The 231854-nt window shown below is 40.7% G+C and overlaps 9 protein-coding genes across 31 annotated transcripts; 5 read left to right on the top strand and 4 right to left on the bottom strand.

Moving 5' to 3' along the window:
• Positions 1–6524: 6524 nt before the first annotated feature.
• Positions 6525–33808, top strand: ptpn9a (protein tyrosine phosphatase non-receptor type 9a). Its single transcript, XM_082540407.1, has 13 exons — positions 6525–7241; positions 18306–18449; positions 22390–22479; positions 23698–23822; positions 24306–24411; positions 25103–25213; positions 26682–26998; positions 27498–27585; positions 27848–27917; positions 29861–29939; positions 30034–30184; positions 30412–30619; positions 31583–33808. The coding sequence occupies exons 1-13, from the start codon at positions 7146–7148 to the stop codon at positions 31771–31773; spliced, it is 1776 nt and encodes a 591-aa protein (XP_082396533.1). The 5' UTR covers positions 6525–7145; the 3' UTR covers positions 31774–33808.
• A 1967-nt stretch (positions 33809–35775) lies between these two features.
• sin3aa (SIN3 transcription regulator family member Aa) lies at positions 35776–53979 on the top strand. 3 transcript variants are annotated; one of them, XM_082542090.1, is made up of 21 exons: positions 35776–35864; positions 41342–41558; positions 41840–42022; positions 42411–42517; positions 43559–43853; positions 43942–44190; positions 44530–44682; positions 44870–45025; positions 45318–45407; positions 45794–45912; positions 46052–46262; positions 46834–46950; positions 47113–47351; positions 47660–47843; positions 47955–48531; positions 49162–49331; positions 49406–49579; positions 50744–50836; positions 51346–51440; positions 51591–51783; positions 52021–53979. In XM_082542090.1, exons 1-21 carry the CDS (start codon positions 35791–35793, stop codon positions 52249–52251), a joined length of 3927 nt encoding a protein of 1308 aa, XP_082398216.1. In that variant the 5' UTR covers positions 35776–35790; the 3' UTR covers positions 52252–53979. The 3 variants fall into 3 exon arrangements, with proteins under 3 accessions (XP_082398216.1, XP_082398217.1, XP_082398218.1); XM_082542091.1 differs by lacking the exons at positions 35776–35864; positions 41342–41558; positions 41840–42022; positions 42411–42517 and adding an exon at positions 42775–43050; XM_082542092.1 differs by lacking the exons at positions 35776–35864; positions 41342–41558; positions 41840–42022; positions 42411–42517 and adding an exon at positions 42777–43100.
• Positions 53980–66766: 12787 nt separating this feature from the next.
• crabp1a (cellular retinoic acid binding protein 1a) lies at positions 66767–87648 on the bottom strand. The gene is made up of 4 exons (XM_082538962.1): positions 87290–87648; positions 83472–83650; positions 71488–71601; positions 66767–67141 (listed from the first exon to the last, which is right to left on the bottom strand). The coding sequence occupies exons 1-4, from the start codon at positions 87357–87359 to the stop codon at positions 67091–67093; spliced, it is 414 nt and encodes a 137-aa protein (XP_082395088.1). The 5' UTR covers positions 87360–87648; the 3' UTR covers positions 66767–67090.
• Positions 87649–92310: 4662 nt separating this feature from the next.
• Positions 92311–99976, top strand: skic8 (SKI8 subunit of superkiller complex). Its single transcript, XM_082540273.1, has 11 exons — positions 92311–92431; positions 92772–92821; positions 92916–92943; positions 93655–93760; positions 95617–95789; positions 96763–96911; positions 97160–97253; positions 98239–98332; positions 98512–98604; positions 99046–99124; positions 99733–99976. The coding sequence occupies exons 2-11, from the start codon at positions 92810–92812 to the stop codon at positions 99820–99822; spliced, it is 918 nt and encodes a 305-aa protein (XP_082396399.1). The 5' UTR covers positions 92311–92431; positions 92772–92809; the 3' UTR covers positions 99823–99976.
• A 1427-nt stretch (positions 99977–101403) lies between these two features.
• On the bottom strand, positions 101404–109293 carry slc25a44a (solute carrier family 25 member 44a). Its single transcript, XM_082540272.1, has 4 exons — positions 108328–109293; positions 105604–106299; positions 104476–104603; positions 101404–102589 (listed from the first exon to the last, which is right to left on the bottom strand). Exons 2-4 carry the CDS (start codon positions 106235–106237, stop codon positions 102398–102400), a joined length of 954 nt encoding a protein of 317 aa, XP_082396398.1. The 5' UTR covers positions 106238–106299; positions 108328–109293; the 3' UTR covers positions 101404–102397.
• Positions 109294–111278: 1985 nt separating this feature from the next.
• Positions 111279–129484, top strand: ireb2 (iron-responsive element binding protein 2). Its single transcript, XM_082540267.1, has 22 exons — positions 111279–111358; positions 115490–115576; positions 115854–116019; positions 116285–116422; positions 116561–116788; positions 117104–117173; positions 117326–117509; positions 119345–119484; positions 120044–120215; positions 120316–120416; positions 121540–121656; positions 121770–121929; positions 122789–122924; positions 124269–124353; positions 124431–124587; positions 124838–124962; positions 125250–125354; positions 125454–125596; positions 126510–126657; positions 126911–127033; positions 127182–127367; positions 127610–129484. Exons 1-22 carry the CDS (start codon positions 111334–111336, stop codon positions 127718–127720), a joined length of 2907 nt encoding a protein of 968 aa, XP_082396393.1. The 5' UTR covers positions 111279–111333; the 3' UTR covers positions 127721–129484.
• A 352-nt stretch (positions 129485–129836) lies between these two features.
• snx1a (sorting nexin 1a) lies at positions 129837–143013 on the bottom strand. 2 transcript variants are annotated; one of them, XM_082540268.1, is made up of 16 exons: positions 142764–143012; positions 142542–142673; positions 138509–139313; positions 137589–137731; positions 136852–136927; positions 136676–136719; positions 136334–136475; positions 136158–136236; positions 135724–135799; positions 135346–135459; positions 135024–135117; positions 134514–134719; positions 134203–134346; positions 133888–133968; positions 133717–133788; positions 129837–132584 (listed from the first exon to the last, which is right to left on the bottom strand). In XM_082540268.1, exons 2-16 carry the CDS (start codon positions 142662–142664, stop codon positions 132534–132536), a joined length of 2250 nt encoding a protein of 749 aa, XP_082396394.1. In that variant the 5' UTR covers positions 142665–142673; positions 142764–143012; the 3' UTR covers positions 129837–132533. The 2 variants fall into 2 exon arrangements, with proteins under 2 accessions (XP_082396394.1, XP_082396395.1); XM_082540269.1 differs by having other exon boundaries at positions 137589–137728; positions 142542–143013.
• A 35-nt stretch (positions 143014–143048) lies between these two features.
• On the top strand, positions 143049–157240 carry sv2 (synaptic vesicle glycoprotein 2; the record flags this gene model as incomplete). Of its 2 annotated transcripts, XM_082540270.1 has the most annotated exons (13): positions 143049–143152; positions 147797–147880; positions 148100–148261; positions 148778–148940; positions 149745–149866; positions 150802–150965; positions 151058–151138; positions 151814–151912; positions 153301–153389; positions 153687–153814; positions 154179–154274; positions 155129–155288; positions 155458–157240. In XM_082540270.1, the coding sequence occupies 13 exons, from the start codon at positions 143059–143061 to the stop codon at positions 155639–155641; spliced, it is 1626 nt and encodes a 541-aa protein (XP_082396396.1). In that variant the 3' UTR covers positions 155642–157240. The 2 variants fall into 2 exon arrangements, with proteins under 2 accessions (XP_082396396.1, XP_082396397.1); XM_082540271.1 differs by lacking the exons at positions 147797–147880; positions 148100–148261 and having other exon boundaries at positions 143059–143152.
• A 488-nt stretch (positions 157241–157728) lies between these two features.
• Positions 157729–217850, bottom strand: ap3b2 (adaptor related protein complex 3 subunit beta 2). 19 transcript variants are annotated; one of them, XM_082538538.1, is made up of 29 exons: positions 217617–217850; positions 201902–201977; positions 200624–200698; positions 200239–200334; positions 199048–199208; positions 197850–197916; positions 197258–197440; positions 192345–192542; positions 189281–189378; positions 187688–187742; positions 187504–187575; positions 187344–187406; positions 187104–187236; positions 186000–186109; positions 185619–185795; positions 183240–183426; positions 181602–181732; positions 177585–177623; positions 176739–176853; positions 174115–174292; positions 173808–173973; positions 173299–173386; positions 172650–172759; positions 172298–172526; positions 171288–171372; positions 166219–166316; positions 165261–165281; positions 162963–163101; positions 157729–160849 (listed from the first exon to the last, which is right to left on the bottom strand). In XM_082538538.1, exons 1-29 carry the CDS (start codon positions 217727–217729, stop codon positions 160663–160665), a joined length of 3450 nt encoding a protein of 1149 aa, XP_082394664.1. In that variant the 5' UTR covers positions 217730–217850; the 3' UTR covers positions 157729–160662. The 19 variants fall into 19 exon arrangements, with proteins under 19 accessions (XP_082394664.1, XP_082394665.1, XP_082394663.1 ...); XM_082538539.1 differs by having other exon boundaries at positions 181614–181732; XM_082538537.1 differs by lacking the exon at positions 217617–217850 and adding an exon at positions 210332–210976.
• Positions 217851–231854: the final 14004 nt, after the last annotated feature.

The raw sequence follows: 231854 nt of genomic DNA, 5'->3' as shown, positions 1-231854 counted from the left end.
GTGATGTTTCAGTGTATGACTCGTAATAATGAGAGAGCACTCAATAGCAGCATTCATGAGCATCTCCTGTGAGCTGAGCCACATTTGGCTTACTGAGCCATTTGCATAACCGTGAAGAGGAGGGTGGAAACTGTCAACAGGAAAAGACGTGAAAGTGTCTGTTGGGGTTATGTTTCAGCAACCTGTGCCAGCACATCCTCTGAGCAGGCACGCCACAGACGATTGCCTGAGGTTACCACATCTAGGCTGTCTGATGTTGATAGTGTCTTTCTAAGAAAGAATACCTTTCACCCTTTGCTCCCATAGTATTTTTTTTAAGTACCTCGATTCTGTTTTCAATTATTCGTCTATAATTTCTCTATAAATTAAATTTAAGGTTGCTTAATTAGTAGTCATCCACAGTCATGATTCAGTGAGGGTGGGGCATGTATACTTTAGTAATGCCCTGACCTTTTCTCTGTTTCCACCAGCAAAAAAAAGACTTAGCCCATGAAATACTGCTACACTTCCTTGATGGGCAGATCATTTTTCATAGACTGTAACCATCTCCAAGTTGTGGTTTCTAAACACACAGCCGTTCTGCTGACTGTTACTATAGGTCTACATTAATGTTCATATTTTGGGTCAAATGTTTAAACAAAAATGTAAACTCTACTATTATCTAATCTTTTTTTTGGCTGCTTCTTTTAGAGGTTGCCACAGCAGATCTCTCCCTATCTCCAGCCTCCTTTTCTGACATACCAACCCTTCGCATGTCCTCCTTTACTACCTACATGAATCGTCTCTGTGGTCAACTCTTCAACTCAGCTCGGCCTTCTGTTTTTTCTTTTTTTTTTGTCAGTTTGTGTCCAAACCACACATCATAACAAGTTTCGTTACCCCTTTGTAAACCTTTCCTTTCACTGTATCCTCCTGTCAAAAATCACCCCTGACACTCGTCTACACCCACCACATCCTGCCTGCACTCTCTCCCTCATGTCTTCACTTCACCACTTCATCCTCTTTGTAGCTGCCCTCACGTTTTCATTCACTAATCCTCTGCACTTCATGATCTACTAACTGTCCTCCATCCGTCTTTCTCAGACTCCCATTTTCTACACTTATCGGTTCCTCAAAGTACTCCATCTTCCCAACACAGTAACTTCACTTGTTAGTGAATTTCAGTTTCTGTCCTTAAACTACTCTAGCCTTCTTGCACGTCCTTTTCAACTCGATCTCTCGGCCCGGCCTTTTGTGTCCAGCCTCACGTTCAGTGCTGTGAAAAATCTATTTGCCTCACTTACCGCTTTCTTTTTTCCCATATTTGTCACACTTACATGCTTCGGATCAAAGAACATCAAGGAAATGTTAATATTAGACAAAGATAACCTGGCAAGCCATCCAGGTCCTGAAGCAGCAAAGCAGACCCAAATCATCACACTACCACTTGACCCTTGGTTTGATGTTCTTTTTATCAAATGCTATTAATTATATGTCAATTGTAAACAGGACTCAAGCCTCCAAAAATGTCTTCGTTTTTGATTTTGGCCAAGTTTTTTCATTGGATGCCCTTCCTGATGCAACACTGAGACATGAAAAATGGTCCTGTGCCATATGTTTCTACCCAGAGTTCTTTGCGCCCCAGCTCTTACTTTTCAAGGTCCTGTGTTACTATAGATGTTCTAAAAGTTCTACCATCCTGTGTTACCCAGCCTGAAAAACAACCTGAAAAAGATGTCCTGCAGCTCTGTATTGGCATAGTGATGTGGGTTGACCCAAATAATAGGAGAGATGATGCATGAGCGTTAAACTGGAGGGGGACAGGATACTGGGGCATAAAACTTTGGTAACAAAAATAGACTTTGAAACAGGGCATGCTAATCCTTTTTTTTTTAAACAGCATGTTATAGTTTTGTTTTTTTGAATTATCTTATAAAAATGGCACTTTTATATCCACCCTTTGATGCCTCCATAGACCAGCATAACTGTCATGTATTTGTATCAACACTCACATTTTCTATACCTGGAAAAAGAACATAATTTTCTCCTTGTCTTGCTCTTACAGCAGTATCACTATTGTTCTCGCCACCTACGTGGAACATTGACAGGTGAAAACAACACGTTTCAACACTTCTCTGGGGTAGACTGATTCTGGGAAACGTAGATCACTAAGTGTACAATGCAGCTGAAAGAAGTTCAGCATACCACATTTACACACGATAAGTCCTGGAAAGCATGATGTGGTTTGTGACGATGAATCAGTTAATTTTTTTTTTTCTTTAATGAACCATAATTTGGAAAAACTGCAAAAAAGCAACGTTTCTGCAAGTGTTTGCAGAGTTAATCCCCCAGTTTTCTTGCATCTGCGGTTAAAGGTTTCTGCAAAAATCTAAAGAATACGCCTTGTGTAATCCAGAGCAAATTGACAAATGCAGTTCATCGAGTACAGTCAGATACTTCCTCTTTCACCTCTGTACTGAGAGACATGTCAAACAGAGCAAAGCGAGATGTGTGGTTACTGCAAGAATTCCGATATGACTCAGCAGTACTTTCCAGGAACCGAGCACCTGCCAATTCACAGATACACTTTTCATCGTGCTGTCAGTCCCCCCCCCCCCCTCCACTCACACACACACACACACACACACAAATGCTCTGATCTTTACGAAAACCTTGTTACAAGACGTTTAAGGAGTGAAGCAGATTTGTGTTTCTTCTGTACATCTCTCTCTCTGTGCACGTCTGACAGTAATATCAGTGAGAGCAAACTTCATCTGTGTGCCACGTTAGTAAAAGAGTGTGAACTGCTCTTCAGGTCATTAAATCTCCTCAGTTAGCACGCATAGCACTAACATCATACAGCTTCATGCAGCACTGAGTTCACAGAGTTTGGCTAAGTGTGTTTGTGTGTTTGCGAAATCCATTTAGCACCCATTTTAGACTTGATGTATAAAGCCTGAAGTGTCATTAACCCGCATTATGTAAAACAACTTCCATCTTGTAGCGAACTGATTTTTTTTTTTCAACAACTGTAGAGAACCTCATCTTCCTCTCTAGCTTTTATTGATTTGAGTTGATTTTTATCAACTATAGAAATCTTAATTTGTCACAGGTTTACTGCGTCCTTTTTTTTTTCTTCCTTTTAGTCAGATTGACACTATGAGGGGGAAGGGCTAAAGGTTTACCAATCACATTTTCCCAAAGGATGATGTCAGCTGGTTTCACAGGAAGTCTATTGTTGTCCACTCCCTTTTCCCTTTGGTTTTCAAGTCAGACTTTCTCACGCTTCACTATTTAAGGTTTGCTTATTGTGGGGGGGAATAATCGTGCATTTCAGTGTTCCTATATTTGATGGCCTACAGAAGCACGTTGACAAACACTGCCATCTTCCCTTCCTTCTCTATCTACCTATGTTGAGATAAGCCCGGCCTCTCACTTTGTTTTGCATCATTTTACCTTTGCGGTCTCGTTAAAACACCCAAAGGCGTGAAATGATTGCCTTCAATAGCTTTGTGGTATATGCAATCTCCTGGCTGCGCTCGAAATAACCTCCCTGCTGAACTATATGAGCAGCCCATAATATTCCAAGGGAGACCTGTATTGTGTCTGTGGCTCATGTTACAGTGACTTTATCGTGCTCTTGGGTATTTTCTAATTCTTATGATGTCATGCATTTCCTGTAAACTCTACTAGATTATAATGTAGCAAGGAGGAAGCAAGAGTTGAGAGTTTGACTAATTAAACTGCTATAAGTGCAACCAACTATTATGGATGGGCCAGCTCATATTATTATTTGTGTCTTCCCACTTTATGTAATGCATTAATAATGCGAACTGCTGGTTTGGGGAGTGCAGCTGTGATGTAGACTCATAGCTGATGAAAAATGTGCACAAAGCTGCACACTATGAATGCAGATTACAGTGGCTGAAAATTACAATAACATTATGCTTCAGATTGCATGTACCTTTAAGAAAGTTGCAATGCACAGCTTGACAACCTCAACAAACACCATGACATTGCTGTTAGTCCTACCTATGGCGCTTACTGGCTAATGGTGATTCTGGTGTTCATTGGATTAATTTTGTTTTTAACTGAGAAAAAGCTGTTTGAGGCCGCAGTGCCAGCTCAATGGCGGAAAGAATAAAAGGAATGTTAACCCTTCATTAATAGGATTTAAAGTTCTTGAATCAGGAATAAAGCTTGGAGTCCAACAAACAAATTAGCTGCAGCACTGTGCAAAAGTCTTGAGCCACCCCTTATTTCTTTATATTTTGCAAGAAAAATGGGGAATAGGTGGAGCAGTTTATTGAATTATGTGAGAACATCCATGGAATATGAGGAATTTATAAGGTATATAAAGTAAGTACAATTCTAACACGCTTGAGGGTCAATATTTGGTATGGCCACCTTTATCCTCAACACAGCTTAAACTCTCTGAGGCAGCTTTCTTGTCATTTCTTTAAGTATCTTCAGGAATAGTTCTCCAGGCTCCTTGACGGAAATTCAAAGCTCTTCTTTGGATATTGGCTGTCTGTTGTTCTGTTTTCTGTTAAGATGATCACACACTGCTTCAATAATGTTGTGGTCGAGGCTCTGGGGAGGCCAATCCATGACTGATGGCATTCCATTCTTTTGTGCATTTGTTTTTTAATATCCAGATATGTTTTTACAGTGTGTTTGGGATCGTTTTCATGTTGAAAAATGAAGCTGATGCCAATCATATGGTTTCCAGATGGTACTGCAATCTGACAGTACTGTTCTGAGTTTATAATTCTATCAGTTTTGACAAGATGTCCAACACCACTGGCTAAAATGCAGCATCAAACTAAGAGAGCGCCTCCACCGTGTTTCACAAATGTCTATAGAAAGTCACTGTTGTACCTCTACATGACCTCTTCTGTGCTTATTGATGACCATTTTTAATGTTCAAATCTGGAATCATCTCTTCATAAGACATGATGCCACTAATTTTCAGTATTTACCTCAGAGTTTTCTTCACATTTTCTCTCTTTAAGAATGGCTTCTTGGCAGCCACCGCTCCACTGAGACCATTTCTGACAAGGTTTCGATGAACAGTGGATGGATCAACTACAGAGCCAGATCCTGTCTCGGGTCTTTGCTGCTGTGGATAGGTTTTTTTGTTTATTTGTTTGTTTGGGGTTTTGTTTAGTTTTTTTGGGGGGGGGGTGAACTATTTCTTTTTATGTCCTCTGGTACCACAACTGGTATGGTTTTGCAACAGGATGCTTGTAACTACGGAGCCCCGCAGGGGACATGGGAGAAAAAAAAATTAGGGAGAAGAAAAAATTAAGACGGACTTTTGCGAGATCTCGCAAAAGTATTGCGAGATCCCGAGTTTGTTTTGCGAGATCCCGAGTTTGTTTTGCGAGATCTCGCAAAAGTCCGTCTTAATTTTTTTTTTCTCCCTAATTTTTTTTTTCTCCCTAATTTTTTTTTCTCCCATGTCCCCTGCGGGGCTCCGTAAAAAGAAAATGTGCACCCTTGGAAGCAAAATATAAAGAAATGAGCAGTGCCTCCAGACTTTCAAATTATTGTTTTTTCTTACCATAGGAGAAAAGGTGGGCTAACAAATCTCTACCTTGTACGCTAAAATATGCTAAGCTAACAATTTAATTGCACTAGCTCTTACATAAAATAGCCATCAGTTTTAGCTAACTCCTCACACTCAACAAGGTGTGTTACTAAGATTCTATTTTTTAGTTAACATGTTTAAAAATAGCCCTACATCCTCACCTGAAAATATAGCTAGCATGCAAAGATATATTTTCAGTCAGCTAGTGCCTTGCTGCTAGACGTTTACACCTGTGTACGTTTACAAAGTTACAAACGTTACAAAGTGTACGTTTACACCTTTTGCTTCTTTACCTACATTACCTTAGAAATATTAGAAAGTAAGTAAATACAGGGCCAGACTCGCTGATACCAAAACACATTTAACCTAAAAACGCAGCTTATTTACGGGTTGTGATTACTTTCCACGATATTTAGTTAATACAACAAAACACACATTCAACCTGTTCATGCATGTTCATAACTGTGACAGAGATAGGTCTCTCTCTTATGCACTTTGGGTAAACTTATGTGGTTTAAATGTACCATAGTGTATGTTTGAGGTTTATTTTTTTCCATTTCCAAAAGAATAATTTACCAGTGGGCTCCATACCCAACTTAGAGGATAGAAAAAGTAATGCCAGCATTGCTATTGATACTATAAATATTTGGATTGATCCGCCCAACTCTAGTAAACATTAAATGTTCATTCAAACTTGCTAGAATTAGTAGTAGTAATATAAAAATAAAACGTTCCAGGTGCTTTAGGATAAATGCTGAAAAACTATAAATTTCACTTGAAATATAGCCTCCCTAGTCAAAACTACTCACTTAATTAGCTAAATTGAGATTAACAGAGTTCAAATTTTGTACTTACAGGAAACATATTATAATAATGCATATCACTGAACGCACTTTTCACGTGTTCTTTTTCAAGCAAAGCATCCTTTTATGTTTAACCGATGCTAAGAGTGACGTTTTTTCCCCTGTTAGTTTTCTATTTTTATGAATGAAGGCGGAGGTCAGTGTGCTTTCGTCATGTTCTCGACTTATCCACTAGGGGGGGGCGCAGCAATACGCAGAGAGAAAAGCCTGCTGTCTCTCGCGGTGCTCAGGGTCGTGCGCGTGTCACCGTCTCACAGCATAAAGGCGAGGTTCACAGCTTCAAAACTTGCGATACATGGCTTGGAGGAGGCAGCGGGCAGCCGCAGTCCGACGTGTGCTGAACACGGTCTGAACCCGAGCTGAATGAAGCGAGTCCTCGTCTAGGCTGTTCCGAGCGCCGTGCTTTTCCCCCCTCCTTCCCTTTTCCATTTCTAATTTCCTTCTCGGTGAAATCTGACACATCAGCGGCTCGCTCGAGTTTGTAGACTGGTAGATTTATGCTAATTGGCCCGCGTGCTTCGCGATCGCAGGCGGTATCAGAAGCAAACACACTCGGCTGAAAACTGTGGCGTTTTTAAATGCCTTCAAGTTTGTGAGCGAGAGGGACAACCCTCCCCCTCCTCTTCCACCTCCTCCACCACCTCCTCCTCCAAACCCCGTTTTTTCACACGAGGGACAGACACACCGACATCACCGCCATCCTCTGCTGTATGAAACGGATCAGTGTCGGGAAGGAAACAAAAAAAGAAGTGGTCAAAGATTTGACGGGAATCATGGCAGCTACTTTATCAGCGGAGGAAGAGCAGGTAGGCCCTGAGAGTCCGTGTCTTTTACACTTCTTCGTTTCTGGGTTATGTTGGCTAACAATAAATAAATAAATAAAAATCTTTCAGTCTCGAGACTCTACCTGGAGGCTTTTTTTGCCCTGTGTACTGCGAGTGCGCAAATGGTGGCTGTGCTCCGAAACGGTCCTGAATGCCGAGCGGAAATATTGTATCGATTTCTGGCGCATTACTGCTCTCTTTGCATCACTGTCAGCGGCTGAGCTGATGGGCTGCAGCACAGGCCGAGCTTGTCTTTATCGCCCCCCTAGAAAATGGAAGGGAAGGGGGGCATGTTTGTTTCGTGTGTCGTAGTTAAACACGGTGTATTGACGGGAAACTGCTTGGCCGCGAGAGTCGGAAACGCTGGCCGGTCTTTGACAAAATGTACACAGTAGAAACTTGGCTCAGCGTAAAGAGTCATGCCGTGCCATCCGAGCACATTTTAACGCACATATCGCCGCACTTTCCAAGTTAAGGATGGAGGAAGTGCGTTTCTCTCAAATATTTCAGTACTTTGTTGTTTGCTTTAAGTAAAAATAGCCGTGCAAACTCTGTCCCCACACTTTTAAACACCAGCTTTAAGTTATCATATCGTTTTCGACATTATTGGCCTGTTTTTCTACTTCGAGGCTTGGAAGTAGTGAGAAGTGGGAGAATTCTGAGAAAACTATTCCAAGAACAGGAATTGGCCTATTGGCTCATTCTAGGCTTCAAGAACTCTGAGCCCGAAGAACGGAGCGTTTATTCTAGGAATGATGAGACTCTTGATTATTGGAGCAGAAGGATTTTCTTGATAAATCCCTTAGATGATGGACAGATAAGCAGCCAGCCTTTGTTTTTGTTTGTTTGCGATAATGTCTGAACAGGTCCTCAAGTGTAAAGATTTACTTGTTTGCTCTTTTTTGACTTGTGATTTTTGAGTTGAATATTCCTGCGATTTCAAGTATTTAATCATATGAGGATGGAAATCTTTTACAGACCTAGCTATAAAACAGAGTGTAGTAGTAGAGTTATGCATGAATGGTAGAGGTGGGCAGATCGAAATATCGATGGTATCGATGCCGATGCTGGTATCGGTATCTTACATAGGCGAGTTCAGACTCTTTTTAGGGGTGCTCAAGTGTCCCTCAATTTCATCACACCACCCCTAAAGAAAACTGCCCAGTGTTCTTGGTGTTATGATGATTCAGTCTCTCACAGAGGAGTTGCTTCTTCAGCAGTGTGGTTTGTCATTAATACTCTAGATAAGACTTGAGTTGCTGCACCAGAAAGAATATGCAGGGGTAATTTCATGACACAAATCAGTGATTAGCTTAGCTAATGTAACCTAAATCACCAGAGATTATTTGCTAATTTTAGCTTTTCAAGCCACTAGTCTGCTGGCAACTAGTGATATACCAGCAAAGGAGCTGATGTACTTTATTTGCGCACTTTTTAGTTTGTTAAAGATTTCTATTCCGGTTCTGCGCTTCATTGTTTGTCTGCAGTACAGCTCCTGATCCAGGTGAGAGCAAGTCGAAAGGAAGTTTACGTCCAGTAGCAGCCTGTAGTCAGTCTGAATATTGTTATAAATGAGGAGCAGTTTATGCCTTTCATTGGTTTGTAAGTTCTGCTTCGCTGTTACAGTTGAACTTTTGGGTAACAGCACAAAGTCGGAGAGAACAGAAGTGAGCACAATGAAGACGGCAGAGAGAGGAAAACAAACGGGCAAGAGTGAACCTGTAGTCAAGGTCAACAAAATTATAAAGGAAGTGTTGCTTCCGTTTTGCCCATATTCTTTGATAATGATTTTTTTTTTTCTCACTCAGTGTCTAGGTGGGTTCTCTCCAGGTACTCTGGCTTCCTCCGACACTGTAAACACATGCAGTCAGTGGGGTTATGTTAAGTGGTGATTCTTAACTGCTCATAGGTCTGAATGGTTGTCTGTCTGTGTTAGTCATGTGACCGTCTCGCAACCTGTCCAAAGTGTAGCCCACCTCTCGCCCTATGGCAGTTGGGATAGACTCCAGCCTCCCCACAACCCTAATAAGTATAAGTGAAAGAGAATGGATGGATAATTTTACATGCATTTAATGGAAGCTTTGTGTGCATACTTTATATTGTAAGGTAGCCCCTACAACAGTCATGACTCCCTATGAGCAAGCCCTTTGGTAACAGTGGGAAGGAAGAAACCTCGAGCAGAACCAGGCTCTGAGAAGGGAGGCTATCTGCCGCGACCAGCTGGGGTGAGGGGAGGAAGATGGGACAAAATACATGCTGTGGAAGGGAGCCAGAGATTAATAACAGTAATGATTCAATGCAGAGAGGTTTATTAACACACGGTGTGGGAGAAAGGTGACTGAAGAAGAAATACTCAATGCATCATGGGAATCCCCCAGCAGCCTACACCTATTGCAGCATAACAAAGGGAGGATTCAGGGTCACATGATCCAGTCCTGACTATATGCTCTAGCTTGCAGAATGGATTTTCCACTTTCTGTATTGAAAAATGTTGCTTTAAGTGCTTGAGGATTTGGTTGACTTCCTCTATGTGGTTAAGAGACTGAACCAGTGTCGTGCATGTTTCTTCTTTCTCCTCGCAAACTGTTATTTAACTTATTTTGAAACGTTTGCTCAACATGAGTGAGCCTCTGACTCAGATTTGATAACTAAAGTGTTTGTGATGTGCTATTCGGTATTGGCTGTTTTCAGGAAAAATAGCATGTGTGCAAAAATGTAAATAGAAATGTAATTGAAAATAGCACCGAGATGAATGATCAGATAAACTGAGACTGGGGCCACGAAAGACTGTAAAGTCTGTGTACTGTGGGGGGAGGAAGGGAGGTTTCTGGCAGAACATCTCAGAAATAATTAGGTTAGTTTGTAATATGATTGGGTATAAAAAGAACATCCCTGTGAGGCTTTTCAGTCAGAAGATGGGAAGAGGCTCAGCGCTCTGCAAAAGACCGCATGGGCAACAGTTTAACTAGGATGTTTCTCAAAGTAAAAGTTTAGGCTTCTCATTATCTGTAGTACATGGTATCATTAACAGATTCAGAGAATCCAGAGAAATCCCTGCACACGAGGCCAAAAACCAATATTTATCGGCCCTGATTTTTCTTTTTTGGGCCCTGGGGCGGCTCTGCATTTAAAATCAAATGCTCTTCTGAGTTTTAAAAAAATAAAATAAAATCTGCGTGGGCTATGGGAGACGTACCAAAAACTGCATTTACAAATGTGAGTTAAAACACAATGTGAGAGATCCAGAAATGCTATCAGCTTCTCAGGATCCCAGCTCATAAAAGATGGACTGAAGTCAAAGTGGAAAAACTGTGGTGGATGAATGAAAACTTGGAATTTTGATTTGGAAGTCATGGATGCTGCAATGCTGCTATCTGGATAATTTGTCAACATACAGCCTGCAATGACCACTGACATTGGTAACTTGGAGCTCAGTGAAGGCGACATGAATGTTATAAACAGGTTTTTAAGCATTTACTGCCACACAGGTTTTCCCTTCTTTCTGGGACGGCTTTGTTTACTCAAGAACTGTAATGTCATTCACATTCTGCACATATTGTAGCAGTACGGTTGAGTAGTAAGACCAGCTGCTAAGGTGGCCTGCCTGCAGTCCAGATAGGTCATGCATCATGAAATGCAAAGACCCAAAACTGCCTTTGTGTTTTTTCTCAATTACATACAGAGTAGAGCAGGGCGATATGACCAAAAATATTTATCACGATATACATTTGAAAATTTACGATAACGATATAACTGACGATATAATTGACACTAGACAAAATACTTTACAACTCCACAACTTTATTAGTGCAACAAACCCATCAATGTATTTTCACTTAAACAAGCAGCTTTTTTTTATGTGCATTAGTTATATAAAAACGTAACAGTGCAAATGCAAATTCCTTGCTGACAGTTTAACCAAAAGGCATTTCCAGTGGAAACTGGCCGACATATCCTCAGCATAACCATGTATAATATCCACAAAACTTAAAAATAGCTTATACACACAATACGGTAATATTATGTTGAAGCACAGTACATATGACTCCGCGAGACGCCTGGCTACAATAGCCGTAATGCTCCGACAATCCATCAAGCGGTGCGGGTTCGTAGCTTAGCAAAGTCGTACTGAAACATTTGACAGATTTTCATTTCGAGGTCAGTCAACACAACCAGAATTCATACATAAGGCACACGGGATTATAAGGGGCACTGTCGATTTTCAGAAAAATCAAAGGATTGATTTTAAGTGTGCCGTATTTTCCAAACAACACGGTAATAACGACGGCCTGCTAGCATGCTCTACCAAAAATAGTGCTTTGTTGTGTATCTGACGGATGAAAGCCAGACCAGTTCCACACCACTGAAGTTGCAGCATTTTTACAAACCAGTTCTGGTTCATCCGTTTCATTCAACGATCCACTTTCGCTCTTCTCATTCTGTGTCGCCACCATGTGCGTATGTAAACATAGGGCTGCGCATTCGCGTTTTACCCATATTCTATCGCGATATTTCATTTTCTTATCGTTGCCCAAAATTACACCGGTATTACCGTGAACGGTATGATATAGCCCAGCCCTAATACAGAGTTTATATGATTTGCAAACAAATGCATTCCACATTTTATTAGTTGTGCTTCTTTTGTTTTGTTTTGTTTTTTTTGGGGGGGGGGGTGTTAAATGTAAAGTTAGCATAACCATCTGTTCTCAGAAATCAGTGTTTGATCCTCTATGGGTTGTCGTACAGTTTCTGGTATTTTTTCCACCTCATTGATGTCACTGATGATACTCGAGATAGTAGAGGACGTTTCTCAATATAATTCAGTTTAAAAAAAAAAAAAATAATAATAAAAGCACCACAGACTGCTGCCTCTAAAAATAAATTCAAGTTGAATCAACAGCAGTCTAACTCATTCATGAAGGTAGGGGTTTATGTATGGCTGTCGTATTAGATTATGTAAGATTTCATCAGCTTCTGGTTTAGACATAACCAGTTGAAGTTATCTCGCTGTTAAGCTTACCCAATTATTTCGAAATCCAGCATCAGCAGAGCAGTGCAGTTACTGTGGTGGAATAACTATGACTTTGCAGAAGCTCGATTTCTCATATATACTACTTCTCGGTGCCAGTCATGCTCGTGCTTTCTCTTTCCACCGAGTCCTCATCATCTGGCCAGCAGAAAGCTCCTTATCTGCCTGCTCCATTTCCTGTGTGAGCCAGGGCCCCTGCTAGGGTACCGGACGCCCTCATTACATCTGCAGCCGTGTGTGTGTGTGTGTGTGTGTGTGTGTGTTCTCTTGGGAGTATACACTGGTGTAGTGGTACTTCATTCTAAAGGCAGCTGTTAAAAGTATTTCCACTAGACTCTGGGTGGGGGGACTTTATGAGTTACAGAGTGTGTGTGTTGAGTAGAGTCTACTCCCCGGAAGCAGCAGAGTGAGGGAAAGTGGGAATAGGGAGATAGTGACGTTATTGACTTCCTGTTTTGGTATTGACTCGTGCCAAATGGGACTCAGTGAAGTGAATCGAAGGCGCTTGGCAACAGCAGTCCTACATTTGTAAATAGATTAGCATGGCATCTGTAATCAAATAAATGCTGGAAAAACCATGTGACGGGCAGCCATGAATCCCGGGCGGGCGGGGGGGGGGGGAATGATGAAGAAATGCATCAGCCTTCTTCCTAAGATCAAAGTGTAAGCATGACACTGCAGACACCCCTGCAGCACTGTTTTCAGTAATCCTTCCATAAAATATAAGCTGACACACTGATACAGTCACCACGAATCCTTCTCGGATTATAAATACAGTGGACTGATTATTGATGTCAGTACTGAGACATTCAGGACCAGTTCTTATAACCAAGCATTGTGGTACATGTGAAAATTCCAGTTTGCACATTAATCAGGTGCTTCATTATGTACCATTCAACTGCTGGTTAATGAGAGTTTCTAATCAGCCATATAGCAGCAACTCGGTGCATTTTAGGCATGAAGAACTGATCAATAAGAACCTGTTGCAGTTCAAAGTGAGCATCAGGATGCGGAAGAGAAGTTGGGGGGGATACAGAGACTGGTATGAAAAAATTAAGCTGATGGGAAGGCGACAGTGACTCAATATCCACTTGTTACAACAAGAGGTGTGCAGAAGAGCATCTCCGAAGCCACAACATATTGAACGTTGGAGCAGATGGCCTACAGTGGCAGGGGACCACGTGGGTGTCACAACTGTCAGTTAAGAAAGGGGAAATTGAGGCTAATTGGACAACAGAAGAAATTTGAGGTGAGGGTGAGTTGGCTTGTCTGATAACCACTTGTTACATCCATGGTGTGCAGAACAGCATCTCTGAACCCACAACATGTTAAACTTTGAAGTAGATGATACTTGTTCACCAAAATCAGAAAATAAAAAAAAAATTGGAAAAATTTTGCATAAAGAATATGAAAAAATGGAGCCATCTCCCTTGTATTATCGTTTCAGGCTGGTTGTATAATAGTGTGAGGGATATTTTCCTGACACACTTAGGTCTCCTAATGGCAACTGAGCATCCTTTAGACCCCTGAAGTTACTTAGATTTTGTTGCTGACCATGTCCATCCCCGTCTCCTGATGGCTGCTTTCAGCAGGATAACAGAGCATGTCACAAAACTTGGATCTTGAATGTGAGACTGAACTCAGGTGACCTCCACAATCACCAGATCTCAATCCAATAGAGCACCTTCACATAATGGTCGTGCAGTCGACAAATCTGCAGCAACTTTCTGATGCCATTATATCAATATGGAGCAAATATTATTGTTTACTGTAAGCTTATTTGAAGTAAACATGCACAGAAAGAATTGACTTGTTTTACTTATAACATGTTGGGCCTCAGACCCTCATCAGGCAAAGTTTATGCAAACAGTGCTTTGTTTTTCTGTCCAGTTAAGAGTTTTTGATCCTGGTTTACTAAATACAGTTTTTCTACTGATGACTGGACAGAACAAAACCTTTGCACATGGATCTTAACTCAGACACAAGGAAGATGTGACTGGGATGTTTTATTCACAAAAATGAATAGAAAGTAATCACGATAACTGATTGGCAGCATTGTTGCTCAAAATAGTCACCCTGGAGTTACCTTGACATAAAAAGTATAGCAGTATTGGATGGTAATTGCAGCTTACCACGACGTTGTTCCTTGGAGACAAATTGCAAGATTATTTAGTCATTATTGATGAACTACTTTTTCAACATGCATGCTCGTAGCATGGTGGGCAGTTGTGGCAGGAGCCTTAGTCTTAGAAGAACGTGGGTTGAAGCAGCATAGAATAAAGGTTGTCAATGAATGTAGGGGAATGTACTATAATAATAGTCGTGTGGCATGACATTTGGATCACACAGAAAATAGGAGTGTAGAGGATAATGTGTGTTAATCAACTTTCAGTTGTCAAAGTGGAAATGCTGACTAAATGAATGCATTGCCAGTATGCTGCTATCAGTAATGATTTCCACAATGCAAAGTGCAGCATTATAAAGGTGTGAAAGTGATATCATGGTTCATTAGTTTCTTGAATCTGTTAACTCCTGACTGCTGCTGATTATAGCCCCTTTCTCCCTATAGCAGACATCTTCCTGTAGCAGTGACCCCTTTAGGGTGGGGTGTTGTAACACGTTTGTACAACTGGATCTTTGCTTTTAGCGCTAATAATCAATCACAACTTCATCAGTTAACTCCCAACACAGGAGGTCGCAACCACAGCAAATCTGATCAATTAGTTATTGTCTGTCATCGTCCGCCACAACCAGCGAACAACACTCACAACAAAAACAGGATTATGTAACGTCAGGCCAGAAAATGTTTCTCTCTGCAGTCAGGATGACTTGTGACTAGATACAAACTCATTCTGTGCTCACAGAAATCCCTCTGGCTATGGCAGGACACATAAGCTCGAATCAAGTGGTGTTGTTTTTTTTTTGTTTTTTTTGTTTTTGTTTTGTTTTGTTTTAAGTAATTGAACTTCAAGGAAAAAAGAAAATCTCCAGTTATTTCAAAAGTGGGGCAAGTCAGCCAAATATTTATGCATCCTCCAGGAATTGAATAAGTCACTCCTCTGCAGTGAGTCTTCCACAGCAATCCGGTGTGCTATCATGAAAACAAACTGGTTCATCCTCACATTCCACTCTTGGCAGATATGGCCCCAGTGTAGAAAAGCCAAACAAGACTGGCTTCTACTGGAACACAGGGTCACCACCTGGAGTTGGCAGGCTGTCCTTAAAAGGCTATGAGCAGCTGTCAGACCGCTGAAGTTTTTGGAAACCTGAGTGTACCTGAAGGTAACCTGACAGGAAGCGGTCTTTGGCCAACAAAAGAGCGCAAACGCTTAACGTTGCAGCAACAACAAAGAGCACAAGGCCCATATTAAATACCTGTTGTGCTTTTAGATTTGTAGACTAGAATTTTGTAATATTAGGAAATAGCTGTACTCGGAGCCAAAGCAAAGGAAACATCCCACGTTGAATGTCATGAAATGTGCTGGAGAGGTGGCGGCCAGAGGAAGAAGCCAATAAATGTTATGAATCTGGATCATTTTCTTTAAAGTTGCGAGTTGCGTCAAATGCGTTTGCTTTGACTGAGGACTTCGCTTGTCAAGCCCACTTGCGGATCGCATGTATGTTAGATTTTTTTTTTTTTTTTTTTTTTTCTTGTTATCGCTGAGTAGATTTATCACAGTTTTCCCTGCAAATATTTCCAATATATTTTAATGGAGGTATATCTAACAAAACAAACTAGTCCGAAGTCCACTGCTTGTGTATCGCACAGATCTGCAAAGGGCGCTGGGTAAACTGGACCTAGCTCCGTGGTCCAAAACAGGACCTTATTGGTTTCGCTTGTTTCTGGTTGTTGGACCAATAATGGACAGATTTCTTTTGTTTGTTTGTTTGTTTTCCATCTCTCTAAACCCTGTTGTTTGGAATCTGGCATACTGGATTCACAAGAGAAATCTGCAGACACGGTTGTCACTTTTCCGTGGCAGGAATTCCAGGCAGGCATGTGGCGGGGCAAACATTTAGAGGAATGGACCCTTAATGGCCCCTTTTTGTTTGCATGTCTGTGTAGGACACATTAATGAGTTTGCAGTAATTTTGTGTCGGCAGCTTTTCCCCAGCTGCTCAGAAGAAAGTACCATGAAGTACATACATTCAGAAGTATCGCAGCAGGTGTATCTTAATGGCTCATTCCAGGATTTTTATTTTCCTTGCTCTTCTCTGTTGGCCATTCCCACATTTTATGACACATTGTATCTTCTCTACAGTGAAAACCTCATAACTCATTATACCCTCCCCCGCTTCCCTTCCACATTTTTTTCCCATGAGAATCGGATGTCAACAGGCCTCAGCCCTGTCAGGTGCAATCATCCCTCATCCCTTGCATGCTAAGGCCTCTTGAACAGAGCAAAAGCTGCAGGCCCTCCTGCTTTTGAAAGCACTAGCTCTGCCGAGGGGAGACAGTGGCATCCTGTCTTCAGGCTCGGCGCTCATCAGGGATCGTTCTGTATTCCTGAAGAGCTGCGGATTCCCTGAACTTGACTTCCTGTCTCCCGAGCGTGCCCCACTGCTGCCGTGCCTGAGCAGAAAAGCGGAACCCTGTGTTTTCTGAAAGCGTGAGCTTTCATTGCCTCCTCCTGTCGTCTTTTTGAAGGATTCACTTGGTGCTGACTCGCTAACGCAGAGATTGGAAGGGGAGGGGGGGGCTGAGGGAGTGTATATAATAAGAGGGGAGAGGCAGGAAGCCCCTGAATGACTGCAGGCTAAATGCAGAAGTTACTTCCAAGATGAGCTGAAGGCCTCGAAGTTAAACACATTTTTCTAAATTACAAGTGCAGCATGAAGCCAGCAAGACATTAAAGGTATCACAATGCTGAAAGCACACTTTTTAAAAGGGAGAGAACTTTGTTACTTAAGGAAGTTATAAAAACATATTTATAGGCATCACATGTGACGATCCCACAGAGGAGTGCCGTGAGTTTGCAGTTCCCTGCAGCTGTGCAGAGCTTTATGGAGTTGGCGCATGCAGCGTTCGTGTTTTGGCTCATTTTCATCACTCATGGTGTCATTTTTGGCTGCAGCAGTTTTCAGCTGGCTGTACCTGCTCAGCACCATGTGGCACATAGACAAAGTTAACAAAAGGCTAGTGAAAATATGGAGTGTTTGGGAGCTAAAGAGCCAGATGTTTCCCTTACTGTTAGCAGAGACCACAAAAGGGGAGCAAATATTGGGCATTAATGCCAGATAACCCCCAGTAATCATAACATCAGTTGCTGTTTTCACGCTTCTTGCCATTCTGTTTCGGTCCATTAGAGATTCTTTCCTGTAGTTGCAGCCAGATTTCCTAAGAAACCAATTATCATCTTCACCTCAGATGCAGAGTTTGATGGCCAATTAATCATCTTCTCTTGAAAGAATAATGCTGACACGCAGTTCCATTTCTTGGAACAAGGCACACACACCTTTCAGTTCGAGCAAGCTCAGGACACACGACTTTACCCGTGTTGTGTGGGCTTTTTTGTTTTGTTTTGTTTTTTTATAAAAAAAAAAAAGCTGGTGCTCCACAGCTAGACAAGTAATTTCACTGCCAAGTACTATTAAAAGTCTGTGCAGCCTTGTCATTAAAGCAGCTTCATGTCATAAACACCAGTTTGCAGGATTCGGTTATCTTCCCCAGCTCATGCTTCAGGCTGCGAGTTTTATTTCGAGCAACAAATGTCTCCCCGTAATGTACACGTGTCCATTTGCATGTGTCACTCCACTTTTGTGTTCATTTTGGTGTAAATGTTTACTTCATCTTCTTTCTGCTTGTTGCTACATTCTTTACTTCATTCTCAAGGATATACAGCAGCATATCCCCCACTGCAGCAGGCCATAACATTGCATCAAATAATCTCTGGGGCCGTAGATAGCACTTCCTTTGAGGATGTATCAAGTTCAAACCCCCAGTTTCACTTCCTTCCTGCTTGACCCTCAGATTTTGGGACAGCAGAGTTTTCTGACAACATCTGTGTGTGTTTCAGGCTACCAGGCAGTTTCTGGAGGAAATCAACAAGTGGACCAGTCAGCATGGAGTGTCTCCGCTGTCCAGGGAATTGGCCGTCAAGTTCCTCATGGCTCGCAAGTTTGACGTCCTCCGAGCCATCGAGCTGTTCCACAGTTACAGGGTAAGGGCATCAGTCATTATCAGCCCTTTCCTCTGTCCTCCCTCTGCTGCTGTGGATTCATCCCCTTCAGTTGAAGGAGTCTACTGTAATTTCAGCCTACAGCTAAGTTTACAAGTCCCCATTAAATCTGAGGATACACTGAATATGAAGCTGGAAGTTTTGGAGGGTTTTTTGTTTGTTTTTTAGTACATAGTATTTAAACAGGTCCTACATACAGTTCAGTATCAACAGTGCTACGGTTGTGTAAAACATACCTGCCATGTATGTTTAAGCTTGTTAAACGGGTGCATTGATACAAGGCTGTTCTTGGCTTTGTCCTGGCAAGGTTTTGATTTCATTTACATAACCAAACAATGTTATCTTTCATTTCACCTGGGTTTGCTGTGTCACACACACGGGAGTGGCTAGAGCTCGAAACACTTAAACGCAATAGATAACATTCAGTATAAGTGGGGTTTTTTTTTTTCTTTTCCCATTTTTCTCTCCCTCCCAGCAATATTAAAAACCAAACCAAACAAAAAAAACTTCCCCAGATCTCACCTGAAATTTTATAAATAAATTTCAGATTCAGTTTTTTTTTTCAGGTTTAGAACAAAATAGTTTTCAATCTAAGAGAAACTGAAAACGCCGGGCAAACTAAACACAATTTAAGTGGTTGGCAAGTTTTAATTCGCACTTTGACTACTCCAAAATCTCAAAGTGTGGGTATATTTAAAAAAAAAATAAAGAAAAATCCTGAAACTAATTTATCCCACATTTGAAGGGGGGGCACACATCCTTATGGTACAATGGTGAGATCAGCTAAAGGCAGAGATTGGATTAGTGTTGTCACTGTGGGCTGTGCAGATGGGTGCTGTTTTTATAAGGCCGCTCCTCTGCTTTGCTTAAGGTCACAAGCAGGTGAAAGAACACCTTAGTGACAATGATGTGATATGTGACGCTGCGCCTCCGTCAGCCAGGGTCAAACTGCACCCAAACAAGCCCCCTGCGTTAGGTTAGGTTTAGCTCCTTTAAAGGAGGGAAAAAAATTGAAGCCCTGACTCATCTCAAGCTTATAGCAGTTGTTTTGGTGAAAAGATGGTTTCCAGTTAATAGCTGCTCTAAATTTAGATTTCTAACTGAGAGCAGCAGACTGTTATGAATCTGTAACACGTTGCTTCTGACGTATAACTACAGTTTACTGACTTGTTCCAAAGAAAATGTACACTTAGTGCTATATTCTGGGTTTCTGTGTAGTTTTTATAAAATCTGCTGCAGTTGACAACAAGCGTCCCTCTTGGTTGACGAGTGTGGGGTGTCTTCACTGTGCCCAGAAATGGCAGCACAAGGCCCTTTTTCATTGAGCATATTTCCTCAGAGGCTGTTGCCAAGCAAGAGATGGCCTGAGCAGATGCATCACAAACCTCGGGGCCTGACACACACACCAACTCGCGCACTTATTTTATTTTTTAATTTTACATCGGGGGATATTTCAAGAAGCGGTATTCAGGCTTTTCAAGCTTTCCAGAAAGCTTGTTGCGAATCAAAATAGGGGCTGGTTTGGTCAGCTGAGGTTATGAAGTCTGTCTAAAGGAGGAACATGAAGTTTCACATGTTGGGCGTGCATGCTAAACCATGTTAACACAAAAATAGTGCTGGATGTAACTACTTTGTGTTAGAGGTCAAGTGAACTAGATGGCACGTGACTTTTTTTCAGTTTACTTTGTGGGGGTGGGGTGGGGGTGATCTTGTCTTTTGTATTTTGGAGCCTTTTTGAAGCATAACAGGCAAATGACAGCTATTCATGTCAAATAGACATGGCTGATCTTCTCTTTTTTTGCTTCCTGTTTGCTTGTTGTGCTCTTAGCCACCTCCCTGGGGAGAAATGCAGTGAAAAAAGTTTAAAAACATACTGTATATCTGTAGCATGCTGGCTGTATAATCTTCTTGTGCGGGGATATCGAGAGATCACCAAAGAGTCAAAATGAAAAAAGGATTAGGTGAATCTGAGGACTCACCTGACACTACGTGTCACAGAAAGGACATCTGGTGAAATGACTATCAAGTCAGAAACTGATAAAGGTGAAACTTTCAGGGCATCAGGTCCTACTGCAGGTTTTGTTTTTTGGGGGGTTTACCCTCTAAATGTCAATACTGCTCAAAATATGAACATGCAGAATGGCATTTATCAAATCGACAAACAAAAAGTTGCCAGGCAAGTTTCACACAAATTCTACCTTCTTAATGATTGTACTTGTGGCACCGTCCTTTTCTTGTAAAGTCATTTCAGTCATCAAGGTAGCATTCACCAGTGAGTAGCTGGCTCGCTCATGACCGCCTTCGGTGTGACTTTAAGAAGGATTAGTCTCCCCTACCACGCTGCAGCTCATTTAACACAGCTTAATGCTGCGTCAGCACCAGGACGAGGCTGGGGACAAGTCATTCGTTAGGAGAATGGGGGAAGGGAGGGGGCTTGGAGGGAAAGTTTCCAGTGCGCTGTTTGTTTGGAGGGTTAGGGAAATGAGAGGTCGGCTTTAAGTGTTGCCATAAAATGAAGAATCGAACCTGGTTTAGTGCCGCGAAAGTGGCAAATGATAAACCTCAAGGATCAATTTGCCACTTGTTCATTTCCTATTGTACAATGAGATGCTACTGTGAGGTTTTAAAATGCACAAAAACATGTTTTTCCCTGTGATGATGTTAAATAATAAACAGGAAATGCATTGCAGTATGCAGGGGGTTATTAGTCGGGGTTTAATTATGGGGACACGACAAATTTTCTGAAGTCTTTTTGCTGTCAGGGTTACTATCTATAAACTTTAATAGTTGTGGGTCATAGAAAATGTAGCATCTTGCAAATATCCAGTTTTAAAAAACAAATCGCCTCGCAGATCACCCCCTGTGTTTACGGTCTGAGGCCACAGATTGTTATATGACTGAGTGCAAAATTGGTACGATATTCTCTTAAAGACATCGTAGCGCCATATCACCCCGATAGAGCACTTCATTCTCACCCTGCAGGTTTACTTGTGGTCCCTGGAATATTTAAAAGTAGACTGGGATGCAGAGCCTGCAGATTTCAGACCCATTTGGGGAAGAGACTCTCTCTACTTTTAAGATTAGGCTTTAAAACGTTCCCTTTTGATAAATTATATAGTTGGAGCTGGATCAAGTCGTGGCAGATGGCCGCCCCTCCCTGAGTCTGTCTCTGTTGGAGGTTTCTTCTGTTAAAAGGGAGTTTTTCCTTCCCACTGTTGCCAAGTGCTTGCTCATAGGGGTTTGTCTGATTGTTGGGATTTTCTCTGTATAATTAAAGTGTTTACCTTAAAGTATAAAGACCATGAAGCAACTGTTGTTGTTGGTGCTATATAAATAATTATAAATAAATAAATCTTCAATCATCTTTAGAGTGGCAAGTAAGCACTTCAGGAAAGCTGTACGGTTTAACCAAGAATGCTTTTTGTGGAAAGGGAGTGTTCTAATATGTAACTCTACAGTTTCCTTCTGACGTATTTCATGGAGTAATGGCAGTCTAGTGAAGTCTGAATCTGTACATCCGTTACCATTAAGACCCGAGTGCTTACAGTCTTAAAAGGAATAAAAGGGTTGCAGAGAAATCGTGAGCTGCAGCAGTTCCCGTCAATCTGTAGAAAAGCTTCATTTAAAACTAAAGGAGGCGTTTTAATTTGGCCAATTTCAACAGCGGGAACTCAAAGTATCTCTAGTTTAATATTGTTCACAAAAAGTCTGTAAGATCAACTATAATTGAAAAGACACGCCTAAGCTGAAGTTTAAGACTTTCCACAGAAAGTGGAAGGGGGGGCTAGCAGAGAGGAATCCTCCCGGCAGGAAAGCCAGGCAGGTGATTCACTATTGTTCAGAAAGGAATTCACCTCAAAGTGACGGCCTGTTAGAGCTGCCCCACAGCTTGCCTTCACCTGCTGTGATCTGTTTTCTTCAGGAAACACGTCTTAAAGAAGGAATTGTCAGACTTCAGCCTCAGGAGGAGCCTCTGCGGTCCGAGCTGCTCAGTGGAAAGTTCACTGTGTTGGTAAGTGCGTTCCTGAAATATCCTCCACATTTTTAGATTCATTCAAGGTGTAATGTGTAACGTGCCCACGTGGAAATGTTGTGTATTAATATTGTGCGTGTATATGTTTAGTCAATTTCTACAACGTACCTCATCCCAGTGATTCCAGTGACGTTTAGTGTTTGTGTGTCTTTTCATCAGGCTTCTAATGCTGCTGCGTTAACAACAATAACAATGACTTTACTTCATTCCTTAGATTGAATGTTCAAAAACTAAGCCCTCATCCTGATGTGCTTTTTGGGGTGCAGGCTATTTGTTGACGTTCCAAGTGTGTTTCCTGGCCTTTTGTCAGCCAAATTGTGACCGTTAAAGATGCCGACTTCCACCGCACACACATGCAATCACACGCGCACACACACATTCCCATTTTCCCGCATTTCCCTTTTTTCCTTCCCCGCTGACGTGCCACAGCGGCATTGATGCTACACATCCTCTCGCCTGACGTCGGAGTTCTCCAGCCTCGGCAGCGGGCTTCACATCCTGTCTGGTGTATTTTTAGCCCTCGTGCCAGAGAATACAGGCTTATTTACTTACAAAGGAGCTTTTTCCAGAGGATCTCTGGTCACCAGCTCCACTCGAGTGAAGAGCCTCGGTTCCCCGGGCACCCCCATTCTCAGCACAGTTCAGCTTTGGCTCAGAAAATGCATTCTGTCTTTACCCCAGGAAGAAAATGAAGAGATCCAAGACCTGCGGCATCAGTAATGACAACAATTGTTCATTCTGTTGAACTGTTGACAGCCCTTTCTCTGAGCTGGCAACCAGCCAGCATGTGAACCAAAGTGCCCCCCTGTGGTCATTTTTCTTTTTCCATTCTTTCTTTTTGCACTTCTGTTTGGGTGTTGTTGTCACACTTAGCTCTAGTAAACTCCTTCGGAAACCACACAGTTTCTAAGAATGGCATCATAATTCATGCATTTGAGACACTTGAATGCTAGATATAAAGATATTCAGAATAAGGCTGGTATTTCTATGTGTGTGTGTCCATCTTGCTTATTTTCTGCCGCCTTGCTCATAACTCCACAATAAACAATACAGAATGAACCCAGTACTAATAAACAATCCCCAATTCAGTACAGGGTGGGGGTGGGGGGGGGCAGCAGTTGCCTGGAAAATTGTGACAAACTGCTTTTGCTCTGCTGAATGATAACCTGCCAGTATTGTGTGCTTGTGTATTTTCAGAGTGTACGAGACCCTTCAGGGGCCTCCATCGCCTTGTACACAGCCAAACTGCATCACCCCAACAAGACAGGCAACCATGTGGTGCTTCAGGCCCTCTTCTACCTCCTGGATCGGGCTGTGGAAAGGTGAGGAACATGGATTTCAGTGAATGAAGCTGCAACAAAACGGTCACATTTTGTTTTTAATTTTTGGTGAGAGTGTCGGGTAAAGTACTGGGTATTTGTTTTTCCTTGAAATACTGCATAGTGTGGCATTGTAGCCTTTAAACGTCTTACTTAAACACATCACTCGCTTTATTTCAGTGAAAGTTTCTTTTCTTTGAAGGAATCCTATGACTCAAATTTTGTACATGAAAAGACAGTCTTACTGGAACTTGTTTAAGTCTTCCCCAAAATGACGTTTATCTGCCGTGTGGGGAATAAGTTCCACTTGACAGCACGGGTAGTAGTTAACTCATTCACTGCCAGCCATTGGCAGTGAATGAGTTAAACCCATTGACTCATGCACTGCAATTGACGGCTATAGACGTCAATGGCAGTGAATGAGTTAAATGACCTAATGAAGATATCAAAAACCGGATTATTTTCCTTTTTGTTTTTGTGTCACAGCTTCGAGACTCAGAGGAATGGCTTAGTGTTCATCTATGACATGGCAGGCTCCAACTACACAAACTTTGAGCTGGACCTCAGCAAGAAGATTCTCAACTTGCTCAAGGTTTGGGATTTCAGTGCAGTATAGTGAATAGGTGCTGTAAACATCAAAAATGAGATGCACATGCTCGGATTATTCACAGGACCAGATGTAAACAGTACTTTCATTGATCTAAAGGAGCTGAAAGTCTTCATTCCTTTCCAGGGCTAGAGTAACGGCTAACTGCACATTTATTTCCATCTTAGAAAGTAGTAATCTGATTTATTTATGGATGTTTTGTCTTCCAGGATTTAAGTAACTGTCCAAAAAGGCAAATGAGTGGCTCACTGTGTGAGTTGATAGCCTTTAAAGTATTACTTAATCCATATGCAGTGGCAGTGGTACTTATTTTTGCAATTGCCTGCATTTAAGTGAGTTACACTTTAAACATGTAGCAGTATGTCCGCTGGAGTCAATAACACGGACTATTATGTGGTCACATCAGCAGCAGCGGGATGTATTCTGTGCCCACATATTGATCTCTGTGGAGCAGCTGTTGTCCTCAGTCACATACAGTACACATACTGTGTACTTAATACCTAGTGCCAAGTTTATCTTATGGTACTTGTGCATCTATCTCCTGTGTTTACACTCTAAACACAGGAGAGGTTGCCCCTTAATTTACAATATATTAATAAATATAATCATGAAGTTTAAAATGTGAGTTCTAAACAAAGAATTTGGTTTACTGTAATTTACCATCTTTGTCCACCAGGGGGCATTCCCTGCCAGGCTGAAGAAGGTGCTGATCGTAGGTGCCCCGGTGTGGTTTCGAGTGCCCTACAATCTGCTCAGCCTGCTTCTCAAGGAGAAACTGAGGGAGAGGGTAAATGTTTTGACTACTTCCTGTTGCTTTTTTTAATTGGTTCCATATCATGAAGTCAATTTTACATACGCAGGTAGGGGTGGGTTTTAATAATCGATTCATCGATTAAAATCGATTCTGGCTTGGATAACGTGATATAGATTCATTAAAATCCTGAATCGTTTTTTTTATATAAATGTATTTTGCCCGAAATGCCAGAATCTCTGGTGAAACCTCACAAAATTTTGACAACCACCAAACATTTAAAACAGTAAATGAGAGCAGGTACACGGCTTCGGCACAAAGACGTAAACACACTGCGCGGACCCGCGGATCAGAATCGGTGAGATGTCTCCTTTCTCACCTGACGGCACGGACACGGTCGGGGCTGAAAGCCGACAGCTCGCTGATTCTGTTTCGTCAGTCCGTGCTTTGTGTTCACGCCCTTTTTGCACTGATTCTAAAGCTGTTAGTTTGATCTCTGTCCAAACAATATTGACCGAACCAGCAGCAAAAGAAGATCCAAACTAAGCTTCACATAAACATCGTCATGGACTCCCTCTGACTCTTGCTGTTTTGCTTCCACCACAATAAAATCACACTTCATGCACAGCTCTCTCTCTCTTTCTCAGTGTACTTCAAGAACAGTTTCCCGTCTATCCCCGAAATCTGTTTTCTGCATTATTCACTTGTTTGTTACGCACAAGACAACCGTTATTTACAGCGCTGTCGGCCGATGTTTTTGTTTGGGTTTTTTTTCCCCTTTTACTTACTTCCGAAAAGAGAACCTAATTTCTGCCGTTCAACAGGCTTCTGAACAAATTAAAACTTTTTAAAATTATACAAAATGCAAAACGCTCAGCTGTGTCTCTAATAAAACCGCTGTAACTTCAGAGGTAATGTTCATAAGTTGATTAATGGTTTTCTTTCGTTTTTGATGTACTGCAGAATATTTTAATAAAATCCCAGGCCAGGAAAATCACCTTCATGTTTTTTCTGTGTTTTATCTTCAGCTACTTTGACACAAAGGCATCTGCTGTGACGCTCACACCTTTGATAAAGTCTTGCGAGTGTCAGCTTCCTTTTTATAGATACAAAAATATGTAAATGTACTGATCTGAATTATAATATTTCTGACTGTCTGAGGCAAAATTTCCCAGATTCAAATTGAATTGAATCGAATCGATTCAGGACCTTGTGAATCGGAATCGAATCGATTCTAGAAATCGGTGACGATACCCAGCCCTATACGCAGGTTCCTAACTGAGTGAGATGACACAAGTATTTGCATGCCAGCTGTAGAAAGACTGCAGTATTTTCACATTTATGTAAAGTGCACAAAAGAGAGATCCAGTTATTGTAGTCTGCCTTCAAGATATGGTAGTGCTAACAGGTTAAACTCACGGGCAAGAGTGCCTTTGACCTTTTATGCCGTTTTCTTTGCGGGTAAAAACAAATCCATCTCAGTCTATGTCTCTCCTAACTCCAGGTTCAGATGGTAAAAATGGCCGAGCTGCGCCAGCACCTCCCCAGAGACTGTCTGCCTCAGCACCTTGGTGGCCTGCTACCTCTGGACGCGTACAGCTGGAACCAGCAGCTACTGGCGGGCCAGAATGGCAGAATAGACCCTGTGGATGAATTGGTGGGCATCCCCTTTGAAGATGCCTCCATTCACGTCCCCGGACCAGAGTCCATGCGCCCGCAGGAGCTGCTGACGCACCTCGGCAGGCTACAGCGCTCGGGCATCCATCAGGAGTACGAGGAGCTACGCAAAGAAGCACCACCCGGAACCTTCCACTGTGCACAGTGAGTTTAGAGCAGCAGGCGCACATTCAGTGCTCACTTTAAAATCTGATTCTGTCTGGCTGAGCAGAGCTGCCAGAAAGATTAGTTTATTAATACCTGTAATCTTTTTATGCTGTAGGTGCAGCGTGCATTCTGGGAAGGACAAAAATTAGTAGCATTGTAATGCAATCTATTCCACAGCATGTCCTTTAACCCCGACTTCAATAGATGACCTTTCTAATATTTTCAGAATGTTTTGTTTTGTTCCTTATTGGCATTTATAAAGTGGAATGTATAGCTGTGCTTGGTGACTGCATCTTTTTCCTCATTTTGCATACTTAGCCTCTAGTTTTCTATAAATTCTTCAAGTCTTCTATAAATTATAGACCTCACTTCAATGTCACATGTAACTAAGTAGCACATGACCAGAAAAGCAAAACTTTAGTTCAGTGTGTGTCGACTGTTATTGTAATTGTAAACCGCATTGGGCGGCAGCATTAAACTTTTGTTTTGTCTACAGAGCAGCCTACAATCAGGAGAAGAATCGCTACGGCGACGTGTTGTGCCTTGATCAGACGAGAGTTCGTTTGAAACCCAGAAAGAATGAGGTAAATGCTGTTTTAAAAAATGTGCATTTCATTTGATCAGTTCCATACGTGGTCACTCTTAGCTGTCAAGCTTAAAACTTCTAACTGGCTACTGCACTCCCAGTACTCAGCGGGACACCTACCCAACTAGCTTATAAAGCAAACGTGTAACCAAACTGTTGGATTTTCTCCTCTAAAGTCTCTAATGCTCCGACAATTGAACTGACATGATGTGTTTGGCATTCTGTTGACCTTTTGTGACTGAGTTTTGTTGCTCTCACAGAGATCAGACTACATCAATGCGAGTTTCATGGACGGCTACAAACAGAAGAATGCCTACATTGGTACTCAAGGTACGACAAGTTAATTTATTTAAAAGGACTGTTTTGCAGTGTTATGCCAGTGGCATAACACTGCAGTCCTGTTAATGAGCCAAACTGATATCATCAGTAATGTTAAGTGGACCCTACAGCCAAATTAGTGTGTGACTACAAAGGAACCTTTTTAAATGAGGATATTTGGTCATCAGTCTAAGTGGGCACTGTTACTACCACTGCTGTGTCATAAATGGCAATAAATGTAACTGAAGCATATAGGTGGACAGTGGCAGTAAGCTGAGGTGGACAGTTTGTTGCCCAATAAAATAAATATTATAATAACAGAAGTTAATACTTTCAAAGGTGTATTTCAAATTACTCTACAGTAAGTTACTGCAGATTTCTGATTAATTGAACTCTTCTGGAGTAAGGTTTTATATAAACACTTACAAGTACAAGGAGAAAAATGTTACTAGGAGGTATGTACACTGCTCAAAGCATTGTCAGTGTCTCTGCTGGTAACATGAGGTGATACCTGAACCCTACAGAGGTTGCACAGGTAGTCCAGCTCCTCCAGGATTCCACATCAATGTGTGCCATTGCCAGAAGGTTTGTGTCCCCCAGCACAGTCTCAATAGCACGGAGATGATTCCAGGAGACAGCTAGATACTCTAGGAGAGCTGGACAGGGCTGAAGAACGCCTTTAACCCATCAGAACTGGTATCTGCCCCTTGGTGATTAAAAAATGACCTCACGTAGGCCACTGGTGTGAACATGTCTGACCAAACAATCAGAAACAGACATCATGAAGGCGCTATAAGAGCCTGACAGGTGCATAGCACCGTTGAACCCGATTGGCATTTACCACAGAATACCAGAATTGGCAGGTCCATCACACTCCATGCTTTTTACAGATCAAGGCATGTTCACCCTGAACACATGTGACAAACATGAAAGGGTGTGGAGAATGGGAGAATGTTGTGCTGCCTGTAATATCGTTCACCGTGACTGGTTTGGTGGGGAGTACCTGATGTCATCAGGCATGCATAGAATCACATGGAGGCCATACAAACTACTGAGTACTCTTGAGCTGCTGTATCAACACTGTATCACTTTTTTCGTTTGGGGTTTTTTGTTTTCTTTTTTTCTCTCCAGGGTTTCTTAGAATTCAGCCCTCTGTAGATTATCATTTCCAGCCAATGATGTAGCACCCTTTCATTCCTAACACAGTACAGAGTTGTTGTTGTTTTTTTTCCCACATTAAGATCTCATGTGTTTTCAGTGTGTTCCTCCTTTCTTAATTTCTTTTTAACACTATAGTTCAGGTAGAATTGTATTTGAACAGCTGGGAGTGAGAATAATCACTCATGCACTGATACGACCAGTTTCTGATGGTTTTGCAACATGTACCAAAACGCGCTCAACACCCAACCTTGCACAAAACTTTACTTGCAGTGCAACATTTCTTCTCTCACTACAGGAATCCCTAGGCTTCCAGGAACATTTGTAAGATCAGTGGGAAGAACAGTAACACTAATGACCGTGCACCTGAAGACCTCTGTAGTATTTTACTTAAGCTTGTGTCCATAAATACGCCGTCACCTCTGAGAATGCTGGGAAAACCTTTGCTCACTTCTGGGACTAACAGTTGCTGACTGTATGAAGACCAGTTCTTGTATAAATGCCCAAAGTTGATCATTTCTGAAAATAAACAGATTATGTCATCCTGATTTCTGAAGACATTTCACTGCTGTAATTCAATGATTCAGAAACGACTGCTAAGACCATCAAAATTATTTGGCAGTCTTACACAATGAGCTGAATGTTTGTCTTTATTGTGGGTTAATGTATCTCATTAAGGAGCTACTCCATGCAGTTAAATGAGTATGACTCATTACGCTGGGATCAGATTTTAATTTTATTTATTTTTACTCACTGTAATTTTGATTGTCTTCGACTTTGGTGTTTGTATTGTGCAGGACCACTAGACAGGACCTACGGTGATTTCTGGAGGATGGTTTGGGAACAAAATGTCCTTGTTATTGTCATGACAACCAGGTAATGGAGTTGATGAACTAAAAGTATCTGTTTTGATTTTTAGAAGTTGAATCTGTGTTAATTTTGTCAAATACGTCCTGACCCTCTGTCGCAGGACCGACGAAGGCAGTCGGAGAAAGTGTGGGCAGTACTGGCCTCTGGAGGAAGGTGGACAGGAGGTCTATGGCCACATAGCAGTAGTGAACCAGAGGGTGGACCGCCACAGCCACTACAACCACACCACTCTTGAACTGCACAACACTGAGGTGAGAAAAAACATTTTGCTTAATGTTGCAGCCAAAAAATATCTGGCATTGCCTGAAAAGCACCAGTAACAGAGTGGGATTGATATCCTCATCATATTCTTTGCGTTCCCTAAAATGTTCAAAGTACTCCACTCCCTGGTTCAGTTGAACAAGCAGAATGCATTTTCTGTCGTACATATTTTCTATCATAAAGCGTATAACCTGTAAAATTTTATTTGTGTATTCAGACATGTGAACAGAGACAAGTGAGTCATTTCCAGTACCTCAGCTGGCCCGACTATGGCGTCCCCACCTCAGCAGTGACTCTGATTGACTTCCTGGGAGCTGTGAAGAGACAACAGAGAAAAATGGTCAAGGCTCTGGGATCTCAGTGGACAGGCCACCCGCTGGGACCGCCAATGGTGGTCCACTGTAGTGCAGGGATTGGGAGAACAGGTGAGATGCAGGGATAAAAACCTTCTTCTAGGGCTTCGGGCCGTTTTATACCCACCGTGCAGTGCCTCACAAACTGCACCCAACAGCAAAGTTGTCTGCTGTCGCTGCAGCTGGGATGAACACAAGTGTTGTTCCTGTCAGTTTTTACCACTATTTTAATGATCTAGTCATCCAGAAGCTCACGTTCACAGATTATACAGAGCTAGATGGAGCAACAAATCTTGCATCTTTTCATTTGAAAAGATGCAAGATTGCTTTAGTGGTGAGAATACTGTAGCAGGTACCTGCATCTTCATGGCTTGCATGAATAGATGCATGTAAAGTGACCAACACGATGGGTGTGCTTGTGCTTTAAGGCCTCAGTCACACAGTCTTAGCAACCCATCACCAACCACAGGTTGCGCAAACAAAATCTATATTCCCTGAGTGGTTGGAGACTGGTTGCTGGCTGTTAGTATGTGAACTAGCCACACAGCGAGTACTGCACCAAAAATTCTCCTTACTTTGGTAACTAGCAGATTGTTGCGGTTGGCCCTGATTTGACTACCTGTCTGCAGACCCTCATACAGAGAGGGTTTGTCTCCAAAATAAGTCATGCCTTTTGAAAGGTGTTGACTCCAATGCTAAACCACAACTTTTACTCTGATGGGAAACCTTCTGTTTCTAGTTTGCGTTGCATGGCTTCAAAATTTCTTACCACTGAGCAAGCAGTTGCAAAGTATTTTCAGAGAAGTTTGCATGATGATGCAGACTGTGAGTCGCTGCAGCAATCTGCTAGCAGCCAAAAGAATCGCAAGGAGGTTTTTTGGTACAGCAACATCCTGCAAAGAGTAACCTGAATATTCTGTTTTCCTGAATGAGTATGTTTATCAGACTGTATGAGAATAAGGCTTTTAACCAACATGATAGCGTTTCATTGTCTGTAATCTTAAAGTGTTGCCACTAACCCGCTGTTGTTGGCAGGTACCTTCTGTGCCCTGGACATCTGTCTGTCCCAGCTACAGGACGTAGGCTCACTTAACGTGTGCCAGACAGTGCACCGCATGAGAACACAGAGGGCCTTCAGCATTCAAACCCCAGACCAGTACTACTTCTGCTACAATGCCATTTTGGAACACGCCCAAAGACAGGGCCTCATCCCAGCCAATCAGTGAGCTTCAGCCATGACCTTCCAAACCAGTCCATGAGCCCTGTGATTCCTGCAGTCAAGTCTGTTAGCTCCAAGCCATGTTTTGTGATCAGTTAGCCCAGGAACTGTAACTTCCTCACAGATGCTGTCCTTACAAAAGATAAAAATAAAAACTAGGCCATAGCTTTTTGGCAGACCAAGACTGTGATGATAAAAGGCTTGATTGTTGACATAGTGTTTTTAATGATGACGTTTCTGGCAATGTGACGTTTTTGTTTATTTGCTGAACATGTCTCCAAAAATGCACGTCATTGTGGAGAAACTGCTCAGCGCAGCACAGTGGTGTTACATGCGTGAGATCAGGTCCAAGATCTTTTTTCTTTTTTTTTTCTTTTTTTCCCAAAAGTAGTTTATCCCATTGAACCTTTTAACATGGACACACAGTCCAAAAAACTGCTCTTTCATTTTCCTTAACTGCTGCTGTAGTGTTTCATAAGTGTTTCTTTGCCATAATAAATGCCACCTCGGATGAGACGGAACTGTGGCTGCCATCTTGTTTCATGTGTTCTTGGACAAATTGTTCTCAGTGCGGTTGGGAAAAATTGGGGTAAAATTGCTTGAACCATTACCATGGCTGTTCACTTTGGAAGCGTGTCTATGTTGAGTAACGGTGTGTCGTGATAAATGTTTGAGCTTTGGGAGAGTCAGATTGGGATATTTTTCCACCACTGTCCTTTCTCACGTGTAGACCTGAGGGGGGGGGGGGGGTGCTTATACCACTGGAACTGCGGTTTAGGCATGCAGAGCGTGCTTTAGGCAGATGCAGCGGGAAAACTGATTATGCTTTTTCACTGACTTTCTAATTGGGAGCCAGCAGGCTGAAGACCGACTAATGACCGATTTGGCTGCAGACGTCGTAGGTGAAAACGGCAATGGATGGTACGAACTACTTTTGCATAGTCTCAGGAGTGTCATACCAAACACAAAGTGAAACCACAGTCAGGATAGAAGCAGTTTCATTCCATCAATGTATTCTCCTCCAGCCCAAATAAGTAAAGCACATCCAAAATGAATCCTCTCAAATCCCAAATGGCATCATTCATTTCAGTCCATGATCGTGCCTTTTTTTTTTTTTTTTTTTTTCTTCTTGTTTTTCCCCCCTTGATATTTAGCAGAAGGACCCTTTCTGCTAAATATGGAGTCATGGCAGCTTCGCTTATAGTGAGATGGGCCATTGAGCTTTCGTTATTGTGGGAATGTATTCCTAAGCCCCCCACATGCATCCTCACACACTTGCTTAGAGCAGCCCATGCTGCAGTTACTATGCCATTTAAGCATGCATCTGTACATCAGTTAAGACCTCATGAGTAGTGCAATACTTTTTTCTTTTTAAAAAAACAAAAAAACGAAAACATGTCTTAGCACTTTGAAATAACTATTCCCAACATGCTCTGAGATTGGTCATTATGGCAACGGGATTGGAGGAGGAAAACCGTAATTATTTTGCTCTACACGTGATGCTGGGATAACTTGATTGTTATTGTAAATTTAGTGATGATTAAATATAAACAATTTACTGTAAAATGAATACAAATCTGCATAGTGCTTTACTGGGACAAACCGAGCTGATTTTTACTGGGAAAACCAGACAGCGAGGGTAGAATAGTTGAACCAAGCACAAATCTGTGCCTACACCTTATGAAGTCCTTCTGGGCCATGTGAGCATCAGAAACTTAAATATAATTTTCATTATTATTGTTGCTTTCAGTTCTCCAGACTGGATGTAATCTGTGCTTTCATTTGGTCCCAGTATCTTGCCATTATTATTATTATTATTATTATTATTATTATTATTATTATTATTATTGAGTACATGTACAAAAACTTGTGTTTATGCGTTGGGGCCAGGGAAGGGGGGGGGGGGGGGTGTTCTTTGCTACAGAATTCATATTGAATTTGCTTGTAGTGAAGTTTGTTTTGTTTTTTTCTGTCTACCATCCTTGTGTGTACTTTTTTTTTTTTTTTTTTTTTTTTTTTTTGTAGACTTTTCCTTTAAATAATGAACACAAATGTGCGCTATTTTATTTTTCTATTATTCAACAGCTGTTTTCATACGATTAGCTAGGATTATACAATTATCTACATTAATTTTATATTTGTTCTGTTATAACCTGTTTATCATTCGTATGACTAGTGATTAAAGTTATACTGTATTAAATAAAATTAAAAAAAACCTATGCCAACCTGTGTCTTTGTACAGGCGGTGTGTTTCTTGGGTTTCAAAGCGGCACTTTTACTGTTCTTCACTGAATATGGTATCATTGTGTCGACAAACGCAGCTTCAGTCTTGTACTTAATGCAATGACATAAATGAAAACATGACAATTATAAAAGTAAAGCTAGGAATAAAAGATGTCTCTCACATCGTGCGCATGAATCAGTTTTTCTGATTTTAAATAACGATTTGAAAGCTGCACAACGGAGCAGATTTAATGGTATGCTGCTGTTGTCAAACCCATAAGGCAACTTTATTGACTTGGTTCCTGTTCACTGCGCTCAGCTTCTTGAGGAAAAACGTTATTGCTGTACATTAACTGGAGCAAAACCTGCAGGCTAGTTTAAGCAGAAAACTCAACCTGCATTGCATCATGCACAGCAGCATGCCTCACTCTCCTCAATTCACACCAAAACCCTTCCAATCTCTTGGTCTGCTTAAGTTGTTTCAACCTCTTCACCATGCCTGCATCCACCTGTAAGCGCTGGGGATTTTTTTTTTTTTTTTCCATCACTACCCAACTTCTCTGGTTTCATATTTGTAGAGAGTGATGAGCCTCGAACCACCAGCTGCATTTTTGCTGTAATAAATCAATGGTATAATCCTCTGATACCAAATGTATCATTTGACATGAGTTTTTGAGACCTCTGCATTGTAAGCAACAAATCGCACAAGCTTGAGCAAACTGATATTTAAGTTCGGTTGTAATTTATCAGAAGCTTCAAAAAGCACTCTTAATTATTTTATTTTTTTAAAGCAAGTCAAGTATCTGAATACATTATTGAAGAAGCTCATAAAGTTACACTTTGCTAGTATGTGTATGGAGAAAATCCCAGAAGATCCACAGTTTCTAAAATACTGGGACCAGCCCATCCATGACACGTCCAAAGTCTCCTAGATCACTTCTCTTCCCCATTATGTCAGTTTGAACTTGACCATGTCTAAACGCATTGAGCTGCCCCTATGACTCGCTGATAAAGAGATTTACCAGATTCTGAACAAGTGTATCTAAAAAGAATGGCTATTAAGTCTATATGAAAAATCATTAAGCAGTGACCAAATCTTTACCCAATTGAACACTTTTTTTTTTTTATCCAAAAATAGCAACGATCCCTCAGAGTGACCCAGATTTTCTCCCTGCGCATTTATTGGTAATAACTAATAGCAAACATAGCTTTAAAAAAAAAAAGTAGCTTCTCGCCACAAATACAATCGTAGAGACAATATGATCTCTTCCTTTATATAGCATTGATACGGGGCTTACAAAGTGCAGAAATAACTATATAGCTATAGACTATTAAATAAGAGGAAGGTTGCTGTTTTCACTGTCTACTAAGGCATTGTGATTGTAGACGGTATTAAAACAAAAAAATATTTTTTTTCCTTTATAATTACAGAACAGTCTGCGCAATGAGCTCAATTACAGAACTTTTCAGTAATTTCACACATTGATTTCTTACAGTTTAAGCAGCATTTCTTTATCATACAGAAATCCAGAGGAGAATTGTTGACACTGCATTTCTTTCTCCTTCCTTCAAATATCTCCGTGATTAAGTCCAGTTCTTCACACTGACAGAAAGCCGACTTTCACTGGTAGAGCTTCGTGTGGCCCGCGGTGTAAAATGAACTTGACACCCCCACCGCCGCCCTCGGTAATCCTCCACCAGTATCGGAACTGCAGGTTTTGCGCGTGGTGGAGAGGATGCTGCCTCGGTTTTTAGCGGGTCATATTCAAACGCAGAGTGACGTGTCTTCCAGTTTGCGCCAATGCCAGTGGAGAGGGGGCGTGTCCAACTATTTTGTTACAAACACGAATCCGGAGTAAGGAGTCTTTTTACTGGGTATGTAACGGCTGCTTAAACTAAATAATATCAAGAGTGTCGCTGCGTTACGATGCGTGTGATTGTTGCGAAGGATCTGAGGGCGGTCTGGTGTCAGTGGTGGCTTTTTTTTAACATTCTTATTATTTTGTGCGCGTAAATGAATTGCGAGGCTCTTGTTTCGCGAGTAAACGGCAGCAGAATAGCCAGCTTCTTAAGGTGTTGGCTGCTTAAATGTGCGGGATGGCATTATGTCGGCCAGTAAACAGCCTCCCGGGGCTGTGTGGACACCATCTGAGGCATCCCCTCTGTCTGCGAGTCGAAGCATTTTTGTCTGCAGCGTTGTGTGAGCGTGTAATGGATCGGCAGGGGGAAGGAGGGGAGGGGGTGTAGTTGTTGTGGTGAGACAGGTTAGACATTTTTACTCCCGACTAGTGAAGTAAACAAAGAGAGCTGCAATACGCGCGGTGGTTCTGTCTGCGGGACCCGAGAGAGGGAGAGGGGGGGGGGGACGCGGAGAATGGCGTGGCTCCGGTATTGCCACACAGCTCCGCCGTAGTTCTCGTTTCGTTTGACTTTGGCATTGTTTAGTAAGGACGACCGGATCGGCTCTTTCTGTCCGCAAAAGCCGCCGTGCTGGCCGCCGAGGCCCCACTGAATCTCCCAGTCAACCGGTACTCACGTAAAACAAACCGCGAGTGAGTGAGTGTTTTAGTGCCGCGAACCCTTTTGTTTGTGGACTCCGCAGCCAGCGTCGACCGAGCGAGTGCGCGGTGCAGACGGGCTGGCTGGTCCTGCTAGCTGTGCGCCTCTCCGCGTTTCATCCAGATGGGAACTTAAAGGGGAGCACTTTAATGTTACGCTTTTTGTTCGGTTTGGAGCGTTCGTGGAGATGGGTGTAATTATAACGGGGGGGAACCAACTCGGGATAGTGAAGCTGTGCGTGTGTATGTGTGTGCTGCAGCTGAATCCTCTGCCTGGGCTGGAGGGAGGAATCCCGGGCTGCTGTTGCAGCTCCGCCTGTCGTGGGCGAGGGTTTATTTCGGAAGTTCCACCTTTTTAGGGGATTTGTAATGCGGGATCCGTGCAGCGATTGGCTGCAGTGCCTCCCACTTCCCCGCCCCCTTACTGTGGGAGGGACACAAGCCTTAACGCTACAGCCCGCCCACAAAAGTCACGTGCTGCAAAACTCCAGGAAGTAGTTAATTGTTTTTCGAGATCTATTGGTTGGGTGGATGGATAGATTACTTAATGAACGTTAATAGGGAAAATGCAGTATTGCAAACAGCAGGGCAGACAAAAAGAATTAATACATAGATGCAAAAACTAATTTAAAATAGAAACCAGAAAGACCGAAAATTCCAAATATTTATTTATTTATGTTTATATTATAGCTCCAACCATCACAGCATTTTAAATGCATAGGTCCTGGACAATAGCAGCCACTGCAGCAGAAAAGTCCTAACTTTTTTTTTTGTAAAACAACTCCTTGAAACATTTTTTGTGGGAAGTTGAACTGTAAATCTACTCTTACACAATACCGCCAAAGGAACCCTGCATCTAAGCATTATATTTTACATTAAAATTCTGCAGACTATCTTGCATGTAGAAAAGCTGCAATGTGGTATGATGTGAACTAAACTTCAACTAAACTTCATCTTAGAAGAGCCATACCATAGAGCCCCAATCATTCTGTTACTATATCCATTGAGTCAAAAAACAAAGAAATATCAATAATCACACTTGTCCTTTATTTATTAAGTAGTTATTATTTATTGAACATCCATCAGTTGTGCAGTAAACAACATGGAATATATGTGGATGTGTTGCTGTTGTTGATTGTTGAGGTTAAAAGACCAAGACTTACAATTTAAACCAGTGGTGTCAATCACATTTTACACTGAAGACAACATACTGTATACTTTGATCATAAGTGGGTGGGATGAGTAAAAACATTTTTTTACATAAAATACAGAAAAGATTCTACAGAAAAGGTTCTGCCAATTCATTGACCAGACTGTCCTGTAATTATAAAATATGTTTTCATGAATTCACAGAAAATGTACTTGTACCCCCATGGACTCAATGTAACAGAATCCAAAAAACAAAACAAAACACAGAATTGTTATAGTACATAGTGGAGAAACTGGAACTTTTCTGTAATATAACTGTTTATCTATTATTTAATTACTTTAGCTTAGTAGTAATGGAACTGGGGTTGAGGGGCATAGTTGGAAAACCTGTAAAACTTATGAAAATACAGTTAAAAGTTCAAAATCTATGCATTCCTTCTCAAAGCTGGCCAGTGGGCAGGATTGGAGTCTTGGCTGGGCCAATTCTGGCCTCCACGTCTTATGTTTGACATCACCAGTGGATGCTATTTAAAACCCAGTAACTGCCGTCTGTATATTAATGTTCAAATTCATCTTCAAAGCAAGAGAAAAAAACTCTCAAATGCTCTTTAAACTTTTCCCTGGTCAGTAACATGCTTATTCCTCTTGATAAAACTCATGCGGCGCCTTATCTAACACCTCCGTGACCGTGTTATACCTTAATAATGGACAGGCTGTGCTTTCTACGTTCGTCTCTAAACATGGTGCTATTATGCTTTCCCCATTTATACTGCAGCTGAGCCTCTCCGCTCTGTGCTGGCATTATCGCGCTTCAAGTCAAAAGGGTGTGCTTGGTAACTGCTCGAGAAATCTTTGATTGACAGTTCAATTTCACAACCGAATACGTCGCCCCGCCCTTGTCCGGGTTCTTCGAACAGACTGACCAATAGCTCCTAAAAGGAGGACCGCTTTTCACTCCAGGGTGAAAACCCCGCCCACCCCAGCTAACCGAACGGAGATTGTTTTCGTTTGTAGGGGAGATTCTCACTTTGTAGCTTGAATTGTTTATTTCAAGTAATACTCCATCGATTAATTGCTTTTTGCAGATACACTGAGTTTCTGTCTTCTCCAGTCAGTGGTGTAGCCTTTCACCACGAGCGAACGGATTATCGTACCATCATCACCGAACTTCTGCTTGCTATTTGGGAGAGAGGGGTGAGTTCATTCAGCAAGCTAGTGTTGGCAAGCTAACTCCCTCCGGTCAGAAGACGTTTTAACAAGATCACGTAGATGATCGATGCTTCTTTGTATGCCGTTCACTCATAAGTTGATCTAAATCCATCAGTGTGGCAAATCAATAGCAAATATTCGCCGTTTCAGCGAGAGCCCACCAGATCGCTAATGGCTTAGCTGCATGTGCTTCCCTCTCCTAGCCCCGGACAGCGATCGGTGTCAGGCTACTCATGTTGTTTACATTAGCTAGCTGCTAGCAGACAGCAAACAACTCCCGTCGACAGAACAAGTTCCCAGCAAAGTTAATTAAAATAAACAGTATACATTTATTTTAGCCTGACCGTTCAGCAGGGTGCCTTGCGTACGAGTTGCTCTTGGCTCTTACCTGCTGGAAAATGGGAGTGTAAACGCGCTGAACTCCTGCGCCACGCTCTAAATGGCGGGCGTGGGGAAAGCGTAACTCGAGGTCGCTGCTTGTAAAGGCCTGTAAACGGGACGGGAGAACCGCGGTTGTGGGGCTGTTACCGTGTAATAGACACAACCGCGTTTTCATATTGGAGGACTGTAACGTTACTACACTGCGCTTCTGTCTGTAAATACCACAGGCTGGCTTTCTTTGGCCGTGCGGAACGACTCGTTTGCTGGCACGGTGGAACTCAGCTGCTGGTGGGAGCAGAGAGGAAGCGTCAGAAGCAGCAGCGCACGAGCACTCGAGTTTATCATTGTGTTACTTTTGCTCGACACACGCGTGTAGAATTTTATTAGCTGCCTGACTTTATCGCTTTTATCTTTTTTTTAAGTACGCCATTCCTTCGAGTGCCCGCGAGTTGCCGTCGTCTTGAGGAAGTTGTGAATGGCAGACCGACTTCCACGTTCCCACAGCACCTGTTTGTCGGTGACGTAGGCTGTGTGTCTCATTGGCTGCTCGGAGCGCGAGTCGTACATTCAGTTCATGCTAACGTTGTCATCCATGTATCACGTAGAGACACGGGACAGATAAGACAAGGCACAGGGGATCCGCGACAAGCCACAAGTTGTCGTGGAAATATTTTAACCGGTATTTTTGTCAGCGGCGTAGCCAGAAATAACAGAAAAATACACAATACACTTTGGCTGCGTGTTGCTGAGGGAGGGGGGGCGGGGTATAATTAAATCATGTTCATCGATTCATTAACGTGGCTATTACTTTAATGTAGCAGTTGATTTAATTGCCTGTATACTGCCGTATTATTATAGCTAATACTACCTGTGTATATTATGTATACATTTGAAAACTGCAAAATAATAAGAAACTAGAACTCTGACGAAAATTAAAGTTTATTATTTCCATCCAAAATACACTAAAGTAGAAGCTGAAAGCAGCAAAACATGCAAGTACTTAAATAAAGTGCAAGTACACGGAGCAGTATTGGAAAGTAGTGAATTACCCATGATTAAATTATTATGGTACACACATTTTGTAGCTTCATCAGCTACATTATTTGTGATTCAAGTCCTTGTTTTAGCCAGTTTTTTATGTGCACTGCTGGAGTGGTAAACACCATTTTTTCATTTTTACCATACTCCTGTACAGTTGTCTTCTTCCCTTTGAAAAATACTGGCTAAAATGTGTTATGTTTTTAATTTAAATATGGGCAGGAATATTTGTAAAACTAACTTAAGAAAAAAAAACTTATTAATCAGAAGGAAATTCATACACAGCAACCAGGCTTCCCCCACACATAATAAAATCAAAATAGAAAATTCACTAAATACAAAATATGTTCCCCGGCCTCACATGGGAACTTTTGCAGTAAACGTAACTTTGTGGCATTCTTGCTGCGGCGGGCAAGAGGGAGGGTACAGATAACACTGGTGCAGAAGTGCACAATGCAAAACAACAAAAAGACCCCCCCCCCCCCCCAAAAAAAAAGAAAGAAAAAAGAAAGAAAGAAGAAGTGGGGACTCAAGACTCCCAGGTGCTGTATCCTGTGTGTAGTTCACCTTTGCCTGCCAGCTTTTCTTGAATTCTCCAAACATGCACATGGCCGAACAGCTGTTCATGAAGCGCCATATTCATGCATAAAATTTGGATATAGTTTCTAATGAGAAAAAAATGCTGTCAAAGTAGTCAAATCACATGTTAATGAATCAATATGGTCACATTTTATTGACCTTGATAAACGTAGAGGCTTCTTTTTGGTGCTGAAAGCATCAGACGTTTCAATAAATCTGCGTACTGTGAAGATGGTTATGCAATCATTTTCTGCCACAGCCAAACAAGAAAAGTGGTTCACTGTGTGTGTGTTTGTGTGTCTATAAATTCACAGTACAAGCAAAAAAATATATATTCCCACAAATTCTTGAATGAAATTGTTAGTGTGATGTAATCGATTCAGATAACTTCTCAGAGGTCTGAGAAAATGGGCTCCATATGTTGCTGTGTATTTACAGATCTCGCAGCTCTCCCGAGTATGCGTACATAATGAAGCGGCGTGGGGAGGATCCGGAAACGGTTTTTGCGTCCCCGCAGCGGCGCCTCGGTGGCAACGCGGAGGCTTTCCAGCATCGTGTCTTGGCCCCTGCTCCAGCTCCGGCTGTGTACGAGGCCGTGTCTGACAACATGCAGCCCACAGCAGGCGTCCAGTACTCCGTCCCACAAGGATATCAGGTACACCGCGTTGGCCCGCTCAAGATTTATTTGATCGTTTTGTTTGAGGAGTTATCATTTAGTGAGGACATAGCAACTTTTCTTTACTAAGCACTCACAACTCATGCTCCAGGCTTCCCCACCTGTCAGCTGTGCACATTCTGTCTATGTGTCTCAGTTTATATCACCTTGAGGGGACTGTTGTTGTGATTTGGCACTACCTAAATAAAACTCAGGACTATGTGGCACTTTCACATGGTACTATTTGCTGTACTTTTAATAAAACCTCTCTGATTTCCTAGGTTCCCACAGTGGCCCAGAACAGTGGCGGGCATGGGCACACTCCAAGCCCAGCTGTCCATGGGGGCTCCCACCACCACAGCCCGGCAGTGCAGTCCCACGGGCCCTCGGTGATGTCAGGGCACACCCATACAGTTGCTCCTCAGGCCTCTGCACAGGGCCAGCAGCAGTTCCAGAGACTCAAGGTCTGTAAATCTAATTTTACTTTTACAGTTGAAAATGCTAAAGAGGTTTGGGGAAATTAACAAAGCTACATTATTAGAACTTCTCTGGAAATGAGTTTATTTTTAAGTCATTTGCTTTTTAGTTTGTTGTTTTTTGGTAGCTTTTATTTAAATTTGCACCATGATTGTAAAAACAAATAAGATCAATTCATAGTGATGGTTCATTATGCCTTAGACTGAAACATTTAAAATGTGTGGTAGTAGATTAAATCTGCCCTTTTTAGGCAGATCACACATCAGTTGTGAAATTCAGTTCAGTTTATAGCTGATGCAGGTACCAGTGTTTTGGAAAAAAAAAAATCATGGCACATAAAGCTGGCTTTCCTCTCTCTCTCTTGCTCTCCCTAAGGTGGAAGACGCTTTGTCTTACTTGGATCAAGTGAAGCTGCAGTTTGGCAACCAGCCACAGGTCTACAACGACTTTTTAGACATAATGAAAGAGTTCAAATCCCAAAGGTGAGGCCACGGTGGTTTTGATTAAAGATTGATCCCTTAAAGGTTGACCGATTTTCTAGAGCAAATTTAAAATTTGATCGTGTTACCTACAGGAGTAGACGAATAAATAAATATTCAATGGCAGGAAAGTTATAATGCAGGTTTTTTTCTTGAATCGTATTAGCGTACAATTAAAGTGAGCAGTTAAATACAGTGGGGAAAAAGTATTGGGGTTATTTATCTAATTTATTTACATGAGTTTTTTTCGGTTCATCGTGAATGGTAGCGGCTCCATACTGAATCCAATAACCTCACGGACGGTCGCACTGGAGTGAAGTTATGATAATACGTTTTAACGAGCCGAGGACGGCGCCTTAATTTAGCACAATTGCAATAAAAAGCTTCTCGACACGTGTTAAACCACAGCAGCGACATTCTCGCTTCTAAACTGCGTCTCTGAGCGAACAAATTGAGAGGGAAAGTTCCTGAGCGAGCTAGAATAAGCGTCAGCGGATCTTTTCAGTCATGTCACTTGAGTTTGGACACGGTTTGCAGTTAAGTAGAAGAAAAGCAACAAACACTTTTGCAAACATACAAACAGAAGGTAATGGTATTTCAGGGGTGAAGCACCTCCGAGTCTGCTGCTTAGCGTAGCTTAGCTTAGCTTAGGATAGCTTAGTTTTGTTCGAGTTAGCTTGTTTCATGCTAGGTTGGCACTTTGTCTAGCTGCTGCGGCCGCCGCGTAGCGAAGTAAACAACAACAATGAAATGTGTAGACGAAATGATTCGTGGTACTAACGTGGACCTAGACATTAAACGTTTTTGACCAGTCGTTTATTTTACTTTTTTCCCCTTCTCCATAAAACGAGCTGGCATTTTTTTCACAAGCAACAACTCTTGTACAGTTAGCACCTACAGAGATGCATTTATATGGTTTAATTTAAAGTCCTAAGAGTACACACTGCTCTTGATGCCTGAGATGTTGCCAGGTTTTAAATGTACTCGAGATGTCTCCCCAGGTATAACTGAATTTTCAAATTCTTTCTGCTTTTGCGTTTCCAGTATTGACACTCCCGGAGTGATCAGCAGAGTGTCACAACTCTTCAAAGGTCACCCTGACCTCATCATGGGCTTCAACACTTTCTTGCCTCCCGGCTACAAGATCGAGGTCCAGACCAACGACCTAGTCAATGTGACGACACCGGGTCAGATCCACCACATCACCCCACATGGCATTTCAGTCCAGAACATCCCCATATCGGGAGCTGCTCCCCAACCTCAGCCTCCGCTTCCCTCATCTGCAACCACCACTGCTCCGCCCCTTCTAACACAGCCCACGCCTGCCAAGACCAGCAAGGTGAGAATAAAATGTGGTGGAGTAGAAACTTTTTTTTTTTTACTGTGAAGCATGTGTTTCAGTACACTTAAAATCTTTCCTGTTTCAGCCTCCTCAGCCCCAGGCGTTAACACCAAGCAGCCAGAGCAATCCGTCCATCCCTGCCTACACCTCTCCCCGTTCGCCACCTATGCAGCTCCACCCACCACTCAGCGGGACCCCCACAGGCCCACCCATGCAGAACAACCAGCCAGTGGAATTCAACCATGCCATCAACTACGTCAACAAGATCAAAAACCGCTTCCAGGGCCAGCCTGACATTTACAAAGCCTTCCTGGAGATCCTCCATACTTACCAGGCCAGTGTCTCAAAATAAAAGCCAGAGTGAAGTTCTAAAGCGTTTCTGAGCTTAAATTTTGAATTTACATTAAAAGGAGCTTTTAAAGAGGACCTTTTATGCTGATTTCCAGCTGTTTTTGCTGTAGCCCTGTACTGTTCCTGCATGCAGTGTCAAAATGTATGGAAAAGCTACTGTTTTTTGTTAGTGCTGCTCTTGGTCATTTAGCCTGGCTTCTACTATGGACTACACAGAAGCGGCCACAATTCATGTAATGAGATATATGACAGGAAAAATATTTAAAAAGCCCAGTAGAGCGACTTTTAATCACTCAATTTGTTTGTGTTCCTCCACCCACAGAAGGAGCAGCGTAATGCCAAGGAGGCTGGAGGAAACTACACACCAGCTCTGACTGAACAGGAGGTTTATGCTCAGGTGGCCAGGCTCTTCAAGAATCAGGAGGATCTACTCTCTGAATTTGGGCAGTTTCTCCCTGATGCCAACAGTTCAGTGGTGAGAAAATCCATGTATTTAATGTACCGTATTCTACTCATGAGTTCAGATTTATTAGAGACACCTTAAACACAAAGGTAAAGTTTATTCATTAAAATCAGCCTCTCAGAATAATGTTCCCCCCGTAGTCTGTGATCTGTCATGTTGATGCGCTCGTGTCTTAATCTGTGTTTTGTATTCGTCGTAGCTATTAAATAAGACCACTGCTGAGAAGGCCGAGTCTGTACGAAACGACCACGGTGGCACTGCCAAAAAGCTTCAGCTCAACAACAAGCAGAGGCCCAATCAGAACGGCTGCCAGATCCGTCGCCATCCCACGCCTGGGGCCACGCCCCCTATCAAGGTACATGCAGTCTCATACTGCTAAGTCCAATTTGGTTTTATTTCCATGTTTTATGTGAAGTGTTTCGCAGCAAAAATTTTCTAGCACAACTTCACCTGCTTCCAAGGTGCATGGAAGGATGAAAGAATTCACAAAGCAGGAACTCCAGCAACACTTGAGGGAAGATGATTATTAAAGTTGTTCGTCTTCCCTCAAGTGTTGCTGGAGTTCCTGCTTTATGTGAAGTGTTTGAAAGTTTTGGTTTTTAAATTATTGAACCTGTGTCTTGAATGTCGTTTTGGGAATGCTGCAGAAGAAGCCGAAGTTACTGAACTTGAAGGATTCCTCAGTGGCAGAGGCCAGCAAGCATGGAGTCGGCACAGAATCTCTGTTCTTTGAGAAGGTGAGTTTGTATTTTGTTTTTTAGTTTGAATAAGAGGAAAGGGGAATTAAAAAGTGGATCGTCTTCCTCCATCCCACCCTGTCCCTAGCTTCCTCTTTTGTCACACGAACCCACTGCATGTCCTCCTTCACTACATCCATGATTCTTTTCTATATTCTTCCTCTTTTCCTCCTGCATGTTAGCTCCATATTTTCCAGCCTTTGTTCCAATATATACACTATCCCCCCTCTGCACTCCTCTGTCCAAACAATGTTTAACATAATCACAGAGCAACTTAACTTTATTTGCTAGTTTATCCGAAGAGCACAGGCTTTGTGTTGGTGGTTCTTGTTGTTCTCAAAAACTTGACTTATGCCACAAGACTTCAGCAGATTTTTATATTTTAGGTGCGCAAAGCCTTGCGAAGTGCAGAGGCCTACGACAACTTCTTGCGATGTCTGGTCATCTTTAACCAGGAGGTGATTTCCAGAGCTGAACTGGTGCAGCTGGTGCTGCCGTTTTTAGGGTGAGTAACTCGGATCACGTAAAATATAACTTTTGCAGTAAATTTGATAGATTTATTTATTTTATTTTTTGGTTGTGTGTTTTTTTTTTTTGTTTTTTTTTTGTTTTGTGTTTTTTTTTTATATCTTTCTGTTAAACAGAAAATTCCCTGAGCTATTCAACTGGTTCAAAAACTTCCTGGGGTATCGTGAAATGTCCCACATTGAAACATACCCCAAGGAGCGGGCTACCGAGGGCATCGCCATGGAGATTGATTATGCTTCCTGTAAGAGACTAGGCTCCAGTTACAGAGCCCTGCCTAAAAGCTACCAGCAGCCCAAGTGTACAGGCAGAACTCCACTTTGTAAAGAGGTGAGAGAGGAGTGGACATCCAGGCGCTCATAAAGCTACTGTGTTGTTCTTTAACAGCAGTTGTCCTTTTTTCTGCTTTGATTTAGATTTATCTTGTTTATCATTTCTGAAAGTAGCTGTTGAAACTCGCTTGTCATTTCTTCCTGGTTGATTGGTTCGCATTTGCAAACAGGATTTGTACAGTAGGAAGGGGAGGGGCTTCTGTACTCGCAGCCTGAGCTGTGTGCATTAAAGCCCTTATTTAGCTTCTCTGCTCTCATTGAGTTTAGCCTTTAGGCTCACAGGGATAACTTGTACATGAGCTGAAAATTCTTTCCTTGGTTGATATAACGTATATGAATATAATATGCAATGCTGTCAGAAAATAAGAAAAAAATCTTTTTAATACTTTAGAGTGATATTGGAAGATTGTATATAAAAAATTGGATTTGCAAAAAAAAAATTAATTTCATATTTTTGTAGTTTGTTGGATCCGTTTTTGCTTAACGCTAACAGTCAACCTCATCCTCATGAATGTAGTTTGAGTTGACGTCTGTATTAATTTTTGTGTTTTTTTTCCTGCTGTGTCCAGGTCTTAAACGACACTTGGGTCTCCTTCCCCTCCTGGTCTGAAGACTCCACTTTTGTCAGCTCCAAGAAGACTCAGTATGAGGAGCACATCTACAGGTGTGAAGATGAACGTTTTGAGGTGAGCTAATACGTGTAACTTGTGTTAATGATGACAACAAAAAGACTATATCCTTGAAGGGGGAAAAACATTGTGGTAGATGCTATTTTGCCTTTCCAGAAAATTTCCAATTTTGAAGTTAAATTGGAATAATGACTGAAAAAATCTCTTGTCCTCAAACAGCTGGATGTTGTATTAGAGACCAATCTGGCTACCATCAGAGTGTTGGAGACGGTGCAGCGGAAGTTGTCCCGCATGTCCGCGGAGGAACAGGCCAAGTTCCGCTTGGACAACATGCTGGGTGGCTCCTCAGAGGTCATTCACCGCAAGGCCATCCAGAGGATATACGGAGACAAAGCGCCCGACATCATTGACGGCTTGAAGAAAAACCCTGCTGTTTCTGTCCCCATCGTTTTGAAAAGGTACAGCTTGAATCAAGGGCCAAATCATTTACTGTATGTCTCTAACTCACAGTTGCTTTGTCTCTGTGGAGGTTAGAAGATTAAAATAACATGAATCCATTCTGTGAGTTGGCCCACAATTTATAAACACAGTAATCCACACAAGGAAGGGAGCACAAATATCATGTTGGAATGGTTAATCCAAAAATGGATTAAGAGAAACAGAATGATCTGGCACCTACCTCTGTGTCACGCGCTGAAAGATGCAGATTGTTGTTTAAATTGTCATTCAGATTTGGAGTTCTTACATTACTTTTCTTTTCAAACAGGTTAAAGACAAAAGAGGAAGAGTGGCGGGAAGCCCAGCGAGGCTTCAACAAGATCTGGAGGGAGCAGAACGAGAAGTATTACCTTAAGTCTCTCGACCATCAAGGCATTAACTTCAAGCAAAATGACACCAAAGTGCTTCGATCAAAGTCCTTGCTCAATGAAATCGAAAGCATCTATGATGAGGTCATTTTCTTTCTTTCTGTGATCATTTTCAGCACTTGGCAAGCATAAAGGTTGACTATACACTGCTAGAAAAATTTTTTTTACTGAAGTTTTGTTTTTTTTGCTCTGCAGCGTCAGGAGCAGGGCTCTGAGGAGACCACCACTCCAGTCACAGGCCCCCACCTGACACTGTCCTACGAGGACAGCCAAATCCTTGAGGACGCAGCGGCCCTCATCATCCACCATGTGAAGCGGCAGACCAGCATTCAGAAGGAGGACAAATACAAAATCAAACAGATCATCTATCACTTCGTCCCTGACATGCTGTTTTCTCAGCGGGGCGAGCTTTCAGATGTAGAGGAGGAGGAGGAGGAAGAGGAGATGGAACTGGAGGAAGGAGCTTCTAAAAAGCACAACGGTGTCCCGGGCAGCGGGAGTCCCTCAAAGTCCAAGCTGCTGTTCAGCAACACGGCAGCGCAGAAGCTGCGCGGCTGCGACGATGCCTACAACCTCTTCCTCGTCAACAACAACTGGTATGTCTTCCTGCGGCTTCACCAGACACTCTGCTCACGTCTGCTGCGGCTGTACGAGCAGGCGGAGCGGCAGATCGAAGAGGAGGTCAGAGAGCGGGACTGGGAGAGGGAAGTCCTGGGGCTCAAGAAGGAGAAAAATGACAATCCAGCCATCCAACTAAGACTGAAGGAGCCCAGTGAGTAACAGTATACCCCGATTTTGTGTTACATTTGTTTGCTTTTCCTTTTCTGACTTTTGTACCATGTCTGTTTGTAAAGGTCCTATCAATGCTATCCTCGTAAAGTGCTTAAACGCAGCGCACACGATAAAACCAGATTCAACAAAAACATAATAGTTCAAACACAAAGTAAAATCTTAGAACACTTGGCATAATGTTTTAAAATGGAAGACGCATGACAAGACCTAAGTGTCGTATCAAGAGTTTGATGTGAAGTCTTTAAAAGTGATTTGAGAGAAGATACTGATGAAACAAGTTGCCGTTTATCAGGCAAGTCGGACCACGACTGCATCTCTCGGTCACCTTCTTTTAGCTTGAGGTGGAAACAGTCTGCAGGCTGTGCTCTGGTTGCAGGGACTGCATTTCCAGTATATCTCTAGGCCATGAAGAGCTTTAAATATAACATGTAAAATGTTCAAATCAGTTGTTAAACGAATGTGCTGTGACTGTAGGAACAGTAAAATGTCAGTAACATGTAGATTGAGGAAAAACTCACCAGTAGTTTTTGTAACAAAAAGTGGAAATGTTTTTTCCCCTCATGCTGTTCCACTTAGTGATCTGTTTTTATTAAATATTTCTTCTCTCCAGTGGACATTGAGGTGGAAGATTACTACTCTGCTTTCTTGGAGATGGTTCGGAATTTGCTGGATGGCAACATGGAAGCATCTCAGTACGAGGACTCTCTGAGGGAAATGTTCACCATTCACGCTTACATCGCGTTCACGATGGACAAGCTCATCCAAAGCATCGTCCGGCAGGTATTGGCTTGTTTTCTCAAGGAAAGAGCTGCTGTAGTTGTTTACCAGCCAGTCACTAACTCTCTTTCCTTCAGCTCCAGCACATTGTGAGTGATGAGATCTGCGTCCAGGTAACAGACCTCTACCTGGCAGAGAGCGCCAGCGGAGCCACTGGTGGAAGCTTGTCCACACAGTCCTCCAGGAGCTCCGCAGAGACGATCTATCAGCGGAAAGCCGAGCAGCTCATGTCTGACGAGAACTGCTTTAAGGTAAATAAAGTTGCCGCTCGCTCTCAAACCTAGCCATGGCATGACGGCAGATTTTTGCTAAAGCTTTGGAAATATGGAAATTGGCTCATTTAAAGTTTAGAAGAGGTACTTAAAAGTAATTTTCCACAAGGCTGCAGGACTGGTTCCTGCACAGTCCAGATGTCAAACTTAATTTGTTGCTGTGAAGAACGTCCTACTTTTACTAACTGGAGAGTTCCCTTTTTTTTTTTGTGTGTGTGTGTTTTGGGTGCGTTCACTGTCAATAAATGATCTCCACATTTTAAAACACAAGCAGTATCGTTCAGTCTTTCCCTTGGCAAAGACTGTGAGATTTACACAGCAGCCAGGTTTGTGACAGACACGTGCAATCAGCATGACTTCTGTAGTAGGGTTTTTTCATTGAGAGTACATAAGAGGGTGTGAATCACCAACCAGTTCCTACCCTCTAAAATGGTTGCAGTAATGGGGAGTAAGGATCACCATTTGCACTCACTCATTGCTTCCATTGACTAAAGCTGCTAAAGCCACCTGTCACCAGCGAGCAGATTTGCTTTTTGCCCTACTTTCAGCTTCGCTTTCATTAAAGCTTCACTTTACATTAAATATTTATCCCATTTTGTTAAAAACAGAAATTACCCAACTGGTTTTATAGGTGAATACCTAAAACCCATTCATCCTGTTTACTTTGACTGCAAACTAACTTGTTACGAAAGAGAGATGGAAACTTCCACTGAACACATCCATTTCCACTCTTTTTATAATGTGTTCAAAAATCTGAAGCTCAGTAAATCTAAAAACTGGAATAAAAGAGTAAAATGTTGCAGTATTTCCTGTAATCTGAGCCCTCAGGATATTTTTTTAATCTGACACATTAAATTATTTCTTACTCTTGGATAGAGAATATCATAGACTTATGGTCTGTTGTCACTACACTGAGTCCAACTACTTGCCAGTTTTTAGCCGAAATCCAAATATCGGATCAGCCCATCTCTTTCTGACGATGTTCTTTTCTGTCCTTACTTTCTCTTCGCTCCTTAGCCTTCTTGTTTCTCTCCACTGTCACAGAGTGCTGGTTTAAAGGGGATCGTTGGTGTTCCCTCTGTGTTGAGTCCTTATTTTTCGTTTGAAAAGTGTCTTAAACTGTCCGTCCTGTTGCTTTCTCAGGTGATGTTTTTGAGAAACCGAGGACAAGTGCAGCTCACGGTGGAGCTGCTCGACACAGAGGAAGAGAACTCAGATGAGCCCATGGAGGCCGAGGTAAGAAACACAACGGTAAATCTTGAGTGTCAAGGTCCATTAGCATCAGGAACTATTTTTAAGCCAATAATCCATCTACTCTTTTGGGTTTTTGGTTTTTTTTTGTTCACATTAAGGATTAAAAAAAACAAAACATGGCTATTATATAAATGATGTGTATATGTTTAATAGGTCCCCTTTAAATAAACAGGCTCTGTGATGTCTAATCAACTGTAAAATGGCAACAATGCTGCACAAATGTTGTTTAAATACTCGCACTGATAAGAGTATTTGTATGGCAGTAGCAGCTCTTCTTTTATTCCCACACTGCTGAAATGTGGCATTTTATTACACACAGTTCAGTTCACTTAGACTAGTCATTTAAAGGCCTGTAATCAAGATAACCAGTGTGTGGAAATACTAGTAAGAACCTGTTGCCAGACTTGTGGTAATACTGGCGCAGTGCTCGTGTTTTCACACTCATAATGTGTGTGTTAAACTTGGGTTTTGTGCTTGTTTTCTGTTTGCAGCGTTGGTCTGATTATGTGGGACGCTACTTAAACCCAGATTCCACAACTCCTGAGCTGAGGGAGCACCTCGCTCAGAAGCCAGTTTTTCTTCCCAGGTGCGTTTTCCACATTTCATCGCTCTCTGATGGGCCACGCCCTGTAAAATTCAAACAGGAGGCTTTTGATTACAGCAACCCTAATTGACTTGTCCTGACATATTCCTGCTCGATTTCATGAGTCAATCTCATCACGTTTGTCTAAACCAGGAATCTGAGACGGATCAGGAAGTACCAGAAGGGCCGAGAGCAGCTGGACAAGGAGGCCTGCGAGGGTGGAAAGAAATCGCTGGATAAGGAGAAAATGGAGTGCATGTTCAAACTAAACTCATACAAGATGGTCTACGTCTTTAAGTCTGAGGATTACATGTACCGACGCACTGCCCTGCTGCGAGCTCACCAGGTATTTACCAGCTAGTGTCGTTATTTAGCTGTTATGCCAGAAATATTTCTTGGTTACAGCGTTCCTGTATTTATCATAAGGGAGGAAAGTGAGTGACCTTTGACCTCCCATTCATTCTGTTTCAACTCTTGGCTCTGTAAGATGTCAGTGAGGGCAGAGGGCTTGGGCTTAGTTTGAGGTTTCTGTGTTCAGTGAGTAGAAAATCTGTTTCGTGACATCAGTCTTGTTTTTCCTCAGTCACACGAGAGGGTGAGCACGCGACTACACAAACGCTTCCAGGCCTGGGTGGAGGCGTGGGTCAAAGAGCACGTCACCCGCGACATGAGCGCCGAGACCAACAAGTGGCTGATGGGCGAGGGACGTGAAGGCCTACTGCCCTGCAGCACCACCCGTAACCCAGAGGTCCTTCACTTCATGAACATCAACAAATATCGTGTGAAATACAGCACACCTAGCAAGGCACCGTAGCCAGCCAGACCCACGAGGGCAAACGGAAGCAGACTGACTTTTGGGGGGTTTAGGTCTGATATCAAACAGGAATAGAGGTAGAGACGAAAGGTCGTCAATGTGTTTTTAAAGCGGACATGGGAGCACAATTAAGCTAGCTGCCGTTTGTGTTGAAACCGGGGTGGGCAGGATTACTGAAATCCTTTTTTTTTTTTTTTTTTTTTTTTTTAAATTTTAACCAGCGTTTTTAGCTGGGCCCATATTATTATTATTATTTTTTTTTTTTTTTCTTAAATTTATTTTTCCCCAGGGCCTTCGGTGCCAAAACTTAGGAATGGTCATGTTCCAGTCGCAGACCTGAGCTCTTACCAGCACTCAGAGCCACGTCACAAACTTCCTCAAGCCTTTACGACAGAGCTTAGCGACATAAGAAAAGAGAGTGTGGTGCTTTTTTTTTTTTTTTTTTTTTTTAACTTTATCACGGCTGAGCTTCAATTCAGCCTTAGACAGTCTGAAGCCATCCAAGTAATCGAGTTCCATCAAAATCAAATACACAGGGATTTATTTATGAAAGTGTTATTCTGTAGTATTTTCTGTAGTATTCACTGAGAACAATATGATGGACAAGTGCACTTATTTAGAAAAAAAGGGGGAAACTGTTCAGAAATTTTGTTTCCCAGATTGAAGGTTTGGGGGGAGCTCGGTAAAGTCTGAGAGATCTGGTTCAGACATTCCTGTGTTACGGCCAAATCACAATCATGTCTCATCAAGCAGACTGAAAGAGGGTTACAGTTTCTTTTCCAAAACACATGGCAGCACTATTAGAAACGGTGCCTGAGCTCCAAACCGCGTTGTCGGGTTAACTTAGAAAAAAGCACTGTTACATCTAATGTTTTAAAAAAAGAAAAAAAAAGGGGCCTCACAACACTGTTTGGTCTCAGACTGTAAAATTGTATAGCTCGTGAATGTCAGATACTGACATGTATTCCAGTGTGTGTGTTGTGTATATATATTATATATAGTTCTATTAACACACACAATCCTCGCCGCCCTGGAAGTCAACCTTTTTAAGATGCCCTCCGCCAATACACCAGCTTTAACACACTCAAATACGAACACACAAACACACACATGCACATCTTGCTCATGCCCTCATGTTGTAAATACACTGTGTATATAGTCTCAGACTTTTTTATGACAGATCTGTGTTGTTGTGCTAGTAATACTTTCCAAGCTTACTGTGGACTTTAGTGATAAATGGCTAAAGTTAGTATGTATATGAAAAAGATAAATGCAAGACCATTTATTACCGTTTTTACCAAAGGGAGTCGATTCTAAAATAGCTGTTTTTGCCCCCTTTGTGTGTTCCTTTATGTCTTTTGCTTTTTAATTTCTGTAGTTAAACATGGGTGGTGGGGGAGGGGAGTAGAAATGTATCCAGGTCTTTCCATTATTTGAAACAAAACCATCTTTTCTTTTCTGAGTGTCACATTTGTTTTCAATAAAATCACTGCCCCCGATTTCTGACAGCCGACACCGTCCGTGGTGATGGTGGGACTCATTTTAAAGTTCAGTGGACTCCACCACAGTCTCGCATTGTGATGCACGCTTTCCTCCCTGGATAGATTTCTGCTGTAAACATCACCCCACACCATATTTTTGATAATGGAAGAAGTCACATGAGCATGTCTTTAGTCCCTTTATTTAGACATTATTTAAAGTAATAATAAAAATGACATTTGTAGCCTATAGAGATCTTTTATTGTGTTGAGTGATTTATTTTTTTCCACACTTTCATCTCATCTTTCAGTCTCTGGTTTGCAGTTTTATTGGTGGGAAATATTATGAAAGTTCATAAAATGCAGTACTTCTTTACAGCCCGCGCTCTAAATACGTTATCACCTGTATTGCACCGTAAGAAGTAAAACAAAAAAGACCAAGAAGAATGATTTCTACAGCAAAAATTACAAACTCCCCCAGTTTGCCTTTGAGTTGGCTGAACAAATCAAGTCAGCCAGTTGCTCCTCAGTGCTCTGGAGTTGTTTATTTCTATATAAACACTGCCTGGAATCAAAGCTCGCCTTAATCAAATACAGCCCATCTGCATTAGTTTGCATGCCTATATGATCTTTATGTTCACACACATTTGAACTGATGTTACTGACCTATGAGGGATAACCAGGGCAGCTCGGTGTTGAAGGAGGAGAAGCTGTCGCAGGTTTTGTACCTACACCGTGTAAACCAGGATTGTTGCAGCTGCTGACTGTGCTGCAGGAACCTTTCAGTCTATTTCAGTGAAGCACTTTAAACACCACTAACTAAAGCAGAATCTTCCTATGTAAGATCAGCTGGCCTTTTTTTGCACAGCATCTTAAAAAGGCAGGAGAAGTTTTACCTTTTAAGTTAGGTATTCCTGACCCGTTATGAAAGAGAATATACGTGGACGAAGAACTTAACGCTATCAGAGTGCACAGTGCACCTCAAACAGAAAAGTCTCTATATATGTTCTTTCCATCACACTGAAATGTCCAAACTATTATCCAGAATATGTAAACATAATTGTTTCTCCATTAGGCAAAAAGCTAAATTCAAGTATTAAAACCTGACCTGCATGTGATGAGCCTGATATCGAAGTAAGGTTGAAAAGTTAGACCTTTCAAATGCTGTGACTTATTCTCACAGGGCGTCTATCCTACATGGTATTAACATTTACACACAATGCACATTTTAAAGTTTTCTCCACTGAATTATCAGGAAACACATCAAACACCCAGAGTAGCTGTGCTCGTTGCTGTTACTCAGTGACTTTAAATTGCAGCAATTTTGCTGCTTTTTTTTAAGCTTAAAGTTGGCTAAAGAAATGTTTTGCTTTGAGAGCAATGCTTTGGTTTTAAATTGTGTCCACTTCCATGTGACGGTCTCCTGTACAAAAGTTCTGAGGGTTAAAAAATGCTGGAAAAATTACGTATATTAAATGTGGCAGGCTGTGGCAGTGAGTGCTTAAAATGTTTACATTTTGATGGTATGAAGAAAAAAGGAAAAATTGCATGGCTTCCTTAAAGTAAAGATGGGTTCAGCTCATTTGTAATGTACTTCTGAGTGGATCAGGTGGGAGTCATGCTCTGATTCTTTGAAAGATCCAGCAGCTAAGAAGCTCATAATAGGCTGTTTTAGATTTTAGCCAACAAATTAACTTAAATAATTAAATTATTTTTAAACTGGCTAATTTACCCTTCTATTATCCCGTCCAGGTCGCACTGTGTAGCTAATTGAATCTTTATAATCCACTGCCATGCTCTTCTGGGAAGTGCTGGGAAAATGATATGTTAATAGGGCTGAAGGTCTCCACTGACTTTCAGCGTGCTTTTATACAGTGAGCAAGAAAGCTGTTTTAAATTGCATCTGTCAAGATAACAATGTCTTTCTAAGGACGTATTAGCATGATTATTAGCACAAGGGGAAAGTTTAAGAATTCCATCATGAAACTGTCAGTTCTCCTAAAATCCTGCAGAGGGCGACCTCACCCTGTCCACCAGCATCCCGGGGTCACTTGTGTTGAGTTTATAAGGACAATTATTATGCAGCCTCACAGATGAAGTCAAGTTTTATGTCTTTTGATTTATCTGTGTTGTGTTAATTTGCAGGATGGATGTAGTAGGAAGTAGGTGTTAGACTTTGAGCCTCACTTTTACTGAGAAAAGACATTTTAGGTTAAACAATAAACTCTTGCAAGACTGATGTCTGTATTTGACAAGATTCATACTGGTGTACTCAGTTGTTTGGAAACTCGTATTACACAGAATCCTAAGTGATTGAAATTTAAAAAGCCAAACATTCAGGTTACCATTAAATTGAGAGGAGCAGGAATTCAAGAAGCAGAAAATAGCAACAGGAATACTTTATTTCTTTGTTACGGAGATCAAATGACCATTTTTATTTTATTATTTTATTTATTATTGTCACCTGGCAGAATTCATTTTACACAATGCTGCCAGGTATCCAATGAACTCTGAAGAATACAAAAAAAAGAAACTGTTAGACCCTAAAATGCAACATGTTAAGATCAGTGGATTTAAATACAAATCCACTGACTGGATAAAAATATTTGCTGCTCCTGCATGGACGTCCAATTTGGTGTTAGCTCATATGATAGATTAGAGCAAAAGTATACACTGGTCACTTCATTAGTTACTCCTTGCTAGTAGTAAGTTTGACCCCCTTTGTGCCTGGTGTGACTTTGCAGCCCATCTGCTTCAGGCTTTGAGAGGCGCTCAGAGATGCTGTTCCACATCTTCAAACCCTGGCCTTGCATTACCTTTATGTCATATGGGTTATCTGATCAACCCGATGTGCTTCACTAGCACCTGCTCACATGCATACCTTGATTGTGATGAGTAGTTGGCTGAGTCTGGCCATTTTCCTCTGACATCTGGCATCAGCCTGGCATTTTTGCCCAGAGAACTTCTGCTCACTGGACATTTGCTCTTTTTCAAACCCTTCTCTGTGAACTCTAAAGATGGTTGTGTGGGAAAATCCCAGGAGATCAGAAGCTTCTGGAATATTTAAGAGTAGCTCGCCTCGCACCAACAATTAGCTTAAATCTCCTTTCTTTCCCATTCTGGTGCTAAGGTTGTCTTGAACATCTCTACATGCTGCCATGTGATTGGCTTATTTTTACACAACCACAGAGAGGCTGCTAATATTTAAATATGATGACACATCCTTTTGGAAAATCGCAAGCAATGAAAGTACCCAGAACTTGTATTGGTCTCACCCCTGAAGGGTGCTGAAGTTTAGCAGGCAGGACTTGTCTTTGCAGCCGGCAAGGAACAGTAGAAACAAAAGGACCCAGGACGAGTTCAGGTACGGGTCACTGAGTTCTTCTAGGTGAAAAGGCCTCTGTGGGTGGTCTCACATACTGTACAGAAATCACTGAAAATGCCCCAAAGCCTCTCCCCAAACTTAATGTACCCTGACCCTTTCAGATCCTTTCACAACATTTCCACTCAGACTCACACACACAAACACACTCAGCTTTCCCCCACTTTGCTGCCATAGCGTTGAGGCCCTGACAAGGAGTGAGGCCGATACATGGCAACAGAGCCCTCCATGCCTCCCACTAACAGCGCTAACAATGAGATCCTCAAAGGCCGCAGCAGCTGAGGGGGAATGGACACCCCCACCCACCCAAGCTCTTCTGCGTGATTACTTCCATGTAGTGCTACACTCCTGAACTTTCAACAGCTCTCTAATATGAGCACTTCCACAACTTCTGACTTGGAGAGCAAACCTATTATCACAGCCACAGAGATTGCATTGTGCTCCGTGCTTGGCAGCCTTGGCGCTCACAATGCAGAGCAATTAACTCGCTCAGAGTGACCTCATAAATTTCTGCTTGTCTCTTTTGTATGTGGAAAGGCATTTAATTGTCTAAAAATGCATTTTTTTACACTCTTTCAGAGAGAGGGAACTTTTTAGTGGAGCACAGAGTCTCAGCGGCCATGACGTACAGTCTCCATGATGGCGGTTTCCCCTGTGTACAAGGCCTGTGGTATTGCTGCATACGGATAGATTATCCAAACCTTTTTGTTAGAGGTGAAGTATTTTTGGATTTAGTTATAAGGTTTGAGGCCTTGGCAGATTCAAAGAATAAGAAGCGCGAATCAGAGCTGCTATTAATAACACAAAGCACTCATCACTTTTTTCACACGGACCATATGTCTGTGTGACTTTGTGGGTGGATGTTGTGTATGCAAGAGGATTTTTGTGTATGGCGGCGGATGCACAGCTGAGACATCTGCCTGGCTGCTTTGTCTCAATGATGAGAAAGCTCTACCCTGCAGGCTCCTCTCTCCTCCATAAAAGGATTAGCCGAGTCCGGCACTCTTGCATAACCGCTGCGAGCTCCTGTGCTTAACAGACGGTTTAATGTGCTCAGCTCCAGCGACTTAGAGTAGTAAAACAAAATCACAACAAGTTGTTTTAACTTTTTTTTTTTCTTTTCAGAAAAGGTGCTGAAGCCAAGAAGGTCACTGTATTTTTGTAATAGCCACCAAAAGGCAGCACCTGTAGTTACAAAATCCTACATCCTAAAAAAAGTTCTTTCCTGATCAGATTCATGGGCTCACTCATTTGTCTTTATATTCAACAAAACATTAAGTCCGTTTCATAAATTTTGATCATTCTAAGTGTCTGAAAGTTGGATAATCCAGGCGGTGGCTATGTCACTATCTATGGCTGTCAACCCCTGGTTAGCAAGCTACAACGAAACCGTTTGAGTCCACGGATCCACAGACACGGATCTGCTAAATAAGTCGAAGTAATAGATAATAAAAGGGCGGACTGCAACCAAACTAAAGCACAGTGATGGAAACTATTTGATGAAACCAAGAAACGACTAGTGGCCACCAGAGGAACTGCAGTTTTCTCTGCATTTTTAGCTCCAGAGGTACCACGCAGTACTTGGCTGTTTGTGGTACAGACTAATTCACTGCAGGAATCTTCTTGAATCTTTTTCTTTGGAAGTGAACTGCACTTGCATTTTATGTAAGAAATATTTGTTTTATTGTTGATGATGTACAACTGAAAGGGTGGCGTTATGACAGAATAATTTTTCTAATGACTGTCAGCATCGTCTGTCTCTCACAAGAAGAATCTCGAAAACATTTCCAATGGGACATGTGTTTTGAATCCTATTAAAACATTAAATCTTGTGACTGTTGCCAGGATTCCAGGGAACAGCTGTATTACTGATGCTCTGCCCAAAATAATCAGGGGAACACTTTGGTTAGCACTTCTTTTCTTTAAAAAAAAGATTTGCTGTTCACAGTTTTGGAGGATCAAACTCAGTAAGCCTGCATCAGAATAAACAAAAAAGAAGTTCAATCCTGGCAGTGCTCCACGAAATGCTAAATTTATTTACATTACTCTTTTGGGTAGTGCCCAATTTAAGTGTCTGCTAAACAAAAAAATCATCCCGTCAAACCATGGAGATAAATAGTAAACATTAGTGCTGTGACAAGCAAGCTGTGAAATAAATTGGATCTAGACAGGAAAAGTCCTGCTTTGCAGTAGCTCTCAATCATCTGAGTGTTCTTGAATGCAACTTTAAGAAAGATTTGTCAAATTGGTACAAGCTTCCATGCAAATTACTCTAACATCAAAGTGACACAGACACTGTGAACGCAACCAAATGCGAAACAGTTCCGAAAGCTTCTGCGACCGTTTCCTGGTAACAATTAATGCCTGCAAGAAAGTTTGGAAACAAAGCCAAAAATTAAAGGCGATTTATTATTTACCACAGACCACAGCACCGGTGCAATCTTGTCCTCGCCTCTGGGCAAGACTGTTAGTCAAGTGGCAGAAATATAAATGGTTTTCTTTATTATCGGTGTCATCATTTTTGTTCCTGTCCTCTCCTCTCTGTGCCGGCCGAGTTCGTGCTGAAATACATGCGTGTCGCTGAGAAAGCCATTTATTGAGACTTAAGCGTGACTAAATATATCACAAGATGAGAGTCACTGAGGATGTCAGCGGCACAAAAGCACACTAGGTAATTTAATGTGACAGCACCCCTCCCCTCTCTAAGCTGCCCGCTCCACACCCCACACCCAACCACCCGCATGCACGCACTTGGTTGAACTTGACCTTTTCTATCCTCCCTCAGTGTTCATATCCAATACGTGTGAGTTAAGGTGCTGAATGTTACACCCTTTTACACCACCAAAGCGGAAGGCTAGTCAGCACCATCTACCAGGGGTGAATAAAACAGCACAAATGTGTGTTTTCTGTTAAATCAGAGTTGTTTTCTATCATAATTAGCTGAGTCATGATGTTACAAAGATGTACCTTTGGACACAACTTTCCTATTCACTGGTGTTTTAAAGATGCAGTACAAGTGTTCATAAGACAAAGCTTTGTGGGTGTTAGGGTTGTGAAAAAAAAAACTATTGACCGTTTATGACAGCGTTATTTTAAAACCTTTCTAAGCCTCCGAGTTAGCATTTCGCCAGCATGATGGAGCCACAGGTGGTCCTCTTTGGATATGATTGTTGAATGCTAAGTTACAGTTAAGTATTCATATTTTGTGCCAGGCTGATAAGAAGTGTCTGCCAGCCTTTAAGGAAACTTAACACCATTGGTGAAGAGACTTTATGAGGGAGAAGAGGAATAAGAAGGATCCCTGTCCTACAGCTTCAAAGCCCCTTTAGCTTTTAGCTAAAGTCATCAAGTCACTCAGAGGGGTATTAAAAAGCTTGTTGCTGGTTATTTTGTGCAGGAAATGCAACAAATATCAAGTCACTATGTAGCTAGTTAAATTCAGTATATTTAGGGTAAGTGTACAGTAGGCTACACTCCCTTTTGACAGTATAAGCAAAATGTACTATTTAACTGCAAGGGAGTTTTTCATTATGGTAGTGTAAAGTAACTCTTGGTGGTGTGAAAATCTCACTAATAGAGTGAGTAGATGGCAGATTGCATTAAACTGAGTTCTGTTTTCTTATGTCTCTCAATTCAAGTCCATAATCCTAGCTAACGTGGCTATTATAGGACAGACAACTCTAGCTGCCATTCATCTGTAACAAGACTATGCTGTCAGTCCACATCTATTTACTCTGAAGGAAGCTGTAAAATTTTGTAAATGGAGTCCAGTATGAGTCAAAGAAAGTTGCTTTTGTCTGATGATAGTGACACTAAGGTGAATTGTTGAGGATATCCTTAACTTTTCTATTGGTGAGTGCTGTTAGCCTTTGTTAGCTGCTGTAAGACGATGTTAGCTGCTGTTAGCCCACGTTCCTGAAACTTTCTTTGAAGTGCATCTAACATTGCTGCATTGGGACAGTAAGAGAATAAACTCTAATATGATGTGAGACTGTAATAAAACTGTTTATCAAAGGGAAAAGTGTGATTTTTTTTTCCAAGCATAATGTTACCTCTTAAGCAGCTAATGTTTAGCTGGGTCATTGTCGGTTTTCCAGAGATGGGAAGATTACATGTCTAATCTGATCACAATAAGTAATTCTGGCAATAACGGGAATAAATGGTTTTTAGTAAGTTAATCTCTGTATATTCCTCTACTACCATTGACATTTGTGTTTTTGTGTCACCATGACAATAAATTAGCTTTTCATGAAATTCAGTGAATTCTTAAAACTTTGGCAAGACTGTCTCTGAAGCCCATGTGGAGTAGCTGTAATTACTTTTTACCAATTAACACTTTGCTTTGCAATTAACACCAGACACCGAAGAGACAATTGATGGGTTAATTGTTTAGAACATAAAAATGGATATCTACTGTGTTAGAAAGTTATGCATTACTCATTAAAGGAATTGGTTACAACCTTTTAACCCTTTAACAAAGTCATGAAAATAACTTACTATGTAAATAGTACTGTTGGTCAAATCTCTAACCTATAATGTTGCTGTTTCTCATAATTATTTACAACTAGATTGCAAGCTAGCTTAAATCTGTCTGATTATCTGAATGTTGTTTGTTATGCCACATTTCAGCAGTTGGCTTGGTGGAATTTCACTTAAGATTAATTAACTAATTAGGGTAAAGTCTTATTGTGGGAGGAGATGGAAAAAAATCCAAATGAGCCTCTTTCAATAAACAAGCAGTGAAGAGGAGGGGAACTTTTTATTTTCTTTGCAGTACTGTACTCCAGTGTACTTACAGAGGAACTACTGTTTGGTGCCCAGAAGAGCTGCTCCCTTCTGGGCACCAAACAGGAGAGAGCACCCCTTGAGGTGGAGGGCCCCCCCAGTCTTTACAAAATGGAGCAAAAAGACAACAATTGCTTTATTCAGCTGTTTGGACCTGCCATCTGAACAGCAGCTCGTCATTAAATTAACATCACAGCAGGCGCGCGCCCTGGCCCTTGCTTCCCGGTGCATTGTGGTGCACTGAGGAGGAAATTCATTCTTTGAGCGGATACCAGGTCAAAAAGCAGGACTGGCATGGACTCGTCCTCACAGTCTTGGCGTTGAGGAATGGGAACAGAAGCAGTGCTGCTGTGTAAGTCCTTGCGAGTCCAACTGTTCAAAGGACAACCTTTTAATCCCTGGCAGCCGTGAAGGACAAAGACAGATTTGCTTTTTGTCTTTTGATGTTGTGCCACTTTCTCGCCATATCCACCCCAAGGACACGACTGTAGTCCACGCCAAGGCCTCCAACCACTGGTGAGGCTGTGACACATTTCCCTGTGCTAAGGCTGAAGCGTTCTTGGCCTGGGCCATAGGCTTATGTGTCGTGCACCTGCTCAGTGGAAGTGTCTTGTAGCAGTTTCCAAATGGTTTTTTTTAGCAGAAAGTTTTGTATGTTAGTAGTGCACGGTGAACAGTAAATTAGCTACTGAGCTTCATTGAAATGTCGTTTAAATAAAACAAATGCAAAGTTATTGTTAACGCAGAAGATTTGAAAACCCTGATTAATAAAGGAAATTGATCACATTCACTTCACATTCATATTTTCAGATAACTGATCTAACTGTCCTATTCAAACAGTCGGGCCATTGACTCCAACCTTTGTGAATGGGTGCATTTGTTTTAGTCAACCCGTTTTCTTTTCCTTAAGCTATTAGCATGAAAGAAGCCTTTCTGGGGAAAAACATTCAGCCTTAGTCCATCACACGAGGAAAGAGAGTTCAAGTAAAAGATGTAAAGAAGAAAGTTTAAACCAACAGTATCACAGTCTGGGGAAAACAAACTTGTTAGGAGTAAAAAGTTACTTAATCACACATCCAACAGTTACAGAACTACACTATCACTCATTGTGGGTCTACTTGAGTTCTGTGTGCGAACTACTGAATGGAAAAATGCTCTCTGTTCACCAGCTAGTTGTTGCTGTTTTGGTTTTTTTAAACTGTGGCATCCCCTCTTTTGTTTTGTTTTTTAGCAACAGTGCGTAAATGTCTGGGAACTGAGAAAACTAGCTGCTGGATTTCTGGGAGAGCAATGTTGTCCCATTCTTGCCTGAGTCAGTCCTGGGTCTTCTTTGTCTTATTTTTTGTTTCATGGTGTGCCAGATGTTTTCAGTTTGGTAAAAGATGTGGACTGCAGGCAGACCAGTTTAGCACTTTTAAATACAAAGCCATGCTGCAGTAATAGATTTTGTAGGCGGTGTAGCATTGTATTGCTAAAATATGCCTGAGAAAAACATGATGGATGGAAGCATATATTGCTCTAAAACCTGTATAGACTTTTCAGCATATATGATGCCTTTCCAGATGTGCCGTGTACCCTCTTACCATCTGAGATGCTGGCCTTTAAAGTGATTGCAGTGATTTCCATGACAGAATTGTGTCCGAGTCCTCAAAGATCAGTCATTCAGTATTGATTTTCAGCCTTGCCCCTTGCACACAGAGACTTCTCCAGATTTTTTTATGATACCCTATGCTGTAGCTAATGACATATTTAAAGTATTCCCAGCCTTTTGTTGTCCCGTTTTTTTTTTCAGACCTGTTGCAGCCATTAAATTTAAAATGAGTGAATATTTTTTTTCAAGAAATATTCAAATGTCTTAGTTTAAACATTCAATATGTTTTCTCTGTTCTATTGTGGATAAAATATGGGTTTGTGAGATCTCCAAATCCTTCTGTTTTTGTTTATGTTACACAGCATTCCAACTTTCTGGAATTGAAGTCGTATTGTTTTTGGCCACGATCCCCACGGCGAGGCGTCCGCTCAGAGGAGTCTGTGTAACATGTGCGGTGCAGACATGAAACATTCCTCTAATCAAAATCTATCAGTGTCAGAATACTGCTGACTGCAATGAAAGAAATGTACACAAACAGATTGCATTTTATTGACTATTTCATTTTGCCACGAGACCAGGATGATGGCCGTCATGATGCTAAATGAGCAATGTAGTGAACACAGCTATATTACCTGCTCCTGCCAGAAAGTGCACAAATATGGAGATAACACAGATTCTTTCATTTAAAAAAAGGATTAATTCACCAGCTATTAATTCTTTCTGTCTGAAAATCTGGTCATCGCCCTTTTGTTCATCATAATTCGTACAGATTGTTTTTTTGTTTTGTTTTTTCAATCTAACTGCCTCAGCAATGATAAACATATGCTTCCATTAATACTACTTCTTCTTGTCCTTCTTTTTTCCCTGGACTTTGTAGTTCAGGTGGTTATTTTTCACACCAAAGATCACTTGAGAAACAGATTTGAAAGGGTGATGAAGCAAACAAGGTCAGATAGATTAAGTGACCACAACTCAACTCTGCCTGTTTGTTCCAACACTTCCTCCACATGACGGGCCCGGGGAGCAAGTCACATGAAAACAAATTTCCTTCATTTCTACCTCGCATCTATTTCTCTTTTACACCCTCAATGCATTTTCCAAAACCTTACAAATGTCTCCATTTCTTCTTATGTCTCCGTGAACGGTTGACTCTTTTAAATGTGTAGCTGTGGCATAAGTGAAGGTGGAATGACAGAGGCTTGCTTGGAAGCCTTTGCTCCAGTGTGACTGGTCTTATCTTGTGGCCCAGCTCGGTCTTTAATCATGTTGCCTCAGCGCTGCATCAGACACAGAGACGCGTCTCTCTGGAGTTTCTGCTAAGCGCCGGCGCTAATGATGAGAAGCAGGGGTGAGGAGAGGAAGGCGGGGGTATGATGGGATGTCGTGTTTTCTGCATCTCTTTGATAAAAGAGGCAACTGAGTTTTTAGAAGTGTCTGAGAGTTCTTGCCACTTCACTCCAAAAATGCCTTCAATCGCCTGTTTTACCGTCAAGAGTTGAAGTTCATATTATATGTTTGTTGTATCTGACAAGGTTGGTTTAAATGACTGGGACTAAAAGCACAAAATAAGAAAATAAAAATATAAGTGTTAGTTTGTTTCTTTGTTTACGTGGAATCTTTGACTTATTAACATTAACACATTTCTGGAGTTGGGAATTCAGCATGAATATTTACAGTATCTTTTTTACAAAATAATGTGACATTGTGCTCCATCTGGTAGCTACTCTGGAGCTGTCAGTAACAGTACATCATTAGTCAGCACTCAGATGAGTTTGCCCAATGGGATTTTAAGCTCATATTACATTTTATAAGGGGGAAATTATAGTTGCACAGACCTCTATAGGTTGGAAGACGAGACTTTCCACGATGCACTGAGCGCTCCTTCTCCACTGGCCTTTTTTCACTCACAATATATTTATTTTTATTTATTTATATATTAATTTATTCCTACACCTTCATGTTGGAGGTTTCTTCCTGCTAAAAGGGATTTCTTCCTCACCACTTTTGCCAAGTGCTTCCTTAGGGATCACTGGGGTTCTCTCTCTAATTATGTAGGGTCCTTGCACTATAAAGTGAGGCTGTGAACTGCCGACCTACAAAAAAACATTGCGTTATAAGGAAGAGAAGTAAAGAAAAGGGTAAGAAAACTGAATGAGAAACTTTTTAACCCATTCAGAGGTGGACTTGCTGGTGTTTTTCAGATTATTGTCCTGCTGTGTAACTCAAGGACTTCAGGTCAAAAGTTCTCCTCCTGAGTTTTCTGGTAGAGAGCAGGATTCATGGTTCCATCAGTTACAGCATGCCATCCATGTCCTAGACCATCACACTAACGCCACCATGTTTGACTGTTTGTGTAATCTTTTTATGAAATGCTGTGTTAGTTTTATGCCCGAAGTAACCGGTTGCAAACCTTTCAAAAAAATTCAGCTTTTGTCAGATCAGACGTTAGAAAATTTTCCTAAAAGTCTTGTGGGATCATCAAGATGTTTTTGAGAGATGTAATGAAAATGACTCGGCCTTCCGAAAAACATGGTTAATCTCAGTAAATTCTCGATTTAACAAGGTGACAATTACTTTTTCACACAGGGCCAGGAAGGTCTGGAAAGAGCTTTTTCCTCCAAGAAATGAAATCATCATTCAAAAACTGCACTTTGCAATTACTCGGGTCATCTTTGTCTATTATTAAAATTTGTTTGATGATCTGAAATATGTATTACAAATATGCAAAAAAAAGAAGATAAGAAACCAGGAAGAGGGCAAATTATTTATTTATTTTTGCAGATTTTACTGATTCTATACATGTGGTTTTGTGTTTCCAGTGAAGTTGCAGCTCTCTTTCCAGTCATGTAAACTGGTAAGGCTAGTTGATCAGGACTTTATTCAAAGTAGGATGATGCCAGTAGTTGTTTTGTCTCGTGAGTGACTGCACTGCATGCTCATAGGGTGGCTGTAGCTCAGGACGTAGAGCAGAACATCTACTAGCCAGAAGGGTTGTGGTTTGATCCTGCATCCATCAGAGTGTGAATGTTCGATAGTAAAAAAGTGCTTGTATGAATGTGAGGGAGTGGGTGAATGATGCATGTTGGATAAAGCGTTTTGAGTGCGCAGGTAGAGTAGAAAGGTGCTATTGCTACCATTGTCACTGAAGCAACTCATACATGTGAACGCTGTTTCTCTCATTGTGGTGCTTTCACCAAACTATTCCTTTGAAATGATGTTTTGATGGCCAGGGCACTTTCACTTTAAATTCATGTAATCGAGAAATGAGCGCAGAGACTATTTGTTTCCATTTTTTATTGTGTGTTCTCATTGAACATGAACATTTAATCGATGCAACTGATGACTAACTCCTACTTAAACAACCGACACCGGGATTGTACGTATGGATATGGAGATACCCAGCTACTGTACTGCTGACACAATATTCACTATTAATAACCAGATTACAGAGACATCGCTATGGGATACTAAGCAGGCTGATGCTGAGAGATAATACAGGATACGTCGCAAATGCGTTAGCATGTTAGCATGATGTGTTGTTGGGTTTAAATGAGCTGTGGCCCAAATGGGCGTCTGCCTCGGTCTGATGAAGGTCGTAGCGCTTCACTCCCGGACATAAATCCTTGTGCACACTACGTCATCCGCACCAAAAATCTGGAGGGGACAAAAAGATAATTTCATCCATGTGATAGTGATTAACGCTTATAATGGTCACATTTTGAAACTTCAACAAGCCTGCCTAAAAGTCCTAAGGCATTTGGACTTTTTCAGTTTTTGAGTGTGCAAATAAGTGCACACTAAATCTTTCTGAAAGAATGTGACTTTATCCTCTGTTCTAAACACACTGAGATGACAAAAGCCGAGCCTTGAGCTAATGCAAACATTTTTTTCCCCCTTTGCACAAAGACACAGACACCGCAGCATAGTTTGTGTTGACATGCAGGACCACAAAATACCAGAAAATATGTGTTCTCAACCGATCTCCCAGGACTGATCATGAACAGGTTTTGTATTTCACATGAGAGTACTGATGTGTTTCCTGTAGTCTTATTACTGTTGAAGTGCAATGGACTCATTTGGAAATGGCTTATGTCTGTTTCTGAATATGTCCTTTGTTTGCTATGAAATTGAATTTCATTTGTTCTCCACTGTTTTCTTTATAAATTTAAAGTTTATATGCTTTTTTTAAAATAAATTTCTGCTGTATATACAGGAGAATTTCCAGAATTTTTTTTTCTTTAAATAGAGTGGCACAGGTGGGCCTAAGACAGGAATTAAAAAATGTTCTCTTAAACCATTTAAACAACAGTGAGGTATCTGAGGGGGAATCAGGGGTGGTGTCCTCAAAGAAATTGTCTACAGAACCAAAAATCTGTGCCAAAGGTGACAAAAAGATTCTAGTTTCTCAGTTTCCCCCTCGCTCACATCCAGAATCTGATGATAGCTGCTGAATTCTTTGGTCAAAAATCATACTAGCAGTTGTTCACTGTTAAACTTTAAATGGGTGTTCAGTTCAGTTCAATTTTATTATATTTATATAGCATCAATCATAACAAGGCGTTTTATATTGTAAGATAAAGACCAACCCTACAATAATACAGAGAAAACACCAACAGTCAGAGAACCTCTTTGAGCAAACACTTGGTGACAGTGGGAAGGAAAAACTTCCTTTTAACAGGAAGTCCAAGGAGCTTGAAAAGAAAAGCGTCTGGACTTCTTTAGGTTTCTTGATTTGATTGATTTCTTTACTTCTTGATTTCAAGAAACTTAAAGAAGTCCAGATGCTTTTCTTTCCAAGCTCATTAGACTACGATCACCTGGATGACTGAGGACCTTCACAGACCTTTTAACAGGAAGGAAACCTACAGCAGAACAAAGGCTCAGAGAGAGGCAGCCATCTGCCGTGCGACGGGTTGGAAGTGAGGGGAGGGAGACGGGACAAAAGACACACCGTGGAGGAGAGACAGAGGTTAATAATAACTAATAATAAATGCAAAGTGCTGTATAAACGCAGAGTGCATCACGGGAAGCCCCCAGCAGCGACAACCACATGTCATACGGCTGAGAGTGGTTTGAGTCTGCCCCTGCTTTCCTGTCCTTTCTTCACTGAGCCTATCAAATAAAGCTGAAAAAGGCCCCCCAAAAAACCTATATGCTTGATCAAAAAGGAAGGTTTTGAGCCTAATCTTAAAAGTAGAGATAGTGACTGTCTCCCAAATCCAAACTGGAAATGGTTCCACTGAAGAGGGGCCTGAAAGTTAAAGTTAAAGGTGCAGGTAACAGTGCACATGACTCCCACCCACTGGGATCTGAATTGCGTTGTATAGATTTCATACTAGAGAGCTGGCAGGATAAAAATATCTGATGTCTGTGCCTGACATTTATGTTTCCACACACGCCTCCATCGAATAACATCTAGAAAGGTTCTGGGCTGTGACACATGTGTTATAATGGTTTTAGACTCATATTAATAGGTTTCCCATTTTATTTTTGGCCATTTAGTTGTCAATCAGAGTGATTGAAAGATACTTTCAAATCGACTTACTTTCTCCTTAGAAAGTATTCTTGCTTTGAATTCTGAACCAAACAACAATCTGCTTTTTTCTTCAGGATAATGTCAAGAGAATAAGATTATGTGGGCTGAAGAAGAAAACTTTTCTCCTTTTAATAGTGAAGTATGTGCCACTACATCAGTGTCACATTTATGCTCATCAGTCTGGGTCTACCTCACACTGCCGATGATGAAACCAAAGGAAACTTCTGAATGACTGATTTATGCACAGCTCGAGCCCAGCCTTCTGTTCTCTGATTTCATTTCAAGATGATGCAGCTGCAAAAAGACGTCCACACAACAACTTTATCCCTCAAGTATTTCCAGACTTAAACCAATTAAACGGATCATGCAAATCATATGGAAATGTGCCCTAGTTATGTGCCACATTCAGACCATTGCTGTGTGATCTTGAGTCTTCCTTTGAGTCAGGAGCTGAAGCTCTGCTATTGTTAGTCGCTTTTTTTTTTTTTTAAAGCAGATAGCTTCAAATTAGATTCACACAATATTTCTTTCGGGTTTTGCAGCTCCTTGTCTGACAGAAAGGCATCTGGGTGTGAAGATGACTCGTGGCTCTCTCGTTCTCGTAATGGTGCTTCATGACGTGCTGAACAATTAGTAAATGATGCCTCTGTTCGTTCAGTGATTTAGAAATAAAGCAATCAAGAGTGTTGGCTTTCCGCTTCAATGAGTTTAAAAAAACATAAACCATGTAAACCTGCTTGTTTAGTGTGTGGTGTGTTTCTGTTTCTGTTTGTTGAATTTCTTGTTTCGTGTTTCTAATAGTCTTATTTTCCCAGTGTTCCCAGTAGTGTTTATGCATTTATTTCCCTTACATTTCATCTGCCTTCTGTCTTGCATTTGGTCTTTGCAATTTTATAACAAATTATGGAGATAAAAAGTCTGGAGGGTTTTTAAAAAAATGTTTTTTAAAGTTTAACATTTGGTAATCCTGCTTAAGAACTCTTATAATCTGTCCAGTGAGATGAAATGCAAACCAAAGGAGCCTATCAGAGACCTATCAGAGTATAGTGCATTAGTTGCCTAAACCTATCCGCAGATGGCTCCAAATGTAATCCAGGCAGCGATTATGTTTGCCACTCCAAAGTCATTTTAGTAATCTATAGACCAGAGCGTAGACCACTGAGTCAAGGTTAGACATCAGCCTGGCAGATCAGATGATGTCTCAGCTGACAGCCTTGCGTGAGTCCTATCCTGTCACATCCCCCATGCTGTTTAATCAGCTTCAGCTTGTGCACATGTGCTGCTTCTCTGCAAGCCCCTTTGCAACCCAGAGGTTAATGGCAAGGCAATGGCACACTACTCCTTAGTATTATCATGGATGGACAGTTTAAATTACATTGCATATTATTCTTTAAACTCTACATATTATTCTTTAAACTCTACAGTAGCATGGACAAATGTGGCTTCAAGCTTCTCTGACTGTGTAGCGACGTACATGGATAATAACAGTGAGGAGAGCTGAGAAGCACAGAGAGTGAGCTTCTGTCACAGTTCAGCAGGATCACTCTCCGTAAGTGTGTGAATGCTTCAGCTCCTCCACAGCAGCATGGCTACCAGAGGGGCAAGCTCTGTAACACATTTTGCTTTTATCGCCTCGAGGAGAATTCATATGTTCAGCCTCCTCAGCTTGTCAGTTTGAACGAGGAGCTTCGAGCAAAATACTATTTAGACACTGAGGATTTGATTTAAGCTGTTTCTTGCTTGATTCTGGCCTGTAATATAGAGCTATATAAACATTCTGTGATGACTTATTTTCAGCATCTAAACCTTCCATATTGTTTCAGGCTTTGGCCTTTTGGATATTCATCTCATAAGAACAACAGGAATGAGTGTGGGAGCGCTGAACATTGAGAATAGAAAGCTGTTGAGGCCCTGAGAACTGGTCTTCTGATGCGTTGCTCTGCTCCCCTGCACGTCATTTGAGGGGCTTCAGACCCATTGACTCCTGCCCATATTAATCTGGATAAATACAGGGGGTATTACTGCAATGTCAGCGTAGCAGCCCCTCTTGTTCTCTTTTCACATCTCTCTGCGGGGTGGATGAAAGCTTGCCTCCTTGGGAAACAGCCTCTCTCATTTCCTTTATGGATGAATCTCCAGGGTGACTTCATACACTCACTGCCTGAGTTTTATTAACCATTTCTCAAACAGAGTACACTAGTTGCTCAAAAGGCACATCTTAATGCATCTGATGTCTTCTGGGTCCAAGCCGTGATGCCTTACAGAAGAAACCTTACAGATCCTGCTCTCGATCCGTGTAAAATAACATTTTTAGGCGAACATTCATTCTTTGTCTTTCTCTTCATTTAGCCTCGACTTTTCTGCTTTTGTGTTGGTAAAGTTGCTTTGGGGTTTTTTTCTAAGCAACAGTGGTCATCTATTAAGAGGCTTTCAGTGAGAAGATGACTTATTAGTGTGCGCTCACCAGTGTGAGCTCATCTCCATTCAGCTCTCGGGTCCAGAAGGTCTTGGGGCCGTCACCATCCACCAGAGTCTGCTGACAGTGAATTTTGTTCTCTGACTCCCAGGTGGCGAGGCTCTGGGAAGACAGGGACAAAAAGGCACCAGGGTCAGCACGATTTTCTAGAAGATATATATTCATGTTGCACTTTTACACTGTTTCAGGGTGTGCAATGTGATCATTTCCCAAATGGGCTTTTTGAATTTTACCCTTAATGCATGTCAGCATCAGCACTAAGTTGATTTAGCCAGAAGTGAGTTTTGCTCACAGACTGCATGTCAAAGATGCATTCAGCATTTTGACCGCCGCCATCTTGTTTTGTTTTTTTAAACTACGCATTATGAGAAACCGAAGAATGCTGTGTGTTCAGACACTGCTGACTTGCCAATCACAAGGTAGCACACCCTAAAACATGTCCAGCTTTAACATGAGTTTCATTCTAAATGGGAGCAATAATTTCAAACATGAACATTAAGCTATGCTGAACAATAACTAAAAGTAGTAACTGAGATCATAAATACACAAGGAAAATCTTTACCGAGCTCATAAATCAGAGAACACGAGAAAGACTTCTGAGAAACTTCTGAGAAATCGCCATTAGAAAGAAATGTAGGATTTAACCTTTTATTACCCAGACAGCTCACAGGCCACGTGGACTTAGTTTCAAATTTTGGCTGTAAAATGACCAAAATTACAGAATTACCAAAAATGACCAAAATGGTTGATGAGTTACAGTAATGTAAGGGTACTGTGTACACAGCAGAACTCTGTGAATGCATAAAGGTTTCACATTTGGTTGATATATAGTTCCCAAGCTTGATGTTTTACTGTATATTTAAAATATCAATATAGCAACGATTTGTAGAACATTTACACATTTACCAATTTTAAACTCATTTGCCAGCATTAATGTATCTTCAGTCTAGCCATGTACTGGTTCAGTGGACGTATTCGCCAATAACCTGACTGAACAACTTTATTCGGCCACACATGAATTAGAACAAGAAGCAAAGCTGCTTACAAACACTTGATGCATGTAACACATTACAGCCAGTCCTGGCAGACCTCCATTGGCTTCACATTTGCTAAAAAATCCAACACAGCCTACTTGAGAGAAAAAAACCCCCAAAAGGTCAGCGTATATAATTTAGACGGTGTGGGACTCATAAACTGCCCTTGTAGTTCATTTCAGCTGTCCACTGTTTCCACAGCTGTTCTGTTAAATAAACTGTATGATATTTTAGGAAATGTGCTTCTCTTTCTGGATACGAATTCATTGAGGAGTCATTTTACATCATACATGTTAATTTACTCTTTGTTGTAATTTTACTCAGATTTCATATATTTAAAAATGAGAGAAGAATTCAGAATTAGAGAACTTTTTTTTTCTAGTTTAATCAGTGTCACTGGCATCTACCGGTTTAACAGAGTGAAGCAGGGAGGTATGCAGTTTAGCACAAAGACTGGAAACTCAGTGTACCACCAGCTCTATTATAACACCAAATGTTTTATTTTGTTAATCCATTATTTTATTGAATTTAACAAAATATCAGAGTGTAACTGGTGGCTAGGTTGTCACTCAAGAATAAAAACACTGCCTTATTCTTCTCTGACTCTGATTTCCCACAGTTGAAGTTTGCTTCGTCTCCATACAACCAGCTGCATTTTTCATTTCAGCATTGCATCCTAATTAGCTAAGTGATCTCACTCCAAAGCCTGGAACTGATCAAAGCTGTCAAAGCATTATCCAAGACTGCATTTAAGCTTAAAAAACCCTAAAAAAATCTCTACAATATGAACTCTCACATGGTGGAGTATTTGTGTTTTGATTTCTGATCATTTGTTTGATAGTTTGTGCTATTTTGTAATTCGAAAAAAGCACCATTCCTCTGATTTGAATTCAGCAGCCACCTCGGTTTCTCAGAGGCAAATGTTAATCACCATATCAAAGGTAGCCAAAGCCATCACAGATCCCCGCGGGCTGCCGTCCACAGTCTTTGCCAAGCTGAAGAACAGCAGGGCTTTCTTCCAGCGTTCCCTCTGTTTATCAGCCACGACAGCAAGGCTGATATGGTTTTTCACTTTGTAACTCTGTGTGTATCAGTAGCAAGTCTTAGAGAGATTTCCTGTAGCAGGAACTATACCACAAAGACTTTATATGGTGCTCATATTTATATATCTGTGGACAGATTGTACCAAACGTCACATGCAGTAACAGCTGTGCAGCTGACATAAAAAATAAAAAGGTCAGCTGATGATATTCCTGCCAGATCATCTACTACTTTCTTTCTTTAGCTCTTTTTTCCACTCTTTGCCTTTTTTCTTTTTTCTTCATTTGATCTTTCTTTTGCTTTCCTAGTCACAGATAAATTCTCATGCATCCTAAGTGCTTATGTACACACATTTGAGGCCAAGACCAATGTCTGCAGCATGTGTTTCACCTTTTCCAGTGTTGTCTGTAGTGTTTTACTTATCAGAAAATCCCCTGTCTTTGCTTTTCTTTTAGTCTCTCATGTTTTACCAGATGCAAATAATATGATGGGATGTGGAGGGAAAACATCTCATTTCCTGTTAAGGTTTAAAGTTTTATGTTGGATTTTTCAAGCTTTCTTTCAGAGCCCAAAATAACACTCTCGCTCAGCTTCCTCCCACAGTTTGATCACATTATCTCTCTAACGGCAGTGTTTATCCTTTGCCTTTCCTTGCAGCTGCCAGAAGACAAATGACGTGTCAGACTGGTAAAGAGAGGGCAGATGCACAGTTTTTTCTAAGAACCGTTTAAAACGGACTCCTACAAAAAGATGACAGATATTTGAAAAGAAAATCGCAACCTCTTTAGTGATAGATTCCCACGGGAACTTATGGTCACAAATTGTCATTTCGTTCATCTAATATGCGTCTTTGCAATTTTTTCATTGTTTCAAAATGGCTTTTGCGGGCATATTTTTCAGTATCCCATAATAATATCATATGAGCATATGAGAAAATAGAGAAGAAAAAAAGCTAATGTTGGCTGTTAAATTTCAGAATCTTTAGATTATTATCCATCAATGAATATCTCAGTGTAAACCTGTGTAACTGTGGTGGGTCTCAGACCCCAGAGTTAGTGTTCTTCCGCCATTATCATAATAATGTTGAGCAAGGATCAACATCGCAATTGACCAATCATGTTGTTGTGATGTCATAGCTTTGCATGTGGGGAAAAAGAAAAAAATGTGATTGATTATACAAAACTCCCTTGTGGTAAAAATGGTAAACATTTCCACTCTTTTCTTTATTAATTTATACAATGTAATAAACACTTTACCAAGCAGCATATCCGATCTGTATGGAAGCCTGTTTCCGCCACTAAAAAAAAAAAAAAAGGATCCATAACTCAAAATTTCGAGTTATTTTCTCGAAATTTTGAGTTTTTTTCTCGAAATTTCGAGTTATTATCTCGAAATTTCGACATATTAACTCAAAAATTTGAGAAAAGCAACTCGAAATTTCGAGTTAGCGCTGCCAATCAGTAATCTACGTGAATGACGTCATTTCCATGTTACCCGGAAGCTGAAGCCCTCAGCTACAAATGCTACAGCTAAGCTACCGGTATTACATCCAGTCGTGAATGCACAGATTGCTGAGTGTTTTCAGCCTGGCTTCACAAATGATGAAATCCCTGTGTTATTAGCTGAATCACATGGTGTTACTATCAGCAAACATACTTTAATTTGTTGGGATCCGTTTTTGAGTGCGCGGTCCTGCACCATATGCTTCCGGGTAACAAGAAAGCGACCTCATTCACGTATATTTTTGATTGGCAGAGCTAACTCAAAATTTTGAGAAAAGTAACTCGAAATTTCGAGTTATATTTCTCGAAATTTCGAGATAATAACTCGAAATTTCGAGAAAATAACTCGAAATTTCGAGTTATGGATACTAGCTTTTTTTTTTTTTTTAGTGGCGGAAACGGGCTTCCATAGCTCTGACATCCGAGCGTTAGCTAGCTTTAAGGCTAGTGCTAATTGAACGCGATTGGTCAGTTGCACTGCTGATCTTGTACCAGCATTATTACGATGGTGTACAAACAATACCACTGCATCAGATTAACATATCATAATTGCATCATTTCCTATATTTTTTGTCATTGAAAGCATCGCTCTTTAGGTTGAAGTGCTACACACAACATTAGGTGGAATTATGAAAATCACTGGGTATTTATTAAAGCGTTTGACACAGCAGTATTTTTCTAAGATGTACATCGAGGTCATGTGAAACTTGACTAAGCAAAAGGTAAACGGTCCGCCCTTAGAAAGAAATTTTTATCATTAGCCGGTGTTACAGTGGTTCGTTAGCAAAAAAGACACCACCATCATCAGTGCTGCCCATCAGCATAAATGAAGAAAGTGCTCTTTGCTATGTTGTGCTCAGATGATTTTTTACATTTACAAATGCAAAAACCACAATTGCAGGTAGTAAATTACCTGATAATAACCACCTCTCTCCACTAAAGCGTATCTCCTTTAACTTTCGCTGTCACCTCTGGCATTGACAGGAAGCACCTTATCAGTTACCACACTTGCACAGATTAACCGGAGCTTTTTAACCTTGTGGTGGTGTTAATAAGCCCTCTGCTCTTCACAAGGTGCAGATCAGTTTGTAATCCTTTTAACCACTGGTGCAGCCAAGCCTGAAGGCTAAAACCCACTAAGGGCTTCTCTGCCAACCTCATCCACCTGAGACCTCGCCAACACCCGCGCACTCCCTCTCGCCCCTGTGGCACATGTGCCAGGGTCCTGCCTTCTGCAGGTTTTGCTCTAGGATTGTGTAATAATTGCCACACAAGGGAACAGCAGGCTTGCTGCTGACCACCATTGCTTCATTTTTACCTTGAAATATGCAGCAGTATTTTTAATTGTGTTTAAAATAAAATCGTGATTATGTGGGGCATTTCATCACCTTTCATCTCCCTACAGCTTTACTGTTTTGATTTAAAGCCTTAAGCTAAACAGCTGTTTTAAGACAAAGGGGGCATTAAAGCCTTGCCAGCAACAAACTGCAGGGAGCTCAGTGGTAATAATGGTCTATTTAGTAGTTTAATACACAGTAAGTGGTTAAATAAGCTTAAGATTGGGTGCATATTGGAAAGACCGGCTTCAAATAAATAATAGTGTTGCTTTATCTGTAAATTGGCAACTGCTAAAAAATAATTCTCCTTGTAATGTTGAACCATCAATGCTATACAGTGTTTTCAGTTTCAGCCTCCCGTGAGTGTCCGGGATTTGTTCAGCACTGTTTGCATAACCCCTAATTAGTGGCTGAACTCAGTCCAACACTGAGGTTGTTGTCATTTTCTTTTCTGTGAAAATGTCCTGCTGGTTTGCAACCATCTCCTCTTTTTTCACTTGTTTCAGGCACTCTGTGGTCTCAGGAGAGAAACATGGGATCAGTCAGAATGCAGAACGAGAAGAATTTGCTGCACATCAAAACTAGCTGGAAGACTTTTTTTGTTATTATTATTTATATTATAATTTAAAATATTTGGTCCCGTGCTGAATTTGTAAGTCTTGCAAAGACGTGAACATTATCTAATTTTTGGACAAGCCCTTGTTGGTGGTAAGACATTTCTTGAAGTTGGTCAGTTTGCAGACATCTCAGGGTGGACTCCTTTAGGTTTCTTGGCTGCTGCTCAACAACTTGAAGGACTGAAGTCTGGAGACTAGCTAGGCCACTCCATGACCTTAATGTGTTCTTCTTTAGCCGCTCCTTTGTTGGAATGGCTGTTTTGGGTCTTTGTCTTGCTGGAAGACCCATCCATGACCCATTTTCAGTGTTCGGGCTGAGGGAAGGAGGTTCTTATCCTCCGTTTTTTTTTTTGTTGTTATTCTGTCTCCAGTAAAATGAAGCTGCCATAAAAAATATGTACAGTTCATTTCTTCGTGAGTGAACAAACAAATTCAGAAGTGGATTGAATAATTATTTCCCCTACTGTGCATGCTATAACACAAATTTGATTAAGCCAAACACAATAAATATAAACCCCTATTTAAAGTGGCCCGACAGCCACTTTAATTTAAAGACAATTTTACATTTAAATCCAGGGTCAGGCACACCTCTGCCTGTACCTTTTGTCTTTCATAAAGCCTTTCGCCCCTAAATGCAGTGACGCTGATGCGCTAGCTCAAGCAACCAGAGGTGAGAAATGTGTGACGGTAACTTGACTTGTCGCCTTCCTAGCAGAGATGCTGAGAGCTGTGTAGCCCAGCCCCAGGGCTCAGACAGAGGGAGCCAACGCTGTCATATAAAATGGGTCATGTCTGCTCCCCCTGGCTGCAACATGTAGATCAAACCATAAAACAAAAGGTAAAGACAACAAGTCTGTGTGTCACATGTTATCCGGTGAGTGCAGCTAAAGCATTCAGGTATTATCTGCAGTGCTACAGAGAGAGAGATACAAGGCTCAAACTGTTAATGAGTTCAGTCCAAATACCCACAGGGATGCTGTGGTTTGGGATAAATACACACTGTATCTCCAATTTCTCAGGCTTTGGGCTGAATTATATTGACTATCACATGCATGCAATTACACAGTTTCCTTTCCGTGTGCAGAATTTCTTCTCCACAAGCAGGAATTTCACTCGTCCTGTTGCCCAGGAATATTTTGGGATGTTAACTTTTCCATTACAGATTTGAAAATGGAACCAGACAACTGTCTAGCTTTTTGGAAGAGCAAGCTGGCGGGGAAATTACGTAATACAGGATAAAGAAAAGCAGCTTGAAAACTTGCTACTGAATGTCGACGGCCAATTCTAATAAAAAGAAAAAAGGTCTCTAAACGACTTCAGTCCCTCATGAATAGATGATAAAGGTATAGCGTGTTTTTTGATCATTTATGAGACTTGCAATGAAGTAGATTAACATTAAAAGGGAACCTCTTTATGTTTTAATGATGGTTGCTAATATTACCATTAACAGAGTTTTATATATGGAGTTCATGTAGGTTCATGTGTGTACTGTACAAGTAAACCCAGTGAGCCAGTGGGTAAGACTAATCTCTGTATGATGTTAACTAGTGGCAGTATTCCCAATATAGGGATGTCAGGTGCAGATGCCCCACCCACCTGTTGTTTAAATCTTCTAAGAGGGGCAGCCAATCAGAGGAAAGTTGTCTTAAATGGAGGAGCTAAAAGTTCAAATATTTGACAAATATTTGACAATATCTTATCAAAGTATTTTAAAAATATGACTGATCTCCAAATTCATATAGGTTTGAGAAGGTCGACAAGATTCTCATTCGCACATCTGTTATGTAACTCTCTGCACTGCACTTTCTATATTCACATAGGTGAATATACTGCAGCACAGCTCTCACTTATTCCAAGCTACTTTTCTCCTGGCACTTATAGCAGGGTGACAGCTTACTGCTAGATACAGAATCCCTCCCAGCTGCAGGATTTATGCTGTGCAGCTCCAAGTTCTTGTTGAACACAGGCAAATGTAAAAGTGACTATCTTGCTTTTAAAATGCTCGTTGCAAATCTGCACGTGTGGAAATAAAATCCTCAATTTAGTCATGTTAACTTTTATGCTCAGTTGTATGTCTCCTCTAAGTACCACAACCCAAATTAATATGTTTTTCCCTCTTACATACAATAATTTTTATATCAATTATAGGCCCAGAAAGACAGATGTTTAAATCAGTGGCTCCCAAACTTTTTTTGCTAGGCCCCCTTTGTTTTACAAGAAAAATGTTCTCGCCCCGCCCCCTTCTCGCGCGCGCGCACGCACGCACACGCACAAACACATCCTCCGACTACACACACCCATATTTTGCTCCATTGCGGTTTATTTCACACCTCAAACATTTAGTTAACACTTAAACAAATACAAGTAATCTGCAATAAATTACAGGTAGTAATAAAATAAACTAGGGGAGACCGGGGATAGTTGTAACATTTTTGACATTTCTGTCTGTAAATTTGAGCTCGTTTAAGGTAGTGGATTCAAAATGTAATGCAAAGTATTTACATGTCTCTGCTATTAAATAGTGCAGCTATTTTCTCTGCAGCACAATTACCCATTGCATGGTATGGTCTCAAACACGAAGAGTGAAATGTTACAATTAACCCCATAGTCTGGGTTAGTTGTAACATATCCTGGGGTAAAATGTAACACAATGAAATAAGGGTACTAACAAAACATTAACGTGTAATCTTTGTTTATTCAACACATGAATGCACTTAGAGCCATTAATGTAGCTGTGTGTGTGTGACAGAATGCAGAAATCTAGCTTTTGAACATATTCCAACCCCCCAAAAAGACAAATTATGGAATTTTCTGCAACTGAATATTTCATTAATTTTGGTTGGTCTTCCTTGAGTTTGGCCTCATTGGCTCAGTGGGCATTATAACCTACAACTCTTGCACCAATTTTGAACATAACAATGAAGCTGAAAAAATGTAGTTGTTCACCAGCATGGCAATTCCATTACTTTTTATCATGGCTTACCTTGGTGTGGTTTGCAAAGTGCTTCAGAAAGATGAGGAAATCTGTTTCTTGCATCCATCCTGACTTATTTCCACTACCAGTACTTCCTACTGGTCCATCTCTGACACAGTGGTCTGCATAATGTATGTGTGGGAACACAAACAGTGGAGGAATTGTGTTGCCAATGGCATTAACCGCATATACAAAAGTGACCAGTGAACCTCTCTCTGCTGATGTCGTTGCCCCAACTTGTTTAATATAAGTTAAAGTAATAGTGTGGTAAGTTGCAACATCTGCATTATTGTTACAACTAACCCAGACTGTTGCTGTTACAACTGACCCAGACTCCTATAGCCATGAACTAGCTAACATTACAGCCAACGGCTAAAACATTAGCACTAAAGACCCACACAGAATATATCCCCATAGACATACAAATAACATAATTTAAGTTTGATGAGTTTAACTGCAAAGCAGATAATGCTATTAAACATTGAAATAAAGTAGAAAAACTTACTTTTTGGCATACAAATCACTTTTTTTCATGTTAAATTGTCTGTGTTTGACAAAATGTGCTGATTTTTCACATGTGATAGCAGAACTGAATTGGGCATGCACAGGATGAGTCACATCATTTGAAACTTAGCCCTGATTGGAGAAATTGGAAGTGTTACAACTGACCCACGTTACAACTATCCCCGGTCTCCCCTACTAACTATTTTACACTGTGTCCACATCTACACTGGTATTTTTGAAAACGCAGCTGTTTCGTCCACAAACGGCGTTTCGAATCACCGAAAACGGAGATTTTTTTAAAACACCTTTTTTGCATTATGTGGACAAGGAATACAGAGTTGGTCACGCAACGTCAAAGGTATGTGCCTTTTTTCCCATCACGCTGTGCACCACGTTATTGTTTACATGAGATGAATTGCAGAATGACAGATAGAGACAAAATACTGTTAATCTGACTATCTTCAGGTTTTACAAGCTTACATATACACACGCAGTTACAGTCCCTCCATTTAGAAAGGCAGAGGCTTCATGGTGTGATTATTTTACGCATGGTTGTTTGTTTTTTTCATGTGCTATAATATTCAACATTGCTATCAATACATTTTTCAAAAAATGCCTCTGTGTGCAAAATGGGTTTAAAAACATAAACAACTGTGGGACACTGTTTGTCCGTGATTTGAACAGCCCAGTGCTTGATCCCGACACAGGGAAAACCAATTCTGCAGGGGAGACCTACCTTGGCACTTGTGCAGGTGAAACCAAAGGGCAGATATGCTTCACCAAAAGTTCATTTTTCTTCCTTCCTTCACACAGATTTGACATTTATAGCAATAAACAATATGACACCATGTATAAACTACATAAACAAAGCAACTAATGATATTACAGTAACAAATATAAAGTAGAAAAACGTCCACGTCTCCATTTACAGTACATAAATATTATCTCTGTAATATCAGGAAATGACTGAATGCAGATGATGTAAGTGACAAAAGTAAAGTGATTAATTTTCTATTAGGTCAACTTTAGAGGAGTGCAACTGATCATATGAGATCATTTTATTCGTTGATATGCAGACACAGGTGGCGCTCAGCTCTAAGAAGGTCAGTTTTCACATGGGCCTTATCAGGCTTAATCGATCCCCGCTTCCTCTTTATTTAATTGTGCAGCCTGCATATTCACTTTACGGATGATGTAAATGCCTTGTTGTTCAGATCGTATCGAGAGATGTCTCTAAGAGACGAGCTCACTATCATCACAAGCAACAGAGTACAGCTGTTAGTTCAGGATGTCTACATTTCCTCCCCTCAGATATGCAGATTGTTGTAATTATGAATTACACATTGAGTGACTGTTGCTTTACTGGGATTTGTTATTAAATGAACAATTTTATTACATCCTTAGTCCACTCTGCTCCCCCTGGGGCGCGCACACACACACACACACACACACACACACACACATATATATATATATATATATATATATATATATATATACATTTATATGTCTGTGTCAAAACTTTAGCTGCTTTTGAGGATGAAAGAGTCCTCCCTCAGGGACTGCAGAGGTTCAGAGAGAAACTCTCACCAGTGCCCTTAATCTCTCTGCTCTGACGTGAGCATGATACCAATAGATGAGACTGTGAGGAGGTATTAATTTCTCATTCGGGCCTTTGAAACAGCTTTGAAGCTCTTGAAGACAGAAAGAATTACCAGCAGTACAAACAATGCAGACAGTTTAAAGCATGAAGCCGATTGCGTGTAATATCTTCTGGAAAAGAAGACCAAAGACAACTATTTGAGACGTACCAAAGATTACAACATTGTGCTTATATGTCACATCTTTTCATGAAATTAATGTGTTGAAGGATGCCTGCTGATTTAAACCTCACATTAGTGCATGATTGTTTTCTTTTTTCAAACAGCTGCAATGATCTGTATAAAATGCTTAAGCCAACTTTAATGAACTCTAAGGCACTTTGTCAGCAGTTCAGAGGCAATACCCACGACATCCTAACCCTTACACTTAAACTAATTCTGATTTTTTTTTTAAAGTTTCTATGTCCACCTTCAGGGGACTTCTGTTGCAGCACATGGGAGGCGAGTCCCCACAGTGGGTTTGTGGTCCCACAGTCACACCATTAATCAAGCTTCTCCTAACACATGGGTGACTGTAACATAAACCATCTGCTTCACATCTTATTTGCTTCGCAGAAAAACAGCACAAAAATTATTGTGTTTGAAAAAAACAGAAAAAGATAGAGTTTAACATTTAAATGAGGGTGGGGAAAAGGGAAAGCGAAGGGGAGTAAAGCAATGTGGTTCTCATAAGCACCACAAATATAATTGAAAAATCTCAACAGCCGTGTCTTTTTTTTCCATCCAGAAATTATGACTCGATTGCTCAGTAAAATCCACACATCTTGTTTTGAAATCTCTTTCTCTCTACAGAGCTACACCTGCCTCTTGTACCACTTTACAGAAGGACATGCGGACCTCAAGGGGCTGTGCTAGTGACAGGGTATAAATATTTATGACACCTTTGTGTCTCTAAAACCACCGACATAGGTGGTTTTAGAAAGCAGAAAGAAAATAAGTTCTGCATTAAGTGATTGGTTTGTGGATTTTTCTTTTTAAGTAACTGGACTGTTTTCAAAGAGCCAGTTCTGCTGATTTTTTATTTATTTTGACAATAAATGAAAATAAAATCCTTTTGACAGTGGTGCTCCTATTCCAGACCGTCCCATTATTTTCTGTTTTTAATTTGCCAAATAATATGCAAACTTAACATTTTCAAGAACCTGAGACAAAATTGAGCGTGCTAGAACGGCCTAAAACATACCTTTAAACTAAACCAAACTAAGCCAAAAAAAATAGACTTAGTTAGTTTTAGCCTTTATTCTGGACCACGTTTAACTTAAGGTTACCACTTGATTTTTTTTTACTTCTCACCAAATTTACCTTGCATTTCCGTCCATCCACCGTCTCCTCGTCAAACTCTTCACCGATGTGGAAGTTGATTTCAGTGGTGCGCACACTGGTGGAGGTTTTGATGTAGAACTGCTCCCCGTCCTGACGGATCTCCACATGAGGGTTGGAGGCCGCTGCCACGGCCACCTTCCTCAGCATGGCGTTCACTCCTGGATGGACACGACCCGAACCAGGTCAACAAGAGGGAGAAACAAAGGTCAGTCTCACGATTGTAGCTGGGTTTCACTAATTTATAGTTTCAAAATATCCTTTATGATGTTTTAAAGTTGTTCAAACTCTCCACTGTCTAAAAAACCTTTTACTTCCTCCCCCCTTATGCAATCTTTCTTCTGACTGGTTGCCCTTCACAAACAGAAGGTTTGAATAATGGTTGGGTGTGGCTTTTCTACCCAGACTCAGTGGTATGTGCTTGGAGTCACAATATTATCCCTTATGTTTGCTCTTGTTGTCTCTGGGACCCATTTTTGGTGTTCACCAAAACCAAATTTCTTTTGTTTTATTAATATTTCAATGTTGGGCTCTTTGGCTTTGGCTTGTTTTCCATTAAAAGCAAAAATTAAAACAAGTTAAGTGACTTCACAAGGTTCCACTCACATGATCAAGATGGCAAAAATTCTCTCTGCTCAGATTTTAGAAGAGAGAAGGATTTGAAAGAGTTTTCAGATTGTGAGACCTTTTGGCTTTACTGGATAGTGCAAGGCAGACAGTTGGCAGGAAAGAGGGGAGAGAGTGAGGGACACGCAGGAAATGGTTTGGATCAGACTCGAGCCTAGATCCCACAAGCAAGGACCTCAGCCTTTAATACTTGGGTCACCTGCTCAACCAGATCAGCTACACCAGCATCTTCAATTCAGAGTCTGACTCGGCGCATGAGACTGACCATCAGTCAGCTCCTAAATAAGCTGGTCAGCAGCCAGCAAGGGCAGAAATATGGATGTCAGAAATGGTCTTGCATGGTCTTCGTTTCCAAGGAACGAGCCACCCCACACGCCTGCCAGTGTGATTACTTGTGGTTCCTCTGATATTCAAAAGTAGAGTGGGAGGAAGAGCCTTTTAGCTTTCAGCCGCTCTTCTGTGGAACCTGCTCCCAGTTTGGATTCAGGAGACAGACTTTCTCTTTACTTTTCACATTAGACTTAAAACTTTCCTTTTTGATAACGCTTATAGTGAGAGATGGATCAGGTGAACCTGAATCCTCCCCTAGTTTTGCTGCAATAGGCCTCTGGGGGTCTGGGGGCTTCCCGTGATGCACCAAGTGTTTCTTCTTCAGCTCTTTTCACTCTGTGTTTATACACCACTCTGCATTTAACTATTAGTTATTATTCATCTCTAGCTCTCTTAATCATTGTGTCTTTTGTCCTGTCTCCCTCCCCCAACCAGTCATGGCAGATGCCCCCTCCTTCCTGAACCTGGTTCTGCTGGAGTTTTTCCTTCCCACTGTCGCCAAGTGCTTGCTCAAAGGAGGACATTTAAATGTTGGGGTTTTGACTTGTACTTGAAAAGAAGTCAAATAGAGATTTCCAAAAACAAGTCTTTTTAGTCTGTTTTAGTAAAGATACAGTGTTTCATTTTTTTTTTGAAATTTTGACACATTATGAGAAAAAGTGGGAAATGCTGTTTATTCTGTACAGTAACAAGATGTAGGAAACCAGCCATCGATATACCCTCAGCCCCACCCAGATAGTCTTCTCTGGGCTTGCATGCCAGTTTCTATCAGCTCAGGACCTTAAATATAGTGAGACAAGCTGACTGCAGGTTTCCTTGTATTGGTTTGTGTTTGCATCCAAACATGTTTGAATATTAACCAAGAATGACAGCGACGCATTTGTGAGTGAAAACACAATAAATGCTCTGTGGCTCGGGCAGAGCCCACAACTATTTCACTAAACTGCACTAAACTCACTGTGAGGGATTATTCAGCCATGTCTGCAAGGAAAGGAAACAAACTGTTGAAGATGTCAGGTCAGGTCAGCGTTGACTTTCTCCTTTTGTTTGACGGGTGCAAAAGTGGTGATCCTGCACGTGGCTCCATGCAGGCGTGTGACAAGTGTTTGGCATGCCCGGTTTGAGTCCGCAAGACCATCTGGCCTTGCGTCCTGCCAAAACCCTGGCTCTTTTATGTCTCAGTGCCCTTCTCCTACCAACAGCCGACTTACAGTTCCATCCATAGACAGTTTATAAGCTTGCAAACAACATCAAGTGTTTCATTTCCCAATCCCTAATTAGCTCAGATCATTCTATCCCCAAACCGCTGTGTTAACAGTCAGGATTCAAAACACATTTGACAGTTTACTTGACCCCACCCATGGTCTAAGGAGATCACAGAGTGGTTTGGGTTTTTTTTTAGCATTAAATATGCATGAGGATCAGTGCGACCAGCAGGCTGCCCTCATGTCTAAAAAGGCTGCATTTCCTTTGAATTTAATTTGCATGCATGTCTCAAGGTCTATAAACGGTTCTAACGGTGCTAACAACTTGACTAAAGTTTCTATTGAGTATTTACAACATGCTTTGGATGCAGGTTTGCACACATCAGGTCTTTTCGTTCTGCATATTGTCCCCTCTTTCTTCAGGGGAAACCTCTGAGCCAATAAATAATTATAAAGATGTTGATGGAAAGTGGAGGCCGCAGCACTGGCATCCATGTCAGTTGCCCATCACTGCCCTCTCTCATTCTCATTGATGGGGTCCTTATGTAAGAGCTACCGGGTGATCTGACGTGGCAGATGTTAATGTGTTCCTGAATGGATGAGGTGCTAAACTAGCAGAGTGACTGATTTCCCCATTAGAGTTAAGGCCAGATCAGCTGCTGCCTGGTGAATGTCAAACGCAAAATGGGGAGGGGTTGCTGGAGAGGTGCTTTAGTGAACTTTCCAAACTCCTTAATGACTCCATATAAATAGAGGCTGGAAATGAAAGAAGTGTGATGTTAATTTATTTATCCATAAAAACTGAAACCAGCATTGTTTCAGTCTTTGCCTCGGTGATCTCCAACTAAGGCTATAGGTTCAAACCAGAAGACATTTTTCAAACATGTCAGGAGACCAGATACAGTAGATACGACCAGCATCCATATTGATATTAAATGACATAGATTAGACCTGGATGATTTTTTTTATGCTAAAACCTGAAGTGTCCATTAACATTTTGAATCTTAATCCAGTCTTTGGTGTCAGCAGTTCGGGAGAGTTCCTGGAACCTCTCACAGTGGAACTTCTCCCTGAAGGGTTCTGCATTATTCTAAAGACAGGCGGCCCTTTGCCGTGCTCTGCCTGCCTCGGCGCTGCCAGCATGACTAAACACTGCAACACAATTGAATGACCCAGTTAAACTGGTCTGAACCTAAACCATCACAACCATCAGTTAAGATTAAGAAGAGTGAAAAAACAAAGAAAAAAGAACAGAGGCGAGAGAAAACACTGGGCTCCAGAGACCTCCCCTGGCATTAATGCATGCCCTACTTAAATGCTTAACATGAATAATGTTGTGCACCCCCCGTTTTCCTCCCCATGTAACAATACAACGTCTGTTTAGGGTGGAATTTAGCATCCACTGTTTCTTATCTCCCTTAAAGCCAAGGGTTTTCCCTGCGGCAGCATCTCTCCGTTCTCTGCCTCCTGTTCCCAGGGAGCTTCTCCGAACAATATGATGTTGTCGGAAGTCAGGAATGCCATTCCCAAAGAACAAGAAAAGCCCATTTCCTATATGGGCATGATGGATAGTCAGCCTTGCACAGAGATGTGGCTCTGGCTGTGGAGGAGACTGAGGGAAGGATAGAGAGGGCTTACCTAGAGCTTTGAGAAGTTCATCAAAATTCTCGCTCTTCTTCATCTTCCAGGTGCCAGCAAAGTTAGGCATGTCTGCTGAGGCTGAGTGAGAGGGCTCCAGAAAGAACCTGTTCCACGCTCTGATGATCTCTCCTCTGTCTCTCTTTGACTCTTTCTCACCCTCCTCTTTCGCTGCGCTCCCGTGTCCTCTGCTCTGGGCTCAGCCTCCCGCTCACACTGTTAACACCCAATTGTTTCTGTTTCTTTATTCACACAGACAGACGCTCACTCACACACACATACACACACACACTCCTGCCGCTTTTTTCATCCGTGCGTCTCGGTGTGCTGGATGCTGGATGTCTTCAGCTCCTTTTTAGCAACTGTCTTTAATGAGAGGCAGTGCAGGTCCCTCCCCCCCTCCACCCACCGCCCGGACGCTCTGTCCCATTAATACAGGAGAACAAGACTGACACGTCTGCTCTCTCTGGGGATCAGGAAGACTAAATTCATTCTTTTAAAGAGTATTTATAGACCAGCAGCTTGTCAACAGCTGCTTTAGGAGTAGCCATAGTGTGAAAGTTTGCTTTCATAGTAATTGACAAGCTGGATCCAAAGGCAGAAAATATATCAGGTCACAGGTTTTACAGATTTTTGTGCACTTCTACAGATCCTGTGAGATATTAGGTTAAACCGAATGAGCTTAAAACACATCGTGAACCACAAACCCAGATCAAAGATTTTCCTTATTGCTTCAGATAGTTCTTGTGTAATCCCCTCGCAGGCTTTAACAAACAATGTATTTATTATGCATTCTATTGTGTTGCATTAATTATGTATTAGCTTGTGAACTTTTGCCTTTTCCAGTCAGAAATGTGTTGCTGTGAGAAATCTGCTTACATGAGGAAGTAGAACAACCCCAAAATTTCCTAAAAGTGAAAGTTGATGAAAACAGATGTCTGTGTGTCTCACTCATGCTAATGATATAAACTAAATAACATGAGGGAGTGAGTGGAAATTGTCAGGGTGCGGAGAGAGTGCTGGATCATGAAAGGCCAAAAGGCTGTAATATGCTTCCCAGGCAAATGCTGCCCGCATAAATGCAAGTCTCTCTCTCAGCCAATCATATACAAAATTTTGGTCAGGATGTGACTGTGTCCCATTTTCATGCATGTATGTATACCGACCCGCCACTTCATTAGTAACACCTTGTGATTGCCTTTAAAACGTTAAATTCTTCCATGGCACAGGTTCAACAAGGAACCAAGAAAAATTCAGCAGACATCCACTCTCAACATTTCTCCAATCGTCTGCTGGGCATTTTTGGTGAGCCCATATAAATTGTTGCTAGTGGATAAAAATATTCTGACTGTAAAAATACTTTGCTGTTAACAAGTGATTGTTGAGAAAGACTCAAAGGTGTCTTGCTATTCTCCTTATACCTCTGACATCAACGAAGCATTTTCTCCGATGCAACTGACACATTGCTCACTGGATATTTCCCTGTTCCAGATCCTTTTCTAGAGGTGCTTATGTGGGAAAACACCAGTCGATTGGAGGTTTTGCAAAACTCAGACCTGTCCATATATCACCAACAGCCATGCCATATTTCAAGTCACCTAAATCTTCTTTCTTCCCATTCTGATGCTCAGTTTGAACTTCAGCAGGTCGTCTTGACCATGCCAACACACCTAAATGCACTCAGTTGCTCTCATGTGATTGGCTGATTACATATTTGTGTTAATGATCAGCTGAGTCACGAGTGGTCCTTTCATAGACCCCTCAGTGTCTGAAAGGGACAGCATGAGATCATGTACCAATTAGTTTTGTTGTCTAAACCTAACCAAAGAGCAAAAGTAAAAAGTTAATGTGAAAGATACAGCGGTCCCATGCACACCTCTGTCGACTTGCTGGAAGTCACGTATTTGTGCCATTTACAAACCAGCACTCATGTGGTGGATGCATGTTATTGTTATTTACCCTGGAAAAGGTCCTCTGACGCAGCACAGCCTTATCATGTCCCTACAAACTGCTAAGCAGTGTTTAGTCCCTAAACCTTACCAAAGGACGAAAGCAGGAATTTAAAAAAAAAGTTAGTGATAATTCAATTCAATTTATATAAATGGTAAATGGCCTGTATTTATATAGCGCTTTACTAGTCCCTAAGGACCCCAAAGCGCTTTACATATCCAGTCATCCACCCATTCACACACTGGTGATGGCAAGCTACATCGTAGCCACAGCCACCCTGGTGCGCACTGACAGAGGCGAGGCTGCCGGACACTGGCGCCACCGGGCCCTCTGACCACCACCAGTAGGCAACGGGTGAAGTGTCTTGCCCAAGGACACAACGACCGAGACTGTCCGAGCCGGGGCTCGAACCGGCAACCTTCCGATTACAAGGCGAACTCCCAACTCTTGAGCCACGATCGCCCCCGCCAAATCACAACAAAAGTCGCCTCAAGGCACTTCATAACAAAGTGCAGTCCAGACAAGACGTCAGCCATAGCTGTCCAATTCATAAACCAGCAACCTGTGGCACCACAGTCCCTCTAACCCTCTTGTTTGGGACTTGGTGGTCTCTAAATGTGTCCTGGTAAGATGCAGATACTCTGATAAAACAGTTTTACACGACCCCTCCAGGATATATAATCTATATATACATATACAAAAAAATCCACTCTAGCCCCTGCAGGTGGTCTATCCCTCAGGTTTCCAGGCTTCCGGTAGAGGACCTGAGCTTGAGGGTCCTGTGCAGTATCTTAGCTGTTCCTGGGACTGCACTCTTGTAGACAGAGATCTCAGATGTTGTTCCTGGGATCTGCTGGAACCACTCGCCTATTTGGGTGTCACCACATCTAGTGCTCCGGTTACCACTGGGACCACCGTTACCTTCACTCTCCACATCTTCTCGAGTTCTTCTCTGAGCCCTTGGTATTTCTCCAGCTTCTCTTCTTGCTGATGTTGCTGTCATTCGGTATTGCTACGTCTATCATTATGGCTGTCTTCTTCTGTTTGTCTACCACTACTATGTCTGGTTGGTTAGCCATCACCATTTTGTTCGTCTGTATCTGGAAGTCCCACAGGATCTTCGCTCAGTCATTCTCGACTACCCTAGGAGGCGTCTCCCATTTTGTTTCTGTGCTGCCATGATTAGTGCCTCTGCACTGTCTTTCAGTCCAGCTTTGTTAGCCACTAATAGGACTTCTGGATGTCAGGCAGTTCCTCTATCTGCTGGTGGTGCATACTGTGCAGGGGCCTGTCCTTCCATCATGGTTCCTCCTCTTCCTCCTCTTTCTTGGGTTTCTGCTGCCTGAGGTATTCACTGAGCGTGCGGTTGGTTGGGGCCATCTTGCTGATGTATTCATGGATGTTTGTTGTCAGACTTGATCTCTTTTTAAATGTAAATGCCACTAATTTTATTCTCAGTTTTCAGTCCACAAGAATTAATAGCAGTTTGTTCTTTCTTCGAGACTAAAATATAAACTCCTGTCTTCATCTAAGAAAATCTTGATCTGATCTACAAACAGGGTTAATAGTAAATTCAATTCAATGCTGCTCTGCTCTTACAGTGCTTCGTTTTGTCATGTCAAACATAATGACAACATCGCTGTCCTCCTTCCAGTACGCCGCATGCAGCCATTGCCACAACAACAGGTTCATTACCTGCCATTATTACTTCCCTGAAACTCATCTATGCTGAAAATAGCTGCATCATTATTGTTGCTGCATCAAGTGCCTGAAGAAAAATACATGCGTGCGTTCCAGTCGAGGCTGAGAGAAAAGAATCCAGGTCCACACGTTGTACTGTATGCAGCGTGTTTCAGGTTTAATACTGGAGGCACGGATTCCTATTTGCCGATGTTTGCTTTCCCCTTCTTCTGCATGTATGATGAAGCCCCCCTACAATAAGAGACTGTCCTATAAGTCTATGTCTGTGTTTCCAGTTGTCATCGTCACAAATGTCCAACATTTTAAACAAACAATGAAGCAACTGTGACTGGCAAAGAGATTTTTAATTTACTTTTTCTGCATTAGTGAAAAGTAAGTTATAACATTATATCATTACATTTGTATTTTACCATGTTGTCATTTATTCATACATGAACCTTATAGGAGCCCACACTTAACTGTACATTAAAGATGGAAATATCCTCTGTCTGAAAACTGAAACCAGTGCAGAAGAGCTTTAAACCTGCATCCTTTATAATAGCCACTAGGGGTGACTCTTGTGATTTCAGAAGGAGTTCATAGAAGTTTACTGGGAAACAAACCTACTACTCCTGTGACCTATGACCTCTTAAACAGCTTTTCCAATGGGCTCCATTACCAAATTAGAGTCTTACTGAATAAAACATGTTGTTCCTTTAGTCCATTATGGTCCCCATTAGTGTGCAAAAAGACAGATAAATCAGGACTAATATGGCAATTGCTAAAATGCTCAAGTAAAGAATTCAAAAAAGGACTTGATATCAGAGCTGCTACATCCTATAGGTACAGTCTGAGTTTATTCAAGAAAAAAACATCCTTTGCCGAATATATCCACTTTCCTTTGTCTGCACATTTCCAAATTATCTGAGCTTTGCCTCTCTAATTTTGTCTCCAACCTGAACTATTTGATGTGCTCATTTCTAATATCGTCCTTGCGATCCCAATGCAAATCTGACATCTTCTACAACTTACATGCAAAGCCACATTATTGTAAGCAGGTCTCACCACTCTTAAGGGTTTTTTTGTTTTTGTTTGTTTTACTGCAAACACTATTTAAATTAACTTTAATTTCAGTTTTTACCAGGAAATGAAAAACTGGATACAAAGTCACAAATCAGATTTAGAGTATCAATTTTTCTGTCTGACTGAAAAAAAATGTTATCCTATGACCACAAATGACCTATTATTGTGCAAATTTTAAAATATAAATCTCCTTTGCGTTGAAATTCGTATTCAATATGAAAATAATACCCACAGTTTTTTAATTGTATGAACTTCTTCTCCGCTAGCGGCGATAGCGAGCTCTTAAGGTAGAAAAAAGTTAGGGGGGAAATGATGCAGAAGAAGAAGTCGGCTGAAAGCGGAAGTTACATCAAATGTTATTATGGCGTCTCACATGTAGCTCTCCTAGCCTCTAAAATTTAATAAAACATTGTATAAGGGATTTCTGAGGTACGTATTATCGCTTATATTGCCGCAGTTAGCAGGTTCACACAATTAGCACATTTAGCTCAGTTTACTCAGCTGTAGCTGACAGGAAGCTGCATTTCATCGCATCGTTAAGCCGCAGTGATACAGTAACCGCTGGTAGACAGAGCTAACAGGCGTTAGCATCAGTTTTTCCTCACTAAGTTCGTTTTTCTGGGTCTTCAGAGTTGGGTTAAAGTAGTAGGACTATAATTTTCGACTATCCCGGCGTCCAGTGTGTGCGTTGGAGGTTAAATTCATTGCCAGAGTCCATTATTTCAGAAGTTATTTTGGGTTGCTGCCACTGACTCTTATTTAATCTTAGGTTGAAGTGAGTGTAACTGGATATCCAGGACCAAAACAATGAGCACTCAAGTAAGCAGTAAATACAACCAGCCTCATACTTTGATGTTTTCTTGTTGTTTTTCTCCGCAATTAGAGTAACTCTAAATTTGTGTTTTGATTTCAGTACAGCATTTTGTTCAAGCAAGAACACGGTGAGTAAACATGCTGGGTCCCACTACGTTATGAGTTATAATATAAGAACGAGTGTTTTTTTTTTTTCTTTCTTGACAGTGTTGCAGTCTTTATCACGTTTTTTAAACTGAAAATTGTCTGTTTTATCCAATAGGATATAGTCGTTTCATGAAAATGAGATTGTCAAGCCTACCAACAATGTCACTAAAATCTTACATAAATTTTGCCAGAAGACAGTCAGTCTGCAGCAGTCTGGGATCTTATTATTGTCTCCATCTTACAATGCTAAGCTGCTGTTGTGATTGAGCACTATGTAAATAATATTGAATTGAATATCTGCGGAATGGTTCAATGGGATCATGTTGGTAATTGCATGCAATCAGTTTCTTATATTACAATGATTAACTGTGATAAATAAGGAAAATTACACATCTGTTGCTTTCTGTATAGATAGAAATTCACATTTGGCAACCTTCCTGTTATATAGGAACAGAATACCACTCCCTCGAGTTGTGCATATTGACAAAGACTCATTCAGACTGATGGCAACATGCTGGGAGTCTGTCTGAATTGATAAACCAGGTCCCAGCTATTTGCAATTCTTCAACAATCTCTCTAAGAGTGATTGCAGTCACTCTCCCTGACACACGCACATGTAACGTGTTGTCACCGTGATAAAGCACCCCTTTGTTCACATTTATTTAATTTTTTCTGCATTTGTATCCTCTCAGCACACGATGATGCCATCTGGACAGCAGCGTGGGGTAAAAGTGAAGCAGACGGCTCAGAAACCATCGTCACAGGCTCACTCGATGACATGGTGAAAGTCTGGAAATGGTATGCATTTTATTTGGACGATACTATTGCTGATCACACGTAAAACACTGTACTAACCTTTAAAAAAAAACAAAAATCAGAAGACATTTAAAAGCCAGTTTCCAGTTTGCTTAAATTCACTTTTTCTGCTCATCACTTTAAGAGCTTCTCTGGAGTTTATTTGACTTGACATGATCTAATAATCAGAGGTGGAAAAAGTAGAGACATTCTGTACTTAAGATATTTGTGTTACACAAGACTCCAGGAAAGGTTGAAGTACTGATTCAATTTCTTCTTTTCTTCTTTCAAAGTAACAAAGTAAAAAGTTGCTCTTTGGCGGATGTTTCTACCACATATTTTTATGCAAAGCTAAGTGAGCCTTGTACTCTATTAATGTAATAATAAAATATTAGAAGATGGGAATACAAACTTTAGCATGATTTTTAATTCTAATTGTGCTCAGTTTGAAATAGAAGAAAAAGAAGGAAGTTTAAAAACAAAATAGCTCTGTTTTCTGTTGCTGCTTTGTAGAGGGTGACTTTGCCTCTAAACAGGCAAATTAGCACAGTCAGGGGTTAAAGTGGGGTTTTAGCAGGTGGAGGAACCCTAAAGAAAGAATCACAACTCAAAATAATTTCTGTTGAAAACTCCAGTAGATTTTCTTAGTGTACAGGCTGTGATCAGCTGATCTGTGCTATTAGTCCTCTGTGGTTTACTGCTGTTTGTGGCTGTACACAGCTGAGTTCAACAAGATGTCAGCAGATGTTTCAAGAGTTTTCCTGGCTGATTTCCATCCTCTACACTGACACAACACCGTTTACTGTCTTTACATTAGACTGTTTAAAGTTGGTATGAAGGTAGAATTCAGTGAAGGAGTCTCAGCATCGTCAGTTTAACTTCAGATTAATCTCTACTGCCCTTTGTAGCAGAGATATACATAAGGTCACCATGAAACCAAAGCCACTGTGCACCAGACACACACTTTAAATCGTCACTGTAACCTGCAGAAGATTTTCATGCAACCTTTAAATAGCACAGTTAGTCTACTTCAGTTTGTTTTGCAGCACATTTCACAATATGAAAAAACATGATGTCACATGTGCAGACTCAAAAAGTGATTTAAAAGCACAAGATCTTAAGCTTTAAATGAGCAGCCCTTACATTTAAATCTGACCTCTCTTCTTCCTCTCCTGTCTTGTCTTTCTTATTTTCTCCATCTCTGAGTGAAGTTAGCTCTCATTCAGTCCCTGTGAAGTACAGCAGCTGGACCTTGAGCTGCAACACACTGTGAGAGAAACTGCACACAAACAGTTTGTGTGTTTGCTGATTTTTGTTGAGCTGATAGAAACGCTGCATTTGAAATTACCTGACACTTAAAAGAAAGTCAGTCCCTTTATGCTCCTCTTCTGTAGGGCTAGCTAGATGCCGAATTACCCCAACCACACACTTATGGACACCTGAAGTTTTGGTGTTGTGCCAAAAAAAACCCACCACCCACTTAACCCCTGACTTTGGCACATGTCATCTCTTTTTATGCAACATCTCCTGGTGATTAAGACACAAACAGAACTGCCTGTCATGTGTCACTAATTAGTCTCAAATTTGATTTATGAAGGCCCGCAGTGACGTGAAATAATTACTAACTTCAGATTTGTTAAAGTAAAGCTAATGAGCCTGTTTTGAAAGTGTAAGGAGTAGAAAGTACAGATATTTGTTTAAAAATGTGGGGAGTAAAAGTAAAAAGTAGTCAGAAAAAAGTACTCTACTCAAGTAAAGTACAGATACCTGAAAACTGTACTTAAGTACAGTAATGGAGTATTTTCACTCCATTACTTCCCACTTCTGCAAATAATCTCAGTGTCGTGCTGTCCGTGCAGGTCAGATGAGAAGCTGGAGCTGCAGTGGACGCTGGAGGGCCACCAGCTGGGGGTGGTGTCAGTAGACATCAGTCACAATGGGGCCATCGCTGCCTCCAGCTCCCTCGACGCACACATCCGTCTCTGGGACCTCGAGTCCGGGAAACAGATAAAGTCGATGGACGCTGGGCCAGGTAAGACCTGACCTCACACACTTTGTTTGCTGCTGCCTTTTTTACCACTTGGCACTTAAGTGAGGTCACTACAGAGCAAACCGTTGCCCAGTTTATATTCAACAAACGTGCAGAGGATGGTAGCTTGCCTGCTCTGCTGTGCAGTCTATACATGTTTGTTTAATTTTTTTTGTACACTCACCTTCCAGGAACACTTACACCCAGAAATGTCCGCTCGGTTGTGTATCTTCAGCCCAGCTGTTCTTCATGTCACTTTACATTAGTGACACTCTCTTTCACTCAGCAGGCGGTTCTATTGCAGACTTTTTCTTTATTCCCTCCTTAAGACAATTAATTTCACTGTTCTAACTCTTTGTTTCCTTGCTATTTTTATGAATTGATGTTATATTGATCAGATTCTTTAATGATCTTTACATTAGTGAACAAAGCGCTCGTTTGGTTAAAAGTAGACTTGTGAAAACACCTGAACCTGTGACACAACGGGGCCATCGCTGCCTCCAGCTCCCTCGATGCACGCATCCATTCAGGTCCTGTACAGATAGTGTGAAGGTTTAGAAACTGCAAGAGTACTCTTAGAGCTTTTTCCCATATCATTTTAATAAAAGTAATCCAGGCGCCAACACTTAATTGGTTCTTCCTCCATGACTTTGATAAAGTTCTCCCTTTATCAAAGGTTTGATAAAGCTTTGGGCAGCTTTTCTCACACGTAGCTCTGGAGCAGGAAATAGTTTGACCACATTTGCAGTTTGGGAATACTCTGTATAATCTTAGTTCCTGGGTTAACAGTGTAGCACACATTAAGATGCACTTTGCCAGGCTAATGTTTGATCTGCTGCTTTTGTATTTTCACTTTGATGATGTGTGAAAAAATCAGGGTTATAGTTCATTTGTGGAAATGGCAAACAAAGATTGTGGTGATGTCCAGATTTAAGCATTTTTTTTGGTTTTAATCTTTCTTTGCTCTCCTCTGTAGTGGATGCATGGACTGTGGCCTTCTCACCAGACTCCAAGTACATTGCCACAGGAAGCCATCTTGGCAAGGTCAACATCTTTGGTGTAGACAGCGGAAAGAAGGAATATTCTTTGGACACGCGAGGAAAATTCATCCTGAGCATAGCTTATGTAAGGAGCTGTAAATTCTGGTTTTGGTCAGCTCGGTGGTGTTTTGTCAAGCTCAGTCTCTGAGGGACGAGATGTCACCGCTTTAGTCTTCCAGTAACTCATCTTGATTTGCTCATTCACCACAGTGTATCCCTTTGTTTTACCTCTTAACTCATTCTTTCCAGGGCCAAAGGTTAAATGTGATCCAGTCTCATTTCGCTACAGTTGTTACATATAAAGTAATCAGTTTACTGGTCCTTGCTTCTCAGAGCCCAGATGGCAAGTATCTGGCCAGCGGAGCTATCGATGGAATCATTAACATCTTTGACATCGCCACTGGAAAGCTACTCCACACGTTGGAAGGTTGGTTCAGTCATCAGAATTCATTTTAAAAGTAACAACCAATTATTTTCATTTCATTACTCATTTTGGATGAACTCTGTGAGTCATCATCGATTATGATGACTAACACTAGTCAGGTTATCTGGTGAAAAATAAGTGTTTATTTATTGATTTACTTTCCTGTTTGGCCCTTTTATTGCTAAGAAATTGCAAAACAAGTTTCAGAAGCCAGAAATGACATATTCCTACTGCATTAGGGTTAGGGGTACTTAGACCTCACAGGTATGGGCCTAATTTATAGCAGGGACAGTGAGGCTATATATGTCCCAGTTGCTTTCTTTCAAAGCATGGCAGTGGTGGCATCATGCTCTGGGGCTGTTTTGCTGACAGTGGCACTGGTACATTGCACAAAGTGGATGGAATAATAAATGAGGAGGAGGAATACCTCCAAATTATTAATTTACATCTCAATTTAACATCTGTACGGTCAAAAGTTGGACACAACTGAGTGTTCCAACAGCACAATGATCCCAAACACACATCAGTACTGGTTTTGGGATGGATAAGGCAGGCTAACATTAAGCCTCTGGATTGGTCTTCCCAAAGCCCCGACCTCAGCCATATTTAAAATTTGTGGACTAAAAGCAGCATTATAAGCGAGGTCAATGCCAGGAAGCCAACCAGTGAACGAAATTAATATTCAGTTTGGCTTTGTTGATTGTCAGCACTTAAAACAATGATAGAAAACACAGGAAAGCAGGATATCTCATATAGAAACGCTGGCACAAGGAATTTTCTGTTCTCTCTGGATGATAAATAAGTAAACACAGTTTAAAATTTAAAAGCTAAACATGATTAAATATTTTTTTAAATTGTGGCTAAACAGTGAAGGAAATGCAGACAGCATAGTCTTAAGAATAAAAAGGGCTTCAAAGTTTTTAAATGTATGTCACAAAGATCACCAACATGTGTGAGAACTCTTACAGAGTGTTTACCGTCTCCGCAGGTCATGCCATGCCCATCAGATCCCTCACGTTCTCCCCGGACTCCCAGCTCCTGGTGACAGCTTCAGACGACGGCTACATCAAAATATATGACGTGTGGGTTTGGGAGCTTCTTCCAGACAGCAGCTTTAACTCTGTAGATGATATATGAGTTCATTGATCCTGAAGGACATGGAGTTAAAGCTAGCGCTACTATTAAACAGCAAAGTTATGGTATAATAAAGATTACAATGCATTCTGTTTGCTTAATTAACTTTGCTGGAATCACTTCACAGGCAACACGCCAACTTGGCCGGCACACTAAGCGGCCACGGGTCCTGGGTTCTCAGTGTCGCCTTCTCTCCTGATGACACTCATTTTGTCTCAAGGTAACATGAAGCTCCTCAGATGGTAGCACAGTGCTAGTTTATATCCTGATAGTTAAAAGCTGCACTTTGTAATAAAACACATGGAAAAATCACATCTGTTATTACTTGGAGACATCGTGTGATTTAGAAGTTCTGCCTCCAGGTCAATATTTTCTGCTTCATGTTCACACAGGATAAATAAAGTGACGATACTATTCAGGAAAGAGACTTGAAACACGATGCTGTTGTGCATGTGTTTGAATATAATGGCAGATCCACCCTCATCAGTTGTATGTCAGGGATTTCAAAGTCTGTTTCCTCATTCTGCTTTCTCATGCTTTGCTCTCCTCGTGTGAAACTTTAGTCAGTGAAAGCTGTTTTTCAGTTTCCACAATGCTGAGTCAAACTGAGCTGGCCAAGATAAAATCTGTAAGATCTTCTAATTTCTCCCCCCCTTTTCAGCTCGTCTGACAAGAGTGTGAAGGTGTGGGACGCCGGCTCCAGAGCATGCATCAACACATTCTTCGACCATCAAGACCAGGTGACTCTGCGTTTTTAACGTGTTAACAATCAAATTCAAAGTAATAAAATCCTGTTACTGTCAGTTAAATCAATATGCCTGGTGTCATCCAGCGGCCCGTCACGTGACCTCTGTCTGATGGTTGAGCTGAGTGGAAAACCAATAAGCCTGGCTGTCATTAGATCTCTGGTTGATGCCTGTGGGCAGTTTGATCTGTTTTCCAACAAAGCCTTTAATAAAATAGCACGTGTCCTCAGGGACGACATCAGAGGCAGCTGCCATTATTGTTTTTGTGACGGCAAAACCAGAAAATCTACAGGGACAGTTTGCAGCCAATTAACTGCTCAGCTTTACTTTGTTCTCTGTTTAGACATCGGTCTTTTTAATCTGTTTGCTCTCTTCGGATTCATTTCTGCCTTCTGCACTGCTCAGTTAGGGTCAGACTGCATTTTTTAGATATTTTTAAAGCTTGCGTACACACACATGCACTTCAGCTAAAAAACAGTTAGAAATACTGAAGTAGTGTTAAATTATAGTACAGTATACAGGGCTGTTGTGGTGTGCGTTGTCATACATATGCAGTGAAGGTGCTCAGAGCTGCCCGTTTTGATCAATCCTCCTCTCCACAGGTGTGGAGTGTAAAGTACAACAGCACCGGCTCAAAGATCATCTCAGCTGGGGACGACCGTGCCATCCACATCTACGACTGTCCCATGTGACGAGACACATCCAGGCTGAGAGAGGACCTCCACAGCTGTCAACTCAAATCACTTATAGAAATTGATAATGAAGGGAGGGAGAGATTAAAGCTGTAAATGTGATGGACTGTTTTGCACCGGCCGAGTGCGGTCAAATAAAAGGGTTGTTTTTGTATTTTGGCGTTCATCGCATTTCTTTCAGAACGGAGCGCTCTCTGTCATGAATCAGTTTCATGGCAGTGTCCGATTTGATGTGATATTTTTATTCATATATGAAACCAGAATTTTGAAACAGAAAATAGGCGTTAACAGCGCAACTGATGACCTTAAACAATCCATCGATAGATTATACATAAAAGACGAGGTCACCTTATTTGTTAGTCAAATCCAGTTGTGAAGCCTTGAGCTGAGCATTTTCTTCTTTCATCATCTCAGGGCATTTGAAACCAACTGCAACACTGCACGGTCAGTTCAGTAAGGACTTGTAAATCACGATATACCTAAAGAATAACCTGCTTTTATTGTTCTTTTTGACTAAAAATGTACAAAATTGTTGTATTCAGTAAGTAATGAGTATTAGCTCCCAAACAGCTTCTGTTTTCTCACCCAGAGCTACAGCCACCTTTTAGATATCCTTTACTTAAAATAGTATATATAGATAAAATTCTACTCTTTATGATGAAATAAAACTTTTTTCATTCATTCAATTCCATTATTCATGTGTGGAAATTTACTCATTGCTCAGTGAGTTTGGCAGCTTCATGTCAAAATCGTTGCTTTTGTTAAACTACCAAAGTGACAGACTTTTGTCAGCTCCCCAGTTCTGCTGCTGGTTGCTCACTGAAATTGGTGGATGAACTCTATGCTTCATGGACCACTATTCATCATTCATCTTGATCCTTTATCCTGCAGGTCTGACGTCACAGAACCTTCTGGCAAAAGGCAAAAAAACACGTTTGGATTGCAAGCCGACAGGAGGTTATAAAGCACCCTCTAGTGGGAGTTATTGTGTACTACAACCACAAAACAACACTGAGCCTCACCAGCCACTCCGGTGAATCCAAGTCCTTTATTACTTTTCACCAAATGTCCACAGGTACTCAGTTTTTTTGTTTTTTTTTTACTATTCATATTTGGCAGGTAGAAGGTAAATATCTTCCATACAGGTAAAAATCCACTTTGTGCTTTTGTGATACTGAAGGACATGTTGAGTCCACTTATTCACAGGAACACCATATTTACACTGAAAAACAATGTTTGCAAATGCTGAAAGAGTTTATTTAAAGAAAAAATAAGATAAGGGTACACAGTATCAGGTGTCGCTGAGATGTGGAGTTTTTTGGGCAGTAGTTAAGTCAATTCAAAACATTGCAGCTTTAACCGGAGCATCACAGCTTACCTCACACTCATTAAATGACCCGTGAACTCTGAAGGCATTTACATAGTTTTTGTTTGCTGGTGTGGTGCCAATGCCTTTACTGACTGCTCTCATTTACCCAACAGCAAAATACCACCTTCTGTAACTGAACAGCAGCAGATTTGTTCCGTATAAATCGCATACAGGATTACCACAAAGAAACTACCAGATTTCCATCTCTAATGTCAAATTCAAATTTCAAAATTCAAATTTTATTTGTCACGTACACAGTCATACACAGTACGATATGCAGTGAAATGCTTAGACATGTTGGTCTAATGTTGGTCTAAAGCTCTCCTCACACTCACTTTTGCTTCCTAGAGTCAACCTACAAGAAACCAAAAGAAGCAGAAACTCTTTTCACCTTCCTGATTGGCCCAATCAACATAAACACGCATAAAATTCACAATGAAACCTGCATGACTGACTCCACAGACCAAATGTCAGCTTACTGAAAGGAGTTAAAAGTAAGCTGCACATAATTATAATAGGCCAGGTTTCACAAGGACCTCTAGACATAAATATAACTGTAACAGAACACTGAGCACATTATAGTTTGGGAATTCTAGCTTGAATTTCCACTCTTGTGTATAATCTAATGACATTTGCATGTTATTTAGGCTTAAACTCCGGAGAGATCCTTTACACTGTTGTTGTCACTGGAATGCGCTCTGGTTACAAGCTCTCTTACGCTTTTTAGTAGAGAAACTAGGCCATTTGTCTCCAGACTTTGGCATACTGAAATCCCCCTGCAGAAATATATTTGTTTTGTTGAGCAGCTCAGTTTTAAAATATGAATTCAGCCAACATACTCCAGCTAAGGAACAAGTAAAAACCCTGATTTTTCTGCATATATAATCATAAAAAACAAAAAAGGGCCATATAGGAGCAATCGAATGTAGCATTTTTACGTTTCAGTGGATTTTCTAAAAGTAACCATGATTTCCTTTTTGAAAAAGAGTTTAGTTTTGGCAGAAATATTGGTTTCACTCTTAACTTTAGATTCCACAGCAGCAAACAGAAAAAAAGACAAGATAAGAAAAGCTGTAGTTCCCTGGCATACCTACAGACAAACATCGACACGTGCGCTTTTAAAATGACGCTGCTCCATGTGGCGCCTGTTGAAATCTCTGAGCTGTTGGCTGCTGTGAGGCAGACCTGCGTCCCTCCCGTCTGTTATCACCAGTGTCTGGACTCAATCAGGTCAGCTCGCAGGCTCAGTCTCTTCAGAGTCTCGTATCCGACCACAATGAGCACTGACGTGGGCGTGGAGGAAATGACGCGGGCAGACAGCCCCTTGGTCAGCCCGTACGCCCCCTCCTCCACCAGCAGCTGCTTGAATGTCCCAATAACAGACGTTCGTCCCTCCACCTTAAACAGACAGGACACATCACCTTTGCTAAGTGCAAATAAAACTTATCGTGAGGTTTAAACTCACCAAAACAACAACAAAACATTATTAATGCCTAATTTATGCTTGCTGCTGCAGTATGGACTGTGTCAGCATTACTGATTTATCAGTACAGGAGCTCACAGACTCCCAGACTATACAGAGGAACATGCTTTAACAACTTTCTGGAGAAAACTTTGAAACAAGATGCAAAGAAATTTCACAGATTTTGTCTCAGAGTAGAGCTTCTGCTCCTTCATATTAAAAGAAGCCAGTCGAGGTGGTTTGGGCATTAACTAGTAAGCCTAAGGATGCCTCCTGGATACCTCCTAGTGAGGTGACAAAAATGTGTCACACAAAATCTTTATGTTAGTCTGGTCCACATTGAACACTCAACCAGTCACCCCATAATGTTTACTAGTCTTTGTAGCATTTAGTAGAGAAAAATAAAGGATTCTGGTTACATATTTATCATACTTCTTCTTCTCTCACTACTAGAAAAACTCAGTTTGGTCACACACTGTGTGTCGGACAGGGTCGTCTGCAGTACGGGGGCCCCACAGGGAACGGTTCTGGCTCCGTTCCTCTTCACCATCTACACTGCAGACTTCTCCCACAATTCCACCCAGTGCTTCCTGCAGAAGTTCTCTGATGACTCTGCAATAGTCGGCCTCATCACTGATGGGGACGACAAGGAGTACAGAGGTCTGACCCAAGACTTTGTGGACTGGTGCCAGCTGAACTACCTCCAGATCAACGCCAGTAAAACCAAGGAGCTGGTGGTAGACTTCCGCAGGCACAAGCATTCTCCACTGCAACCACTGAACATCCAAGGTATGGACATTGAGGCTGTGGACAGCTACAGGTACCTTGGTGTTCATCTGAACAATAGACTGGACTGGACTCATAACTCAGACGCCCTCTACAGGAAAGGGCAGAGCAGGTTGTACCTGCTGCGGAGACTCAGGTCGTTTGGAGTGGAGGGCCCACTCCTGAAGACCTTCTATGACTCTGTGGTGGCTTCTGCTATCTTTTATGGTGTGGTCTGCTGGGGCGGCAGCATCTCTGCTGGGGACAGGAAGAGACTGAACAGGGTGATCCGAAGGGCCAGCTCTGTTCTAGGATGCCCTCTGGACCCAGTGGAGGTGGTGAGTGACAGGAGAACGGCGGCTAAGCTGTCATCCCTGTTGGACAACGTCTCCCACCCCATGCAGCAGACTGTGACAGCACGGAGCAGCTCCTTCAGTGGGAGACTGCGGCACCCACGGTGTGGGACGGAGAGATTTCGCAGGTCTTTCCTCCCCACTGCTGTCAGACTCCATAATAAAGACTTTAACTGATCAAGCACACACATCCATACATATGCAATAATACTAAGTGCAATAATCCTTTCTGTCATCGTTGTATTTTTACTCAGTTGTATATAGTATTTGTATTTGTATTCTATTTTTATCTTATTGTATATTTATTTTATTCTACTGTATATAGTATTTTATTTTATTCTATTCTGTACAGTTGTGTACTGTATTTATTCTTATTGTATTCTAATTTTTGCGTCATAACTTTTGCACTGTCCACTTCCTGCTGTGACAAAACAAATTTCCCACGTGTGGGACTAATAAAGGTTATCTTATCTTATCTTATCTTACACTCACTGTGCACCATTTCCACATAGCCTCAGGCATTACCATGCACTAATGAGCTGGCAGCATGAAATCCATTTTATTTGGATCACACTTAAATGCATATTTGTGTTCTCGCATACAGCTCTGGGAGGTAATGTCTTGAAAAGCTCATGGATGCAGAGGACCTGTGAAACAGCTTTTAGCTTTAGTGTCACGCACAGCTGTGGGTTATCTGAGTTTACCTGGACTCTTGCTCGAACAACATCCATGGGGTTGGTGATAGTAGAGGCAGTTACTGCTGCCATCGGTCCTGCAACAGCCTGCAGAATCAGGTGGGGGCACTCACTTGGTGCTAATAGGGATAACTGCTCTGAGAACACAAAAGATACAAAGTAAACAGCGTAAGGCCAAAGTGATTCATATCCACAGGTTTTCCTGATCCAACTGTTGAAGCTGCGATCTTCATTACCAGCTTCCGGCCCACTGAAGACATCCTTCTGACTCTCTTGTATGGTTTCGTTTTTATTTTGCATACTGAGTATTAGGGCTGCACGATTTTGCATAAAATGAGAATCACGATTTTTTGGCTTAGAATTGAGATCACGATTCTCTCACGATTTTCTTTTCCAGTATAAATATTTATTGCACTTATTAACTGCACATCAACTTCGTAACAGTTTAGACTGAACATAAAAACAATAAATAAACATAAAAACAACAAATGTCTCACATTTTGTTGTTGCCGCAAAATATCGTACTGCTTGAAATTCCGTCTCCACCGTTGCTCGACGCTGCGTGTATAGAGCAGGTAGTGCAACAATAGAAAAATAGTTGCGGGACGGCACTGTGTAGCGTTTGTCTAGGGTGTTGATCATTTTCCTAAATCCCTCGTTTTGCACAGTGTTGATGGGAGCCATATCTTTGGTCAGGTGATAAGTGATAGCCTCCGTAATTTCTTTGTGCCTGCGGGAGTTCGACGTGTATAGGGAAGCGCTGTACAAGGTTCCCGTTATTGATGTTTGGTTGGTTGACCGGGACGGATTTTCTCCTGTCACTTTCTCGTCATCCCTGACGTGCTCTCCGTTGTTTTTTCCCTGCTAATTTTAGCATCACACACAGCTTCTGTATCACGTGGTATAAGGCTCCGCCCTTGTCATTTGTTGAGCAGGAAGAGTGAGCGCTTGTTTTCATGCAGAGTACGTCCCGGATCAAAATGCGGTACAATCGTCATCATCTTTTTTTTTTTTTTTTTAAATCGTTGTCATTTGGAAATGAGATCGCACATAAGTATGAATCGAGATCGCGATTTTCTAACGATTAATCGTGCAGCCCTACTGAGTATTTTACATGATGCTTAAAAAGTGACCTACCTGCATAAAAATGATAAAAAGGCCACCAGAGTGCACTGTTCGGGATGTACGTGAGCAGCGATGCCACGTAGCCCCGGTAAAATCCTCTGAAGCCATCGGCAGAAAATATCTGCACCGTAATGTCACGGCTCTGTCCGAAACTCAGTTTGTGCTTCGTGGTTGCAAGACCCACTTTGGGTTTGGCCTTGAAGCGTGTCAGGTGCTCCCCTTGTCCTTGCATCATCAGATGCTGTGACACTATGTCTATGGGCACAGTGATGGTCTGAGCCACCAGGGACGCCATCCCTCCTGCCACCACAGACTTCACTGTGTTGCTGGGCGAGTACTGGTTCACATACTTGCGCACCAACTCGTAGGTGGTGATGTAACCCTGTCCCGCGATCAGGGTTAGCGTATTGACCATGAAGCCACGATAAAGGCCACGCACACCCTCCGTTCGGAGAATCTTGCAGAAGGCATCGAAGGTTCCTGAGTAGAGGCTCTTCCCCTTCTGTACTTGCAGGCGGGTGCGGATGACGCTGGCTGGGTAGACGGTGGCCCTGGTGGTCAAGGTCATGAAGACACCCAGGGAGTAAAACTTCCTCTTGTCCAGGTCCTCCCATTCGATAATCTGGATTGCACCTTTCTGCTGCATGGTGCCGGCCTGGGCAGCGACGCACCACTAAAGCTGCAGATCAGCACTGATCACCATCCTGCCTGCAAGAACCAGAACCACTCACCATTACAAGTCCTGCAGTCAGATAAGAGCACATGTATTTGTTCATTCAGAGTTTAGACCCCAGATTACTGATAGGAGACATAACCATTTCCTCACAATTTCATGGGGCAAAAAAACAGTAACAAAAGCTGCAACTGCATTTTGGGACGTTACTTTTAGTGTGACCGTTTCATACACTTCCACTGAAAATCAACTGAGAAGAGCTCAAACAAGTGAATATCAGGTACTTTTTCCTTTAAAAGGAGACCTATTCTACTTTTAGCCACGTGCCTCTGGCTGTGTAAGCAGCTATCCCACTGACGTGCTGTTCTAACCTTTCACCTCCAACAGGCAACCAATCAGAAGAGTTCCAAAATAAAAATACTGGCAGATGCCAGTGCGACCCCTCAGCCTCCTGGCAGATGCATCTATGTACATTTTTCTTGAGTTTTGTGTTCACGAGATTTTCAGAAAATTTGACCTCTGACCTTGACCTAGAAATTGAGGTCACCAGAATTCGAACCCCACCAAGATGTTTACTACGTGCAGCTATAATATTAAAATCCTTTTTTCTTGAGTTATTATGTTCATAAAGTTGGGTGTTCACGCCCCCCGACTGGCAGGGTGAACACAGTACCCCCTCCGCCACAAAAGGTTGTTCACAGTTCACAGGTGATTTCCTTTAAAAAAATAAAATGCTGACTTTTAATGCTCTGGGAGTTTTCTTCTATCATCTTATTGTCGCATGCTACAGTTTCTTTTTTGTATTATAAGTGAGCAAGTTACACAAAAGAAGTGAGCGCACCCTCTGCACCAGGACATAAATGTCAGTAAATCAAAACTATGTCATTTAATCCCTGCAAAGCCTGAACCATTGAAATAATTGCCAGAGAGTTCTTTTTTTTCTTTTTAAACTGGAAGGCTTAATAAACCTTCTGACAAATTTAAAAAAAATAAAAAAAAATGTAAAACAATTTACATATGAGTTCTAATTTACACAGTCTTACACAATTTGTGTAAATTGCACAATCTAGCTCTGGGGGTGGGGGGGTGGGGTGTAGTTGCTTCAGAGCAGAGGTTTTTCCACAGAATTTTCGGTGATAGCTGATAACGTGTAAAAGGGAAAACAAAAAACACTGTAAATCACACCTATTTGGATGCCATCCAAGGAAAAAAATAACAACAACAAGACTCAAACCTGCAGTAACATAATGTCATTTTGTCAGATAAGACCAAGAGTAATCTCTTTCACTCAGTAACAAAAGATGAAGCAACTTTTTCCATTGAAAACTTTGATGGGACCTAAATTCTCATCACAGATAAACTCAACTCCTTTTGAAGCTTACATAAGAGAGAGTTCTCTACAGCAGCAGTGTAATTACTCTGAGGTGACAGTTATTTTTTTAATGTTTATTTAATATCGACTTTACTTGTTGTTGCACATCAGCAAACAAATCTAAAATTTAAACATGCAAAATGTTTGGCAAAATGACTAATTTATATCATCTGGGCAGGTCACATTAAACTAAAATTTTCAGCAGACACATACAAAATCGAAACAAATAAACAAACACAACCCAGACAAGACACAAATTAATCACATATATTACAGTATCCAAGGAGTCTGACACTAAGAAAAACAAATGGTGCCCACCCCTGTTCTAGTGCAACCTCTTAGAAAGAAAAACGTGGGAACGCCCCTGTACATAACGTCGCTTTTCTGTTATGTGACGGGGGAGCAGGGAGGGGGTAGTTAAACTAAATAGACCTATTTGCGCCATGTACACTAAGACCTAACACGACCTTACGTCCACAACAAGAGTCGCAGCACTGCCCTGTGTGAACGTCTAATCGAACTTTAACTCCTTCAAAAAGGCTGGTCGAGAAAAGCGGAAGCACGTGCAAAGGCAGTGTGCACTTGCAGTTTGTTAGCTAGCAAACAACGCTACTGATTCCATGCTGTGCGAATTCGTCCTTTTTAAAGAAACAAGGATTAAACATAATCACCCACAAACACACCAACTAACCTTGCAGGCGGTCACGAAGCTCCTCTTCCGTTGCCACTGCTGCAAACCTGAGTTGTTTTCTTAAACTCGCACGGCCTGCTCTGCTACAAGAAGGGTCATGTCTTCCGTCCATCAGTGCTGCGAACAAATGCCCTCAAACGTGATAGGTCATGACCTGTGTTCTTCCGCAAACTGTTGTTACAAATCTGCTTAAACCTCTGCTAAAGAAATCAGGGGACGGAGAGCTGTTTGCTCTTCCAGGTGACCCCTATAGCTGGTATGTTTACGTAGTTACCTGCTTGTACGACGATGATGGTGCCTTTAGGTCCTGAAAAAAGCGTTCGAATTCCAACAAATCACACACAACCAATGAGAAATTTTTAATAATGTAGAAGTTTTTACTCAATCAAAATGAATCCATAAACGTGGTTTATTGTTTGTTTGTTGTGTTTACCGGTGGCAGTCTATAAATGCACAATAAATTTGTCACCTGTAACTGACAGTTAAAACTTTATCGTTGAATAGTCCGAGGCGCATTGAAGGTCGCAGGGAAAGAGACGGTGGCGCTATACTGTCACGTGGGGCCTGTGCTTTTTAAAGTCACAGTGACTCATATTAGTGCTTCTGTGTGCACAAATGAATTCCTCATTAGTTCATGTATATAAACTAACTATGAAATACATTTTGAATAATTAATGTTTGACATATGGGACATTTTTTCTTGGTTTTAAGCCGTCGCAAATCCCACCTTATACTAATTTAGAGCACAACTGATATATTTAAATATATTGGTATCAGTTTGTGTTGTCTAATTTGGTCCAGTGTGAAAAATAAGTTTAATAAGTATGACCTCAGTCCAACGGAAGACCCAGTTGGGATAATCTTGAAATATTAAACAAATCAAATGACAGGGCCTTTTTAAAAGAGGTAAAATTCTTCAGAATATAGATAGAAATAAAATTAGAGTGTTACCTTGGATGTTAAAACTTTTGTTTTTATTAGAAACCACTATTTGGATGTCAGTAAGCTATTAGATAATGAAAATTCCCCAGTCGATACATATTAAGGCAGTCTGCCAATCATAAGCTAATTCACCCTTAATTTTTACACTGCAATTACAATATTATATAATAATATTATTACAATATTAACAATATGAATCATTACGTGCTAATTTACACAAAAACTACTTATAAAAGATTCATCCAACCGTTATTCAACAATCATCCAGTTTAAGATCGGTGGGGGTGCGACCTATCGCAGCTCACTGTAAAACAGTCACAGTAATATATATTTTGGGTGTTTCTTTGTTTTTTTTCTATAGTGTATAAACATGTCATCAAATAAAAGTTTGTCTAACATCTAACAACTGCACATGCATGGGATTAAAAAAATGATGCCATAAAATATTTATAGTGTATGCTCATACTGACCCTGACTTACTGAGCTGGAATCAGTGGCTGAGGCAGGTAACAGCATCTCAACTTTTAGAATATTTACAGTATGCGATGCTCCTGATACATTTAAAATAATTTGGAAAGACTTTATGGACCATGTTAAAACATGCACAAACAGCCACACCTTACTCACACACACTCCCTATATTGAAATTTATTAAATAATAACTTTATGGCCTTCATCTCTGTCTTAGCTGCTGATCATAATACGATTAGAACATGGTTAACAAGCTTCTTGTCTAAGTCCACATATAAGTAAATCAGTCAGGCAGTGTTTATTCCAGACTGATGGTGGATAGGAAGAAAATCACATAAAATACAATAAAGAAGATAACAAATAAAATACACCCAAATTACTGTTGTCTCAGTGAAGACTGATAACATGCAGGGACAAACTTTATATCTGTTAAGCTCACAGTGATTACATTCTCAGAAGGGCCAAGCTTGGAGTTATATTTATACATGACATTTCTTGATAAGCTTTAAATATACTGGCTTCAGCAGTATAACATCTCTGAGCCACCTTAGTCTCTTCAACAACAATTTCATGGTGTCATTATGTGTTACATGAAGTTTTCTTAAGCTTGCTTTCCTGTAGTTCATACACAGGTGTTCTGTGTACAGTATGCTCTAAATAAAGAGATCTTCACTATATCTGTTCTGCTTGTGCATGTGTTATCCAACATTGCTAATAAATATCAGCATCATCTTAATTTACATGTAATAAGAGCTCCAGTATAACTGCTCTCATTACAGACATTCATTTTGAGTTTTTTTTTTTTATTTTTTTTTATTGAATACCACTATTTGGGAGCTAATAAAATTAGCAGATATTACAATGAAACAACTAACATTGAGGTAATTACTTGTTTATGTTTCAGGTTTTCTAAAATGTTATGTTTAAATTTGCAAATGATGCAACTAATTATGACATAATTAATAATAATTACTAATTATGACATAATTTACATAACAGTTTAATTGGTAAACACCAAAAACCATTCACCAAATATATATTACGGATGTTTTCTTTTAATTACTCTACAAGCAGATGCATTAGTTATCACTGCATGGGTGAAAAACGATGTTCTTGTTAACAACCCTCACTTAATAAGCTATACAGTATGTTTTATAAATGTTGATATAACTCATAAACCACTATATTGTAGCTCAAAAGACTGTGTGAAACCTGTCTGCTCGTCGTTCGTGTGTTGAAAGTTTTCTAAAATTACGGTTAAAGTTTGCAAATGAGACCTCATTGATTATGTGCAAATTTGCAAAAGGATCTCATTGAAAAACACTGAAAAACAGTGAACTAAATATATATTTTGAATGCTTGCTTCCCACTTGTCTGTAAGACATGCTATGGAAGAAAAATAGCACAACATTTTAAAAATGACCAGTGTATGAGATTAAAACAAACAAATAATAAGATTTTGCTGTAAAAATTTTTTTAATTTTGTCAGTAGTCGACCGATGGGCGTGGTCATAGATCTCTGTGATCTGATTGGTCGGCCCCGTGCTGCCTGCTCAGTAGTGAGAACGAGTCGTGTTGATTTCAGAAGTCATCATGGCGCACACTTCCCCAGTCAAAGGTAAAGGGATTTCTTCTCTTAACCTTCCGTTAGAGCTGATATCTGATCCACCGTTTAGCCTAAGACACACATGCCGCTTTTATAAACACGTCCATGTACTGAAAACTGCTGTCGTTAGCTTTTTAAGATTATATTCAGTGTACGCGGCGTCACACTGTCAGAGACATAAAAGCTAACGTTAGCTAGCTCGTTGATGCTCAGTGTACAACTAAACAGGGAAATTAGCTCATACCGCAAACCAGTGTTGTCTTTCTCTTCTTTCCGTTTTGTAACAGCTGTAGCGTGCACTATATAACAGTAGAGTTTGTGTCAAGTACCTTGCATTTTCTTATCGCTTTAAGATGTTCACCCGGTAGAGCGATAAGTAGTTGGTTAGGGAAGTGTGTGCTTCACGATAAGAGTCAGCGTTAGCAGCCTGTTAGCATTGAAGCCGTCTTGCTCTGCTTGTCATCAAGAGGCATGCAAAGGTGACATAATGTACGGAGACATTATTGTTATGTCGTTAGTAATTAACATTAGCATCAAAATAATATCGTTACAAAGTGTGATTTCACGGTATATTATCAGTGCGAGCTCTTTGGCTGAGATCTTTTGAAAGCGGCTTTATAAATACAATACCATACAATGCAGTGACACCGACCGGTGTTGTGCCAAAAAGTGATTGTCTGCCAAAAATTGATTTCCAATGTTTCTGTGTATTTTTTATGTGTAATATCTTTACGTATGTTCGTAAATAGACTTCGGTGAACAGGGTTTACAAAGGGGTTATATAGAGAATTAAAACAATATCTGTTTTTCAAGTATCTTTACAACTCTCTGCTATTGTACTTACATTATAACCAATCCGGTCCTTTATCCCCACTTAAAATATTTTTACAGAAATATTGTAATATTTGCTGCCACTTCTGCTGTCCTCTTGGCCAACTTACTCTTACAAAAGACATTTTTAATGTTAATGAGATTTTTTTTAACTGTTTAAATAAAGGTTATATAAAAGTCACTGCCAAAAACTGATTGCGGCTTCTACCTTGTTACACGAATGTTGTTTGTGGCTCAAGATGACTTTATGTCATCCATGAGGGATGCATTTGACATATGTTTCACATATTATAGCCCAACAAGTTACTTAAAGCAGTTTAAATACGAGCAATCAGTTTTTGGCAAATACCAGAAATCAGTTTTTGGCAGACAATCACTTTTTGGCACAACACCGGCAAACACCCCCTATGGAAAAAAAATAATTAATTAACAAAAAACAAAAAAAATGATCCAGACGATGATTTAGCTTGGGCTGATTTTGCAGTAATTCTGTAATCAGCGTAGCAGTAATATATTTCTTTCAGGAAGCCCGCTGCTTTTATCGGTGGATACAAGTCTCCAAAAGGATCTGTCTCCACTTCTCAGGATTTCATAATGAGCCAGTGTTTGAGTTTAATAGTCTGTAATATGTTCTTTATATTGTCCATCCTCACAGTTTTTGCATACAGTTTGTAAGAGATGAGAATACCTGCTGGGCCTGAAAAGTGAAGCTACTTTGACCTGCTCCAGTAATCACATGGGGTTGGGGTCCGCATATTTGATATGGCTTATTGTTTTTTTTACACCGGATGCCCTTCCTGACGCAAGCCCTCCAAGCTATTAGTGTCTGCTCTTGGGCTCGACCCAGGGATCTTTCATTTGTTAGGGGAATTTTAGAGGTTAAGAACTGAACTGGTGCATAAAAAGAAGAATAAACTGTGATGAAAATGATAGATATAGCACAGATGTTCCAATCATTTGGATTTCATATTTAGACATATTTTCATTTAATTCCTTATGCTGGAGTTGGAGATGGCCATCCGTTGTTCTTGTGTTAGTATTTTAGTATCTGCATGGATAAAACTGAGCTAAGTTACATCTTGTTTGTTTGCTGCAACAGGAGCAATTGGATGCATTTTGAGGAAATATTGCAGATAAGGCCAATAAGAAACCCCCAGTATGCCACTGATGTATATAAATAGATTTGTAGGATTTCACTGAATGGTTTTATATGTGTTTATTTACATTTAATTTTAAAATAAGTGCGGGGCCTTTTACTCCTTTTAGGATTCCTTAAATATACTCTTTGAATTTAGGAATCAAATTCTACAAGGGAGTCTTTATGTTAAAGGTGGATCGTTTTGAGGTAGTTCTGCTGTGTCGAATAACTGTTGTTTTTTTTTTTTTTAAAGAATGTTGCTTTCAAAGTTAGAAATCTGAGCGTTAAAGTTACAGCATGATGTCCTGTTGAGCGACCACTGAGCAATCCTGTGCCAAGAATGCTCTCCGTGTAGAGGTTTACCACTCATTCAGCTTAATTTTTTCACAAATTCAATCAATATTTAACAGGTAAATCCTGATTGGACAGCCCTCAAGATTTTGATCCCAACCTGTCATGTCATGAAGTGCAAATGGGCTTATTCTTAGTTTAGGTTCAGCTAACTACATGCTACAGGGGTCATTTTTACTATGCTTAAAGATGAGAAAAGAAGTATTGAAACAAAATGTATATCGTCTGCTTCTCTTTTTCTGTACTGCATTTTCATGTAGTTCATTTGTAGCATCCATTCTGTGGCTTTTCAGTCATAGACTAACCAAGAAACATATGTAAAATATCACTTCACGCAGGGGTGTAAAACATATAGCTAGAGGGCGAGAACCAGCCTTCCAGTCTGACCCACTGGATCCACTTTCTAAAGTATGACGCCAGGAAGCTTAGTGTTGTAAGTTGTTAAAAATTGATTAAAGCACTTTTATAGCCATGACCTTTTATACCACATTAAAGGTAGATGGTTAAACCAAAGAGCTGTGCTCACATGTTTTATTTCTCATGACAGTAGACTGGCAGCATGTGGAAAACCCAAGACATGTTTTTCAAATTGCACCTACTGCTCTAAAGACACATCAGGCCGGTTGTTCATGGTTCATTAAATGGGAACATTTTGAGGCTGCATTTCTTTACTCTAAACAAAAAAGAAAAATGTTATTTTTTGTATGTAAAGAATTTGACACCTCTGATCTAAAGTGAAGTTTGAATACACAGCTACTGATTGTGAATGGACTGGTTCTTTTGAAGCCCTTTTCAATTCGAGCACTCAAAGTACTTTATACCACACTCATTTAGTTAGATGAACACGTTGGAGAGAATTCAGTATTAGTATGTTGCACAATGTTGCAATTGGTATGCTACAGCCCCTCGCCAAATGACCACTATCACATGACATGTAAAAACACAATTGTAAGCCTCCAGCCAGTCAGGTGTCTTAATTCTTTCCCTCATAAAGGTGACCTCCCCTGTACTCTTAATGATGATTTTTGACAGTATATGTCAGTAAAGTTCAATAAGTTCCAGGTTTTTAAAAGGGTAGCCCAAGTAAGCAGTGTAGGTACACATTACTCCAACTACTGCGCACACAGTCACACACAGTCATTTTGTTCTAGAAACAGGTCTGATGTCCAGAGAGGAAAGAGTGTGTCCTTGTCCTTAAATAACTCATCATATAAATGATAAATGCACAGATGCTTATTGGTTAAAAAGTGGGCTTGAAAGAAAGAAAGCAACAGTGGAGATGACCGTTAAGTGGGGAAGCATAGGAAAAAACGAGATCAAAAAAGCAGCACAAGAAGCACAGACAATGGCTTCAGTGGAGAATTTTCATTGTTTGTAACACTTCACTTTTTTTGGTTCCCATGCCGGCAGGAGCTAAGCTAAGGGGCCGAGAAACAATAGTAGCCAACAAACTGGCTTTTCAACATATTTTTCACGCAGCCCCTTTGATGAGTTTGCAGCTCAAACATGTTGATGATGGTCATCAAAGCTCTGCATGGGACTGTTCTTCAGCCTTAGTGGTCCCTTAAGTACTCTAAAGCCTAACCTGATCAAAGTATTAGATGTCATTTTCTAAATAAAAAAAAAAACGAACTAAAAATAACTGAAACTATTGTTTAGATAAAAATCAATTTTCTTGCCTTCATAACATGGGGTTAGAGCAGATGGAGTACTTCATGTGAGTCAGCAGGTAGTTAAGTTTACTTGACTATTTGTATATTTCTCAGGCATCAGAGTTTTATTTTCATGAGTGTATTTTTATTTCTTTTCCTTTCTTGCTGCAGAGCACCCGTACAGCCATCTAATCGACACACTGAAAGATGGCCAGATCAAGTTCTTCAATCCATACAAATTAAACGATCCCCGATATGGTGAGTTCAGGCCCTCTGACTGAAATGTTTTTACAGGATATGATGTTTTAAAGACACTGCAAACTCTTTTGTGTCTCAGGATAGTTGTGTAAGGTAAAAGGATTGTCATGAAGTAACACTTAAGAGGCATCGGTGTGTTGGCACTTTCATTTGTCAACAAATTCTCAGAGCACATCTCGACAATTAACAGTTATCTAACAGGGGCGGTTAATAAAGTGTTAGGCCTAATTACCCACTGTTTGCTGTGGGAAATAACTGTTTTGTTTGCTCTGTGCAGACAAGCTGCCTCTATCCATCCGTGTCTTACTGGAGGCAGCAATTCGTAACTGTGATGGCTTTTACACAAAACAAGAAGACGTCCAGAACATCTTGCACTGGCAGCAGGAGCAGAATAAAGCCGAGGTGCCATTTTCTCCCGCTCGGGTCCTCCTGCAGGACTTTACGTGAGTTTCACAGGGCTTTCTTTGCATCAGCGCTGTGGTCTGTGTGTTGGGAAAACATGAGATGAAATCAGTTTATCTTCAGTTGGAGAAAGCAGAATGGATAGATGAGTGATAAGATGTGGGTGACGCAGGTGACCCACCAGCAATTAGCTTATCAGATCCTTTGTCATCTTTCTTTGTTTTCTGCCATAAACAAGTATACACATATGATATATGTGTGTGTGTGTGTGTGTTTATATACATTTCCATTTATGTCCTTTTACAGTGGTATTCCTGCAATGGTGGACCTGGCAGCCATGAGAGACGCTGTGGCCAAACATGGTGTGGATCCTAGCCTGGTCAATCCTAAATGCCCTACAGACCTCATAGTAGATCACTCATTACAGATTGATTATAGCAAATGGTATGTTTGTGTTTATATTAACTGTTTTTGTGAATGTGAATTCTCTGTTGATTATCATGGAGAGTCAGATTGGTAAAAATATATTGTCGCTGCCTTGCCTCATGAATTTAATGTTTCTTTTTACATTTTTACTCACAGTGCCATACAAAATGCTCCCAACCCTGGTGGAGGGGAGGGTCCAAGCCAGGGGCCCTCTCGCTCAGTACACTCCAGGCCTCCATCCAGAGGGGGCGCACAGTGTGGAGGCCAGCGGGGCTCCTGCAGTAAAGCGGCCTGCAGCGACTCCCCAGGTGGATCTCCAGCCTCTGTCCAACAGATTGAGAATACACCTCTCCTCTGCCCTTTCCACCTGCAGCCCGTCTCTGAGTAAGTTTTAAAGGATGCTGGGGGGAGGGGCTAATATGCACCATGAGGATGATTAAATGAAAACAGCAGTTGAATACAGTAACTGAGCTGTTGTGCAGTTATGTTTATGTGTTGATAATACATTAGATCAGATGATTTTACTGGCTGAGGAAATTGTGCAGCCTTTGAAATTCTCGCAGATGTGGCGTTTCTGTTTGCAAAATGACCTGAAGAGCATGAGAACATCTGATTATCATGAGTTGACATACGTCAGTAGAAGTTGAATTCCCCCTTTCGCATGTTTGCTGATGACTTATATTCCTTTTTTTTCTGCAGAGTTGAAACAGCTTTGAGAAATCAGGAAATGGAACTGATCAGAAACAAAGAGAGGCTTCAGTTCTTTAAGGTAAAACAAGAAAAATGACTGCTGCTGCTGCAGTCTTTATATGATTTGTAGTTTTTATAACTGAGTAAAAAAGAAGTCACAGTTATGGGTTATGTAGCGAAACAATTTTTAAATGAATAAATGCTAAAATTTTTGATACTGTTCCCAAACAGTGGTGTTCAAAAGCATTTAAGAATGTGAACGTGGTTCCTCCGGATGTTGGTGCAGTCCACCAGTTGAACTTGGAGTATCTGTCCAGAGTGGTGCAAGTCAGCGACGGTTTCATCTACCCTGACAGTGTGGTGGGAACCGACTCTCACACCACCATGATTAATGGCTTGGGCATCCTTGGCTGGGGTAAGAGATTTTCCAATATTTTGACAGTTGTTGGCATTTTGTAAACATGAGAAAATGCTCAGTGGCTGTAATGTACACCTGTGTTTGAATAGCTATTCTGAGAAATGAGAGGAGGCGATAAAGAGACACAAATAAGTCACATACTAAAAGGGCAGCAAATACAAAAACCGGATTATGTCCAAGACGGTAACTTTGCAATGCAAACTTCTCTGCTTCTAAATTTACACTCTAGATAAAAACAAAATGGGACACTGATATGAATACAGATGTATTGCAGATATATCCACCACAGAGGATAAGTGGTGCATCAGTATGCAGTACATGTAGGGAATTCAAACAGAAGGTAGTTATGACATTTTAGAAAATCCTGGAATAATGGGTAAATTAAGCACTGTGAAATGATTCTTGGAGAAATTGTGGGGCACATTGCCTTAAACCAAACATATTTTGGAGGATGTATTTAAGGCACTTAAACAATTCCTTGGTCAGAAATCTGTGGAAGTTTTGACTCAAATAATACAACATTTTCTAGGGATAATGTAACAATTAATTGCACCACTTAGATCAGCGGTCCCCAACCTTTTTTGCGCCACGGACCGGTTTATGCCCGACAATATTTTCACGGACCGGCCTTTAAGGTGTCGCGGATAAATACAACAAAATAAAACTAGTACCGGTAACGAAAAACAGAAGATTTATTCATAACACACGTGAAAAGACTCAGGAAAACAGAGTTAACGATAAAAACGATAACAAAATAACGCTGAAAACCGATTAAAAACCCTGAAAACTATACATTTCACACCTGAGCCTCAACTCTTGCGGCCCGGTACCAAACGACTCACGGACCAGTACTGGTCCGAGGCCCGGGGGTTGGGGACCGCTGACTTAGATGGTTTAAACCTGATCCTTCACCGTGTAATATTGTGGCTGAGAAAGCCCATGGAGACTCTCACTTAGAGAAATGATTAATGAATAATATAAAGATAATAAATTATATAAAGATTAGGTTTTGCAAGCAGGTCAAACTGGTATGATGTTGTAATCGTAGCCATGTGCCGATGGGAGGGTAAAGTTCTGCAGCTGATGATGCACTGATTTACATAAAACAGAAGCAGTCAGTTCGTTTAGGTAATGACCAGCATACTAATGAAAGCAGCACAAATTAGCAGGTCAAAAATGAGCAGATGCATTAAGGGATATAGCAACATGCTAACCTAAATAATCAAGTGTAAGTGTGTGTTTTTATGCATGCACTGTGTTTTAGAAACATTGCGATGTTTCAGATTAAAAAAAGTTGAACGTCGTCTGTAAGGAACTGCTGAAGACTGTGTGTGATCTGACTGTTTAGGAGGATTTAGAGGAGTGTTGCTTTATTCTAGACTGTTCCACTGTGTAAACTTTAAATCTTCTCAAATCTCAGTTGACAGTTGTGCAGAAGAAGAAGACAAAATATTTTCTGTCAGATTGTGATCCATATGCACAGAAAGAAATTATTAATGTACCATGTGTGTAAAGTAGGATTCAGACAATAATGTAACACACTTAAAAAATAAAAGTTGTTCTATGTGTGTGCACTGCTGAGAAAAGACATGCAGAGACGTATTCAATGTGAAACAATTTTTGTAACTAAATGTAGTTACAAATGTAACTAAAAACACTAAAAGAACATCCATATCCACACTTTTCACTCACAATATTGACGCTCCGCCCTTATAGGAAATATTGACCGGAGCTTTTTAACATCAGAAGAGTTTTTTTCGCTGGTGCAGACAGAAAGTGAAATAAAAATTAAGATTAAAAACTCTACAATTTTTACCATATTTCTCTCTCAGGAGTCGGGGGAATTGAGTCTGAAGCCATAATGCTGGGCCAACCAATATCTCTGACTCTCCCTCAAGTAGTGGGCTGTAAGCTGGTGGGCTCCATTAACCCGTTGACCACATCCATAGACATCGTCCTCGGTATCACAAAGGTCAGTCTTCTCTTATGTTTCTTTATGTGTTGAGAGAGCAGAGCTGTGGTATGAGGATGCACCGATCTGATGCTTGGATCACCTATAACTCTGACCCTCACTCACAAAGCAAGGTTGACCTTCAATGGCAACAGGCCAATCAGATTTGAATATGTATAAATAGTAATGAAATAAAATCTGAAATAAAATATGATATGAAATTAATTTTTTACTTTATCTAATTTACTAAATAAAAATGGTGTATTCTTTTATTCGTTTTATGAAGCAAGAGGGTGATATTTAGGTGCCACCTGACATTGAGATACAGCGTGAGAAACACAATTAATCAGTATAACACTGGTATTGGTCAGTACTTTGTAAGGCAAGAACATGTTTCAACACTGGTTTGGTGCATATTTACTTTGTAAGAGGCAGGTGTTTGTAAAAGTGTAATTTTATCATTGTAAACTATAGAAATCAACGAAAAAACTGAAGGATGATTCTGTTGTATAAAAGTCATCTTGTTTGTTTATGTGTAATTATTTCTTGTGCTTTCTTTTTCTAAATTTTTTTTGTCCAGCACTTACGGCAGGCTGGGATCGCTGGGAAGTTCGTTGAGTTTTTTGGACCTGGAGTCTCCCAGCTGTCAGTCCCCGACCGAACCACCATTGCCAACATGTGCCCAGAGTACAATGCTACTGTCAGCTTCTTCCCTGTCGACCAAGTCACACTCAAGCACTTTAAAAAGACGAGTGAGTTAGTCACAGCTTCTGTTTATTTTTATTATTTACTGTTTATTTTTATTTTATTTTTTAGTTTCCCAGGCCAACATGTAATTTTACACCATTCCAGATTTTACCCAGGAAAAACTTGAATTGTTGGAGTCTTACATGAAGGCTGTAAAACTTTTCCGAAGCTATGATGACCCTTCAGAAGACCCCCAGTACTCTGAGGTAATTTGTCCAAGATGTGATCTCTAAAAGTCTCTATTGAAAAGTGCAGACTTTTAGAGATTTAATTTTCTTAATAACTTTACAGTACATTGCGAAAGGTTGAAATAATGAGGTCATAGTTTTTGCAAATGATCCTTGTGAGCCTAAAACTCAGTTTCAGACCACCACTGTATTCCCCAACTGGTTGGCAAGTTGCTAGGTGAAGTTGGTTGCAAAGAGGTATGTTGCGCTGCACTGAAAACCTCCTTGGGATTGCTTTGGTAGCAGTTTGCCATGGTTGACCATAGTCTGAAGGAACGACGCCAAATTGTCTGCAAACACTTGCCGACCACTGGCCGAGCATCAGTGGAACTGTGAAACGTGCCCCGCACACTGGAAACAGAGAATGTCCGGCTCCAAAGTTAAAGCTGCGCCTTTTGAGACACGTTGGTTGTGCCAATAAGGCACAACTTTTGCTTGAAAGGTAAACGGGTTCGATTTCCACATTTACTTCACCTTTTCAGGTTTCATTACTCAGCAAATAGTTGGCCAGTGTTTATCAGAGAAGTCTGCTTCATACATGAAAACTATGGGGAACAGCTGCAGTCTAGCAGAGACCACAGTAATCACAGGGAACCTCAGGGAACCACTCGCCAACCAGTTGGGGAACAAATGGAGCCTTTGGGGGGGCTTACTGACTGACTTCAAGGCCTGTGTCACCGAGGCCTAATATGATTGATTTAGGAACACAATTTTGACTGTTGGCACAGAAGCCCCACCCACGCTTTAGCTAGCCAATCAGAAGATGGCTGGCTAGAGGAAGAGGAACTAAAACTGGTTGTTTTAGACAGTGGGTAATTTGAGGGGCAAGATATATTTGTAGTTGAAAAAGTATGAAAAGTAAAACTGTGAATCATTTAAAGTAAATTAAGTTGAGGCCAAGAATACAAATGTGGAGATATGTGATTTTGAATTAAAAGTAATAGATTGTGGTGTTCTGTTGATATGAATGTTTTTATGAAGTTAAAAAATGTAGTAATGACACTCTGACAAGCCCTATAAAAGCTATGTTTGCAAATAGCACCCTAGGGGTCAGAAATAGAGGTCATAATGAAAGAAATTACAACTGCTGATCTTTGTGCAGGTGATTGAGTTCAACCTGAGCTCCATGGTGCCCTATGTGAGTGGACCGAAGAGGCCGCAGGACAGAGTGGCTGTCAGCAGTATGAAAGAAGACTTTCAGAGTTGTCTTGATGAGAAGGTAAGATGCAAAAACTAAACAATGTAACTTTCAAGTTAACTCTTGTGTATTTTGGTTTTCAGTTAAGCTGCAGGATTTGCAGTGTAATTATATTTTCTTTGGTTTGTCTTTAGGTGGGTTTTAAAGGCTTCCACATCGCTAAGGAGAAGCAGGAGATCCGTGTTCCTTTCTTGCACGGTGGTCAGGAGTACCAGCTGTCCCATGGCTCAGTGGTCATCGCTGCTGTCATCAGCTGTACTAACAACTGCAATCCATCTGTTATGTTGACTGCAGGTAAAGGACTGACTCAAAGAAAGAGCCAGAAAAAGTGCATTTTCCCCTCAATTCTAACATAAAAGCTCTAAAGCTTGGAGCTGTTGGTATCATTTTTTTAGGGGATATCAAAGTGTCACATCACAATGTCATAGCAGCATGATGTGTTTACTTTTCCTTGTGAACACAACAAGACAAGCCCAGACCTGTTCTGACAACAAGAGCCTGGTGACAGTCTCTAATGATATTTAGTAAAAATGGAGCTACTTCAGCCCTCTAAGAGAGCACCATGCTTTGCAAATAGAAAGAGCTAGCAGTGGATGGAAATTACTGAAGCGGTTAGATGGTGGAAACGCAGCTGATTAGAAAGTTTGACGCAAGATGCAACATCACAGAAAATAAGTCTCTTTTATTACGTGAGAATATTGTGCAGCTCCTGATGAGTTACAAGGTTAGTTAATGTTAAACTAAAGGGTTAAACAGTAATTTTACACTTCATTATTAATGTTTTATAACTTCTAGGGAAACAATGGCTACTTTTGTGGTTACATTTAACTTTTGTTGTGTCACTGTCGCTGCTGCTGACACTTTATTTTAATAGAGTCACACTTTGAATTAGGTGGTGTGTCATCACTCATGCAAGCTCAGTGGAAGATATCTTCGTTTATTTAAACGTATAAATCCTGCTGCCTGCAAGCATCAACAAAATGTTGTTCATTATTTTATATTGATATGAATATTATTATTGTAAATTTCTTGAAATAATTTTTAAGCTATATTGCACACCCATATCAGCATCATGTTGCCTGTTTTCACTGGCACTCTAAATTATTTTACAGTCTGCAGCACTGCATAACGTAGAGTTATTTGTGATTGACAGGGCTTCTGGCCAGAAAGGCTGTAGAGGCCGGGCTTCTCGTCAAGCCTTATATTCGGACCAGCCTGGCTCCCGGAAGCGGCATGGTCACGCACTACCTCAATGCCAGTGGAGTCCTGCCTTACTTTAATAAGCTGGGGTAAGTGTATGTACACAGCAAGAACACAGACAGACACAAATATCTCTTTAGCACCAAGGCAATAACCTGGAATAAACAGGTATTTGCAGGTCTGAGGAGGTATGACCTGTAACTGAACACTTAAATACTGCCCAGGTAGTAGTAAACACATAATAAAGTGGTTTGAGTCCTCCAGGAGAGTAGAAAAGCACTGTATAGGAATCAGTGTATTTAAATGGTTAAAAGTGTATTTCTACAAAAACTTAAGGTTTTTGTATATGTATGTATTGTGTGAAGTTAGTCTAATGTCTTATGTAAAGCACTTTGTTTTGTCTAGTTACAAAGAAATGTAAACATGAAGCCTCAGTCACACAAGCCTAAATGCTGGCTGGCATCTTTGATCACTAGGGAAAGATTTATATCCCTAACTGATTGGCGAGTGGTTGCTAAAGTTTGCTGGATATCACTGGGTGAACCAGCACTCTCCGTTTCCAGTCTACGCTGCAGTTTGTCAAGTTTCACTACCATTTGGCAGTTGTTATCGTCCATGCAAACTACAGAGAACCTGGTAGTACAGAGGAACCTACAAAGAACAAAGCAATCATAAGGAGGTTTTTGGTGAAGCACAGTTAGTAGTTTTCTGGGTGTGGCTAAGGTTATCAGCACTAGCACCAGCAGGCCTCTTTCCTTTCAGATCAATGTGGTTGCAAATTGCTCCATTTGAGCGGTTCTGTACCAGTTTACTGAAATAAACCTACATACTAATGTAGATTTGTTTGACTGTTGTTCACGTTGCTTGTGTGAGAGAGAGCGGTGCTGTGGGCCGTGTTCTGTAACATCTTAGACGAGTGGTTTAACCGCCGTTTTTATGTAAATAAAATATGAATAACTAAATGAACTGATCTTGTCTGTTGCCGACTGCTGCAGGGTATAGCAACATTTAATCTAGCCGCGGTGTTTTGCACCCATCCAGTGTTTATAAAATTGGGTTCACCATGAAAGCATAAGGATAAGCTTCTAAAAGGCATGTTACTGTCACAACACAACCTTTAACAAATCTGCCCAAAATTACTGTTTTAAGAGCCAAACAATACATCAACTTTACCGAAAGCCCTTCATGAATGTATTTGTGACTTTATGTTCATTTTAAGTTCTTGCATTAATGTTCATGACCAGATAGCTGCATGGTTTAGAAGTAATAAGTTTGGAGCTTTGTCAGCATTGTGATCTAAACCAGTAAAAACTTTGAGCTTGTGTTAATTACTACCTGTTCGATGCAAGGTTTGTGTGCTAAGGTGGTGACGCAAAAGACGCCGGAATGATTCATATCCTTTAAACAGACCTGTGTTGCCATTTCCATGACAGGTTTGAGGTGATTGGTTATGGCTGTGCCACATGCGTGGGGAACACGGCGCCATTGCCAGAAGCTGTTGTGGATGCAATCAAACAGGTAGGATCCTCATCGGGCTGAAAGGAGCTGCTGATGCTGTTAGAGCAGTCAGAGCTTCATGATCTCTTTTGTTCTAGGGTGATCTGGTGGCCTGCGGCGTGCTGTCTGGCAACAGGCATTTTGAAGGGCGACTGTGTGACTGTGTGCGTGCCAATTACTTGGCGTCTCCTCCCCTGGTGGTGGCTTATGCTATTGCAGGCACTGTGGGAGTCGACTTTGAGAAGGAGCCTTTAGGTAAGAAATGCGCTCTATTAAAGGGTTTTACCTCAGAGCTGAGGGTCGTCAGAGGATTTGGCAGATTACACTGAAGGGGCATGTTGTGATTCTATGTTTTGTATAAGCCAAAGAAAACCTTTATTGCTAGAAATATTTAAAAAAAAGACATCCTCTCGTGTTTGTATTTACATTATTTCATTTTCTCAATACAACTTGAAAAATTCTTAAATAAATTCTTACAAATTTGGTTTCTTGTTTGTTTGAGTAGGTTTGACATCCGATGGGAAAGAGGTGTATCTGCGAGATATCTGGCCGTCCAGAGAGGAGGTCCAACAGATTGAAGAGGACACAGTATTCTCCTCCATCTTTAAGGATCTAAGGGGAAGGATGGAGGTCAGGATATGAGCTTTATTACTTTTCTTCAACTTCTAATGCAGTTGCTGCACAGCACAGTACGGTGCTCCTTCTGTCTGTCTGCACATTTGGAAACAATGCACCTAAAAAAATGCTTTTATTCAGTAGTTTGAACAGATCTGAAGTAGAACATTTCCTTGTGTTTTCAATCTGAGAGAGAGAGTGTGGAAACTGATTGATCCTGAATTGCTAAAAGCGTGACACGGATGACTGGAAAACATTCTTTGCTTTTTCTTTTTTTAATGTGATTTCTTTCTGTCTTTCAGAAAGGGAACACATTTTGGAAAAATGTTGAATGTTCAGACTCTCTTCTTTTCCCCTGGGATCACAAGTCCACATATATCCGATCACCGTCTTTCTTCAGCAAGCTGGTGAGCGCTCTGTGCTGCACATCCTTTGACTGTGTGTGGACCTTAGAGGAGATGTTTTTACTTCCCTAGTGTTAAATGTTTGAATGCTTCCGTTTTCAGAGTAAAGAGGTGCCTCCTCCTCAGTCAATAGAAAACGCACATGCCTTACTGTTCCTTGGGGACAAAGTGACCACGGACCACATTTCACCAGCGGGCAGCATTGCAAGGGTCAGCGCTGCTGCCAAGTACCTAATGAGCAAACGGTCAGTTTCAGCCTTCAGCCCTTGTGGACACATACACTTAAATCTTTCAAGGCAGCTTCAGTTGGACAGCTTTGTAATCAACCAACGTCAGGTTTTCAAAGATGATGGCAATGGTTAAAACTTGGGTTTAAATGTTTGACGCTCTAAATGAGAACATTTCAGCACATATTTAAAATCCAAAGGAATAAGTGGTGCAAAGGGATTTGTAGTTAAGTTATCTGCTTCATGGTCTGATCGTCCCCCTGTGACATCATCCACGACTCGTGGCATTGCCGCCATCACAGAGCAGCAGAGGAGGTTAGCGTGCATCTGTTTGTGTTAGCACTATCCATCCTCCATAACACACAAACGTAAAACACAAGTTTATTTCTCACCTAACTGTGTGGAGATGCAAAATGAAACTATAGTGAGGCAGATTTGATTTATTGGTCTGGTGATAATAACAGTTTAATGCATCAGTGAGGAAATGAATTAAAAATCAGCTCAGTTGGCGAGCCGTCACCATTATTGAATCAACCATAGGAGTATGGAGGGAAATCCAGGGTTTCTTTCAGCAGAGTTCATACATTATGAACCTCCAGCATTTTGAATTTAAAGTAATGTTTGCAGAGACGATCAAATGAAATCTATCAAGAAAAGCAAGTCTTGTAAACCTGCATTATGGTGAGATCTTTTTCACTTTGAAAATTGAAAGATAATTCAACTCGTTTCAATTTCATTTCTATAGCATAAAATCACAGCAACAGTCACCTCAAGATGTTTTTTATTGTAAGAAAACGATTCTACAGTAACAAAGAGAGAACCCCAACAATCAAGACAAACCTCTGAGCAAGCAGTTGGCGAAAGTAGGAAGGAAAAACTCCCTTTTAACCTGATATTGACTAATATTGTTGACTTTGGAATTGTTCCTCAGACTGACACCGCGAGAATTTAATTCATATGGCGCTCGCAGAGGGAATGACGCCGTGATGACCAGAGGCACGTTTGCCAGCATCAAGCTCCAAAACCGATTCATCGGAAAGCCAGGCCCGAAGACTTTGCACATTCCATCAGGCCAGACAGTAAGTGCAACACAACCTCAATGGTTTCCTTTTAACTTTTGACAAATATTGGGCTGTTTTGGTTTTGCTGATGTACTCACTCGTGCTGCATGAGCTAGCTGTTACCCCGGGCGGGTCTGTGACCTTTGGGTGGCTCCATCTGTGTGTCTAGCACTGCTGATTGCTGCAGGCTCAAGCCAGACTCGGTACTGTGTCGTTTCTGCTGTGTCAGAGCAGCTAAAGATAACTGCTCTCTCTTCCTGTGTCTGCTCAGCTGGATGTCTTCGAGGCAGCTGATCGCTATCAGAGAGACGGCATTCCCCTCATCATCCTGGCAGGCAAAGATTACGGCTCTGGAAACTCCAGGGACTGGGTGGCCAAAGGACCGTACCTGCTGGTAAACAAGCTGCAGTTTTTATAGTTGTAATTTAGCAGAGTTTACACTACAGTAGGTTGACCCACTGTGGAATGTGGAAATGGCCGTGCATGTTCAGCAAACTGTGTTCCACTGTGTTTCTACTTCCTTGCTTTTGTTGTGGTTGCAGGGGGTGCGTGCGGTGATTGCTGAAAGCTTTGAGAAGCTGCACAGGAACCAGCTGGTAGGAATGGGGATCATGCCACTCCAGTTCCTGTCAGGCCAGAACGCTGACTCACTGGAGCTCAGTGGCAAGGAAAGATTCAGCATCACCCTGCCGGAGAGCCTGAGTCCAGGGCAGGAGCTTACCGTCAAGGTATGGAACACTTGCTGCATTTTAGCCTCTGCAAAGCTAAAGTTATTTTTAAGCTCTAAACTAAATGATGAAACATGTCAGTGACAAATGTGCTAAAATCCTGATTAGAAAAATGTTATTTTAATTCTTAGTCTCACTTTATGTGTTTGTCCACAAATTAGTCCCTCTCTGCAGTTTACTAGTCATGTTCGGGTCTCCTTGCTGAGTGAAGCGAAACGTGTCTTTCGTGTTTTCTGTTGCAGACCAGCCAAGGAAAGTCCTTCTCCGTCACCGCCCTGTTTGACAGCGACACGGACGTTATCTTGTTCCAACACGGAGGCCTCCTCAGATACGTTGCTCGGACTTTGCTCTGAAAGAACAGCAGCCCCTTGGCATTTAATGTCTTCATCATGGATGAGAAAAGCTCACAGAGCTGGATTAGCGTCTCCAGACTTTAGCGGAACGTCAGTTTTAAGACCCCCGCAGCTTCTAAATCACTACACACAGCTGTTTCAGCATTTAAAAGGGCACCCTTTCTCCTCAGAAGATCTTCCAGGCTTGAGAAAAATGGTGACTGTCACTCAGTAAGGAGATTGTATCCTAGACTAACTGCTGAACATAGTTTTTGGTGTTTTATCATGCTGAAAGGACTTTTCTTTCGACACGGAGATGAGCCAAAAAGAAATTGATCCTCCTTCATTTAACTTTAAAAAAAAAAAGAAGAAGAATTTGGCCAAAGGCTGAGATGGTGGTAGGTACGATGGCATGAATACTTTGTTTTTAGAGCGTAGTACTGCTCTTTCACCCCCCAAACAACAACAAAAACCATCCAAGTTGAATTTTATGAATTTCAGAAATTTGCAGAATTGATGTCACTTCCCTGTTTTCAGTGCTGTTAAGATTTTGCTAATCAAACCTGTTGCAGAACGTACACTTGTCTCACTTTTAATTGTGGAAAAATGTGACATTTCTTCTTTTTGCTGTTACTGGTCTTTTCCCTTCATAAAGATGGCTTGTATTACAACTGACAGTGCTCGGCATCACATTAAAGGTTAATTAAAACACTCTTTCAGCATTACCAGGTAAGCTCTTTGCTCTGTTTCCACTCTTGCTGCTAAGCTAAGTGAAATGACTGCTGGCCAGAGCCCGAAACTTAATTTAAAGAACTGTGTTGAATCTCCTTAGAGTGACTTTTACAGTGAAGACAGTGATTTATAAACAGTTTTTGCTCAAAAAAAGGTGCTGCAAAACATATCTGGGCCTTATAATGAAGGAGACGCTGCTTAGTAAAAATGAGCTTTTCAGAAAAGAATTAGGGGAACACTTACATCACACACTCAGTCAGGGTATTGTTGGCTGAAACATGGAGGCCTGTGCAACTCTCCAGGGATAAACTTTCCCTGACAATCACTGACCTGCTGTCAGACCAGTCATGCTGGATGATGGTGTAGGCACAGCTTCTCCAGACTCTGTCACGTGTGCTCAGGATGAAGCTTGCTGTCATCTGCAAAGAGAATAAGGTGCCAGAAACTTCCTGTTTCTGGTGTTTTTTGTTGAATCCCAGTCAAGCTACGCATTGCTGGGCAGAGAGTACTGGTCCCACTAAAGCCATCCTCATGGAGTCTGACAGTTGGGACACCTGAGTAGTCTGATGGGGGTCATTTGTTTTGGGGCTCTGGCAGCGCTTGTCCTGTTCCTCCTTGCATAAAGGATCAGATAGCGGCCCTGATCTTGTATCAAGGACCTTGTACGACCCTGTCCAGCTCTCGTAGAGTAACTCTCCTGGTATCTCCTCCACACTCTTGAGACTGTGCTGGGAGAGCAAACTTTCTAGCATTGGAACGTTTAGATGTGACATGCTGGAGGAGCTGGACTACCTGTGCAACCTGAATGGGCCGCAGGTACTGTCTGATAGGCCACCAACAAAAAGCAAAATTAGAGAAAAGTCAATCAGGAGGTATAAAGAGACCTCCAACCTGTGTTTTGTCATCTCTCCAATGAACCTGTTGGTCTTTGCTCCCTAACAGAAGTGACTGATAATCGTAAAGTTTGCCTGACTTTGTGTTGTAATGTATTGACCAAGTGTTCCCTTAATTTTTTTTTGAGCAGTGTAATTAAAACTTCACCATGTTTGACTACTCTGCAGTGAGATGTTCATCATTATTTGGCACTTAACTTTTTCATTTGTGTAAAATTAATATTAATGATCACCAAGGCATAAAAACGGCATGTATGAAATCAGTAAAACAAATCTCATTTAAAACTTGCTAAAAAAAAAAAAAAGACCTAACCTTGCCTTACCTAGTATAGAATAAATTAGTGTAGTTCTTATAAAAACAGTGTAAGTTTGTTTTCTAGATCCAAATCTCTGCATGGACTAGCTGTTTATTTCATTTCACACCTGTTGAGGCAGCTACTTCTCAAAGTCATATTAAAATGACGTCACAGTAAATCGGCACGTCGGAGAAAAAAAATTACACACTTGAGTCGTTATTCTTTATGAAATTTCCAAGTGTAAACAGTGCAACTTTTATTGATTTGAATTAAGTTTCTATGACACAGTGCATATTGCTGACATTGCTCTGCACTTTTAACCACACACCAACAACCTTGTTTTTATTCAATGATGTAAAAATAAAAGCAAAAATAGTTATTTATCTAACCGGCAAAGAAATGTCTGCAAGTTAAAAGAAAGCCGTAATGACGACGAAGGATACAGTGAAGCGCAGTCGCTGCACACCTTCAGTTTTTACATGAGTGCAAATGTGACATTAAAGCTGTAATCAAAAGGGATGGCAGTCCTGCCACGTAAAGCTGTGACGCAGGTTTGTTAAAAATACACGAGACTAAGAAAGAATGCACTCCACCGTCAGCGTGCGTACTGAAGCCATTAATCTTTTGTTTGCCAATCAGCGTCGTCCATCCAGCCCCGAGTAGTCCAGTTCGGCTCTTGCAGGACATCTCGGTGCCTCCTTTCTGTTAAATCGCGGACAGCATTTTGTGTCTTTACGCCAATCAGCAAGTGAAAACGTCAAACATCTGGTGGTACCTCCTCTGGGTTTTGTCTGGTGTATGTCCTTTGAAATTAAAGGAACTGTGTGGCTACTTTATGTGAACAAACGGGTGTTTACATTCACTGCTTCAAAGAAAACTTCATCTTGGATTTTTTTGATCAAAAGCGATGAATGCCATAAAACACTGACAAAGGCTGCATAAACAAACTGGATTAAAAAAAAAAAAAAAGGACGTCCATGCGAAGCCAAAACTTCTGCATTTTGCAAGCTTTTACTCAGATGGCACAAATGAAGGGTAAATCTGACTTAGAACAAACAAACTGTAGAGTCAAAATTACCAAAAGGTTTTCGTAAATAAGATAATAAACCGATTGTGAAGCATTTGCCAATGTAAAAAAATGATTGAGTGCATTTTCTTATACACTTCTGTGTAATCTAATTACTTTTTACAACCAAAGGTGGTGCCCCCTGCTGGCCAGTAGAAAGAATGGCAGATTAAAACACTTTCAACAGCACATTTTTAAGCTCACAAGGTTACATCCATCTTTTCTATACAGTCTGTGGTCAAAAATGACTCCCCTTAGTGCGCTTCACCAACTGTACACCGTTTTATTTGTGTGGCCAAATTTAGAATAAGTGCCCTGAACGTGTCCATTATTTTGTAAAAATTCATAAAATTAGAGTGAAAATATCCAGTAAACTGCTGGATGTTCATCAGAAGTAATAAATGAGTGAACAGTAGTAATGTGGGACTCAGCAGTAGTCACCCTTTAATTTGTGCCCACAGTGCTGCACTTGTTAGCAGACATACCACTCTCACATGTCCAATCACTGGACTTTTTTTCCTTCTGTTTTTTCATAACAAAGGGAGCCAACAGTACACATTATGGGATAGAGAGGACTTTGCACTGTGTTTGAGAACATGCATACGCAACCAAGAACTATTGCCCTCCGGTGCTACTAGAAGTGAATAACAAAGGGCTAGTTTGGACTGTCAGACGAAAACAGGACTACACCTTGGGACTAATCCACAAGTAAGACTGCTGTGAGTTACAGCTCTATTTACACCACCTCAAAGTTGAATCCTACCATCCAGAAAGCTTCTGGGTGTCATCTGACACAGCATGAAACTGCTTGCTTAGACTTGCTCGAGTTGGTTAATCACAATCAGCATTTATTTCCTCTAAACTGTGTTTGCTTGCCTTAAAGTGTCCAACATGACGCAACTAGACAGAGTCTGACATGATCTTTAGGGACTAGATTATCCAGTTCATGTCTCTGCAGGTTCATATGCAAGGCAGACTGAAAACATTAAAACCATTTTTATTTGGTAGTAAATGGGGCGCAACCGCAGTTCTTAAACATCAGCGCTGAGATGACAAGCCCACAGCTCCCTCTACGACTTCCTCCTAAACTGGTGTCTTAAGCCAAAACACCATTCTCGCTTTTATAAAGGCACCGACATAAAGTTTGCACACTTACTGAAAGAAATTTGAAATCGTTAACCCCACAACCTCAGCACGCGACAAAGCCCTTGACCACAATTGCTAATCTAATGCCGCGCATCACCCTGCACCCATTTCCCCTCAGCATCATAGTACTTCAAATTAGAAAGAAAGAAAGAAAAACATGGATGGTACTTAATTTATCCACCTGCTGGAATCGTTCATAAATCAAATTTGTAACTTATTTAATCCCTTTCAGTCACCAATAAGAAACACAGTGAGAATTTAGCCACTTTCTTCATCTGGGTCCCCAGAAATATGTGATGAGAGAGCAGCCAGGCTGTAAACAGTGAACCACAGCTGATGTGAATGAGCTCCTGATCAACACAAGGGAGGAAATCCTGAGAACGAATGATTCTCCTGTGGAAATTAATGGAATCGTTCATCCACACTTCTTTTTTCCCCTCTTTTCATTTGTCCGTATCTTTGTTTATGCAATCTATTTTCATCTATTAAGAAAATATTTGTGGAAGGTTAAATGAAAATATACAATTATTAATACAATAGAATACAGAGCTATGTGTTAAAGGTGATTTAAAAAAAACAAAAACAGAATTGATTGTATCTCCCTTTACAATACACACATTTTCCTTGGTTAAAAGGCAAAAGAGGTAAAGTGTATGAGAAAAAGGCAGCCTGTTGTAGTCCAGAGGGCTGGTGTTTGAGGATTAGGCGATTGCTTTTGCTTCTGGTAAGAACGCCTCCCAGTACTTTATCAGCTGGAGAGAGAGGAAAAACCAACAACAAAAACAAAGAAAAAACAGGAGTCTTTAGACGCCAAATTAATTGAGAATTTTGAAAAGTAAAACATCACAAAAAAAAATGTAGCCTATTATATCTAAAAAGCTGTCTACTAAATGACTTGATGCATGCTCAATCATCCAGGATGGAAATCCCAAAAGGTTGATTCTGTTCATCTGGACGCAGCGTTTTCAGTGGGAGAAATGTTTCATCACTCATCCAAGTGACTTCTTCAGTCTCAGCTGACTGCAGGTTTCCCAACCTTATAAACAGTACATTTGCATAATGATTGAAACCAGCCCCCTCTAGTTTCAGTCATTGTGCAAAGGTACTGTTTATAAGGTTGGGAAACCTGCAGTCAGCTGGGTCCAGTAAATGACTGGAAACAATTTAAAGTTGCTACTTTGGGCTCTTTCATATAAATAATCAAAACTCCTAAAATCCAAAGTAAGCACACAAATACATTTACATAATATGTATTTCAGTGAATCACAAATCACGAATATCTTTTAAAAAATGATTTTGATAATGATGTGTTACATTAACATTCATGTTAAATTAATTTCTAATATTCATTAACCATTGAAGTGAATGTAAATATTTGGTTATTTGTGAATATTTTGCTCAGACTTTTATTTGATAAAAGTTTTCATGACTTTGTCTATTAGTCTAAGCTGGATTAGCCTCAGTTTTCTAACAAACTACTTTACATAGTAACCAGAGCCTCACTGCAATAATGAAAAAGCATGAAGCACATGCATAAAGAATAGTAAAGAAAATACCATTTAGGGAACCAGAGTGAAAAGTGCAAAAGTTAAATACAAAATAAAAATGTTTGCAGATTTACCGAGTCGTTTACTTATTTTGAATTTGGGAGTTTTGGTCCACACAGAAACTTGAATATTCTTTATCTGCTTTATTTAATTTTTATATAAAAAAGTATGTAAAGCCTTGTTCCTGTCGTCTTACCTTACTTATTACCTTGTGTATGATTTACTTTTGAAATTGTCAACTTCTGTAGATTATCTGTGATGCTCAACAGTTAAAAACTGACCTAAATCCAGTGCAGTACTTACAGGTTTATGAATATGAAAATGCTGACTCACTCACCTGTTGCTGAGATTGAAGCAGACACTCCAAATACGTGATAACCTGTCTTTTGCAATTCTTGGTCTTTTCTCTCTGTTAGGAGAGATTTTTCAGAAGGATTTATCACTCTCAGCCCGTTCAGCTGTCTGAGCAGTTACTGATGTGGATACCAATAAGAATGAACACTGGTACCTCAAAGCGAATGACTTCCTTGCGAACAGTTGCAGACACTCTTTCAAAGTCTCGCTCGTACTGCGTCACTTTGGCCTCCCACTGTTTCCAAAGATAAAAATCACAGAGGAGTCTTAAATCAAATACAGTGCTTCACATACAGAGATCGTGCAGCAAAAGCTATGGAGTGATTAACGTCAAGCTAAGAATGAACCAAGGATCAGAAAAATTAAAGTTACTACAACGTTGTTCCTAAACTTGAAGAGGCCCCATCAAACGAGGGTTTCAGCCACATCCGAGCTATTTTTACTTTGTTGTTTTTGGCCCATGTCGTACCTCAGCGATCTCCTCCTTGGCCAGCTGCAGCTTATCGGGCTTGTTGGCCCACAGGAGTTTGGCCTCAGTCTCCCTCTTCTTCTGCAGCATGGACTGAGCATCCTGCCAGCGCTGCCACGCCTTCATCCGGTGATCAAAGGACCCCTGCAGGTCACAAAACTCACATCTTTTTACCTTCATGTACGTGCTTTTTAATATTGAACAATATTGGACATTTCACTTCCTATGGGGGAAAAACCCACTTAAAAAAGCAAAACAAAACTTAAACGGCTGTGATCTACAGAAACTAGCTAAACAAATTCTCTCCGTACCCTCACAGCACCCAGCAGACGGATGTAATCTGCAATCATTTCAGCAAAGGTGAAGGTGTCGCTTGCAGCTTGTTCCTGGTGTAGCTGCTCCATCTTGTCCTCCACCTCGGCCAGCTGGGAGAGGGCGCGGGACAGGGCGGTGTTGTCCTCTGCGCTGCCCAGCATGGCCGCACTTTTGGCGAAGCTCGCCGTGTTCAGTGACAGCTCTAGATTTCAATGCAAAGACAAGTGTTCTTCACACAAACTTGAATACGAGAACATATACAAGAAATGAAAGCAGCAATTATGGGCTAAAAGGTGCATTCACACATTTTATGTTAGGTGGCATCATTCAAATCTTTATAAAAGCTTTTATTAGAGGAGGAATAGTAATTAAAAAGTGTTATAATTAACAATGTTTAACATCTGAACACATTTCACTCTGTTGCCCCCAAGTGGCCAAAAACTGTACAAACACATCCGAATGATAACTGATGAGTCACTTTACAGATGGGAAAAAAGACAACGGACCTTTCCTGTGAACCACCAGGGATTCGACCAGCGCGTGGAGCTTCCTGAATTGCTGGTCTGCAGATTCCACCTCCTGCAGCTTCTCCTCGAACCACTGCAGCACAACGCACCATTAGTACGACTCCAACACTAGCTGCAAGGGCTGTAAGCTCTACGGCACTACAAGCATCATTACCAAAGATAAATCCCATAACTGTCAAAAATCTAACCATGAAACTGCAGCTTTGTTTATGCCCAAAAGTTCCACCAAAAGTCTCTGCTTTAGTATAAAGACTGAAAAACGCAGTGAAGAACATGAGCGCGCGTTTACAGCTGAACTTACCACGTCTGACTCGTTCATCTTGATGGTCATCTTGCTGACAGCGTCTGTCGCTTTATTGATCATCTTTAAGAAGCCGGCGCCGCTCAGAGCCTGAGTGCTCACTGCTCGAGGCAACTGCAGATGCATTAGTTGTGTTAGCTGTGATGATTCTAAAACTGCGATATGAACGTTTTCAATATTTTACTGCAACTCCATCTTCCTCCATTGTCTGCACACCCTTACACTAATGCTTAGGTAAAGCACACTAGTGTGATGAAAGTAATGTTTCTAACTACAAATACACCATTCATCCACTACAAAAACAGAGAAGTGAAACAAAACTGCATTACACCTCTTCAGTGCAGTAACTCGAGCTGAAACCAAACAAAATCCTCTTACTTCCTCTCTCTCCAGGAACTCTCTGACATCGGGGTCTTGGAGCAGCGACGGGTGATTTACCACCCGCTGCAGATACCTGTTCAATCAGACAACAGGGACACGCTTGATTTTCACGAGTAGTCTGGAAATTGCCACATCAGAATAGCACGAGAGCATCAACGGGGAAGTGGTGGTGATGCTTTTGCATTAATTATATTCTTGTCACATCATGCTTCCTGTACAGGGAAGGGGGCAGGGTTTAATAAGAATATTTTCTTCTTCCTGCTCCTTTTCACACATGGTTGTAGTGCTTTGTTGATAGAAAGTGTGGTTGGTTTGTTTGATCTGTTGTACCAAGTGTGAAATAAATAAATGAAATGAAATGAAATGTACAAGGGTTGGGACTCTGTGTTAGCCACGCTAACTGGCACCTCATGCCATTCTTTCTCTTTTACCTTTCCAGAGCACCTCTTCTTCTCTCAACAAAGTCTGTAGACGATGAATCTTCCTTCCCCACTTTCACCTTTGTCATCCCTACACAAGATAACGACCATCACCACTTGTGATTGAGAGCAGATTTTACATTATAATTCTAAGGAAAGCGTGAGATGTGATGAGTGCGTCAGCCTACCCAGGAGGCTCTTCTCTGGTGGTGGAGGCACAATGAATCCATTTGGTCCATGTTTTTCAGAGAGCTTCTCATAAAGTCCGAGGAAGTCGCTGAAGCGTCGCCTCACTGTGAATGTCTTGTTGCGAAACATGGGCAGTGTGGTCTGAAACACACATTAATGGAATTTATGTACCCAGCAGGCTCGTGTTTGCTCCAATACTCCACTAAACGTGTGTCGCAACCTTTGTTGTCCCTCTAAGAGCAGAGCACGGGTGTGTCTCCAACAAGGCACTCATCAATATTTCATCTTTGGTCAACTTTAACCAACTTCAAGTAAAATGATGAATAATGACACATTTTTACCTGTGTGGATACTTTGTAGGCCATGTAGGCATTCATACCATCCCCTGAAAAAAAACAATACATACATCATTAAATGTCCCTGACTGTATAAATACATACAAAGTTTACTCAGTGAACTGATATTTAAACATCAGGCAAGCTACATTAAGCAATACAAAAAACAATAAAAGCCTCACCTATTTTTTCTGGATCTTTGACAGAGACAAAGATGTCAAATTTGTCTTCCTCCTCTTCCTCTTCCTCTTCTTCCAACTGAAACAAATTTTGAGCATGAAAGTGAAACATGACATGAAAACCATGGCTGAACAGTCAGCTTCTCCCACCACATTTTGTTGTGGTGGGATGTTAAACAGGTTAAACCGCAGTTGGAAAGAACCTGGTGCTGCCCCAGTTTTCTCATTCTGATGTTTGGGCAGAGAGTTAACATTTAATCTTGTTAAAAGCAACAGGTTTTAACAAGGTTAACTATAGATCCAAATCTGTAATTTAAAACAATCAGATGAACAGCTTCTAACCAAATTGAAACTTTAAATGTTTTTAAAAATTAAAAATAAAACCAGTTTCTTCCTCCAGATGAGGAAATGTTTTATTTGAATCTTTACTGGATTAGAGTCTATATGAATGCACCTGACCAGCACCTAAAGATGTTAGACACTCTCTGCCACTGTGCTCTATATTTTATTACTGGCTTCAGAAGCTGAATACACCACTGTTTCCTGTAAATAAGTGTGCATCTCTGTATGTCCTCAGACTTTCCATGGGCTGTTTTGTTTCAATATATAAATCTCAAAGAGACATTTAGCTGAATAAATAAAGGATAAAATAAACTGGCGTGTATATTTATTAAATACTTGGAAACTATTTCATGGGCTCACACTCGAAAATCTTTGTCTGGGTTTAAATCTGAGCTCACCTCTTCCAGGGCAGGAGGCTGTGGCTTGGCGAGGCTGGCAGCTGCTGGCAGAGAGGTGGGGGCGGGGGCAGATGGCTTGGCCGTCGCCTCCTTTTTTCTCTCATTCCTCGGACTGTCGAGAGAGAGCTCCACCGTGGCCTCTGCTAGAGGGGAAACGTGCAGTAAGATATCCATTATTTCCCTAGTACAGTGGAGCTGCTTTTACCACAGTTACCAAAGTCTACCTTTAAGTATTTACAGAGATTCGGAGTTCTGTTCCATGTGTGGTGATCTGGAGCACAAACTGGAGCTGCTTCTGTCATGCCTCAACAGGACCTCTGTGTTGGTTTCTTAATCACTTATTTACACCAGACTGAAACTTGTGTTTGCCATCTCAGGTGTCTGACACAAATATACACTGAGGGTTATGTTAAACCTGTGGATTTAACTGAACTTTGCATTCAGATGGTCCCATGTTCTTAATTGAGGTGTCCTCATCCTGGCTTTGGTGTCAGCCATGTGGTAACAGCATGATGCACAGAAAATCACGATAGCTGCTTCTAGTTAAACATTGCTGTACTTGACTTTTAAGAGGGCTACTACTCAAAGGTTTTTTTATAAGTAATCTGAGCCACTCTCCCATAACCGGCACAGCCCAGTACAAAGTTTCAAACTCAATGCAGGCAAAACAGTTATTTACAATGAAGCAAACATTACTTTCCATGCTGTTGTTTCAACTTTAGGACGCGTTCATCAACATTTTTCCAGCCTAGAGCTCATTTTATCTTCTATACAGATGTGATTATGCACAAACCTCTATATGAACTTCACTGAACCTGTCTTGAATCATGACTTTAGTATAAAGACCAACTCTAGGCTTAAAACTTTGGTAACATAAACCGAATGAGAATAAAAAATAGAATAAAATAAGGTGGACCCACCAGCAAATATATCACCGTCCTCCTCAGAGTGGACTCCATTGGTCTTGGGGTTGACGGTGCTGGTGACGCTGGGTGTGGAGGCAGCTGCCTGACTGAAGATATCAGCTGGCTTACTGTCTTGCAGCGGTCCCCCAGCAGTAACTTTGGTTGTGACAGATTTCTCCTTCAGCTCTTTAGGGACGGGTTTCTTTGAGATGGCACCCAGCGGCTCGCCAAACACATCCTCGTCAGGTTCACCAAAGAGGCTTTTCTGCGGCTGCTTGGCAGGCTTGGTCTGCAGTGGTTCTGCAAAAATATCACTCCCTTCCTCGTCGTCAAAGAGATCAACGTTTGCGCTGCTAGGTTTTTTGGCTTCAGCAGCTGGTGGAGCATCGCTAAAGAGGTCGACCAAAGGGTCAGCAATTTTGCTAGTAACAGGCTGTGAGTCACCACTGAGGTCGATAACTGGAGCGGTGGACGTTTGTTTTGCTTCCTGCTGACTGAGTGGATCTATAACACCAGCAGTTACTTCACTTCTATCAATTGTTGCTTCAACAGTAACATCTGCCTTTACTACTTCCCCTCTCTGAGCTCCAGTTTCGCTTCCCAATATGTCAACGAAATCATCGGATTTTGTTGCAGCTGCAGCTACAACGCTAACATTGTTTGTCAGGTCAAAAAAATCATCTGAGGGTTCACTCGCTGGCTTGTTTCCTGTTTGGCTGCTCATTGGCTCGATTAAAGGATCATTCATGATGTCACTGGGAGGCTTCATTGAAACATCACTGGTCGGTGTGGTGTCCATTTCGGTCACTGGTGATGTGCTCTGAAGGCCAAAAAGGGGATGCTTAATGTCAATTGCTGTCATGTCACGTGTGTGTAGACAACAGACAATTCTGAAAGTAATCCAAGACTCGTGCAACAAGTTGATCAAAGTTTCAAATTTTAAAGACCTTTGGGGCTTTTTTTTTTTTCTTTTCTTTGATCTCAACAGCTTCACATTACACAATCTGGTCTCTAGGTAGCCAAATTGGATATTGGGTAACATCTAAACATCCAATGTCCATCCCAGCTACTGGGTGTGTCACTGACAGCAGAAACAATGTTTTCAAAATAAAAAAACAAGGACTTTGTCACTGTAAAAAGCTGCAGGGAACATTTTATGATGCTTGAGAAACAGATTTAACTGATATGTTTTCGCCAAGAACACAAAGCAAATCTCCTGAGAAACCATTTCATCAGATAAGCCTTTACATTAGGGTTAGACTAATGTAACAGTCTAATGTAACAGCGATTGCAGTGTTTAGGTTTTTGTTTACAGGGTAGTAAACAAAATGACTTAATGAACTTAAATGACTTGCTTCAAAGGATGCTGATTCAGAAGGTGAAAACAACTCTTGGATCCATTACTCTGTGACCTTGGCTGTATTAAAGACGACTTTTTCTGATGACTTAATGGGCTTGATGGTTTCAGGTCATACTGACTAAAACATGCAGGATATTTTTGTAAGTAATGGTCATCAATGGAGTCAAAAAGGCTATGCCCATTTGCTATCGATGTGTCAATAGCAAATGACTGTGTAGTTTCTTTCATTTTAAAGTCAGATGAACACCTGGTTCATAGGGCTGGGCGATATGACCCAAAATTCATATCTCGATATTTTTTAGCTGGATGGCGATATAAGATATATCTCGATATATTTTTTTAAAGCCATAAAGTAAGAACAAAAAGAGAGTTCTTAGTCAAAGCTGTGTCCCAGATGTCACACAGGCACTTTTATTAACATAGAGCAGATGTACATAACATTTACTCAAAAATAAATTATGAGCATTTATTAAATAATAATGCTCCATAAATAAAAGAAAACAATGTTGTTTTTGAGCATAACAAAGAGCTCACAATTGTGCAGTCAAAATGTAAACTAAAAGACGCTGAGCACAATAACAAAGAGATTTCACAGCTGCTCTGTTCCCAACTTGTACTGCGTGACTGACAGCCTGGAGTTTGAAATCCGCTTCGCAACCACGTCTCTTAACAGGTGCCATTTATGGTCCTTATACACAGTAGGGTAATATTACTTTGAAGCACAGTACGTATCACTCCGCGAGGCTCAGCCGTAATGCTCCGACAATCCATCAAGCGGTGCAGCTCCGTAGCTTATCAAAGTCGTACTAAAACATTTTTTGACAGATTGCTGAGCGCCGTGTTCCACATAAAATCGGTTCGCGGCCATCAAGCACAACCAGAATTCACACATAAGGCGCGCTGTCAACTTTTGAGAAAATGAAAGGATTTTAGTCCGTGCAGCACCTCTGGGCTGCATGGCGTTAGCGTGGTTAGCTCGTTAGCGTGGTTAGCTAGCTAACACATTGAGGCCGTCCAGCCCCATGCACGGGGCGATGCGCAGTAACTCGCTAACGGAGATTTGCCGTGTCCATCTTGTCGCTTCCTGCAGGTGAAGCGATGGGGGAGGAGGGGGAGTTGTGTTCAGTGAAGGAGAGGCGAGGCCGAGTAACGTTGCGTAAAGACGAAAGTGGACGAAAGAGAGGCAAACTTGCGGCTCCACAAGTATAATTATAACGTAACATAGACTATATCGATATAAAGGATATTGTCACATCTTATATCTCGTATAAAAATATATCGATATTTTTTTAAAACTCGATATATCGCCGAGCTCTACTGGTTCATCAAATCCAATTTAGGAACGTGATGAACTATGCTTATTGCCAAGAAAGAAAATTCTCAGCTCAAGGTTTTATAATAGAGTTTTGCTAAATAATGAATGTTGTCGTATTGGCTGTTTCCATCTTTTATATACAGTCTATATTATCTGCATACCTATACAGTTTAAGAAATAAGCCTGTCAAGCAAGAATGCTAGCATTTATCTGATAACCTACCACTCCACATTACTATTTATTATTATTATTATTATTATTATTATGTGACATACAGGGAAACTGCCAGTATTACATTTTTTCAGTACTAGTGGAAAATTAATGTACAATGACTAATAACTGTATTTAGTGGTCCCAAAAATATTTCCATTTTATCTGTATATCTGTCACCCCTTATTAAAAATGAAAAATGTGAATTATACTCTTTAGACAAAAAATGCTTTAAAAAATAGTAATACATCCCCGAAACTTCTTTTTATAGGAAGTCAAGTCACTCTGGCTTGCTGATACATTTCCAAACATCATTTCAGGCATGAGCTCTGACACCTAAAACATCCATAAAATGCTGACTTAGGGTTTCCGTGCAGCAGCGAGTTCAGTGTTGGGAGAAAAAAATCGCAGACAGCAACTTTCTCATGTATCCTCTGAACTTTGACTGTAGGAAAACATCCGGGTTCTGACCATGTGACCACACCACGCTCACATGACAGGAGGCTGCCCGAGCCAGCGTACAATCCTTATTTTATGGGGAGAAATACGTAAATAAAATGGGGAAGCTGACTTAACCCACTAATAAGCATCGTGAAATAACACTATCACCTCCTTACTGTGTCAGCTCTCACAGAAACCACACACAGACCTCACTGTCTGCAGATTTCACCTCACCTACGCATGGCGTGAAAAGTCTGCACGTCAAAAAAAAAAATGCTGAGGACACCTTCAGATTTAAAAGTTAGCTCGAGAAAGTTTTAGAAGATGAAAAGAGGTCACACATTCCATGCACCAAAACAGGAAGTACGGCGTTACCTGGTTTGGTTAACTGAATCACTGCGAGGGAGAACTTCAAAGAGCAACTTTCAGGGTGAAATCAATACCAGCGAGGGCGTTTGCAGAACTCCTAAAGCTCGTAGGCAGGTAGTAAGAAGTTTCTACAACAAATGCTTCGAAACATTAGGAAATACTAAGAGTTTTGGAGATGACAATATCTTATGTCAACATTGTTTGTTATTTTTCCCCTGTGCAACTGCTTAACGTTAACGGCCAACATCTCCTAAAACTTTTGCCTAATTAGCTTTCCTAGCTAACTCTGCATTAAGTTAACGAGTTATCCAGACCTGACCGCTAACAGCTAGGTCGACTCCACCAGTACATACCGTACTCCCGAAGAGGTCCTCGTCTTCATCACTGTCGCGGCCTCGGACTTCTTCAGCGTCCAGCACATCTTGGTCCTCGGAGTCCGGGAATGGGGGAGGACTGCGCTCCGAGCTGGTCGCCATCTTCACTCTCTTTGAAAACACAAGGGGAGGTAACGTCAACTGCTCCCCTCTGCTCTCTGTCACACAGACGCGTCTCCTTCGGTTAGCAGCTAACGTTACCTTCGCCGTTTCTCACTGTGGTTTACCTCGGCCGGACGGGGGTGTACACCTAAACTGGGCTGACTAGTGGAGAACAGACACTGCTCAGGACGTGCAAACCCGCCGCTGTCTTTTCACTTCCTGGTCCTACTCCTCCTACTTCTTATCAGGTTAGCTTCAGTGTTAGCTGTAGCCTGTAGACTTGGCAGTCATAGGATCGGACACCTCGCTCGGAGATTTGACGGATCTGGAGAGAAGTTAGCTAATCTACCCAGATCTTAAGTGCCCAGATTAGAGACACCCGACTTCTCTGGAGATGTCCCGTCATAAGCATGCCGGAGATCCGGAGGCACGCCAGCCGCTTCTCACGGGACATCGCCTGGACGCAAGGGAGCTGGACTCGGATGAAGGTAAAGGCAGACAGTTTGTTTACTTGCATACGAAGATCCATAAAGAGGTCATTCCTATAACCCCCCAATATAACACACACACACAAAGTAATTATATGTGTCAGAATTATTTATTATTGTCATTTTATTTTATTTTTTACAAAAGTAAGTGGCATCTCTCCTTATTTCGTTCAAATTCAGTTACCTAATATAGTTGTTTTTTTAAAAAACGTTATTATTGCTGTATAAGCTTACTAATATTTTACACCTATTTTTTTTATTTAGACTTTTTTTTAATGCTTTAAGTCTTTATAATAAGTTGTGTAGCTGAATTGGTCCCCCTCATGGGTCCTGTAGTTACTACTACTCTTTTTGTTTTGTTTTAGGAAACCATCTGTCACTCTTTCATCAGCCTTTCAAAAGAATATTTCTCTGATGTTTTAAGGCTTCCACTCGGTTTACCCTTACTGACACTGTAAACTGATATTGGGTTGCAATTCACCTGGTCACCTGGCCTATAAAGATGTAAAAAATAATATTTGTTATATTATACATACATACATACATACATACATATGTATATATATATATGTATATATATCTTTATGGCTGGTTAGGTCAGCTCTAGCTTACCACCACGTGTATGGTATATGTTCCAGGGCACATGGTGCAGCCAATGTAAAATTATGAAAATATTAACAAAACAAAAAATCTTTAGAATACATAATAAAGTCAAAGTCAAAGTCACCTTTATTGTCAATTCTGCCACATGTACAGGACATACAGAGAATAGAAACTACGTTACTCTCAATCCCTAGATAAAATAGCAAATGAACATTTAAATATAAGAGTGATTAAAAAATGCAGGTAAAATAATTAAAAAGTAAAAATTTAAATAAATACAATACAATTTTACATATAACAAGAAAGCTATACAATATACAATATAATGGGTAAATGACATTGGGTGTAAACCAGGCAGAGTAGTGCAAATAGGCAAATAGTGCAAATGGAGATTTAGTAATGTACGGTAAGAGATAGTGTAACAACAAAGTCTTATGAGGTAATGGCAGTCCAATGCTCCACAAAGTGACTGGTAACTGGTGCAGGCCAGTGAGTGAGTCAGAGTGTGTGTGTATGTGACAGAGTTCAGTGAGACCATGGAGGAGAGAGGGGAGAGGGGGCAGAATCGGGAGGGAGTTAAGCTTCCTGACAGCCTGATGGATGAAGCTGTCCTTCAGTCTGCTGGTCCTGGCCTGGAGACTCCGCAGTCTCCTCCCCGACGGCAGCAGCTTGAAGAAGCTTTGCATTGGGTGCGTGGGATCAGCCGCTATGCAAAGGGCTTTTTTAGTGAGACGGGTGCTGTAAATGTCCTGGAGGGAGGGGAGAGAGACACCAATGATCCTCTCTGCTGCTCTCACTATGCGTTGGAGGGTTCTATGACAGGACGCATTGCAGGCTCCAAACCACACAGTGATGCAGCTCGACAGGATGCTCTCGATGGTGCCTCTGTAGAAAGTGTACATGATGGGGGCTGGTGCTCCTGCTCTTCTTAGTTTGCGGAGAAAGAAGAGACGCTGCTGTGATTTCTTGGCCAGTGCTGTGGTGTTGTACGTCCAGGAGAGATCCTCTGTGATGTGCACACCCAAGAACTTGGTGCTGCTCACTCTCTCCACAGACGCTCCGTCAATGGTCAGAGGAGCATGTTGGGTGTGCATTCTCCTGAAGTCCACAACAATCTCCTTCGTCTTCTCCACATTCAGAGAGAGATTGTTGTCAGCACACCACGTGGCCAGGCGTCTCACCTCACTTCTGTAGTCGGTCTCATCCCTGTTGCTAATGAGACCCACCACCGTTGTGTCGTCCGCAAACTTGATGAAGAGGTTGGAGCTGTATGATGGAGTGCAGTCATGGGTCAGCAGAGTGAAGAGGAGGGGGCTCAGCACACATCCCTGCGGGGCCCCCGTGTTTAGAATGATGGTGCTGGATGTATTACTGCCGACCCGTACTGCTTGAGGTCTTCCGGTGAGGAAATCCAACAGCCAGTTGCACAGTGAGGTGTTGAGCCCCAGCTGGACCAGTTTTTGAGTGAGCTGTTGGGGGATTATAGTGTTGAATGCTGAACTGAAATCTATGAACAGCATTCGAACATATGAGTCTTTTTTGTCCAGGTGTGTGAGTGCTGAGTGGAGTGCAGTGGAGATGGCATCATCGGTTGGGCGGTTTGGCCGATACGCAAACTGGAAGGGATCCAGGGAGGGGGGCAGGACAGTCTTGATGTGTTGCATGACTAGTCGTTCGAAGCACTTCATCAGGATGGGAGTAAGTGCATCAGGACGGTAGTCATTAAAGCAGGAGGGAGATGACTTTTTTGGAACCGGAATGATTGTGGTGGCTTTAAAACATGTGGGGACGACAGCCTGGATGAGTGATATGTTGAAGATGTCCGTGAAGACATCAGTGAGTTCCACTGCACAGTCTCTCAGTACACAACCAGGAATGTTGTCAGGACCCGGAGCTTTACGTGCATTGATCCTGCTGAGGGATCTCCTCACGCTGTCCGGGGACAGAGTCATCACCTGGTCACCAGGAGGGGGTGGGGTCTTCTGTGCAGTGGTGCTGTTTTGGACTTCAAAGCGAGCAAAGAAAGTGTTCAGCTCGTTCAGCAGGGGGATAGTGCTATCACAGGTCTGTGGTGGGGGCTTGTAATCTGTGATGGTCTGAATGCCCCGCCACAGGCTCCGTGAGTCTCTGCTGTCTTTGAAGTGATGAGATATTTTCCTGGAGTACTGTCTCTTAGCCTCTCTGATGCCACGGGAAAGGTTGGGAAAGCATGCTATTTGTAAAAGTCCATTTAAATTGAAAATACTTGCAGCTTCAAAAATTACTTACTTACTACTTTCTCCACCTTTTACATATTTGTTTGTTTGTTTGTTTCAAAATTAATTGAATTAAACAAAATAATATACTAAGATGACAAAAATGAATAATTTAAAAAGTGACGTAATTTGTTTAACAAATTCTTTAAAAGAAATTAATTCAAATTACATTTTTGTTTAAAACAGATCATACCTTCTCTTTGATAACACGTGCGTATTAACACACTCCTATAAATTCATTTGCTGAGTAAATTCAAGAACATTTCACGTGGTATAAAATGTAAATATGCTAGTAATAGAGAAAATTTGGACAGTTGGACCAGTATATTTTTGTAGCAGTGTAAAACCTGAAAAAGTAGTTTTAAGCCCTCTTTCAGATCAAATGTTAAAATATTTTTTTAGGATGTTACTACTTTGAAATGGCTCTGAAAAGAATTTCCATTTCTGATAATCTGATTACTCTGTACTTTTACTTCTTAATCCTCAACATATATTTAAAGCGGTAAACAAATCTGTGCCTGATAAGTAATGGATGATTAACAGTTGATGTATTGATTTTTAAGAAGTAAAAAATGCTCATATTGATGTATCTGCTAATATTCTTACAACAGAAAAAAAGGATGGGGGATTTTTTTTAAATGTAAAATTACTACAATACATTTCATAATCCAGTTACATTTAACTTTAATTATTTTCCACAAATGCGACTTTGCTGCATGTGCTGCAGAGAGTGTTGAGAGCCTCGTTTTCTGCGTAATATTCTGTAAAAATTGTTTTTGGCTTCGTCAGTGTATCAGCGAATGTTAGCTATTTGACCATATATCAAAGCTGCAACAGCTAATGTGAAAATAAAAAAGTAACGAAGAGACAGGAGAAACACCCTTCAACAGTGTTACGCATTTTGATTTTCCATTGTTTGCCCAACTTCCTTACAAAGAACACAACCAGCTGATCCAAGCAAACAAGCTATTTTTAAACTGCACTGTCTTATCTTAGTATTGACTCATAAATATCTACACATAATAAACGTTACAGAAATTTGGTTATACTTTGGTATCACTCTAAAAAATGTCATCCTACTATGAAACTTTCATTCCCACTTTGGACTAAATTGTGATGTTGTTGGTTTTTTTTTAATGATTTTTCATTATTTTGTGATATTTTGTAGCCAGATAATTATTATAACAGTTAGTTACTTGCCAGTTATTGCTAATTACATTTTCATTGCAACCATAGAAATGTATCAAATTATAAAACAGATGGAAACAACAACTCTGTCGTAACTTCATTAATATGTTTTAATGAAAGAAATGGTCTAACTGCAAAAAGCCTCATCAGCCAGTTACATGGCCCAGGCAAGCCTATTTGTCTTATTAAGTTAAGTTTATGGCTCGATTTATGCTAGTACAATGAAAGTAAAACTTTATACATGTTTGTGTTGTTACGGAATAAATATAATTAAGAGAGGGACAACTTTGAGTATAAACTAGGTGAGAGGCTGACAGGATGTGGACAGAAAGTGAAACTAGGCAGAGTGCACTGCAGAGTTGTTTTGATCACAACTATGTGTGACTGTGTGCGACGTATAGCAGAACTATATATACGCATTTGGCTTGTGATGCTTTAGACCTGTGGATGCTTGCTAGAGTCTGCAGCTCTCCTTTTCCGGAAATGTAGAATAAAGATGATTTTTTGAGCTTTGACCACACTGAATCGGGGTCTTTCTCTGTCGGTGAAGGAATTTAAAAGAACCGAATTTGACAGTGTGTATTTGGCTGCCTTATAGGTGAAGTCATTTTTGACAGAACAGCGGAAGCTGGTGAGCACGTACCGCAGAAACTGACGTATGAGGAAGCAGTGGAAAGAGCAGGTAATCTAATGTTTTTTGTTTTTCACTTAGTCATCGTAAATATGAGGAGAAAAGCATATGAAAAATAAGCTTATTTAAGATTTTAGGTATACACTTTATACCTTTAGAGGTGTAAAACCTGGGTGTTTGTGGTTATGACATAAAATTAAGATTTTCAAAGCTATGCAACAAGTCAATCATGAATTGCTTCTCCCCTTTGTTTATTCACTTTGCTCTCAGGTTTTGGTTTGTTCCATTGGCTGCTGCTGGTGGTTTGTGGTTGGGCCAATGCCAGCGATGCTGTGGAGATTCTTTGTGTTTCTTTTCTGCTGCCAACGGCACGCTGTGATCTCGAGCTGAGCTCCTCAGACATGGGCCTGCTGACAGCAAGCATTTTCCTCGGTGAATCATTTAGTCAACCACCTTAAACTCCCCTTCACAGAAAATGAAACAACTGTTTTTTTGGTAATAGGTCAACTGTTTGAAGCGGAACTTGGAAATGAGAAGCTTTTTTTTTTTTTAAGTTGATTGATTTATGTGACGTAACACCACAAGACCTTACACAAGCCAAACACACAAGACATTATTAGCCTCTGCTCTCTGCTTATTTTGTAACCCTTTCTTATAAAACTGGAGCCATAACTGAATATACGACCATTTTATCAATATTATTAAGCCTCTGAAAATGTTGAACTATCAATAAAATCACTTTAATGTAATAATTGTATTAAATCCCTTCAATTAAAGCTGAAAATCTGCGCCTAATTCACATGTTGATTGTCAGATTTACAGTCCACTGTATACGGAGCAAAGCTGTCATTGTCCAAATACTTTTTTCCCTGACTGTAACTCAGTGTTTTGGGCAACTGACTGAGCCCACTGATTATACCAAGTTCATCTTTTTTTCCTGTTTTCCAGGAATGATGGTGGGTGGCTACATGTGGGGTTACTTGGCTGACCAGAAGGGGCGTCGCAGGGTTTTGATCATGTCTCTGACAGTCAATGGGCTGTTTGGGGGTCTGGCTAGCTTGGCTCCATGGTTCTGGCTCTTCCTGTTGATGCGGTTCATCAGTGGCATTGGGTAAAAACATGATTTTTAATTCTTTTTTTCTGTACAAGTTTACATTTTGCTAACACACATTCAACTGTTCCCAGGGCCACAATATTAGTGAATAATACCAGTTATACTTCACTTTGCAGACATTGTCACTTGAAGGACTGAATTATGAACTTGTACTCATATCCACTTTTGAGTAGATTTGTTTTCATATGTGATTTGTATATATTGTAATGTTGCTATTTTAGAATATTATATGTCACTGATTTGTGCAAAGTATGAATATTTGTTGTAAAATGGTTTTATAATGGTGGTAATTCATGAATTTAAGTGATAATTTTAGAATCTATAGGAGACATAGGTGGTGTGGTTTTGACATCAGGCGGTGATGTTAAAAGTTACGATGTGACTTGTATTGCTACAATGCCTAATATTTATTTTGTGGAGGGCATTTTGGGAAAAAAAATCTTAATGACAGAGGGCAGTTTTCATATATACTACAACCAGAAGAGTTGCCTTCTGTTGGCTATTAAAAAAACATTCAAGTTTAGGGCAGTTCCACATTGGGAAGCTGCATCCTTCTTTTAGTTGTTTTAAATGTACCTCTGGTGTCATTAGAGGACAAAAATGCCCCTATTGGGGCACAAAGTTCAGTCAGATTAGTAATTGACTGGTTTGATTTTATTCAGTGTCATCATTTTTGAAATACCCAAATATAGCACAAGACATGCAGCATCCCTCCACGCTGTATTTAAAAACCATCTAAATTGTCTTTGTTAAACAACTAAAACAGCTAAAGAATAAACACCATGCTGTTCTCCTCTGCAGGGTCGGCGGGTCACTTCCTGTCATTTTCTCCTACTTCTCAGAGTTTATGCCCCGGCTGAGGAGAGGTGCGATGATCAGTTGTCTGGCCACCTTTTGGATGGCAGGAAACATCCTGGCTGCAGGTGGGAGCAAGGAGTATTCTCCATATAAAAAATTTATATAACTGTGGTTATGCCCCATTTTAACATTTTAGCATTTTAATCCCCTCCATGTGGGTTTTAGCGAGATGCTATTATATTTGAATGAACGGTGGAGTGTAAGGTATTACCTAATGCTAGCAAGCTTAGTTACCATGTTGCATATGTTGCAATATGCAAGTCCAAAGAGACTGGGTAGTGCTAAACATTGCTATGTAAAAGACCAGAAAATACTCAAGTTTCACTCACCAAAACTGAAGTACAAACGTCTTGAACAGGCTGTACCACTAAACAAGAATTCAATTTAAATGCACCAAAAGGCTCCAAGAGCACAAATACAATCCAGGAGTTCAGTTCAGTAACTCAAAAAGTGAGGCTTAGACAGTGACAACAGCTTCCTGTGTCGTGGCACTTATCAGTGTTCCTTCCTGTTAAAAGGAAGCTTTTCCTCCCTACTGTCGCCAAGTGCTTCCTCATAGTGGGTCTGTAGTAGTTGGTGCGAATTGAATTGAATTCAAAGTGACCACACCCCTAACTGCAGTTTACAGGTGAATGAGTTATAATAAAATTCACTTTTGAGACCACTGTTTTGAAGGCAGAAACTGCAGGCTTAGAAGATTTTAAATTCTATAAAGTTTGAAATTTTAACATGGGAGTTAAGCTAGACTCAACTTAACTGCAGTTTTTTTTGGTATTTCTTTGTCAGCTTGATTTTCTTTTAAGTTCCTGATGTTGCTTCTTGAGGATTTCAGAAAAAAATAGCACATACTCAGTGGTGTGTGTTACCGGGTTTTTGGTTTTGGTGTTTAAAATTTTGCACAGACTTGCACAAGGTGTTAAACTCAACTTCTCTTAAAATAAACTGTAGTTTGTTTGTTTTTTGTGAAATATTGACCATCTGTGTTTGCCTTTGTCTGCAGGTTTGGCCTGGCTGGTGATCCCCAGAACCTGGGTAAAATTTTTTCTGGGAACACTGGACTTCAAGAGCTGGCGGGTGTTTGTGGTGCTGTGCTCCGTTCCCAGCATCTCGTCGGCACTCATTTTCAAGCTGTTCATGCCTGAAAGCCCCAAGTTCCTCATGGAGGTATTGAAAGACCAAAATAATGTTTGTGTTGCTTGGATGCTTTTACTTCTGAGTTGTCTTTAGGATGATTTTTTGTGTTCTGTCTTTTCCAGGCTAACCGTGAGAAAGAAGCAATCCAGGTTTTCAGATTGATGTTTAAGCTGAACATGAAAGGAAAAGAAAAGGCTCTTCCGGTATGAAATAAGTATACTACTATATGTTTAATTTTTGCTGCACATATCTAATAATTTTTTTTAAACAAAAATAAAACCAACTTAAGTCGACAAAAAGCAAAGCCAAAGTGATGCAACTGACAAAGATAAGGTGAAATCAAAGAGAAGTGAAAGCTACCGTGTGTGTTTATATTCCACATGTGGTATTCTACAGTTTTGTTGAATCAGTAGCAAGCAGTGACTTTTACAGGAAGGTGAGCAGAAACAATGGCCACGCCCTTTCCACCTCCAAACAAAGAGAACAAACATTTCTCCAGTGTTCAACACAACAACAAGAAAACTTGGACCAGATTACAACATGATTTTGTGCTGCATGACTATCCTTTTGTATATGCTGACATCCTTGTACATATTGCTGCAATCTGCATAGACATCTTCACCTGTCTGAACTCCTTCCTGGCTGAAAATTGTGAAATGTTAGCGCTTCTATAGTTATGTTTAAAAAATGTTTAGAATTAGCTGACAATAGCAAGTACTATAATGTACTTTAATGTGTATTTTTAGATCTCACTGGGCAAGCACTGCTTGCCTTGCTTGCCTTTACGAAACATCAGTCATCAGTCAACATTTCCTTCCTTCATGCAATTGTATAAAAGTACTGTAAGTGTAACAACTGTCCTCTGAACCCTTTTGTAGGAATTTGGTTTGCGTACAAGTTCTACCCAAAAAGGTGACAAAGACAAGAGCAGAAGCTTGGGTTCAAGTAAAGAACGTCTTGCAAATATTTTGAAAAAGGTGATGTAATTTGTTATTATTAATAGTTTAACTGATTTTTAGAATGTCTGGTAGTACTGGTTTCAAGATTTAGGGTTTTGTTTATTTTAAAAAAGAATGGCTGAAAATGGTAAAATATGAGTATAAGATACTCGATCCTGAAAGATTTTAAAAAGGAGAGAAAAGTAGCAAAACACAAAACAATCCTCCCGTGTGACGATTGTTTTGTGTTTTGATTTGAAAAATTACCAGAAATAGTTGTAAATTAATTTGACAAATCATTTCAGGTATCCAAAATGTTTTATGAACACAGCTCTGGGCTTTGGAAAGTGCATTTTTTTAATCATTTGGCCTCTGTACACCAAGATGTGATTTAAGTGAAGCATTTTTAATTCAAGGGTTTAACAAAAATATTCCATTAACTTTAGGAATTAAAAACACATTTTTATATACATCTGGGAATTTCAGTGGGATGAAAGTAACATGGGGGGTGTTTCTAATATTTTAATGAAAATACTTTATAGTCAGTGATTGCTGTTGCTGCTTGTTTGTTGGTATTTGTGCCTTCACTTTTGTCTTCAGTAACTGTAAATTATGCAGTTCTAGGCTAACATCAGGTGGCTGACCTGGCCACTGAAGAATATCCCATTTATGGCCTTGAGTTCTTGAGCGTAACCTGTGCTTTGCACCTTGTTGTACACCCTCTGTGTTTATGTTAATGACGGCATCCTTTTTTGTACATATGAAAATTATGCCTAACTTCTTGAGAGTGTTCTTGACTTGGTTAGCTGTTGTGTCGTCCTTCACTTGATTTGTTTTCTGTCATTTTTCCCGGCCTTTTGTTCAGTGAATTAACAATGCACCAGATTGTTCATTTGGCCACTCGTAAATTTGTGCCATCTTTTCAATAGGTTTATTTTGCTTTGTCTTTTTTTGTCTTTTTTTTAGTCCAGTGATCCCTGCCTTCACTTTCAAAGACCTCTCTTTGGAATTGACATTGAGCGTTACCTTGAACAGTTAGCGGATGGTTTATCTGCTCAATTAGTCACGGAAAAATGAGGGAACAAGCCTTATCTGGCAATAAAACTGCACAGCAGTAAATTGTTCAATTGCTTTATGCATCTGAAAACGAGGGACTTTGTATAAAAATGGCTTAATTCCTAAACAGTTAATATAACACTTCTGTGAACCCCTTGAATTAAGGTTGAAATCTTGACTTCAGTCAAGTTGTGATTATTTGGTTAATAGTATCCACGTGGACCAAACTGTATATATAACAAAAAGGAAAAGAGCTTTTGTTTGTTAAGCTATTGAGTAAATGTGAAAACACTGACAGTGCATGAGCAGTTTAGGCATTTCCTTTGTTTTTTGTTGGTTTACTTATGAATAATTTTCTTGTTAACTTGCAGGCTTTGGCTCCCATTAAAAAGATATTTCAGAGCCCTTTCAGATCCAGGAGTATCCCTCTTCTCATCATTTTCTACTCAATATCTTTTGGGTAAGAAATGGGCACCTATACATTCAGGCTTTGCTTCAGCTCTGTTCACACTGTTCAGCTGCTGGGGGATTGTATCAGACTTATAAAAATAATACTACTAATGTGAGATAACCATTTGATATGCATCAAGTGATAGGGAACAATTAAATGGCAAACTCATATTTGCACGTTCTACTGTGGTTTTCTTATTTCTTCTTTTTTTACATTTTAAAACTTTCACACTTCACCCTTTATTCTAAATCAAAAGTTAAAATCTTTTGTGTGTGTGTGTGTGTGTGTGTGTGTGTGTGTGTGTAGTTACTACGGGCTGTGGATGTGGTTTCCTGAGCTGTTTGAGAGAACCGAAGACGGCGGCTCGCCCTGCGCAAATGTGTCCCGCCCGTCTGTAGCGGCCAATGAAACCTGTAACACGGTCAAGACAGCAGGTGTGTTTCAGAGGATTCATGCTCATATTAGTGTTTTCATCTAGGCATCGCTGCTCACGGAGGCCAAGAAATCAGCTTTAACATTGACAGGAGTCAGTTTTTACAATACTTGGAAAGGAAGAGAAAAGCAAATATTTGAAACTTGCAACAAGTGCAGGACACTTCTGCTTTACTCTTTAACCTGCTTTAATGTGACTTCCTAACAAGCTTAAAGCACCAGCTGACACTGGACTCACTCAGGAAATTTCAGGAAATAACTATTAATGTGTTGTGTTTTATTTGTTTTTTCTGGTCCATCCATATCTCGCCACATGCCTTTCTCCTGTCCACACTCGTCTTCCTGTATTTGTCTGTTACCTCACAGTATATACGGATGGCTTCATCACAGCCGCGGCAAACCTGCCGGGTAACATCTTCACTATTCTTGTGATGGACAGCACCGGAGGAAAGGCTCTGCTTTGTGAGTTTTTTTTTTTCTTTCACAAATCAATATGTTTTCATTTCTTAACACTCTCCCATACATGTTGCATATAATCATAGGTTGTGTATAAAAAAAAAAAAATTAAAGATCATAGCAGAGCCAATCCAGGAGAGCCATTCCACTTCACAGTAACCCACAGAAATTGTGGCCACAGCAAGTGGTGCTCAAGAAACAGTCCATGGAGTGAATGGAGCTACACAGCTAAAATAATTGACATCTTGCTAGATGTTATTTAAGTTTTTGCAAATTTAATGCCAATCATATATCTAAGGCAAAATAGAGCAACACATGTATTTTTTTAATTTTATTTTTAGATGAATGGATTAAAGATACTCCAGAAACAACTGAGAGGTCCAGTCCATGAATTAAGCTGCCATTAAAACACCCATAATCATGCTTAATAGAATAAAAAAACGTTTATAGGAAATTCTATTTTCGTAACAGTCTGTTCTGCTGTAACGTTGTAACATAGAAGTCAGAGAGAATTGACTCGCGTTTGGAGCCAACCTCCAGTGGACATTCAGCTTTATTTTTCCGGCTTGTTTCTTGTAAATAATTGATTCTCTGAATTTGTCAGTGAGTTGACCCTTGATAGCATAAAATTTGTCCTTTTAGAGTTCGTCACTGCATATCACTGTCTTTAACACAACCCATTCATAGTTAAGCAAACGCTCCATCTTCATCTTCAAAAGCTTTGAGTCACGATTAAAGAAGCTCTCACACTACAAACAAATGTAGAAAATCAGAAAACCGAGCTGCTACAGAACACCCACCTTTAAGTCAGTGTTTAACAAAAAAATCATACATTTCTTCATCTTTGTTACTTTCTCCAGCCGGCAGCCTGTTGTTGTCCAGTCTGAGTGTCTTCTTCATCTATGTGGTTCAGACCAAAGCTCAGAGTCTGATCCTGTCCTGCATCTTCAGCGGGGTGTCCGTGATCGCCTGGAATGCGCTGGATGTCGTAGGAACTGAGCTCTACCCGACAAAGCTACGGTAACTCGAAACTCAGATTCAGCCATGTATAGAAATGTAAATCAAACTAAGATTTCTTTTTTTGTATTTTTTTTTAATTGATTCACTCATCCATCGAGGTGTTTTATTCTAACTCAGAGAGGTCACATGCACATATACTGAATCTCTTTTCTTTCCATTTTTCTCTCAGGTCCTCTGCTCTTGGTTTCTTCACAGGCGTGGGCCGAGTGGCAGCGATCATGGGTAACTTGGTCTTTGGAAGGTTGGTGGATGCAAACTGTGCTGTCCCCATCCTGCTGGTGTCAGCCCTGCTGCTCACTGGAGGACTGGTGGGTCTTCTACTTCCACAAACCAGGCAGACAGAGCTCACATGAACACTCGCGTTGTTTTAAATGGATTCAGCTTCCTCTTAACATCCTCACAGATGGGTAGAACGACTTGAAGCTCTGTAATCTCTGTATTTCCTGGTTGAATCCTGTGCCTTCTGTCATCTTTTTCTATGGTGCCTAATTTAAAAATTCCACTGCTAAAACAAATTGTTAAACAACAGTTGGCTCTCTCTGCCTTCCAAGAATTACTGCGTTGGAAAGCTGAGAAAGAAGTGCCAGTGTGTTATTAAAATCCTGGACACCTGTAAAAAGTTTATGTAAATGACAAAACCCTATATTCAAAGTGAGAAAATGGGGCCTTATTATCTGGTTTACTGAAGAGTGATGGATCGACTGTAGGTCTTGTGTTTTTGCTTTCCTGTCATGTTTAAGAAACTAGTTTTGTATAGTGAGTACACTGTTCTCATAAAGGGCTGAACGTGGACAGCAACAATACTCAGGTAGGCTCTGTCATATAAATGATGGTACTAAGGGGCCCAAAGTGTGCCAAGAAAATATCCCTCACATGTTTACACCATCACCACCATCCCAAACTGTTGATACAAGGCAGGATGGATCCATGCTTTCATGTCGTTTACACGAAATTCTGACCCTACCAGCCAGATGTTGCAGCAGATATTGAGACTCATCAGGCCAGCCAACACTTCTGTTTTCTAATTTTGATGTCTTATCCGACAGGAAACTCAATTAAAACAGCTGTCTGTCCAAATGCTCAGTTTGAACTTAAGTAGGTCGTCTTGACCGTGTCTACACGCCGAAATGCACCCAGGTGGTGTCATGTGATTGGCTGATTAGATATTTGCCTTAATAGCAGTTAACCAAGTGTACTCAATAATGGGGCCAGTGAATGTATATTATGTCACAGTGGAGGATGCTCAAATTTAGTCTTATGCCTTGTCCCTAATAGGACCTACTCAGGGACATGGCTCTGGCTTTGAGCACACAAACCCTCACTCAGGCTGCATTCAAATCTTCTGGATGTGAGGCTCAGCCAATCCGAGAAGGCTGACTTAAAGCAGCTGCAGTTTTTTGTCATGTCTCTTTTGAATTGTGAAAAAACAAGGCCAAGTGTAAGATAAGTGCTATTAGTTTTTTTATTTTTTTATCATTTTTAACTGTGAGTCATGCTAAGCTGTATTAGTGCAATCTAAGAATAAAACCATGCAGCTAGAAAAAAAAGTGTTTTAATAAGTTGCCTTCAAATATATGTCTGAATAAATGGCCTTGTATGATGTTTTTGGAGGTTCATGACCTGCATAGGTGGTGTAATCAGCCAAAGTATCATAGCAAATGGGTTCCAAAACGTCTATACTTATGCACAGAATAGATTTTAGTAGGTTCAGTCTGATATTTTCCTGCACAAACTGGATCGGGCAAGTTTAGTTCAGTTTGAGTGGAAAACCAAAGATTTCAGAGTGCAGTGATGGGAAAGGACCAAATCATTTACAGACTACCTTAATATCTTCCTGAGAGACTACATCGATGATCCTATCAGGGATTTTGTAAAAATTTAAAGCAGATTTACAATTATTTTGTAATGCCTTAATCAGGTTTTTAAATAAATGCAGCTTTTTCTTCATCTCACATGTGTGTTTTTGCTGTTTTGTTGTATGAAATAAAAAACAAGAAAGACTTCCCACATCCTTCCTACGTCTCTTTACCATGACGTCGATGAACAACTTCATGAGGTCAAGGAAAGGTGTGAAGGAAAGTTTTTAAGGTCTTAGGAAAAGAGAAGCAGTCATGCTACTAATGTGTTGCTAGCTAACCTCATTATTTGCAAAATGTTCATCCAGCTGTTTCTCTTTAATACCACTTTGTTTACCAGCTTTTTGTTACTTTTAACTTTCGCGCTGAAATTTAGTAATTAAGAAATTGTGCTCCAGGGTTTTAAATGTCACTACAAAGATGCCGAACAGATGGACGAGTTCGATTTCAGCAAATACAGCAGGCTTTTTACAACTTCTGTTTTACTCTTCCTTATTCAAAATGCCAGTCTTGCTTCCTTCAGTTAAGGCAGTTGTCTGTGGTCGATTTGAGTAAAGACCATAAAAAAGTAGACACACGCAACACCATATCTGTACTTTTATTTGTATAACTATACTTGTAATACCTCAGGACCACATTTCACAACCACACACGGGTATGAGGAACTGTACTTTGGATATTTTGAAAGCAGATGAAACATATGGCCCTACGTATGATTTGGAGAATAGAGTTCACTCTTTTCTGTATTTTTACTTTTGAAAGTAGACTTTCTTATTGTTTACTTTCATCATCATGGCTGCTGGAGCGAACGGGCAAATAACAGACAATGCGAGGAGTACGTTAAAGGCCAAAATAAAGTCCTTTCACTACTCCTGTAGCTTTGGAAGATTACAGTTACAGTTTCCAACAGTAAAAGAAGTGCACAGATACTGCTAGAATTAAGAAACATGCGTCTGCAGCACAGATGAGGATATTAAAAGGAAAAAAGGGGCATCAAATGTAATTAGCCACGAAACCAGCCTGACCACTGAGATGAAAAGCAACACTTAACTTGAAAATCACGCACATTATCTTCAGCACATACTCAAACATAATCTAAATGTTTCTTTACTAAATCAACTTTATGGAAAGCTGAATGGGTTGAGTTTTGTTTTTGTGAATATTTCACTTCAAAGCTTCATTGTGTTATTTACTAGTAAATATAGGCTGAGTTTTCTGAAAATAGAAATCTAAATGAATGCATTGATATTTTTGACAAATATTTATCTTTGCTGTATTGCCAAAAATCAGTTAAGTCTCATTTGGGAAAGCTAACTCTATAGCTACAGATAGCAACCCATTAGCTTGACACAAAACACGAGAACTGCTAGCTTTGCCTTCTCGGAAGTTAATTAGAAAAATATGCTACAGCTCTATGGTCAATATATTACTTCCTTTATGCACATAAACAAACTGAAGACACAACTACCACCTCATTAAATGTAGAATGACTTACAGTAAATGCTTGTCTACAAGACTCAGTTGAGAATTTAGTGGGCAAAAATCCTATTTTTTACAGTCCCGATTCACTTATACGAGAATATCACCAGCAGATAAATCATTTATCCAAATGATCATTAGGAAAATAATTTGCTGATATTCGTTAAGTATTTTTGTTGGCGTTGGGGTTAAACGCTGGGTTTAATTCACAGCAATCAGAGAAAAGCAACCAAAAAAACATTTCTGTATAATCAGCATGAGGATTTTGGTGATTTTAATGTGCTTCATGATGATGTCAAGTCAAGTGTTACAGTTTTTAATCAAAAGCGCTACTTCTTATTGTTAGGCTGATACTCACTCACACACAGACACACACCACACCTTACAGTAGTACTGCATTGCATGTTGCAATAAAACAGCATGTATACATTTCAGCTTTTATCAATGCCCCACTTACTGTGATGAACATGTGCACTTTGACAGCTAACCACATGCTAAAAATCACCAAATTATGAGATAAAACTCTGGGGAATTGTTCATTAATATTATACCAAAATCACATAGTTGAGGTTGAATGGTAGCCGTCTTAGATCAGCAATCTTCTTGTATCTTGTAATGATTTCAAATAACTGTGACAGTGCCACCCGATTTGAGGGAATATGATAGTCTTTTACCCACTCCGTCTATCTCAGAGTATCTCTCCATCTTAAAGCAGTTTGATAGCCCCTCAAACCAGTTGCAGCAGATGGATGCCCATCCAGAGGAAAAGGGAGTTTTTCTTGCTCACAGGGGGCATCTGATTGTTGGGATTTACTCTATATTGTTGTAAGATTTTTATCTTTTGTTGTGAATTGTAGCTATATAAATAAAATGAACTGAACTGAAAGTTGTCTCATCTTCATGTTAACACCATAGAAAGACCTCCTTTAGTTCCGACGAAAACCTGTGGAGGTCCAGTCCTTCCCCAGCGTATGATGTTGCTCATTTGTCATAGAGATGGTTTAGTCATTACTTGATATACATAAAGTTGGAATAAAAGCAAAAAGTATATAAAACCAGCAGTCGCAATGTAGATGGGATTATTTCAGTTTCCTACACATGGATTAAATCTAGCCTGAGATTTAAAAGAAAAAAAATCAAGGGAGCTCGTGAGTGAGCGACGTTTATGGTGTAGGACCACTTTATTGGGAAAATAAAGTGTCCTGATCGCCAAGAGTCACATATTCTTACTGCACAGTGTTAATAGCCTGAACCTAGTGAACATCTTACTGCACATGTTTTTGTTTATTTTTTGCTCACCTAATCTTTGTAAAGCCTGACTACAGCATTAACAGAAGGCGGATGAGTCCAGTTACTACTACTGATTGAAGATTCCTCTGGATTTTTTTTGAAGATGTGTCCTACTTCAGATTTTATTATGTACCAGGTGAGAGCACAGAAAAATCTAGCATCACAAATTGGATTTGAATATCACGGATGACTTAGTCGTCGCTGTAGCTGATTTTGATTTCACAAATGATGAAAAATGCAGTTTATTCAGTCTTTGTCGATGACAACTGAGCAACTGCCTCCACTGAGGAAGATCACAGGCTGTGGCTGAACGTTTCAGAGCCACTGTTTTTTCTCAAAGTCAAGAATAAACCTGCAGCCTCGATTAATGTTTATCCAGGAAACAAATTCTGACATTAACTTTATACTAAAGAAAAGAAGGTTTAGATTAAGTAAATGTGAGTCCAGTAAGTCCAATTAGCTCCTCAAGGAAAGAAAAAAAAACCCAAAACGTTCGGAAATTAGTATTTTTGGAAAGTCAAGTAAAAACATTCAGGTTCAGTTTTAATTGTCAGGTCCAGGTGTGGCATTCACTGTCTCTGGGAGTCATTTCTAAAGGTTTGGGGCTCTTCTAACAAAACAAATGTTGTGGAAGCTTCCTCACTGACACGGCTCGCAGGAGATGCTACACTGACAAGTCTTAGATGATATGTGAGGGATGGCTGAAGTACAGGTGGAGGCGGAGTTCAAAGCTGGAGAGCTGGTTCGCGTCACTGCGTTAGAGCCTGGAGGATGTCTTTCACCAGCATCGTGCCGATCACCATTTTCTCACAGTTGACCGTCAGCTGGGCGGCTCCTTCCTCTTTGGTTGCCACGGTGACCAGCACCAAGCTGCCACTGGTCACCGTCCTGCCTGCAAACCTGTGGACAGGATAATCAGGAGGAGGAACAGGAGGACTGAGGTCAAGGCAGCAAAGATCAAGAAGTAAAGATGAAGCCACAGAACAAAGAAGGGATACACATCGCGTGAGTCAGTGAGACAAAAATATCATCTGTGAAACACAACGAGTGCAAAATTAGTGCAAAAAAATGTTTTTGGTTTTCTTTTCTAGAAATTTTCTAGAATACTCTGATCAACATTCTCAGAACTGCATCAGATCCTACTTCAAGTCAGCTGATTGTGAATATATGTGTAACCCTTTCCCCCCCTAAAAGCTTGAACAGCTGATGCTGTATCAGGTTTGTACAGATGATGTAGTGGTTCCTGAATGTCACAGTCACAGGCTTTTGTCATGTATTTCTTGTGTTTTGTGTCTGTGTTAGATTTGTTGGTTTTGTTACTTTCTTCTGCTTTCTGCGTTTCCTGGTGTCTGTCATCATGTTTAACGTCCACACAGGAAGCAACTTTTTTCTAGTGTTTCCTTCTATTATTGTAGATCTTTACCTTACAATATAAAGCACCTTGATGCAACTGTTGTTATAATTTGATGGTATATAAATAAAACCGGACTGAACTTAAACTAACAACAGTCCAACTACTTATGACCTTAAGATTTTCAGATTTCCTCTCACTCAAGCACACATTGTAATTTAAATAGGACTAAATGTTATTAGTTCTGTGATGTAGATAATGTCGTTGTGGTCATAAATGCTAATCCCCTTATATCTTGGATTTTTGAGACCAGATGTCACAAAGGAGAAGTGGATCTGATGGAGAAATAAAAAACACAGCCTACTTATTGTCATGTCAAGGTAGATCCTCCTGACAGCATTTGCTTCTTTATCATTTATTTTACTCAAGCTGGAACTAAAATTTATAGGTGTCTGAAAAATGTACACTTTGTTCCTTTAGTGCAGACCCTCCCAGAGTGTGGGGCCCGCCCCCTAGGGGCAGAGCCACTGCGGGGGGGGTATGAAAATATGAAAAGGGAAAAAAAACAAAAAACAAAAGCAATGCTTGGACACTGCTAGCACGGGGTGCCCACAAAAACGCAAAGCAGGAGATGAAGCATCGCTGAATATGTTTCCAAACCAACTTCATTCTAAGCCAAAGACTAGAAAATATGGTGAAGCATATCTGCCCTTTGGCTTCACCTGCACAAGTGCAAAGGTAGGTCTCCCCTGCTTAATTGCTTTTCCTGATCCTGCCACGATTTGTTCCCCCGGTTCAAATCCCGGACAAACAGTATCCCACAGTTGTTTATTTATCCTCCTTGAGGAGCCCATTTTGCACAGAGAGGCATTTTTTGAAAAATGTATTGATAGCAATGTTGAATATTATTACACAGGAAAAAAACAACTACATGTAAAATAAAATACTACATGACGCCTCTGCCTTTCTAAATAGAGGGACAGTAACTGCGCGTGTATGTGTAAGCGTGTAAATACTGCAGATAGAGACAAAATACTGTTAATCTGACTATCTGCCATTCTGCAATTCACCTCATGTAAACAATAACGTGGCGCACAGCGTGACGTGAAAAAAGGCACATACCTTTGACGTTGCGTGAGGTACTCTGTATTCCTCGTCCACACGTAAACGCAAAAAAGGAGTTTTAAAAAAAAATCTCCGTTTTCGGTGATTCCAAACGCCGTTTACGTGTGGACGAAACAGCTGCCTTTTCAAAAATACCCGTGCAGGTGTGGACGCAGCGTAAAAGAGTTAGTAGTTTATTTTATTGCTACCTGTAATATATTGCAGATTACTTGTATTTGCTTAATTGTTTACTAAATGTTTGAGGTGTGAAATAAACCGCAGTGGAGCAAAATATGGGTGTGTGTGGTTGGAGGATGTGTGCGTGCGTGTGAGTGTGTGTGCATTTTTCTTGTAAAACAAAGGGGGGCCCAGCAAAAAAAGTTTGGGAACCACTGCTTTAGTGGATTTTTAAAATCTGCGTAAAATACGTGAAGCCACACTTTTAAGGTGATTTTTTAAGCTGATCTTGGCAAAGATCTTGTTCCCAAATGATTCCGTGTCCTTCGCAGAAGACAAACACCACCCAGAGCGCTATTTGCATTAAAAGGTGGCTCAGATAACAAGACGTGTTTGCTCAGGAGTGATTTTTCTCACCTGCACTCTTTATCTGACCCACAGGGCACTCTGCTGAGGTTGGCAGCGGTGGTCACTCTCTGGACGATGGCGTGTTCGTTTCGGCACTTGACGTCCAAAGTTAGTTTCTCTGTGATCTCGTTCATGCCCATCAGCTGACCTGTGGAGGTTGTAGGAGCAGAGCACTGGTCAGACAGGAATCCTCTCCCTCCCAGCAGCAAAACAAGCAAAGCAGTTAATAATCTTAATAATAATAGTAGTAATAATAATAATAATAATAATAATAAGAAGAAGACAACATGTACAGTAACAGAGTTCATTTTTTAACCATTGCTATTCTTTTTCAGGGTATCTGCTAGCTTCAGACATGTACAGTATTATATACATATACTGTACAATGCAGTGAACATTGCTAAAGTTCTCAGAGGGACTGATGTAATATTCAGTACATCAAGAACTGTAAATGCTACTAACACTTAACACGGGAATGTACTCATGCTTCCCACTGAACACAGGATTTTGTTGGTGAATTTACAGCACAAAAGAAGCAAATTTCTGACTGCTAACCAACTCGAGTCACCATTTTCCAGAGTATTTCCAAAGACAGAAATTCTGGTTGAAAGAGGTATTCAGTACTAATTTTCTCACTTGTGCGAAGATGGCTTGTAGAGAGCAACTGTTTGGTGATTTGCTGGTCAAAAGACGCCTGGATGTCCAGGTTAAAACTAGTATTTCAGTATTATATATCAATACTGCTCTGATGTAAAACAAGTCCTAAAATCGCTGCAATAATAAGTCAAGTGACAGAAAACTTAAATTCAGAAAATTTAGCTAAAACAGACTGCAGTCCGTTCGTAGTGTTAGTGTCTATGCATGCTTCATTTGAACTTTTTTATAACACCAACCCAAATTTAATAAAATCGTAGCTCCTTGCCAAGAGGTTGTGCAGTAAGTTGTGTGAGGGAGCACAAAAAAACAAAATAGGGGAAAAAAATTTAAATTGCACAAAATGTTGTGGGTCCCACAGAAAACCAGTCAAACGTTTACTTTAACTGCTCCCCACAAACAGAAATTTATGTTTTCTCTATTACACTTACAGGTAGATATAAAGTGTTTCCACAGCAGGAACTTTTTGTAGTATTTAAGAACTAAACCTGCATAAGGATTGTTTCAAGTCACAGCACAAGCATTATAAAACAGATATTTAAGGAACAACCACAAAGTCCCTCCCCCTAACTGAGAATGGTTCCCATTTTTATTACAACTGTCACCACCAGGGGCAGTGTTATACCAGTGAGTGTGGTGAAATGTTTTTGGATGTGTGCTGCTCTCTCAGACTTTAGCTACTTTTGGCCTTTTTCTCAAGGGGTCACACTGATGGATCCACATGCTTGATCTCTCATGTATACGAGTGAATATACTGAACAGTGTATAGAATCAGACTGCCAATGTAAATAAAAATGCAAGGAATGAAAGGTTACATGGACTTATTGCGCCATCTTGTGGTATGACCTGGTATTACAGGAGAGTAGGTCCCGCACTAGTTCAGCTTTGACTGATATCTCAACGCAACACTCAGATGTTTTGGACCTAAAGTCACAGCTAATCTGTTTCTTTAGATTAGGTCAATATCTTTGGCTCATTTTGAAAGGGTGTAAATCACTATTTAACAAACGTATTAACAATAGTTTGTTAAATAGGTTCCTTCAGTTCCCAGATCCTGATCTTAGTTCCTGGAACTGGTTAAAAAGGGGCTGAAGTTTTGTTTAAAAGTGACCAAAAGTCTGAACTAAATCAAATATTTGCTGATTTAAAAACTAGACCTCAATACGAATTAAAGACATTATCATTTCCTCTTGAATGACTATAACCTGGTTTTAACTGAGATGTCAAGACCTCTTTTGACCTGCAAAACAAAACCCAGTGCCAGTTAGACCGATGCACTACAAGATGACCAACAGTTCAAACTCCCAGCATGGTTGGTGGTTATCAGAAAGCACATGATCGAGTGCTGCTGTGAGCCAGATGTATATGTGAAAGAGTGAATGAGGATCAGTGGATGAGCATTTCCAGCCATTCCTGGTGGAGCAGGAGAGTGTGAGCGGCAGGTTTGCAGGTGTCTGCAGCTACAGACCCGGAGATGCAGTTAAGTGTTGATTACCCAGGCAAGAAGGGAGGAGGGGGAGTCAGCACGAGGTGTTAAAGGAGGAGGGAGGAGGGGAATGGGAGGAGGGGGTGGTCTGTGTGAGGATGAGTTTGGCTATAGGAAAGGTGGCACACAGACAGCTGGGAACAACAAATCTATTAAAGCCAACTTACCTAGATTGTGTAATAGCTTCTCTATTGGGGAGAGTATGGAGAGGGAGGAACCGTGGATATGACACATGTTTAAAGAGTCATTGTGGGCTTGTTAGAGCTCAAAACTCGATCACTGTTAGGATGGAAAACGAACACCAGAAACCAGAAACATGCTGGGAACTGCTGTCTGCAGCTGCTCTACCATACACCGTCTAATGCAAACCTTTGGTTTGTATTGGTGGATTGAATGTAGCTGATGGACAAAAAACTGTTTCCTGCTCTGGAGGAAGGATGATGTGGAGACTCAGAAACATCAGGCAGTTACTTTGATGTTTACTGCATGTGGCAAATGACTTGCTCGCAATGTTATAAAAGAAAAACAAAACAAAACACACATTTGGAAAAGTGAAATATACTTTCTAATTAAAAGGTCCTCATTTCATCGTGTCACACTATATGATGCACATTATCAACGGGTGACTGAGCATCACTGCATGCTTTCCTCTCTGCGTAACTGTTAAAGATCAAAGTGCAGATCTCAATGTCTTTGATCAGCAGCAATTTTTTCATTTGTATTTTCATTGATTGACTGTTCAAAAGTTGCAGCTATCAAATCAAGTCAAACCTGAAGTTTCATGTATGTGCTAACTTTTTAACTTTAGATATTCAGCATGTGGTTCCCACACGACTTCAAACATTTAACCCCATCACAACAGTTATTCACAGTCTAATGAAATGAGCGCTATATTTGAACAGAATATATGAAGTGTATATTCAGAGTAGACTACTAACACTCAGGGACAAAACTTATGAGTTGCAGTGCTGCAGCATTAGCTCACTGGTTAACATGTTAACAAGCTCCCTGTTTGGACTATGCAACATTTAAAGATGTGTTGGTGTCAAAGCAGCAACTGAGACAGTGGTTTAGGGTCGCAACATTCAGGACATCAGAAATATTTTGTGGCCTATTTTCACTCACCTTGTTCCTTTTTAAACTCGTTCTCTGTCAGGAAGACGGGCCTCATCAGCTCCCCGACAGGTGGCTGGATCGACACGAAGAATTTCCTGGTGTGAGTGCTGAAAAAGGAGGAACGGTAGTGTCAGGGATTTGTATTTCGTCTTTTGTTCTTAAACTTCAAAGTTTCCCAAACAGCCCTGACCCTGGTGGGATGACAGAAGTGGAATAAGATTTTTTTAATTATACAAGTAAAATATCTGGTCTGACAGTCTGGTGGTAATTTTATGACTGTTTTCAAAACAACAGGAAACTGAAAATGTCCATCAGTATTTCTCAAAGCTTCAGTAGGTGTCATCAATATGTTATGCAAAACCCCCAAAGATTCAAATCAGTAAAGATTAGTAAAGAGTCAATGCAAACTTTCAAAAGCTGCAACTATTAAAGCTTGTGTCCGATAACAGCAATACTTTGGCGAGTTGTTGAGCTTTTTAGTCAGTTAAGCTAGGGTGACCATATTTTGATGTCCAAAAAAGAGGACACTTGGCTCAGTCATGAAGAACTTGCTTAAAGAAACATATTTAAACGATGCCTTCTCTGTGCGTAGAGCTGGGCGATAGAACGATAACGATATGTATCGCGATATAACTTTTACTCGATAGAGAAATTAAGCTATCGCGATAGACCTCGCCGCTCTTGTCCTCAAAGAAAAAAAAAAAAAAGGTCAGCCAAATTAAGTAGCGCAGAGCCGAACCAATCACAGCCGCAGCGTCACGTCGCGTGGCTTGTTACGTACAGCACAAGTGCCAAGCCGCACGCACGTGTGTTTGTTTGGGAAGCAGCCAGCGGGTAATGGAGCCAGCGCGTAATGGAGGAAATGAGTGTGCCGACTAGAAAAATCAACCGAGCGTGACCGAAGAGAAAACAGATGATGGTTTCAATGCCGGAGAGATTGTCGAACGGAAGAGCCAAAGAAGTTCCGTAGTGTGAAGGTATTTCGGCTATTTCAAGTCTGACAAAAAATAGAGTAGCGTGCACTGTAAATGTGCCGAAAGCAAGTCTGGAAATACAATAAACTGGAGCATGCGTCACACTGTGCGCCACGTTATTGTTTCGGTGAAATGAATTTCTACAATACTGTTAATTCTACTCTCTGCAGTGTTTAAATGCTTACATATACACACAGTTACTGTCCCTCCACACATACGACTCTGTTCTGCTTCTATGCCCCAGCTTTGTTTACTTTTTCCCACCGAGGCTTCTAGACTTCTGATTGGCCAACATTTCTGCACGGTTAGGAATCTAGCGCCACCTGCTGCTTTGGCATGTTCATAGCAGCGTTTTCCTTCATTTCTGCCTTTATGTGTGGACGGGATTATTTTTTAAAACGAAAACGGAAAATCTCCGTTTTCAAAAATACCCGTGTACGTGTGGACGTAGCCTCAGTCTCTGACTGGAAGCGCTAATTCGTCATTCGGCTTTTGTCAGACTAAAGTAACTGTTAAAACTGTTTGAAAAGCTAAGCTATACAACAAGGAGAGATTGAGAATTTCCTTTTAGTTCTCAGTTTATTTGATATTGACAAAAGTTAGTCAGTTTTGTCTGTTCTTCTGTAAAACAAACTAAGATTTGTTTTTAGAATTAATATTTTGTTTCTAAGTGGAATTGACAATTTAGTCTGTTTTGTTTGTTCTATTTTGAAACTTAAACGCTTTAGCGGCTGCCTTTTGTGTAGTTTGCAATATTTGCCTTTATTTATCTGAAAAAGTCTCATGTTCCTTAAGTACATCTACCCTGTTGAACTTATTATGGGAAATAAATATTTAAATAAAAACAAGCTGCTGATTATTTCACATTTTACTTGTGAGCAACGGCACATTTAAATCTTACAAATATAGTTATTTGGCTTATATCGTGATAGATATCGTTATCGCCTGAAATGAAAAAAACATATCGTGATATGAAAAAATCTCATATCGCCCAGCTCTATCTGTGCGGTTAATGAATTGTGAAATAAAATCTGTCATATAGGACCTTACAAGTCAACAAGTGCAAAGAAAATAACTTAAAAACCTCTGGAATTAAATAATGGTACAGAAATAATGCCTCATGTGCATAAGAAAAATTACCAGTACTGGGTCGGTACGAGGGAAATTTCTTTTGCAGTTCGTCTGAAAAGATTCACTTGCGTTTTGGGATCTTTTAAACATCATTAGGCGCGTTCCTGCGCGCTGTCTGTCCCTTCTGTGAGCGCAGAAAAACTTACAAGTGCTCACAAAGCAGCAGTTCGGGGATGACTTCAAACACATGGGTCCTCTGTCGGAATGTAGGAAAAACCCGGACATTTTTATCAATCTCGAAAATTGTGTCAAGCCAGCCTCCAATTCGAGACTTGCAGTCAAGCCAGCCTCGAGTTTGTTTTCTGCTCCCTGTGTATTCAAAGTATTACGGGAAGGGAAACCGGATTTCAAAATAAAAGCCAACTTCGAGTGAATTAACAGATATGTTAAGAACATACACTCAACAAAAATATAAACGCAACACCTTTGTTACTGCTCCCATTCCCCATGGGATGGACGTAGAGACCTAAAATTCATTCCAGATACACAATATAACCATCCCTCCCAAACAGTGGTCACAAATCAGTCCAAATGTGTGGTAGTGGGCACATCTGCTATATTGAGATAATCCATCCCACCTCACAGGTATGCCACATCAGGATGCTGATCTGACGACATGAGTAGTGCACAGGTGTACCTCAGACTGCCCACAACAAAAGGCCACCCTGGAATGTGCAGTTTTTTGCGCTATTGGGGGTCTGGGGACCCAGAACCGGTCAGTATCTGGTGTGACCACCATTTGCCTCATGCAGTGCAACACATCGTCGCATGGAGTCTATCAGATTGTCAATTGTGGCCTGTGGAATGTTGGTCCACTCCACTTCAATGGCTGTGCGAGGTTGTTGGATATTCGTGGGAACTGGTACACGCTGTCGTATACGCCGGTCAAGCACATCCCGAACATGCTCAATGGGTGACATGTCCGGTGAGTATGCTGGCCATGCAAGAACTGGGACATTCTCAGCTGCCATCTGCCCTGAACAATGTGAACCATGATTCATCCGTGAAGTGCACACCTCTCCAACGTGCCAGACGCCATCGGATGTGAGCATTTGCCCACACAAGTCTGTTACGGCGACGAGCTGGAGTCAGGTCAAGACCCCGATGAGGACGACGGGCATGCAGTTGAGCGTCCCTGAGACGGTTTCTGACAGTTTGTGCAGAAATTGTTTGGTTGTGCAAACCAATTGTTCCAGCAGCTGTCTGGGTGGCTGGTCTCAGACGATCTTGGAGGTGAACCTGCTGGATGTGGAGGTCCTGGGCTGGTGTGGTTACACGAGGTCTGCGGTTGTGAGGTCGGTTGGATGTGCTGCCATATTCTCTGAAACGCCTGTGGAGACGGCTTATGGTTGAGAAATGAACATTCAATGCACGGGCGACAGATCTGGTTGAGATTCCTGCTGTCAGCATGCCAATTGCACGCTCCCTCATTGCTTGTGGCATCTGTGGCATTTTGCTGTGAGACAAAACTGCACATTCCAGGGTGGCCTTTTGTTGTGGGCAGTCTGAGGTACACCTGTGCACTACTCATGATGTCAGATCAGCATCCTGATGTGGCACACCTGTGAGGTGGGATGGATTATCTCAATATAGCAGATGTGCCCACTACCACACATTTGGACTGATTTGTGACCACTGTTTGGGAGGGATGGTTATATTGTGTATCTGGAATGAATTTTAGGTCTCTACGTCCATCCCATGGGGAATGGGAGCAGTAACAAAGGTGTTGCGTTTATATTTTTGTTGAGTGTATTTGGCTTCAAAATTTAAACATAACACAATTACCAAAGGCCTTCGAAACATGGTGTCCAACCAGATACTTGCTGAGAACAACATTGCCTTGGCCCTGGTGTGGGTCAGTAGATGTCTTAAATTGCAGTCTCTGATAAATGAGAATTTGGCTCCCTGGCACTTTCATCTCGCATGATGGCATTTGGTTGATAGTTCTTAAACTGTGATGGTGTTGACTTCATCAATATAGGAGCCAGACAAAATAAACAGCATTTTTCCATTTTAGAGCTTTCTGAAGTCATTGAAAACGCACACCGATATATGCTCAATTTGAAAGGGCCATTATTTTGAAAGGCAAAATAAGAATGATTGATATTGACATGGTATCACTATGGGGTTGTATACACTCAATATAGACTGCAACTAGTCTGTGGAAACATGAGTTTTCCATTCTCAATTAATTAAAAGAGTAGTTCAAAAATAAACATTCAGAGGGCTTTTACTTTGAAATCCAAAAGGAGATGGCTTTAATATTGGCATGTTGCTACTAGAATACTGGGGTATGTCATTTGTATCCAACATTAGAGTGTGCAAACAAGACTAATTGATATTTGTGAATGTGCTCTTAATTTACTGGAAGTCGGCCTTCATTTTGAAATCATGCTTCTGGAGCTTTTATTTTGAAATCAGGTTTCCACGTCTTTTGCCATAATACTCAGAATACACAGGGAACGTAAAACAAAGTGGAGGCTGGCTTGACACCAGTAAAAGTGGACGGTTGGTCACCCTAGTTAAGTGTTGATGCTAGCCTCAGCTGCTTTTAACTGGTGTTAGTGAAACTTTCTTTGAAGCAGATCCAAGTGTTGGGCTTGGACCGGAGCCGGTCTTATATACTTATTAATGAAAAGCACATCAGTTTGTTGGAAGACATAATTGCACAATAATCTGTGTATATTTATAAGTACAACTATTTTTTTTCCCATTAACCTCAAAATGACTGCCTGTAGCTTTATAGAAATTCAGAAACCACTGGAGTGTTTTCTCTGATATTATTAAACGTGAACTGAATCAAATCAAGAGTTTTTCCAAATAATTAACTAACTTCCTGTCTGTATATCAACGTATCAGTGGCTTAGCAGACTGCAAATGCAAATCTAGCAAATCCCAAAAATGAAGCAGACCGGCAACCAGAAGCAGGACTGCACAGGAGGTCTACCCTCTGTAATCAAGAGTCCGTCTCACCACAGCTGGAAGTTTGCTGCTTGCGTTGAATCACAGAAATCGATGCCCATCACAGCTGTGGCCGTCTCACCTGCCGGAAGTAGCTCTGTGGACATGGAGGAAAGAAAAAGCCTTTAGTGTTTCCACACAAAAAACAGGCACAACTCTTAAAAGTCACATGAAAAACCGAGACAAAGATTAGGATGTGAATGTTCATACTGAAACATCTGAGACGTCCTTGTACAAAAAGTGTCCTCTAAGAAGAAAACTGAGATGGAGGCGCTGCTGACAACTTCAAAACTGCCACACTTTGTTTTTCTCTAAGTCAAGTCAACCCTGATGGACATGTTAAAATGCTCAACTCGAGTGATGTAAGGTTTAAATTTAAGGGCACATAACTCGTGGCATGTGTGCCGGCTGTAGCTGATGTCAGGCCTCAGGTAGGGACATTCAAGTCACTGAACTGTAACCACTGCGCCCATATTTATGGTGTTTTGCAGCTTTTTGATAGAATTACATGAGTAATATTATTGGTTACTGAGTGGCAGAGCTAGTTCAAGACATTTTGGTGAACAAAGTTACAGTGTTTTATCAGTTTGTGGCTTAACACTAATTATCAGGATACTGGTGTCTATGTGGTTGCCCGTGTACAGGTCATAGAGGCAGCTTGCAACCTGTTGCCGTTAGGTGAAAGGACAGAAATCCATCAAACTTGTATTTCATGTTGATAATAAGTTTAATGGAGGAATTTAAATGTGCTGATATGTATATTTTAATATGTAGCAGGCTGATGGTCCCCTTCTTGTCTATGAACAAACTTAAATTAGAATTTTCAACTTCATAGTCACAAAAATTCAGCATCTTATTTACAGCTTTCCCTGAAGCAAAATTATTGTAATAGAAAAAACACCGACATCTGCAACAAGTACGTCTGTTTTATCTGGTGTAATGAACAGTGCAGTTTCCAAGCACTGCCAGCAGGGTTGTATTTCATATGTCCGTGCATGTACACAGTGGACAATCTCACACACCGATCTCTGGGAACTCCTTGACCCTCATCCCAGACTGGAGCTTCACATCCTCTATGTGCAGGTTCTTGGTGTCGGAAGAGGCGCTGTTGGTGAACTGCATCTGCACCGCCACCATGTTGGCGTCAGGGCTGAAAGGCTGCCGGCTGAAACAGTACTCCACCGACAGACCCTCACCCGTGATCCGGTGAAGCAGCTCGTAGCTCTTCAGCGCGCTGGAGGGAGCAATGGTCTGTAAAAAGACCCCTCTGGTTTGTCATCTGCTTTAGTTCCCCCCCCCCCTCTTCATTTTCATTTCATCGCTTCACTAACAGAGAATAAAGATGTCAACAAGCAAATAATATGAAACACTTACTGCTGGGGAGAGGACAGAGTCAGACAAAGACAGCCCCTCCAGGTCGGTCACGAGGCTGTTGGATAGGAAGGTGTTGACCGGTGTGACTTGTGGTGAGGGAGCAGGTTCAACTAAGAAAGAAAGAAACAAGACACGGATGATGTTCCCAAATTCAGACCAGTGTGCAGTCATCTAATGGATTTTTTTTCCTTTGGCATCTTTGTAGAATGTGAAGGGGTTTAGGTGTGAATTAGCATCTCCAAGTCTGGTTGAGAGATTAAGTATCTTGGACGGTTTGTTTATGAATGAGGGGAGAGCATCGGTTTAATGGAAGCTCTACTTTCCTACCTATTCTGTGGACACATCTGTGGGTGGTGACCAAACCCTTGAGCTCAGTCATCTAAAAGGGGCTCAGATTATAGCTGCTGCTCCTCAAAAAGAGCTAATGAGATGGTTCAGGCATCTGAACTGCATCTAATTCAGAAGTGGTTTGTGCATTTTGAAATGGGATGAGATTCTCAGATGAAAGAGATGAAGACGGTTCTGGGAAGAGGTAGATGTGGACACCTCTGCTTAGACTGCTTTCCGTTCTAAAGAGAGTGCCATACATTTTCTACTGTCTGAGAAGAAAAGCTGGAAAGATCGAGAAAAAGAAACAAAAACAACTTACAATCATCAAGGTCGAGCAGAGACATTTCTTTCTTTTCTTTCTTGCTCTCTTTCTTGAGAGGCTTGGGAGGAGGTTTAGATTCAGCCGTCTGGAGAACAAAGAAAAACTGTCACGAATAGACGCTGTTCATGCTGCTGTATAGGAAAAGGGGCACAACTGCGCTCTCTTGTATTTTGAAATGCTAAGGTTATGAGAATTTTAGTGGCTTCTTAGATACAGGCTGTATCAAAAAGAATAATCTGGTTTAAAAGTGCTTTTATTCACCGCTAACGATAGAAACACGCACCGATGGAAAGAGCGGATTCCTTAGCTTCACATGGTTGGTGGTAGGTAGCATAACAACAGCAGGGGCTGTGTGAAACCTTATATTCAGTCATGTACTTCTATATTTATTGCAAGCTTCTATGTGCATTACTTAAAAAAGAAAACCCAGCCTTTTTAAATCTGATGATTGTTTTTGATGCACCCTGCTGCTGTGCACTTTCTCTGTAGTTAACCCTGGTTTGCACCTTTTTTTTCTTCTTGACCTCAGCCTCTGACTCCGAGTCTTCAGACTCTGACTGGCTGCTTTCAGACTCGCTTTCCTCATCTTCGTCAGATTCAGACTCTGACTCGCTCTTGCGCGGTTTACTCTTCCTCTGGTGCTTCCTCTCTTCTTCTTCGCTGCTCTGCTCACTGTCAAAGGAAACCAGAGGTCAAACTTCCCCCAAGGAGTCAAACTTTATTTTCTACAAACAAAGCGACCACCAATTCTAATAATAACATCCATAGTCCAGCAAATATGCCTGACATGGCATGCAGTGTAAAGCAGTCTACCTTTCGCTTTCTTGCACTGGCTTCTTTAGATCTTTCTTTTTTTTCTTCTTTTGTTCCTCTTCCTCCTCCTCTTCTTCTTCCTCAGACTCGGAGGCTTCCTTACTCTCTTCGCTCTCTGATCCCGACCCGCTCTCCTCGCTGCCACTGCTGCTTTCCGAGCCACTGGCAGAGTCTGACTCTGTGGAGGGAGAGGTCAGAGGTTAGAAAGGCTACACAGAGTAAGTGTGATCTGAAGGCTGTTGGTATTCACATCTTACACGGCGTCCTCTGACAAACAAAGCAGCTGGGACTGAGTGAGTCTGCGTGTTAAACTGTTTTACCATCAAAAAGAGTCGAGCTCATCAAAACCAGAGAGGAGATCAAACTTTTATTATCCTTTGTATTATTGATGCCTCAGACACTTTTTTCCTCCAGAGGTGAGGAAAAAGAAAAAAAGATAAAGCAGAACTTTTAACTGACATTCTCAGATTTTCTTTCAGCGTGAAGCTGAGGCAGACACATCAGAAACAACTAAAGACAGAGGTGTTTTATGCTACACCCGCACTCACAAAACTGCATATTGTCTATAATATTATTGTAGCCGATGATAGTTTCTGCAGCAGTAATAGTGAGGAATATTGATAATCTTCTTAAAAGAAGATTATCAATTAAAGATAACTGATCAGATGGAATCAGACATTTAGGGGTTTACTTTCTGTTTAATGTGAAATACTGTTGAGGTCAACAGATATTCAAAAGCTAGTAACAGTACCGATGTTTCAGTCAGTACTGCTAAAAGTAAGAATAATATGAAGCTCTTAAAAGAACATAAAACTATATTCAGAGTACAGGGATAATATCCAAATTAGCACTTCATACAGTAAAGGCCACAACGTATTTTGCAATTTCCCAAAAGTAATAGGATGTAATTTTCAGTGCCTAAACTTGAGGCTTAATAACTCTTGAAGCAAATTTGTAATATGTTTATTTGGGCTTTTTAGCCTTTATTTAAACAGGACGGGGGAGAAAAGATGGGAAGGCTGGGAGGAAGAGCAGGAGGACGACATGCAGCAACTGGTGATATACCTCACCCTATTTGTATTTTTAAGTGATTTTGGTGTATTTTAGACAATAAGAGACAAAATTATACTGGAAGTAATGAGGCTTTTCTATATTTCCCCATCTTAAGGTGTTATTAGAGTTATTTTAAGGTTGAGGGATGTATTCCTTAGTAGCTCTACTTCCGCATCTCACGCTGTAATTAATGGGGAATATTTCTATGTACTGAAAATTCCACACTAAACTCAGAAAACATTTTGGAAAATTACACAGGCAGCATTATAAACTGCTACCTAGTGTCTTATTTTACTTATATGATTCAAATCTATTTTTTAAAAATAACATTGTGGCTTTACTAATGTTCACAGAACTGCTTTTAAATGTTAAAATAAGATAATAATGCACTACATTAGGAAATCAGGATCAGCATAATTATACAGGCGTGCTTGTTGCTGTTAATGCACTTGCAGAATAAAGCAGGTGAAAACATTTGGATGAACAGATTTGTGCACTGGGAGTGAATGAGGTCCATGTATGAACAAGACAAGTTTTGTTTCTCTTCAGTTCTGCCTTGAGTCACCTCCAAATGTGGTCCTCAGATAATGATCCTCAATAAAAGCAGAATTGATTTGACTTTTGCTGCCTCACGATACATCATGAGGTCCTGAAACCTCACGAGAAGTCATGAGACAGCACCATATATACGCAGGTTAAAAGCAGCCGTTGACATTCTGAAATTCTTCATTACGTCTTTTCCATTTATGTCACGATGTCACCACCCCTGGCATTGACCAGCTCTCCACACACACTCCTATATAAAAATCAGCAGCCGCTCCCTCACAAATTTTGCTGTCTGTCTCCACATCCTCATCATCACACACTCATTTGAATTTGCTGGAAAATCGCTGCACATCGACTTGTAACCATCAACCCTTGATTGGTCTCTGTGTTTAGTTTTATGCAACATATTTAAACAATAAATTCAAACTCAGTACTGATACTTTCATCTGGTAACATTCTATATTTTTTTCCATTGCCAATAAATCAAAGTACAATACATTTCTTCCGTTCTTCTGTTAATACATTAAATGTGCATTAACCCCCCCGAGAAATAGTCTGCAGCCAATATTGTTATTGCTGTTGAAGTCTCTAGTTGTCTTAGGGCATTATGACCAATTTTAAAGATTTATACAGCTGGACTTGGACCTGAGTGCCACAAACAGGGTATGAAAGTTAGAAAGGATTGAGAGATGGACCTTATTTCTTTAGATTTTTATAGAATTGGTCAACAACACAAATCTCAAGGGCTTGCTCAAAGGGGGTGATATGATTATTAGGACTTATTCTGTGGGTCTTTACAATATAAAGCACATTGAGGTAACAGTTGTTGTGATTTGTAATAAAATTCAATTGATAATGAGCTTATTTTTTGAGACTGTCTCGTTTTACCAGCCCCTACCAAGATCATTCACACTGACTCAAAAGTCTCTCACACAAACACACACAAACACACACCCCTGTTGTGAGCACTACGTATTGAATCAAAAAAAATGACCATGCTATCAGTGCCAGCAGCCTAAAGTTACCACTGTCAGCAGACTCCGTAGGACCAGACTCTCCCTCTGAGTCGGTGTAGAACGGCTTTTCTACTTTCTTCTCCTTCCTCTTCTCACGGCTACTGCATTTGGTCCACTCAGGCACCTGGCATAAAACAAAACGGAAAAAGCGAGAGTACAAACAGTAAGCCTCCAGCCCCGCCTCAGAGAGAAAACCCTCAGACAGAAGCAGAAACGTGGGCAGATAGCATGGCCATGAGTGCCTCTGCCTGGGCGTGATGCAGCCAAAAGAAGCCAGCCATCGCTGCTGCAGATCTGCTCTCAGATCCCACAGCCAGGGAGCAAATTTACACCAATGCTTCAATGGAGCGAGTCGTTTACTTGTTTGCATTAGAGTTTTCTGTTTTTGCACACAAAGACATTAGCACCAGGTGTTGCCTTCATGACCAGTTGCAGAAATGCTTTTCTTGTAATGATATAGGAGCAGTTCCATTAAGAGAAGTGATATCTTTGAGGAGCAGTAACTATCCTCCTACACTTAAAAAGAAAAGGCCATCTGCTTTTTCTGTGACCAAACTCATTAACCAGAGCCATCTGCTAATGAGCACGGACATCTCAGCCCCACTTAATACCCACAAGGAGCCTAATGCTGCGTGACGTGCCTGAGCACCGATCTGCCTGCTGAAAGAATCACTTCTTTAATGGTAGAGACTGAGGAACAGGGTGCTGTGTTTCAGGTAGCTTTGGCTGAGCTAAGCACAGAACAGCGACTACTATATGCGGGAGGGAGGCGTTCAGTTTAAAAGCACTTGGGTTTTTGCGGCTATATGGGTTGAGGCTCAAGAACGTGTGGCTGTTTGCCGCTAACTGACTCACACTTGTTAATGTTGTGACTCTTTCAAGCAGCGTAAAAACCTGGCAGACGTAGGGGAAAAAAAAGATTGGGATGGAGATGAGGAAAAAAGAAGGAAGTGGTTTCTTTCAGAATAAAAGTCAGGAGAGCAAGAGAAACAGGCACAGGAAGGTTTCAGGGGCTAAAAAATAAGAATGTGTGAGAACAGTTTTGGATATCACAGAGACAAAATAATAAGAATAATCCTAAATTTAATTACATGATAACTTTTAAACACAGTATTTGATAAAAGTAATCAAAAGTACAACTTCTGTTGGTAAAAAAATCAACATACTCCAATATAACTACTGGATATACCTTAATACGTACTCATACTGTCAAATTAAAAGTCAACATTAGCATTCACTACTTCACCAATACATCAAAAAAAAATACATGAAATGCACTTAGTCTTCACCAGCAACAAAGTATGATATGCTAGCATGGGTTAGATGGGCAGAATGAAGAGCAGCACAGGTGGAGCAGCAGAGGGGTAGAGGAAGAAATCTGAGAACAAATCACATCAATCAAAAATAAAAAAAAATATCACGTGACAACATTTGTGACGTGATCAGCAAGCGAGTCACAAACTTCATGAAGAAAACCAAGCAGATGGACGGGAGGAGACCTGGAGGAGTCCCCGTCAGCAGGTCAAAATCTTTTGTTTTGCTTTAAGCTCTCACAAGGCTTCTGTTCTATGTTGGCGTCACTAAAAAGTGCACCTGAGTGAAAGAGAAACAATAAAATAAACAGATCTGTTCCTTAGTAGTGTAGATGTTTTTAACATTTAGAAACGTAAAAAAGGTTTTAGCTAACCCCAAAGCAAAACACCCTTCATCCTTCCACTACTGTACTATCTTCACGTGTCACATGACCACTCCTACGATGTCTATTTTCTATAGACCATGGAAGCTCCCCGAGCTTCTACAATGTAGCATAATGTTCATTTCAGTAATCTACCCTGTCTAAATGTTGGCTGCTTATCAAAAGGCACTGAGGCAGAACCAGCCTGGCATTGAGCATCAGCACTTCTGCTTTCTAAAGCAAAGCCTGGAAAAAGTCTTTAAGAATGAATAACTTTCTGTCAGAGGATTAACGTCTACAGCTCTGCTCTCACAATATACCTTCCTGCCAAATATTAATCTTTTCCAGTTCTTGTAGATCCTTTAATTTCACTCCTGCCACTAAATTACTGCTTCAAACTCGTTTTAGGGCAGTGTTTGGACAAACGAACAAAAATCTCATGTGCAGGAGGCACTCATCAGGTGGGTTTGGACAGCATGCACCTGTAAGCTTCACAGGTACATGTTTTCCAAGCTGGCAGGTGGAGAGGTTTAAGATAAGAACATGAAGATTTTTTCTCATGAAACTCGCTATATATTTAAAATTTTCAGCCAATATGAAAGAGAAGTCCCAAAACTGCTGATAAAGACAGTGTGATATGTTTGGAAGCCCCTGTTGGAGCTTAATGATTAAGTAAATCTTGAGACTAGAAGCTTTTTTCCTGAGATTAAGAATTGATTTTGACTGGTCTCATTTACAAATTAGAATCAGCTTTGTTTATAAAATTAAAGAAACTTCTATCCCACTGCTTATTACTAAACAATTTATTGGACCCCTTAAAGCTGAACTCTGTCTGCTTGAAACAAACACAGTGGTCAGTCTTACTTCGTGTGGACTGACAGAGGATTTATCAGAATCAGAATCAGAATACTTTATTCATCCCGAGGGAAATTTGATGTCACCTAAATGGTAAATGGCCTGTATTTGTATAGCGCTTTACTAGTCCCTAAGGACCCCAAAGCGCTTTACACATCCAGTCATCCACCCATTCACACACTGTGATCATTGTGTGATATGAAATGTGTAAATCATTTTGTATAAATGCCAACATCAGCAGTTTAGACGTTAACTGACAGGCAGGGAAGAAACAGAGAGAGCAGTCATCAACGCAAACACCACTGCATTTCCAAACTCAAAGGGAGGGGCACCTCTCGCCAGTCTCCTAGTAAGCCGATCCGCCCCTCTCCGGTGGTTATGACCTCCTCTGTCTGTGGAGGACCGTATAGCAGAAGGAGAGTCTGTCAGAGAGGCTGAGGCTTCAGAAGATTCACTGACCCTCCCAACTTTAACAGCCACAACTTGAGTGGATGCAATGCGAGACTTTCAGAATAACCCAGAGAGGTTTTTCCAGCAGCTGAACTTCAGAGGACAGTACTGAGTGTTTTACAGCTCTGCTTGTTTTTGCTCTTTAACTACAAATGATGTATAATAATGATTTGAAAGGCACACTATAGCTTTTCGGTCTGATTTCTTCCCTCAGCACTCCCTATGTTCTGAAATTTGTGAAATTTAGCTTTGCTGCTGATTACAACTGCATTTTAGCCACGAGATATCAAGAGGGGAATTAAACGAGTCTGACTGGATATAAAAACACACACCTAACTGAACATAATCAGTATTAATAAGCTTAAATATACTCTTAAAACAAGGAAAACTGGCAGATCCCAGCTTTTGGAAGGCTGGCCACAAGTATTGTATGGAAAAAAATAACTTGTTGACTAATTTGCATGCATTTATATCTTCGTGTAACAGCTCATAAATCACTCTAGTAATCTACTGCTCATAACCTTTTTTTTGCTTTAGTGATTCCTTAATTTTTACACTTACAGAGTGCTAGTTTAGCCCACTGGTTGAGTGGGTGACGATATGCAATGCAGCAGAAACGCAGTGGTTTTAGTCCAATATCAAATAAAGGCAAAAATGGCCCCCCTGAAATTTTTTTCATTTTTTCTTCTTTTTTTTTTGTACATTTGCACATTGATAACTATATATAGATATTTACGAATTTGACAGGTTCAAGCAAAGGCAAGTGATGAGCCTGTTGCACCCGCTGCTCTCGCCCTGGCAAAGCTGTCATTTCAGCTGGTCGTGCACGGCTCCGTGTTTGTAACCTCGTGCAGGTGTCACGGCCGGTGCACACGTATTTTTCCTTAGTCACAGCTGCATTACCACACGATAAAAAGCCATCCTGATGACAAAACAACAATTTTCTAAAAGTAAAGATCCACTTGGGAAAACACTGATGTGTTTAACCGGCTAAACTGTACAAACATCATGGTCAAGAACATGAAAGGCGCCTGTAGCACCACATTGAAATGTGCTTCACACTTAAAGAGACACGACATGGATTACTGCGTTGTGTGTTAAAAAGCAACATTATTGTTACGAAACACATGTCACAACAAAATCAAGCCTTGAGGTCACTACTGAAATTTAAAGTTTTGTCTCCTTTTCTTCTTTTTTTAGATGGAGTAGTGAAAACACTCAAGTCTTGATTTCACGTTAATTTAACTGATGAACCGATGGCACATGGAGTGAATGGGATGGAGAAGAAGAGGAGGCTTTGGAGATTTGGGCTGACAGACTTTTGTGTTTTAAGTATTGACTAAACATTAATACTACTGTCAGCATGCTGCTGTTAAAATCTGTTCTCTTCTCTATCGCATGTGCTATTGGCTCAAACAGCTGTCAGGAAACATCTGGATGGGGCGAGTGAGCTGCTGCTGAACAGAAGCGAGTGCAGCAGAGAGGATGAGGTGGAGCTTCATGCCACTGACTGTTTCTATAATGATTCGGGTGTTCTCAAATTAGGCACTTTCTGTCTAACATGTTCTCTCATTAATATGAAAATAATCCTCTTTTCTCCTTTGTGACTCATTCTCCTCCATGGATGGGGAAGTTGTTAAGCAGCATCCATTTTGAAGTAGATGGAGACCAAAAAGGATGAGCTGTTAATGCTAATGAGCTGTAAGCAAATGAAAGATGACCAGTGAAAGAGGAATCAATGTTATATTGGAGTTAGTGTCAGGCTCTGGTGACTCTGTCCAACCCCTCTGAGGCACTGCTCTGGGGAAGGAGCAACTCTCGCTCCCCTCCATTCTTTGGGGCCCCCAGAGGGCCCCTGTGTCTCTGTGTGTTACTGTTCCCACTGCACGCACAGACTCCTTCACCTCCACGTTGCGCACGGAGGGGTCAGGGGCAGCTTCAGGCCAGTCAGGCAACTCCTGGTAGCCCCCAGCCTTGGCATTCAACAGGTGGGAGAGTGAACCCAACTGGAAGTGGTCTCGATCTGCAAAAAGAAGGAAAAACAATGCAAGCACACACAGAGATCAGTGCAACAGAAAGAGCAGAGTCACTCTTATCATAACACAGAATCACAAAGTTCTGAGAAAGAACTTCAACAGCTTTGAATTTAGTTAAGCTCCACTTCAAAGTCATCTCCTTGTGCACCTCTGGACCCAAATCCTTTTTTGACTACATGCATGTGAACTCAAACTGAAGAAAACATTAACTTGTGTGGACCACTTCCATTTACAGCCCAGAGACCAAACAGGAGTTATTAGTGGAATTCAATTCAATTCAGTTTTACTTATATAACACCAAATCACAACAACAGTCACCTCAAGGCACTTTATACTGTACAAAATTCAGACGGAAACCTCAACAGCTGGATGACACCCCGTGAGCAAGCACAGGTGGGAAGGAAAAACTCCTTTTACAGGAAGATACCGCCGGCAGAACCAGGGACTGGTAGGGACGGCCATTTAGCCCGACAGGTTGAGGGAGAGGGGAGGGAGAAAGAACAAAGGACAAACAGCTAGAAGAGTGTCTAAGTGTTAACTGTGTCCTCCGTCCCAAAGTTGGAGGATCGCTGTTTCAAAGAAGAAGAGTGTGTATCACAGAGGGTACAAAGTGGCAAACAGGGAATTAAACCAAGGGAGAGTTCTGGAAATACAGACACCCTGGAAGTGATCCAGAGGAGCACAAGGAGATGACCTCAAAGAGGAAATCGGGATGAACTTTTAAAATCTCAAATCTCAAGACTTTGCTCTGTAATATGAGGATGAGTGGATTCTCCTGTCTTTGTTATGATTACTGTCAGGCTGCTGCCACGTGAAGATCAGAGAGCTGCAGGCAAAACCGCTGGATGTACTTTAGATGAATAAAAAGATGGACAGAATGTTCATGTGAAGAATAAAAATGCTCCCGGTGTAAGGACAGACTCACAGTTACAAAAAAGATGCGTGAATGCTCTGGATGACCTTTGGCTTTTGTAAAACTGTATCCTCAAACAGCTCTTGGACACATGGAAAAAAATCCCTCGTTCATTATTTCCAAGCTGTTTTGTAGATTTAAAATTGGAAGAAATTGAGATAATAATCCCTGGAAGCTTAAATCACAATACTTGTGGAAAAAAAGGATCTTATTTGTGTTGATATCTGACTGAGTTATGACTCTGAGAAGGATACGTTATATCTGATGCGGAGCCGCTGCTGCAGCTGCATCTGCTGGCTGTGTAGACCAAAACAGCCCATAACTTCCTCTTTCTTTCACTTTAGCTGTTTTTGCCTCAGGTGTCTCAACGTACAGAGAGACACAGAGCAGCAGGAAATTATGGCTCAATTTTCTGTTTAATTGATTGTGACTGTCTCATTTTTGTTAAGGCGGTTCATGACTGATGGTAATTAAACGCTAATAACATTGCTCAAACTATTTCTGCCATTATAATTTTCAAACAGCCGCAATACAAGTTCACAAACTAGAAAACAAAACTTACTGTTGACTTGCTTCTGTACCTTTAAAAGGAGACTCAAGGACGGGTGCAGGTTTGAGGGCGAGGAACAGCTTTTTAGCATACTTGCTTAGGGCTCCACTCTTCTCGGTGGGCACGATGAGTTGGCGAATGAAGCGTGCCCGGTCGCGGATGTCGTAGTTCTGGTCGTATTTGGCCAAGTTGAGAACATACTGCGTCAGCAGTTTAGTCTGAGGGGTGAAGGGACACGAAAGGAAGGTGGAAGAACAGTAAAACAACACCTTATCTACTGCGTTACGTGCATGTGCAGTGTGGGAGTGTATGTAGCTGTGGATTTGTTTGAGAGGGTCTAAGAGGATAGGACTACTGCATTAGTCTTGAGCCACCTCTCGTGTCGTAATATTTTATTAGAACATAAAAAAAAGATGTGACTCACTGAAATGTGCAAACATACATGGGAATACTGTATAAGGCAAAAACAAGAAGCTCGAAAGTCAGTATTTGGTATCACTATTCAAGAAAAGTTCTCCTTGTTTCTTGAAGGACATTCAAAGCCCTTCTATGGATGTTGGCTGACCTTTGGTGCAGTTTTCTGTCACGATGAGCTCACACTGCTTCAGAAGTGCTGAGGCCCAAGCTCTAGGAAGGCCAATCCATAATTGACAATTACGAGGACACACCTGTGTGTTTTCTTATCCAGGTATGATTTTACTGTACAGGAAATGTGTTTGGTGTCCTGCTAAAAAGGACCTAAGCCATTGCAGGTCAGACAATCAGATGGTACTGCATGGTGGATCAAAGTTGACAGTCTTTTTCTGCATTCGTAATTCCATCAGTTTTAAGAAGATCTCCATCACCACTGGCTGAAATGCAGCCCCATACCATGACAGAGCCTCCATGATGTTTTACAGGTACTTGAAAGCAGTCAGAAACGAGCGCTGGACTGAAAATAAGTGGAAAAGAAATACTTCCAGAAAGCCTGGAGAACTTTTGCTGAAGACCACTTCAAAAAACGACTCTTTAGAAACAGGAATTAGGTGTTCTCAAATGACTCAAGTCTGTTTGTTAAATGAATGAACACATTTTAAACACAGACAGACTTCCTGGTATGAAACTTTCACAAAGAAAAACCAAAGGCATGTAAATATCTGGATACACTGACATGTTTCTGGTTTCATGGATTCCTGTAAGACCTCATCACGTTAAAAGAAAAAAACATAATTGGTGATAGGAGATTGGTGAAGGTTTGCAACTAGTCTGCAACTAATTTATAAGAAGACAGAGTCCCTGATTGAAAGCTTACTTGAATGATAAAGCTCAACACTTTTTTTGGAAACCATTTGAAAATTGACTCTGAATGTGACATATTTGAGTTTTCTTTAACTTGGTCTGCATTGCAGAAAAAATCTAAGAGCACTTTTAATGAAGATATGCAGCGTAATGACTGTGTGAGAGCGTCACTGGCTTTATTTCTAGACTGCAAATTTACACAGTGCATATGTGTAGGTGGCAACAATGTCCCAGGTGAGACTGGAGAAGGCAGGAAGAAGAGTGTGTGTGGACGCCACAGAGGTGTGTTTAGTGCGTTCTGTCACCTGACAGCAGCCTTGTTCACACAAACTAAATGAAAGCCAACATCATGCTCAGTCATTTATGCACAATACTGCAAGATCATTTTTAAAAACAACACGTTGGATATTGAATATAATCTCAAATGTTTCTTTTTTTGTGATGGTGATGATTTGAATCAGCAGACCTTGTTGATGTGTATTCACACTTATTATCAGGGAGAGGCAGCCAGACTATCACCATCCTGAATCCTCCCAGCTGCACCCTGCTGCTGTAAGCAATGAGCCTAATTTAATTAAAGATTAGATTTTGCCTTTACAACAGTGTCTTTGCTCACTAGCACAAATATCACTGCTGACTTGAATTTTCAAGACAAAGGGGATATTTGAGTAATTTATTCTGTGAAGTGAAATTAAATGTGTGAGTTGAAATGTTTTTATTCTGGATTAAATTCCTCTTCCTCTAAAATGTTCATACAAATGGGTCAGACTTTCCTTTCAGGTGTACCTTCTGCCACAAGTTTGTTTCTAATAAATTCAAACTTTTGGGGTTGAAACTGGTGTATTTATAACACCAAAACAAAACAACAGTCACCTTAAGGTGCTTTTATTGTAAGGTAAAGAATCTACAATAAGAGAGAAGACCCCAACAATCAGACGACCCCCTATCAGCAAGCACTTGGTGAAAGTGAGAAGGAAAAACTCCCTTTTAACAGGGAGAAACCTGAAGAAGAACCAGGCTCAGGGCAGGGCAGCCATTTGTTGTGTTGTTGTGACCAATTTGTGGGTGAGGGAAGGGAGACAACAAAAGGACAGCCATAAATACTAGTGACAGAAAAACATGCCATTCCCACCTGTTTGGAGTTGGTCAGATATAGCTTGGCTGCCAAATTGATGATCTGAAGCTTCACAATGTCCTCTTCATTAGTGAATGACTTGGCCATCTTCCTTAGAACATCTGGGGCGATCTTAGGTACATGCTCACAGTATTCTCCAATCAGCCACAGGATACTTGCCCGTGCCATTGGCACCTGAGAACACAGGTTGATAGCAAACTAACACTGCTACTACAGAGGGATATGACTGGCAGAAACAGGTTTACCGTCAATGTAAACGGTGGTTCAAGAGCCCGAGTCAATTAGTGAACACTTAGTTGACACCTGGTTTATAATAATAGATACTGAATGAGGCATTGAGGTAAGCTACCATCTGCAGGTCATGAAAGAGACTCTTACCTGAATGTTGTCGGTCAGTTTCGCCATGTGCTTTATGATGTCGCTGTGCTTCTCCGGCTGCATCTGCAGCAGCTTCTTGATAACAACCACTGACTCGGCAACCACCAACTCTGCACAAAAGAAAGAAGAGTCACTCGTTGAAATCAGAAATGAACAATAAATACATACTTTTAAACATCACTACTGCTCCGAGTCAATGTGTGGAAAGTATTCAGCATTCATTTACCAGTTCATTCACACTAGAAATTCACACTGTTCACTTCATTCTGTATATTTGTTCAACTGTCATGACATTAAGACATGACCAAGACAACCTGCTGAAGTTAAAAAACGAGCAATGCAGTGAGGAAGAAAGGTGATTTAAATGATTTTGAACGTGGTATGGGTCTTGATGCCAGACGTGCTGGTTTGAGTATCAGAAAGTGCTGATCCGCTGGGATTTTCCTGCATAACCAGTAACCTATAACCAAGTTACGCTGAATGCATAACACAGATGGGCTACAGCAGCTTCAGACCACAGCAGGTGACTGTACTGACACCCAAGAACAAGAAACTGAAGCTGTAATTCACACGGGATAAAACTGGACAATAGAAGAGTGGAAAAATGTTGCCTGGGCCGATGACTCTCCATTAATGAAACAACATTCAACAACAATCAGAGCATGAAAAATAACATGAAAGCACAGATTCAACCTGCCTTGTTCAGGATCCTGGTGGTAAAATGGTGTTGGGGGATATTTTCTCGACACATTTTAATCCCCTTAGTATCAACTGAGCACCATTTAAATGCCACATCCTACCTGATTATTGTTGCTGGCCATGTCTACCACTTTCATGACCACAGTGTACCCATCTCCTGATGGCTGCTTCCAGCAGGATAACATGCCATCACACACATCAAACAATCTCAAACTCATATCTAGAACATGAGAACGAGTTCACCGTACTCCACAGTCATCAGGTCTCGATCTATTTGATTAGATTTTTTGGAATGTATTTTTCTCTTTTTACTTTTAAGTCTTGTTTTTGATGTTATTTTGCCATCTGTTCATACAATATGTACAGTTTAAAGAGTGTCTTATACTAACAAATAAAAAGACTCACCATCTCGGTTGGAGAGCAGCTGCACAAGACCGTTCAGACATGTGTCCCTCACCTCGCTGATGTTGGTAGCACAGCGACCAATGGCTTGGATTGTTGCAGCCACAAAGTCTTTATCCATGCTTTTAATATATGTCTGCCAGAAAAAAGCAGCCACTCTGCATATTAATTCATACAGGAAGACAAAGTTGGTTGCTGACTGACTGCTCTTCCTAAAACATGACTTATATTTTTTAATTGTACCTGAAATTCTCTGAGGATGGTGGAAATGTTTGTCTCGTTGGCCAGATTGGTTAGAACCTCCAGCTGCAAATAACAATAATAAGAATCCATCATGTTCTCATATCTCCACAAACTGCTAAAAACTTCTGACCATCTTCAAAAAAAGAGAACAGAAAGCAACCTTTAGGACTTTGATCTGAGTTGGATCTGTTGAGCGGATGTAGAAACTCTTCAGATATGGTTCAAACATCCCCTGTGACACACAAAGACAGGAAGAACCTCCGTGAAGCTTCGTTAGAATAAAAATACCATTTAAACACATAAATATAAAACAGAAGAAAACAGAAACACCAGCTTTAGCTCACCCGTCTCTTAATGGACATTGTTGCCACGTTCTGAAGAACAACATACTGGACTTCACTAAAAGAAGAAGACACAGAGTAAGTAGCGATCGAGGATTATTATCCTGAAAACTGGTAATTATTTTGCTGTCAGAAGAAAACAAAATTTTTGTCTGAGACAGGCTAAGAAGCGAGGGACAAGGAGGAGCTTTCAGGAGGTCTCTAAAAAAATGACAATATGCAATCCTGATTCTTTTTTATCATCATTTCAACATCCTCATGACTTTTCTGTCACTGATCATGACTGAAATCACACCATCACAGACGCAGGACGCATGCATCAAGTGCATCGGCCATTAAATTGTTCCCCTGTTGTTATTTAACCCACTTTAGTGCCTTATTTGGGACGTCTCTCCATCAATACATGGCACTTTAAACAAATGAATTGTATTCTTTACCTGCATCTCTCAGCTTTTAAGTGATTGATAGAGTTTTTAGATTTTACATGGACCTGCTCTGACTTGTTCTTCTTCCCTTGGTATGTCATTACAAAAAACAAAAACAAACAAAACTCTTCTGCAGCTGTATCAAGGAAATCATTAGTATTAAGAGAAGTATTAAATTTCACCACGATTCATAAAGATGTTATTCTCACTTATAATTGAAACTGCTTGCAGTGCTTAGCCGCCAGAGTGCTAACAGCTGAATTTCTAGCTTTAAGGCAGAACAAGTGGCATCTCTACGAGTTGTGTTTTCTGTTTATTTTAACTTTTTTTTTGTCCGATCTGTCAGAAAGAACATATTGTTATTGCTAGTAACAGCTTCAACATCTGGATTTCAAAATTAAAAATGTTGAGGGTAATGTGACCTAGCTTACTTTTTCAAGCAATAATTCTTAATCTTATGCAAAAACTAAAAGAATTCCAAGAGACGTTTCACAATTGGCCTCTACTTGAAACTTCTGGCACGTTTGTAGCTACCCCTGTACGCCACAAAACGTAGCAAGTACAAATGTTTTAAAAACATTCCTGTTAAACATCAGCGCATTATTATTTAAGGCAGTAAATCCATGTGGTTATTATGCGAGCCCGGACGCCACAGAGTCAATAGCAATAAGTCTAATGAAAGATAAGGTATGGTACAATGAATTTTGGACGACTCTCCCACAGAGAGATGCTGGTGTTTGGTCGCTGCTGATTGATGATCCCATTACAACACACCCTGAGCCACAGGACCACTTGTGCAATAAAAAGCTGACAGTGTGCAGGACTTACAGGCAACAGGCCACCGATGTGCGATCATCACTCCTCATGGTTTATGAGTTCATGCTTACTTCAGCTTCACTGGGCTCCCTGTTTAATTTTACTTTCCGCTTCTAGGCATCAGCGATCCATTTTATTACGCTCACTTGTTATTTTGTTGTCATACTGTTTTCCACTTTGCTGAGTTTTGTGGTTGTTAAATCTTTTTTCCCCTCCCATTTAGCTGTGTATTTTTTCGACATTTCAACTTGTTTCCTGTTACTTTCTCCAGAGGGGAGGGTGTTTTAATTTTGGAAAATGGCGATACAGTGATTTGAAAGCAATTTATTTTGAAATTATAGACTGTAAAGCTCACCTGTGGCTCCTCAGGAGACGGACCAGGGCCTTGGCAATCACACCAACCTCCGCTTTAGGGGCCAGATGGAAATACAGCTGAGCCACAGCCATCACCACCTGGATTGTGTAAAGAATGAGAAAACAGAAACTTTTAAGTCTCACACAGTGACATAACCTCCCAATGTAAAAAAAAGAAAGAGGTGTAATGGTGAGTGTTGGGCCATTAATGAGTTTTGTTCTCTATTGAAAATTCATTCATTTTCAGCAGTTAATTACCAAGGCATCACTACCTTATGCTTATGTTGCACTGGAGATGACGAATGTGTTTGGATTTATTCTGCTCATGTGTTAAATATACATGAACAAACTAAAGCAAATACAGATTTGCTCTCTATTTACTGCTCTAGCAGTAAAAAGTTCATTCAAGAGGCAGGAGTTTTAAGATGCTCAATATGCATTGGAAACAGTTCTTACAAAGCAGAATTAATTGTGTAGATCCAATGCAGCATGTTAAAAAAACCAAAAGCGCATATGCACTGGAATGCTGACTGGTTGAAAAGTGGGCCTGAATAGGAAATGGAGCAATATTGGAGTTCCCCATGAAGACGACAAAGTACAAAAAAGCTCAAAAAGCAGCATGAGAAGCACCAAGAGCAGTGGACAGCTTTAATTGTTTCACTTTATGACAATGTTTCCTATGTTTTCACTCCTGTATGGTGACCCTGAGAGTTCAAATGCACGGAAACTTAAGAAAACACCAGCAAATAGAAAAATGCTGCGAAACCACAGAAAACACAACCAAAACTGAATAACAAACATTGGCTGTAGAAAAAACACAAAAAGGTTTTTGAATGTTTGTTATTACCCGTTTACTGTTAGCCTGTCACTTTCACAGCTGTTCCCAAAAAACACTCCTTATATGTTTTGTGAGGTTTTTTTGTGACATTTTGTGGCATTTGTTCTGTTTACATTGAGTTTTATTCTAATTGTGTCGCAGACATCATCATTTATTCCACATATTTTTAACAATGAGTCCTGTTGACTCGACAACATGTAGACAATGGCTGGATCACACAGGACCAACGCACAACCACGCTAGTCTTTTGAGAGAAAATAATGTTTGAGGCGTTCATAGGTATGGTTGATTTCATGTGTAATTCACAAAACTTGCTCTGTTTTTAGTTAGTTTCATATCAAGCTCAAATGTTAATAGATTCTATAGTTCAGCATTAAATATCAGCTGTAAACTGCATGTCACAAACATTACTTTGCGGACCTGATTCTCCTCCTTATATTTCGTGGTTTGAGTTCTCACCTCTTACACATGCTGATAATCCTTTTTTTTTTTACACCCAAACCCAGTTCGTGTTGGTGCAATGCGTTAGTAAATCTGGCCCTAAACCCTTTACAGGATGCTTCCTCATCAGTCAGTCACTTCAGCCACCTCTAAACAAGAACTCTGAACAATGTTGGGAGAATCAGGTCAGGGTATTGTCCTTGTCCTTTCTTATATGTAGCACACAGCAGGAGACAACTGGAAATGTTCTATTTGTTTCAAGAAAGGGTAGACACATGGGTAGACACCTGAATCTCAGTTGATATTCATGAAAGAAGTTTGAATTGACACAGACCATTTCTGATTGTTTACTGGTAAATTTATGGGCTGTAAAGAGATGCAGAGCTGAAAAAAATGATAGTCTGTAGGTTTGTCACCATGAGACTAAGCTTCAATGCTGGAAACTTTAAAGTAAAAAAGACCAGGTTGTTGGTCTGCATCAAAGTCAGAGCAGTCAGACTGGAACCAATGACACTTATTCATACCTTCATCACCTCTACACTGGACTACTGTAATTCTCTCTATTTGGGTCTTCAACACTCGTCTCTCCATCGCTTGCACTTAGTCCGCTTGCTGCTGCGCGTCTTTTAACAGGTGTTAGACTGTATGAACACATCACTCCAGTTTTAGCAAATTTACACTGACTCCCTGTAAAATATTGTATTAATTTTAAGATTCTTTTACATACTTTTAAATAATATGGCGCCTAGTTATTTAAATGAATTCCTCAACATGTATGACCCCAAAGGAGCACTGAGATCATCTAGTCAGATGCTTTTAGCACAACCAAGGTCTCGATTGAAACATAGAGGAGATCGGGCCTTCGCAGTAGCAGCACCCAGACTCTGCAATAATCTGCCGGAGGAGACTCGTACTTCAGAGTCTATTCAGTCTTTTAAATCGCATCTTAAAACTCACTTTTTTACTTTGGCTTTTAATTCAAGTTCAGTATGAGTACCATCAGGCCTGTTTTATGTTTTTATTGTTAATTCACTGCCTTCTTATTTATCTATATTTGTTTCTCTATTTTTTTTTCTTGTTTTTAACCAATTGTGAAGCACTTTGGTCAACTCTGTTGTTTTTGAATGTGCTATACAAAGACATTTTGAATTGAACTGAATTTGAATTGACTGTAGAAAACTTTATATACAGTCATTGGTTGGAACTGATACCTGCAAATATGCAACTGTATGAAGTCATCACTGGAAAAGGAAACTATTTGGTTTTCCATTTCATTGGTTTGATGCAAAGCAGGTAACCACATAAAGAGCAATTACAGCTCCATGATTGACTTTTCCACTTCATGCAAGATAAGCGAACACTTGTTGGCTCAGGAATGGGAAAAGTGTTTCATATTTTATTTCACCACAAGAAACCAGCTCGCCTACAGCAATACAAAGGTTGGATAATGTGTGTGACGGCAGAATTTCACAATATCTAACATGGGTCAAAACAGGCTACTCAAGGTGACCACAGCAGCACTAATGCATTGTGATGCTTTATTAATTTCCTTGGGGAAATTGCCCTCATTTTTGAGCAAGAGGTCAGCTCAGATTAAATGCTGTACACAAGGACACTTACCATTAAAATGCTTAAGTGTCAGAGGCTTTATAAGTTGAATGAAGACCTCATCTACTCATTAAGAAATGATTTTAGAGGGCACAGCCACTTTCCATGGTAGTGAGTCAATAGACTGAGTTTTACTGCAGGAATGTGTGTGTATAATTCAAAAGAGCAGAGGTCTCACAGCTGCGTTGCGGCTCTGCAGGAGCGGTTTGGTATTCCTTAGTAGCAGTCGGTGGTCTGGATCCATCACATATGGCTTCCTCTTAGCCATGGCAGCAGCCTCGGCCTTCTTCTCCTTCTCCTCTTCGTCTTCATCCTCATCTTCATCTGAGCCGTAGAAGGTCTTATCGCCGCTGCCTCCCTCCTCCAGCAGGGACTCCTGCAGAGAAAGTGATTCTTGAGGAGTGCTTTCAAGTTATAATAAAATTTTCACTGCAAGATGCAAGTAGATGTATACTTAAGAGTTCTGCTGTCTCATCCTTCCCAATTCAAGTGTTTAATCCTAACTTCTATGGCCACTGTAGGACTAATGTGTCAGTTAAGAGAGATAAAAAGCATTAAATTTACACCCCTTAATGGCTGTGGCCAGCCGGCATGATCTGATATTGTTTCGATCACATCTTCATCTGCCCCAGAGTTTTCGTGTATCTCTAGAAGGCTGTCAGCCCACGCTTTACCTTAGCTGTCAATGCTGTGTGAGAGGTGTCTGCATCTATTTAATCTGGAAAAGGCTATATAACTTTGTGAAAGGAGTTTAAGGTCAATAAGTCAGAGAAGCTCCCGTCTGACCGATGACAGTGATACTGGGTTGAATTGTTAAGGATACTTGAACTTTTCTGTGTGAAAGACTGCTGTTTTTGCTACTGTTAACCTGTTAGCCTCTGTTAGATACTGTTAGCTGCTGTTATCCGGTGTTAGTAAAACTGTTGTTGTAGTGGACACAATTTTTGGGACCCTGATGCTTTAGGGAATAAACTCATACAATGTGAGAATGTAATCAAACTGTTTATCAGATGTATATTGAGCTTCAAATGTATCAGTCTGATTTTTATGATACTCAAGCTTATCATTAGCTACCATTATGTTAGCTTAAAACTAGCTGCTGTTGCTCTTTAGCTGGCTCTTTTCGTCTGTTGACTGCTTATGTTATACTTGAGCCCTCAGTTCATCATCTGTATGCTTTTAGCTCCTCCTCTCTTTATCCTCCATTTAAGCCAACTTTCTGCTGATTGGCTGCCCCTTGCAAAAACATGGTTTGCTCTCATCGATATCACAACGAGGCAAGAGCAGAGAATGTGTCTGAAACTGAGCTCAAAGAGCAGTCTGGGGTTTTGGCTCACATGGATTACTTGGACCTTACATGAAACTTCAGCCATGTTTAACCTTCGAGCGACCAAATGTCTTCTTGTTAGAATGGTTTCATTAAATACTTTTATTTTTATATCTTCTTCTTAAGTGAGTTTGTACTGAACCTACGCTGTTTCCTACGCTGTTTCCACTCTCAGCCTCCACCACTCTCAGCACTGGAGCCCCCCAGGGGTGTGTTCTGAGCCCCCTGCTGTACTCTTTGTACACATATGACTGTGTGGCCACTACCAGCTCCACCACCATCATCAAGTTTGCTGACGACACCGTCGTGGTGGGCCTGATCTCTGATAACAACGAGACGGCCTACCTGAAGGAGATTAGGAATCTGGAGAACTGGTGCCAGAGGAACAACCTCCTTCTAAACGTCAGTAAGACAAAGGAGCTGATAGTGGACTTCAGCACTAAGCAGGAGAGGAACTACCAGACCCCCGTCATCAACGAGTGCCCAGTGGAGAGAGTGGACAGCTTCAAATACCTCGGAGTTCACATCACGCAGGACCTGTCATGGTCCTGTCACATCAACACCGTGGTGAAAAAGGCCCGACAGCGTCTCTACCACCTCAGACGCTTGAGAGACTTCCAACTGCCCTCCAAGGTGCTCAGGAACTTTTACTCGTGCACCATAGAGAGCATCCTGGCGGGAAACATCTTAACCTGGTTCGGGAACAGCACCATGCAGGACAGACGAGCTCTACAGAGGGTTGTGCGGTCAGCTGAGCGCACCATCCGCTCCGAGCTCCCTGACCTGCACTCAATCTACAGCAGGCGGTGCTGGACCAAGGCCAGGAAGATCGTGAAGGACCTCAGCCATCCCAACAACAGACTGTTCTCTCTGTTGAGGTCAGGAAAGCGATTCCGCTCCCTGAAGACCAACACAGAGAGACTGAGGAGGAGCTTCTTCCCGCAGGCGATACGGTCTCTCAATCACACCACCACACAGTACTGACCCACACATATAGTTCTTACACACACACTGGACTTTCTGGACTTTGGTTTTGCACAACACTGGTCACTATATTCTTCATTTCCGGTTAATACTTGTACAGCTGCTGTTATTGTGTATATATTTATTTATATTTAGATTTCTTCATACATTCTTATATAGTTCTATATTGTGTATTGTGTATTTTGTTGTACAGTTATTTTATTTTCAACTTTAATTTATATATTTATCTTTATCTTATTCTTCCCAGTTAAATTTACCCTTCATTCTAATTTGTGTTGTACAGTTATTTCATTTTTAACCTTAATTTATATTTTATTCCTTCCTAGTTAAATTTACCCTTTTTAATTTTTTCATATTTATTTCCTATCTTATTCATAGCCTTTTCCTTTTTTGTTCTCTTTAGGTCACGAGCAGTTGTCCAAGCATTTCACTACATATCGTACTGTGTATGACTGTGTACGTGACAAATAAAATTTGAATTTGAATTTTATATATGAGACATATTTCAAGATATTCTAATGACACCCAATTTGGTTTTTAATGTTTTTTATGTTAGGACTTAGAAAATGTAAATGATATAAGACAAATTATATTATTTAGACATACCTTGCATGTTATCTCTTGCAAAACAAACCATCTGCATTTCAATAACACTTTAAATCTTGAGTTCCGTTTGAGTGAATTATATATGCAATATGCAAATATACAGTAGAAAAACTACACTGATCAACAACAAGTCATGGTCGGGGTGTTTTTTTCCCTACTTTATTGTCTCCATTTAAACCTAAATCTAAACAATTCAATGCCAATATAAATTTTATAGCTGCAGATATAATTATACAGCTGGTTTGGTAGTCCACGATCTCATCGCTGCACTTTGCAGATGATGTGGTCTTTCTGGCCTCATAAAGAACTGATCTCAGTTCAATTTATTTATATAATGTCTATTGCCGCACGGTGCTTTATATTATAAGGTTTTAATAGAGAGCAACCCCCACAAGATAATTCTTCACGAGCAAGCAGCTGGCAACAACTCCCTTTAACAATAAGAAACCTCTGCCAGACCCAAACTCAGGGAGGAGCAGCCACCAGGTTTGTGTGACATACATATCAGTCTTGTTCACAAGTCGGGAACAAAGCTTAGCAATAGAGTGTGGAGCCCTAGTCTCTATCATTCAGGAGACTAGAGGACTCAGACTAGAGGGACTAGTCCTCCACACTGAAAGGAGCCAGTTGAGGTGTTTTGGACATATCCTACTGTGAGGAGGCCCACGATATGCTGGACAGATTATATCTCTTGGCTTTGGCTTTAGTAATGCTTCAGTGTCCTCTCAGAAGAGCTGGAGGAGGTGGCCGGGAAAAGGAAGGTCTGGATGTCTATGCTTAGACTGCTCCTGCTGCGACCCAGAAAAACAGCAGAAAATTGGATGGATGGATAATAGGTCCTTTTTAAATCGTCTATGAAAGTCATGAAATGGAGAAAAAGGAGCGCAGTGTGGAAAAATGTCCTTATTGTAAAATGGCTGCAGCACATTTATGGGTAATTACTACAATAGCAATGTTGTGGAAAAAAATTGTTCCATTTGGGCCTAGTCACTTTTGACAAAAATAAGTCAACAGGTGTGTTTATAAAAACTGATAAATATACTGAAATCAGGTGGCAGTGAGAGAGGAAAAGAAATGACAGGATGATTGTACCACTGCACAGTCACAGTAGTAGCTAATGTACCTATACACCTCTGCTGCACCGTAGTCACCCAATATGTGATTCATATGCAAATTAGAAAGTAGTGACAAAACATAATGGCTAAACTTATTTCTAGGGTTGTAAGTTTGCGTGGAGCGTTGTAACAGGCAGTGATGAAGCCGGTGATATTTTGTTTATATTATATGGTAAAAAAAAATAAAAAAATTGTTTATATTATGTACTAAAATTCATCGATACAAGTAGAGTCTGCATGTTAGGTGTTACTGCTCCTCAGTATAAATTCACGTTTCTGTAACACACAAATTAGTAATGAAAGTATTCGATGAGACTCTAACCTATGAATCTCTTATTTTACCTGTTCAAGTGTGAACATCTGCTGCTTCTGTGTTTCTTACTTCACTCTCAGTTAAATAAAAACTAAAGACTGTCAGACTGAGGAATTGGTTAACCCAAGTGCAAGCAGAAAACTTGATGTATTTACAGAGAGTGAAAAAAGGCCACAAAAGGCTGTACAACAATGAAAAGAAAATGAACATCTCAAAATGGTCAATAAGATTAAATCCCCTAAACTGAGAGCGTCAACGACAGAACGCATGGCAATCTGACAAAGACAGACTAAACATACACTAAGAGGAAAGGATAATAAGGATTAGATGAATCAGACTTTTTAAATTCTCGACCGTGATCTCATGAACTCTTCCAATGAAGTCAAGTCAACGTGATTAGGAAAAGGAGGTAGAAGATTGGAAAGAGCAAAGTTGGAAATTGGAAATTTTTTGGACTGCTCTTCAGTTACTCACCTGCACCTTCAGAATACATTTGCACAAGGAAGCAAGCTTAGGTTAGGTAAGGAACACTTGAACCAAGTAGGGTGGGAACAGATCGAAAGCGGGAAGTCACAACATAGAAAACCACATTCAAAAAGTGAAAGACGGACAAGGAAAAAACTCACATAGAACCGAGAATAACCAAGGATAATAAGAACAGTTTCACATTAGTCTATATGTTACTCATCAAAAATGTAACAGCTGTTGGCCTGCTTGCTTTCTCGTGCTGTGTGTTGCTTACTTACATTGATGTTTGGGTTGAGAAACTGCGTTCTGGCGTAGCGGGTTAGCATGTTGATGATGACGACCTGCCCCCACTCCTCAACATCAATCAAGAGATTACACAGCTTCCTGTAGTTCTTGTGGATTAGATCAATGCGCTCCGGACACACCTCTTCAAAAGCCATCACAACGCTTCCTGCCACCAACTGCAGTGCATTTCAGACCACACACATTAAGATAAAGTTCATGAATCTTCCTTTAGGAGGTTACAAGTTAGCCCTGTGAATTTTAACAATATCCATGCATTGTACAATTAAATCTTCAACGGTACAAAAAACCTGTAACTACTGACTGACTTCTGCAGTCTGTTTCTGGTTTTGTTGCATTTCCCAGAGAAAGAGCTAATGCAAAAACTGCAAGGTGAAAAAGGAGACTGGTTAAACAAATGATAAGCCTTGAAACAACCGGGGCATTAAACGCAATCTGGTGCTGTGCACAGCAGCTGGTCTCTGATATTTTGTGCACTGTGTGGTTTGCAAAATTGTATTTTTCTTTGCTGGAAATAAAATCTGGAGAAAACACTGAATCAACAATGAGAAGAGAGGAAAAACATACCGTGGTTTTGTCAGCGAGGAGTTTCTCTATGACTTCAATCAGCTGGTCTTTTTGTTCAGGATCCAAACTGAGAGGAGAGAAGAATAAATCAGTAAAAATGCATGAAAAATTGTTCCAGGAACTGTAAGTAATCATCCTCAAGGGTATAAAGAAAATGGATTTTACTGCTAGAGCAGCAATGGGTTCTCAGGAGTCTATTTTTTACTGCTAAAGTTTTACAGTTGCAGCAAGTCATATGAACATTTGATCTAGCAGGCCTAGTAGTTCTCAGACTGGGAATCAAGGCTCCCACAAAGAAAAAACAACAAAGAATTCATAAAAACTGTGTTTTTCTCTATCAAATTTATATATTTCCTACTGTGTTAAAGTTTGTAAAAAAGAGAAATGGTCATATGAAAAATAAAGTTTCAATAGGACTGTACGCAGTCCTGTAAAAAAAACTAAGCACACTCTTACTGCTTCCACTGGAATTAAGAGGGTAAGTAGCAGACAGGTGCGGCTAATCAAATGCACTTGATGAATTATGACCACCTCCATAAAAGCAGACAAGTTGTTAGTTTGCTGGTCTGGAGAATTCAGATGTATGTTAACACAATATTGAAATCCACCCCAGAAAATTTGTTCTCTTTTGTATGAATGTCTGTTTGGGCTCCTAAAAAACAAGATGCTACATCTCAAAGGGTTTATCCTGATACAATAAAGCCGTGCAATGCTCAGAGAAGTTGCTAAAATCCCAAGACTACACCGGAACTGTTAGGCATGCTGGTGAAGAGGTGATGATTTGGGTTTGTTTTGCAGCCACCAGACTTGCAGCACTTTCCAGTTGACCATTTACTTCTCTGTATATCAACGTATTTTATAGTCAGTTATGAGGCCATCTGACTAACAGCAAACTCTTGTCCCAAATTGGACCATGAACTTGGAAAATGAGCCCAAATACACCAGAAAATCAGAATGAGTGACAAAGATAAGAATCAAGGTGTTGCAATGACCCAGTAAAGTCCAGATCTCAACCCAGTTCAAATTTAGTGGTGAGACCTTAGGAGAGCTGTGGATAAATAACCAAAACTTTATAATGACTGTGAGAAAAAAATATGATCATTAGTCATTATAATAACTGATACACTAAGAGCTAGCAACTCAATAAATCATGCTAACTTTGTTTTATAAACCTAAAACTGTCCTTTTGGGTTCGTACCTGTATAGTTTAGGGATTGCATGTGCTGCGGTCTTCCTGACATACGGAGACATATCCGAAGCAGCTTCTTTGATGGCCAACATCATTATTGGAACGATGATTGTTACTCTTATGCTGGAGAGGACTCGCAGGGCGCTGGCTCTGATCAGCTGGTTCGGATCCTGGAGAAGTACAAAGTGGTGGAAAAATACACTTTTAGAGGTGGTGAAATGTTGCATTTTGTTCATCGCAAAATAGTAATAAAATCTAAAGGAGCAATCTGTAGTTATGCTAGCAGCTCTGTGGTGCTGTTCCCGGGGCTAGTAGTTCCTGCAGTTTTATGCTAAACTCAGGATGCTAACATGATCACAATGAATAATATAAAGGTCAGTCAGTAATGAAATACAACACTGTTAAGTAAAGTAGCTTACCACTTTTAGGAAATTAGCACTAAAACACAGCACTGCCATCGCTGGTTCTAATATAAAATGTTTTTTAAATTTTATTTATTTGGTCGTGATTTCAGGCCAATTTATCCAGTAATTCCAGATATTTAAATCAATTCATTTTCATTTCATTTATATAGCGCAAAATCACTACAACAGTTGCCTCAAGGCACTTTATTTTGTAAGGTAAAAACCCTACAATAATACAAGGAAAACAGAAAGCCCCAACAATCATATGACCACTATGAGAAAGCGCTTTGGTGACAGTGGGAAGGAAAAACTCCCCTTTAAGAGGAAGAAACTGCACAAAGAATCAGGCTCAGTGAGGGGCGACCATCTGCTGTGGCCAGTTGGGGGTAAGTGGATGAAGACAGCAGAGAGACATGGTGTGAAAGAGAACAATTAAATTAGTGCTGTCAGTGTTAAACTCGTTAAAATGACGTTAACGCCATAACCGCATTAAATCTCCGTTAGTGAGTTAGCGCGGATCGCCCCGTGCATGGGGCTGTATGGTGCTAACGCGTTAACGAACTAACCGCGCTAACGCGTTAATTTAAGCAATCAATTCAGTTTCATTTAAGCTTTTTTTGTCCAAATGTTGTAAACAAGTTAGGCTTTTAGAGCCATTCACTCATAGTTAACGAGGACTATCGTGCAAGCTAGGTGAATTGCAGCTAATTTTTGTATAATATGAAGACGAGGCTTTAGAAAAATGGTTTATATTATCTCAAATCTAAAAAATTGTCACATATATAAACTGCTGTACCTTCAGACCTCGCTGAAACGTGGAAATTGAAAGCAGAGCAAGATCCTGCTGCTCCTCAGCGTAACGCACCAAGTAAACATAGACCAGCTTCTTCACCTGGAAAGACGAACAGTAAGAGGGAAAGAAGAAACAAATGTAATCGTTTAAATTTTAACAATTTCATCCAACCTATGTGTATTAGCTTAATTATTTTCACTGAGATGAGTCCAGTAAGGCACAGTTATTAAAACATGCAAAAGTGGAGAAGGAAATTGCAATTTTGTTTATATGAGATAAAACTGCACTCCACGGAGGTTTGGAAAATGTGATAAGATAATAGGAAGGAAAATGAAGAGTGCAGAGCCTGTAGCACATGAAGCAACATGAGACTAGGTTCATTACCAACCTCTATGTTTTTACAAGCCACGTTTTTCACCACAGCGGGGAAGAGATCTGATGCATTTTTACCTCGGGCAATCATCTGCAGAGAAAAGACGCATCCAAAAAGCATAACAAAGATTTCACAAGATGGCATTTTTCAAGCATTTCAATTGTTGGCAAGAAAAAATACATTTTTTATGTTTTATTTTATCTTTTGATGCTTTTTTTTGTGCTCTTGGCCCGGCAGGAATGATGAATGAAAAGATGGGTGTGGAGCCTCAGAAGTAGAAATCTGACAGAGTATGAATATTTAACAGCTGACTGCACAGTTTGCATCTCTTATCACAGTAGTTAAATCATTGGAGGCAGCCTTTGTCTTATGGCTCAGAGCACAGTTTTATAAAATGACTGCATTTTGACAATAATACCATGAGATTAATCGCCAGTTTTGGTATAGAGAGCATGCTTCTGGCCTTTTCTTAGTCTCAGAATAAGTAAAACATTATGCATTGTATGTTTTGCATTTAAAGGTTTGACCTTGTGCACCTGTGTACCCGCTGATCAGTGAAATCTCAAGGGGGGGAAATCTGCCCCTTTCTGCAATGTTAATGTTCCAGCTAGCCACTTACTTTAGTTAAAAAATAAAATAAAGATTTCCAGGTTTTTATGTGAATCTACACCCACTGGCCACTTCATTAGGCCAATGAGTTAACTATTCATCAGCTCGTTACAGCATCAGTGACATCATCAGACAAGATCAGTTAAATAATAACTAAAGTAATTTTTTAAAAATTATGGTCATTATTAGAGACAGAAAGGAGGATTATGGGTATGCTCACTGGCTAATCAGATGTCAGCTGTGTGCCTTGGTTTCACAGTTAACACTACCTGTTGCTAATCATCAAGATGGAGACTGCAAAGACACTCAGCTCAGCTCAAGGCTTCAAAATTGAAGTAATGACAGACATGGTGGCTATGAGGATCTTTTGTTTATCGTCCACAGTAAACGTGACTTATTTTTGTATATATTTATTTTGTTTTGTATATATCCCTGTTGACTGTACGTTTTTCTCCTGTTTGCTATTTATTCCTGTTGTCTACTATTTATATTGTATTGCGGCAAAGTTGGTGTGGAGCACCCACAATTTCATTGTACATATACATTCTATTCTGTTCTCTGTTCTGAAATAGTGTTATACAACAGTATTATCCATGACATTTTTTAAAGCATGATAACAAACTTCATGGCTCACTCTTGATGTGATCCTAATTTCCCCACTGTGTCCATCTGATTTATACTCACAGCTACAATCCGCTTCATTGCCTCCAGCTTCAGGGAGTCTTTGTTGCTGTCCAGCATCTCTTTCAAGTCGTCATGTCTGTGGGAAGAAAACATTATAAAAATATATTTCACAGCATGGAAACCACCAAACACCCAGAATGCAACAAGAAGTACTGATATGTTTTACTTTTAAAGCTCAAAATTGATCAAAGACTACAGCTGTGACCCCAAAATTATTCTCTTTGAAGTAGGAAAGCCTCACAAAATAAAGAAACATTTGAACATAAAATACCTGGATAATTGGAACGTGGCATAATCGCTAAAACAAAATGACTTCTCAAACACAGACTGTTGATAAATGGGTAGAAACGAGTGTTAGAAATATTTTGGATGCAGCGAAGTAGAACAATACATAAAATAGAATACATTAGGTCTATCAGTATCATATACAGTTGTTTATTATTTAAATAAACAGTCTAGTGATTTTATTAGCCAAATGATGGGCCAGTGATCTGTGAATCAGCAGCTTGTTTGATAAATGATATTATTTCTTCAGCATTTTCTAATTGCAGATCGTCATATGCAAGGGTTTATCGCTGTTCTTTGGTTTTTGATTTTGATGTTGCAGTTTAAAGAACATATGATTACCACGCTAAATCAACAAAACGATGACCAAATCAAGTAAAATATTTTGTTATCACTTGCAGAGTTGAAAAGTATTACTAATTCAAAAAAATTATAATTTATCATATTTGTACTTGACCAAAAAATATAAACATAAGATTGTAAAGCAATTGTCATCTTCTCCAGTTGACTCTATATAAACTTTAATGATGATTCTTGCTATTAAACCACAAGATTTTAAACCATAGCAGAGAATGTCTACTAGCTTTTTCCTATTAACTTGTTCTTTGGGTATAAAAGCTTTTGCTGTTTTATTTTATTCAAGCGCAGTTGTACTTTGGCTAATGTTCATTTTCCACTTCAGGTTTTTAGATTACTAAACAGAAACCAAATAAAGATTTGAGGTGTTCGGATTTAGCTTGTAAAGCTAGTTTTCGATTTAGTTTTTACTACTTTTATTACTTTTGATATCAGTTTTTTACGGAGGAGGAAAAAAAAGTGGGCATGTCTTTTTTTTTTGTTTCCAGAATTTTGAGATTAAAGTCAGAATTCTGACTTAAATCTCAGAAATCTGACTCAGATTTTGGACATATCCTTTTCTTTTTTTTTTTCTTTTTTTTTTCTTTTTCTAAGAATTTTGACTTTCATCTCAGAATTTTGACTTTTTTCTCAGAATTCTGGAAAAGAAGAAAAAATAAATGTGCCCACTTTTTTTCCCAGTGGCCCTAATCCTCTTCCTTAGTTTCTGTCATCTGATACTGCAATATTTACAATTTATAATGTGTATTATATATTTTATTAACATTTGCTGCATCTAGACATAATACTATTTTTGGCTTTGCAATAAGCTCTGCTAGCATACTTGCCTCTATCACCTGTTGCATCTATTGTACAGTTTGTCCATCGTTGAGTGCCAACGAAATGCTGATACAGCAAACTGAAAACGCATTCTCTAGTTTTTATCCAGGAGCCACATGTGGATGACACGAAATTCCATCTAACTTGGACTTGGCAAAGTATATTTATTGTTTTATTGTATATTATTTTCTAACAGCTGTGCTTTGTATCTGCATACAGACTACTGTATAACAGTGCTTTGTTCTCCAGCTTTGCTCATCCATCATTACTGTCAGAAACAACAGAGCGGTCAGCTCACACAGCAGTCTGAGTAGATCTAAGCATCTCCACCCAGCTGCAAAACAAACACAAATAAACGGCAGTGACAGTTTCTACCAAACCTGCCTGTAGGAGAACCTGCAAACACTGGTTTCAGTAAGACAACACAACAATACAGACAGGAACAACTGCTGCAGCTGTCAAGATAAACACACCAGGCTAATTGAATTCTGAAATACTGATGGATGGCATTTTCATGCAACCTTAGCATTCATTCGGCTGCTTCCCCATAAATAAGATACAAAAAGACTTCACGTATTTTCATTCCACAAATACAGAAATGCATGACAACTTTGAGGAGTTGTCTATATAATACCCTCAATCATAACCACTTTAAATCAACTTGTAAGTCTTATTTTCTTTTAATAGTAACAGTGTACATATATATAAATTTGGCAGTGTTATGTGGGTATTATTCAATTTCTGCCCTTCAGCCAGCTGTTTAATTACCCACAATAACAATATGATTCAATAAAAGCAGCTTCTGAAATGTTTTCACATCTAATTATGGAAACAGTTGCACTCATACAGTAAGTTTCTTTAAATCTGACATTACTTAGCACAAAAGGAAAACTGTAAACTACTCTAAAACCACCAAACAGGACAACTCTCTCAGCAGACAGACCTTTCATTACGAATCAGGGTCTTGTCATTTGGTGGTATGGGAAAAGAAGGGTGGAGTTCAGTTGGTGGTGGGTGGAGTGATTGCTGCACATTTCCCCCAGCGGGTTTCCAAGGCAACAAAGAATGCAATAAAATGAAGTTAAGTGATTTCCCGGTTTCCCGGAGAGCCTTTGTTGCATCTGACAGTATTACCACGTGGGATCATCATCGACTCTAACAACCGAGTCCAGAGTCTCTGAAAATTATTGAGTGACTGCACACTTGTTTTAGAACAGGTGAGAGATGGGAGGCTCAGATGTGGCGAAACTGGGGTTTCCCCTCACACAAACAACCTCGCTGCTGGCATTGAGAGTATTTCTTAAAGCTTCTCTTTTAACTGAAGTATATCTGAAAAATAAAGGGATCTATATTGTATTATAGTGCTGGCTTCGAATTTGGCTAATACCCCCTAAACTGTGAGACGCAAATGTAAAATATTGTTCTTTATTTATATCACTACAACATGCAGGTTGCAATATACAGCTTCTGCTACCAAAGTTTAAATATGTTATTAGTTGTATGAGCTTTTAAAAGACATCATTACACTTCTATAATTCATGTCAGATCCATTCATCCTTCTCCAGTTCAGACTGGAGGTGGCTGGAGCCTATCCCAGCTGCAATGGGTGGTACACTCTGTAGAGGCTCACCTACATGTGAGACCCTTCAATTTAATAAATTAAATCAACAGATATTCAGTGATTACTACAGTAAGTGCATACATATTACTGATGTGCAGTTATATGTATTCTCCATATCTTATGGCATAACTGGGAAACAACCCCTCGGCTGTACTTTTCCAGCTTTCGGCTAAAGTGCCAACAAAGTTTTCGCTAGAGCTCCTTGTTGCCAGGAACAGTAAACCGCACAATCATAGACTCAGCCCATCCTTGTTGGTGCCTCATTGGCAGATTTGTATAAGGATGTATATGACTGTGTGCTCTGCATTTGAGTTACAAGTCAAAACACATTGGTCAAGTAGTACTGCAAATACTGCTAGAGCTGTAACTTCCTCAGATCTTGTCATCTTCTCCGTAAATGAAGTTGTGTCCAAAATGCTTTAAATTAAAAAAAATCAAAACATTTTCCTTCAGATTAAAATTAAAGCTATTGAGATATTGGACCCTCGCGGTTTATATAGTCTCTCAGTCATTAGACATTGGGGACCTGTCAAGTGTGCCTCACGCCCTAAGACAGCTGGGATAGACTCCAGCTCCACATGATCCTGAGCTCGAGAAGCAGTTAATAAAATGGATGGACTGCGAGATGGAGTTTTATAATTCATAACTTTAAAATTTAGCCTTATGAGGGTGTTGACATTAACCTTCAAGTGATTGAGCCATAAATTTGTACATGTGATATTTTACAAATGTAAACATTTCAGAATATCTGTTACAGGTAAATGAATCAGACCAGGCATGATGAGAGCCAGGAGAGCCTGAAAGATTCAAAAATCAAAGAATGTATGAGGAAATGATCTTAAAACAATGTTGTGATTAATTCATCCTGTGCAGTGTGAATGTATCTCCCAACACTGCATGTTATTTAAATCAGGCTCCAACCAGTGCTACAAATGACTTCCGAAAGAAGATAATCAAACTGCAGGCAGAACTTTTACTTACTCTGCTGTGAGAGTGGGAGGCTGCTGGGGTGCACGATATAATTCATCTGTTTTGGTCATGTGACAGCAGTGAATGGAGGCTTGCAGTCTGTGAGGAGGTGGCTGCTGCAGAACACAGTCGGTTTATCACGACTCTGCCCCGAGTTTAAAGTGTGTGTGCGCAGGCGTTTGTGTGTCTGTGTGCTAAGAAAAGCCTCTGCTTTTTGCTCCGCCAAGCATCAAAGTGTTAATAATTGCACTGCATTGCGAATAATATAGTTCACTCTGTCACACACTTCAAAAACCTGCACTCATCAAAGACTGTCACATTAAGACACCACAGCAAGGATTATTTTTGGATGCAAGTGCAGAACTCTTGCTGTTTTGTTTTGTTATATTTTGGTCAAAACAAACAAGAAAATAAATGAATGGATATTGCAGCCTAATGTTGATTTACAGCAGAAAGGGAAGGAAGTGGCTCATTTCATCCTTTAAAATAATGAAAATGAATCACAGCCTTTGGCTAAAACAAGTGATCATTTCTATCAACACAGCCTGAAACCTCAACTTCTACTTACTTTGATGTGGGAAAAACCTTTTTGTCTTTAAAAGTGAAAAACAGATAAAAATATTACAAGGCAAGTCTCAAAATGGTAAATGCACTGGTTCTTTTATAGTTTATTTCTGCTATAACTGAGGACTCAAACTGGCGTATAAAACAAAATGCCAACTCTTTTATTCATGTCTCATTCACCCATTTACAAACACATTGATACAGCAACATTTTCTATACCTAAGTGCTTTCTATCTAACATTTATACTCCAATGAATGCAGTGGGAGCAACTCAGGGTTCAGTATCTTGCTCAACGATACTTAAGTATACTGAAGCAGGCAGGGATCGAACCACTAACCTTCCGGTTAGTCGCTGACCTGCTCTAGCTCCTCAAAAGACATCCAACAGCTATAAAAGCGTCTAATGGCAGAATATGTACCTTATGTACAGTTATCAAGTGCTATCAGAGCACATATCAGGCCACATATGTGGTTTACCATGGCAACAGTCGGGTCATAGTGCAAACAGGTTTGTCGCAATAACTGTGTACTGTCGATAATGGTGTTTTTAAGCAAATAAATCACAAAATGTCTCAACAATGTAAATTTAAAAATACAGTAAGTCAAAGAGTAATTGTTTTTTGTATGCTTTTGTACAGTCATGGCCACAGACTCTTGTCAACTTTGGTAAAAAAAATCGAACGCTGACTCTGAATGACAGCATTATTGCAATTTCTTTTGAAAGTGAAAAATTAGATTTCATGACAGTGCAAATTTGTCTAAATGTCTAGAGTCTAAATGAAGACTTCACAGGGTATCAAAGTCATTATCCTTTATCTGGTGGGACGTACGACTGTGATTTCAAATCAGTTTGTCTAAATGTCACATATGGATATGAAGCAAATGTTAACCTCATGGTTGTGCTGAAACCAGAGGATCACCAAAGTCATTCAGATTCATCCTCTGGGAACCATCCAAGTAGTGGATGCAGAGATATTTCACTGGAAAAGTAAACCTTAACCTGCTGATGGCACGAAAGGAAAGTCAGCAAATTATTTAAGTCATTAGGATTAATCCTAGTCGAACCCAAGTCCTAGACTGTGAAGGTAAATATGTTCATATGGGAGATGAAGTTCTGTATTTTCATAACAGAAATTAACCATATATGAGACAAATTTCCACTGCTTAAATTACACATTCTTTTTACCTCTAATTAAAGCCTGTGGCTGAAGGCAAAGAGGTGGTACTTCTACTGATTGTTATCAGCAACAATTCTAGAAAACAGGAAACCAGTAAATTATGACTTAAAGACAAAGTCAACTTTAAAATTTAGCAGCCACGGTGAAACTTCCCTATCAAAGGCTCAATTTGCTTTTCCAGCTTGTGTTGCCCCCCCCCCCCCCCCCCCCGATCAGCCTAACTAATTAATAAAGTGACAGGGATTAATGTGGCCTGTTTGATGACAAACAAGCCTTTAGAAGACCTAATTAAAACTGAACCTGCACCATTCATTACATTTGCTGTGGCCAAACATTGAATGTGTCAAACAGGAATGCTCAATTATTTGCACACACACACACACACACACACACACACACACACACACACACACACACACACACACACACACACACACACACAAGAAAAAAAGAAAATTAAAAGACTATATTGAGAAACTTCAGGACAAATAAACCTCTAACTGGTTTTAGACGTCCCAGCTTGAGCTCAAAGGACCTGCAGTAATTCAATACCAGCACTAGGTTTCTCATTTCTCTGGAAACCCTGTCCTGCTGAACAACAGATGAATTTACAAACCAGCGTTGAATTATTTAGCCCAGTGTGGTACAACAGAGCTGACGGGCGGTCAGGTTACCTGCCACCATCGCCAAGAGATCAGCGGGACTCTTCCTTCTGGAAAGTCTCCATGGGATTTGGCCAGTGTTTCATGTGTTTAATGACACACTTTTAGGTGTAATGTCAGTTTGTTCATCAAGAACAGGGTGCAATAACACCAAAAGCAAAAGATATGAAAATGTATTTGCATGAATCAGCGGCGAGTGAAAGATTGAGGAGTTGCAGCTTGAATTTATAAGCAGCTGTTTTACATAAGCCGTCTCTCTTAGCAGAGCCGCGTCTTGTTTTTCCACAGTTACAGATGCAGAATTTGCCTCTTAAAGCCAACCAGAAGAGAATTTCTGTGCCTCTCCAGTCTTGTAAAATTAAAAGAAACTGCTGTAGCTGGTAGGTATGACCCAATAAAAATCTGAAAGTATAATTACATCTCCCTTGAAGAAAAAACAGCTTCTGAAGAGCGCTACACTGACTTTACATTTTAGTGGTTTGCAGTCTAATTAGTTATAGTAGCTCTATGGCCTTTAATTCATCCATCTGCATTTATACCAACCCGGTCCCCGGGGCACCATGACATGTGATAGCAGTTCCCTTCTTTTTAAAGCCAAGTCTACTCTGCACCACTGCACATGTTGCACATGTCCATGAAATGCTTCCTTATGATTCTTATAGACTTGAACCTAGATAGTGCGCTTTTATTTCATTAGTGCCTCAGTAGGAAATTAACGAGTAACTAGCTTAATAAGTAATTCCTTTAGACATTTTCTGTTTCCGCCTTTTCCAGGTCAAGCATTTTCTACTCGTCTCTTTTTTTATGTTTTTGTAAACTGAATATTTTCTGATTTGAGGCCATCAGACAAGGCCATTAGTGGAGAAAACAACCAGCAGATTGATGATGATGATGCCAATTTTCAGAAGCAGGTCTACAGTCTATTTATTCACTCTACGTACTAGCTATCTCAGAATGTGCAGTAAACTTTTTCTGCACAATACTGTGCAAAAGTATTGTCATCTCATTTGTTTATTTTTTGTGTCAAAGGAGCCAGACTTTCTTGTAATATTTTAAAGGGTTCTTAAGCAGCAGTTCTCCAGACTTTCTTCAGTTTTCCTTTGGGTATTAGCTGCTTTTGCACACATTTTTGGTCCAGTTCTTGTAACTGACAATGTTCAAGGGAATGATTTTGTTTGTTAAGCCACTTAATGCTAAATCATTTGAGCGTTAAAAAGGCACCAGGGATGAACTAGTGTTGTGTCTACATATAACAGACAAATTAGTACATTTAAGTTGTATTCTTAGGCACTTCACATTACTTGATCTATGAAAAATGCCAAAGAAAACATAGTTTGACAGTCATTAAATAGCATTACTGCACTCACAAGGTGATTTCCAAAGAACTACTATCTTAAAACTTGGTATATTTTGGTACAGTGTGCTTTCCATCTTTCCAAAAATTGAGGAAACAACTATTTACAGCAGCTGAATAATATCTGAAAGTGATGTTCTTAAGAAATAGGACAAAAAAACGGTGACATAAATATATGATATATTACACAAACTTTAAAGATCAGATCTTTAAAGAACATGAAGCTTGGATTACTGCTCAGCCAGCTAAGTGGCAAGTATGGAGAAGTATTTGAGTGAGTCAACATGGTCAGGTGACATTAAGATCAGTTCGGCTAAATCAATTAATTTTCCATGGGTGTTCCTGGAAAAGATTTCCTCCATGTTTAACCAGCAGACTAATGCCTTGCTGTAAAGCCCGTGCCATTTGTTCTACAGGACGTCTAAGCAACAGGAGGCAAACATAGTAAGTAAAGACTGGATCGGGCCGCTAACACTCACTTTTACACTGTTAAGCACCCTGTTAGCCCATTTTTGACATTTTAATCTTGTTCTCAAGTTGCATTCACTGAAATCTGCCCTGGAAGAGAAGCAGCTAAATACTCTCTTATTTAACTCTAGCACTGATGAGTTCTCATCCTACCGCAGCGGTTGAGTTTGGAAACCACCACCACCACCTCCACCACCTTCCTCCAGTGGGGCTCGTTCCTCCTGGTCACCTCCTCCTCCTCCACCTGTACCTCCAGATCGGAGGTGGCGCAGCTCATCAGGCTGGAGGGCGCTGTACCAAGCCTGCTGCCCGCTATCGGGAGTCAGCACGGGGCTCTTGTCCTCCTCCTGGCCTTGGACCTGACTTTGCACGGTCTTCACCATGTTCACCGCGTTCACCGGCAGCTGCAGCAGCTTTTGCATGGCGGTCATGTTTTAAACTTCGCCTTGACCTGTGGAACCACAGGTTGGATCACGTGGAGAGAAAAAACAAAGAAAAAAAAAAGCTGCGAGAAGATCAAAGCTTTCCGGTTAATCGGAGGAAATTCTCCTGGAGCTCCTCACACAGTTTTCATGCCACAAAGAGCAGCGTCAGCTACTCTGTTAGAAATCCTCCTTCCCTCTAAGGCTAAGTATGTGGACATTTCCTGCAAGACTGGCACAGCAAGCCTCCTCATAAATGCTCCATCCTGAGGAGAGGTTGCTGCCTATTCCCCATTAAAAATCCAGCGGTAGCTCCAGAGCTCTGTTGTATTTTTTTCTCTCGCTGTCTTCTGTTACTGCTGAGTGAAGCAGCAGACATCAGCTGCTCAGTAAATGGATGCTCGGCAGCGAGGGGCGTGGAGTTTTATCTGCCGTGACGCCTCTCCTTTCGCGACTCCTCCCTGCTGCTCATGTGGTTCCTGTTGCCGCACCAGTCACTCTCTTCCTCTTTACGCATATGTGTGTGTGTGTGTGTGTGTGTGTACAATATATTTATATCCCAGCTCACCAACAATGACACAGCCTCTCCCCACCTTTTGCCACGTTATCACTCGCTTCTCCTCGTGTGTGTCATCACTGCTCCAAATCCTCACATTAACAGCTAGAAACTGCACGTCTCCCCTCCACGCTATCACGCCGTCTATCACAGCTTCTTTTATCTGCCCTCACCTGGACTCAACGCCAGCAAGCCTTTGCAGAAATATTTCCTCCCTCCGCTCGCGCATTACGCTTAAAAACCTTCCATCCTATTCATTTTTTATAGCCATCGTTGTGCCTCTTTTTTTCTCTCATCTTACATGACTCAGCTTTCTTGGCAGTGTCGTGATGAGGACATCTCTCTCTCTCTCTCGCTATATTTCTATGTGGCTCTAAACAAAAAAAAGAAACTGCCTTGAAGCACAACTGACATAACGCGCTTCCTGTGATCTGCAGTAGCTCAGTGACAATTTGTTGACATTTGCTTAAGACTAATAAGATTTTTATCCATGATGTCATCAGGAGCAAACCCTGGGCTTGCTGCGCCGGCAGCATCTTTACAGTAAACAAAAAAACAAAAACAAATGCAGAAGATTTACAGATATCTGCAATTTGCTGTAGTTTTTTCAGAAAATACATTTGACAGTTTAACACATTTCAAACTCTGATCTCCTGATTCTCAGTTTAAAGCACTCAAAAAAGCCAAAAGCTGAACATCACATTTTTTTCTTTTAAACATCCAAATACAGTTGATTTGTGACAGCAACGACACAGCACTGCTGCTGGCTTTTCTTAACTTAGATTGTCTTTTTTTCTCTGTCTGGTCTTTAGGTGCAGTGCAGTGCTATCACACCCTCTAAATGAAGGAGGATGAGAGCAAAATTATATATGAAGACATAAATTAATAAACTCTCATATAGTCTAAAGTTGGATGATTCATATTCATGCTCTGTGTGGCCACAATGGAGATAAGGCTGGTACCTACATTGTGTTCGAGTTCGATGAAAATATTATTAACAATGTCATTACTATGCTAAATATAAGATTACAGCCAGTAGTCAAGCCTTAAAACCCAAGGAAGCACTGGTCACTACTGGCTATCACTGATATAGCACTTGTGTTGCCTGACAGTCAGTCAATTTAGGAGCTGTTTTTTAACAAATCAAACTGTGGAAAAAGACGCATGCATCCATTTTCATAGCTGCTTATCCAAATTAATTTCAAGGGGAAGAGTGAAGCCATCCCAGTCACTGATTACCTTTCTTTGTTCTGCGGGAGGAAACGGATGAACCATGAGGAAAACTACGTAAGCTCAGAAGGAACATGCAAACTCCACACAGCAATGCTCCAGTCACCAGAAGCCAAGTCAAATCCCAGAAGCCCATTCAGAGCCAGTAGTACAGTATAGTACAGACTAGTAAATGCAAACAATAATATTTAACACTGTTCAGTTTGAACAAAAACTTTAAAGACAACACTTTGTGGATATAAGGTGAGCATATTAACACAACCTGGTTGTGTTTTACAACGTCACATTTTAGGTAACTCACTTTTTTTTCTTTGTGAAGATATCATGTTCATATCTTAGTTTAACTATTTCACTCTTTCTGTCATAAAGATGGCATTTGATGACCTCCACTCAGTATACATCAATGAAAACATGGCTTGACAATAGGGCTGTTCGATATAACGATATATATCGGATGACGATATAAAAACATCTATCGTTTCATTTTACGCTATCATTTGTTTCGTGGTGTCGCAAAATAAACTGTTTACGGCAATATTTTTTCATCGTTTTGATGGACACTGTAGTGGCTATATTAAATTCTTAAAGTTCTCTCTTTCTCTTATATTTTCAATCAAATCCCGCAGTGCCAGACGTGTTCCGCTGCTGAAGCCAGTGCATGTCCAGGCCCGTCTGAAGTTTGCCAGAGAGCACATGGATGATACAGCAGAGGATTGGGAGAATGTCATGTGGTCAGATGAAACCAAAGTAGAACTTTTTGGTATAAACTCAACTCGTCGTGTTTGGAGGAAGAAGAATACTGAGTTGCATCCCAAGAACACCATACCTACTGTGAAGCATGGGGGTGGAAACATCATGCTATGGGGCTGTTTTTCTGCCAAGGGGACAGGACGACTGATCCGTGTTAAGGACAGAATGAATGGGGCCATGTATCGTGAGATTTTGAGCCAAAACCTCCTTCCATCAGTGAGAACTTTGAAGATGAAACGAGGCTGGGTCTTCCAACATGACAATGATCCAAAACACACCGCCCGGGCAACAAAGGTGTGGCTCCGTAAGAAGCATTTGAAAGTCCTGGAGTGGCCTAGCCAGTCTCCAGACCTCAACCCCATAGAAAATCTGTGGCGGGAGTTGAAAGTCCGTGTTGCTCGGCGACAACCCCAAAACATCACTGCTCTCGAGAAGATCTGCATGGAGGAATGGGCCAAAATACCAGCTACTGTGTGTGCAAACCTGGTAAAGACCTATAGTAAACGTTTGACCTCTGTTATTGCCAACAAAGGTTATGTTACAAAGTATTGAGTTGTATTTTTGTTATTGACCAAATACTTATTTTCCACCCTGATTTACGAATAAATTCTTTACAAATCCTACCATGTGGATTCATGGATTTTTTTTTCACATTCTGTCTCTCACAGTTGAAGTGTACCTCTGGTGCAAATTACTGACCTCTGTCATCATTTTAGGTGGGGGAACTTGCACAGTCGGTGGCTGACTAAATACTTTTTTGCCCCACTGTAAGACTTGACTTTCTCTGACTTTACTAGACAGATACAGTGAAGACTGACCAGGAAAGAGAGACATGCAGCAAAGGGCCACAGGTCAGACTTGAACCCAGGCCGGCAGCTCTTAACCATGTAGTATGTGGGCACCTGCACATCCAACTGAGCTAAACTGGCACCCAAAACTTTTGATTTTATTGTTTAAGAACACTGACCTACGATAATAATAAAAAAAAGAAGCCAAGGCCTTTTTCGTTAAGTCTTGCAAACAAATAGTCACCTGCATCAGTCTCTGGTCCTTTCAAAGTCATAATTTATTTGTCTTACGTGCTGAAGGACAGTGTACACTTTTAAACGGAAGAAAGCCGATCTTTTCTCTGGATGATAATATACAAAAAGATTGGCACGATCTGAGGACCGAAGCAACGTTTCACATCCAACGTGTCTCCAAGGCAACAACAGTGAAGGTCGTGTTAGTGTGCTTCCACCATTATGTTTGCAGACAAACCGGTTAACCCACCTTCACTGAGCAAATTTTGACTTCTGCACACACACACATCTCTATATCAACAATATCCAGCCTACACTGGAAAAACAGTAAAGAGGGTGGCATTTAATCACAAGTAGTTTTGCACTAATGACTAATGTTTGCCAGACAAACTCGAGACAAAACCTCCTCCTCCTCCTCCACATCCAAAGTCAGTTCAGAGCCTGAAATTCTGCCATCTATAGACACATGGCTCCCTCTGCTGGTGAATTATGGTGACGCTGAAGGCATTAGAAACTGAGCGGGGAATGTTCTTGCTTCACCCACACAGTCTTCTTATGCTTACTGCCCTTTCCATTGGAGCAACAAGTCGCCAGTCAGGGTTAACACAGATACAATATCCTCATTTCTTGTATCGTATCTTGTATCCTCAGTTCCTCTCCTTGTGCCTCTGTCCCTTTTCACCAAAGATGTGAGTAGAGGAGAAGCAGAAGAGACACGAGGAGAGAGAAACCAAGGTAACAGGGATTTAATAAATGAGACATCCTTTGCGTTGGAGCCTCATTTTAAAAGCATTGCAGAGTTTGATGCGTGGCACAACCGCATCATGAATTGTTTTATTTAAAACCCGACTACTGTTGCCGTTCACGCTATCAGATTTAATAGTGCATGTTGGAGTTTTTTATATTTAGGACCCACATGGCACAATGTGAAAGATTTACCTTTTCTAATCCAACACAGAAGCAGTTTGATCAGCTTAAATAATGGAAACATTGAAAACAAGTTATTCAATGAGTCTTCCTCTTGCAGTGGTTTGTACATTGCAGCTAGGGGTTACGACTCATGTACATGCTGCAGGTACGCTTGCCCACCCTCGATTATAGCTCCTGCAGCAAGCTTCCTCTTTCTTCTCGCCTCCAGATGCATTTTACAGATTGATAGACCCTTTAGCATGCCATACTGAGATTGATATCTAGTTCACAGGCAAAGGGACAGAGGAGGTATACGTTAGTGAAATTAGCAATGCCAATTCATTCACACTGACATTCATACTCACATCCAATTTAGGATCCAAGTGACCTAGTCTAAGCTAACATGTCTGTCTTGGATCTGTGGGAGGAAGCCAGGGGGAACCCACAGAGGCACCTGGATAAAATACAAACTCCACACAGGAAGGCCCCAGCTGGCCAGTGAATTTGAGTCCAGGATGTCTTTGCTGTGACACAACAGTGCTAACCACTGCACTAATGTGTCACCTTTGTGCTCATCATGTCCAAAATGAAAAATACTCTCAGCAGCCAGTGGTACTCTTCAGCCTCCAAGTAGATACACATAGGTATTAATTTCAAAATCCTAGGTGACTTCTTTCTTGAGTTATTGCATTCACAAGATTCTCAGAAAGCTTGACCTGTGACCTATAACCTTGAGGACAAGTTCACTGAGATGCAAACTTATCTGAGATTTTTAGCAGATACACCTATGTTATCAATTTGAAACTCCTACAGTGTGTCGTTGCTGCCCTGGCAGAATGAGAACAATACCCCATCAGGCTTTCATGGAGGGAAAAGTCGTAAAAAGCAAAAATAAAACTGTAGGAGTGCACGGTGTGTTAAATTGTCATTTCTATTGCACCGTTTAATCCCATCTCATCAGATATTTTTCACGCATGACAATTTGACTTTGCATGCTAGTGAAAAAAATTATTTTGTAAATAATAACTTTCTGAAATTTGTCTGTAGTTAAGCAGTAGTTTCAATAAAAACAAACAAAACAAACAAAGAAAAAAACTATTGTTAAATGACTAAGTGCTTTAAGCTATGAGCCTCTATAAGATGTTGTTAGCTGGTATTAGTGAAACTTTCGTTAAAGTGGATCTAACGTTGTTGGACTTGGACACTGGTGAACAAACTCAGAGAGAAAGCTGAGGAGGTAATTTAGCCATTTATATAGCGCTTATCTACTCTCATAGAGTACTCAGAGCACTCTATACAACATGCCACATTCACCCAATCACCTCCATTCATACAAGCACTTTCTTCTATAACCCTCTTTACTTTAGTGCTGTTTAGCTAACATTCACACACATTCACGCTCCGATGGATGCATTGGAGAACAACTGGGGATTAGGATATTTGGCATCACCACCAACCTTCCAATCAGTAACTGACTTGCTCTACCAACTGAGCTACAGCCACCCCCGCAATCAGCTGTGTCGAATCAAAGACACATCTAAAACCTGCAGGACACCGGCCCATGAGACCTGGAGTTCCCCCACCCCTGCTCTAATCTGCTGACAATAAGTAACTGTGATGAATACATTCTTTTTATTTTCAATTAAAAATGTGAAAAAATTACTCACTGTAACTTTAAACACTAACCTTAAATTAAATAAACATGTAGAAGGAGCTGGAGCATGCTGACCAGGAAACAGGTGTATACCATTAAATTAAAAATGGCTTAATTAACAAGTTCATTGTCTAATGTGCAATCACAGACTGCCTCTGTATAGCTGTGTGTACCTCTTTCCCTGTTTGTGTGCCCCAATAAAGGTCAAAGTTTTCCAGATTACCAGTTATTATGCCCTATGTTATTTAAAAACATTTTTAAACACATTTTTCACAGTTGTTCAGGATGCAATATTCCTGAAAAAATGCGACTCAATGTAGTTGCAGTCAGGACTGATGACTGATGATTATTTAGCTGGTTTTGCTTTGTTTGTGATGACCTCATGATGTTTTATTTTCATGTAATGTGGAACTTCCTTCCGGTCCGGGCTTGTGTGCCGCCACCAGGCTGAGCTGCTGCCGCTGTCCAGCAGGGGTGGTGCTGAAACCTTGGAGCTCAGGCCTCGTATCCCCCCTGTGACAGGCCTTTCGCATCCCACTTCACAAACATGACGTATAAACACCGTAACCTTAAAAGCCTCACACACGTGAGCAAAGAAATGTAATAACAGGAGCGAACAACAAACAGCAGCGAGCCGCACACCGCAGCCTTATAGCGGCCAAATCACAGCCCGAGACTCAGAACTAGAAAACGAAGGCGCTGCTTTCAATCACGGGCCTGTAGCAACAAAGTTCAACATGCTGTCTATTATCTATTGACGTTACAGCATACTTTATGTACGTGTTAGCGGACATAAGGCTGCCCCTCCCCCACCATAAGCTGGCCCATAACACCCCTCCCCACAATATGACAAACAGAAACAGTAACAGGCAGCACCGAGGCAGGTAGCTCGTACCTTTTGTAGTCGGAGGAGAAAATCCCTCCGCTCGCCGGATCGTGACCGTACTCCGGCTCCCCCACGCTGGACGAGCCGCCCTTCTCATCGTTAAAAGCGGAGCTGGCAGACATAGCCGTGTCTTTCAGTGTGTTTGTGTTTTTGTTCTTGTCGCTCTCAAAGAGCAGCAGCGACGGCGATTCAGTGCAGAAGGCAGCGGGATACACGGCTCTTAAAGGCGCATACACACCGCCGTTATCTGGGGGGCGGGGGGGCGGGGGGGGGTGTTATGAGGTCACGTGACTTTTCTGGATCCCCCCCGGGATATATGTGTATATATATATATATATATATATATATATATATATATATATATATATATATATATATATATATATATATATATGTGTGTGTATATTTTTTTTTTTCTTTCATACATTTTTATATAACAGGCAGTTGAAAATTTGTATTATCTCAACTATTAACTCTAGAAACCTGTTATTATCAAAACACACACACACAACTTCTTATGTGGTAGAGTATAGTAGATAGTCTTTCACCGGCCCCGTTCTCCCCTACACTGCTAAAACTAGTGGTCTCTCTCACACTCAGGCTGTACTTCCAAAATAAACTGAAATAAATCAAATGGACATAGGCTGGAAAATAAATAAAAAATGATGTGAAACCAATTCAGGAAGAAAACATTGCCATTAACTTTAAAGTTGTTGAAAAGTTCAGTGTCATGACACACAAGTGAATCTGGTTAGTCGCTCACAATCATGGTGGATTTATGACTTCAAAGTTTGACCTGATGGTAGCCTGGCTGTCCCTAACAGTATAGGACCTGCTGCATGGGGCTATTATTGTAGCAAACGCATTTGTGCCTGTGAATCTCAGTCCACATGTGTGTATTTCAATCTGTGTGAGGATTTATGTGTGGGATTGTTAGAAAATCAACCCAGCAGAGATATAATTTTTTTTCAAATTGTTGGAAAAACCAGGAATGATGATCTTCAGTATCTTGCAGTAAGTTTACACTGTCAGTTCCAGGTGCATCACTCTGGTTTCTAGCTAGAGATCAAATCCACTGACTTGTATACAGTGAGTTTGTTTTTACCTAACTGCTTCAGCTAGCTCCTTTCTGTCTGATCCTATGAAAGAGTGTACTCAGTGTGCAGCGGTGTTTGGGTACAGGCACATGCGGGGGGCTTGAGCACCTGCCCCTTTCCTGATGGATGCCCCAAGTGCCCTTTTCTTGAGGTATTTTTTTATGTGTCTGTGTACATGTGGAGCCCCGCCTGTGCCCCTCAAAAATAACATTTTAATCACAATTTTGCTAAACAAAAAGATCTGGCTTGTATCAGTCACATGACAACCATTAACCAATGCTCACCCTTGACAGCAGAGCGTGCTAGTATTACTTTATTTTTTCATTCTCATTACTTTATTGTTATAGCACTAGGAATAAATAACAAGAGAAGGATTCTGGATCAGCACCATGATGCAAACTTGTGGCCATGGTATATACAGTATTCTGGAGAAGATATAAAAATGTCACTGTATGTGCATATGTATGTGTTTTATGTGTATAGATTTTTAAGGACATGAGGAGAAAACAGTGACAAAGGTAGCTATGTGAGGCTGTTAAAGGCAGTGGATCCCTCACCAGTTGAATTAAAAAGAGCACAGGTAACATTAACACATGTACCAGTTGTTGCATTGCAGAGGTATTTAAGTATAAAAACAATAATAAACACAATTGCAGTGTTTTGGTTCTATAACATCATTCCATCATTACTTAATTATGACTTTATTACTATTAAAGCAATAACAAATTGCGCCCTTTTCTCAGATGAAAAGCAAGTGGAGAGTGATACATGAGATGAGATGGAAGGAGGAAGAGAGGCAAAGAGTGAGTCACAGGCAGAGCCTAATTTATTCCCCACAGTGTTTTCTTTTTCTTTATTTTCTTTATTTTATTTTTTTAATCTGTTGCATTACGGTTCCAAGTGCTGTCACCAATCTTTGTATTTTATTATTATCTCATAACACTTGTTTAATCAACTACCATCTCTCCTATGGACTTTTTAACCCTTTAAGACCTACCATAGAACCAAGTCCGCCAGAGCTTATATTATATTTTTACATGCTGTAGTGCCATTTTTGGGAGCATTTCAAGTTGATATACATCAATACAACCATTATAGCCCCAATTTTAATAATATGTCTGCATTAAGTGCATAGTAATTACATAAATTGCAAAAAAGTGCAATAAACTACAAAAAAATTGAAAATCGTTTTTGTTTTTTTAACATATATTGTAAATGACCTTTAAATTTGTAAATATTTTTACGTTTGTTTGAAAGGCACTTCGGTTTTATTTTGAAATCCATGCTTTTATTTTGAAACAGGAAACTGGCACAAAACCGTTAAAGGGCTGTTAGTAACGTTTCTTTTAGGATATGGTAAAATAGTGTGCCTTAAAGTGAAAAATATGTACGTTTACTTTGCCAATTAGTACCTGGCTGACAGTGGCACAAGGTTTGTTAATGTTTCCTTTAACGGAATAAGTTACATGCAATCAAAATGTCGTTTAATAGAGTTTATGTTGTTAACCTTGACCTTGACCTTTATGTGTAGTTGTAAGTTAGTGAGGTGATATAATGAATTGAGTGATGTAAATTTGATGTATATGCTATATGTGAGCAGGAGAAATTTGTTTCCTTTGATGTTATGGTATTAATATTGCTGGTTTTGTTTTGCTCCTAGCTCTTACGGTGTCTTCACTGAATGTTTCAATAAAAACATTTCCAATAAAACCTCTGTGAAGCATCAGTATAAGAGACCATCATTCAGCCAGGGATGCTACAGTAAGAGCTTCAGCCTCACGAGTTTCACCTGACTGCCAAAGTCTATGATGAAAGAAGAGGGATTCATTTTGATGGTCTAAATGTGACACTCGCTCAAAATGGAAGCATCTCAGATATTAACTGCAGAAGCAGAAGGCTCAGATCAAATAAAAGACATCTGTCAAGCAAGCAAGGATGAGGAACTTCGCAGATCTGATCGCCCAAGAAATCCCACGGAGAAGATGCTTACATTTCAGAGAGAGGAGGCATACAAAAGGGAGAAGCGGCTCATGCACCTTTATGATCAATGGAAGATCCAGGCACGTAAGGCAAGAAATCAGCTAAAGCTAGACATTCCAGAAAGTGAAATCGCAGCTCTCATTGATATCTTAGAGAAATGCATGAATGATATTACGGACATTTATGTACAAATCAGAGATCACCTCACACCATCCAGTGAAACGAGACGTCGTGTTGATGCATGTGAGGCCGTAACAAAGGACATTATTAAAATTGCATATGAAAGAATATCAGGCATAGACGAAGACTATGATAGTGAAGCAGTCAAAGAACGCCTTCGTGAGCTCCTTAACAGAGACTATGCTCATTCCATATATGGATCCACAGTTTCACCTCCAAGTCAACACACTATAGACTCCATTGTCGCAGTAAAAAGAGCAGATGCTGCAGCAGAATTAGCAGCAAAGGAAGCAGAATATGAGTTGTTATTGGCGGAAGGAAAACAAAAGGAAAGGATCCAGCTCTTAGTAGAGCAACAGAAAAGGGATCTTGAAGCTCAAAAACATGAACTAGAAAGACTAAGGGCTGAAAAGGATATAAGAGCAGCACGAGCAAGATTGTCAATTTACAACCAAGATGTAATGCAGGAGGGCAGCTTGTGCTCTGCTAACAGCAAACTAAGGAACCAGGAACATATGCACCCACATCAAGCTGTGTCTCTGGCTCCAGTTCAGCATCTCATAAGATTTCCAGCTTCACCTCCACAGACAGATGTGTCCCACTTAGCTCAAGCAGTACAAGACAGCATAGCCATGAACAGACTTCCAATGCCAGAGCCACCTGTATTCACCGGCGACCCAATCCAGTTCATTGAATGGAAATCTTCATTCATATCCCTCATAGATAAAAGGAACATATGTTCAGCTGACAAACTGCATTACTTGAGAAGATATGTGGGAGGTCCTGCACGAAAGACACTTGATGGTATCTTTTACAGGGAGGATGATGAAGCGTATAAGGATGCATGGGATCGCCTTAATAGCAGGTACGGTCAACCATTCGTCTTGCAGAGAGCTTTCAGAGAAAAACTAGCTAGCTGGCCAAAGATCCACTCAAAGGATGCAGAACAACTCAGAGCATTCGCCGACTTCCTACATGCATGTCAGCAAGCCATGCCTCATATTAAAGGGCTGGACATTCTGAATGACTGTGAAGAGAATCAAAAGCTGGTCCAAAAGTTACCTGATTGGGCAGCTTCAAGGTGGAACCGCAAGGTGACCCAGTTTATGAAGGACAGACAGGAATTTCCAGCCTTTCAGGACTTTGTCAACTTCATGTCATTAGAAGCAGAGATTGCCTGTAACCCAGTAACTTCCCTCCATGCATTACGTTTATCAGACTTACCTGCAGAGAAACATCATCTGAAAGAAAGGAAAAATAAATCTACTGTTCTTCATACACAGACACTTACAGAGAATGAGAAGAATGTACCATCCAAGACAAGCTTAAAGCCCCCTTGTACATTCTGTCATGATAACAAACACCGCCTACATAGTTGTCCAGAGTTTAAAGGAACGCCTCTGGAAGAGAAAAGAAAGTATGTAAGGGAAAACAAACTCTGCTATGGTTGTCTGAAACCAGGCCATAATGTTAAAGACTGCCGCCACAGACACTTATGTGATATCTGTAAGGGACGACACCCAACTTGCCTTCATGACGACAGATATTCCAACATGAATGCTGTGTTAGCCTCTAATCAGAATACAGACGAAGCAGTTACGACATTGTCTCTCAATACAGAGACTGAGCACACATCTATGACTACATCCATGATTTTGCCAGTCTGGGTTTCCTCTTCCAACAACCCAGGAATAGAAAGGCTTGTCTATGCTCTGCTTGACACCCAGAGTGACACTGTGTTTATTGATGAAGATGTTAGTCGTAGCTTGACAACCAAGACCTATCCTGTAAGGCTAAAGCTAACCACCATGATCGGAAAGGACACAGTAACACACAGTGAAAGAGTCTCAGGTCTCAGAGTGCGTGGCTATACCTCCACAAATCACATTGATCTCCCTCCTGCCTATACCAAAGACTGCATACCAGTGAATCGAAGGCACATTCCTACCAGTGAAACGGCGAGGCATTGGAATCATCTCAAAGCAATAGCAGATGATATTCCGCCACATTTAGACTGTGAAGTTGGTCTTCTAATAGGTTATAACTGCTCACAGGCACTAGCACCAAGACAGGTCATCCTAGGAAGAGATAATGAGCCTTATGCAGTCCGCACAGACCTAGGATGGAGCATCATAGGCTGCTCACCACCTCACCTTGAATCTCCTCCTGTCGCCAACATATGCCATAGAGTAACTGTCAAAGAGCTTCCTCCAGTGACGCCATCCGATGCCATTAAAGTACTTGAGTCTGACTTTAAGGACATCAGCAAGGACAGCAGAACAGTGTCTCAAGATGACATCCTCTTCCTCAATATGCTAAAGGAAAGCATTTACATGAATGCCCATGGTCACTATGAGATGCCTCTCCCTTTTAAAGAGAGACCCTACCTTCCCAACAACAAGCAGTTAGCTATCATCCGGCTCAACCATCTCAAACGAAAGCTGCTGAACAACAAGAACTACAAGACTCACTACGTAACGTTTTTGAATGAGGTAATTAAAAACAATGATGCTGAAGAAGTTCTCTGTGAAGAGAAGGAAGGTGAAACATGGTATATTCCACACCACGGAGTTTATCATTCCAAAAAACCAGAGAAGCTCAGAGTGGTTTTTGATTGCTCGGCTAAGTACAAGGGAACTTGCCTAAATGATCATCTCCTGTCGGGCCCAGATTTGACAAATACTCTAACTGGTGTTCTTATCAGATTTCGACAGAACCATGTTGCTCTGATGTGCGACATCGAAAGGATGTTTCATCAGTTTCATGTGCGCGAAGCGGATAGAGACTACCTACGTTTCCTGTGGTGGAAGGATGGGAACTTCAGTGTGGAGCCACAGGAATTCCGTATGAAAGTTCACCTTTTCGGTGCTGCATCTTCACCGGGATGTGCCAACTATGGGTTGAAACATCTCGCTAAGGAGAACGAGAGCCTGTTTCCTCTGGGCTCCCAATTCATTATGAGGGACTTCTATGTGGATGATGGTGTCACAAGCATAGCAGATGTAGATGAGGCTATTCAGCTTGCAAAAGAAGCCCAAAGGCTCTGTGCTATGGGTGGTCTGCGACTACACAAATTTGTGTGTAACAATGCGAAGGTGCTTGAGAGTATAGCACCATCTGAGCGTGCCACTGAAGTAAAGGCTCTTGATCTTGCCTTTAGTGATTCATCGCTGGAAAGAGCCTTAGGAATCCACTGGCACATTGAGTCAGACAGTTTCAGGTTTCATGCCCGTTTGAAGGACCAACCAGAAACCAGGCGTGGTATACTATCCACTGTTGCCTCTCTTTATGACCCACTTGGGCTTATTGCTCCTTTCCTGCTAACTGGGAAAAGGGTTCTTCAAGAAATGTGTAGGCATGGTACAGGTTGGGATGACCCACTCATCAGTAAACTGCAACCAGTCTGGAGATCCTGGAAGAGTGATCTGGCAAATTTGGATAAAATCACCATACCCCGATGCTATGTACCAGCTGACTTTGGAAAGGTCACAAAGAGAGAGCTACATCACTTCTCTGATGCAAGCACGTATGGTTATGGCCAGTGCTCATATTTGAGACATGTGAATGGAAATGGAACTGTTCATTGTGCTCTGATTATGGCAAAGTCCAGAGTTGCTCCAATCAAAGCTGTGACCATCCCCAGGTTAGAACTGACTGCTGCTGTTGTATCAGTTGCAGCAAGCAATACTCTAAAGGAAGAACTGGGAATTTCAGGGATTGATGAATACTTCTGGACAGACTCCAAGGTTGTACTGGGGTACATTAACAACGAGTCACGTCGCTTCCACACATTTGTATCAAATAGGATTCAGAAAATACATCTCAGTACAACTCCTCAGCAGTGGCGATATGTTTCTACTGACAAGAATCCTGCAGACCTTGCTTCGAGAGGTTCTAGTGCAAGCAAGCTTCTGACATCGAACTGGTTTACTGGACCCAAGTTCTTATGGGAGAAAGAGGTATCACCAGAGGTAGAGGTAATCCCAGAAATCCCAGTTGGGGACCCTGAAGTTAAAAGGGTTCAAGCACTAAATTTGGAGTCTGCAGAACAAGTGACTCTTCCAGACCGCTTGTCAAAGTTTTCTTCATGGTGTAAGGTCAAACAAGCTGTTGCGCGACTTCTTCGCCGAACCAAGAGTGACAAGTCAACAAGTCACAGCACAGTTCAGGAGCGAGAGGATGCACAGCGCATCATTATAAGAGATTTACAGAAACGAGTGTATCGAGATGAGATCCAGCTACTTAGTAATGGCTTACAACTTTCACGGCAGAGTAAACTGTTTCGATTGGATGCCTTTCTTGACAAAGATGGAATCCTCAAGGTGGGAGGAAGACTGAAAATTGCATCTCTCCCTGCCTCTCAGAAACATCCAATGATCATTCCAAAGGACCACCACATAACGAGGATGATAATAGCTCATCATCATGAACAGGTTAAACACCAAGGAAGGGGTATAACCATCAACGAGATCAGATCAAATGGATACTGGATCCCAGGAATGAACAGAGCTGTTGCATCTTATGTGCATCAGTGTGTCAAATGCAGGAAACTCAGGGGATCAGTGGAAGAGCAACGAATGGCAGACCTGCCATCTGAGCGGGTGGATCCATCTCCACCTTTCACTTATTGCGGAATGGACTGTTTTGGGCCATTTTTTACAAAGCAAGGGCGTAAGGTGAATAAGCGTTATGGTCTGCTTTTCACATGCCTTTGTTGTAGAGCAATTCACATTGAAATGGTGAATGATATGTCAGCAGATGCCTTCATTAATGGCCTCCGATGTTTTGTTTCCATAAGAGGAGCAGTACGACAAATAAGATGTGACCAAGGAAGCAATTTTGTTGGAGCTAAGAATGAAATGTATAATGCGCTGAAACAGATGGATGTCAATCGTCTGACTGCATTCTTGGCTGAGAGGCAGTGCGACTTCATTATGAATGCTCCCCATTCAAGCCATGTTGGAGGTGTCTGGGAGAGACAGATCAGAACAGTAAGAAATGTACTTCGGTCCACTCTTTCACTCTCACCTGGAAGATTAGATGATGCCTGTTTGAGGACATTGTTTTACGAAGCAATGTCTATTGTGAACAGCCGTCCACTCACTGTGGATAACCTGAATGATCCAAATGGTCCAGAACCGCTGACTCCTAATCACCTACTCACTATGAAACCCACTGGAGCCTTACCACCTCCCGGGACGTTCATCAGAGAAGACATGTATGCTCGTAAGAGATGGCGTCATATCCAGTATCTAGCAGAGCAATTCTGGAACCGCTGGAGAAGAGAGTATCTCTCTAATATTGCCACTAGACAACGTTGGCATATTTCTAGAAGGAATCTGAAAGTTGGTGACATAGTCATCGAAAGGATGGATGATCTGCCACGGAACGAGTGGAGATTAGCCAGAGTTGAAGAAACAGTCGCTGATAAAGATGGGCTTGTGAGGAAAGTTAAGATTCGTCTTGGAGACCAGAAAATGAAAAGGGAGGGTCAATGTTCTGGCAAGCCATCCATTGTTGAACGGCCCATTCAGAAACTGATCTTGCTTTTAGAGGCTGTCTAAGACAACGACCATACCCTTTATTGTATGAAGACTTGTGGACATTACCTGCAGGCTCATGCATGGATAATTCTTTGTTTTCGTTATGTAAAAGGCCTTGTGGTTAAGGTCATTCGTTTTTAAAAATCATTCGTGTTATGGTTCTCCCTTTTGTTAAAACACTCATGATTTGGTGGGAGTGTAAATGACCTTTAAATTTGTAAATATTTTTACGTTTGTTTGAAAGGCACTTCGGTTTTATTTTGAAATCCATGCTTTTATTTTGAAACAGGAAACTGGCACAAAACCGTTAAAGGGCTGTTAGTAACGTTTCTTTTAGGATATGGTAAAATAGTGTGCCTTAAAGTGAAAAATATGTACGTTTACTTTGCCAATTAGTACCTGGCTGACAGTGGCACAAGGTTTGTTAATGTTTCCTTTAACGGAATAAGTTACATGCAATCAAAATGTCGTTTAATAGAGTTTATGTTGTTAACCTTGACCTTTATGTGTAGTTGTAAGTTAGTGAGGTGATATAATGAATTGAGTGATGTAAATTTGATGTATATGCTATATGTGAGCAGGAGAAATTTGTTTCCTTTGATGTTATGGTATTAATATTGCTGGTTTTGTTTTGCTCCTAGCTCTTACGGTGTCTTCACTGAATGTTTCAATAAAAACATTTCCAATAAAACCTCTGTGAAGCATCAGTATAAGAGACCATCATTCAGCCAGGGATGCTACATATATTTCTAGTTAGAGAAATTTAAGAGGCTTATCCCTCAAAACTATAAACACAAAAAAGTTGCACAAAATAGTTTCCCACCACAGGGAATTTATTTTGACTGTCTTCATAGTTTTATTTTTGAAATACACCAATTTTTATATACTGCAGGAAAACGAAAATAAATATTATAATGCAAATTTGCAAAAAAACCCAGCATATGCATCAAAATAAACTATTTCCAGCAGTGCAATATGAGTCCTAAGCATCCCAGAAACGACACAGAAAGTCATAAAGTCAAACATAACTTTTAAAAACACCAGTATAGGCTCATAAGGCCCTGATGGTAAAAAACTACATTTCTGCAAAATGCTGTCACTTCCAGGTTTGGGCAGGACATGGCGGACATGCGATAGTTCATGCTGATGGAGCAGGAAGTGTTACAAACAGCTGATTGGATCGGCAAAGCGTGTTTCTGGAATAGTATGTTTTTGTTGCTGCAAGTGCTTTTTATGCAGTTTTTGCAAAGCTATATGTGGAACGAAACTGTGACTTAGGACAAGCTGATGGCATAAGATGTAAGTACAACTCCTCCGGTTTCATATGCAAAAAAAAATTATTGCGCTAGCTTATGTGGTTGCAGTGCTACCGGGATTTAAAAATAGTTACGCAAAATGGAGCGTGCCTGCTCTGACCGGCTTTCTACAGTCTCAGACCAACACAGCCCTGCCCTCCAGCGCTATCAGCAGCAGCAACCCCTCAATAGCAACATTGTACCCCATTAGGTAAAACATAGGCATAAGTTTACTTTGCATTGTCCCCATCTGATCACAATGATGTAGTATGATGCAATTCTCTATTAGATCCTTGATGTATGTGAGTTGTTGTCATTCAGCCTGGTTCTGTGCGCCCCTTTTTAACTTTGAGCAGAACTAAACTAGAGAATAGCTTTATTGTTGGATTTTACAGGAAGATATCCGAAACTAGGAAAACACTAGGAACTGAACAAGGAATTACTAGCCACTTAAAATTGTTAAATAGCAATCATGTGGGGCTTAGTTACACCTAATAGTGAGACCTCTTTTTCTAGCAAAGGTAGCCTTTAGGTGCTGCAGTTCAACTGCCTGAAACCAGCATGTGATCAATCACTCTACAAACATCAGTTGTGCATCTTTTGAATGAAAAAAACAGTTTATGATATCTATGAGTAAATCATATGAGCACCGACCCACAGACCCACAATGTTTTTAATCTAGCGTTTCACTGACACCTAGTGGACACTGATACAAAAGTAAAGAAGATTGAAAGTGTTTGAAAAAATGTTTTTATTGGAACGCTTCATAGGATCAGTAAAATTAATGAAAGCACATGATGTTCCAGCACTGACTGGCAGCAGGTCTTCACTGATAAAGGTGGTCTCTGTCTGGAGCTGAAGGGGTGCAGCAGAAGAGGATGTGGATGCAGGGAGGTGTAGATTTGTATTGTTTAGTGTCTCTGTGTTTGTCAGCTGCACACACACTGACTGCAGGTGAGGCAGGTAAGTAACACCTGGCTCTCTGTGTCACAAATGAATAAGAACATGATGGCTTTATCTGAGCTGGGCTCATGGAAAACTTCTTGGTTTTCTGAACTTCCTGTTCAGGTTTAGATGCCCACACTGCAACACAAACAATAAGTAATAAAAGTCAATAAGTCTTCTTTTTCTAACACATTTTTGTCTCAATTTTATCACATATCACATGAAAAAACGCTGCAATTCTCAGAAATCTTCTCTCACATCTACACAGATGCAAAGAGACAGATGTGAGATAACAGAACGAGTTTATGAAGATGCAGATGTTCAGCAGCTGTGTTCACTTGTGTGTTTGTGTGTTTTACATACTGTTCTCCAACAGGATGCAGGTACTGAACCATGTTGTTGGGAATCTTCAGGATTTTACACTTGAAATGGTGATGAGACAAGCTGCAATACTATCATTTATCCACTAGGAGGAGGAAGTGATCAGTGGGAGGAGAACGTGCGCAAAACTACATTCATACATAGCTTGACTTTGTTCTCCTGAGTTATTCTTTTGAATTATGATTTACAGACAATGATTAAGTTTACTGATCAGCGAAGCTTCACAGCACAGTTACACAAAGGTAAAATAAAAGGAAGGTGACAGCAGATTGATTTTACATTCAAATAAAACTGTTCTTCTTTCTTTTGGCCTGAAGTATCCAACACTTTTAAGCACCTTTTATCAATACAACTCTAACGACTCTGTCACTACCTCTGGGTCTCTCACCTGTTTCTGGATATCAGCCCCTGGCCAACTGTTCAGGTGAGCTGGTACCATGTTGATCCTGAATCTGCCTTATTAGGTAATGTTCAAATAATTTTATGATTCCAGTGTTTTCAGTGTGGGAGAAAGTACTCAGGGCCTTCAAGTTACACACTATGAAAGGCAGCAACAAGTTTGATATTCAGAAACCTAAAGTATGTATCAGCAGCAGAATGGACCTAAAAATAAATGTTTGTTTCAGTTCTATGAAGCTTTGGGTATTTTGGATTATTAGTACTGCTGTGTTTGTTGTATCATATTTCTGTAATTGTTTATATGCTTTATATATTTTGAGGTAAGTTGATCTATTGTGTTACATCATGTTCCATAAGGATGTTATGTGTTTGCATGCTTTCTGTTCAGTTTGACCCATTTAGCAGAAGTCAGCCTGTTTAAGGCTCTGATATCTATTCTGTATGACTTAAAGCAGTGATGACATGGTCTGATTTTCTCACCCAATAAAGGAATATTTCATATATCAGTCTACTCTTCATTCTATCAGAAACAGTCATCACAGCTCGTACATTCTCTTTTTACACATATATGTAAGCATTGAGCCAAATCTAGTAATGCCAACATAATAATAGAACAATATTTGTCTCTTATATATAATATATCTATATATACACTGTAAAAGATGCTTGTCTTTGAGTGAAGATTTAAGGTGAAAGGAAATTTAAATAGACAACTTGAATCTTTACTGAAGCTCAGTATTTGACACAGAGTTCAAGTTCACTGCTGATATAACTAATAATGATTAATGGAATAACTTTAATATTGACCATATTATATTTACATTACCAAAGTAAGATGACTTTAGTCTAATGAGCAACATTAGCTAATTGTTATTTACTAACTAATCTTAAAATGACTGTTCAGTACAGAAATGAAGCCCAAAAATCATGTTTTTACAGTCTCGTGGTCTCAGCATCGGATGCTTATCTAATCAAACAAAGCTCATTGTGGCGTGGGTGTGGTCTCTGGCCAGCTGCAGAGGAGGGGTGACGCAGCGAGCTTCCGGGGCGGCGCAGGGCGGGATGAACAGGTGCGGATGAACGCCGAGGGACCGCTGTAATTTTGAAGGTAAGTCACAACATACCCTTCGTAAATACTAATGCATAGAAACCGTTACCAGCAATCATTCATTTTTTGTGTGGCTTTTTTCACGGTTTGTTAACATGCTGTGTAGGTGTGTACTTGACTAGCTGATATCAACATAACAGGGAAACATCTGGTTTGACTATTGTTCACCGGTAGTTTGAATGCTGAACATTTGCCTGTTTAAATCATAAGACCCGTCACTATACAAAGATGTGATTCTGAATGTGGACGATGTGTCTTCTGCTGCAGTAATGCAGTTCTGCTTGTGTTGAGTGATGTAAACAACTGATCGATCTAAACGCTTTAAATGTCAAAATTGACCATTAGATTTTTTTATGACACAACAGCGGTGAGTGTTCCCACCTTCTGCGCTTTGTAACTTAACGCAATCTTTCCGTTTTCGAGTTTTGGACATGATTTTGGAGTATATCTTTGCAGTAGCGATTGACCGCAAAGTAAAGCTACCGGAAATGCACAACCCCACATCCGGTCTCAAACCAGGAAGTTAGCATTGTCTCGTGCACATAGTCAATTGAACTCAGTTACACAGCGATAAAAAGAAACACAAAAAATGGCAAGAAGCTGTTGTATTATTAACTGCAATAGCCGGTGTTGTGCCAAAAAGTGATTGTCTGCCAAAAAGTGATTTCCGGTATTTGCCAAAAACTGATTGCTCGTATTTAAATTGCTATAAGTAACTTGTTGGGCTATAATATGTGAAACATATGTCAAATGCATCCCTCATGGATGACATAAAGTCATCTCTCCATCTCTCTCTGCTGCTCTTTTGTCTCCTCTGTCACAGACTTCTCCACTTTTGATGATAAATCAGCCTGGTGCAACATGTAAGGATTGGCACAATTTGTTAAGATTTTGAGGAGTTTGAGAAACTAACCTTAAGCATAAAATAAAATTTACTACCAGTAACTTCATAGCACCCGCCCAGCAGTATATAAACTCCGTCATGCTAGCTAGTACGCAGTACCAGTTATTCTAAGCGACTGTAAAAAGTCAGCACAACGAAAACAAACTCCAACTAAACTTGGCTTATATCTGACACAGAGAGACAGCAGGTCATAACTTCTTACCTGAAGTTCAGTTCCTCTGCCACTATGACCGGCGGCCGCCTCGGGTCTCTCCTCCTCTTGCCTCCCCTTTCCCTTATCCACCTGCTGGCCTCCACCACTTGCTGATGTTGCTAAATCTGTGGAAGCTATGCCATAGCTACCGCCAAACAATTCAGTTATTTTTACACATTTGGCAGCGTCTGCCTGAAGGGCTTGTTTCTTTTTGGCCCTCAT

This window comes from Aulonocara stuartgranti (assembly GCF_965226115.1).
Source record: "Aulonocara stuartgranti genome assembly, chromosome: 7".
NCBI classification, from domain to species: domain Eukaryota; kingdom Metazoa; phylum Chordata; class Actinopteri; order Cichliformes; family Cichlidae; genus Aulonocara; species Aulonocara stuartgranti.
This window is presented reverse-complemented; position numbering and strand designations above follow the sequence as displayed.

What these genes read in the sequence shown, in the direction of transcription:
- slc25a44a (XM_082540272.1), bottom strand. Translation starts at nt 106,237, where the DNA reads ATGCAGCAGAAAGGTGCAATCCAGATTATCGAATGGGAGGACCTGGAC. An exon ending in TTTTTATCATTTTTATGCAG is followed by an intron (nt 104,604 to 105,603) that starts GTAGGTCACTTT and finishes TTGTGTTCTCAG; the next exon opens with AGCAGTTATCCCTATTAGCA. An exon ending in TTGTTCGAGCAAGAGTCCAG is followed by an intron (nt 102,590 to 104,475) that starts GTAAACTCAGAT and finishes TGTCTGTTTAAG; the next exon opens with GTGGAGGGACGAACGTCTGT.
- skic8 (XM_082540273.1), top strand. An exon ending in ATGGTGAAAGTCTGGAAATG is followed by an intron (nt 93,761 to 95,616) that starts GTATGCATTTTA and finishes CTGTCCGTGCAG; the next exon opens with GTCAGATGAGAAGCTGGAGC. An exon ending in GACACTCATTTTGTCTCAAG is followed by an intron (nt 98,605 to 99,045) that starts GTAACATGAAGC and finishes CCCCCTTTTCAG; the next exon opens with CTCGTCTGACAAGAGTGTGA.
- ireb2 (XM_082540267.1), top strand. Translation starts at nt 111,334, where the DNA reads ATGGCGCACACTTCCCCAGTCAAAG. An exon ending in GCACACTTCCCCAGTCAAAG is followed by an intron (nt 111,359 to 115,489) that starts GTAAAGGGATTT and finishes TTCTTGCTGCAG; the next exon opens with AGCACCCGTACAGCCATCTA. An exon ending in ATTAAACGATCCCCGATATG is followed by an intron (nt 115,577 to 115,853) that starts GTGAGTTCAGGC and finishes TGCTCTGTGCAG; the next exon opens with ACAAGCTGCCTCTATCCATC.
- sin3aa (XM_082542090.1), top strand. Translation starts at nt 35,791, where the DNA reads ATGCCAGTGGAGAGGGGGCGTGTCCAACTATTTTGTTACAAACACGAA. An exon ending in AGCAGTTCCAGAGACTCAAG is followed by an intron (nt 42,023 to 42,410) that starts GTCTGTAAATCT and finishes GCTCTCCCTAAG; the next exon opens with GTGGAAGACGCTTTGTCTTA. An exon ending in CTGATGCCAACAGTTCAGTG is followed by an intron (nt 44,683 to 44,869) that starts GTGAGAAAATCC and finishes TATTCGTCGTAG; the next exon opens with CTATTAAATAAGACCACTGC.
- ap3b2 (XM_082538537.1), bottom strand. Translation starts at nt 210,609, where the DNA reads ATGACCGCCATGCAAAAGCTGCTGCAGCTGCCGGTGAACGCGGTGAAC. An exon ending in CGTTTCAGCGAGGTCTGAAG is followed by an intron (nt 199,209 to 200,238) that starts GTACAGCAGTTT and finishes GTACTTCTCCAG; the next exon opens with GATCCGAACCAGCTGATCAG. An exon ending in GCTGCTCTCCAACCGAGATG is followed by an intron (nt 186,110 to 187,103) that starts GTGAGTCTTTTT and finishes TCTTTTGTGCAG; the next exon opens with AGTTGGTGGTTGCCGAGTCA.
- crabp1a (XM_082538962.1), bottom strand. Translation starts at nt 87,359, where the DNA reads ATGCCTAACTTTGCTGGCACCTGGAAGATGAAGAAGAGCGAGAATTTT. An exon ending in TGGATGGACGGAAATGCAAG is followed by an intron (nt 71,602 to 83,471) that starts GTAAATTTGGTG and finishes CTGTCTTCCCAG; the next exon opens with AGCCTCGCCACCTGGGAGTC. An exon ending in ATGGAGATGAGCTCACACTG is followed by an intron (nt 67,142 to 71,487) that starts GTGAGCGCACAC and finishes TGTCCCCTCCAG; the next exon opens with ATTTTTGGTGCGGATGACGT.
- ptpn9a (XM_082540407.1), top strand. Translation starts at nt 7,146, where the DNA reads ATGAAACGGATCAGTGTCGGGAAGGAAACAAAAAAAGAAGTGGTCAAA. An exon ending in AGATTCTCAACTTGCTCAAG is followed by an intron (nt 24,412 to 25,102) that starts GTTTGGGATTTC and finishes TTTGTCCACCAG; the next exon opens with GGGGCATTCCCTGCCAGGCT. An exon ending in TGAAACCCAGAAAGAATGAG is followed by an intron (nt 27,586 to 27,847) that starts GTAAATGCTGTT and finishes TTGCTCTCACAG; the next exon opens with AGATCAGACTACATCAATGC.
- snx1a (XM_082540268.1), bottom strand. Translation starts at nt 142,664, where the DNA reads ATGGCGACCAGCTCGGAGCGCAGTCCTCCCCCATTCCCGGACTCCGAG. An exon ending in AGCCTCCTGCCCTGGAAGAG is followed by an intron (nt 136,928 to 137,588) that starts GTGAGCTCAGAT and finishes AATTTGTTTCAG; the next exon opens with TTGGAAGAAGAGGAAGAGGA. An exon ending in CCAAGGAGGAGATCGCTGAG is followed by an intron (nt 133,969 to 134,202) that starts GTACGACATGGG and finishes CTTTGGAAACAG; the next exon opens with TGGGAGGCCAAAGTGACGCA.